Here is a 229,581-nt window from a genome sequence, read left to right as displayed (position 1 = left end):
TTTTGTTTTGTTTTGTTTTTTTCCTTCTTTCTGTTGTGGGAGGGGGGCATGAGGCAAGAGTCCTGGTTCTGAAGTACACAACAGCAAACTTCCAACATGAAGAGATTGTCGAGGGGAGAGACATTGGTGTGTTGTATTGCTCCGCTTTCCCTCCTCCCCCCACCTAGTCCCCTGCCCCGGACACCCTGCAGAGTGAGAATACAATGAAACTGGTTTGTATTTATAGATATTTTACAAGGTTAAATAAGAACAACAATAATAATAATAAAAAATTGAACACTAAAATGAACAGGTCGGTTGGTTTGTTGGTTTTTTTTTGTTGTTGGTTTTTTTTTTTTTTTTTCCTCTTTTTAATTTTCTTTCCAAATGTGACCAGTGTTGCTGAGCAAGACTCAAATTACTGGTGATTTTTCCTGTGCAGCTGGCTGCTTGGTACCGGTTCAGGTGGAGTTGGAGGCTGATGCTGTAGCTACACTATTGGTCTGAACTCGTTCTCCTGCGTTAACATCTGCAGCAAACGACAGGCGAGAGGAAGGGAAGAGAGAAAAAACAACCAGTATTACCTCCAAAATACAGACACATTTAGAACAACAGCTAGGACATTCTCCGCACAGGGAAACCCACGACTCCCACCGAGATGCCTTTGATGAGGATGCTCTTCCTGACTTCAGGGGGTGCAGATGGAACACTTCGGTGCGGGGAGAGGGTGGGAAGAGGGTCTTTAAGCAGGACAAAGGCAGCCTCGAGGGCAGAGGGTTGCAGGCCAGCATGCGAACACCCAGCCGGGCTCTAGATTTTGCAGGACGGAACATTGCCAGTAACTCTAACTACAAGACGAGGCACACTCGCATCGCCAACGCTAACGCATCAAGTATCCGTGGCTGCTACGAGGTTTCACGTTGGTGCTGAAGTTTCGTATCGTTAGCCTTCTTGTAACAAAGCTGCCTGTTAATTGTGTGAATGAGCGCAGACAATGAACGTGACAAGCCCGCTTCCCTGGCAGAAACAGCTTGTGTGTTAATGTGTAATTCATGCACTTGTTGCCTCAGAAAACATCTTTCAAGTCTACTGCTTTATTCTGTGTTGCTCAACCAAATAGCGGGATCTGCCACCCCCTGAACTGCTGAAGCAGACCAACATCAAGGCCTGAAGCCAGTAACGAGGTTTATGCAAGCATACGACATCATTAGAGGATCGGGTCTCTGCAGTAAATGGTCTCCAACACTTTCTCTTCTCTTCTCTGGGAGGGACAGTGCTCCGCAGAGAGACAAGTCATAGGATCACGGGCACATGTCAAAGTGCATTCCAAGAAAACACAGGGTTTGCAAAGAAATACCGAAAGCAAATTCACTGTAACTGTGTTTTCAGAGGCCATGTGCATCAGGTGTTTTCTCTAAAAAAACTGTTCTTCCTATTAGAAGAGTTGGTAGGGGAAAAAAAAAAAAAAGCATCAACTTCATCTGGAACCATCCTACATAGCATCTAATTAGCACGGTCACAAAAAGATAAGTGGATGAACGGTTAAATACATAAAATACTCAACACAATAAATACAGGATGGGAAAATGCTATTAAGTGAGGTTTTCTACAAGAGACCATCATGCATTTCTCCCACTTAATTTAAGTAAGGTTAACTGCAAAGCTATCAATACTGCAACAGGAGAAAAAAAAAAAAAGAGGTATTATCTCAGTACAGAAGAGGGCAGACTGGGCAAACAGTACATTTGAAAAAACACGGGGAAAAGGGCTCATAAAAAGAAAGAATAGATTTACTGACCTCAGACTGAAGGACAGTATGACTAGCATAAATAATAGACATGACAAAATACAACTGGTGGGCGGTGGGGATGCAGTAAAACGTCTCCAGCACAGAAGAGCTGGCGAGGCAACGCAGCCAGGCAATGCTCTACAGTCACCTGTGAACGAAACCCCTCTCCTCTCCTGCCGTGCTGACCTGACCATAGCTGGAAGTGCAGCCATGAGCAAAGGCAATGAAACGAGTGAGAGTCTAGAAGACGGGCAGCACTTGCTGAGTGACAAATTAAGTAACATACACAGACAACGGCAACAAAAATAGGAAATCAAATAGCAGCATCCAGGAATACAAGGGACAAGTGGGAAGAGAGGATGATGCCCATCTGAAAAGGAAATACTGCGACAAGCGTGGGGGAAGAAAGGGAAATCCTCGTGTGGGCAGAGGATGCAAGGCAACTGCTCTGGGAGTTTCCCATTCCCTTTCCTCTCACCCCAAATTAATTGCAACCCCTCCCTCACAAAGGAATGACCACCATGATAAAAAAAAAAAAAAAAAAGCTCACACAGTTAAAGCACTAAGACAGCATGACAACAGTACCAGTGCTGTTTGGAAAGCTAGCCTTGCATGTGAGAGATGCCCTCCTACGCGGAGAATTTCCCCCAAGGAGCAACTCCCAAATCCCACATGCATGCAGACCAACTATGACCACGGAAATAAAAAATGACCCAGCCAGACAGCTAATAGTTTCCACGTCCTAAACTCTCACTGTGCCTGTTCTAGTTTAATTTTCAGGTATGGATAAACTCCAGTTAATGGAACATCTGCCGTGCCTGATGCGAGCAGTCCAGCTGGAGTCTGTACTGTTGGCAGAGGATTTCTCTGTATGTGTACAGAAAGCGCTTGTATTTCATTTGCTGAAATGAAATGTGCCTTTTGATCTATTCCTGAAGACAGCAGAGGCTGAAATAGTTATCATTACATTGCTACTGAGCAGAGATAAAGAAAAAAGAGGAGGAGATGGAGCTACTTCATGTAACATACGCTCCTTTTCTATCATCACTATAATGGGGGAGTTCCTGAGAAATATATGCGCCACATGTTAAAAAGGAAATAAACCAAGTGATGCAGCTCAAGACCATTTACACGGAGCTTTTCACAACAATATAGAGAAGTCCACCCAGGCTGGGACAGAGAGCAGAGCCTGCTCAAGGCTGTACTGGCTCCGAACCTGCAAGAAAATGCAGTATTTTGACATTCCAGCTTGTTCTTTGACTCTGCATCGACAGAACATTTGGGGAACAAAGAGAGGCTTGCTCCAGAGTATCTTTGCTGAAGCACCAGAAGAAGAGCACAACTGGAGTACGAGGGTCTCGGGACATTCACTTACTCCTCCTCACCATGAGAAATCAGTATTTGGGAATAAGAGAAGAAAATCCAGGCCTTCAGCAATGCTGCTAAAACCTCTGCTTTGCAAAGCAGCAGCCTGCGCTACTGCGGAGCGAAGCTAGGAGCTGACATGCAGCTTCCCGGTACGGGACAGATGACTACGCAGCAGACTGCGGCCTGAGGTCAGGGCAGCCTCCTTGTCCGAAACGACCCACCTGACACCTCTGCCTGGGCAGGCAAAGAAACCACATTAGGGCTTAAGTGTCAGCCGCTTCTTCCAAACAGAGGGCGAAAGTATCTCCCATCAATGTAGAGCACCTCCTCCAATTCAGCTTTTCCCTCTGAGGAACGCCTCAGCTTTCTTGGAGGGTACGTGGCACTCCTTAGGAACCTCCCGGAAAAGAAAGATGGGGCTACAGTTCAGAGAAGGACAGAGACGCCAACTCAGTCTGAGAAAGCCCATTAGCACTAATGACAGCATTAGCTGGTTGGATCTGTAGTGCTGACAGACCGTGCTGCTCATCTGCAAAGATACAGAAATGGAACTACCACCAGCCTGGGAGTCCTCACAGGAGAGCTGAGGAGACAAGCCGAAGGAGGAGAAAAGCCCGGTTTTCCTATTGTGCCTGCCTACAGACGTAGAAATCCAGGGCTCAGAGCAAAACTGGCGAGCTTGAAACGTGCAAGCTTTACTCCTCTATCATGGATTCACCCCAGTGCTGAGCTTCCAGAAGCCTGAGCAAATTGCTTGCCCCTCTTCTCCTGATTAAGGAATTGAAGTTTTCCAAAATTCCTTCAATGGGAATACCATAAATGCGCTAAATCTTATTTTATGGAACACTGTGGTCTTTTTCAACTGCCACACACTGGCAGGTAACACCAGCTCTAATCTGTTTTGTTGCTGAAAGTTCAGGCGCACCATCGCATTTGGGATTACATGGGATCAACGCAGCGGGAAGCCTAAGACGATGACCCCAGCATCCCTGCTGGCGCAACTTCCCTGCAGATGGCAATTACGCTCTTCCCATCTTAACGCTGACTAACGGAGGTAACTACTGCTGCTGGCTGTTCCAGGAAGAAAAACATGTAGTCACACAAGCAGATATGCATTTGGCTTGGTCTGCACGCTCCCCTCTCAGATGCTGTGGCTACAGAGCTATGAAACCATCCTCCTCCTCTTCCTCCAGCTAGATCAAGTCAGCATCCACACAAATAAAGCTGCACTGGCATTTTTAGTCAACAGCCACTATAATTCACAGAAAGCTAGCACACCATTTCAAGCAGGAGCCAATAACTCCCACCTTCCTTGTCCTCCACTTTGCTTTAGACATGCCACTAATATCACAGAGAATTTCTCACAAACGTTTAGGTGAATTTACTAATGGTGGTGCAGCAAGGCTTCACACTCCCACTGCAAAGCCAGGTTCCATTAGTACAGCGAGTCCAGCTTTATGCCTCAAGAGAAGAGGAAATTTACAACAAATAAATTTTTTTAACACTAAAAAATTACCGACAGTAATTCCCCTGCACTTAAGAACATGATCCCAGGATTACTGCTGCATTGTGCTATTGAAATCACCACTGTGAATCTATCAGTTAACAAAAATTACTTGTTTTGGATAACTTTTAAAAATGCAGATGTGTGTCATATTGGTTAGCACAAGGGCTTGTATTGCTGGCTTGATGAAACCCACACTGTTAATGTGGTATGTCAAAAAGCCAACCTTTCCATCTCTTAACACCACACCACTGCTAAGTCTCCTGGCAAACACTACTTTGCTAGACTTCGGACAAATAGATCTCATTTTTCTAGTTATTCTCTAACTATGACCCTGCCTTGGTGCACGATACAAAGCAGTGCTTTACACCTCATCAAAAAGCTGGGATTTTGCCATGGCTGCATACCAACATGACAGCTATGGAAACGGAGTAACTGTCTGCAAGCAGGTAACAACAACCCACCCGGATTATGTGCAGTGATGAACTAGTACACTGCATTTCAATGTACGTGCACCTTTGCCTCAAGCCTACGGAGTAGGCAACTATGCTGGACATAACAGCGGACACTTGGACCTCAGTATCAGTTCTACTTGCCAGAGGGAGACACAAGTTACATGACCTACACCTCATATAGGACCTAATCCTAAAAATCACAACCCTGATGAAATGCCCACCACCTTCTGTGAGAACCCCATGTGAGTAAGAAACTACCAACCAGCTGTGCTGCAGAAACCCAAAGCTGCAAGTTGCCCAATACTGAGCTTAATTTCACAATTTCTTTTCAAGCTGCAAGGATACTTTTTTGTGGGTTTGGGTTTTTTTGTTGTTGGTTTTGCTTAGGATTTTTTTTTTAATTTTTTTTTTTTTTTGGTATACTTCACATTTAGGACTCAGCCTAATGCATTCTCCCCCGACATGAAGTCTTGGAAAGTGCTGGGTGAAAACAGATTTCTTAACCCCATTTATTCCTCAAGACTTGTATCTTGGCAAAGAGAACTCCTTAAAAGGCATAAAAGGGACATTAAGCGAAACAATGTTTTTCAGAAGGGCTTAAAATAATTTTCCATGTTTTTATTTTGTAGTTTTTCAATCACTTTTACTACTTTATCTGCTTTTTTTTCTCACTCATTGTTGAGCAACAGATGCACATAAAAGGGAAACGGAGAACATGACTATTTGCAAAATACTGCCAAGTGTATGAAACAAACATACTAAATTTGAAAATAGCAATTTTGCTTTTTCCTAAATTCAGAGCACATAAACTGTACCGGCTGTATCTTTTATCTACTGCTACTACGTTTTCAGAGAGCAGCCTCCTCTTTCAAACCCGGGTGCGTCTGTCTGTCCTGGAGTATGAAAATGCTTTCTATACAGCACTGGCTGGACCAAGCGCATCAGATACCAGGTAACCGTCCAGCACATCAACCTGCAAATGCTTTCCCGCATGTTTCAAGAATACCTTTTTAATTAGGGCTTCTCCTTATCAGCTATCCCACGCTGAGTAAGTCTCCTGCACCTCAAAAGGGGGTCACAGCCCTTGACAAATGGGACTGACGTGTACGCGGGATACGTATGGAAACACACCCATTTTGCAGCCTGCCTCGCGTTGCCCAAGCCCCGAGACAGCCAACTGGTGTGCTGACTCAGCGCTGACTCGGAGGAAGAGTGCCGTACGCTGAATCACCTCTGCCACATCCTGCAGCACCTGGGATTTTCTTTGGGAGTCTCCCGACTGATATTACCCGGCTTTTAAGCTTTCACTGGGAACAGAATACAATATGGAGTGGCTACAGGCCAACAGCGAGCTTTTAAAAGGTTTCTGACAGAAGCTTGAGGAGGAGCGAGAGAGGCAAAAAAGAAATTCACTCAGTGCTGGCCAAAACCCAAAAGCATCTGCCTCGCGCCTGAAGGTGACACAAGCAAACTCGGTAAGAAGCAACTGCAACTACTTAGATGAGGCAGTGAGCATGCTGACTGAACTCCCTAACTAGACTTTTAAGTGCTAATGCCTTTGGGGAAAAAATTCTCTCCATCCACGCTCCATGGAGGCGACGTGTACCGAGCTAGCTGTTTCTTCTCTTCCTAGGCATCACAAACTCATGCTTCCAACTCACTAATAATTTCAGACTGGCTGAGTGCTCAGAAATTAGATGGAAACCAATCCACAAGGATTGCTAAAAACCAGGTGAGATAATGATTTTTTTTTAATTATGGAAGTCTGAGTGAGAAGGACCAACAGACTAAACGGTCAAACGCAGCGTTTAAGTGCCCTGGGTTAGGATTTGGGTTGGTGACCGCAGCCAGCACCCGAACGACCGCCTACCAAGACCGAGATTGAGGCGATGCTGGAACGAACCCTTCCTCCCCGTTCACCCCGAGGGCTGAGGCGGCTCGTGAGCCTCAGCAGAGGGAAGGTGCCTGGGCAGGGGGAGCGAGGGTGGGGAGGGAGGCAGGCAGTTGCGTGTTCTCACCTGAGGCCGCTGTAGCGTTTGTAGGGGTTGAAGCAGCTGCTTGGTTCCGGGCATGAGCAGGGATGAGGATCGAAGCCAGAGATGGGTTACTTGACAGTTCTGGAGGGGAGGTGGAACAAACAGAGTTAGCTCATCGTCCACGAAGAGCCCCGCATGCAGGCTCAGCTCCTTGGTTTTCCCCCCGTAACGGCAACCTCAGGTGAAACGCACGCCCTTACAGCCGAAGGTCACGTTACGTTTTCTTCTTTGCTGACCAGCGAGAGGAAACCACAGTGATATTCGGCAAGGCAGTCTCCAGAGCCAGACTGTCAAAACTACATGTAGTGGTGCAAGGGAATTATTTCCTAGAGAAAGGCAGCATCTTGGGAGTTACCAAAGAACCAGCCAAGCCCGTTGCTTATCAACGGCCTGAAAACGCTGTTTCCTTCCGAGCACTGGAAGGGTTCCCTTCACAAACCCACTTGCAATCAGTCTCAAGGAGAAGCCTGATAACAGTGGTGCTGCTTTGGGCACTGGTTCAGCAAGCAAGCAGCTGCAACAGTTGCTCCAAGAGCTTCAGGGATTTAGTTCTTTGGCTCACTCAAGCATCACTTTCTCAAGGACCCAGGAACCCAAGACCAAGCTCTCACAGCAGCCTCCTTGGGTGATGCCAAGAAGAGCTGACAACTCCTTTAAAAGCACAGGGAAAGGCAAGGGGAATTGGTCTGCTGGGCAATTTAAATGGACAACAAAATGATGCAAGCACTCTTTCTGAAGACATTAACCAAGGAAAAAATAGTCATGTCTTTCAGGCTACAAATCTAATATAGCTTCAATGTGTATCAGAATGAGAAATAGGCATCTTACAGCCACAACTGTGGGAGGATTAAGGGCAACACATTGCCAACAAATGACAATCTTCTGGCACCCTTTCAACAGCATCTAGTGCCTCACAGAAGGTGGGACTGAGCCGAGACAAGACAGGTCCTGTTTGTTTCAGAAACAGGAGTGACTGGCTGTCTCTTGAGAAAGCAATATCCGGTGAAAAGGATGTTAACAGTCACCTCGCGGAAGGAGACTGGTGACTTTTGGAGCTCCAGGAGGTCATCTGGAGGAGAAATGAGAATAGACAGCTTTTTACGTAAGACCTCCAGATGGCAAGGACTCCACAGAAACCCATCCAAATCATGCCATGGGTTCAGTAAGGGGGTTTTGTACACAGTCTTAAGTTATTTGGGCTCATTTTTAAGAGCCTATTGCTTTTCTTTAACGCAAGCTTTAAACTTAGGGCCTAAAGGGATCAGTAGTCTACTTGGCAATTTTTTTTTCCTCCATTAAGTTACACTAAGTTTCTTTACTGCTGGGAGGGCAAGGTGCAGAAGACTCTCACCTGCTTCCAAGCCTCTTATTACTACACATTTTGAGACTGTGTTTCAGCACTTATGAACACAAGCTCCAGTCTAGAACCAAACCAAAGTTGCTACATTACCTGCAACCCATCCAGCCTATCCTGTGATACTCTATTCAGGTCTAAGCAGACCTAGCTAGTCCTTCTAGAAAGCCTCAACACTCACAGCATTTGTACAAATACTAATCCTCAAATTCACATGGGAATAATTCAGAATTCATACATTCATAATAGAATTCAGAATTCGTAAGTCTCCATTTAAAATGGAAAAATAAACTGAAGAAACATGAATCCTCAAGTGTCAAAGCTGAACACCAATGATAAACCTACACTTTAATACTATCTTGGGTATTAGCTGCTGTGTGCTAGAAAACGTTGCTCCTTTAGTATTTTTTCCAAAGCTGTTTCTCAAATCTGTTATTACTGGGAATCTGCTGTTTACCTCGCTTTCTGTCATCCCCACCATTATTTTCTGCTCATCACTGGCAGCAATACGGGGCTGTGACCCAAACAAAAGCAGAGCTAAAATGTCAAAGAACCCAAAAGACATTTGCTACCTTCTGGTGCTAAGTGGTGCCTCGAGGATGCAGCTATAGACTGCCTGCATCGCTGTAGCCAAAGAGCCAGCTGACCCAACAGAACAACACCCTTGCAACGGCACTTCGACCCCATTCTCCTTCCTCCCATACGTTCATCTAATGCCATCAGAACACCTTCTTTAGCAGCACCAATACAAGGCAAATATACTGGGGTTTTTTGTGTTTTGTTTTCAAGGTAAGTGCAACTATTTCTCTGAAGCTACCTTAAAGAACTTGCATAGAGACTAGAAGGCTGATCTCGTTCTCTTCTTCTCAAACCCCACATTATCTTTCTTGGTATGAAGTTTCTTAAACTCAGCATGCTCTGAATGTCTTGACACTTCACTTAGAGAGGTAGGTCAATTCAGACAAGAAAAAACCAAAGTAAATTGAACTCTTTTGGCTGAAGTTTAATAGCAGCTTTGCTTGAGAACTTGTTTGAATTCTTGTTCTACTGTATTTTTGCAGTCATTCCGTCTGTAAGGATGAGACATCTCAATACTAAGGAAAAAGCTTGACCTGTGGTATCTGCAGCCCACAAAGTATTGAGAACCTCTGTTCTCAGCGATTTCCAACACAGTATTTGGACAAGCTGTTGAACTGTAGCCTGCTTATCTAAATCAAACTTGCAATTCAAGGTTGGGTTAATTACAACCAATACTACTGCAAGAAGGTATTGTGATCAAGGCAATCCAGACAAAGTTTTCAATACTGTGATGTGAACAGAGCAGCTATCCCAATTCATTAATGAGACCCAACTCCCATTCACATCAGTTGGGAGAACACCTTTGGCTCTCTCCTGATCTAATCATGCCATTTGCAGCCAGTTTACATCTCCAATAAGGAGCAGGAATGAAAATGTCCAGTTTTACTAGACCACCAGGTCATCTTCATTCCCCAAACACAAGAAAATGCTTGGTGCTGGGAAACAGTGCAGTGCTGTTTTTCAGTATCCTTCCATTTGATATATCAACACTCCCAGAATCCCCTGGAAAAATTAGTCTTGTATCATGTTTGCTTTGTCTCAATAACAAACTTTCCATGTAACTCAAGTTGTTCCAGCGGTTTCTCCTCAACCTAGAAGAGTGCTGGAAGCAGCACAAGTTTCATCGTTTTCCTTTCTTTCCCTCTCCACATGCCCTGAGCAGAAATACTCTGTCTAAAAAAAACCTAGATGGCACTCAAATGGTCACACTAAGGATTTCCAGTCACATTGAAACAGTTTGGTAAGAAATGAAGGGGGTTTTGTATTTATTTACATACATATAACAAAAATATTTTTAAAGGTCACAAGCCAGACTAATTTAAAAAAAAAAACCCAAAACACAACCACCCCCCACTTAGTGTATAACATTTGTTTAAATACTAAGAGAAACTTACAGGCAAGACATTAAGAATGACCAGATAAAGCTCTCTTGGACAGATCTCATCTCTACAGTAAACTAAGAACCTACATGCCCCACAACTACTGCTGGAAGCCAAAGACCATGATCTTTATCTTCCATATACTCTCACTGCTTTTTTTTCTAAAGTCTATCTGAGCAGCATCAGTGCCCAGATCAGCAGATTTGGTATGACGCTTAGGTTCTTTCTGAAAATCAATCCAATGCATTAATGGTCAGATTTATGTTGTTATTTCTAACCGTTTTGCCTTCAAGCCTTCTGCAGCCACCTCCTACTTCATGGGTATCAGGCAACTGGATATAGCCAAACAAAACACTTCTTGTAAAACTTAATATTGTCTGTTGAAAACAAATGCCGTTCAAAACAAAAGGATGTATTTCGTTACTTTTTAAATTACCACAGATGACTTAACATGAGTCATCATTTGATTTCCAATGAGCTGATCTATTTCCCAGCTGGGATTTCTGCTCTGGACTAGCCAATTTGACAGGACCTCACACAGTCTGGCTAAAGAGCCATGACTGCACAGTGGTCACAGGAGGAGCAAAAGCTTGTGCGTCTTGAGGTCGTAATCAGGACTGCTGCTACATGAGACTCACTGCTGCACATTTATTTATTACAAAGGCATTAAAATCACTGTGCTAAGAAATGTATTTATTTAAAAAAAGCTCTGGGTTTTTTTTTTTTGAGTGTGGCTGGTCACCTACAACAGAGCTTATTTGGAAATGCATTAATGACCAGCCTCTGTCCTGCCTTCCCTTTTTAGACAGTAAAACTGGCACCTGCCAATGGCAGAAACCTGCTTTTTTGAATCTTAAGGAATTACTCCACTGAAACTGGTTTCTCTTGCCATTTCCATGAGTCACTGTGCAAGGGAAGAGCACATCAGCTCCTCAGGATGGCAAAAGAGGAACTTTAAATTTGCTTGAGCATTAGGGTAGGTTACCCAGCCATTTCCACACTGCCTGGCGGGAAACCAGGGATACATTCCCAATACAGACATTTATTTTTCCCCTAAGGATTTTTAAAAAGACTCACTATAAAGCTTTCCAACCCTTTCTAAAATCCTTGTTTTCATGTAGTAGATAGGCCCAATCTTAACATCATTAAGAAACAATTAATAAGAAATACTTTCAAAAAGAACAGGGGTGAAGCTGTATTAAGATACTGAAGATGGCCTTAGAGTGGGAAGAAAAGGCAATTCATGAGTACCGTAACAAGGAAGGACCTGTAATATAACTACTAAATTCATAACAACAGGTGCAGAGATCAGCACAGAGGACAATGACGTGGAAGCACAAGCTATTTTCTTTAACACTTTAAGGTGTTCATGCTTCAGAAATGTTTCAGTATATTCAATATATTTACCTTCTGCAAAGCAGCCACTCAAAGCAAGTTAAAAGTTTATTTCCAGGTAGCTTAAATTACTCCTCTGTACAGACACAAAGCTTTTTGGCCCTCTCCCCCCAACCTTTTTTTTTTTTTTTTTTTTTTTTTTTTTTTAAATAAAAGGGCTCTACATGTTGAAGGAGAGGGCTCTGTTTCACATTTTGGCAGATGGGCACTGCATGCACTAAAGGGTTTGAAAAATTACATTAATGCTAACCGAGCCAAAACGTGTTTCAGACTTCCAACAGAAAATGCACACAGATCTATTCTTGCTCAAAGGGGGAGAATTGGCAGCTAATCACTTAAAAAAAAAAAAAGTGCTCCAAAATTAATTACTAGCATATTTGTATGCCATACTTCTCACATTCTCTGTCTTGGCAGGAAAAACTGTTCTGGGGGGGATATCAGTTTTACATTTCTGACTTCTGTGGAAAAAAATACATGAATGGTTTTAAAATTTGATACCAGTCTGGCTTCAAATAAAAAAGTTAGTTGTCCATCATTTTTACAGTTTCTAAATGACTGAGTCAATGTAATGCCACATGAACTGTACAGCACATAAAATCTGGATGCTAAAGCCTCTGTATTTATCTCGCATCCAGAACCAAAACGGGCAGCTACACTACAAACCTCCCTGCCAAACCTAACATGCATTACTCCTTGTTATGGCATTTCAGGTATGAAAGAGCAGGATCATCTCCAAAACAATAATCTAATCTCCACGGTCCACTGACTATGATATTTCACACAAAGCCATCACCTGGACTGCAGACATAGAACTGGAAACGTAAGCCTTCTTGATGGGATCCAATAGTAACAACCCTCGGTACCCTGCACGAAATTTGAATCGAAGGCACCAGGCATCTGAAAATCCCGTAACCCATTTCTCCAAGTCCCTTTCCTCTCTTTTTGAAATGGACAGCTGGTTATGCAATTGCTTAATAACCTTAGTCCCGCTCGGAGATTTTTACTCTCGAGGGAGTGACATATGCATTACAACGAACATTTATCCCAGTGCTTCTTCCTAAAGAAGGGATCCTTCAACGCTCACAGGCTACCTTGAGTGGTGAAATTGAAGAGTGCAGGTTTCTCTCGCCCATTTGGTAACTTGACATTTGGGTCCCGTAGTTCATCGAAGAAAGAGTGCGCACAGGCCTCCAGGGGAGTCAGGCGGGCAGTGGGGGTGTACTCCAACAGACGGCTACATAGCGCAATTGCTTCTGGTGGAGTGCGGGGCCGGAAGACCTAGGGAAAAAATAATAAAAAAAAAAAGCAAGGAGAAACAGGTTGCCTGGGTATGTTTCTTTTCTTTGCTGACCAGAAGCAAGTCAGAGCAATTAAACCTCTCATGGCCCAACAAGCTGGAACAAACTTGTGGTTTGTGCTAATCAAAGTCCTCCAGTAAGTATGGGAAAATCCAGTTCCTGGGGTTGAGAAAGGGTTAATTGCAACATCTTGCACTAGAGTGAAGGTGCAATGCCAGCAAGAGACTTCATGAGAGCGCACTCAGGAAAACAACTTTAAGAATGAAGGAGAAACTCATTTGAAAATCATGATAAACACACACAGGTGCTACCAGCCATGCATATGAGGTGGAGTGAAGGTGGGGAGAAGGGTTCAAATGAGCAGGATTCACTGAATGTAAAAATAGAATAAGGCCCCGCTACGGTTTTGGGTTGGGTTTTTTTTTGGCTAGTGAATGAAGTCTTACTAAGGTGGACTTTTGCAGGCAGGCAGGTCAGATTGTTGCTATGGAGGCTGCTGTTCAACTTTGGAGAACAACAAGGAAAGCACGGGTGGGGTGCAGGAAACGTCTAGCTCTAATTTGCAAGTTACTCCTTCCGTGACCTTATTCTGGCAAGTCATTCCCATAAGTTTACTGGGGTAATTCCTGCACATTTGGTATTCGTAAGGACAGCTGAAAATTGTGTCAAGAGAACCAACTATTTGACTGTAACAGATTTTTACCTTGAGTGATTACAAAAAGGAGTTCTTCGCTGCAGCTTTGTTTTAAACCTCTAAGAACTGTTCTACCCACTGCTTATCACACCCCTATCCTCCTTTCTCATTACGTCAAAAGCAAAGTATGAGTTAATCATGTACATGACCTGGATGGCCTCCTCAAGCACTTGTCTTTTGCTATGTTGCAGGTGATATGCAGGCTGGGGAAAAGGGAGTGGGGTGGGTGTAGTGTTAAGTTCTGATGCCAGCATTTTTGGTAAAAATTGAGCTAATCCAAAATGCTTTCGCACCAGTGCAGGTGAACCCAAGCCACACAGCACCAAGGAGAAAAGAAAAGGAAAAAAAAAAAAAAAAAAAAAAAAAAAAATCAGTGCATCACATGCTAATTACTCCCAGATGAGGAACTTGCACAGGCACTCCTTAAGTAGGTTTTAAACCAAAGATATATATGCTCTCTTGAATGAGAATCAAACACAAATGCTAAGTTCTCCAGGGACTGAAATTTTGTCCCCTTGGTGCCCAGCTGGCTCAGGAGCACCCGGGTTTGCTGCAGTGCGTGCTGTACTAACTAAATTGTGTGGCAGGGAATCCTGACTGGGGGAGTCAAAGAGCCAGGTACCGAAAGAGCAGAATTTATTTCTACTACCGGGTTATTGCAAAACAAACCAAAAAAGTTTTCTCACGAGGCCTATAACGACAAAAAGAAAGGCTTTAGCTTAACGCTGCTGGCAGAGAACATCTGCTGACCACCGTGCCGTGAATGTACGGTCACGAGGAGGAACCGCAGAAGCTGCTTTGCGTCTGCTGCCTGCAGAGCTCGGATTGCTGACCACGCTCCACTATGGATGCAAGTATCACTCCTATGTCACAGCCTGACCAGAACAAAATCTAAGACTGTCTCCAATTAAAAAAACAAACAAACAAACAAACCAAACACCAAACTCTCTCTCTCTCTCTTTTTAAAATGCCACCGTAAGTAGCACAAATGAGTATGTCTTGAGGTAAATCCACAGAAGTGAAGTCGCTTGATATTTAACATGAGGTTAAAACTACTGAGGTCTCCCTCATGCACCTTTGTGCTGATGTTTTAACAGGCTTGATTTACCACAGCTTGAAACTGCAGTACTTCACTCTTAGCCGTGTTTCTCCCTCAGGACAGCTCACATATCAGCTACTCTACAGATTTTAAAAAGAAAAAAAAAAAAAAAAAAAAAAAAAAATCACTTTTTTCCTTAAGGCAAAGACAACAAGCCCTTATCTTGAGCAAATTAGTAGGCAGACAGTCACAAATCTGCCATCTATAAAAGGAGTACTTGTCTATCCACTCTTAAACTCCTCAATTTCAGGTCAGTGAAACCCTAACATTCGTTTCCTAAACCCTGTTGAGGACTGCTCAGCCTGCCTTTGGATCTGAAATTAGTCACTTGGGGCAGGCAGCTCCCAAAGTCTGCCCTGACTGCTTCAAACCAGGGAGGGGGGGGGGGGGGGGGGGGAGGTGTGTGTGTTAAAAAATTAAAAGGCCTCACATCGCCTCCCCCTGCAGCAAGTGGTGACTAACACATGAAGTGAGTTACAGCTCTGTGCCCATCTCATCTCCATCACCTTGTGTTACAACATTGGCCTGGCTGCTGCCTCACAGATGTGGTTTGATCTCAAATATTCCACTTCTAGCATTTCTCTCCTTTTTTTCAAGGCTAGGCCTAGTAATTTGAAAAAATGTTTAAGTACATACCCGTACTCCTGAGGTGAAATGTCCTGTTCCTGACGAGTCCTAAAGATGATAATGCAGTGAAATAATCCAAACAGGGGGAGTCAATCCAAAAGAGAATAGTCCAGCAAGGAAAAATATAGCCAATATTATAAGAAATCCATGGTGTGGGGGACATAGAAAATGTTTATACAATTAGAAACTTTAAACATCAGTCTCCATAGCAGCAAGTCCAACTTCACCACAGTGTATGCCAAAAAATCGATTGTGCAATGGTGAGGCATAGTATAGAAACATTTCTATATTAAATTTATGTTCCAATGCCAGTGCATTTACTAAAAAAATAAAAGAAATTGAAATCAAAACTCTAACTCGAACTAAAAGGGTAATTGAAATTCCCATCATAAAGAATTTTCAGTCCTCGGTCCTGGATATAAACGTCCACAGACAATGGGGCCAGATTACTTTGTCTCCAAAGGTGCATCCCACTTGTAAATCTGTCCCAGAGACACAATGTAAACTTTTGGGTGGTTTGGGTTTTTTTCTAAAAAAAACCAAACCCCTAGCAATTTATAATTTTTGCTGAAGAGAAAGTAAAAATCCGAGATCTGTACTTTGAATTTGGATGCTTTTAATTTGTGTGAGCTACGAGTGCCTCAGGCCGCCGCGGATTATTCTCCATTTTGGATTGACTTCCCCCGCCACTGGATTTTGTTTGCTGGCGTTATCTCTTTAGGATTCTTCAGGAACTGGACGTACCACCTCAGGAGTGCGGGTATGGACTGAATTTCTCTCTATTGCGGGTTTATTCCCCCTCATACCCGTCGCACCCGTTACTTAAGAAATTTTTTTCCTCTCAATTTGTCCCCTCCCGCCTCCCTTTTGAATAACGCCCTACGAAATAAAAGCAAAACCCCCTGCGGTCTTTTAGCTCTTCCCATTCAACACAGTTCCACCGGGAAAGCTGCCCAATTCGCCCACCGAGAACTACACGAGCGGCTGCCGCCTGCGGCAATGGGTACGCCAGCGCTTCCATGCCACGGGGCACCGACGCCGAGGCAATGCCGCGCCGGCGCTCCGTGGTGGGAAGGGACGGGAGGACGGACAGACGGTGGGACTTGTGAGCCGTGAAGCCCCTTGCACGTACGGCTCAGCAGGAGTTTCAGGTCTCTGTAGTTCTCAGTGAGGGAATCGTTTTTAGTAAATAATCCGCGGATTATTTTTAGTCTGCGGACTAAAATTTAGTGCACGGACTAAAATCCGGCCCATCGGAGCAAAGTCTGTCTCGGTCTAAAATACATCTGGGTGAAAGCAAAAGAAAAAAAAAAATTAAAAAGAAAGAAAAAAGGAGAAAGGAAAAAAAGGAAAAAAGCTAAGTGCACAAAGTAAAGTGTTTGGGCAGACTAACATTTAGTATGCAGACTAAATATGGCCGGGCAAAAGGCACAGCAAGTCCACAAACAAAAAACAAAAATAAAACACTGACAGGAACTTTTAAAGCAATCAAATACTACCCCACCGGCGCAGCAATTCATTTTTCTAAAATGAAACAAGACCTTGTGTAAGGCTATTTGTCCACAGGAGGGACCGAAGGCTCAAGTTTTCATTTTAAAAAATGAACCTGTTTTGGAGATAAACAAATGCAAAAAAAAGGCTTTACATACAATATTCTTCAAGGAAAATTTGCACTTGCATAACTCAAAACCTCTTGTTTCTGCAAAGCAAATGAATTTCAGGCTGAGACCCAGGTCACTGGTTTTTTGTTCGTTTGGTTTTTTTTTTTTTTTTTTTTTTTGGATGAGTTACAAAAATCTCTGAATGATCATGTCAAATGGAAATGCCGACTCATCCAAAGCCACAGCTTTTGGTGCTTTTGTTTCTCCCCCCGCCCCTTCAGATCCCAATAAATCTATACCTCACCAAAAAGCTGAGGGACCAGTGCAAGTTTGTTCTTTGTTCAGGCATGCTGGTGATGCTCAAATGCTGACAGACCGTAACAGCTAGACAGCAAGGCCAGACACACTCCTCTCTCCTTTCTAAGTTACACTGCTATCAATGCAAATTTTTTTATGTTACTCCCCCTTCATTTTTCTGTAACTACCACCTTCTTCAACATTCCAAAAATGATTGCCAGGCTTAAATGCCCCTGGTGCACTATGTGGCTCTCATCCCCAAGCGACTTCAATCTAGATGAAGTCTTTGTGCACTAGCAGAGCAGTCACATTTTGTCTTACAAATGTGAAATAGTTCCTACCAGTGTAGTGGAGTTCACACCCATTCTAAATTTTTTTTTTTTTTTTTTTTTGCGCGCATGGAAAGACGAAAGAAAAAGGATGGAAAGCAGAGGATTCTCCTATTTCACTTCACTCGCATCAGCATTCAGCTCTCAAATAAGACCACATGGGGCAAGGGCTAAGTATTGTTTTAATAGAATGGTTGCTCTGACTTTCAGTTCATTGACATTCTTCAAACAGACTTTCCATGCACAACACGGAGCTCTGTCGTCTTGGTCTAATTAAGCCCCAAAGCCAAAGCTTCACAATGTTACACCAAGGTGCTCTTCTAGCCAGTGTGTATTAAAAGACATGACTTCATGCCATCAACCACCGTGCGTTTTGCATGCAGATTGTGAATACCGCTCGCATGCTGTGCTCCCTAAGAGAGCAGAGGCTTATGAAAATGACATCTGTTGCTAACGCATCAAGTTTGTGACACCATGGTTAAAAATTTCCTCACCAGCTTCAGAGACTCATACATTTTGCCAAGAACCACCCACACCACCGATTCAGGCTGACAGTCTGTGCACATCTCCTTTCGGTTTGTAAGCACATTTTTGATGGCACATGAACATTAAGTAAGAGGGAGCTCCTCCCTTCAACCAAAAGCTTGTACTGTTTACAAGCAAAGTCGTCAGATGTAGGACACGACCCTCAAATCAACTTTTAAAAAATACAAGCACACAATACAATTACCACGACTTTATGACATGAAGTGGTATTGCGATCCTGCAAGTTTAACGTAATAACGCTTATGAGAAACGTGACACATTCATAAACACAAAAGGAGAGGGAAGAGACGCATGCAAGGCAGCAATGTATGCACTGAGCTCTACCTGACACAAAGAAACCCAAAGCTGCAGCTGAAGCTCTGCCCTTGGGACCAGTCTCGTTCCAAGGGCCTGAGAATTTCAGAACAGGATTTCTGAAATACGACATTTGGCTATTTTGAAGTGCCTAAAACTCACGTGACACAAATGCAGGTTAAAAAAAGCCCACGGAAGAGGCACTGGTGTTGGGAGTTATTTCAAAATATGTATAAGCCCCCCCAACTTCCTTCTCTGATTAAATGCCCCTATGTTTTTTCTAGAAAGCAGCTCAGAAATAGTAAACGCCTTATTAGTCAAGAATCCCTGTCAGATGGCACAGATAGGGGAAAATTAAATAAAGACAGAAGGGTTAAGTGGCTTACAAATGAGCCAACACAGAACTGGGAACAGGACCAGGAACCTGTCTCCAAAGCTACTTCTTGTTGAGACCACACACTTGTTACTGGGCTCCTTCCATTGAGGACCCGGTGGAGACAGAACAAGCTAGCGTTTATTACCCAGTGCATGTGCTCTACTTCTATCAAGCTCTAAAGGAAAGCAACAAAGCTAAGCAGAACAAAACAGCTCCCCTACTTCTCTGAGAGAACCCCGAAAAATATACCTCTGAAAGCACTCAGCCTCGACGGGACAGCTGCTATGAACAGCCTAGACAAATGTGTTGCAATGGGACGGCTAAACAGACGGTGCATTGCAGAAGACATGTTAAACTTAGCATTTGATTTCCATAGTTGCACTGATGCAAATCATGTCTTAATGTTACATTAGTCCTCGCTCATTTATTGTTAAGCAGTACTTTCTTTACTGCATACAAATTGGGCAGAGGCAGGGTAATTTACCACCCAACAAACCTGGCTTCTTTCCTCCTGCTTTAGATGGAGATAAGAGATTTACACTGTCAAAAATCATTGCTCCTACAAAAGGAGCTAGGAAAACATGAGCTTGCCAGAAAAACTGGTTTTTTTTCTTTTAAGTTAGTCTCCAGCAGAGCTGTTTTCACTCTTTGCTTGGGAAGTCATTACACACCAAGTGAAATACAGAACTGTACTCTTCAGAAAGAGGTCAGGACACGGTTTCACAACAGGCACAAATCACCTCCAGTTCATGCCGGAAAAGAGTTCTGCCCTTCTCTGGGCCACGCAGGTCTGCCCTGTTTGCTTGTCTCAACGCTTGCAGTCAGGGTTGAATGGTCAGCCAGGTAAGAAAGGTGATCCAAATCCTGAACATTCGTGTTATTCAAGAGGTTTTTGCTACTATACAAACAATAAAGCAGAAGGGAGGCATCAGGAATATGCAGGTGGGAGGTGGAGAACTGACCCTGCTCCATGATGAACTTATGCCAATTACGAAACTGCACCCAAAGAAACATCTCATCTCCACTGTACCTTTGTAGCTCTACAAAAGGTCAGACCCCAATCGCAGAAAGAAGAGTTTGCATTTTCAGCTTTAACTCAAATGCAAGTCCATTTACAAGATTTCTGACAAAAGAATTTTTGCTTTCTTTTGTCATCAGTTATAATTAGAAGTGACAGAATGAGCTGTCTATTTATCCATTTTACTGTTTGGTATTCTTCCTCAAATCTACAGTATGAGCAGTCACTTTGGAAGCATTACAAGCAAAACAATCTGCTTAAAAACCAGACGAGAACCAGGAGAGCAGGAGTAGGACAGGATGAAGACATGAAACTGATTCTGGAGGGTGGAAAAACATGCTCATGAGAGAGACCAGACTCTTTACGTCTCAGTCCCAGAGTATGGGGAAGATGACAGGACTGCCTGCTACAAGCACAGAAAAATTCAACATTCAAGGTAAAGTGATTAGTATGGTAAAACGTATACAAAGAATACACACACACACAGAGGATACTCAGACTAAAATATTAGCGAAGTATTTTGTAATATTAGCAGAAATTATTTCATAATATAGGTAGAAATATGGATCCTAAAGTCAAATATCCAAAGCTACTCTGTAATACAACTAACTGTAGTTCTGCACAACTGCAGCTGCAGCCAGGAGTGGCCAATTGCTTTGGAAAAGTGCCAGAAAGGATGAGCCAGAGCCTGAAGTTTCATCTTAGATACTGTTTTCCTCTGCTATAATAATTTGGCTTGAAGACACAGACAGAAAAGCACTCTGAACAGTATAAATAACAAAAAAAAAAAAAAAAAGGGAAGCGCTTACGAAGCTGGGAGGGACCCTGCCCTAATCTGCTGCAACTTTATTGTGATGGCAAAGTGCTGCAGAGAAAAGTCCTTGTGTATTCATCCACAAGAGTGCACTGCAGAAGAGCAGAGATGCTCAAAACCAATCTAGATGTGACAGTTTTTTCTCTCTCTCTCTTCGACTGTTAAACAAATGACTCCTGTTTTTTTCCATCTCAACACTAACTTGGAAATTAAGATTCAGACACCAGGTAGCTATAGATTTGGGGATGGTGAATGAAGCCATTCTTTTGAGTATACTCAAACTTATCTCAACAACTGTATATTTTATAAAGTGCTTGCATGTGTGAACCGTCTTACAAGTATCTTCAGAACAGGAGAAACAAAGGCCACTAAACTACAGCACACTGAAGAGATGTACTGTCCATTTTAAAGAGCTGCCTGGCTTCCACATCTGTACAATGAAGACAAGGTAGAGGTTATGATTTGACTAAAGAAAACAGCCTTTGCTGATATAACCCATTGTGTCGTTCTGCCATCACGAACCATGGGCATGTTCGTAGCTCAGTAGGTAAGTCAGTTCATTATATTGCCATTACCAGCTAACATGGAAGTATCCTTGGGTGGGAAAAAAAGTCCAAATGAGCCATCTCCCCCATGCAGAAGAAGCCTAAACTACATAATCATATTACATTTACATTACTCAAATGAGATCCTTTACTAGCTGGATGCAAGGGGAAAGGCAGGCTGTCACAAACGGACATTTTTCATATTTCTGGAAATAATCATAGCACCGTCTTTGTTTTTCATAACCCAAAGGATTTGAGATCTGAAGGTAGCATCTGAGTAATGCTAGGATAAAGGCCAGCTGTAATGGGGCCACAGTAAGCAATGCCTATCTAACACAAGCTTATGAAGCATGCGTTTAGACCTTTCGTCAGCCACCCCACTGTCCCTGCCCCCCTCCAAAAGGGCTGAAAGCTTCAGAGAAAGCTAATCGTCAAAGCTGAATTTCACCAGCCTCGTGATGTACGATTTTGCACTTTATCTCAGATTTTCTTCTTGGCTTTCCAGTCACACAGTTATAAAGTACAGATGAAGCTTAGTCAGAAGAAGAGAAACAAGTATAAAGATTAGCGGCAGAGATCAGACTGCACTTCCAAGAAGAAAGAAGGCTCAAGGAGTTGAGGTGGCTGAAAGACACAGAAGGAAAGTTCTGACCTAGTAAAGATAACAGCAGCAAAGCCTCCAGAAAGGGTAGTAACTTTTATTTGATGAGCTGATACAGTTGGAAAAAATAGACATGTTTTCCGACCCAAGATAAACCTGAAGACATGACTGTGTGTCTCAAAGCCCACCCATTTTTTCCCAACTGTATCAGTCAGTCAAAAGATATTCCCACCCCTGCAAAACCTTGCTTCTTTATAACTTAATGCTGCTTACTTGCAGACCAAGCAATAGGATGCTCCTCCATGAATAAAAAAATGTTCTATACTAAGTGAAAACAAAGGGAGGTCTGGATGAAAAAGAACAGCTATGTTACTAAATCAAACACTCTGGTATTCTGAAGAGGAGCCCTCCCTGAAAACCAAAATTGTCACAGATTCTTCCTTTTGGGTCTGCAGTTGCAGGGGGTGGGGTGGGGTGGGGTGCCAGAAGAGATGAAGAGAAGTCCTGTTTTGGAAGAACTGTTTGAAAGATTCCTGGAAAGTTCAGATTCTCTTTTATTTTGCTAGCCAGGGACACACTGAACTCCCATCATCATCTGCATCATGCACGTAACTGGTACAAAAACACGCGCATGCTTGGGCAACACAGAACTATATTGGAGAGAAGAGAGGGAGGCCTCTGTACGTTTTATAATGAGAGATTCCAGCTCTTAAGTTCCAAAAGTACTTCAATCTCAAATTGTCAACAGATTGAAAAACCAGTCTGAGAACAGTTTGCACTGTAAACTCGCATTATTGCTGCAGCACAGAAAAACATTTTTTAGAGTATTAACTTGACCTCTCTCCTAATCTATGAAGACCCTTGTTAGTTTGAGATCTTTCTTAGTACTACTAAATCACATTGAATGTCAATACTGTATTCAGATCATACCAATACATTTCTACTGAAAAGTCTAAGATACACTTATGAAGGTAGACGTCAAATTTCCATAAAACTTGTGCTCAAAATTCCAATTTAAGCCTGAAACTGAATGAATCTGAGAAACAATATTCCTTCATAGACTCATCCTTTTTCAGTCTCAAACAATTTCTCCGGTTCTTAAAAAAACACCCAGAACCTACTGCATTCTACTACAGCACCAGCCACCATTCTTTGTCACCTAGTAGGTAACAGCAAATGTAGCAGATTACACCACCACCGCGATACCGAGTAGGAAAATAATATATCTATGCCTGCCAAAAATACCTAGAGAGCAGACCAGAACCAAGTACATCTGACAGAAGTCTGCACCACAGAATTTCAGGTGCAACCTATAGGTACTACAGCTTCCAAAGAAAATTCTTAATCACCATCTACACACATTTTGCAGACCAAGAAAGTTCCCTGAAAACCAGCGCAAACCACGGACCTTACTTTTGTACAGATTATTGGCCTGGATACAACCAGCTCCAGACTGCGTAGAAGACGTTAAACATCTAGACAGTAGCTAAACATGCACCTTCACTGGGCATCTCCACTGCATGGAATTAACTCCAAGTAGGACCTACAAACCCCTCAATTTTGAAAAATACCTATGTTGTATTAAACACCACAAAGCAACAAGGAGAATGTCCTTGTGTCAAAGAGCTTATAGCAGGGAGTGACTATATTCTTAGTAATTCTCTCTCAAAAATGCTGACAACTAGCTGCCTGCAAGTTCTTCCACACAACCCCCCCTTAGCTTCTGTCTGCTGAGTCCCCTGGTCATAACTAATCCACAAAAATAACAACCTTCTAACTACTGTAATCTTCAGTAATTCTTTAGCCTAGATGGCAAAGGCTTGTGCTTTTGAGGCTGAAACTTAAAGCTCAAGTCCTGCTGGTAACTACCTGTAGCACTCTAGTTACATACATAGTTATAATAAATAAATAAATAAAAATTTGCATTTTCACGTCTTCAGTCATTCCTTTTCTGCTCACTAGAGAGCCAGAGTTCAGAAGTGCCTTTTCTCCCACGCTTTTCAATTCTAAGATGCAGAAGCTCCAAGAGGATGCACATGCCCACTGATGTGCCGTCAGATGTTATGCCAATACAGCTGGGTAAGGAAGACCAATTCTACATAATACTACCACTTAAATCTTTCACGGCGCAACATGCTCAAAATGTTGAAAGGAAAGGATCTTTAGAACTAATACACTGAGAGGATAAGCATCATTACCAACACCATGCTGGATAATCCATTTTGTTAATTTAGCATTTGCATAATAAAAAAAGTACAGATCTCATAAATGAAGTATCACGTAATGCAACTGTAATAAACTGGTTTAAATGCTATTCTACACCCAGCCGATGTCAAGAAGAGTTGTGTGCAGCATGACTCGAGAATGAGAAGCTATGTTGCACGCATAGCTCTCCAAAACTCATTGTGCCCTAATGGAGATGCAGATTTGATCTCAATTCTCCTCTCAATTCTTCATAATTTAACTTAGTTTCACTTGTGATCCTTTAGAACAACCAAAAAACCAACCCCAACCATTCATATAAATAGAAGGAAGTCTCAGTTTTTTTCCTGAAGCTTCTATTTGCTGAAAGATCTTTGTTGTGGTCTAACGGACCATTAGGTGCATACAGATGATTCTTAAGACTATTCAGGCAGACGATGAGTTGCATAGCTAGCTTAGATGCTTAACTCCATGTCCTACGGTACATGTCTGCACTCCTACTCCATTGCATATTAATTTAAACCCCCCCCCCCCCCCCCCCAAGTTGAAACACCTTCAACTGCAGGAATTCAGATGCACCTTAATATGCAGTGCTATAAGGCTTTTGGACTTATTCTTGCAACTTTTAACACGATGCAGTTCAAAACTGAAGAGACCACTCCCAGGGATTCCATTTGCCCTAATTTTTCCCTTGTTACCATAAGGTATGAAAAAGCCTTGCTGGATTTACTGACCTCTCATACTATTATAAATCACTTAACCAACAAACAGAAAGAAACTCTGATATGGAAAGGCAAACCAGATATTAGTGGGGAATAGGAGAATTAAAGTGGTGCATAACTCATTGGAGAATCTATCACAAAAATAGTGACTCGCAGTACCTGGCTGGCATGTACCTATCAGGTACGTGACCTGTTATCAATTAGCTCCAATTTGTTTATCCAGAGTTTCTATCACTGCAGAGCATTTGGTCTGAGAGTCTGACCTGGACATGTGCTCAGCTAGGAATGCAACCCTTCCACACATACACACGACTTTCTTAGCAGAAGGAAATCTGAGCCATTAAGATATGATGAGAATATACTGCGACTATATCAGACATTTCTCAAGCAGCAAAAAGAAAATGTTAACTACCCAGGCTTCAATTGCTTAAGACTTAATATTTAACTTATTGCACACCCAAGAGGCTAATTAAATGATTAATTGTTACCCCGTCCCAAGTCAAATATTCATCATTCCTTGATATGTGGAAGACAGCTTAATTGTGTGGCAATGTATTTGTTTCAATACTAACAGTTTCCTTTTTGATCATGGAGGTTACAACACTGTCTGCATGTACTGCAATAGCATTTGCTTGTGAAAGCTAGACAACAAGAAGTCTTAAGAAGTAACTCCAAGAAAAAACAAGCCCCCTCAACAGCACACCTATAGGAGTAAAAATATAATAATATCTATGAGAGAAGCCGTTAAGAAAGTGACTGTCAGCCCTCATCACATTATGTAACAGCATTACAAAAGTGTCACACTTATCACTGGAACACTTTCTCATTTGTAGGTGACTTTTGCGCATATCAATTTATAGCATGACAGGATTTAGATATAATGCAATCTGCTATAAACACACACACCATTGTTAAAAAAAAAAACCACAACAAACCACCTGTAGGCAACCTCAAAAAACCCCAGACCAATAGGTATTACAGTGCACTGCTTCAATACCTTCTTCTCCTATATCAAAAGTTACTGGGTCCCCAGCTTAGTTAAAGGCACCCAGTTTAGACTGAAAACCACCAAGCCACTGAACAAACTGAACTCCTTGAATTTTTACTTTCAGCCCACATGTCTATTATTCAGTTCGTATAGACTCACCTTAGTCCATGGATGTGCCTTAATCTGAGGGAATTTGAATTCAGTATAGTTTGGATTCATTTCTCTAATTTGCTCCCTTGTAGGCGTTCCCAGAACCTAGAAAGGAGAGAGAGAAAGAAAGGCAAATTGTTTAGATATGCTTCATATTCATATGGTAATGAAAAGCGCAGTGTAACCTATCACATACTGAGACAACTGAAGTCAATCTGTGTAACTAGTAAGTTAATACAGTGTTGAAAACAATACAACAAAACTTTTGCAAAACCGTTCAAGTTGGAAAGGACCTCCCTTTCCTTGGAGCTTCTGATCCAACTCCCCTGCTCAAGCAGGGTCAGCTGGAGCAGGCTGCCCAAGAGCAGGTCTAGCTGAGTTTTTAGCATCTCCACAGAAGGAACCTTCACAACCTCTCTGGGCAATTTGCTCCAGTCTTTGACTGTCCTCACAGTAAAAGTGTTTTCCTGCATTCAAATGAGGTTTCATGTGTTTTACTCTGTGCCGCTGCCTCTTGTCCAGCCAGCGGGCACCACTGAGAAGATCCTGGCTGTTTCTTCTTCATTCCCTCCCACCAGGTATTTATACACATTGATGAGACCCCCCTGAGCCTTCTCTGCTGCAGGCTGAACAGTCCCAGCTCTTGCAACCTCTCCTCACATGACAGATGCTCCAGTCCCTTAATCATCTTTGTGGTCCTTGCTCCAACTTCAGTAGTCTCTTGCTGGCAATTCGGTTCGTGCTCCAAGCTCAGTGTCAAAAATTTAATTCTACTGTTTTTCACAAAATTCAAGCATCTTTCTCAAACTCAGTGATATTTCAATGGGGAAGAGAGTTCACTCTAATTAGACTGTTATAAAACAGTACTGCCAAACACATTCAGGGCTTGCAGGTCACTGCATATGGCTGATTAAGGATCAGACTAGTAACACAGACTGCATTTTACAAGTCATCATCATCAGCCCTCTGATGAGCTTAAAAGATCAGCCAGTTACTGCTGAGGGGAGCCAGATGCGTTCTTCCCCCTGCCCTGAACTGTGTGGGTTTTGGTGGTGGTTCCCCACCCCAGTATGTCCACATGGAAGATAAACTTAGTTTAAACCTAACCTGGAAGCAGCTACATAAAATGCATACCACCCCTGGTTTACTTTTACAAATTTTCTATTTCTCATTCCCAGAATCTGCATGATGTTATTTATACGTGCAAATTAGTAGTTGTATGAGAAATAATACACAGTCGCACATCTCTTTGTAGGGGCGGATAGATTTTGAAAGGATTTCGGAAATCCCCTCAGGGAATAAGCCCAACAATACAGCATTAGCACTTTCTGTTCAGTTAGCACTAAGCGTTAAGATAGCCATTGCCTTCTACCTCTATATAAAAACTGCAAAGCACATTCAAGGAATGCCATTGTTTTCTGCTTGCACCCAGTTGCTGGGTATCTTTTTGTTCTGCAGAGAGAAGTGGAGAGGGCAGAAGGCAGGAGTCACTCCTCTACGCTGAGCTCAGGTTCTTCTTCCTATAGGAACCCTGTAGCCACACTACTCTCACCCCTTGACAAATCTCTTGCCATACAGATCAGCATAATGTTATCACCTCATCTCATGAGACTGCACTGTCACCGTCAGGAAACAAATGATCTACAACGTGACGTTAGCACTCTACGTCACTGCTCGATAAAGAAATATTTGGTTACATATTCTGGTATCCATGAACATTTTCATTCTCTTACAAGAGTGGAAATTACACAAATGCACTCTAAGGAGTCAGGTAGAGGGGTACAAGAGCAAGTTAACTGCTGTCCAATTAATTTGTGCAACTGAGAAACTATCATCAGGTATTACGAAAGGAACTTGGTATCTCTTTATTATTTAAATATGAGCTGTACGATACAAACTAAAATAGCTACCCACAAAGCAATCTTTTAAATAAACAGCAGCAGCAGAGGAAATAAACCCTGCAACTTGTTCAGACACTTGCTTCTTGGATAAAAGATTTAACCAACAAGTTGTACAAAATGAATGATCGCATAACTCCTACCATCACTAACCAGGATTTAAATCCCACCTACTCTAAAAGCCAACAGTTACCTTCAGAGCTGACAGAAGATTTTTTCCATGCATGTCTGAAAACGCTGGTTTTGCTCAGGTGGTAGGAAAGAGGATGTTTGCAGGATTTGGTACATTTTGCTCAACTTCAAAGGAAAGAAGCTGTCAGGAAAACGTGCCCTTTCCCTGCTGGTTTTCTGTCTGGCTCCCCCCAGAGCACCGGCCACCCAGCCGCCAGCCCTGCCAGGATGGCACTGCTCTCAAAGCTTTGATGACCGCCACTCTCAAAGCTTTCCAGTTCTAAAAGATGAGGGGATTTCACACCTGCAAATATTATTTTCATCCCAATTCAGGATAAAAGCCACTTGCAAACCCTTGGAAGTTTTTTTTTGATTAGTTAAATTAACTTCCTGAAAAATTACAGATAACTTGTATTGCTCTCCCACCATTTCTAAAGGCTAAGTTTTCAGGCCTCCCTAGTATAAACAGGACTTTTTTTAAAAGCATGTTTATCTTCTTTACCCTCCTCCTCCTCCAAAAATTCCTTTAATAGCCTTCCTAAGAAGAGATAAAGAGCAGATTATTTTTTTTTTTATATAGCCAAAATTCAGCAAACAGGCTCAGTTGCCAAGGCTGCTCAGAATAGGAGCCTACACAGTGCAAGTATCTTTATTTAAAGACTGCCTGTAGCATCAGAGAGAATTCAGATTAGATAGGCAAGGGCAATTTCACGGAAGGACCCACAGACAATGTCTATTCATACATTTCACTAAAAACACAGCTGTAACTCCAGATGATGGGAGGGAGCAACTCCTAAGCTCAAGCACAGGCACCTAAGCAACAGTGCTTAAGGTCTCACGAACGCTTACAAAAGAAGGTACTGAAGAGGGATCATGCTAGCTGAAAGAAGGGATCGCCTGACCTTTCAGTTACATAGCAGCCTTTAACACACAAAATAACTGAACAAAAGGAAAAGTGACTTATATTAGCCACTCAGTGTATTTACTTTGTTCTCTCTGGATTGTAAAGCCAGATTGTGCTCTCAATTTTTACTGAAGGCAGATTAAAGCAAAAAACAAAACACCCCCCCCCCCCCCCCCCCCCCAAATGAAGAGGATAGGAAGAAGAACGCAAGTTTTAAAGACTGTGTCAAATTCAAATCACAATCCAGAAGAAAAGTGTGGGATGACTGAAGTAATAAGCTATAAAATTGTACCAGTCCTTGACAAATCTGGAAGACGTCCTGTAGTGGACCTCTCCCCACCCCCCAACGCACCAATGTTTGCTACATAATTTTGAAATTGTACCTCACTAATTCACACTGAGTTTTCAGTATATTAGGAATACATTCAAGTAACCTTGGTGAGTAACAGCAATCATTTAAGCTATTGCAAAAATTGGGCAAAATTCCTCTTTTAAAAAAGGCATGTATGTGACTGCTCTTTCTGTTTGAAATGCAAAGGAGAAGCATAAATTACTTTGCACATTTTTGGCAGAATTACTCCATGAAACAGCTGCTCTTGCTATACCAACTCTGAAAATACTATGGAGCAGACGTTCCTTGGAGAGAGGTTTCACAGAATGGTTGAGGTTGGAAGGGACCTCTGGAGGTCATCTGGTCCAACCCCCACACACAAGCAGCGCTGGTGAGAGCCCGTTGCCCAAGACCACGTCCAGACAGCTTCCAGGTATCTCCAAGGATGGAGACTCCACAACCTCTCTCTGGGCAACATGTTCCAGTGTTTGACCACCCCCACAGTTAAAACCATTTACTTGTGTTCAGGTTGAATTTCACGTGTTTTAATTTGTGCCCATTGCCTCTTGTCCTGTCACAGGATGCCAAAGAAAAGAGCTTAGCTTCCCTCTTCTTTGCACCTTCCCTTCAGATATTTCTGTAGACTGCGAGATCTCCCCTGATCTTGCAAAGGTCAGAGAGCTTTTAAGAAATACAAGGTCCAGTACTGAATTATTCAGGTCCATGCAGATTAGCACACACTATTCTACTTCTTGGGGACAGTCTTATGAAAGGTGATATTGTCAATGAAAGACTTTGGGGGGCTTGGGGGGCACTTTAAAAAAAAAAAAAAAAAAAAAAAAGACACACAACCAAACCGGAGAAGTACTACAATAATAAAAATGTAGTTGTCTGATGGAATCAACTCTATCTGGACTGAAGACTAAACTTTTGAGAGAATGAAAGGGATCTACGTGAGACTACAAGGGATCTTCCTGCAAGTGAAGACCACAGGTCAACTAGTCTTGTTCTTCATTCCTGATTGTTGTCATCATCTCTTAAATAAAAATAAAGAAGCATTAACTACTAAGATTAACTAAAGAATACACTTGCTGAGAAGACAGACACTGCTCTGATTCTCTTAGGACAAAACTTGAACACAACAGGTTTCACAAATATTTTCTGGAAAGTTTTTCCTGGACATTAATCTGTAATAGATGAAGCTCCCCAAGTAATATTTATTCCAGGAACAGGGTTCGTGAAGGTAGGGTAATGGTTTGTATCTCAAGGAACTAAAGAAAAGCTATAGGCTCCTAATAATGTCATCCTTACCAAACAAGAAGGGGAGATTTATGAACCTGGAATAAGCCCTGAATTTGATTACAAATAGCATAAAGACCTTAATTTTATGTTCTTGCAACCAACTTTTCATAGGAGAAAAAGACGAATGATATTCAGCTCCAAAAGACACCTTAGTTACACCCCAGTACCGAAGACAGCTGCTGTCCACACCTGGCTTCACTGTGCAAAACTGTGCCAAGTTATTTATGACCAAACCCACACTGTTGCAACACCAGAGGAAGAAGAAACTGCAACGGTCTCAACAAAACCAGTGGAATAAAGGCCCTTTCCGACAACCATCGTTACTGCTAAACTTTTGCCAAAATGTAAAAATCAGTTAAAAGCATAGGGACAGTGAGAGTTCAGAAGCTCCAGCTGGTAATGACTGAACTAGAGAGGGGCGAAGGTGGTTATTTAAATCAGAAACCTCTAGAAAGCCATGGTTACAGCAGTACAGCGCTCTTGCCTGGGAAAACGGTGCAAGTTTACAAGGAAGTGTGCTCCAGAAAGTCTGGTGTGTATGGCTTACCAGATGGCTTAATTAATACTTCTGCAAACATGTCTGCACCTCTTCAGAAAGTTGTGAGAGGTGTGCCAAATAGTTAGTTAAAAAATTCAAAAAGTGCAGGCATCTCAAGCAGGAAACACGGGTCAGCTTTGAAATAATACTTCAAGAGGTCTATGGTAGAAAATACAATAAACTTACCCATTTTATATACACTTTCTCTCAAAAACACTCGCTTGTCAAACAAAATGAAAGCCAACTAAATATAGAGATTTCTTCTATTCGCAAACACGAGAGCAGGTATACATCAGGAATAGGAAGAAACCCACTGTCACCGCTGACATAAGTGTTCATCAACTTTTTTACACTGCCAGCAAGCACTGGAAGTGACAAATTACATGAGGCACAGGAACAGCCAAGTTGTGATGTGGGGGGACATCAGGGAAAAAAAATGCCAAGAGACTTCCCTTAGGGGCAAGGAGAGAGGACCCATGTGAAAGCCTGTGTCAGCTGCAGGCAGGTCCTCAGCACGGGACCACATCCAATAAAATGAAACACACTCTCCTACTGCTTATTCTTCCGGAAGAGACGGCTCCTCTCTCCCCATTAACTATTGCGACTGAATTTATTGTATTTCAAAAACCGAGCCCAAAATAGTACCTTGACATTTGAGCATGAGACATATATTATAATTGCAGGCTATATTTAGCATTCGGCTCAGTAAAACTGTCAGAGACCAAAAAGTTACACATGGATAGGATTCCTGATACTATTGAGCTTGTCTTTTAATACATTTTTTCCCCTCGCCCCCCCTAACCCAGAGAATATGGGAAGAAGATTTTATTACTTCTCCTAAATTACCATGAAATGCCAGTTTTGGTGCAAGGAATAATCACATCATCCAGTAGAAACCAGAATACCCCAAATAAATATCCCCCCCCCTCCCTGCAGTTTTCACAAGTTAGTTGATGCTTCTCATACTCTAGATTGCAGCATATGGAAAAAAATATTTCTGGTAAAGACAACGCAAGGCAGATTGGCAGATTCTGTCCTCCCTGTGTCCCAGGGCTGCTCAGACAATTATTACTGCTTCATTCTTCTGACAGAGATGACTTTTTTTTTTTTTCCATTTTTGCGGGGAGTAGGGGGAAGGTACTAAACAGAACCTTTCAGAAGGTAGTATTATCTTTGAAACAAAACCATTATGCTTCTGAGATTCCTTTTTTGCAAGGGGAATAAAGCATAACCACTGTCTGCGGGAACTGTGGTTGAAGATGTTTTAGTTTGGGGGAGATATCCCAGCCAGTTTTCCCTTGATGGTTTTGGGGTGGCTGGGGGGGCAGGAATGCCCCCAAGCTCTCAAGCTTTCACAGGGGGGACAGCAGTCCTGCAGACACCCCTGCTGCACTGCAAGCTGTGCACACAAGGTCGGACATTTATGAAGGGATCTGCCCCTGACTGCATCTCAAAAAAATCCCTCTCATGGTCTAAGAACTCCTTCTTTGAAGCTGTATTCAGCGGTATCCTACTTGCACAGTGGATTTTAAATAGGGAAGTGGCAACCGCCAACACTGCTGGGCTGCTGGAAGGAGGGATTTCACCTTTCCATCGGGGACAGGACTGTATGACTGCTCTGAGGCATAGCGTTTACTTGTACAAAATTTCTTTACACGACCACTGATGAAACCCACACTGCCACTACGCCTGCTTCAGAAACTGAGCACATTTCTGAAGGAGATGTCACTCGAAAGCCAGTAGGGGCATGAATTTTAATGAATATATCAGGTTACCCACTTGAGATATTCCCAGCAATGGAATAACCTAACATTTGGAATAGCTAGCAAGAGCTAAAAATAAGGAGGAAGAGTCACCATTCAAGATCAAACTTTGGAAAAAGCACAGCACATGATTTCTCTCCTGTAATAGTGAAAGTATTCAAGAAGAATGTACTTGGGTTAAATTATTTCTTCAGATGGAGCTCCAAGGCAGTATTTTCTCCATATCAAATATCATTTTGTCAGGGTTAAGCGGTCAAAGATCTCTCTCTCCTAGCCAGATTGAGAACATCTGGAAAGACCATCTTTAAAGAAATAGGAACAAGAGAAAAGGAAGCTAAAAAGAAGGCGACCGTCTTTTGATTCACATGAACGCGATGCTGTGGTTCTACAGGGGGCACAGTTTTTCGGAGCAGTCTGCAAACACGCAATAGGCCTGGAGAAACTCCAGGTGCAACTGGATGGAGATGATCTTGCAAGATTGCTAGAAATGAAACTACGCGAAGACTGCTGAAAGTGAATCAAAATCTGACAAAAGCCAAAAATGCTTCTGATGCAGCAAGAGACTGAGGATGTTGGGAATGCAGCCTGCAGGAAGGACAAGCCGTGCCGACTGTCGTATCACAGAAATTCTGTCTTTACAAACACAGCTACTGAAGGGATGTCATCAAGAACTGCATCAGAAGGAAGAACTAGTTTAACATGATGGCACTTTGAAGTCATTCTCCAGCCTAATGCAGAAACTTCATACCCAGGTGTAGCATCCAACTGCTGTGTTGTGAAATGAACTCTGAATAATCAAAGCTGAGTAAGCAACAGAAGAGACAACTGAAAAATTTATCTTGGCTCAAAAAATGCTACAAGAGTGACTGTGACTCAGTCATCCTGAATTGATAGGAACCAGCAGAAAAGTTTCTAAGCTGACCTCTCTTGCAGTGGAATCAAGTAAATTTAAAGGATGAAAGTCAGATGCATTTCCAAATGTGTGGATAAATACTTTTTTTTACTGTAGGCCTTTTTAGGAGTTTAAAATACATTTTCTCTGCCCTTAAATTTCAGACATACAGTTCTGAGGAAGCCATCTGAAAAGCACAACTCCAAGATAGTCAAACAGCAGCTTACAGGTCCCAACCTGCAACCTTCTACAAAGTTCATTGCCATTGTACAACTGGCAGATCCCACAGCTCTGCTTTTCCTACAGCCAGTTAGCATTAAGATAAGTCTGTGTTACAATGAAAGCTTTAAACAGTAGTATTCTGTGGCAGTAAGTGGAAGAGGTGGACACCATCTGTAAAAATATTTTTTAAAATGAATCCTATTCTAAATGAAATCTTATACAACCTAATGTTTTACACGTTGTGCCCAAGGTTTAACATTTCTGGTAATTTTTATGCTCCAGAATTGCGTATGTCTTCAACCATATTGAGGCAGAAGAACCTGAGCTCGGTCAATAAACACAGGTTGCCGTTTTTATGGTAACCTTTCAAATCTAAGTTGAACTTAAGTATCGTGCTGGGAGTGGAGAAGAACAGAACGTTTTATGACTTCTTTGCAGATTTGAAAAACAAATTGCTCAATTTGATTGTTGGTCACTTAAGGCATACATAGCAGATGGGACAGAACCCTACCAACAGCTGGCAAAATGGAAAATTGAGGACCTCACTTTCTACTTTTTCCTCATTCTGAAAAGGTGAGGAAAAATTACTTGAAATTTGAGGTAAACATGCTGTTCTCCCTCTACTCCCACTATGAGAAATAACTTGTCGGTGCATATAGCATTACCAGGGAAGCACCTCATTGCCCAGTTCATGCACTTTCCTAGGCAATTTCTCACAGCTGTTGATTTTGAATGCAATATGCTCAATTATAACTTTCTCTGTATTCTCAATTTAGCCTTCTGCAAGGGCTTTTCTGAATAGTTTATGCAAAACTTCACAAGATGTGGTGGACAAGGGCATTGAAAAACAGTCCACTTCTGCAGTTTGCACTCATTTTCTCTTCCAGTGTTGCCTTGAGAATACATGCTGCCTCAGTAACAAATATATGGGCAGAAAAATATTCATGGCACCCACCCATTCGGGCTCACATTTTCCATCATACTTCCTTAACAATTCAGCGAACATCCTTTTTTGTGACTACTACTGTAAGATTCACAGCATTTGTTCTCTCAGACTTTCCTAAAACATACTCAGTACTGTAACTTTTTAACTGAAGAAACCACGCGTACTATAAAATGCAGTTATCCCTACATTTGTTTCACTTAATTTCTACGTGTAGAGGGCTACATATCTAACAGAAGATGAGAAAAACCCAACACAACACAGGTGTGGATGATCATTCAGTATCCCCCTTTCTATCTCTAAAGAAATGATTCTGAAGTTTGTTTCTGTGGAGGTGAAATCATCATCTCAAGCTATAATTTACTGAAGTTCAAGCCTTTACACTGCATACTCCTTCGGCTGTCATGAGAAATAACATTAGTTTGCCAGTACTACATATTCAGCTATGAATTGGTCAATAAAAGTTACCACACCACTCACGGCAGTGTCATTTAAAGAAACCAGAGATGGTACATAGGCTATCAGCCATTTTATTAAAGTACTCCTCTGCTTCACTACAACTGAAGTGTAAACAAAGCAGAATCATCACAACTGGAGCACATACGTGCTATAAAATTATTAGTTCACAGATGTTTACTTCCAGTACTGCAGAACTGAAAACATCTAACTGATGATAACAGCTTCTAGCAAACTTTGAACCAAACCTCAGTCTCTGCTTGGCAAGCATGTCAATAATGAGAGGACATCTATTTCCTGATTATTTTACTTCCACATTGTGAAAAATCAAAGCAATGATAAGGCAGAGCACTGTGGTTTTACTGATAAGGCCTCTACTCTCAGATTTCTGATCAAGTCACGGAAGGACTTACAGGACTGTCACCCTGATATAAACAGTTGTATTTACAAAAAACTCATTAGATGCAGTTTCTCAGGATTGCAGATACTAATCAAGAAACAAAACAGGACTTTTTGAAAACATCCAAAGTCAAAGACCACTGGTTATTGAACAAACTCCTGAGGAACTCTGGCCAGCTGAAGTGTTCACAGCGACCACTTCACGTCTCACAAAAGCAGTGTAGCAGAAAGCAGTGCACCACTCCAAGACACTTGTCAAAAGGAAAAAATTGCCACTTGTGCCGCCATCAGCCCTACTTCTGACAAGAACTCTAGTTTTCCACTAGTGTTTTCTATGTAAACTGACCCAACTTCGATATGCTGAGCTTGAAATACTCTGGGCAGAAAAGCAATAATAAGAAATCAAGAAAGTCATAGGAGAAGTAGGTGCAAGACACGGAGCCTCCAGAGGAAAGTTACTGACTAGAGGATTTCCAGCAGGACAGACACAAACCCACTGTAACAGAAGCTAGGTTTACACAGTCAAAGGCTGGAGGAGACATGGCAAGAGCCTAGAAGGTCAGAGCACACCCCATTGAGACCGGAGAGCAGGCCACAGAAACACTGAGCCTCACCAGCCCACGTTCTCCAAACAGCAGAGTGACCACTTGGCGTTGGTTGGTGTCATACACTCTGTTAGGACAGGGACAAAGACACCAGCAGCTCTTCTAGTGAATAACACAGATGGAAGTAGAAAGTTCTACTCTTCCACCCACACATTTTGGTTTTGAGGGTGTTTTCACATGCATGACACACAAATATACATGCATCAAGGTAGCAGTTAAGTGGCAAAACCATGGAGGAAATTCTCTTAATACAGTCCCTTTTTGGTGCTGAAATCAATAAAGCCCAACGGCATGTGTACACATCTTATCCTCTGTAATACTCCCATCTTATTAAGTGCATAGTATAGATTCAGAGGAAAAATATACTGCTCTTCTCTAGAAATCTTGCTTCCTTCATTGCAGAAGTTGAAGGAGGCGGGGGAGACTAGGGTGCTGCAAAGTCAGACACCAATCTTTCAAGCTATGAATTATTCTTCCATGCCTCTAATTTGAGAATCACAGAATATTCACAGCTTACCAAATGAAATCAATCAAGACGTGTTTGGACATAAATGATACATAAATGTTATGTATTTTGAAACACTAGGTCTTTTTCACTTGAAAAAGACGTCTCTTCGGGTGGAAGGTACCTTTGCCCTACATTTTCTGATTCTCCATCTGCAAAAAGGAGTGCCCTTTCTCACCTTTCACCTCAAAGAGCTGGAAGGAAGGAAGAAGAGAAGAAGGCTACATATGTGAAGAATCTGGCACAAGGAAATTTAATAACACTGTTTTCAAAGCCAAGTACTAATTGCATGCAACAAAGGAAAAAGAGCCAGATTCTTAAAGAATAAAAATCACACATTAATAAATATTGGCTCAGTATGTAAGCGCTATTGCCATGCACACTGAAAGTGCAATCCTTTAAGATGGAAAAACCCCATATAATTAAAAGATGACATATCATTATGCATGACTGCAAGGGGAGCAAATAGAGATCATGAAGTTCTCAAAAAAGCATGAGAAGTGTTTTCAAACATGGTTTACATGCAACACCCTGTACAATGGTGACAGAATATATATGTTGACAAGTTTATAACAATGCATGTTTTCATGCTGATTCCCAAGAATAATGCAGTCACAACAAGATTTAAAATTCCATACCTTGATTATTTCCACCAACTGATCCACACCACTGTCACCTGGAAAGATTGGTTGTCCTAGTAACAGTTCAGCCAACACACAGCCTGCTGACCACACATCTAAAAAAGGGGAAGTGGAGGACAGGGAAAGGTATCAGTAAAAGATAAGTATTAGGCCATTTATATAAAACCCAGCAATTTTAAGCTACTTACTTTATTCTTTGCCATGTTTAATAGCAGATATAATGCAGCTAAATATAAAAAACATTCCTCTCCTAAATGTTAATCTAGGAAACACAGATACCTGGCATAAAGCAATGGTGGGCAGACAGTCTTAGAAGTCAAACCATGAGACAATGAGAACTGGAAAATAATGTTAAACTCCATAATATATTGACATAAAAACTTATACATATAGGGAAAAGACCTGAGAACATTCTGAAAATTAAGAATTTCCCAAAACCCTCTGTTATTTTTAAATTACATTGATCATGAACTATGCATAAGTATCATCCACTGCAACAGCTGATGATGTTTTTACTGTTTCTGAATGTTGAATAGACTCAATTTTTCATCCATATATTGAAATGATATATACACTAGCAGATGAACCAGTACTGCAAGTATTACTTGTATCCTGCAGTACATGATGATTAAGTGATCTGGGAGACAGCCTCTCTAACTCAGCCACATCAAGACCTAATCTTTATCCCAATTCCATTTGCAAACTTGGCTGGATAACAGAACTGCAAGTCATAGACCAGGTCAACAGCATCCATAGAAGAAGCCATCAACTAATTTTCATACATATACCAAAAGCCAGAAGTAGTCACTAGCAGGTACTCCTCTACATGAAGAAAATTTTCATAATCTATTACAGGTATATCTTCTTACATATCAATAGGACAATTAAATACTACAACTGCAACTTAAGAATGTATCTAAGTGTACTACAGAATATATAATTTTATTTTTGAAACAGTTAATTTGAATGAAAAATATAATCAAATGCAGTAAACACTGCATAGCAGATGTTTGTGAGAATCTGTTGTAACTGCACACTGAATACTGAAGTTTAAGCTGCTCAACACTGTAAAAGTATTGCACCTAGATGCAGATAACTGCTTCTCAACTAAAAAAAAAAAAAAAAAAATTTGACTATAAGGTTTTCTAGAAAGTCATCATTTGTTCAATGTATATCTGAAACCTTACACTAAAATCTAACCTCAAACAATCAGCAAGGGAAGATCTGTAAAGCCTACAATCTTGTAATGCCCCAAAAGGGAAAAGAACAAACCCAGTCCCCTCCACCCATCTTTCTTTGAACTCTCACCTACTTTTACAAGCTAACCTTTCCCCCCTCACCCCTGAAATAACAGGACCATCACCACAACTGAAACCCCAGAGAATTTCCCTCCTGCGGTCTGTTCCAACCACACTATGACAGGGATCCTTATTCCCCTAGTGTATTTAAACTATGCCATTAGGAAGCAGGATACACAAAACACTGTCAGTTATGGCTAAAGGTCTGTGTAAGGAAAATGTCTCTGACAGTTCTCTAAACAGTCTATTACCACTTTGTCACAACCACTACAGACTGATGCAAAAAAAATAATAATAATAATAAAAAAACAACAAAAACTTTCAGGAATTCAAGACCAAAACCAAAATAATCTGCAAGTTAGAGCAGACTTTTCCTTCCCAAGAGAGAGGGGCTATGCAAAAATACTTCACCCTCTTCTCAAGAAAGGTATGGTTCAATTGGAACATATGGTAGACAAAAAGCACTGCAGCTTTCAAAATCATTCACCTCTAAGTCAAATGCATGCATTTTTACATAATGCCTTAGTACAAACATTGCATCAGGGTTTATCCTAAAACGTAACTACTTGCAATACAAACAGCAACCAGAAATAATCCAAAGTTTGAGTCTTGATTTTCACCAACCAAACATACCAGGTTATGCTTTTTGATCTTTTAGTCATATTTAACAAAAGCTGATATGGCCACCAAGATGCTAAGATCTCTTTTGGACAACAAATGAAGGAGGCATCACGTAAAGAACATTTAATTCCATCCAACTGCTAAACAATGTGTCTCTCTGATAGCTCCTGCTGTTGGGCCAACGCATACAACAAAAAGATGACGCAAAGAATCACTTTTTATGTCAACGCATGCATGCTGGGTTTATAGGAAATTACACAACAGTTCAACAGATAGTATAGATTTCTTCAGAAGTAGTGAAGAAACAGATTGAATATACTAAGCAGTCAGAGTACTGTAACTTAAAAGTCTATTTAAAGGCACCTTAAAGGGTTTTGAAAAAGCTGAGTCCTTTACACAGAGTATACAAACCAAGCAGTACTCCAAAGCGATAATCATTATTTACAACTTCAATCCTTATTTTGCACTTAAAAAGAAACAATATATGGGAAGGAAAAGTATTTGACAGAACATACAAAAACCCAAAGCTGACATGAGAGAAAGGCAGCATTCACAACTCACTTCCTTTTAGAATTTTGAAACTACGCTAGCATGTTGTTTTTTGGTTTTTTTTTTTTTTTTTTTTTTTCCAAATTAGACTGTGGCTTTTAAAAACTATTTTAAACAACCTTCTGGACTGGCTGCTCTGTGAAGTTAGGTTTGTGCTGTTTTATCCTTTCCCAGTCTCCCTAAATGCCTTTGCACTCCACCAGCTGATTTCAGACAAGTCTGAAAGGCAGAAGTCTCGAATCCATTACAGAAGTTTTGTAAAAAACAGTGGGGAGAGCATGCATCAGTGTTGCTGCTGAGGAGAGGAGGGCTCAGTCTCTGCGGGACACGCTGGGCTTGTCCCCACCGTGCCAAACTGCAGCAGCAAACAAGTCGAAGGACGTGCAGGTCCTTGCTCAAGCAAGGAGGCCAAGCAGGAACAGCAGAGGGTACATGAGAAAGCTGAGAGCATCGCAGGGGGAGAGAGGAGAAAAAGAAAGGATGTAGGCCATGAGGAAATAGCTGGGGAAGTCTGAGGAATACCTGCTGTATTCATGATGGGTTTAATCCATCAAACATCCAACAAATCCTATTGGAAACCTATGTAGTTGTTCCTCATGCATTGCAATCTTCCAAATCAGATGATTTAATGCCTTGTTAAAAGTCTATTTAATTTTCCTTGCTAACACTTTAAACACACTCTGAAATAAGATACAGGCATTCCAAAATCCCCAACTTTTTTCCAGGAGTGTAATTTCACTGACTTCCAAATTAGGACTTGGGCAATGTTCCCTGGGCAAGGAAGTGAACAAACCCTTGAAGCATCCTCAACAAAAGCCAAAGAGCAGAGCCTAACTTCAGCAGATCCAAGCAGGGACAGCAACAAAACACAATTTACATAGGTGTTTATACAACTCTGGTAAGCAACCTACAACAAGGAAGAAACTGGGAAATTTCAGCTCTGCTGAAACTTGATGGAATTTATGCCATCGACTTTAACGAGAAAAAAATTTGGCTCTGGCATACTTTGCCTTTTATTTTCCCTCCCTTTGAATCTGGCATTTAAAAATTTATCTTCCAAATTTGGATGGTAACATTTTTCTCAAGCCTGAAGTAAACAATGTACTAAATTCTATATTTTAAAGACATGTTACTTAAGAGAAGTGATAAGGTAGTTAATACTAGGTTTTGATAGCTTCTTCCCAGACCCTCTTCTGCCTTAGAAGAGTTACAGCTAACTATTATAGGTTAATAATCTTTCAGAGCAAGCTTGCGGTGTAACTACCCACTCCCATGGGTAGAGAAGCATTTTCTGAACTATTTCTTTTTAATATGTGCAATTTAATTAAGGAAAAAATATGACTATCATTCACATGCTTTAAACTAGTTAATAAACAAGGTAAGAGAGAGCCTTAACAGAAAATAAGTCAACAAATCATCCTTATGCTGAACTAGTTGGGACAATGTGAAATTTTAGGAGAAAATACTGAAAGCTATTAATTTTAAGTAGAAGAAAGTAGGCAAGGCTACTTTCTTCATACCTTCAGTGAAATGTAGTCTAAACAATATGGACAGTAAATGCAACTGCCAGCCAAAACCAACCTTCGAATAAGCTTATTTCGGAGAGCTTTCACACATTATAATAGTAGCTAATGCCATATCTTTTGTAGATTGAAGAATACAGACAAATACCATTATCACATGAACTACCTGAACTAATTTAAGCACACAAAAATTGATATAGCCTCTTATATGACAAATCTTTTCTTAAATTAATTTAAGTTTCTATTACTTTACTGATCTTCACAGTTGTTAGGTGGACATTAACTTGTCTAATAATATCAACTGTATGATTCCCTTGCTTTTTGAATGCCATTCCAGCATTAGAGAAGGTAAGAAAAGCAGAATTTCTCTTTAGTTCAGGAAGAGGCATCTGGCAGGACAATCTGCAAAATCTACTCTTTAGCTTTAATTCTACATGTGGGTAATGGCCATTCCCAGTTGTCTGCAACAGAATACCCTGTCCACAAATTTCATTTTTGTGATCTCAAACTCTGCCCTTCCAAGCTGAGAAGCTGGCCCTCTTCTTCACGGCACAAGCGCCATTCATTGTATTATGCTCCAGATCCTCTAACTTGTTATTTGGAGGACATGAAGGGGGCGGGGGGGGGGGGGGGAAGTTGAGCCTGCTCTCATCCATTTAGTACAAATTAAGAACTTTCCTTTATCTGACACTTTATGGGGCACATTTACCTTTCTACGTTTTTTTCAGTCCCGCATCTGTTCATCTTTGCCTCACTATCCCTTGACCTTGATGGACTATCTCCATCTTGGAGGTGACTCAACGTTGCTGGTCTAGAAACTGTGGAAACAAACTAGCAGGGAAGAAACCAGGAATGAGAAAAGCAGCCCTAAGAAGTAATAAAATCAGCAGCTTCTACATGCCAAATGCCAGAGCCCAAAGTGCTTTTCATTGCTGCTTGTTTGGAACAATTTTGGGGATGTCAGAATGAGACCAAAATTCTGGGTTACGGGCACACATGCTACGTTGGTGCAAGTTTTGCACATCAAGCCACAGCAGAACCACAGATTGTAGAGACAGAATAAGGCTAAACCTGAAAACATCAGGAAAGCCATGCTTGTTCCAGTATTTGGAACAAAAGGTAAACACACGTATCTCTATTCTTCTGCAATGTCGAGATGAAACTACAATGACAGGTGATAGAATACTTCAGTAAATTAATGCACGTGCTTATTTTCAGCATTGGAAGTTGCCATCCAAGACACAGAGACAAATACTTTTCACTGTTTGGCAACAGGTTTGGGACACACACCTTGTGATGGTTCTTCCCCAAGAAACTCTGAGACAGCCCGACTACGCACGCCTCCAGAGGAGCTTCTGCTCCAGACTGCTGTGGTGAAATACTCTCTCCCTCTCTCTTAGCTCTTACTAGGGGAGTGAATGAATAACTTCATGATACTTATTTTTGGACACCCCAAGAGAAGCCAGTAATACAGCCACACTGATCAATCTTTCCCTGCCAGTGGCTATAAACGTTTCCTTTGGGACACTCTCAACTCCTGCCAGCGCAGTGACAGAGAAAACGTGCTGAGACCAGCAGATCCTTGTTATCCAGAAGCACCGCCACGTTCTGGCGAGCCCTCTATTGCCCCATCACCTAACATAGTAAAAAAAAAAAAGCATTTTATGGAGATAAAGCTTAACTGCACAGCTTCTTTTTATACAAGAGGATCACGTAGCAACAGAAACACCTGCACTAACCCCTGCTTCAGCACCTATGTTTGTCCTAGGACGTTGTAGGGGAATGTGGGCAGCCATTCCACAGTTTTTCAGCAGGCAGCAGCACCCATATGACCAGCGCAGCCAGCAGCACGCCAGCAACAGACTCTGGGATGGTGTTAACGCACACAGACCTGCAAGGAAGAAGCCTCAGCCAAAACGCCTGTCAAGGGATAGCTGAAGGGCTTGGTTTGAAAAAAAACCCAGAAAAATCCAAAAAAACCAAAACAACAACCCCAACCCAACCAAAAACACCCTCCTGCAAATCAGCTGTGGGAACAAAACTACGTGCCATCCCCAGCAAGCCTTAGGGACATGCACACACTTGCAGAATTCATAATCAAAGGTGCATGAAGGCCCAAACTGTACAAACTATGAAAGCACACAAGTGACATGAATGCTTGTGCCCGACCACTGAAAAACAACATAAAGTTGTACACAGGCAGACAACAGAGCTATTAGGGGCCTGGATTTGTAGCTATTTGGCAACAGGGATTATTTAAAAACTTGGAATAGGTCATTTCCCAGGTCATTATTTTAACAATAGTCCCAGGTCTGCTGGATGACACACACAGAGGCATTAACTGCAGTAAATGTGTTTTGATGCTACTCTTACTATCATATATATTTAAATACAGCTCTAATGCAGTACTTTACAAAAGCGCAACAAGCACTACCCCCGGCTATAAGTTATTTTTAAAGGGACCTTTAGGGTTAGAATTTAAGTCATGCACTTTGATGAAATAATCAAGATCCTAGAAGTTAAAAGCCAGTTTACAGTTGTGACTTTCAGGATGAAAAGACACATCCTGGAACCAACTTTAGTTTCTGCTACATTGAAGAGCAAATAATGTTATACGGACAAATTCATGTGTTAAAAAGACAACCTAGACAAACCCAGACAGCCTAACGCAACTCCTGGTTACAGTGCTAAACAGGATGACTAACTACTGAAATGGTCATGATGCAGGCCAGCTGTACTGTCAGTCTTGGGCCACCACAATGTCACCACCACAATGTCACCACCTAGGCTTAAAAAGCTCTTGTTGCTCAGAAATACTTCCAATAATTACTATATTGCAGCATGTTACAATCATAAGGCCTGCAGTAACGTTAGCAAACAACAAAAACCTTAGAAAAGAGCTGGATGCCTCACAGATGACGTACAAAAAAGTTCTACTTAGAACACATTTTGGCTTCATATTCCTCACTGATTTTATTTTAACCTAGTTTTAAGATCGTATATTCAAACAGAAGAGTCAAGATCCCTACTTTCCATGTAAGCTCAGTTTTTGTTATCACACACACAAGTTGATATATAGAGAAAAAACTGTGTAGCAGGAAAAGGCTGTTGTGCTAACAATTCAGAAGAAAACAAGAACTAGAAAACACACACATGTCCACATAAAAAAAAAAGTTTAAAATGCAGTATTACAATACTGAAGAATTTCACAGTTCCCTATACGTTGAGCTATGGATAAAGTACCGATAATTAAATGTTCCTTCCTCTCCCTCTCTTTTAAAGAAACCTATCTGTGCTTGTTGGTTGGTGTACAAATAATGCTGGTTGTGTTTGGATGAGCAATCCTATGTGAAATAGGGAAGAGTTCTCACTAAGCGCTCTTGCTGCCTATCTAGCGAGAACTAAGGAAAATCCTGGTGTTTACCACCACTGGAAGCAGCAGCATCACAAAACTAAACCCCTAGAACTTCTAACATATTGCAGAACACTGGGAAACAGCCAAGTAAGTCTGTAAAGGCATTTTATTACTTCTCAGCTCCCAAATGCAAAGATTCTGTTGAGAAGGAAGTGGAGATAGGACAGGATAGGAAGGATAGGACAGGATAGGAAGGAATATTTGCTGAACTGCATTTTCAAGCTATTCTGTGCAAGTTTCAGAGAAGAGGCTTGGGGGAAGAGGTTTTTTTTGGGGAGGCACTAGAAAGTCTGAACAACAATTGAAATTCATGATGGTTTTGGCAAGTGGAAAATGGACTCCTCACTCTAGAATGATTAGAACTATTTTAGAGACCAGCAGATAAGAAAATAAAAACGGAAAGAGCAACTTTAAAAGGGTCTGCAAAAAAGTGCAAGATTACAGTCATTATACAGTTGGAGCAAGAGACATTTTACAGGCTTATCTATAAAGCAGTCTCTTCTGGTGACACCTAAAATATTTGTTTTATGCAGTTATCCTCTGAAACAATTTGTCTCAGTGCACTCTCATAATGCAGCTGAGCCAATCTATTAGCTCTCAGCTGGGAAAAAGACGTCCACTGGGATCAGCCACCTTCCTCTCACTCATGAGCTCCCACCACTGTGCTTTTGCCTGGGCTCTGCTGCTTATGGGACTACACAGTCATGCTGACTCAACTCACTAGAGTAGCAGAAAGTTAACCTAACCAAACATCTCTTGTCAGCTGAAGTTGAATCGGCGTATTAAACAGTAAACCGGGAGAGCTATGGTATCCAGGGCAAGAAAAAGTAGGGCTGGAACTGCCACTTTGGGCAGCGGCCAACCGTTAAATAAGTTCTGCCCCTTTATCTTTACTGTGCCATTACTTTCCGCAGAGTTCTTATGGTTCTGCCTCTTTTTTCTACTGGGGAGATACGCAAGTGTTGCTACAATACATGCTGAAGAATAACCAATGGAAAAAAAATAATAGTGAGAGCAGGTAACTCTTCAGGAACACTTCTTTTTTCAAAGAACTGCAGAGTTGCAACGAGCCAGCCAGCCATTGAATTTAACACTAGTTAGAACATACTAACTTTAAACATACTTTAACTGGCTAGAAACATATTCTGCCATGACTTGATCATGATCTCCAAATCCTTTTGAACATATTAAACCTTGCCTAAGTGACTCAAGTCCATAAGCAAGGTGAAAGCTTAGCACAGTATTTGGGAACCTGAGAGCGAAATCTCATCTCTCTAGCACTAGCACTCAGAGCCCAGAGAATATCTTGACTAAAAAACTGAAGAAGTTACCCACAACCAACGGATTGCTGTTCATATTTATGATTTTTTTCATTTTGCTGTTCATTTTTAGGACTCCACTGTAAGAAAACCCAGCTGTTCCCTGTCCTCTGCCAAAATCTCCTGCTTCCTTAACATTTCCATGACACAGCTACGTGCCAGGTATTAGAAAGACGTCTTCATGTTCAACTTTAATGACTAAAGGACAGCAAAAGTTAACAGAATAAGACAAATCAGAAAGACTGTTGCACACAATATATTAAAACTGTCAAGAGAGTTTAAAGCCAATCATTAGGCTACATTTTCGCTCCCACTAAATCTCTTTACGAAAAGCCAAGTTACAGAATTATTTGTGTCTAAATCACAGCATAACAGAAGCAGTAGTTGGTATTTCTACAGTCATTCTTTACAGTTATTTTAAGTCATCAAAATGATTTTCTGGCTTGAGATCTCATACCTACTTTTAAACTAAATGGCAAAATCACCTGGATTTTTTTTTGTTCGAAATCAAATTTCTCCCCACACATTAAAAAAGCCCCTTTCCTAATGTAATCGACACTGAAATCTCAAAAGGTATAGAAATCACAGCAGCCATCTACAAAATGTGTGTATTTTGTTAAGAAGTGGTATCTGACCATTTACAATGAAATTCTGCCTCTAGGGATTATATCCAAGTATCTGGAAACGCTTACACTTAACTACAGAATAAAGACTCAGGCAGTTGGTACAGATTTCAACAAATACACATACATACCTATACTGGAGGTATAATCGGTGGCTCCAAAGATCAACTCTGGTGCCCTGTAGTACCGAGAGCAGATGTATGAAACGTTAGGTTCTCCACGAACCAGCTGTTTTGCACTGAAAAGGAAACAAAATAATAATCTATCAGTAATGAGTAGTTTTACAATATTGCAGTGTAGACCAACATTAAGCTTTGGCACTCTTCACCCACCCCCAATTCCTAACTGCTGAAGTACCATGTTATTTTAAGCTGATGCAAGCCACAGACTCAATTTACCATGAAATCAGTCCAATCCATCAAGCAGCTACCTTATACTGGACATAGTAAAGGAAATTCGGACTACAATCTAGGTGATAAATAGGGTCAGATTTTTGGCTGGCAGCTGTCTTTTGCCAGGTACAAAGGTTTGTTGACAATGAAAAAGAGAACAGAATATGGTTCAGTCAAATGTAGTTACCTTTTAAGGTTCAAAAGCTCTGGATACTCACCAGAATTGAGCGGTTTGTTTTGGGGCGTTTTTTTGGTTGTGTGTTTTTTTTTGTTGTTGTTTGTTTTTTGGTTTTTTTTTTGTTTTTTTAATTTCCATCAGAATATTCTGGCTCTTTGCTGTTTAAGGGAGTGTGGTCTAAGGCAAAAGGTGTATGAGGAGACAAAGGAAAAAAAACTTTGCCGTTGTAGTCACTTGTTAATGGTCCACAATTAATATGAAGCCTTCATTTATACTGCAAGAGATCAGCCACAAAGGATCTAACCTACAGTATTGCCCCAACCACTACCTTTGGAAGAATCAAAGAAAATAAAGGGACACGAGAGCACATTACTCTTGGAACATGAGACTATGAACATATACTTCTTTCTTAATTAACACCAAGTGTTAGATGGAAAGGAGCTGGAAGACAAAACTGCCCTTTCAGAAATACGGCATTCAACTAAGCAGCACCAAACCCAGTAGCCAGCCAAATCCAACGTCCAACCTTCCAGACGCTCTTCTCAGCCTTCACGGAAGAAGGACTCCCACCACCCATTTAGCCTTTTTAAAAAGTCTCAGTTTTCTGTTTTCTATATAGAAAATACAATTAACAAATAAAAAGAAAGTACCACCTTCTTATGCATTGTTACTTTTGAGTTTCAGCGTGATTCCTATTTTGCTCCAACACTGGTGAGTTAGAGCTGAGGAGGAGATTCCCGAGCCACCAGGCATGACGATGCACTGCTTGAATAACCACCATCTGACATTCCCACTCGCTACGGGCAAGCGAATTTAGCAACAGCAGCTTCCGTGACCTCTCACACATATGCCCTAACTATTTTAGTCTGCAAAGCTATAGCGCAATCTAAAGACTCAACTTTCCTGGAGAGAAATCTGTCTCCCGTCTCAGTGTGGATTCCCAGAATTTCTGTATCAGTTCTCAGATGGGGGCTGGACTCTAAAGGTGATTCACTTGAACAGATACTGGAAATAAATGTGCCACTGGAAACTAGGATACAGACGTCCACTATCTGAAAGCTTCAATTAGATGTGTTGCTTCAAATCTTGAGCCTCTATGGTATGTGAAATATTAAGTGAATTGGTGCATATACATGTGGACTAATAAAGTGTAGCATTAGCCTTTTTAGGTTGCTATGCCACTGCACCTGTCCTCTCTTCCCTAAACACATCTCACCCTAATATTTGGTTGTATTTTTCCACGGTGCAGTATCTTCCCTATGTGACAGCATGTTTATTTTATTTTTCTAATACCTGCATAAATAACAGGCTTGAACTTTAATTCCCTCCCTCCTGATATCCTTTTCCAGCTCTTCCCCCCCCCCTCATATGAACTAATTTTTAGAGGAAAACAGAGTATCAATAATTTCTCTTTCAAAACTACAAATGAAGACCTTCTGAGGAACACAGAGGATTTCTTTGCAAAGTTGCACCCAGGTTCACTTTGAAGGAAGCTCTTTTCACCAGGTTTCAGGCCACAGATGCACTTACCTTCCAAAGTCGCAGAGTTTTAGAACAGCTGTATCAGGGTCCAGCAAGAGGTTCTGTGGTTTTATATCCCGGTGGCAGATCCCAAAGGAATGGATATAGGCTAAACTCCGGAACAGCTGATACATGTACAACTGGAACACAGAAACATTGCATAAGGCGTGCTTTCCCAGTCAAAACAGGGTAAACAATTAATTTAGCACAAACTCTTAGAAGAACAACAGAATCACTAAAAAAAGACCCTACTGAATGCACATTAGTGCTATGAAGATGGGCAAGGTACTCGCATCCTTCCACACCCACCTTTTGCCACATACCCGCACATGCAGTTCAAATTTGTTCATTTATCCATTAAAAAATGAGCACAATTCCAAGAGAAAATAATTGTGCTAGCTTTCCAACATTTATAAATGATGGTAGTCATAAAAAACATACACAAAATAAAGCTGTTTCAGTTTGCTTTATAAATCAGCCTCTTCATAGAAATGAAGTATTCCAGGTTATTAAGAAAACCAAAACCCTCTAAACAACTTGCCCCCCAAAACCCTAAAGAAAACTCTTTAGTTGATGAAGTTACGAACAACATATTAAACATTGCCCAAGGACTATGGCAGTGCCTCATCCTGTCACTTGACTTAATCTTCCAGTTTCTCTTGGTGAGGGGACAGACTCATTTTAATTTCAAATATCTGGGCAAAAAGGCAGAGAAAAACAACTGTTCAGAATAATTTTATGCAAGGCACAGCAAACAAGTATGCTGAGGGAGAGTTTTCTCTGCCTCTTTTCCAAGACTGGCTAACCCCCTTTGCCAGGAGGAATACAGCAAGGGGAGACGTTACAAAGCCAAGAGCTTCACAGGGCAAGATTACAGGGCAAGGGGAGGATGTCCAGCTGCTGGAACTACACACTGTCAGCTACGGAGAATAAAGAGCTGCTGGATACAATTAGGGCTCTATAGCATATACAGTCATAAAGGCATGGGAAGCCCTGTTTCAAGGTTGCCAGGTTGTTATCTTTGTTGTGTCCCCCACAAGGTTCCTCTTACAATCAAGCTACAGGCAGGACATTGTACTGAAGATGCACCTCCACGCTTTCCTTTTCTAAGCACATTCTCCACAAGTTCACCTTTAACGGTCTGTAAAACCAGGTGCAACTGCTAGATATTGATATCAGGTCATATTTGCCTCACTTTCACCACTATCTTTGTCTTTCCACTTTCTTTATCCCTCGTTTTTTGTTGTTCATTTAGCAGGGAAAGTAGGAGCAGGAGGAGAATTGCTTGAATTTTGGCTCTAGGTCTTTAGTTTTCATGTTTGTTTCTGAAAACCACAACTCTGCACAAAGAAAAGCAAACAAACATGTTTTCTGAATTGCCTGTTCTAGACACGTTAACTCTGTATTGTGCAAGTGTATTGCAAAATAATGCAAAAGATTGCTCTAACTTGAGGAGTCAAGTCAACACATGCGGGATTTAGAAAGTATGCCTTTCATCTCCACACAGCAAACCCAAAACATCCAAGAATTTCTTACAGCATGTTAGAAGATACAAATAAGAATTAGCAGAAAGATTACTCGAAAAGCTTCCCTGCAGTTCTTTAACAGTTTCTTTGTTACCCAGGGAAGAGCAGCTCTCTGCCTGCCTAGGTATCAATCAGAAGTGAATAAATAGGTCTGATCCAATTTTTGTGTAGCCAAGATGTCTGGAAAATGGCAAAAGCTTTAATGACATCAAGGTAACACGATCTTTTTAAATACAGGATTGTGAGAAAGGCTTGGCTTGCCAGAAAAATAAGAACAGCCTTCCAGGCTACCTGCAACGGGAAGTCCCAAGCAAGATGAAAGAGTTGAAGCAGAATTTTCTCTCAAAGTGTAAGTAAGGACAATTTTTCCCAAATTCCCATAATGAAGAGCAATTAGGGCAAGAGTACTGACAAAAGATAAATAAACAATTTTTCAAAAGTTAAGCTAACAGATTTGGGGGACCATCTAACCTGAAGACACGCTGTTCCACCAACAGACCAGAGTGACCTTGCAGTAGAAATTGTTACTACTGGATGATAAAGTTATGTGCTTTCTTAAAAACAGGCACCAGTGCTGACTATTGTGGAGACATGCCATTTACAATTTATGCATATACAGTTATGGCACAACACTTCACTATTGGAATAATTACTATTTATAGCTTTCACCTTTGTAACTTTCATCTTCTTTCAATCAAATTGAAGTTTTTTCTTAAGCCCACCCTCATGTTAAGCATTATGCTTTTAAAGAGGAGTCTGGAGAAATCAATATGTATCAGGAATATTTGTTGCTAGTTTCCATTTAATGTTACCTGGGCACCATGTTAACAAGTTAATGCCATGTGAAAACATGATCATTCACTAGCATGTGGATTGTGGTCACCACAATATATGAAACGGAACTACAAGACCCACATGGATCCCATGTTTGACCAAAAAAAAAAAACCAAAAAAAATTTTATTCATTTTAACCACTTTGTAAATGACAACAAAAAGACACAGACAACTTAAGTGAGGTTTTGAGGCTACAATGCGCATAAAAGCATCTTACCCCAAGTAGCTCTTCAAGACAAGAGCCAATGAGCTCCAAGTGGGGACAAAAATATGCCTTTCATGCCCATAACAGAAGCACGTGAACTCTTATTCATACGCCAGGAAAAGGGGAAGATAACAGATAAGAGAACATTATTCTTTCTGACATCCTCTTTCAGTTCCTGACCTTTGTACTATTGTGTCATCATCACCTCAGGAAACCGAAGCTGCTCATCTGGCTGGTGTCAGTGTCTACCTAAGCTGCTTCAAAAACAAAACACTCCCCCCACACTCAGTTTCCCTCACCCACTCCAAGATTTTTGTAAAGCGAGAAATCAGGAGTGCTTGCTTTAAGCCTTTATTCTTCCTTCGCTGTAACAAAGTCATTCTGGTTTTTTTTTTTTCCTTGCCTCAAGGTGTACATGCTCCTAAAAATTTCAGAAAACTAATTATGTCAGAAAAGAGGTATCCATAGAGTCTATTCCTATAATATCCTTCTTCATCTAACCATAGCTATCAGTTACCTACCTTGACATAAATCATAGGGAGTGTCTGTTTGGCCCGACTATAATGTCTGGCAACTCTGTATACTGTTTCAGGAACATAGTCCAGCACCAAGTTGAGGTACACCTCATCTTTCTGAAAGAGAATAGAGAAGAACAAAAAAAAAATAATCAGCAATAGATTTGAAGCATGAAGTACAATTAAAGCATTCAGAGAAGCCAACAGGATGAGAAAGTTGTGGACATTTTAAGTACACATCTTTAGTAGAAGTATGAAGTGCTGCCAAACTGTCTTTCCTTTAGGCTTTGCACTTGTGCACTAATATTTAAGTCAAACTTATGTTTAAGGTCACGTTAATTAATATGGTCTCCAACATAAGGCATTTTCTGATTATAAATGGGGACAAGGATATAATTGTTCTGCCCAGTCAATATTTTCACTAGGAGATATTTCAAGGTGACATATGCATCGTTATTTGAAGCAGTCTATTAACTCATTAGTCCCTTACCTGCCAAAACCCAAGAAGTCCAAATTTAAAAGTCCCAAGCTCACCCCCAACAACTACACATCAAAAAAAAGTTTAAAAACCCTGCATCTTATAGAAATGGTACTTTGATCTTATTGAATTCCTAACTATTAAGGAATTAGTAATACATATTAACCATTTGTAGACAGTAAGCCAGCGTTAACATTTGTAACCATTCTGTTCACATGCATTTTGATGGCCCGGTTATCTCCAACTTAAACATATGAACTTATTCATGGCAAAACAGAACAAGCCAAAACCAAAGACTCAAGTATTGCTTTTAATATCTAGGATCAGGTTAGAGGTCTGTGTGAATATAACACAGAGAAACAACAAAAGTAGCTTTATAATAAGATACTTTGTTACAGAATACTTTAGCAAAGGAAAGAAGGAACAAAGAGGAATTAAATGACAAGGTACTATAATCACATAGTGCCTAACTGTGGAACTGAGAATTTTCAGCAGTAAAACAGGTCTTTAAAAGTCTTCTGATATTTTAATGCAGTCTTCTGCGCAAATCCTATCAGGATTGTGAATACATTTAATGTTGGGGGTGGGGTTATAATTAACTATATCAACCTGAAAAATTATTTTTGAAAGCTAGGTGAATTACCCAGAAGTTACCTCTCCTGTGCTTGCTGTATTAACAGCTAGATCTTTCTGTAGAGAAAGACAATACATAAAGACTTTACGTGGATGGAGACAGTACAGAACTCCCAGGTCTTCAACTGGACTCCTTTGTCAGCAGCTCCACTGGCTAGGTATCTTAATACCCAAACCCAAACCTCATTTAGCTAAAGCAATTTAATAACATTACTGTGACTTAACATGTCACTTCAAGCACAGAGTGTGGTGTGTTACTCTCACAGTGCTCTCTTTTCCTTACCTGCCTCTGTCCTGCCTCAGCAAAGAGCAGCAGTCTCCAATGAGTAAAGAAATAGTACATGGTAACACACACAGAAATACACACCTTGAATACACAATATGTAAAGAACTGCTGGGTTTGTGTGTTGTTAGAAACTCAGAATTCAAGATCTCTGTTCACCATTACTTGAGAATAAACGCTTGTATTTTCAGGACATTTTAATAGCTCTTACCAAGATCTCCTAATAGGCCAAGTCACCTTGCAAGGCCCTGCCTACATCACTCTTCCCTACAAAAAAGATGCTCTTTTTTAATATCATTGCTTAAATGACAGTGGTAGTAACACCAGCACTAAGCAAATGCCAATGGCTCAGTAACTTGTATCTGCTCTTATGGCACTTCTGCAACAGAGACAAGGAGCAGCAGCCTCCGAAACCCTGCCTACGCCGACGCCTCTCCCAGTGCCACCCCAGGAACTAGGTAACAACATAAAGGAACCTGGGTACCAGGCTGGAGAACAAACTTTTTGAAATGGGTGAGGAGGGACAAGTACCAGCAGTGCAGAGGAAATACCAGACCGCTCTGGAACTCCATGGATATGCAAATGTATGCAAGAAAACAATGTCCTTGTATTTTAGCACTTTCCCTTCTGCAACAAGAGAAGTTCTTATTTCCCTGACTCTCACTTCAAGCCAACAAAAATCCACCATCACTTCTTCTTAGGTCAGAGCTTTCAAGGTGTTAATTATAAAATACAGAAGTTAAATGTCCTGAAAAATCAAAGTTAACTTATGCCTGGTAAGGCAACCTGTACGCCAAGAGAAAACAGTCTCATGAGTATGAATTTTTTTTGATTCAGTGGAGATAGAACCTGATGAATATGCTGAATGCTTGCCTCTTGGAGGATGGGAAAGTCTTATTGGTAACAAGTCACTGCACAGAGTACTCTCTTAATGAGATTGATTACTTTCATTCAAGGATTCATGTTCCAGGTATCAAAAGAATTTACATGAGAGAATAGAGACAGAAAAAAAAATGAGTAGAAATGGAATTACAGTGATTGCATTATCCTCTCATAGTACAAGTAAAAGGAGACATATAAAACAGTAATATATATGATCATTAAACCATGTCTATGCTACTTCACAACAGCAAGTTTTGAGAATTACAGAACTCTATAGTTCATACCAGCTTTTCTTCACTTTTCTCTCCTCCGTTTTTATTGTTATTTTATGTTCTGTTGGAAATGGGATTAATTCAATGGCATGACATAACACAAGCACAAAAAACCTCAAGGCACCTGAATCAGAGAGATAGAGGTTTTACACTCACCCACCAATGCTTATGAATTTTGATGCTATCCACAGCATTTGAACAAACAACATGGGGTTTGCGTGGTATTGCTCCTGTGTAAATACATATCACACATCACCTAGAACACGAAAGCACACGAATACCTTTCCCCCAGCCAACGAACAAGTTTTGATGTACCATTTGATGTACCCACCCACAACTTTAATATGCAACTATGAAGGCAAGGCTTATGGTGTTGGCTGTATAAGTAGCTGCATATTCCACTCCTACCACAAGCAACTGACACTTCAGAAGTGCTCTAAATGACTACTTTCATGAATTAAAGATGATTCAAGTGTTCTGACCTACCTCCTCCTGATGTCACCTGGCGCAAATCTGATAAACACTCAGAATACGGTTTCCAAGAGCCCGCACCCTTCTCTGTGAGCATGAACTGGATGAAAATAACATCCAAGTTACCTGGATTCCCCTGAACAAGATTCAGGACAAGCTAGAAAGCAGTCATGGCCTGACAAGCTCTGAGGATGATGTAACCTGGTTTGCCTACCTCATGCATTCCTCCTAAACACATATTTTTCCAGTGACCCAGATGTATTGCAATAGGAAACAGGGTTAGCTCAAAGAGCTTGCCAAATGAGGGCAACTGCTTGAGGATCAAGCGGGAGGATCAAGGCTTATCTTTCCATTACAGGAAGCCTTTTTCAAACCTCACCACGTATTCCACACATGACTTGTTTCCGCACTGCTGTTTCAAAATTACCGGGCTGGGAACAAACCAAGGTAACCTAACTGTCAGGAGCACTTCTAAAATGCCTCTATAGAGAGCAGAAAGTCCAGAGGAGACTGCATCACATAAATGACAGAAAGCAAACACAAGATGTCATTAAATAACTCACTTCTTACAGACCTTAGGATTGAATAGATCATTAGCTTTTCTCAGCAGGTCAAATGATAATGTGCATCCATGTTCTCCTCTGCTTGTTGCTAAGGTTATGACCGTGTACTCTTGAAAATAAAATAAAATAAAGGTGGGGGGCAGGGGGGAAGAGAGAGAGAGAGGGGAAAAAAAAAAAAAAAAAAAAGTGGGGAAAGCCAGACCCTGAAATACAGGATCAGTGCATTTCATTAGGATTTTGACTTTAGCAATGCGGCTCATATATCTGCAATTGCCTCAAATGTTAGAAGCTGCTTTTTGTCACCTGGCAGATAAATCCTCAGTTGACAAACACTGCTCTGAAGCAAGCCACAAGCAAAATAAAAGACTGCCTTGCCACTGAACTGCTCTGCACCTCCCAAGAAGTGACAATTCAGGCACCACTTCACTTTGGTTGGGAATGCTTCATATAAGTAAGTACTAATACAGACTATGCCATTATAAGAGGCATGAGAAAGACTAGGGCACAAGAGCCAAAACATTCTAGCAACTTAATTTTTTTCTTTGTATCAGAAATTGGAGATAAACCAGGCTGCAAGTACAACTACTCTAGCACATGAGCATTACACATTATGTGGCTGAAGACTGAGTGAAATTGAAAACATCACCCTACTGACACAAGAAGGGCTGCATGGAGGTCTCAAACTCTGCTTTTAATACTCTTCTCTCCTCCTAAGTAATTTGTTTTAAGCACCATCCAGTTGAGCTTAACTGTGGCCAACACAAAGCAACAGCTATTGAATTCAAAGATTCAGTCTTCTGGATTGTTACTTGTAGGGAAAATACAAATATCCCTTCTCTATCATCCTCCCCCACCTCAACAAACCCCAGATTAATCCTGAGTGGTTTCTACCAGCTTTCATTAATTTTTTTCATATATCACACACATTACATCTACTACGTGCATGTATAAACTGTAATCAACATTAGTCAGTCACAGTCCAAGTATTTCCCCTATTTACCACCAACACGATGATAGAAGCCAAGGAGGTCATACATGCCAAATGCCAGACTGAGGGCAAAAGGAAAAAAAAAAAAATCACAGGGCGTACTCTGAAGAATATGTCAGCACCTAGTAAGATGCTAGAAGTTCTCCTGCACTGTCAGTCCCACCTGGAATCTAAGGTATCTAGGATAAAAAGGTTAAGAAGCTATTCTGGGTACTCATTCTTCTAGGATGACTAAATTTACTGGTCAGCATTTGGAAAAAGTGATGAACATGCTCATTTAAATTTTCATCTCCTGGCAGATCAGTGTCAGTGCAGTGGTGGTTCTGGTGTGGTTTGCAGGTGGTTTTTTGCTTTTGTACTTTTTCTTTTTTTAATCCCGGCTCATTTAATTGAGCTAGTTTTCAGATGGACTCCATGTGATGAGCTGTATGAGCGTAACTGAGAGGAAATGAACAACACAGGAGTTTCTTAAACTAACTTCGCATTTGGAGAAATAAATGTGGAGCTGCACTCTGAAGAAACTCACTTTACCTGCCTATTCAAGCTAAAAGCACATACATACATAAGCAATAAACATAAAATTAAGGAATATGCCTCCAGAATGCACTTCTCCTTATTGGAATTATCCCAAGGCATCAGTAGTGGGGCTATACGAGGTAAATAAGCCAGTCAGTTTACTCAAGGGGATCATGTTTTCTTTACCTTATGACAGCACCCCATGGATGATGTTTCAGAGGTAGGTGCTACACACAGAGCTGTTACTGACAGGATGGCAGCTACGCAAGGGTTCTGTCAAAAAGCACTGAGGGAGTTGGAAAGCAAGAAAATGGATTTTAGCATTTCACGTGGATTATGCCTTCTTTCAGAGTGTGTTATTTAAACACCAGACTGTCAGCATGAGGCAAGATATGCCCTTCACCCTGGCTTAGCCATCTAGATTTAGACAACATAAAAGCTTCAAAGTCACACAGTTTTTGCCCTAGATTCAAAAAAAGGTTATTTTACTTTTACTTAAAGCTACAACCAGCATGTACTTTACACACGCTTATCAAGCGCCACGAGTGACCCACCTTCCTTCTCTTATCTTGAAGGCTGACATAGTACCTTAAAGATACAAAGACTTTGGACCTGCTTTCAAAGACAAAGTAAGAATTTGCAGCCTTCCTCCTCTAACTACTGAGTACCCATGATACACTGGAAAAATTTGAAAAAGCAAAAAATATTGTTGACCTTATTTGTATGAAGGAATGGTGACATCCAGTGGCCACATGTGCCTGTTTTTACTTGCAGTTTACAAACACATCCATTTCAAAACAGAGCTGTGGCTGCCACCAAAGTAAAGGAACCGTAAGCCTAGAGGTATAGCTGCAGTTTCACACAGGTAACTCCAGGGGGGTAAGAGCAGTTGAAGACTCAACTCCAGTGTTCAGAAAGATACCAATACTTTGTAGTAGTACTGTAAGTGTTGGGCAAAATATCTCCTTTCCTATCCCCTCACTGTTCATGACTGAGTTTGAGAACCGAGATCTGTCCCAAGACTTCTGTTCCTATACCTACTTGTCAAAACTTACCAAATTGTTCTGTAATGCTCATTACTCTTCAACGTAACACAGTCTGATGTTGGTAGGAACTGCCAACTGGGTCAGCTGTGATAGTAACTTAAGGGCAGAAGTCAAGCCTCCCAATATAGATCAGACTTAAGAACTCTCCTGGGTCTTGTTCTAAGACAATTGGTTTGCATTGTCTACCTTTGATCATTGAAAGAGTCTAGGTTATTAGGTGATGTGCTAAGCCTTTTCCCTTCATATATATTAAAAAAAAAAAAAAAAAAAAAAGAGACAACATTTTCTGTCATAGTTTCCCCCTTTAAAGAGAAACTATAGTAAAGAAAAAGGTCACTCATGAAGAGAATTTGGGTATGCCTGCCAATTCTTGTTTATTTTATGCCCTGTAAAGTCCTTAAGTTTTTAGCGTACTTCCAAGGAGAAATATTTCTATGAAGTTGGAAACAGCCACCCAGCATCTAAAAGGTGGGATTGATTTGTGATCTTTGACACAGGTGATCTGTGGATATTTGAACCACAGCTCCCAAGCAGGGACTGTGCCATAAGCTGGATGGAAGATGGCTGGAAGATGAAAATTAACAGACAATGTTGGGATGACTTGGCTGTCCTGCGTACCTTACCATAAAAGCGAAAAGCAGAATCTTTGGAGATTCACCGTTTTCTTGCCTGTATGCTACCTTCCAGACCAAGTGGAAATTTCTGAATTGGGATATATCCATGACAGCAAACTAGGCAAGATAATACACAATAATCATTCAAACTACATGCCTGCCTCAAGACAAACAATACAAGCTGCTTTCCGTCCAACACGGCAAGATGAGAGCAGTAGCTAGAGCTGGTAGAGAAATGACTTGGGAACAGAAGAGTGACTAACCAGATGTATTGGACGGTTCACTGGTCTAGAGACAAATCACGGAGCTTCCCGTTTCCACTGCATGCACCTACCACACTGAGGATCTAGCCACTGCTGCCTACTCCGCCCTTGCAAAGCCCTACTGCAGGCAGACAAAACTGCTGTTTCTATTAACACAACCTACTCAAAACCAGACACTGCTTATAACTACAACTAAGGAAATTCCCAGCTTGTTGCGAGCCCTAACAGCAGTAACTGATAATGATTATCTGATGACTGGTGCCCTTTCTGAAATGAGCTTGGCAGGCCTCAGGCAAGGACTACAGAGATACCAACATCACAAAACTCCTCATAATTGGCATTAATTGCTCCTTTGTTGACAGCACAGCAGATCTGCCAAGGATTAAATGGATCGTCGTGACTAAATTCATCTCTAGTGATAGCCCTTCAGCACTTTACTAGACTGGTGCAAAACATTCACATAGGCTCTGTCAATTCAAAGCTGGGCTCAAGGCTCTGTTAATTGAACTTTTTGTGCAAGATTTTTTTTTTTTTTAAACAAATTCAATTAAGAAACCAAATGGTTCAACTACAAGTACTCCATTTTAACAGGTAACAGAATGGATGGTCCTCACATGAGGACTCATCTGTACACTCCCACAAGAAAGGATGGTGATGTTCATGCCTCTTTGAAGGTAGAAGATATATCTCTTCCTAACAGGGATATGAACCTGGAGAAACACCAACCATTCAGCAAAGCCCAAACTTGCAAATCAGCCAGTTGCTCCCTTCTTCCAAATTTCTTCATTGCAGTTTAATACACTGCTGCCAAAGGGCACATGAGGTAGTGCACAGCAGCTTATAGATGCAGCTCAACATTTATCTCCTGCACATTTATTTTAAACCTCAGTCTAAGTCTATGGGAGTAAATTTCCATCCTGAGTCTGCATGGACTTTTGGCTGCATGCCCTTACAGCTATGGCTAAGTAAGACTAGAAATCAATTAGAGCATGCAGAAGGGCCAGCTCAGCCTCCAAAAAAGAGTCAGCACATTGCTTATTAGTGATCTCTCTGTGCTTCCATATATGCTTTCTTTGACCCCTCTGAATACCAAGCCACCTTAAAGGGGGGGGGGGGGGGGGGGGGGGGGAAGTTACGTAACCAAAGATGCAATTACTCAACAAAAACTGTATTTACTTTACTTTCATATGATTTGATGCAGGAACAAATCTCTCCAGTGACTTCTCTTCCTCTTTTGGGCACGGGTATGGATTGATCAGACTATTAAACACTCAAAAACATCCATATAAGAAAACCTGATAGTTATGAAATACCACAAAGAAAGATCTAAACCAGAAATAAAGAGGAAAAAAAAAGCAGGGGGGCAGGGATTAGGAACTCATTTCAGGTTTTACACAGCTGAATAATTTTACTCAGCAGCCACTGATTTAAGAAGTTAGCTCATGCTGTAAAACACTGGGGAACACTCTCAGCAAAGGAGCCAGAGGGATTATTCAGTATGTCCATATCTGCCCTCCCTTGGAGCATAGCTTAAAAGGTTCTCAGCAGAATTATGCTAAAAAAGACAGGCAGCAAGACCATCTATGTCCCTGTGCTTCAGTAAATCAACATCTACATTTATATATCATGCTAAACGCAAGGCAGTCCCTGAAATTAAGGAAAAGTAGCAGAAATCAAACCAGAAATGTACGCCTTCCTAATAAAGTCTGATCACCCAGTGGCAAGCTGACAGGCGAACCAGGCATCTTGTTCAAGACCTTATTCTAAGGCAGAATACCAAAACTATCAAACAGCATTGTTGGCTAGCCCTGTAATTCTGCCAATTTTCTCCAAGGATTACCTAAAACAACCACAAGTCACAGAAATACAGCACGGAAAAGACTTGTGACTACTTCCACCAAGTGAATCTTCCATACACAGCTCAGCCCATTATTTGGTTGTTCTTCCTTCCCCTCTGGTTCATTCCACCAGTTGTAATTACACATTTTGGACTACTGAAAAGCACATTACAGCTACAAAAAAGTCAGTGCCCTGCTATCAGATATCTCATACAGCTTCAGAAAAAAGAAGAAATCAGAATCTACTCTGGCAAATTCATTAAGGAAGAGTCTTTCAGAAGAACTGGGTTATCCAACAGGTCTGACAAATGTCTGTAAACTTACAAAAAAAAAGAATTGAGGAGGAAATAGTTTATAGAAGCAACCTGAATGCCAAGCCTGTCAACTGTCATGTTAATATATATTACGTGCTCTCTTTGAGCTCTCAAACTAGAAATCATTAGTCAAACATGATTAATACGTAGTCAGTACTCAGAACAACTTTTATATATATATACACACATATAAAGGTATAAATATACGTGCGCACATGCATGTATGTGCATATATATACACACACACACTCCTATATAGGATATAACTATATAAAGGAAATACAAATTCAAAGATGCTCAGACAAGAGGGAGTCACCCAGTCACAGAAAACAAGGGAGAAGAAATCAGTCAAAGCCATGTTTGATACAAGACTTCCATGCTGCTAAGGCTGGATTGCTTTTGGCAAAAGCAGGAAGGAAGTTTAAGTGAATGGGAGATGTAAAAAGGAGAGTTCATCACAAGGAGAAAGGAAAGATAGGGAGCTCAAACACTTGAACCAGTTCCACAGATAGCTCTTAGTAAAAGCTCTACAAACTAGCTACAACTTTGATGCAGTTAAGAAATAGTCTTACTAGCAAGTGTTATTTAGAACTGTTTTTCTATTCAGTGCTATTTTCTGTTGTTTCAAGTTTCCTAATCAAGAATTAAACCCCCTGTTTTCCTAGAATAAAGCCAGTTTTAAGGTTGCCCAGTGCCTAAAAATGCCTAGCAATTAAAATGAACTAAAGTGGCTATTAGGCACATAGCTTTCAAAGAGTGCCAGTCTGACTGGATTTGGAGAAATCCTTTGAGGTACCTCTAAATCGAAACAGATGTAAGCTTCTTGGGTATTAGCCAAAAAACAAAGAAAGAAAAGTCTCCAGGCTGAGAGACACTGGTGTCAAGCACCAGGGAAGAAGGGAGAAGTCTAAGGAAAGCTCCAGCTGGAAGAAACAGGTGGAGTGATCACAGCAGCACAAAAACCTTTATGCAAGAAAATGCTTGATATATAGGTATCAAAATTAAGTTCATTAGTGAACCATTTCATTAAACAGATCAGCAGTATAATAGTGACCTCTGAAATTTTCCCATCAGTGCTAGACTTGAGTTTATTAGCATAAACACAGATTAATGGCAGTGGAGCGTTAAATTCTTCATGCAGACAGACAACAATTGCAAGCCCCACTCATCACTATGCCACTGCACTCTCTGCTATACGTTCCTCGGATTTTTACATTGCTCTTCCCATTAGACTTGGTTTCAAGAATTGCTTTGTATAAAGCTCTGGGTACCTAACATCTAACTCTGCAACTGTTCCTACATGTCCTTCCTGGTTACCAGTGGGACATGACACTTTTCTCCCTTTTCCTCCACTCTCCAAAGAGCCAGCTTGATTATGAGGGTAATAGGAAGAAAGAGACATTATTGCTTCCCAAACTGACAAAAACATGAGAAGAAACATTATTCTTCCTTCCCAGATGAGCTTCAGAACACCAACTTGCTGCTCTCTAGAGCTTTTCCCAAACAGCAGCCAACAAACTCATACACAGTTATCTTCACATGCTGCCACCTACGGAAATATTTGCAAGCCAATTACGTATCATTTTGTACTGAACTGCAAAGAGACCTTGCAACCTGAACTGCAATATTAGGCTGCTGATGTTCTGCTGGGTGCACCTTTGCCCTAGGGACTAGTTCACATTTGTCCCATTTTGCAACAAGGTAGCAGTGGCAATCTCAAAGGCACAGAGCAGAGGCATGAAGAGAGAAGAGCAGAAAGTAATCCTAGAATCACAGAATGGTTTGGGTTGGAAGGGACCTTAAAGATCACCTAGTTCCAACCCCCCTGCCATGGGCAGGGACACCTTCCACTAGACCAGGTTGCCCAAAGCCCCATCCAACCTGGCCTCGAACACTGCCAGGGATGGGAATCCACCACCTCTCTGGGCAACCTGTTCTAGTGCCTCACCACCCTCACAGTAAAGTACTTCTTCCTTACATCTAATCTAAATCTACCCCCTTTCCATTTAAAGGCATTACTCCTTGTCCTATCACTACATGCCCTCATAAAAAGTCCCCCTCCAGCTTTCTTGTAGGCTCCCTTCAGGTACTGAAGGATGTGAAATGAAATAATGTGAAAGCAAGCTTCTCACTGAAGCATTAAGATTGACTGGCCATGGATAGAGACTGCATTTAGAAAAACAAAACTAATGTTGCCAAGAATCAGCCACATGGAGGTGAAACAGCAAAGTGGAAAATGCAGTCTCAAGCTCAACATCAAGTTAAAGATTTCCAAAAGAGTTTTACTCAAGTTACTGTTACACAAAGGCTCCTGGAACAGTGTTCTGAGAAGTTTTAACACTTCCCCTGTTTGCAGAAGGTTTCTGAAAGCCATTAGATAAGGCAGTTGTCTTCTGCTTGTCTCATGAAATTCTACTTCACTCTAGCCAAATTACAAGCTGGTTAAAAAAGCAAGCAAAAACCCCCAAATGAGCACAATACAGTTTAAAAAAACTACACTAGACTACCAACAAAACAGCAACAGCCATATAACACTGGAAATGCTTGCTATCGCCAGGCAAGGGTAAGGAAAGAAGGGGAAAGGCTGATGTGAAAAAATAATAAAAAAGTTAAATCACATTCTCCTTGATTCCTGCAAAGTGATTTTGCAAGCTTTCCATAGGCACAGGCAAGGCACAGGGCCAGGTCCCCCCCCACAAGCACCTCTCAGAGACATAACAACAGAGCTCCTCCAATTATCTCTCTGTGCACTGCACGAGACTGCAGCGACCTGCCACCAAAAACTTATCCTGGAGACGTCAACTCCTTCTCTAGCTCCAAAGACCATGAAGTGGGTGGGTTGCCTCTCCCATTCTGTTGACTCACTTTGTGACAACAGCAGTTAATAGCTTTCCAGTAGCTACCAGCTCTCAGATACAGTCCTTTGCAACACTGTGGACACATGCATACTAGCATGTGAAGACAACTAAGGATGTAATCTGCCTTAAAAAATGAAAAACTATAACATTTATATAAATTATCATATAATTTATATAAATATTTATAACTACATATAAAAAAACAGAGGAAGTTCAGAAGGTCATCTAGCCCATTTCCCCACCTCACAGCTTACATTAACTCCCATGCAGACCAGAAAGTTTTGTTGTTTTTTTTTTTTTTTAAAAACACTTCAGGGAGAGCCCTGCTTTAAGCATGAGGTTGGACCAGATGCCATCTTGAGGTCCATTTCATCCTGAATTCTCCTATGATTCGTAATATCCTGATACATACATAGACAAGGAAACTGTTATAACTTCACGTTAAAACAAAACCTTGTAACCCCTTTTTAAAAAGCCCAAGGAATTTTTATATCTAGACTGAAAGAAAACATAAATGGCAGTGCCTACGTCTTGAGATTTAGTAAATACAGTTATTTGCTCCTTCTTCTGGAGCATAAGCATTCTGACAAATGCTCCAATCACAGGATCATACATTATTCTCTCCTCTGGGCTTTGAAACTCAGCCTGTACTTGGAACAGATGCACAAGGAAGGGGGACAAGCATGCAGAGACCGGGTCTGGGAAAAGTCATGAGTGCTTTAAATCTACAGTGCTTAACGCTGAATCCTAGAAAACATACCTGCAGGTATGGAAAGGTAGTGCTAGAACGTACATATGAAGCCCAGCTGTACACCACTAAATTAAAAAAGAGGTGGTGAGTATCCAAATCTGTTACACTGTTGCTGTGCTACACTAATAACACTACTCCTCATGGACCACACACTTCCATACTGAAAAAGATCTGCTCCAACATGATCTGCTGGGCACCGCTATAGCATTTTCTCAAGGTTATCACGTCTACTATCTTCACACTCCTGTCTCTAGAAATTCAGACAGTTCAGTTATACCCCAGATGGCTACCAGGAGGCATTGCCTTGTTTTTCATTCTTACCTTCTCTCCACTAGAGTAGAAGAAATAACGCAATCGGACAATGTTACAATGATCCAACTTTCTCATAATCTGGAGCTCTCGGTTCTGAAAGGAGAGAAAAGCAAACAATTAAGGAAAACTCTTTTCTCACAAACAGTACTGTAATGTCTTAATATACAGATACAGGAGCTGACAAAACTATGAACCAAAGAACAACTAAAGTTGGAAAGAGGCAACAGCTTTCACACGTTTATTCGTCTTTCTTCCAATTACTTTATCACTGAGAATATTGACATCTTTGAGTACATTCTCCTTCTAAAATAATGGTCCACAATCCCTCACAAAATCCAAGAATTACCTACTTACTTTACCAAAGTTTCAGTGGTAAAAGGCAAGATGACATTTAACTTTCCATTTTTATTTTCTGATCTTACAATAATATAATATATCAGCCAGAATGGTTGGAAGCCTATCCCCCTTGAATACTGTAAAAATAATGTAAACAACGTAAAAGCAAACATAACATTTCCACCTACATGCCTGCCCTCTTCCACACTGCAAAAGAGGTTTGTGATGGAATATAATTTCCTGTACCATTCTCTTGGCAATACCAACAAAAAGCACCTGAAATTGAGTAGGCAACTCAGTTCCCACTTTCATTCAACCAAGGTTTATGCAGGTTTAAGCAGACAAGACTAACAGTGTTATTTTCCCATTTTGTATCAACCCAAAAAAGCTGTTAAAATAAAATCAGTTTGTTACATGCATGGTAAACTGGGGACTTTACTGCAATATCCACCATAACAGAGCCCTAAACAAATGAGGGATGTTATAGCCTAACAGATAAAAATGAGTGAAATGTTGAATTGCAGGTATGAATAAAAAAAGCAAGTAAAATTAGCACAGCTATGTTTGTTATACTTCATTCCACAGTTGTTGCTACAATACTCCTTTCTCCTATGGTCACATTTACACATCACTGTTTTTCCTTCCTCTATTACTATACAATCTGCAGCTTCAAACCCAGAAGGTATTCCAATTTTTACTTAGATCACAGGGTTGCTAATCATGCATCCTAACTAGCTAGGACCAATACGCTAGACAAATACACTAGTCCTAGAAGCATCATTAACTCTGGCCAATTTCAGGAATATTTGGGAAGAAAATTCTTTAGCCACCACCCATTTTTATACTGAAATGCACAAAGCTAACACCTACATTGCGCACTGCTGCTGTTGAAATAAGGATTTTGTATTCTATGTGTATCAGAGGGTCACTTACGGTGCCTATCACTACGATTAAAGCTTAACGAACTCTGCAAGAACCACTCAGAGCTTCTAATGTGAAGATGGCTACGAACTCTGCTTTTAATTCCTCTAAGCCATATAGCCTTAAAAAAAGAGAGGTGTTAGATAGGATGCAGTATCATTAATCCTATCATCCCTGCCACCCACTGACTGAAAAAATACTTCAGTATTAGCCAGCTCTTTACAAACACGAGTGACATCTCGCACAATTATCAGTTGGCAATAATCCAGCTAGTAGTTAAGGAGAAAGCAAGTCCTTCCCTGAGCCTGCCCAGCTTCTGAACAGATTAAAGCATAAGTCTGTTAGGTGCACACCACAACAGGCCTATTCTATCCTGAAGGATGAAGAGAGAAAGTCAGAGAAAGCTGGGAGAGACCTTTGAGGCTTTCATGTATCTCCTGAAATCCCATGGAGTGAATTTGTGAAAGAGGAATACAGGCTTCATCACATAACCTCGTCAACAGCCCTCACGTATCACAGAGAAAAGCGTTCTCCTGGTAGGAATAGGAGCTCAGATATTCTCCACTATTCATTCTTTATTAAATGCTATCCAATAGAAGTCACTTTTGAGTCACGGCTGGGGTTCCTGTGATGCATGGCACAGTTCAGACTTCAGACCGACAAAGACCGCATCCTCTCGTCTTGCCTGAACCACTTGCCACTGCTGGCTCAGTGGTGTCTCCCTGGACCTTACAACCTGGAGCAGATTTCAACTAGCGAGCCAAAGTAGGGATGGCTGTAGATCCCATCGGTCACCGAAACATCAGTTATGAGAAGAGATTAATTTCTCTAGTTGGCTTTTACAGTGCTTAACAGTGTTACTAGAGGACTGAACCTAACACTGCAAGCTCCAGCACCTCAACCAAAGTCCACCAGCAATTCATAGCACAATGTAAGGCAAGTCATTTCTTTCTTTCTCCCACTGGCTGGGAGATGGGAATAATACCTTTTATCTCATGGAATTACTGGAAGAAACACGAATACACTAAGCATTAATGTGCAAATATTATTTTGGCAGTATCTCTACTACCTCCTTAAAATACCCATATATACTCTAAGGTTATCCCTTCATGTTCTTTAGATAGTATGTATATGCTGATCGGATACACTGGGAAAAAAAATAATCAGAAGTTATTCTAACACTAGGCTGAAGTTATATTTATAGGTTAGTATCTCATCCTAGCACAAGCACAGTCTGTGCCCACTTTGATGCCTTCCACTCTGATCCATCTCCTTCTGCTCTCATCCTGACCATCTGCTGCAGCTGCACAAACAGTGCTTCAAGAGGTGCTAATATCAGGGATAACTCATAAACCAGTTACACAGTAACCTATATCTCGCATCCTGTGACTAGACATAAGGAAACAAATTTAAACTGTCATCTTAGTCAAATAGTCACCTCAGCCATCTTAAAACCAAGCTGACTTCTAATCACCACTCCCTGGTGGAGTTAAAACTCGAAATATTCCAACAGTTGCAAAGCTCGAATTGGATGTGGTGGGGGAACAGCTACTGATGTTCATGTAACAGAATGATGCTTTAAAGTATTCATTTTTTCTCAGATGAATACTTCAAGTAGTCTCACTTTACCATGTATTTCCCTGTATACATCTTAAATAACTAACAGCCTTTTCACATTATAATGTGGGCTATTAATTACTGGTGCACAAATGCACGGGGGGGGGGGGGGGACCAGATTATAAACTGGGAACCTTTAGTGAAGTGAACAGTGACAGATGTCCTACACCGAGTACAAGAGAGAAAATGCATGTCTAAATATAATGCAAACTAAAACCATTTAAAAACATGCTGATGAGAAAGGCTGACAGTGCATGATCAAAATACAGAGTGGATGAAAACGTAAAGCTTGTGCTTATCCTTAAATCATCATTTTTGTCTTCCAAGACACATGGATGTAAAGTCAAAGACTCAAGGAGGAAGTTGTTATTCTTTCCTGTTCTCCCACCCATTCACATGAAGAGAAGGGTTTAGTTTTCTTACTGAATGAAAGTACCAGGCCTGGTAAGCACTGAAGAAAGCAATACCCTTCAGCGCCAGCCTCACCACAGGAGAGGACCCAGCAGACTTCAGTTCACACGGAAACACACAGCTCCTGTAGCACACATTCCTCCAAGAAGCTGCAAACCAACAGGACTATGAACAGATTACTCAGCAAATTTCTGTTGCAGTTTGATTTCTTTATCCAGAATAATTTCTTTACCCAGAAGGCAAGGGGCTGCTGACACACAACTCCAGAAGACTGCTTTACGACCAGTGCATTTGAGCCCTTCCGACTACTGAAGCAAACCCAATGTGACAAAACCCTGGTCATCACTTCTGAAAACAACTTTCCTAGCCCAGACTGCCTAGATCTGTTCATTATATTGAAGAAATCTGGTTGCTCATCAAGGTTGAAGATTTGGTTAAAGATTGCCAAGACAACATCAGGTTTATAACTTCAAAGCATAGCCAATAAAGCTTATGCATGAAGTCTCATGCCTTCTCTCTGAAGTTACAACCCCAATTCCTCATAGCTGTGCGAATGCTGCAGTTGATATAAAACCATTAAAGCAAGATCACTTCTGCCTCACTACTGTAATCTGCTATTACAGATTAGGATAACCATCACCCCCCCGCTTCCCTCCCCATCCAGAGATTTCTAGAGCTATGCCAGTTCGCATTCATCATCCCCAACACCTGGATCTTTGCCTTTCCACCCTCCCCTACTTCACCCCCCCTGTGCCGCCCCCTTCTTTTTTACAACGGGGGATAAAATGACTGGATCATCAGAGATGATGCCTTATGGACTTGCAACTTCTGAAATGAACAAGAGCAAATGAAGGTGGAAGGTTTTGTACAGCTCATGTCAGCATGACATTATCAATATATACCCAATGAAGTGTAGAAATATCACCTGGATCCAGTTCAGAAGAGAATTCCTTAGAGTTTCCTTAGCTAAAGGGCATGCTGGGTTTTGATTTTTTTTTTCTTCTGAAATGCTTGTTTAAAGTCTCAACAAGGTTCTTTGAGGATTATGTTCAAAGCAGATGAAATGAGAGAAATTATAAATTTGTATTTTTGCCTTGTGTCACACCAAGGACATGTCCTGGTTCTTGTGAACGGGTAAGATTGTGTACATCTTGTCCTTTTAAGAGAGGACATCTTTTTGATGGAAAGGCAGGATAAGCTACCAATCTATTTCAACAAGCAACTTCAGCATCGGTCTTCTTGCTTAAATCAAGTAAGGCCAGCAACTAAAGTTAATGGTCATTTTTGCGCTTTTTGAACTAAGTTTTATTCTTCCTGGGGTAATACCTTCAAATGCTGAAGCTCAGTATCTCCTGTTCTTCTATCAGGTTGGGAAAACAGAAAATGAAGGGTAATTGTCACATGAACTCTGGCATTATAGATAGATGGGAGCAGCACAGGTAGATCCCAATTTCTCAGTATACACAATCCTCCTCCTCTTACACATACCATGTTTACAGCTCCCTCCTTTCTCCTGCTTCCATCATAACCTTCTCCACTCTACCACATTTCTTGTTGTTCAGTAAAGGTTTTCCCGCAGCGAAGAACCAGAGCAGGCAGCCATGAGCAGGCCAAGTTGGGGAAGAAACTTGTTTCCAGCGGGAGGCATGAAGGCAGTGATGAAGCAGCAACGCTTGCTTTTTTTCCCCCTGCTTCCTTCCACTTGAACAGCCTGAATGACTAGTCACCTCCACTCACCTTCACCTGCTGCACTGCTGAGCCTGCCCAGAGAACAGGCTCAGGCTGAGGCCCTGAGAGATTTAAAGCATTTTCATACAGCAGGAAGAAGCCTCTTTATCCTGACTGTCTCCCACCACAAGAAAAAGGCTGGACTCCAAGCACAGGGCAGCACACGAATGCTGACAAAGGTCTTTCAACGTGATCCTAGCCAGCTACGCTTAATGCCTCGCAGAGACAGCTGCTTGCAGAACATTTGAGCCGTACCTCCTAAACTCGGCTTTGTAAAATGTACCGAGACAAAACACTCCAGACCATAGAGGAAGCCATTGTACTCACTGTAAGCTGCCTGTGGTACAGGAATAGCACCTGACAGGTTACCAAGGGGTAGTGGGATCATCAAGATCAGCATATTTTCACTAATATCGTTACTAAAGCTCCAATCCTAGTATGTCTGGTTTATCCTAAGCTTAGTAGGACAGACTGCAAAATAAAAGCTGTACCACTTCTCTAAAAATTCCAGAAGCTGCCTGACCATTCCTCCAAAGGTGGATTTCAAACACCACCAATCGCAAGGCTACTTTTAACGCTGTCTTGCTGTCAGCAAAAGTAGTACAGAAATTATTCTATGGCTCTCAGAACTAACTGCCTTTCACATATATATGATAATTCAGGCATTTTACAGAATAAAGGCTAATTCCTAATTCTTCTGTATTTGCCCCAAGCTATCACTGAAATAAATCAGTGCTTGGAGGAAAAAGAAGTGTGAGAGGGGATTTACTACAGAGGCCTGGGCTGGGAATCTGTCCATGCCAGTCATCAGCAGCTAGCCACCCATGACAAGTCTGTTTTGTAGGCAAGCAACTTCAAGCAGATAAATGTCAACAGGGATCACAGTTTTTCTCATTTACATTTGAGGTGCAGATTAAGACAAAGCCCCAGTCTCTCTTTCCTGCCAGTGACGGCGTATTTCCAACACCAGCAGATCTAAGTTGGGAAGGTCTCCATTTTTAGCACACCTGTTAGTTGCAAACTCATACGATTATGACCTTTAATCCAGAAATATAGGAGAATACCAACAAACGAATACTGTTTATTAAATATCTGTATCTATGACATACCAAGAGCTGTAATACCACATCAACCGCCACCCAGTTAGTGCCGGTCCATCAATGATTGTTAAATACTTGCAACCCAACAGACCTAACACAGAGGTCAGAAAGTCCAGATATCTCCAGATATCACGTCCCGCTCCAACCTCTACCGATGTAACATGTGCATGTGCCTAGAAGCAGCTTTGAGGGTCAGCATTTGTAAAAGTACTTGGACTTCTATTGTCCAAGAAGTCCTAGCGACATAGGTACAATACTAATTAATATATTGTTAACAGTCAGGGCTTTCCTAAGGGGGGGGGGGGGGGGGACGGGACGGGGACGACAAAAAACCCAGTGATAGCCATCAGCAGTTTACAGTACAAATATAAAATTGCTGCTTTAAATACTCACACCCCCACCCCTTCCTTGCACCTCTTCCTGCCTGTCATTCATAGGAATCCCAACTCTCATACAAGGGAAAACCCAAACGCTAAGTGCCCATACAACATGAGAATAACGAGTTCGCAGGTACTGCGCCACGCAAGCGGGATGAGCAGAGGGAGCTGTCGGGGGGGGGGTCCAAGATCCAGAATGCTTGTGCATACATTCCTGTGCAACCCAGTGCATTGCAGTTGCATCATGCTCTGTTTTACTACATAACTAAAAGCAAGGCAGAGGCTCCAAACCCAGCTTCATTTCACTACCACGTTCCGCAACGCCGCCAAACTTTCCACTATTTGTCCTCACGTAAAAATCTGATAATTAAGAACCTGAAGCAACAAACGATGGAGACACACAGCAGGGTTGCACCGCAAAGTGTTTCTGAAACACTGGCCTGCGAACACCCAGAAAGAGTCAGAGGTGCAAAAACACATGCGTCAGCTGTATTCTAGCCAAAATTTATTACTGAGCACAGCGACCTTCAGCCCTGGCACGGGTACAGATCAGGGCAAAAAGCATCGGCTCCAAATGCAGCAGCAGGCAGGACCTGGCTGAAGAGGCCAGCGGGCAGAGCGTGCTGGGCTGGAGCTGGGGCCGAGCCAGGGCAAGCCGAAGGCGCAGGGTTCAGGCAAGCGTAGGTGGGGCCACCAGTGCTCTCCCAACCTGCAAACCCATGATTTATTACAGCTCGACTGAAATTAGAGAGCGGACAGGGGCAGCAGGAGGAAAAAACGTGCTTGAAACTAAAGCTCTAGAATAATGAAGCAAAAAGTCACACAGCCACCACAAATGTGGGCTAGACTTCATTAACCCCTTAAGAACTAGACAGATTTGAACCCCAACCACGCAGTAATGAGCGAGCTGACAAAGGCATACTGGATGAAAATCTGAGATACCAACGCACACCTTGTTTCCACTCTATTAATTCTTTTTATTGTATTACCACCCTCAAACTCAGGCACTACATCCTTTCTCGCAAAGGGACTGTGTACTTTGAACTTCCTAACTCTTCCCCTAGGCAGTCAGCAACGGCAAGTGCCATATTATGTCATCTCCAGCCTGCTCTTGCCAATGCAGAACACAGTCCCTAAGCAGAAAACTTGAGCTGCATACAGCTATTACACATAGTTTCCTATAACTGGAGACAGAAATGGCTTATTTGTGTTCTTAAGAGAACATACAACAAGCCTCAATCTCTTAGGAGAACAGAAGAAAAATTCTGACCCTTCTTTCATTTCCTCCCTGTATCTCAGCAGTTAACTGAAGGGTGGAAGCCAAATTCTTCATTAGCTAGTTGCTGCCTTTTTGAATGGAAGTAGAGTTTCAGAGCCTCTCAGAGACTTAATACCATCTCTAAATTCCTGCCAGCTCAGGAAGCTCAACACTAAACTTGGAACACAAATTGATTTCCAGCATCATGTCACTTCTAGACCACAACCTGAAATTCACTTAATCATTTTCAAGTGTTGTTTCAAATATTGTGTTCAGTTCTACAGCATCTACCATGCTCTGCCAGCAGCAAGTCCAGATGCAGCAGGAATTACACTGCACCCAAGATAAAAGTTAGAAAAGCAGAACTAGGTCTGAAACTCAGAGAGATGGTTCAAGTCCATTATAACATTGAAATAAAGTGCAGGAAGGAGAATAATTGAAAGGAAAAGTATTTTCTAAAAGGCAGCCCTATGCTTTCAGAGATAATAGCCATTCTTTTTCAGTGGTAGCACAGAGGATCTCTGTTGAAAAACTCTTACAGTAAAAATAATTTTCCTTTCATAGGAACAGCAGACATTTTTCCACATGTTTTGACTTTTAACTCTTCAACTACGAAGAAGTAAGTATGAGAATACCTGTAACATCAGTCCCCAGGGAGTCTGCAACATCCATAGAAACTTACACCTGCAATCACAACCGGAACAGGTTGCAATTAATCTATTAATCAAATAAGTTCCAATCTCCCACAGGCATAAGGCATTTGCTGGGTTGCTAATCACTATGTTATTAAACATTAATGAAATGCTTTATTACTCTTGGCCTTCTCTTCTTACATATGATGCAGCAGATGTTTCATGCAGACAGATTCCAAAGGACTTGCAAAACAAAAATAATTTCTCCTCAGCCTCCAAAAAAATTTTATTTATTTATTTAGGGAACAGGTAAGTGCCACCTCCAATGTTTATTTTTCCTTTGTCCCAGGACTATTGCTACATGACACAAAGATGTCTGATGCTTGAAGTCATTAGGGGCTTTAATTTCAATCCAAACGTAAATTTCTGACTCCCTAAAACCTTAGAGGAAACATCCAAATTAGAAGGACACAAGAAAGGGAAACGACAGGTGAAGACTGAGCAGGGAGCAAAGGGGGAGTGGAACTGGCAAGTGGAATTAACTGCCTGCAGATGATTATTTGCCAAGCAGAATTAAATCTTCCAGAAGTACGAGTCTTAATAATGAGCTCCCAGATGACCAAGCTTTTAAAAGGTTAAGCATTCCCTGCTGAATTCAGAGGGAGACTGGGCAGCTCCTCCTCTGGAGGCGGGGGAATGGGAGAGGAAATTGGCTCAACTCCAACAGTGAAGTTAAAATAGGGACTTACACTCCTTACCTTATGCACATATACAATAAGCCTTTCTCCCCAAATTCCTGGTAGGTTCCCCACCCCCTGGTTTGGTAAATTTGTTGTGAGCAAATACCAGTATTTATTAGCTAACGCTATAATTCAAAACCACCACATGTGAACGTCAGGTCTGAGATAAGCCTAAAATAATAAATACCCTACTAAATTTCAGATGACAGCCACACGTGTATAAGAATGTTTCAACACTCATTCTTCATAGTTTTATATATAAAAACAATTCAAGCTTCCCCAAATACATATCTTCATATTAAAAGGCAGCAGCACGTTCTTTTGGTAGCTGCAAAATAATTTCACCACTTGACCTTTGCTAGATACAAGAAATTTATCATACACTTGAAAGGGAAAGCCAGCTATGTCAAAGTACAAATCCACTGTAAGCTACTAGAAGGGTTAGTGTTCGAGTTTGATAAAACAGGTTATCAGACTTCTTGCTTGAGTTTTTTTTTCTTAGTCAGCACTAATGCTTTTCAAACACTGTCCCATTTTTCGAGAAATCATTTCCTTAGGCTAAAGGTGTCACAACACTGAAATGAAAAGATTAGGAAATTTTCACATTCACTTTTAGCCTAAATTGCCCCAAAAGAAAGAGTACAGAGAAGAAGAATAAGTTTTAGTAACTATTTGCATAGCCAAGTATGGTTTTTTATGACAAATTTTAAAAGCAGAGACACAGCACCATGGTTAGATTCACCATTTAGTCACATGACAAAGTAATAGGGATCTCCAAAAGAAAGAAAGGAGCAGAGAGAAATTATTTCATATATCAGGTGAGCACCATGAATTTTAAGTGGCACACGTTAACCACATTTCAAAAGGCTACACTACCACCTCATGGGCTTCCCATCTCAGAGCTTCCCAAGGACCAAGTCCAGCTGGATCAATGCAAGGCAGGGGTGACTTAACTCCCATGAAGCCCAGTCCTTCTTCCCCCAGTATCTGCAAAGATTTAGCACTGTTATCGATTCAGTTGCTCCCTTTTCTGACTGGGATAAGACAGCTCTGAATTTAAGCCTACCCCCGCGTAAGTGTCACAATCAATGTCTTCGGAATATGTCGCAATGAGTCAGCCTCCAGGCCCTGATTCATGAAGAGCAGCAGCTCAAACTCACAGGGCAGAGGTAGCCATCTACACCCAGCTGCCCAGCCCACCCTTCTCCTCCAAGGTGCTACTATCCCTGCAGCTAGGACACCTGGGTGGCTCATCAGACACCAGCTTGCCATCCAAAGCACAGAGCTTACCAGAACAGAGCTCAACACATACAGTAGGTTGCAAACTGTGTTGGTTCAAGAGCCGATGCACAGCTGCTTTGAAGTTTTTGCTGCAGGGGCAGCAAGAGCAGTAGCCATCTCATCTGCCACTGCCTGCAAGTCCTCTCTCTTCAGCTCTTTCAAGCATCCGCTCACTGGCCTCACTGCCAGATATCTGGGCACAACTACAGAGCTGATGCTACACCAGCAAGTGTTCAGGAAAGGAAAAACAAAAAGCTGAAGTTATAGCTGGGAATGCGGGCAGTAGTGACACTGCCACTGTATAAGAGGTGTAGCTTCGGGAGCCTCCTGCCTTCCACCTTGCTTCCAGAATAAAATGAGAACTTGCACATAACCCTGTGGCAAGTAAAGAGAAAGAGAACTGGTGAAACCAAGGGACTGAGGGAACAAAGACGACTTGGTCAGACCAATCATCTCGGCACCATATCACCCAACAGTTCAACAACAGCCATCACCGGATGCTTCCAAGGAAGGCTCAAAAAAGCTTACTTCCTAGTCATCTGGGATCCTAAAACCTGAAGACATTGATGTTTAACCTCTCTTACCAAACTTGCAAACAATTTTCACAAACGCATTTGTAAAACATAAGACTCAATGACTTTGTGACACTGTGTGCAAGTCAATCACATAAACTATGTCAGAAAGCATTTCCTACATCACCTACCACCTTCTCAATGGACTACACATTCTTTTTTGTTTAACATACAGTACTAGATGAGATTCTTGTAAGGTAACTTCATTAAAACATCCACTGTTACTAGTCATGCCAGTTGCAAAACCTTTCACTGACCTTGCCATATACTTTCCACTACAATAATCTTATTTTCCATAGTTTAAGGAGGTCTCCCACTGCACACATCATGCAGAACAGACATACTGTGGGAATGACCTGGAGTTGAGTAATGAAAGGAAATTTGGTTTTAGGACCCTTGCCTCATTTATTACAAAAGGAAAAAGCTCTGCAGTGGATAAGGTGAGGAACTGCAGAAATGGCAGAACAGTCTTCTCAGTCATAGCACTTTAAAATGTTGTATAGTGAAAAATGGACTGGAATCTACCACTAATACATAGATTAATCCACATTAACAGGTTTATCCAGGAAGCTGTTATATCTGTTTTACTCTGCCCAGCTCAATATTCTGAAATATTGAGCAATCAAATACACTTGAGCAAGATCAATAGGACCACTGACATTCACACCTGTCAAAAAGCCAGAATTGGCCTCTTCTGTCCTATATCCACTACATAAACAGCTGGAAAAAAAAAAATTCCCAATGTCTGCATTTTAGAAGTCACATCAGGAGACAGAATGTGAGATAACCAAGACAGGGCACCTGTCCTGGCCCAAGGTATCTTGCAAACACCACAGGTAGTGAGATGAGATCGGCTTGTCTGGGCAAGAGTCCCCTGCAGGCTAGCCTATTTCTCACCAGTTGCCCTGCTTGTCCTCCCCAAGAATGAAATTTTATTTGCACCAAATTCAAACTATGCTCAAATCAGGTAGAAAATGTGCAGTTTTGACTAGATGGAAGAAGTTAAGCATTTCTGCTGTGTATTGAAAAAGCTAGACATATTCAGAGGTATAAGGAACATGAAAATCGGTGACATCCAGCCGCCAAACAAGCTAGGCCCATCGTTACCCCCAGATTAAGTTTTCTGAAGGACCCTGACTAAGCCCATGAAAAAATTATCAAGTATCTCTCGAACTCTTGGTCGCTTCCAGTGAAATCAAAAGCCTTTTAAGGACTGATACACCACCTTCAGGATCACAATGCTCCACAAGGGAAGAACAGTGATTCACTCCACAGGGAAGCCCTCGCTGTCGTAGCAATGTTAAGGTATACCTTTGACAAAATTTATTCACAAAGAGGAGGACTTGAAAGACTAAACATGAAATTTTTAAACCACCAACCTACTGCTACCTAAAGCAATCGAGATAATCACAAATAACCGTTTCCAGACGCAAATACAATAGTGTATCTCTACGCTAAAGCTTTTCTCCTCAAGACTTCAATTCTCTGCTCAATAAACATATTTTTCCCTTTTCTGCCCTGATATTGAAGGGTATAAAAACCAGCCAATCCTATCTCTTCCCATCATTTGTTTGTTTTTTGAGAAACATACATTAGGCAAGGCATTAACATTTGGAATAGTAACAGCAAAATTTAGTTTATGGCCCCTTGAAGCAAACGAGACCTACCTCTCACCTTTATCAAACACAGCACCCTTCATTGGACTAGAAGTTAGTGCCTACCTTGTCCTGCAGCACCTCTTAAAACTAGGCATTAGGTGTTATTTAATACTTCCATGAGAAATCACAGCAAAGGCACTGAATTCAATTTGAATCAGCAACTCCCATGAGTTACCTGTCTATGGCAAGTCTTTAGAGAATATAGAAAACACTCTGCAGCTTTCCTAAGCAGTACAACACCAAAGAGGATGCTCACAAGTTTCAACATTTTCCTAAAAAACAGCTGCCTTCAGAATCAGCCTAAAACACCTATCCAGGTGAAGTGATGGAACCTGCACAACACCATCTTGCATTATATTCTCCTCCTCATCTCAGGAGTATTACAGCTTTATTCCACAGCCAGAGATAATTGAGCAGGGCTGCTGCACAGGAAGGCAAATGCAGTGGATCAAAGCACGTGTGAATCAAGATGGGTTCTAGGCTGCTTCTGAGAAGGTGAATTTTTTCCTGTGTTGGAAAAAAAAAAAAAAAAAAAAGCTTAAAGACAAGTTACATGCAGGTGCTCTACTACCCATTTCCATACAGAACGCTTGCTATCAGCTTGAAAACTAAACTTCCTCCATAATGTTTTATGTGTATACCTCCCGAACATTTTTAAATACAATTCTGAACCTTTTTTTCTTCAGATTGAAAAAAATTACAGAATTGAACCCCAAAAATGACTACAAGCCAGTGGAAATGTAACTGGTCTCAATATTCCTTTAAGGTTTTGTTTTATTATATTTCATGGACTATTTATAATTGTGCATTTTAGAAGTGGGGAAGCAAGATATGAAACCTGTTATCCCAGTAAGCAATAATTTCATCCAGTTTTAAGCAACTGAAGGTATCTTGTACTTCACAGTACCTTATGTCACAGGAACTGCAGTTGCTAAAAGTTGGTGCTCAAGAGCAGGCTATAAAAGAGTCTCTGGTTATCAGAAGTGAGGAGACCAAGCATCAAATGCCAGCCAGCCGCTTCATCTCTCTAACTACCCATAGTTAGCCTCTGCAGATCAATATCAACAGTCACAGGAGCAAGGTTTGCAACATTGCTCTTTGTAGCCAGAGCAGACACAGCTTTTAGCAGGAAAGGTCTCAGGATAGGCCCTACGGACAGGAGCATTCAGCAGCAACATACTCACTGAAAATGCAAAGAAATACTAATCAACTGCCCCGTATTTTCACAGGTTTGCGCCTTCTGAGTTGAATTAATTTCCTTGCCCAACCCCAACCAGTGAACAATGCTCTTCCACATTTTGTTGAAATCAAACTCTATGCAAAGAGTGCCGAGACCCTTTCGCATTCAAAAATCTCAACAGCATGAAAGAATGAAGAGCTACTGCCCACCAAGGATGTGGTACTGCCTGCTTATGTAGGCAAGACAGTATCATTCCCTACGTAGTCTAGTGTTTACTGCACACAAGGTTAGGTTAAGACAGAGCCACCATATCTTGAGCTATATTTACTTTCAGGAAAATTTAATTCAAATAACTTTTAAAGGTGAATCAGTTAAGACTTCCAACAGTGTTTAGTTGGACAGCTAAATTCAGAAGGGTCTCAGGGGAATTTAATTCCCTCTGAAAGCCCATTATCTCCTCAAGAAGTCACCTACGGTTTCATTACCCACAAGCAGATCCGTGCAGACAAGCCAGTAGGACAGGATGCCACAGCTCAGTGCTCCACCAGGAAGGGACTTTCTACTACCACCTGCACAAAGCACTGTGCATTTGCGCTGGGTACAGGCTGTTCCCACTAGAGCAAGGCGGACCCTTTCCAAGAGATACTCATCAGGTTACCTCCAAACAAGAGTCCTTGCACTGTTTATCCTTCCTGCTAATTGATGGCCTTCATGCTGCCACAGAAATTGCTCAACGAGTACACTGACTCTGCTATGCCTCCGACACTCCACGCAACCCTCAACATGCCCTAGTTTTCCTGTCTCATACTACTTTCTTGTCCTACTAGATCTGTTATAGCCCTGTGTGAAAGTAGATAACCTTTATGCTTGTTACGCACAGTTACAGAAGCGGAGTCATTGCCTATCAGGAAATCTATTATACTATCTGCAAACGATGTCCTTTTTCACCCTTTCCCAAGTTATGTTGACTTTTCAGATAAAAAAAAAAAATAGAAGTATGCATTGTACCAGGTTCTTGACTATTTGCTCGGGCTCTTCAAACGCTGACTCCAATCACCTACCTGTGGTTTCCAACACACTGGGGAAAGTGCATTTCTATTTCATATGCTCTCATGCTGCTGCTTTTGCAGGTATCTAAATGACAAGTGAATAGTGTTAATAACCCCAGTGTAATCAAGGAAGCTCCAGGTCTCACAGACAGGCAATTCTAGTACAGGTTACTGTGATACTGCACAAACAGAAGAATCTAACCTAGAAAGAATATAGCACTACTTTTTTTAAAAACTATAGAGCTTCTAATACCATTGCCTCAACTAAAAGTTATCCGCTCTTACCATCTTCTAATCTTATAACTCAGAATTGCTCACTATTTATAAAGTAGGTTCAGCAGAGCACCACAAAGAAAACCAATAAGTACTTATCCTTATTTTCAGGAATTCTTCAGAAATCTGTGCTCACCTCAGATCTCCTGCTCTACATCCTGTTACTCCTTGTCAGACTTCATCTGAAATGTGCTCACAGAGTTGCTCAATGTCAGAAAGCAAAGCAAGTTCATCTGTGTAAGACATTGAATTGAATCTTCCTAATGTTCCCTAGCCCATGCACCACAGCATTTTGGAACAGCAAACTCCAAAGTGCTCATTTCCACACTTGCACACCTACTACTAATTCCCATGTTGGTCAGCAATACACCTTTTTAAAGTTTCCTCTATTATTTACCAGTAAAACCAAACTTTTCCACTAGGGTGCCGTACTGGGTTCACACAGCCAATGTGAACATCCGCTATGAACTTTTAGTTTAAAAAGAAAAAAACAAAGAAAAAAAAAGGAAAGAAAAAAATCCCCCTCTGTACACTTGCAGCGAGAGCAATGGAACTGGTGGACAGCATGGCTGGGGAGCTCTTGGAAGAAGCATGCGTGTCCCACCACAACACCCAAATAAGTTGCACTGTACTATTTCAGTGACTTAAGTAGCCTGCAACAAATTCTTTCATTTATAATCAATCAACATGCTTGCACTGTTACAGTCATCTGGTATAAATGCGATGCCTGTTTTCAAGCCCCAAAAACTTGGTACAACCTTTATGACTCATGTGTCTGGTGACATTAAACTAAGATGAATGCACAAGGGCCTGCAAACTCAGTCTGATAAGGAGATCCTCGGACAAATCCTCAAACAAAGAAACAGAAGCAGATGAATCTTTAAAAGACTTAAAGTCAGATATTCTGTCTTCATCCTCATTTGATAAAATTTACCAGGGGGAAACAAGGAGGGAAATAAAAACTCTTAGCTCTCTGAGACAGAGTGCCTTTTGAATTAAAAAGTAAATAATTAAAATTAGATCTAGCTGTTCTTTTACATATGCATTGCTGTGCTTCAATGATTCAGACTGGATGTTTGTATTTTGACTAGTTAGCTCAGGACTAAGCAGTCTAATCACCATGGCTGGGCTTTCAAAGGAACATCACAAATGAAGAGGTGAAATGAGCACCTTTGCTGCGCCTGTAACAATTAGACCTGGCTTCAAATTTTAAGACAACTACAGAATATAGATGTATATAGTCTGGGTATTTGCATCATGACACATATAGGAACCTTGATGACTCATCCCAGTTCACTATACCAGGCACTACAGAAACAAAAACCCACCCTGAAGAAAGCAGACTGCATTCTACTTAGTTAAAAGTTTGTAACATATATTTAAAAATATGATAAACACCACACCTCACATTTCACCCTAAAGAAGAGTGGGTCCCTTCCTTGCTCCTGCCCAAAAACAGTACGAGTGCATGACAACCTCTTTATTGACATCACTCCTTATATTTTAAAACAAGTACCAATACAGTACCAAAGCATCAAGTGCTGTAACTAGAATTTTCCTTAATGGAGTTAAGTTTTTCATTACCTTTCCAGAAATATTTCTTATTTTGGGTTCTTACATGATACAACTCTTACAAAGCCACTCAAAGAAAATCAGATGCAGTTTTACTTCCTGCAGCAGATCACCCAGGAGTCTAGGTCATTCAACAAAACCTCACGGTCCACCATCCTTTAAATTTAGTCTTGAGCATCATATACCAAATTTCACTGCATAATGCAGACAGAAAACGTGAGGGAAAAAAACAAAGTAGGACATATAGCCAAAACAAGCTTTTCTCAAAAATGTGCAATGTAAAGTAGCAGAAAAGTAATTCCTTGTATTGTGTAGGCTAAAAATAATTGCGTTGGTCACATCTCACCTTCTCAGTCGTCCCAGGAACCAGGAAGTATCCAAGTCACAGGAAAAACCAGCAGCGTTGCCAATTCTAGAATATGCCCGACGGTCTGAAGTGCCTCTGTCTCTGCACTACAGATGCTTGACAAAACATTTAAAATAGCTTCCTTTTATTATTTTCCCATGTCTTGGTACTACTTTTCAGAGCAGCAATGGGCAGTGCACATTGCCTTTAGCAGCACAGAAAACAATCATCAATTATATGGCTCTCAACGCTTTGAAAACTTCTCAGAACAAGCATGCCAGTTGGTTCTAAAATACCAGGTCTACTCAAGAAAAAAGTGGCAATCAAAAATTATTCCCATTTCCACGTTTCCTTGAACCTTCCTCATTTTGTTTGCTGAATTTGAGTTACCCCTCTTCAAGGAAGAACCAGGAATAAAAGAAGCAGTTCATTTAAAAGGTTTTAAACAAAGCCAAAACGGCTCAACTACAAGACAGTGCCGGAGGGCACAGCACAGCTGTCTTGGTGACACATGAACAAAAAGATCTGTCCACCCTCTTTTGCTTCAGGAAGCCTCCATTGAGCAGCAGGTGGATCTCTTCTTCCTGTGTCTCACATTTCATCAGTTATCTCCTTCTTTCCCCTCAAGTGTATAGTTGCTACAGCAGAATATTTGAATTAATAACAAATACTGAGTTCAAAAAGGACACACAGTTTGCCACCGCCTGATTTAGCAGCCAATTATTTTAAAGATAAAAATCTATGTTCACTGGCAAAAACTGAAGCCAAATTATTTGACAATATATTCCAGTCATGCTCTAAGAAGGGTGTGTTACACCAAAGATAATTTAACCAAGCAAGAACGAAGTAAGCAAGTGAGAACCACAGGTACATAACGTTGCTAGATGTAAAAAGTGTTTATGCTAAATCTTCCGTAGCCAGGCAATCTCATGCTGTGGGACTTCTAAAAGAGAATACACAATGATACAACAAAAAGCCTGAAAGCAACTCTATGCACCAAACATCCAAGTAGTCTCAAAAGCACCATTTTTATCTCAACAAGCATCAGCTAATCCTATTTATACCCTATGCAATACTTTTCTCCCTAACTGGGAGACAGGTGTAGAAGGTTCCCACTGAGACATCATTTCCACCCAACATCCGCTTTAATACCCAAGCTCTATACAGCAGCAGCAGCATTACCTAGCTCTCAAGAGCGTTAGACATGCCTACCCCTCTGCCTGTTCGTCTTAGCTAGAACTGCAAGATGAAAAAAAACCTAAATCTAGCTTAGAATTGATGTATGACCTCACGCAGCAGTGTATCACTAAATCCCAGAGCTTCAGGAAGACTTCAGGAATTTTACTGTGACTTTTCTCTTTTTAAATGACCAAGTTCAGGCTGCATTCAAAAAACAAAGAGCAGCTCTAGATTCTCAACTTCCAACTGGCTGCACACTTAGAAAGGCCTCTCCATTGCCACACTAAGAAGGTACCAGTGGCAGGCACTAAATATTTTAAAATGAGAATGAGAAAAGCAAAATCTGCTCTACCAGCCTGTAATCCGCCAATCTCAGAGATGCATACCCAATGTGAGGATATATTCTCAGGCAAGCAAACATATATAGTCTTCATGGTAATGCTTCTGAAAGGCTACCACAGATCTTTCCATAAAAACACCACGTCCACCCTTTTCACAACTGCTTTTGAACACCAGCACGGCACCCCAAAAATGAAGAATGTGGCAGTTACAGCTATTTATGTGCTTTAAACTACACATTTCCATACCTAAATGGGTTTGGAATTCTTTTAAACTGTAATCTTCACTCTGAATGTCATTATTTCAGAATAGCATCCCTACAATGTTATTCTTCTTTAACCTCTGTCTCAGCTTAATTTAGGAATATATATATATATATATGGACTAAACATTTCATGGAGTGTATATAAATATATGTATTTCATGAACATCAGACATATGAACTCACTTCCTTTAGTAGACATGAAAGACAACAGGAAATAAACCAAAGCATTATAACAGCAGCTATTACCATGTGGGGCAAAAGACTTTTTATATATTTAATATATCTTAAGGTTCTTTTTGTTGGTCAGTAGATTCACATAGGACAGACAGGTTTAATTTTAGTCTCAAGTTATGCACTAGAAGTGGACAAGAAGAGTGAAAATTGACCACAGACAGCTATCTTGTTTTAAAAATGTATCTATGGTCCTAGTCCAGGGGGTACTGCAGAAAAACTCATGGAAATAGGAAAGCTCAAAATCCAAAATAAATGCACCACTTGAACTGCAGCATGTATCTACACAAACGCCTCATGCTAGCATCTACGGAGTGGGGGGGGGAGGGAAAGCCCTCAAGGGCTCTTTTAACTCCTCCCTTTTCAAAGAACACATTCTTATGGCAGATATTTCCCTACCAACGTGGGTTTCCACACGGCAACATGTGGAAACACATTTCTACACGCACACACAGCCACGTCTGCAGATGAAGAGCACTTCCTCCTCTTCCCCAGGCCAACTGCAGCTGGATGACGCTGCATTTCCTGGGCAGCAATTTTCAGTCCAACTCCCCAGCTAAAAAATAAAACTAAAATCAGTGCTCTTAATACAAACTCAAATTCACCTCCAAATGCCAGACTGAAGACCTATTTTGCATTAACATCTATTATGCATCCAATTAATTTGTCAGATTAGAAAACAGCTGCAGAAACAGTCATAACACAACTACAAATAATTTTATTATATAGACTTTAACATAATACAAAGCGAAGATGCTTCTTAGCCCTCTTAGATCTCTTCTACGCCAGAAAAGTACGTCCAGGGAGGTTTCAGCTGATACAACGAACAGTGCACTGTTTATTTCAAAGACTGCCAAAAGCAAGGGTACAAACAGATTTTTGGTTCTTCAGCAAAACTCAGTGATTGCGAAAATTAGAAAATGGAATGAAATACAAGGTTGTGAGTGAGAATTCAGATATCTATCCAGCCCCTTCGGTGTGCTGTGAACAGACAGGCACTGCAACTGCAATTACAGCCAAATGACAGAATTGGCTCTGATAAGCTAGCTTTCAGGAGACAGACAGATAAAACACTGCTATAAGACATGCTATTATTTTGGTAAACATCTCTGATAATCTGGCTAAACTAAGCTGGACCAGAGCTACAAATTTGGCCTCTGTACAAGAGTTAAAGGACAGACTTGAAGAAACTCTCTGGAACTGAACATAGCCCTCCAGCTCTTTAGAAGATGAAAAAATATCCTGAACGCATGCCCAGGCGTCTCCAATTCTGCAAATCATATCTGATAGCCCCAGTCTTTAAGAGAAACTGCAACCCCTCAGATGGGGATATGTAGGACTAGAGGGATAGTTTTGAAAAGGCTCAGAGTCAGGTTCAATTCTCTTCCTTCTGCTAGTTTTACAAAAGTTTGTAATATTTGCTAATGTCACTGGAAAATATTTTCAACCTTCCTTCCCCACTTGTGATACAAACACAAGCCATCACATTAAAGAAGTCAGAAGACATGTCTCTTTCTGGGTGCTCTTTCTAGCTATTTAACAATAACTTTAAGGCATCCTTTTAGAAGTGCCACCTCCATAATGGTCTTATGAACAGTGACTCACTATTCCTCAGATCTTCAAAGTAGCTAAGATGTGCAAGTCCTCAGACTTAAAAGGAAGGTGCTTAAATGTTAGTATTTCTCATAGCCCTGTCTTTCTTTTGTGAGTTTTTATCCCATGGGTGCTTCCAACTCAACTGAGATAGGGTAAATAAAAAAGACATTCTTTTGAGAAAAGGCATTACAGATTAATGTTTGAATATTCAATAATCCTTAGATGGAGATATGAGAGAGCTCAGCTAGCTCACACAGAGATTAAATTAACAAAGAAAGTGCAGTCCTTAGTTCAGTGGAAACCCGTGCAGATGACAAGAGGTCACAGAGAAAGATGATCGTGAATACACCAGAGCAGGTCCAACCTCTATGTTGTATTCAAGACTTAAAACTCTGACTTCAGATGAAGACAGTGTTCATTCTAAACCTGTGATAAATTCCAATTCCTTTTCTAGAAAGGGGTAAAGTACTTCACTCTGACACTGTGAGCTTGAAAGGGTCTACAGCTCAGGCACATACACAAAGGAAATCAGAGTTCTATGTGTTATCTCAATTTTCAGCACTAATGATGGCTTCTCTTCCACTATACATTTAACATCGTCATGGCAAAAGCTATAATACATAGGAATAGGAACTTGGAAGGTGGATTTGGTAAAACGTTAAAAAGGCAAGATGCTTCTTGCATCCTGTCTGAACAGGTTTAAATCTGGCAAATGGAGACCAAACCTGGACTGAACAGACAACAATAACTTCTCTCTTAAAGCTTTCCAACTGGGTTCCCCAACACATATCAAAAGGCTGGGTGTCAAACTCCTGTCTGTCAGTCTGTAGACATGACTATGGCCCAAGCTTACAGACTGCAAAAAAGACTTGTTTTAACTCTTATTTCTATCAGGTTACTAGGTAGCTCCCTCCTCAAAACAGATCAGCTACACTAACAGTGACCTTAGTAGACTGAAGCCCCCTGAAAATGCAGCCTTTTTTCAATATAATGCTACTATCTGCTGTAAGTTAAACAGCCAAGTATAACCAAGAGCCAAGAAATAAGCCAGGGAGGGTCAGCCAAGAGCGGAACTAATTAAACCCAATTTGAAGTCAGACTCTCAGAGTGGTCTGTTAACCACTGAGATTCGAAGAGCAAAAGATACATATCTCATTAGTCAACAGGTTCACACTTTTTGTACTTGCATGTTTACAGAATGAGACCTTCAACCACAAGCAGAGACACAAAACCTATTAAAAAAACTGGGGCAACTTCAGATTGTTGAATGCTTTGAACAGAAAAGTCTGTTGAAAAGTTAACAGAACTTAAGAACCTAGACACCTAGTCATTTTTCAACGGGAATTCTTCCTTGTGGTTTTACATTTTTCATGTGAGCTGCTACGATCAAAGTTGCTGTAATTAAGTTAACACAAACAGCGGATATGGGCTGCTTTGAAAAAGGATCTTTTTATACTTAACAGCTTGATATATTTGAGACAGGAACTGAAGGAAAGCTGTTGCTCTTTCAGAAGCATTTCAAACAGCTCACAGAAGTACACGCACCCAGCAGAGAAAGAGAGAAACCAGAACCTCAAGATAGACTTATTTTTCCATCCTGCTGCTTTATTGGGTTTTAAGGCTCAGATTAACAGTGAGATTTTACTTATTTAAAAGAAAAAGATCATGCAAATGGTCACAACACATATTCCTCCCATAACTAGAAACAGCGAAGAGCACTGCCTACTATTCAGTGGCCTCAGCTTTATCAACACAGGGCTTCATGTTTGTGGACCATCGGGGCCCTGGTTTGACGTCCTCTCACACTCCAGCAGATCTGCCTATTTAAACAATTCAGGCAACTAAGCCACGGGCACACAGAGTTAGATTGCTAAACCTAGGCAGTCCCTGAATGATTTGACAGACTGGATGGCATGAATGGTTCTTGTTACAGAATTTGGCTTTCTCTTGCTGCACACTTCAGGTCTATGTGAGCCATTAACAAGAAATGTGATGCCCCATCTAGATTTCTAGATGAAAAGGTGCATGCAGGATCATTAAGAACTCTCTTCATCATTTAGATAGCGACAGCCTAGTGCTAAAGCAGAAACATTAAGTCCTGCAATTCAGATATGAAGAATTTAATTATTTATTTTCAGTCAGCTGAGAAGCATTTCTAGCAATTCATGCATTCGTTCCAACAGGATTTCTTAAGAATGGGCACGGAATGACAGAAATAACAAAAACTAGACTAAGAATTTCCTATTTGTGCTACCATACCTGCTTGCTTATTACTGCTTTTTGCAGAATTAGACAGCAATATGACTGACTCTTAATCTGAAGAATATTCCAATGAACATGCCAACAAAAGCAGCGCAAGAAAATTTATGCTACCAGTATTTTCTTTTCAAGCATCACAATTGGGCTGTGTCAGTTAAGGACCTGCACAGACACGTGGATGAAAACAATTGAAAATATAAATAATTTAACCACACCTATCTTTATCAATGCTTTGCATGAGGACCTATTCTTACGCATCTATGTGATAGAAGCAGAAACACAGTATTGATCTGTGAAAGCCAGGACATAGCATTTAGGAAATGTTGCCATTTGAATGGATTTTGGCCCTGAAAGCTTGCAAATAGCTGTCTTACACCATTTTTCAAAGAGAAACATCTCTCTCTTGCCCTTGTTAAACTTTTAACTGAAAAAAACCCCAAAGAAAATATGACCTTCCATACTGACTAGAGACAAATTCAATGGCCCCACAGCTGAAAGATAAACAGCATGTAGTTTGTGAACTACTTACCTAAGTATCACATAATTGTCCAAAATCACATTACTTAGATTCCTCATGCTTAATATGGAGATCTAGCTTAATGAAGGTAGAACTGCAAACCAAAATTAAAATACAGAGATTTATGCTTATTTTATTTATTCCCCTCAGCCATTTGTCTCTATTCCTAGTGTACCAATACTATTGCTCTAGGTTACACTGAACTGTAGACATACTCATTTTAAAACCCAGAGCACTTCAGAGACCCTGTTTAAAACACAGCCGTGCAGGAGCTGCACTGCCAAGCTGAAGAAGCAATACAGTGCAACAAGGGAGCAGAAGGAAGTAGGAGCATTGCAAACTATCTTTACCATCACAGAAACTGTAAGATTCAACTCTAGCAAAGATTTTACACTCAATTCATTCTGGCATAGACCAATGCTGCTTCCGCTTCAGTGGAGGCTGCTGAGAAACTTGTCACAATAATGGAAAAGGAAAAAAGAAAAAAGAGACAACCCCCCTCTGGTAATTCCAGCTTTCAAGCTAGCTTTAAACCTGGATAAAAGTATCTCAACTTCCTGACAGAGATCTAAAAATTGGCAATTGTGGTGCATTTTCCAGATCTTTACAATAAACCCTCCACATTCACAAACTGCAGAAGGAGCCTAGAAGTTACATTCTCTTGGGAGTTCCTAAAGTTTTGGAATCACGCCTTTAAGTTCCAAGACTTCCTGCTGGCTTTTCTAAAAGCATTTTTTTTTTAAGAGCTAAATCACAACAAAGGAATTATACTGCTTGTACCAAGATAAATCCATCAGGATATACAGATAAGCAGGCACCAGCTTGAAGCATTCAGCTGAACATTTTGTTGATCTACACTTCAGGAAGCAATTTCCATGCATTACTTTCCTCTTGGTGCTTCTCTACCACTGGGACCAGTGCAGACAGGTATTTCTGAAGTGCTCCCTCTCTTCCCTCAGAAGTTGATAGTTGATTTAAATCAATCAAGCTACTGCCACCTTTGGCTGTCTACAATAGGGTTTTCCTCATCATTGCCAAACCACGGGTGTACATTAATGACAGGGAAGAAGTGGCAGATTCCTTAAGGAACTCCACTCACTGGGGCTTGGATCTGGACTCAGGCAGCCGTGCGGGGGTGGCAACAGCCCAGCTGAGCTGCACACCACAGCTCGGCTCTCTGAACAGAAGAGCTGGTCTGCTCCTACGCTGCGATCAAACTGTATGGCCAACAGACATTCAAAGTTCCCTGTTTAACTGGTAAAATATCTGGTCCAGCATTTACAACCTAGATCAGAAGTTCCCAAATAATAGCATACCCTGAATTAACTGTATGCTATTCTTGATATAAGATACATGTCTCTAGCTTCCAAATCCGTCCAGGCAGAGGCTTTCATCCAGCCTGCAGGAATTTACACTTCCTGCCAACAGAACATACACTTCCAGACTAGAATGCGAAAAGAAAGGGAGGACTAAACTGATGAACGACGGGAAAAACTAGGGAGCTGAGACCAAAGGTAGATGATGTTGTGCAGTTGGGATACAAGTTTGGGATAAGAACACGAAAAAATGCATAACTTGGGTATTACTGCAGATGTGACCCATACAAATTATGAAGTTAAAAAAAGCATTTTTAAATTAACACTATCTATCTATAAATCTACACATGCACTTACCATTAATTCCACCTAGGTTAGGGGTATTAAAGCCTCCAGGTACTGGATGTTCCCAGCTTATGTCATCATACGTAGGCAGTTAGTTCAGAGTCCGAACTGGAAACACCCTACTTAGCTTTTTAGTTTAGCTTTTTTCCTTAAACAAAAAGAGGGCTAATATTCAAAAGATGACATGGTTTTTCGAACCACTTAAAGAAACACTCCAAAATAGAGAGAGGTATACAGTTACAAAACAAAACGCCACTGAATCAACTACTGAAACAAAAACAATCAAAGACCTACATTTTTTTCTAGAAGCCCAATACAGATTTATCAAAAAAATAAAAATAAAAAGAAAGTTTTTGACATCTATTAGTATCTGATGGGCAGGAACTAAAATGCTTGGCCAAGTTTTCATTTTGACAACCTACACAACCTCAAAGTCATGAGACTGAAAAAATCAAAGATTTTGGGCCAAAGCACTAGCTGACATCCACCAAGCATGAGATGGTAAGGGAAATGTCCTGGCCTTTCCCCTAAAACTATGCAATGGGAAGAGATCAAAAAGCTCTTTTAAGCATGACTAGGTTTAGAGCTTCTGTTATTCCTCTACCTCTTCCATTCTTCTGAAATAATCCACTCTTACATCATGTTGCATGCTTCCCCAGTACTAATTGCCTTCAACACATAATACAGTCCAGAAATAACTCAGATGTAAGAACAATGTAAGAACTTTACACGCCTTTCTCAATCAGAAGTTAAACAATGCCGCATGATTACATTAATTTAAACATATCTTTACTTTTCCATTTTTCATCTAACGCATTTGTGATATGCTGATGCCTGTGGTGATGACAGCATCAATTTCAAGACTCAAGGAAAAGGCATACACCAGTTCCTTCAAAACACTTCAAAAGAATGATGTTGCTACCAAAACAGGACACAAATTACAAACATTACCAGTAAAGCAAGCTGTGTATGAAGTCTTACTGAAAAAATGAGAAAACTGAGAAGGAGATGATAAAAATGTCATCCAATAGTTTTAGAAACACTTCTAAAGGCTAAGAGCAAGTATAAAATCGTATAAAAAGTTTCAAATTGCTGATTTTCCTTAAATATGCTTCAACTTCCTATTTTTAAGCTCAGAACTTTTTGTACTGAGACCATACCAACAAGATTATCCATGGCACTTTCTCTATATGTTGTCCTTATGCTTCTGTAGTCACGAAAGCCGTGGCCTTCAGATGCTAAAACCCACACCGTTCATCTCAGATGCTAAACCCAGTACCTTTGCTATCATTCACTGCTTGCACAAGTCTGCCTGCAGGCCACCTGACTGTAAGGGAAAGCAGTCAAGCACACCAGGTACCAAGTAAAGAGGACTAACAGCAGTGAAAAGGTTGCTGATGGTCCTTAACTTTTGTTTGGTTTAAATATCACCAGAGAAAAATACAGCTTTTTGGAAAGCTACTTATTTAGAATAAAGAATCACTAGTGTATTAAAACCACCAGAAGAGATCAGATTTTTAAATCAGATAACGAAGGGAAGTAACCCGCCTTCAGTCCAAACTGCCCTGGGCTCAGTATTTGTTATCTTCTTGCTTGGCCTGGGGACCTCCCAATTTAGTCAAAAACAGCCTTCCACTTTGTAGGTGCAACAACCAAGAACAAAGCCCAAAGGCTTCTGTTCCTTCCAGCAGCTTAATTACTAATGACTGGAGGAGAGTCTACACTAGAAAAAAGTAAGCATAAGACAAGCTTTTCCCTTGTTTCCACAGCTCATTGTCTGAAAAATCTAGTCTGCAACCTGGAAACACCACCACAACATCAAATCAGGATTTTAACTTCCTGTTTTGCACCAATCCAAATAATCATAACAACAGTGACTCACTGATTTTCAAGTTAAACTATATCCCTTTATCATAAACCATCTGTTTAATTTTTAGTCCTGGAAACTTTTATGTGCATTTAGGTACTCCAATGAAAATAAATAATAAAAAAAAAAAAAAATCAAAAACATTGCCAAAGACATGGAAAATGAGATAACATTCATGAAAATATTCTGAACTTATGCATAGGCTCACCTTAAATCTTTTATCTTGCAGGACTTTCTTAATGGCCACAAGCTCTCCTGAATCACAGAGTTTGGCTTGATACACAACACCAAAAGATCCATTTCCAATCACCTTGGTGTCTGTGTAGCTAACTTCTTGTGGTCGGTCCGGACCTTGTCCAGGAGTTGCCACTACTGTAGTCACTTTGCTGCCATCTTTGTCTCCTGGGAAGCAAGAGATACACAAATAATCAAAATACATGCATGAACAAGATGACCAACAAGACTGAAACAGAAGAGGGTAAGGCAAAGATTTAAATCAGCATGTGTACTTCAATATTATGGAGAAAAATAAAACACCCTGACAAAATGAGAAGAAAGCACTGAATATATTTCAGTAAAAAATACACGAAGTAGTGACAATTTTTCACCTAGATTATTGCTAACAAAAATATTCCCTTTCCAGGAGCAAATAGCTCAGCAATAAAATGTGATGCATGATGAAGAAAAGTACTTATTTCTACATCTGATTAACGTAAGTGGTATTAAACAAAGTGTTGTTTTTATTACCAGAATGAAGCATTTCCCCATATTTTCCTGTAACTGGAGAAACCAAATCATCAATGTAGCCTGCAGAGCAGCACTCTGTCCTTTATAGGCATATATCTGGCAACAAAAACTAGAAGGACTGACAAATGATGGCAATGGCATGCGCTTAGCTTGCATCTTGACATGAACCAGAACACAGACAGGGACGTGCATTCAGGATGCAAGACTGCGGTGGATGCTGCACAGGTGAATGTGCTTCGGTGCAGAAGCAGCGGCTGTGGGTTTTGGCAGTCTGCAGCCAACCACACATCCACTTTCCCAGCCACTTTCCCATCAAAAGACAAAGCCGCTATTACCTAGTCTTAGCAACACTTATCACCAACGGTACTTCCCCTTGTTCAAAGTCTGATTTTGTTTGTAATAGGACCATAGTTTTAGGCATTTTGTAAGCATGCACTAGGCATTTATTGCCCTTTAGTTACAATGGCTCAGGTTACAGAATCAAATAGGGCTGCAAGAAAAAAAAGAATCTGCTGTTCCACAGCAGTCACTGCAACTCTACAGAAACTGCACTCAAGAGACGCTCGTCACATCTGCTTATTAAGAAACCTTCCTTCCACAACTTCCCCAGGGAATCTCTTCCAGTCCTTCACTACTCATGCATTTAGAAAGGTTTTTCTAACGGGTAGCTCGCATCACCTTTAGTGCAGCTTAGGTGAATCGCTCCTTGTTCTGCTCTCCGAAGGCATGGAAAGTGGCACAGATCCCCCCCCTGCCCTCTTTCCCTCCCACTACCCCCTCCAAATATGTGAGGGGCTATTCCAAAAAAAGTTACCATAATGGAGAAGTTATTTCTCTTTGGGGGACCTCTCCCCTTGCTGCTAAAAATCTTGCAGAGATGGTAGCCAAAACTAAGACCCTGCAGAGGAAGCTCATCTCAGCTCTACCCAGCATGCTGGTGACTTCTCGTGTCCGACTTACAACACACTTGTTTGCACAGCCCAGCGCGTTTGCAGCTTGTGCAATGCTGCAGCCTGGTTGACTCACAACCAGTTTGTGTACCAAACTCTCCTCTGCAGAGCTGCCACCTGTCCAGTCCTTGCCCACTTTACACTTACACACCTGATTACTCTTATCAAAGACTAATATTCTGCATTTATCCTGACTGAACCGCATCCAAGGTTACTTAACACTCTTTTGCCAGCTTGTCACATCATTCAAGCACAGTCACCACCAGGAGATCCACTTCACTTCATGATACTACCTGAAGTTTATCTAACAAATTGGTGAAAACCAGTGAATCCTGTGAGACTGCTTAAAGACTCCGCAAAAACCCATTAAATATCTCATCCTAATTTTATCTTGAACCTCTTGTTATGTTCAAACAAAATAACCAAACCATTTTTTATGCCTTTCAGGGGATTTCCAGTAGCCCATTGTTTTCCTAGGCTTCTCATAAGAAAATTACTTTGAAAACTTCAGTCAAGATACACACATCTACTACTACTACTTCTTCTGTACCTGTACAATCCAGAAGAAAAGTACATTGGCTTGGCATGATTTGCTCCTGAAGAACCCACATTAACTGTTACTCATCTCTTATGTTACCTTTTAGGTGCTTACAAATAATTTGCTTTTATGCATTCAACTACTCCACAAAACAAATGAACAAATTAAAAATAAATAAAGCACATTAGTGCGAAGGGTGCCAATTACTTGCAAAGCAATACACAGTAGGTATAGCCCTTACGTAAAATATTCCTGAGAAGGTGAGATGCAGATTTACACATTTGAAGAGAAAACAGAGAACAACAACAAGAAAAAAGGAAAAACAGAAAGAGAGATGAATGTTTGCTCAGAGACGGAGGGGAGCATAAACAGAAGCAGACTAAAGTTGCATGGAAAATTCACCCTCCTCTTTGATAACTGTAAGAAATAAATGGAAGGAAGCCAGGAAAAGAAAGAAATCCTTTTTTTGGTAAACAAGTTGAAAGTGTAATTCTGATAGCAGCCCTGCATTTTACTTGCCCAACTATTCTATGATTAGTATTCTAACTCGGCACATATAAATAGATGACATCTGCTTTACTGCAACAATCCTCATCATGCAAAAGGTAATCCCCTATTTCCCCACTTTTGGGGGGGCTTTTTCTTTTTTTTTTGGCCTTGGTCACAAGACCAGAGTATCGAGATTACTGTTAATGAGGTTTGTTCCTCACTTTCCCCAAAATCAAGACTACTGAAGTCTTAGAGGTAAAAAAAAAATGTCCCTGACAATACTGATTGAGATTTGAAGTACTTGGCATCAAGAAATTTGCTCTAAGGACACTCTTCAGAGCTGCAATTCCCTTAGCAGTCTCCTCGACTGCAAAAACAATCCCTGAGGTTCAGGCCACATCAGGTGGTTCTTCCCAACATGGGGCTGCAACGACCTGGCCAGCTTCTCCAGAGCTCAAATGAGAAGCCAGTCAGCTTTACACACTTTCCTTTAAGTCCATGAAAAAACAGCTCCCAACTAAACTTGTTAAAATCTTCAGTGCTTAAAAGTGTAAGCACTGACACTTTAATTAGCTATACCAAGAATTACCTTGTTTCTTTACCAGAACCTTACAGAGCATTAAGCCTCCTAGATATTTCTCCCAGTTTCCTTCTTTCAACAAACAACAGCTTTTGCAAACCCATCCACCACAGACACCATAAAGACTCCAACCTTTCAAAAAACAAGCCTGTTACGAGTTTCAGTCATATTCCATTACAGAATACTTGAACCTGCGGGACTATAGGGGTAAAATTCACCTTGCATCTTTGACAGTTTTGATCTTGAAGAGTAAAATATCTCACTGCTTTTCAAAGTATACAAATAATATGTATTTGTACCACAGCAGCATCCAGGGGCCCCAAGCCTGTTTTGCCACTCACTGCATTACATAGATGTATGTGCTGTTCAGAAGACCATACACAGTTCAGAATGGTTATCCCAGTTTTTACTGTCTGGACAGCAAGAGTTGACTTGCCAGCCAAACAGCATATAAAGGAGTTAACTAAATAGTTCTGGGAAATACTGGTTTTAGCCTCAGCATGACAAAAGATAGTGGAGAGGAAAAAACCCTTTTCCAGCCATCTTCAGTACCTCCAAACTGAGACTCCTAACAGCAAACACAAGAAGCATTATAACACAGCAAGTCTTAATAAGAAGCCTAGACAGTTTTCATCTCATCTCTTTCTGTTTTGTTTCAGACTGTCAGACTTAGTGGCCCCAGTGGATAAGCAGGCATTGTCAAACACACAATACTCTCGACACCTTCAATTGTAGGTCTACAATAGAACTAGAACATTAAATTGAAAAAACTAAGGAAGGAAGGAAGGACCAAACACCAAAATACTAAATGGCTCTTACAGCACAGCTCACATCAGAAGAGTCACCAGTATTTGTCCAGAAGAAGCTGCTTTCTGGGTTCAGTGGCAATATGACCTAGCTTTACTGTAACAAAAGAGCAGATTGATGTGACTGTACAACCATCATCTAGGCAACCCACCTTTATAACATTCAGGACAGAAGCACAAGTAAAAATAAATAGCTATCACTCTGTAATACACTTGTATTTGCACTTGGTACGTTTCATGCAAATGCTTAAAGCACTTCCCCACACCATTTTGATGTTTAACACCCATGATGGGGTATTTGGGGGTGTTTTTTGATGAAGAGGTTATTCCAGAAGTCTGACGTGAAACTGAAAACAACATCCAGACATTTTAATTCCCAACTGCTGTGATCTTTCTAGCTCACTTCCACCTTTAGCACATGATGACCATATGGGACAAATCATGAGCATTAGGTAAAGTCAGTGGTTTGAGAATACTCATCAGTTTGTGGGGAGAACACACTCCACTTATAAGACTACAGTTTATTAGAGCATTGGTGCAAGCTCTACCTCTATTTCCAGTATCTTGGTATAACTTCAGAACGGCTCATGTCATCATTTTACCTAATGACAATGGCCACTTACCCTTTCAAGCTGAGTATTAATTCAATTTTGTACACTCAAAAAAAAAAGTTGAATATATTCAATTCTGTCTTTCATTTATACAATTCACCAGTTAAATCAAAATTAATACGGTTCAGTATTATTTTAATGAAATATTCATATGGTTTGGGAACAAGAGGCATGCACCTCACAAAAAAAAAAAAGTGGCAGATGTTTACCCAGGTGAGACAAGGGATTCTGCTACTGGACAAGCATTTCGTCACATAAATACCCCACCAGCTGCAGATTCCTACCACTAGCTCAAAGCTGACCTTTCTACAAGTGTACTGCACGTCTACTTTTTGCCAGTGCCTAAAGGTAGCTGTCAGTCAGTAAAATTCACTTTAGCCCTCGGAGACCATGAAAGACATCCTTCGCTATTGATCAGAACTCCCCCCATGCCTTCTATTGAATGAGCCTGGAGGAAGTCCAAAATTATGTCTGCCCTACATCCCTTCAGCTGTTTAGCTTCTGATCAAGCAGTACAAATGCACATTAATACACACATAGCCAGAGATCTATGATTCTTTTTTCTTCAACTACATACACAACTTCTTCCTCCTCTTCTATATGTTTTGAAGTTGAAGGGAAGAAACAATACATTATTAGGATGTTTACAGCTGCTTTCTTCCTACTGCAAACGCAACCTCAATCCTTTGTGCTGTCTACAAACTCCTCTTTTTCCTCTTTCTTTTGACTTCACCTATCTCCTCTTGCTTCCCTCCTCCAACTGCTACACTCCTCCTTGCTGGCATGTGCACAGGTCCTCCCATTAGATGTTACTTAGGTTGTTTTTAAGCCCTAAAGGAAAACCTCAAACTTACAACACACTCTCTACAATGTCTGAAGTCATGTAGCTGTCTGTCCCTACTTAATTCAAATATCTTCACCGATCTGTTTTAATTCCCAGTGTCACCTCCCTGTTAAGACATGGCTCAATATTAAGTCAATATTGACTACTTCTCCCCTTCCCAAGTCTAAGGCTTCTCCACTCTCCATCTTAATTTACTCAATGTTCAATACAGTCAACAAGTCACTTCCGCAGAAACCTGACACTGCTGGATCTAGCACCTGCCAATTTGAATAGGTTACAACCAGCAGCTGACACAACTATCTATAGAGAAACGAGTGACCAGAAGGAGATGGAAGTCTATCAGAACTGCATTGGCTTTTTTCAGTCATTGATAATTGAGAAGGTCAAAAGATCTGAATACTTTGTGAAACAAATGTCTTGATAGAAAGCACAAGAAAAGTTATCTGCTAGGATCTGACGCCAGCCATCAGATTAGGCTATGAAATAAAACACCTGGCTTCTTAGATATCTGTTCATGGCATGTGAAGGAAGAAGGAGATCATCAGCTGCTCTGAGAGTCTTCAGTGTGAGCAACATATGCTTGAGGCAATACACTGTCAGCAGTAGAAATCTCAGTGCTAGATGACATTTTTTAAATTATTTTCCCTACATTTTTTAAAAGGTTAATTTCACAAAACCTAATAATTATGAGCCGGTACAGGGGAGAAAGTATAAAAACAGTATTTATGAACTGTTTTACTAGACAGCTTCCTTTCTTCATCAGTGAACTGCATGAATGTTACCTAGTGGGCGACAGTAGAAGATAGAAATCAGAAAAACTCAGGAAATCAAAGAAAGGAGTCTAACAAAATACAATGTGTTTTGGTTTTTAAGTTTACCCCAAACAAAAGGAGCCCTTGAAATTTCAAAAATAGCTCAGGTCAAACATTGAATAAAAACCCGCAAGTGTGCCAATCGTCACCCAGAGAAGGCAGAAGCATTCACTAAATATATATATATATATACACACACACATACACACTTGTTTTAGCACAGGAAATGTCATCTGACTTCTTGACTGTAACCGAATACTGCAATAAAAGAGTGGCCATCAGACATTACTTAAGATCAGAAGAATCTCATGATTTGTATCCAAGCATTTTGGAAGAGCTAGCTAAGAAGTCTGAGAAGTGATGTTGATTTTTGAAAGGAATCAGAACACTCGGAAAACTTCAAAGGTATATGGGATGATCCATATGATCCTATAAATTTGACAACAATTTCAGATTAAGTACCATACCAGCTACTTTGATAATGAATAAAGAAGCAGTAAGGTGGCTTATAGAGACTGGATTATTGGACTCCATATTGTTGAAGAGATTACAGGTTCATTTGGAAAAGAGAGGGAAAAAAGCATTGATGCAAAAGCACTGTGACTTCTGTAGGGTTTCTGACTTGCTATCACATTCTAAATTAATGAAGAAACACATATATAGAAAGAAACACGATTATTAATCAAATAATATGCTAGCCCATGAGTTTCAACGTAACTATGATCTAATAAAATATAGTAGGAGGCCCCACCAGCATTAATTTTTGGCCTCACACTTACTGCTTTTAACAACAACCTGAAAGAAAAGCTATCAAGTTCTCAGACACAAGATTTAGAGGGTTATGCACAGGGTAGAGATCAATGAAAAAGCAGCTGGCCTCCCTTCATAACCCAGGCACAAATTAAGCAGAGGGATCCAGGATACAAGGTGATAGGCCATGCAGCCAAAAGAAGTAAAGCCACCCAAAGACTGGAGTCATCAACTCTGACTTGCAATGCACCCGGGCACAGACAGAAGTACCTAACCACAACTTTGCTACTGAGACCTAAAGCAATCCTTAGATGTATAAGCAGGGGAACATCAGCTAGGAAACAACAACAACAAAAAACAAAACAAAACAAAACAAACAAACAAAAAAAAGAGTTTTCTACCCTATTTGGCATCCATGCAACAGGTACTGGAATAGTGTGCTCACTCCTGATAGCTAAAATTCAGGAGTCATGATTCAAAACACTAGAGATTCAGAAAGCCACAGGCATTATAAGGTCAGAAAAATACATTACTCTGAGTGAGACTTTAAGAGCTCTAACAATTTAAGTCAGAAAAAGCTGGAGGATTACATCTAAAAGCTACCCGTTTAAGGAACAGACATTTCAGAGGGCTCTGATCCGCACATGGAGAAGCTATTGCACATAGTGACTAGAAATAGAAATTGCAAAAGTTTGGGACAGAACTGTGGGTGGACAAAATTAATAAGGAAGTTATTTTTTCTAAAAAACTCTGAAAGTTAAGGTTATTTTTGCAACACAGATTTTTTGTTTACACTGGAATCTTTTCTAAAGCATATAATATAGCTGAACTGCAACTGCTAGGCTTGAAATAAGAAAGCCTGCACAAGATGAACATAATGATTCTCTGGGTCTTAAGAAGGTCAGAAAGGTTCAATACCTATACAAACCTTTTCTCTACCCAGCACTAATGCAATGGTGTCATAGCACAACACCAAATATGGTGCTTTTCACAATAGTCAAAACCTGCATTCAATTTAAACAAAAACATAGTGAAGTGATAAATGATGAAAAGGTGAAGCAGTGATTCTTTACCTTTATTGTTAACAATCAAGTGATAGTCACAGTTAATTATGTGTCAATTCACTTCTGTTTGGTTCAATCCAGAGACAAATAATCAGGACAAATTTCAGCAACAACTGCCAAGCCAAGGACCACTAAGGTAAAAGGCTTTTAAAACACTCCACTCTGGAATCAAAGTTGCCATTGCCTCTAGCTGGACACAAAGTAACAAAAAAAGAAAATATTCATGCCACTTGCACCAAGCGATAGTAATGCTTTTTAAGATGTTGATCAATTTCAAAACCTTTCAGGAAGCAAAAACCTGTAACCCCAAAAAACTGTTGGTACCTCTACATTTTGTTTAACAGCTTCTAAAATGGCAATACAAATTCAAACTACTAAGTTTATGCAAGAGGCAACTGGAAAATGAAGTAAACAGTAGCAGTGACTGACTTCTGTCTAGTACAAACTGTATCATCACTACAAAATAAGCAGTAACAGCTCAGAAAGGTAACATAACTTTATTACAAAAACGAAATGGTGTGTAACTCAACTGACCTCTGGCGTCATGCCTTTTTGAGGTCAGTATGTCACAAGGAAAAAGAAACTAAATATATTTCCAGGAAAGCGTGACAGGTAATTACGTGGCTTATATGCCTATATTTGATATAATAAACACATAGAAGTACATGAAGATGCAGGGACATTTTTTCCTATTATTTATCTGTTGGAAAAGAAAACAAAACCAAAACTAAAATTTAACTGAAGGAACAGTACCTGGATTTACTGCATCTCAGTTCAGTTGTTCCAAATGCCATTGCAGCTTTAAGTCTCCCTTTAGAGGTAATCATAGTTTTTTGGAGGGGGCATTCAATTCACTCTCTTTGAAAGCTTAATGCTGAAGACTGTAAACAAGCCTTTAAAAAAAATGAACAGGGTACTTAGCAAGTCCCATAACATTCACATGATAGGCTTGTTAAAATGTCCACTACGAAGTCACATGAAGCTCTAAGGCACTGACTTTCTACAGGTTTTTACATCTTAACTACAGAAGTCAAAGCAAGCACAGCACAACGTTGACCATGCAGTTGTGCTAGTCTACCCCAGCGTAAGCTTGACTCTGAACAACTTAAAAAACAAAACAAAAACACAAGAGGAAAAAGGACGGGAAGAACCCTGTTGATCTAGCCCGGATGCCTATTGTGTTGGCCATCAGACGACCTCCCCTGGAATCAAGTGTGGCAGATGAGATTCCAACAGCCAGCTGCTCAAATCGGCCACCACAAAAATCCCAGCAGGTTACCATCCCACTGACTTATAAACCAAGCAGCTAAGCCAAAAGGGATGTTCATTTGCAGTGTCTGAAGAAAAGATTCATCTTACTAAAGCCTTCCTTCCTACCACTGCGTAAGGTGATGCCTTCAGAAAGGTGTGGACACATCTAAGGCTTATGTTAACCATCCCTCTCAGTAACACATAGCTTGCTTCAAGTACTCTTTCTGTCATGGCAAACATAGACTAGCACAGTAAACTTCTAATCAAGAGAGCTTTCTCACGCTGCAGTTAACACTGAGGTGGGGGGAAAACCCTGCCCTATTACCTTAGAGAGCAGCATTAAAAGAATTTTTTGCTGTGACTAAACAAAATATCCACCAGAACACTTATACTTAAATTTCTGCTTTGAAAAAAAAAAAAAAGAAAAGATACAGAAACATACAGTTAAGGTAACCTAAACACTGGCTGCTGGTGGGGTTTCATAAGCAGTCTCATGCTTGTTAACAAGTTATTTTTAGTAGGCACTCTTTCTGTTCTCCTCTCTCCCCCCACCCACACGCAGACAAACCCACCCCACAAAAGTTATTTAGCTATATAAATCAACTTTAAATTCAGATAAGGTGATTCCACAGATCAGGAAGCGAGTACTGAAGCGATCATAACAGCATTTGTTTTTATAATCTCAGGTCAGGTCATTCCTGCCCCAAAGAGCTTACAGATTAAATGCAGCACGAGAGACAAGGACAGAGATAGGGAGTGAGCAGAAACAGTATGACAACATCATTTTAGAATGAGACTGTGGCCTCAACAGTATCCCCCTTTGCTATATAGCTCTGAGTTAATCGATAGCTGAGAAATTCAGCCGATACAGTACGATTTCTTATTTGAAGTTTCCTTTAGTTGTTCCTCCCTCTTACATCATCAGGGAACATGATTTAGGAAACATTTGCCAAAGACAACTATAGCAGTTCAGCTGACACGTAATAACTTATAAAACCGCTGTAACTGAGCCCTGACAGGGCACCAGAGAACCCCAAGTTACAAACAGATCGTGTTTACCCACTTGTTCGTGCCATTCAACAGTTCGCCCTCAACGAGTCTATCAGCGTCTTCTAGCAAGGCTCATGTAGTGAATCCATCATTGGGTACCTACAGACATGCCTACTTTAAAAGCACCATCAGAGGCTCCAAATCTCCCCCTCCCCTTAAAGACTACCAAATGGTAAACAGCACATTTTGGGAATTCCTAGAAGGCCTACAATCTTCCTGTCAAAATATCTGGTATGACCTGTAAACCCTTCACTAAAGTAGTTTCTTGTAAACCAGTTAAGCAGGAGGCTGTCTACTTGCTGGAGACCTCCGTAGATCAGTTTTAACTGCATTTGTTACAATTTTTGAATCCAGTTAAATGTACGTATGTCACCTAGCCAAGTACATCTCTGACCCCTGAGAACAGAGATCACTGTTTTTTCCTTTTCATTCCCTCTCTGCATCCACTAAGGTTTCTAATGCACAAGACCATAGCACTAAGCAAAACCCACAGAACAGCCACCTGCAGTAGCTGCAAGTTGCCAAGACCCTCCCTACCGCAGACTTGCACAAATTAAGAACATCTTAATACATCTTGGAGTCTCCATTCTTCTGCTGTGGTTTAAATAAGAAATCTTTCAATCGTGTTTATTACAGCAGTGCTTAAGTATCACGCGTGAATAGGACCCCACCGCGCTAGGCACAGCACCAGGAATAAGAGACAGCTCCTGCCCCAGCAAGCCTCAACCCAGCCTGAAGAGCAGACAGACCGACCCAGGCTGAGACAGTACAGCCCACAGAGGAAACAGTATAATGGCCAGCTGTTTCAGGGAAGTGCCACAGTTATTTGAGAAGGAAGGAAGGAATGAAGAAAGAAGAGACCTAAAAGGAAATAGGCTTAAATAAAAGAAGAAAAAAGTGAAGGTAAGGAAATGCAAAGAGACAGGGGGGAAGAAAAACAAAACAAAACACCCCCACAAAACACCCCAAGCCCCAGAAAAACAAGAACAACATCAGAACCATACTAAAAACAGAAAGAGCAGAGAGAAGCAGAAGCACGAGCAGAGATTCAAGGAAAGAAGAGGATTTGGAGCAGGACTATTATCAGACTAACACTGGACAGAGAGATCCCCTAAATGAGTTCTCCAAGCACACGAAGCACTTGCTGTCACCACCACCACCGCAGGCAGCCCAGGCCAGCAGAGCCTCCAGGTCCTTCTGTGGCCTCTGCAACGCCTGCCAGACTGTGGAGGAAGGAGCAGGGCAAGAAGCATGTAGTTCCACATCTGCTGGAGTCTCCTTGGCAGGGCCCCTTCTATTACACTGCTGTAGTTATCTGCCACAGCATCCAATCCTTGTTGCAATGCTGCACCCTCAAACCTCAAGTTTTTTTGTCCAAAAAGAGCAATTTCTGTATTTATCAGGAACATCAGTGGCCTTGAAAACCCAGGTGCAATGAACAGTAACACCCGCTTGAACCTGCAGAGTTTTCCTGGGAGGGCAGAGGACCAAGCTCTCCCCCCAGCCAGACCCCTGGGTTCTGATACATTTTTCTACTCTCCAGGACATCGGAGGACTCTACTTTTTGCTTTGCAATTTCTCCCTTCTGCCAAGTACCCCACAATTAGTTTCTGCCCTACTAGGACTTGGTATGTTTTCTTACTCTCCAACTTCACTGAACACAGGACAGAAATACAGCATGTACCTGTCATGCTATTCCCCGTAAGACCAGGAAACAGCATCACAGATCAGTCCAACCTAGAGAACTCCGAGTTAGACTGAGAGTAAAATCACAGCGAGAAACAGATTGTATGGAATCCGATACAGCAGCCAAAATCCAAAGAGAAAGACAGAAGCTAGTTACAAAAAGGCATTCATTTGATGCCCATCTTTTAATGTTGGAGGAGGAGTAAGAAAATTGCCAGCGGTTCAGAACCAACATCCACATCGGATGGGAAGTACAGTGGAAAAAAAAAAAAAAAGTCAAAAAGCGAGTAGTAGCTAATCTGAATCCCTATGACGAACTGTGACCTGTGGCTGAACACCATTTTAAGAGTGAAAGGAGCATTGCAGCCATTTCTACAGAGAGCAAAATCAAGTTGTGCTACACCGTTCAATTCATGCTGCAGAACACAGATCAGCTCTAAGAGGCTACACAGCCTCCACGTCTGTCCAAAGTTACTGCTTTAGATTATGCCAGAACTGCACAGAAATGGAACAAGCCAGTTTAGGTTAAAGATGGTTTTGAATTCAAGGAGAGCATTATCTCAATTAACATTAAGAAACTGTAAGCATGCCATCAGTGCAATGCAGATATTCTCCATGGCAGGAATAGCTATCTTGGTGAAGGAGCTCTTATTACAGATGAGGCAGCGTTTTAGAAGCTAGATGCATAAGCTTTTCATCATTGGCAAGTCTTGCTTTTTTATTTATTAATTTTTAAAATAATAAAAATAGTAGGGCAAGAAGAGCAAGACAATTAAGTGTTGGACATGTCTAAAGCTATTTAAGGTAACCAGAAAGCCTACAGCTCGTTTTCACATTATACATAATCTGATCAACATGGGGGCTACTGCCAAAAAGGACAGTCTTACTCCCCACCTTCACGCTCCTGCCATCGCAAATCTGGCAATCTTGTAGCCCGAGGATGAGTCAGTTGAGCTTACTGATCTGACAAACTAATCCATCTCGGAAATAAAACAAGCCTCAAATCAGCAAGCTCAACTGTCTCACCTTGAGGACAGACAGTTGTTAGATCTGACCAGGGGAAGAACAGAGAACAAGACTGTTCCTTACTGCCTATACTCCCAGGTAAGCCATGCTAAGTATAACATAAAACCACACCTTTTGACTCAACGCCATGGTGGAGCTGCAGCCTGTAAATGAGGCTGCCTCAGAAGGGCAGTGCTGGTCCTTCCATCCCTCCTTGTGCCCTGACATGGCTTTGCGCTAGTACTAGGTATCAAACAGCTGCTATCAGAGGGTGAGCTGGATCAGAACTGCTTCTGGAGAAACAAAACTCCCTGCCCTGATCCACCCCACAGCAATGAGAGCACTCAGGCTGGCAGAGGAAGGAGATGAAGGCAGGCAATAAGGTCACAGCCATTCCTCGTGATGACAGCCTGCATCAAGGGCCAGCTGAAGTAGTCAAACTGCAGGCTTGGACAAACCAAAGTGATAGCACCTGGGTACAACATCCACTGCTTTCTCAAAGCAAAACACAAGCTCAGTCAAACAACTGACTAATACTTCAACTAAGGTTCAAAAACAAAAAAAAGTGTGTTGCATTACACCAACACAGGCATTTATTCTGGATAGTAACTATCCTGCCTTAAAATGCATACTTTAGCTAATAGAAAGTATTCTTTTCTCCTAAGGCTTCTTAAGCCTATTAATAAGTTTGTTTTTCCCCTCTCAGAAATGATACACCTACTTCAATAAGACTTTTTTTCCTCAGTGAAAGGACAATAATGTAATTCAAACATAAGAAGATGTTTCCAAATATTTTATTGCAATATAGAGATTTTACTAAAACAAAATCCTACACAATGGGAATTAGTTCTCTCCGCAAGAAAAACATGAACAAAAGGAATATTCCTCCTCATAAGAATGAGCCCAGACATCCGGGGATTCAATTCCCTTCTGCCAGTACATTAGATGACTGAGACTTTCAGGGACAATCTCTACACATATAGCTGAAATTCTCAAAACTGTTCCTGTAATTGTTTGTTAAGGAAGACTACTGGAGCTTGAAATCCTGAAAAAGAGACAGGTATCTGGAAACAGGGAGAGGAGAGCAGCACTGTTCTAGCAAAACTTCCTCTCAATTATGCAGGCAAGAAGAAAAATAACCAGCAAAAACAGACCTTTCCCAAATTCTGCCAGTTTCCGTGTCAGACAAAGAGAACATCACTTTTGAAGATGCGATGAAGCAGAAAATAAGTGATACTAAGTAGAAGATAAGCGTAAAAACACCAGAGCAAATTTTGAGAAGTTAAACATTTATATTACATATGTCTGCAAAAGTTGCGTATCTATCCAGAAGTGAAGGTTTTTCAAGGGCTGCTGTTCCAAGTCTATGCAGGTTTTGAGAGCACGTGAGGCTTTCTTGCCAGCAGTGCAGCAAGTTTTCTTAATTAGAAGCTTGACTGTCTTTGAAGGAAGACAGACTGAGGTCTCAACACTGCTAGCTCATTCTTCTCTTCTTACATATACCCTCACCCTCGGAATCTCAAGCAAGATAAACCAGGCATTATGAAGCCACGACTGTGGGTACATGCAAAAGATTTCCATTTCTAGAAGGAGATAATGGAGCCTATTATTTCTCTACTGCTGCTATGACTGGAGAATAATCGCAATACTTTATCTTGGTCCAGGTAAGGAGGCTACTTTCAACACAATAATACAGACATCCATCTCGGAGGAGAGGGAAGACAGAGGAGCAGTCTAATGTTCTTCTGCAGACAAGGGTTTATTTACCTGACTCAGAAGACAGTAACTAACCAACAAAGCACTTCAAAGAATACAATTCCTTTATCAGAAAGGCTCAGATAGAGGAGAGATACTCAAATATGGTACCTATCAAAATAAAGGCAGCACATAAGAGAGAAAGCACAGGTTCATCTATCCCATTTTCCCACCTCTTACAGGAGCAAACAGTAAGTGTTTAAGGAAGAGTATAAAACAGGACAAGCTTGCAAGGACAGCTATCCCAGCACACTCTCCCAGCCCCCAGCTATGGGTGGCATGGGAACTTCCCAAGCCAGAGGCAGTATCTCTGGCTTTTTCTTTCTGACTTTGCAAACCCAGCCCAAGATCTGAAGATACTACATGCAATAAGCCAACCAACCATTTCTAAACAGGTGTAAAGAGAAGTGACATCTCTAAAGCATATCAGTGACAGGACTATCTAGTAGAAAGCTGAAATTTTATCTCAACATCTACAGCAGCAAGTAGTGACAATTCTGTTCGAAGTCCAGGATGGCTAAGACATGTGCATACCAGGCAGCATCCAGGCACTTTTTACTATGTAGGATAACTCTTCACCTTGTTCAGAAATTCAACTTTCATCTTGGGATCGGACAGAAACAATATAATGTAAAACTGACTGACATCTTTAAACAGACTAAATAAAACAAGATCAGAAACACTTCGCATAAGTTTGGGAACAGGAGAAGATCACAATAACGGAAGATAAAGATCAAGTAGCTTTGACTTAGAGTTGAGAAGAAAGTTATTCCTGGAAAGGAGCATACAGAATATGCTTGAATGCTTGCATTTTGGCTGAGATGGGAAGTCTTGAATATTAGTTATTTTGCACTGTTGCAGCCACTCACCCACAAATCCCCAGTGAAATTTTATTAAGACATTACAGCCTGGCACTGTAGCAGAGATAATGAATGCTTATCACAGAAGGATTTTGGCAAAGGCAAGATGAAACTGATCATCTTAAAAAGCTATGGCAAAAACCAACAAAAAAAGCAGAAAAATTTGCTCGTGTTTCAGTTTAGATGAAGTTATTACAAAATACACTCTTTCTTCTTCCTTCAGTAAAAACACTCTTCTGAATAAACATGTTTTTCTAACAATCAAATAAGTAATTGTCCTTTATCTGCCAAGAAATGAACCCAGGATTCTGTTTTCCTTTACACTTGCATATTAGAAAACATATAATATTTCACTTTAGATCCTTGATAAATCAAGCAGCACTACAACTCAGTGTGCAATTACGGAGAAACAGCTCTCTTGCCAGTATTTTCTTTGAAACAGTGACATGTAATTGAGTTGGTACACAATTTTGGAATTCGTGATAATTTTTTCAAAAGACATTTCCTCTGTAAGATGACCTGAAAATACAATCTACTTTTTAATCCAATTATTGCCCCTTTCAGTTTGTCACGTCCAAAGAGTCTGACAGCTGATACGGCAGATATAAACTACTGAAAGTAATGCATGCTGCCTGCATCACAAATGAAGGAACAAAGAAAAACCTTTAGATATTTTTATATATATTGCTCGTCAGAGGGGGTTAATGTGTGGGTTCATCAAAATTAGATCATTGGGAGATATTCAAACTCATCCCCTTTCCAACACCAAAGATTATGGCAATACTGACATTACTCAAAGACAGGTCTTTTAGTTTAATGATTGATCACCATCTATCCCAGTGATGGACCTTCATCTACCTTTACTCTTGGCTCATTCGCCAAGGCAGCAGAATTATTTCTCAGGAAGTTAGAATCAGATGAAGAAATGGACGGGAGGCATCATACTTGTACAGGATGAATACAGATTGGTTTCCTCCATAATTCCAAGTACTTCAGAAGGTCTCTTCTTCTAAAGAATCTAGACACAATTATGTCTCAAGAGTGGAAAGCCAGGGCATTTTATTACAGCATTAGAAATCATATCCCTCAGGAGAAAATGTTCTTGGTCATTACAGGGACCTTTAAGACTTAGAAGCAGAAAGTTGCTTATACAACAAGAAAGCACTGTCAAATTAACTATACTGCCATTTCTTAAAACCAGTAAGCTCATTATCTCCTTGATATATTAAAACAGAAAGATCTACAGCTAAGATAAGAACGCGCTCCCCAAACATAGGCTTTTCAAACCGACTGTGAACAAAAACATAAAGCATCTCAGGTCTTCACACTAATCTAAGAAACATCACTAGGTAAAACATCAGTCACCAGAACTAACAGGGTTAGTAGTCACAGGTTTTCACACACTTTAAAAGAGGCATCCTGACAATACCACTTCGGTGGTTTTAAACACAAGTTACATACGCACTGGTTTTTAACAGCTGTAAGTTACTCCTTTCAATTTCACAATTCATCCTCCTACCATTTGCCCCATCAGATATAGAAGTCCCCACAGAAGCCACACAGAACATATCAATGCAATATCATCTACAAAATACACTCAGATTAAGAGAAAAATATGTAGCCATGTTCAACACCAAACATTAACTCAATCCATCTTTCAAAAAAAACACCCTAAGCCTGTCCAATCATGAGAAACAAAACATTTAACAGGATTCTTCCCTTACGACAAGAATTGTTTAATATACAGATGCTTGTAAGCTTCCAACAGCCAAGCTGAGCTCCAGGGTTTTACACCTATCATTCCCATCTCCAACGTGACGGCCCGGCTTCAGCACTGGAACATCCCTTGCAAGTAGGTAGTCACAAGCTGGTTCAATGTATTTCAGTTTTACAAGTACACATTCTTTTACTTTATTTTTTCAGTTTTAGCATCAATGGGGACAATCTGAATGCAACATAAAGGTTATTTCAAGCAAAAAAGCAATTTGCCATCTACCCAATTTCCTATCAGGATTCAATAATGACTTACTGTCACCAACACAAGTCTTTCTAGAAACGCTACAGGAGTTCAATATTCTATTACTATACTCTACAGCCACAAGTCAGTATTTACTGCGTATTACATATTTGCACTTAATTAATGACACAGTACCAAAAAAAGGTAGCAGTGAGCTTCATGCAAGTAACACACAATCATCACAGTGGGCAATATTGCAAAGTATTTTTGTATGAAAAATATGGCTAGGACTCCTAACTTACTGATTTTACATACAGTTGATTGTATAGGTGCACACTGCTTTTCTCTGGTAGCTAAGTCAGATTAAGAAGTCTTCCACACACCGCAGCAGCTTATTCCTCTCCCTACTACCATAATTCATCACGCACTAAATCATGCTGATGAAACTGTTTGTGTGGCTATGCTATAAACATCAGTGAAGTAATCTGGGAAGGAAACCAAGCTATGTTTTTTATTAAAAAACATACACTTACAAGTCTGGATCATCTCACTGATGGGGTTCACAGCACAGCTGCGGAAGAAACTAGCATGGGGGACTGAACAGGTCAGGGTCAGGCAGGAAAATGAAACCAGCCTTCCCACCAGGAAAACTAATGTAAATCTGTACTCAAAAAAAAAAAAAAAAAAAAAAAAAAAAAAAGCAGCAAGCAAGGGGTAAGAGGTTTGTCAGCCTTAACACAGGTAACCACCACTATCAGAACAGACTTACCTTTAACCCAAGTGCCAGGAGCAGATCAGCATTTGCTTTTTTTTTTTTTTTTTTTTTTAAAAAAACATTTATACAGTGTTAACTTAATGGAACTGTAAGTCATATACACATTCACATAAAGCCATCTGGCTAATTTGGGTGTAATATGCCACATAACATAGTACAGGTAAAGTCTGCAGGATCTCTCTAGTTATAATTGAGTTTTCACTTCACACTATCCAAACCTGTGCTTTTGGGTATACTGGGTCAGGAAAGGAAATTTCTCATTACTCATATGTTTCTTTCAAGTTCTTTGATAATTGGCCTGGTAGGCTCTCCAAAAAAAGACTCCAGTGGGATTCTTAAGAGTTATAAACTGGTAAATGTGATCTCCATCCATGGCAAGATTGCAGATATAAGGGCATAGCAAACAACCTGCTGGGATAAGTTGAATATGGCTTTGGCAAAGAGAAACCCTCCTGGCACTCCAAGCAAACAGGTAGAAGAGATCCAAGAAAAACACATACTTGGACTTTCAAAAACCCCAGGCTGCTGCTTTAACAGTCTATGGCAAGAAGTCAAGTTGCCTGGTTATAGACGAAAGGTCCATTTATGGCCAGAAAGCTGGCTAAAGACAAGGAACCAAGGGTAAGACTTAATAGTCAACTTTCCACTATGGAGAAGAGTCAATAGAGGAGCTGACCTGTCAGCATTGCTAGGAGTCCTTCTTCTATTCAACATCTTCAGTGACCTGGAAAGAAGTGCACAGTGAAATTCTCCAAGTCTGCAGATAAAGCTAAGCTTTTCCAGGTCAGCCAGCTGCAACAGCAATGACTATGAACTCTGGAAGGACCTCACTAAACTGAATAAGGAAAAAGTGTGGTAGATGAGCGTCAATGCAGGCAGATCTAAGACAATACATATGAGGAAAAAAAAATAAGCTAAGTTGTGCTTCCATGCTGAATTTATAGCTGGAGTTTACAATTCAAAAAAGTGATCTTGGAGTTGTCATTGACAGTCCTCTGAAATTACTGGCTCAATGTGCAACACTTGCTGAAAATGTCATCTAGATATTGGACATCAACAGGAAGGAACTCAGAACAAGGCAGAAAGTAATTTTGCTGCTATGTAAAGACAGTGCACTGCAATCTTAAGAATCAAGCTGTGGAGACAAGAACGGCATACAAGCAGGGCAGAGCAGAATTCACAAAGGTATAGAAAAGGACAATTAAAGGATTAAAAAGAGCAGCTGTCTTGGGAGAAAAGACTGAAGAGGCTAGGGCTCTTCAGTTTGGATGCAAGATGATGAGGGGTGGGAGGGTGTAATACATCCAAAGCTTACAAAAACCTGATGACAGTAGATAAGATCAACATTGCTGGCAAGGAACTTTGGGAATCTGTTTTCTCAGGATCATGAGCAGATACTAAGGGGAACAGACAAGGATGTAGCCTCTAATGCTGCCAGTCTGATGACTGAATGCTAGAACAGTAGGAGGACAGTGAGTCACAGAGTGGCCATGGTCACATGATCTCCCTAAATAGCAATGTCACTGCCACTGTTGAAGACCACATATTTGGCTACGTGAACTACTGACCTGATCCAGCATGGTATTTCTTACCTTCTGAATCAAAACTGGAGAGGAAAATATAATGTGAAATATTTCAAACTGACTTAATACCAGGAAAAATTCTTAAAATACAATGTAATGATCTAATTCCCATTATACTCTTACAAGGAGACCCACTTTGGAGAAGAAAAGTACAGATGCTAAGTTAGATGTGGTGAGGAGCTTGGCTTTTGGGATGGAAGAGAATGAACAGGAAGATGACAAGCTTAGCTATCTCAATTATGCATTACTCCAGGCACTTGGAGTCAAGAAAAGCTTGCTTCCAAAACAGCTACACACCTCTGTGCCACAGGCTCCATCTCTGAAAGCTTCGATGTCAGCAAAGGCAGCCCAGGTTAGAAGTGGGCTACCTGCCCCCACCTGCATGACCAACTGTAGTTACAGTTCCTTGATGTCATCTCAAGGGAATCCCGCTCGGAGTAAAACACACTTTTAAAAGGCAATACCTGTTTCTCCATGAAGGCCCATCATCTCCAGGCAAATCTTAAGTTAGGAGGGACAGAAAAAACAAGCTTAAAACAATGGAGTCACTGGCCAGTATCTCAGCCGCAGAAGTTTCTTCAAAAGAGACAAGGCCATGTCAAGCATTTGTACATGGCTGGTTTCAAATACTAACAAATAGCAGTCTCACTGGTATTACTCTCTGCCTTGGAAACGCCATGGAAGCAGGGAGGTAGTGAGGCTCTCATCCTAACGTCTGCTGCTGAACAGCTCTACAGCCTGCTCTTCTGACCCAGATCTCTTGAGTACTTAAGACACAGGTGGCTTATTTCCTTCCCATGTTTTCCTCAAAACAGTCACCCGCTCTGCTTCACTGCTTCCTGCGCCTACCACAGGGGATGGCAGGAGAGAAGCAGGCAGAGACAGGCTCTGAAAGCACTGGGACTGACACAATTCCCGGAGAAATATCTTAATATGATGAGAGACGGGGTCTATTACTGGGTCCTCCACAGCAGGGCAGAGCAGTCGCCTCCTTGGGTTGAGCTTTGGTGCAGCAGGGGTGTGTGTCTCAGTACAGGGCCAGTACTCCTGGGGAATACACCTTAATATTGCTTTGGTTTCTTGTTCTTCACAAGCTGGTCTGGAAACAGCTTTCGATACTACATGAGATTGTGATGGACAACTTGTAAGACAGGCCTAGAGCACACAACCTCTTCTTACCTTGAGACAGGAGCTGCATAGAATAAAACTCTTTTATCCAGTGCTCAGAGTCTGAATCACAGTTGAGGCAAAACAGTTCAGGAGCACTGGACTGAGCTGAGACCTGGCAACACAAACAGACCCTGAACTGGTATCTGTTCCCATCAGCCAAGCTGGACGTGAAAACAGCAGCGCATGTAGGACCAAGGGATCCAGTACAATTCTTGCCTTGGGTCGGCACCCCGAGCCCTGCTGCAGATGGGGCTTGGTGACACCTTCCACAGCCCTGGGAGGCTGTGGGGAGACCAAATGAGCCACCAGCAGAACCTGCTGCAATACCATGCCCTCTCTCCCTCCACTTCCAGGCTGTGAGGAACCAGCATCCATTGCAACAATAGAAGAACTGTAAGAAAAATGATTTGGGTCTCTTCCACATCTTCAGATCCCAGTGAAAGAAAATTACCCATTTAAGTGGCAACAAAGAGAAGAACCCAGCCTGAAGCACTAAAAGAACCACCTGAAGCATACTTACACTCAACAGCACTTGATCAATCATGTATACAGCACTGTGAATACCCTAAGCACTACAAAAGCACTAAAAAGACCAATGGCTTCATCCCCACTTAAACATTTCAATTGTCATTTTAAGCACATCCATTTTAAGAACACATCCACACAGCTTGCAACAAGCACATAAAAAGCAACAAGTTTCGTTTTACTAATGAATTAAAATTAAGAAAAGTATTTTTTAAAATTATTAGTCATTTTCTGCCCATGTATTTAAACTAAGCTACCTTAAAATTCAACACTTCTCAAATATTACAGCTCATATAACTAAGACAAATATACTTTTACATGTCCCTACTCACCTTGTACTTGGGTTGGAAAAAACACCAAACCAAACACCAAACCAAAAATAAGAAAAAGTCAAGCTGACCCTATAAAAGAAAAATCATAAATGACACTCCACTAAAATTAAGATACACTAAGTTGTATCACTTTTGTTTGTTATGTCCCAACACTCTGCTGCAAAGTTTAGATTTAAAACTTCTTGGAAAAGTATTTCAAATCCAAACATAAAAAGAATTTCAGCTGTGTTAAGAGTCTCACAGAGCAGGACGCAGCCTTCCCAACTCTTTCACAAGGACGTGGATGGAATCGCCATGTTGCAGAAGACAACAATGGAAAGAATACACTGTTCAAAGACCAATTTGTAGTCTTAAACGCATACAATTTAAATCTGTATCACCGATCACAATAAAAGCACCGTGAAAAAACTATACTTTGCTTTACAAGTTATGCAGTTCTTCAGATGCACGGGATGATAAAACCTCAATGTATTGGTGGACGAGCGTTGAGGACAATGTTAAGACCATGGTTTTTGCAGTACATCCTAGCCATTTTAAGTATGTAACTCAGTATTACATTAGCACAGAATTTTCCGTATACTAAGTGCTGACTTATTAATGCTTTCTACACCTGCTGCACATTTTCATTCTTAAAATGTAAGCAGTTTCCTGAAAATAATATTTACAATCTCGCAATACTAAAGTCACTGAACCCTTTCCTAGAAGCCACCTACATCTTATGCTTGCACGACTTCAGCTTGTTTTATTTTGGCTTGTGTTACTTATGCCTGACCACATACCCTTTAACAGTTTAACAGCATAACTTCTCTGATTACCTGCAACACTTAAACCAAGTACTACTTCTAATAAATTGAGGAGTATCAAAAACATTACAACTTCAAATGAAACAGTAGTTAGTTCTATGAAGAGGCACCAACAGTCTTCTTCCAGCAAACAGAAAGCAGCAAGATAATCTATTTCTGCACTATTTTTATCTCCACATATTCAACTTGAGGAACTGGGAAGGAAGGGTTTCCATGGTTGTTTTAGTTGTGTGGCAGTCTATCTATAGAGTCCTTATTTTAGTAAAGTTTACCATATCGTTTGGGGAACTTTTGGAACTGGCGATTTGGGGGCTTTTATGAACAGAAATCAAAGCAACAAAAATAGAAAGAAAAACACTAAGATTATTTATCACTTTATTGGGCAGAGACAACACAACAGCAGAGAAGTCCAGGAAGTAACACGAACACTGAGCTTCTCCCAATTAACTAACACAGCTAAGGAAAAAAACATGATAAAATCCCTCAAAGTTAAAAAGGCTACAAGCCATATGTTTATTACAACTACCTTGAATAGGCAGTATTTTTTTTATAGAGTCTGGAGCCACTTGATCATACAGTAAACTCAGCTGTCCTTAAAAGCAACCCACACTTCTCATCTTATGATTAAGCAGGAACCCTAGGGAATATGAAGAGGCATAACCCTAAAGACAAAAACTTCTTTCTCCCATCTCAAGCTAGGGGAGTGTCGTAATTCTGGGCAGCACTGTTTGTGAACAGTTGACAATTACAAAATTAGGTACAACAGGCAGTTTTTGTTTGTTTTAATGCAAAACATAGACAACTAAAGCTCAGCACATTTTGCTTTACTCAGAGGGCAAGCACAAGTTCAAATTCCTATAAAACTACACTACATTCACTTCACAAATCTGGTGGAGTTACTGAACTTAAACTAAAATTAATTTTTTAAACATACTTGCACAATGTTCCAGACGAGTTACTTCCATCTGCTAGAACCTTATTTTACCTAGTTTCATTATATCTCTTCCCTAATTTGTATTCCCATATCCATTCTCTATTTACTCCAATTGCCTCTTCAGTCCTATTTTACTCCTTTCAGCTCTTCTCCTGTCCTGCTCCTTCCTTGTCCGTGACTCAGAATTATGGTAGCAACCTCTAGTTTGCCCCCTTCAACTCCCTCAAATGGGAGGAGTATCTCTCCTCATATCCGACCACCTATTCTAACCAGTCTCAAGAGGTTATGAGAACCTCTTGAGTTATCATCAAGATAAGTTAGTCATCGGTGTTACTTCAGCCTTCCTCCCAGCTACACAGCCTCCCTGTGATTAAAACCAAAGCTGAATTTGTGTACAGATCATCACTGTCCAGATATATGCACAACCAAATACTGGTCTACGTAGTGTTTATCCAGCAGCCAGGAAAGAACCCATCACAACTCATACTCCCATACTGCACACGGGTGTGCAAATAGCATGATCCTTTTCCTAGAAGAGTTACTGAACATCTACCCCACTTTACTGAAAATTCATCAACAATCACAAATAGCCTGTGTTGTGGGACACCAATTACTCATTTTAGGCTTTAAGTTCTGCCAGAATTTAAATTCATCCCACCTAAAGGCTGGGGTGGGGAACATCAGTTCCCAAACTGCAGAGCACTACAGAGGAAAAATGAAAGGGCGGCTCAAGAGGCTCCAAGCACTGACAATCCCAGGTGGCTGAGCAACCCCTGATAATAACTGCCTCACTCACACCCCAGCCTGATAACAGCTCAGCCTTAAACACACACATACAGTCTGGCACTCCTGAAACACAAGAGCCAGAGATAACAGACCATACCTGCAGTAACCAGTCTGATGCCAGTACCACACAGAGGACCACCAGCTAGCAAGCTAGAAAGCGCTTTTGTAAAGCTAATTAATAGCCTGCCATTACATCCAGATCCAAGTCAACTCACTTAAAAGAGCTGAACTCAATTTTAGCCTCTGGCTACCTTTCAAAAGGTGCTTCCAACCCCCAAAGGCAAACAACCTGACAGCCAACAGCCCATTCATACTGGCGAGATGGGCGTCCTCTCCATGGTGGTATCTCCAGGTACCTCACCCACTGTGTCACTTTGGTATTTGCACATGTTTACAGCTCAAGAGAACACCTTTTTTGCAACTTAAGCTTCCTTCAGAGGTTAAGCAAGTGCTTGTTAAGTCTCCAGAACCCATAGGGCACTTAAAAGCTCCTAATCCAAGTTTACAGAAGCAATTACAGCAGCTTTCACATGCCATTTTGATTGCCTTCAGCATATGTGCTTTTTGAAAGGATGGACTAGAAAACATTGAGTAAACTGTATTTCTCTACATAAGCAGCAGACTGAAAGCTACTCAAAACATTTCTTATTCTTCTATAGCAAAATACATTATCTTCTCCCAGAAGGGATACTAAATTCTAGAACTATTTACCTGAAGTACCTCTGTACTCATACACACTTTTCACTTTGTCCTGTAATTCACATGGCTGTTTAAAATGTCTTTATAACACAGATGAGTTTTTCTAAAAAGACAGGCTCAAACACCACACTGTAACATCACAACTGCAGATCTCCTTTCCACTCATCACGGCATCCAACTTCATGTAAAATATACAAACACACATGTTACACACCAAAGAACATCAGGAGAACATATTTAAAAGGCTTTTTTAAACTAATTGGGTGGAAGTAGAAACTAGCAGTGTGAGGGGAGAGCTCAGACCTGTGCCCAAACAGTGCTGAGATCTCAGTCAAATCAAATGATTTCATGCTGGATGTTTTATGTAGGCAGCATCAAGAAACTGCTAAGAAACAGCACTACCCTCCATTGACAAACCCTCCACTCTAGCTACTCACACAGAATAAACCCTACTACTTACAGAGAAACACTTAACTTCCATGCTTGCCTAAACTAAGACAGCTTTGCACTTTTAATTGGATTCCCACATCTCAAAATGCCAATTTGGAACAGAGAAGATGTTTACTTCGATGATGGCAAACAGCAGAACTGATTGTGCATAGTTTTTGGAACTGCTTGTTTAATTTCAGGAACCAGCTTCTTTTGACTGTTTTTTTCCAAGCTGAGTGTAGTTACAAGAAACACTAAAACACTACTAGCACAAGCTGAAGAATATGAGCTTTAAGAAAGGCAGGCTTCCCAATTCCTCCCTTTTAGTACAAGTTTCAGCAGATGAGGCGAACCCCTCATGTGCATACAATTACTCTATATGCTAACTTACAACTGATCTCCACTAGGCTAGATATCCACCTTGCAAAGGAAAAAGCTTAAAATCTGAAATGCCTTCCTCCATAAAAATTATTCTTAAGAATTATTTGCACTGTTATAAAAAGAATTAATTTAATATTGCTGCACCAAAAGTCTATCAGACCTTCAAATGCTGTTAAAGTCACCTTTAAACTAGTCACAAAATACGGCTAGTATACACCAAAGTATGAACTACATGTTTTTCTCATGTCATATATACAAGACAGCAGTATCTGACTAGACATCATGTCTGTATTTAAGACAATCCCTAAATACAAAACCTGAGCAGAAGTTTCTACACTCAGCAAGCCAATTGGTATACCAGAATAGCTCTTCTTCCAAGAAACCTTCAGGTACAAGTAACCAGCTGCCAAGTACAGCTCCCCACATACCAGGGGAAGCTTGTCGGAATCTTGTTTACCTATTCTATTATCTTAAAAAGCAACGGTGAGGCCAACAAAGACCTTTAGGTACTGCCAGTATTTCTTTAGCAAGTACACCCATCTCCCATCCCCCTCCTTTCCTTGTATTTGACACAATCTGCAATCCAAGTGTAGACTTCACAGGTACCCGAGACAAGCACCTCACCCTTTACAGCTTTTTGTCTGTCTGTTGGTGAAGGTGAGAAGGAAGGTAAAAGCATATTAAAAGAAAAAAAAAGCGTTGTTAACTGAATGAAGCAGAAGCCTTGCTCTTTTCAAGTCATAACTATATACTTTCACTTGCAAAAAAAACAATTGAAAAAAACCCCAAACCTGAGACAGCAAAGACTATCAGTAGGAATACAATAGTGGAAAATTGTTTCAGTAGTGTTTCCAGTTACTATCACGATAAACTTTAGTTCTAAGCACAGATAGTTTCAACCTACTCTCTCCACCCTATGAGGCAACTCATCTGCACACAGACCTGCATCTGAAAATCTGACTGCAGGTTTCCATCTAAGGAAGGAAACTGCTACTCAAGGAAGGATGTCAGCCAGCCATCCAGGACAAACATGCAAGTGCCTTTAGTCTTTAACTATGTTGTTATGGGTGTGGTTAGACAAGGCTGCTAAGGTGACCTAATACTTAATACTTCGCTGTCATCAAAAGGGACACTCCTTTCCACCCCCCTTCTCCCCCCAGCCATACAGTCCATCCCATCCCTTGTCATCATAACTACAAAAATAAGCCAATTCAACTTGCTACCTGGCAGAAAACTCTTTAACTCTCATGTTGAGTTAACTTTCTGATGAATAAGCAGGTTAACCGGCTCACTGTGTGGTCATGTAGGCTCCAGTGAGACCATATATAGGAAGTAGTAGGAATATGGCCGGTAGTGGAACCCAATTTTGATAGCAACAAGACAATTCTGCTGAACTAACAGCTAAATGCACTCCAAAGTTATGTTAAAAGAAATGACATTCAAGAGAAGCATCAAATTAGATTACAACCTAGGACTTTCAAGCAAAAACCAAGGCCTTGCCAAATACATTTGTATGTACGTATGCACAGACACTGTACAAGGGTGCAAATATATCATTTACTTCAAAGGGTTCAAAAACATGTAAAAGCAATTCTTGACCTCACATACAGGTTACTACTACTATTTGTTGTTCGTGAAAAATCATTAAACAGAAAGTGGGGAAGGCGATTCAATATCTGTTACAGAATTACATTGATTTAGAAGACTTACTTTTAGGGGCAAACTCAAATAAGCCCTGAGTACTTCTGTTAGAAAAGTAATTTCTAGGCCTAAAATACACTGAGCTCTATGAGTAGAAAAACATTAAGGCAATACAGTCTTCTAATTCCAATGCCATCTTGAGGGCATCCACTTATTTGATCAACACTTCTCAAAAAAAGAAAGGCTGAGAAGAATAACCTGCTGGCTCTCTCCCATCTTGTGAGCAAGGTGCTGACAGAGAGAAGTAGCTAATTATTTTGTTGTTGTAGCTTATTTCATTGTAATTCACCGATTCCTGTGGGATCTGGCTCATCAAAACTGACTTCATCAGAAGTTTCACATCAGGTGTTTTGTTACAGATACTATGACAAAAATTCGTTAGTTCAAGTGACGAAAAACTCTTTGTGTTAGGTGTGAGTATGACTCATCCTTAAGTCAGGATAGACACCATTTCTCATAATCTTTACTTGCAGTGGTAAACAAGTAGCAACAAAAACAGAAATTACAGCCAATGTATCATAAAGCAGACTGCCCTGAAAGAACGGCATCCCACACATTTTACAAATAGAAACAAGAAAGGAAACTTCATTAGTATCAACATAACCTGATGTGCAAGATGACAAGTCAACAAGGAAAAGCTGAGTAGCCACAGAAGCAGATGATACCTGAAGAGTGATACTGTATAAAGGAGAGTGTTATCCACCCTGAGAGGGAAAGAAGAACGTGTTTTGTGGAAGGCAGGCAGAGAACAATGAAGGAAACCGAAGAAAGTAAACGTGCCAAAAAAGAAAATGAAAGGATGCTTACAAAATGAAAAGGAGAAAAATAAAATGCCACATCCTTTACTAGAGTTTTAAAGTACACAAATGAAATTACTTCCAGTCAACTGGTAAGAAAGGGTCATTTAGACAAGGAAGAGGGTCTCGTGAAAACAGGAAGACAAAAAGTTCTATAATCTCATCTTTTGGGGAGCACTTTATTGATGGTTTTTGCATGCTTCAGTTGACAGCAATCACAATCCCAAAAAGTGCCCTCGTGCCTCAAAAAAAAAAAAAATTTAAAAAATCGTCATGTTTAGCAAGACTGAAAAACACGGAACAGATGAAAGTGACTGAGCAGTCAGGCTTTGAGTTCAGATGCTTTCTATTGGCAAATCTGAGTAGGCAGGACTTCTGGCTTGAAAGGAAATCACCCAAACTTCTCAGAAGTACACTCAAAAGATTTCTTCTCTTCCATAAACAGATTAAAACTAACAAATGTGGGAGAGAGGAGGGGAGGGGACCACAGACACAGAATATGAAGTAATTGTACTCAGCAGGGATTCAGGAGCAGTGGGAGGAAGAGGATGTTTAGTCAGTACCTTCCAGAAGTACCGAGATTAAGCTGCCCTACCTCTTCCTACCTAAATTACTTCAAACTTGTATAAAACAATGCATATGGGGTTACCGTGCCTCAGTACTTAATTAAAAAGACCAAACCAAAAACCTTGTTACCACATTCAATATTATTTATAAACTATTTGCCAGCTACACAATGACCTTCAGAAAAAGTAGATGTGTATGTATTTTAAGCAACCCTTGGTGGCATCCCCTTGGCTATACAGAGAAGCCCTATACAGCTATGCATGTTGCAACCAATACCTCTGCGCTCAAGGGGAGAAATCGGAGGACAGCCTCAAAAAGTGGTATAGCCTGGGAGTGTCCTCCTGTCTAGGTACAAGAGACCCCTTCCTCCCCTGACACGTGTTGCCACTGAAACTGGGTCCTTATGTGTAAAACATTTTTAATCCACACCTACCCTTCCCTTCCCAAAGCCTTACAAAGGAACAAACACAGGTGGACTGTGACTCTTTCCCTCAGAACATGAACACACAAACAAGCCACTGCATGGAAAATACATGATTGAATTTACTGTGGAATAATTACTGCACTACAGCTTTCCACCTGCACAATCACCCCGAGGTAGTTTCATTGTAGTTTATTTTCCTTGTATAGGCTCTGAATGAACGCACACACAGCTATCAGAAAGCAGTTTCACTCAGTTGACCTGCAATGATTGTTCACATGTCCATACCCTGGGTCCCTATTACTGTAATACACAAGGGCTTCATAATCTGTAACTGCCCTCAGAATATCTGCTAAGATAGGAAAAGGCAATTAATCACATTTTTGAGTTGGCGCACTGCACAAAGCAATATTTGCCTACATCATGCAGCAGTACTGACTGAACAGTAAAAACCCTACCATGGACACAAATCACAAGGTTATAAAGGCATTTTTACATTGGTACAGCCATTTCCACATGGAATAAGAATTGCATGTGATGATACAAAGTTTCTCTCTACTGGCAAGATCCAACCACACCAGAGCTTTCAACAGCATAAGCATTGCTGCTTAAAAACTCAGAGCTAGCAGGATGGTAGCCAGGCATACACAGCTCCCTCAAGGTCTCAGGACAGCAGCAGCAGGAGATGGCGACCCAACCCAGATCTCCCAGCTCCCACATTTCCTTCACCTACAAGATACTGCTGATGCTCTTCACCCCGTTCTCTTTATTCTGTTCCCTGACGGTACTGACAGAACCAAAGCTTGCAGGAGCTCTGCAACCAAGCGCTTGTTTAGAGTTCATTTCACACGAGGCATCGTAATACAGGAGTACTATGACAAGCCAAGTCTTGTCTCTCCACTGTTAACGAAAAACTGTCCTGTGACTAAAGTAGTACAGCAAGACTAAAAACTGGGATAGACCTGGGGACTGAACTGAAAGCCTCATATAGAGGTCAAGTCTTTCTGGTTGACAGTTTCTTTAGGAGGTAATGCTCCATGATAGCTTCATTAGGCAGTGCTTGCAAGGCACTCAGTGTAATGACAGGGATTAGAACATGACTTGCAAATCATTATGTTGGGTAAAAAACCTGAACTTTTGCCTGAAGGGACAAAATATAAGCAAAGTTCATCTCTACTTCTGTTTTGTATTCTACTCTGCTTCTCTGTACATTCTCTATCTTGGCTACCACGGCTTTTAAACTGGTTCCCTGAGCTAATTAAGCTTATGTGCTCACCATTTTTCCCATCTGCTTTTCCTCCCCACCACCAAATGACGTGGAACTCATTGGGCATTATCAGCCTAGTCTGAAAGAGCAGAAATCTTTGGACCCCCAGCAAACCAGGTAACGCTCCCCAAGCTCTTACACTGGTTGGCAGCAGCAAGCCAACTGATCAGCATACACATACCAAGCACCAGCAAAAACACATTCTGCTCCAGACAAAATCCATGCCTTCTCTGCCTGTGAGTGGAGGAAACCAAGGTCACCGAGTTACAGCATACAAATAAATGAAACTGGACAAATCCTTAAGAAAGGAGGCATCATTAGTTCCACCGCTCAGAAAAAAATTTTTGGCAACAACTTTGTAACAGCTTAAAGCAGACCCATCTATATTAATGAGATACATGATAAACCTACCTCAATTCTGTACCCTATAGAGAATTCAAAACTCAGCTGCTGAGGGCTGACTGCTTTCATTTTCTTAATGCTACTGCCATCTAACAGGCTTCAACAGCGAAGCCACTAACCCACCAACGCTCATACTTTTCTGGGAGAAGTACTTCAGAGACAGGCAGGGACCAACCTACACACAGCTTGGGAAATTAGCATTCACACACAATCTAGCTCAACACCACTAGACAGGAAATCGCTCTAAATGAGAGAAGGAAATCTGTAGCAACAAATCTCAAAAAAAAAAAAGTCAATTTCTCCTAATCAAGAGGACAGCAAGCAGAACAAGTAATTTCCTAACCTTTACATTTAGAACAGACTGCTGCTTTAAGCACACAAAAGCTAAGCCAACATGTTTTAAAGTGTTCAAGATCTACAGAACTGACAATTTGGTTTTCTATTTCTGTCTGCTTACCCTGCTGCTCCTGCCTGTAAACATTTTGTAGGAGGATGTGAAATTCAACAGACAGGACTCTGAACTATGAATGACTCCACAGTGGCGCATTCTTAGAAGTGCGTGGTGGTGCCTATGAGCTCACTCACACATGCTAACGTCACCAGTCAGGGTCAATTCGAGGCAGCTACAGCTCTACTTGGTTACAGCTGAAAGTCAGTTCATTAATGTGAAAATGCCCTTTCCCCACCTCTAGTGGTAATTTGAAGACAGAAAGAAAGAAAAGAAAAAAAAGGAAAATATGTCAATGTTTTATGGAAATTAGGTTAATAGGACACCTGGTAATACCTTCAATTCTTTGCTGGTCTTTAACTTCTAGTAAAAGCTTGCACTGAATACTGACTTCTTATCTCATTAGGCCTAATCATTTCATTTACCATACTAATTTTGTCCGACTTGATGATTTGGAAACCTCTGTATACATTGCATAATTTACTCTGAATGCTTTCATTCTGGATTCCTCAACTTGTGAGGCTCCTATGCAACAGATATGACAGCCTGTCCCCATTTGCTCCCTGGTCTGTATTAATACCATAACCAGCTACCTGAGCTAGTAAAACGTAATACAAAAAAACATCCTAAGGTCTTATCTACACAGGGCTGAGGAAAGAGTAAATTAGATAAGATTAAAGTGAGACATGTTACACACAGGTATTCTTACTTCAAATTAGGTATGCACAACTCCCCTTTAATATGCCTTGACCTGATCAGCCAAGGTCAATGCAACTGCTTTATCTCCACAACAAGGAAAAGGACAACTTCATAATCACAGTTAAAAGAGAGAACTTATCTTTAATAGTTGAGCAGAACAGTGTCTAAACATAATCGGAACAACTACTCATTTCAAACACATTGTTAAAGAACTACCCATTGCTTCCTCAAATCAAAGTCTTAGTTGATTCAGTCATTCAGCTATATCATATCTAAGACTTCTATCAGAAGAACCTACTGTGCATGGCACACCATATCATTAAGTGTCTGAGAAAAAGCATGGATGTAGGTTTCTCCACCACCATGGTTTTCCATCAGCTAAAGACAATGTACAGGGCTGCCCATCGCAGAACGCAAACTGTAACAAACAAGGGACTTGGAACCTCAACATCCCCAAAGTTGGTAAAATTGCATCTTCTGTTTTATAGAAGCACATGTGAACAGATGGAGGAAAAAAAAGTTATTATAAACCAAAAAAGTAACCAACACCTGCTTTTAAATAACGATGCAGTTTTACCCAACACATTGCAGTTTTAAGTCAAAGCAGGGGAGAAAAAAAAAAAGACTATCGCCTAATCTTTTTAATTCTAAATATGACCACTGTAACAACTTCAGTATGCCTTGGAGTTGGGATAAGATGTATACACCCCACATCTTTGTTACACCATTTATATAAAGCCAATATAAAAATGCACACCACATGGCATGAAAAGACAAAGCGCAGTAGAAAACACAGCATCTCAGAAAACCTTGCTGTCTTTTGCTCATCAGAAAGGTACATGCTCAGGCAGGGAAGCTGAAAACTCCAATGCTACCCATCTATAAAATGAAACTAAGCTAGAATATGTAAGAAGCTATTATACTACCACAAGGTGATTTTACCACAAACTCCGGCAAAAGACTGGATAGTGGTTCCCATCATCAACACAAAGCAAAATATTATTAACCATGCAGAAGTTTGCTAGAGCTGGAGCCTCCCCAGTGTACAGTGCTCTGCCAACCACAAATCAATCCATCTAGTGACCCGAATTCAGGAACAACTAGATTGGACTAAACATCTTCAAGTCCAACTACTTTTCCCCTGCCTGGAGCAGGGCTTGACCAAAATGAAATAACATTGTCACTGCTTGAGTAAAGCACATTTATATGAAAAAATTCAGGAGATGAGAGCCTCTTCAAAAGAAAACTTTCCACTACTTATGTATAAGGTGTTTGCTGTCTACACAACTTCCAGCTTTTATAAACTCTACTTTCAGCCTCAAAACATGTACTACCACAGCACAGTAACACTAACTTCAGCCAAAAGAGAGCACTTTCCCACCAGCTCCATGGCAGCAAGCAACACATTTGACTCAAGTGTCATCTGAAGGCTTGCAGCTACTGTACAGCAACCCTAGAGATGAAAACTAAGTTTTGCATTAAAGACTCATCATGCTATAGGACAACTCTTTGAAGAAAAGTTAAGTATTTTAACTTCTTTTGACCTCAAGTCTTCCACATACAGAGAACTAAGTCATGAGACAGCAAGTCAACAACGCAGAAATTTGAATGAAAGTCAAGATTTTATCAACCATTAGATTTGCTATGTAGGTTGCCATACAGATGCTCAAAGAAAACTGTGCAATACTCTGACAACTCCAGAGGCAACATCTTTAGAACTGTTACCACAATGCAAGAAACAACTCTTAAAAAGCAATACATACTTCACAACTCTTTCCATAGTAGAAAATTAAGTGGGTCATTATTTCAATAATCCAAACACAACAAACTCACCATGTTTATTGCTGGAATAAAGCCTCCTAAGGACAAACTAAATATACTGAAGATATTTTTAAAGTTTAGAGAAACAACATTTGTTATTCCACACATTTAAGCTAAGTATATAGCCAAATTTTTACTATTAAAGCAAGGATTCAACCACTCTGCTGTGTAAACAAACTAGTGTTGCCTCAACAAATTAACAGTGGCTTTCCCTAAGCACACTGTGTGTTCTGAGAATTTGTAAGTGGATATATTATACATATGAAAGCAGAAGAGTCCTCCGAGAGCCCTCAAAAAGCCTAATATCCTATAAAAGCCAGAGATCCCAACTATCTTGGCTTTTTAAGACAGTTTATAAAGTTCAAATATACTTGTGTTCTTTGCTAGTTACACTGACAGACCTGAAACCCTTCACACCCTCAGAGCAGTAATTATTGCCATCATTTTAGACATCAACATTTCAAATAAAAAACTCTTTATAGAGGACTCCATAGATAATTATTGACTTTCAAAATGACTGTTTTCCCCAGTAAATTTAAGTCTACCATGAAGAAGAATGCCAAGGACCAACATGTAGCATGTGATGGCAATCTAACTGTAGTTCTTTCGGGACGAGAGGAAAATGGGACATTTTGAAAGCAGGCATTTTTATTTAAGTACTGTATCAGCCTCACATTCAGAACAATGGATGGTAGCCACATTGTGTTTCAAGGAATTATGTAGAAAAATGTTGTTTTTCTGCAAAACAATAAATCCTGAGCCCCAGATCACAGCCAAAAGTAACAACTAACTCGGGTGTGTACTGGGGGAAGTATGGAGGCAAAAGAGAAGAGTTTGAACACACACGGAGAAATATGAAAGCCAAGATCTGCAGGTAGAAGGACCTACGGTTCATGTGCTCTGTACTGTTTCCAACCAAGTTAAAGCAGATAGCTCGTATTGCAAATCAATCAAAAAATAAAGTGTTTACCTAATATTTTATATTTTAAAATAAAATATCAACCAATAATACTACAGTTTATATTTAACTACAATTTTTTACATAAAAATTGTATCGAGAGCCCAGTTTGTTAGCAAATAAAGGGCAAAGCATATTACCAAAAAAATTAGGCCAAAATACATATTTCCATTCCTAGAGGGTAGATGAACATTTAATTTGAATCCACATGTTCAAGACAGATACAGGTAAAATGACCTCAGTTCTTCTTTCTGGACCCACCAGCAGGAAATGTGCTAGCGGTTAGAGGAAACCGAGGAGAGCCATGGTTGCCCACATGCAAAATTCACAGGCAACATTTTACACCTTCGTTTTAACTGTGGTTATTTTATGGCCTCACTACAAGGTGGAACATCACCCTTATATGCAGCAACTTACATGTCTCAGCACCTCAGATTCCACCTGCAGGTTTGGTGAACTAACTCATACTCGAGTTCAAAACCAGATGGTTCTACATCAAAAAGGTTAAGTATTTTGGTTTCACGAAAAAAATGAAAAACCACAACAAACAAAGAAGTCTTTAAGCCAGGGTTTAGAAGTTCAAGCCTGTTTATATCCGGTTATAAACTCTATGTATGTGACAGCACTGGAAGAGGCTGACACCTCATAGCCAGAAGACATGACTTGCCAGGCTTTCAAGAAGTTGTTGCAGGGTTGTGGCAAGACTTGAGCACGCTTCTTCTAAACCCTGAAGTGATCGAGCTACCAACCAGTGAGGAAGCTACTCCAAATGACCAAGCGGTTACTTCGTAAATACAATTAAATTTCACTGCCTGCTGCATTAAAGCTTCACAATAACCAAGAGCAGCAGAAACGCCCTCAAAGAGCATATTAAACTGGTACTTCATTTTTACATATCACAATTTCTTTTTATCTGCTACAAACAAAGTGCACGCACACCCTGGACTACTTGATAGGAACAAGAAAGCATGTTATTTTCATGGCACAGACACACACATCTTCAGCAAGAGTTCAGCTTGCTGATAGTAGGCCTTCCCAATGCTGTTTATCTGGTAGCATCCTGTAGAATCAGGAGCATGACTCATTTCAGCAACAAGCAACACTGCCACCTTACTGGTTGAGGCACGAGGCTCAACTGTACAAGGACAATAAACTCCACGTTACTGAAGGAACATAACAGCAACAAAAAGAAAATTCCCTGTAATGATTCCTTTAAAGCTGTGCTTATCCATTTAAGAAATTTCACTTGGAGAAGAGAAAAAAGAAAGTAAACACAACACCAAAACCCAAGAGTTTAGCCAAAATGTTCAGTGCAGAAGAACCATGGCAGGAGAGTCAACAGGGAGAACAAAATACTTAAAAAAAAAAAAAAAAAAAAAACAAACACCCAACACACATCAACAGTACATTAAAAATAAATAAACTATGATAAGCAGACACTTGTGCATGCACTTTTATCAAAGTCCAACAGGACTTGAAATAAAGAAAAGTTTAGAAAGTAATGATCCAAATAAAAGCTCATCAAGGCTACTTATGCTTGGAAACAGGACAAACTGTACTGATGTTCACTACTTGATTAGATTTAACTCCCTGCCAAAATGAAGTTTTTCTGAGCTTATTTGGGCATACATGATAGTGAACCTCCTCGCTTGCACAAGTATTAGAAGACAAATTTTCACACTCAAACCACATTCAACACTAACGGTCTTAACTTGTCTAAGATTTTTGCCTAAGGTCTTGAAATAAAAGGCTTTCAAGAAAAGCTTTTGCTGTTAGTAGGTCAGGGACTTGAGAACAGTAAGTGGAAATAGGTGTGGCACTCTGACCAAAACCGATCTTGTTTTCAATTTTTTTTCTTCACAAAATCCTTTGAGAAAAGGAGTCAAGAAGATCAGAGAAAGAACTCTTCTCTCCACACCTAAAATACAGTGGTTTCAACAAAAGCAAAAAGAGGTATGTAAAAAATTTATTATTTAAAAAAAACAAATGAACAAATGGAAGAGAAAATTGGATGGAGAAGTAAAATTGCACTTAAAATAGAACTCGAGTGAATTTATCTAGCTGCCTTCATTATAAGGCTTACAATTTTGTTAAGGATCTTCTGCACAAAACCTGATATGTACTTTCTTCCTACAAAAAAAAAACCAAACCAACAACAAAAAAATGCAACTAAGTATGACTTTTAAGTAGTTATCCCACATTCTTCTCCAATATATTGAATTTATACTTAAATACTGTAAAGACTGGATTTAAATATCCAAGCTGTCACACTGATGGCTTACAGAAGAATGTTCTAACAGTATAACCCCATTTCTCTCAAGAACTCCACAGAAATTTAACTGTACCTTAAACTTCAGAAGGTGAGGCTGTCTACAGTATTTTCAAATCAACTTGGTTTCCAGTACATCTTAACATGCAGTACTGGCTAGTACATTCTCTCACGTCTGATACTACATCGAACTCCCCTCTGAATGTCAAATAATCCAACTTCAAACCAGGCTGCACAAATGGTGACAGCTAAAAGCAATTTAAATTTCAAGTGAGACATAGTTCATTGCATAATACTCATTCAGTCCCTGAACTTGGATTACAACCAGAACATTGGTAGTTATGGACTTGAAAATGGGATTTAAACCTAGGATTCCCTTAGTCTGTGAGCATTCCTAATATGCTAGAGGCAACAACAACAAATACTCATGCCTTAAAGAATGGTAAAATACTTGGACAAACCAGACAAATTCAATAGAGGGTAGAGTTTCTTTTACTTCTTTTCTCCTCACAGAAAACACTCAGGAAAAAAGTTGATGTTATCGTATAGACAAAATGCTTTTTTGTACTAGTCCCAAATCTTAAGCAGGAGAGAAACTGGAAAACAAGTCTGCTGGTATAGAAAGTTCCTAAACCCAATGCAAGTCAAGACAACTCAACATCTGATAAAGCTACATGGCTGTTCTAGTTACTACTAGCCACAAAGAAACATTCCATACACATTCGTGAACAACTAAATTAGGATGTTTCTATTTATTCATTTTAGCTTTATTCCAGCCACTTTAGTGGTCTGGATGAAGGCACACAACTGTTCTTTAACAAGAGCAACCAAGGCTTTCTCTTCAAGCCACAACAAAGGATGCCTCCATGTATGCCAGAATGTTCCCCTCAGCATGGCTGAAGTTGTTTTTTTCAGGGTTTTGTTGGTAGTGGTTTAAAATCATGAAAGCTTCTCAGCTTTAATTTCTCGTATATATCTTATAATAAGCAGAAAAACGAAAAGGATCTCTTAGGTCCCCAAGTCCAACTTCTTCCTACTGAAGGAAACTATATTGTATAGCCCTCAGTGTGTGCTCAATTAAGGTAAGTCTTTAAGGTGCTTACCTTTTCGTGAGGAAAGATATTCTAAAAATCTCTTTTTTGGGGGGTGGGAAGAACAGAAAGTAGAGATTTTAATGACAGAAAATACATCATTTTATAACTTCAGTGCCCTTGTTTTTACACAGGCATTGTACTTAAGGGAAGTAAAAGCAATAATTAAACTAATGTTTGCTCACTCTGCCCTCAAAGTATTTACCAAGAAAAAAAAATACAATCAACATCCTCTCTGACTATTTTGCTAAAGTTAAGACAAATATCACCAGTTTCACTTCCCAGTTTGCCTTTCCCCTGATAATGCTGGCTTGTGCTTCAGACTCAATTCCCCTTTTGTGGAGCCCAAGCAACGGGCACGCAGTACTCCACATGCAGCCTCAGCAGCAGCAACTATGACTCTGCTCATTTACCTGTCTCCACTGGAGTACACTACACAGAATCTCTTACCACATTTACACCTATATTGTTCATACGTCCCCATCATACTGACATCCTTGTGCAAAACCTTGTGCTTGCGCGTTTCCAAATGATAAGCTTTCAACATATGAGCTCTCCACGTTATAGCATGCTGTCTCTAAGACACCTATATTCATGGCCACTGAAGTATTCCTGTACATTACTGTACTCTCGTATTAGTCAAAGTAAGAATCTGTCCTGTGTTAAAGTGTTTAAGAATAGAAAAGGCAAGATACGCTCTTCTTATTTTAGTACAAGTTTTACTGCTGTTACTCAGATTTTCTTGAGCAACTTTGACTTCATCTTCTCTTCCCACTCGCAGGAGTTTGAAGGGTGGTACAGCGAAGTATTTCTGCTTCACTCACAGCCAAGGCAATGGTTCTTCTACCCTATAACCGAGCAGTGCTTTTGGGTACACCGCATGACTTAATTAAGATGCTTAATTAAAAAATTCCCAGCTGGATCCACTGATCTCCACATCAATTTTAGTCCAAATCTGGAAACTTAGTCCATTTGCATACGCTTCTACCACCACCTCTGAAGAGCTCCAACAGCTATTATCAAAAAAGTTGTGAAACATTTAAAAAAACATATTTAAGACATTAGTAGGATCTGAAACTTCAAATTATCATGGCTTTCTTTTTTAATCCAAAGATGCACCACTGCATTCTTTAAACCAGACCCATTTTCAAGTTTGCCATTCCACTTGCTCTTTTCCCTCAAAAAGGATTTTTATATTTGTAAAACATATTTGCATAAAACTGAAACCCACAAAAAAAACCCCTGCAAATGTAACATCAGCTAAACTCTGGCACTACAAACAAAACCCACAACATTTCCCAGAGATAACTCCATTCAAGAGCTCTGGCTCCATGCAGTTTCAAGCACAAATACTGACTACAACAAAGGAAAAGGAGCAAGAAAGTGAGATGTGACAATTTAAATCAGAAGAGTCTTTAATGTGAAGAGAAGTTACTAATATTTTGACAAATATGGAAGAGAAGGAGCGAGTACTTCTCTCCAATTTTTCTTCTCCATGAGAAAGTTACTTCAATAATAACAACTGCATTAACTTACAATTTCAGTTAACGTACTAACTGTCTCATACTCATCTAATGCATCCTGAACTCTTAAAAACAAGCTCACGGAAGAAAGAGTATTTTTTGTTTGTTGTTATTTATTTTAAAGCTTTATCCATTTTCAGAAAACTCCATTAATCTGAATGATTCCAATAAGCCAAAAAGAGCACTTGGTTAGGCTCTACCTTACTTCTTTCCTAGCAGCCATTTCTGATGCCAGGTTATTCTCTTGACTTCTTGTCACTGTCACAGCACTGTAGCTGAAGAATGTCAACAAAAGCTCCCCGGTCTCTCACAGCTATCAACAGGGAAGAGGAATAAGTTTTCAACAACACCTAAGTTGTAAACTCTTCCATCATTCAGATGATGACAGCTGCAGACAAAAAAAGAACTGTATGTCCCAACCGTCTAAGACATCTAAAAGATGGACTATTTTGTGCATGTCAAAGTCAGAGCAAGCATTAAGCACAGCCTTAAGCAAAGCACTGCCTAGAAATGAAGTACAAGTCTCCAGCAAGAGCCTCTCTTACCACTAATGGTCTAAAACTTTCACCAGCCAAAGACTTAAAAGGGAAAAAATAAAAGGCATTCTGGACTGTTACTGGACCTTAGGAGGATTCTGGCATAAGGTTCAGGGTTATCATTTCTTCTCTCTCGTTTGAGCAGATTAGAAGCAAAAAAATTTAATTTGACATCTGTTTCACATATTCGAAATTACTTGGAATATGGAAGGCACCAACAGAATTTTACAAAACCAAATTATAATTTTAAAAGAAGTTACATTAACAGTAGTTCAGGATTCCAGCCTTCCACAGTAACCTCACCTGTACACTAAGACTGTAGCTTTGAGAAGCACAGAAAAAGAAGTATTTGCTGAGTTCTAGTCAAAGTTTCCACACCAAATGGGAAACCACGTACCAGTACAGATAATCATTTTTGCTCTAAAGTATCTTTATAGCTTCTCATGTGAGAGCTCTAGACTTAAGTTTCACACATCCCTCTTATTTGTATGTCAAAAAGCTAGGTGTAAGCCAATTAAAATCCCTAAAAAAAATTAGGCAATAAAGTGACAAAAGGCAATTCTTTGATTTTCAAGGTCCACATCAAATCTTTGACTTTTGCACCAAAGCACTAATAAAATGTAAAGAATGTATCTATCTATACCCCATAGATGTACAAGACCAAGAATTTATTTTCTTCCTTGGCTCCTATTCTATGCAACATCTGGTTTCTACACACAATCTTCAGACACTTGCCCATCTATTAAATAAAAACTAAAGTGACTACTGTGAATAGACAGTTAGGTATTAAGGGATGAGTATTCTTCATGCACTGGCATTATACACCAAAATAATTTACTTATACTGTAAGTTCTTTTGGGCAGACATCCTCTATCATAAGCTTGGTACTTACACAGCCTCTGCAATATGGTCCTGCTCTATGCTTGAAGCTCTGAGCAGTTCTTCACTTGCTCTACATTTTTTTGTGTTGAGTAAGAACCACAGGATCAAAAATTGAAGGAAAGCATTGTTTTTCTCAGGACCCACATGAAGTAAGCTCTAGAGATCCCCCACAGAATGTCTGCGGTTCTCAACTGCAGTACAGGACTACCAAACTAGAGCAAGCTTTCATTTGAACAGCACTTATGTCAAAAAACAAAATTCAGAGCTGATTTAAACCTGTAACTAAAAATACAGACTCCCCAACCATACTAAGCTTTTCCAAATACAGTACATTTACCTAAACTCAAAGGCTAAGTTCTTCCAGACTAGATAAAAGGAATACATTTTTACCAAGAGGGTGGTGAAACACTGGCACAGGTTGCCCAGAGAGGTGGTAGATGTCCCATCCCTGGAAACATTCAAGGGTCAGGTTGGACGGGGCCTCTGAGCAACCTGATCTAGTTGAAGATGTCCCTGCTCACTGCAGGGGGGGTTGGACTAGATGACCGTTAAAGGTCCCTTCCAACCCAAACTATCCTATGATTCTTTCAAACTTTGAGCTACATGCCAAGGCTAGGACAAGCCATTGCATACGCTAAATTCCCAGACTGAAGCTAACCCCTCTAAGATAATCTACCTAGCCTTTAAGTGTTGAAGCTGTGGCCAGTTTCACAGATCCTCATCTTCACATCCAGTAACTGCCAGCAAGCTGCCAGTAGCACAAGGCTACTTCATCCCAAGGGGAAAAGGAACAGGATCAGTGCACTATAACTGAAATTCATCCCAGGACCATGCAGAAATAACTGGAATGACAGAAAATAATACCGTAAGGGACCACAGGCTGTCTTAATTAAAACCTCTCCAAACTTATATATATAAACTACCTGGCAAAATTCTTCATTTTTAAAACTGCCACTACTGGAAATCTGACAGCCTTCCTAAACTATTCTAGTGCTCCCGTTTTTCTTAGAAGTTGACTCAACTAACTTAAAGCATGTTTGCTGCAGTTTAAGCCCACAAATTGTTTCATCTCCAGGGGAGAAGACAACAGCTTAGTCTTTTCTTTCCAACTGCCTTTAATGTGTTTAGAGAACATTATCAAAAGAAATCTCCCTTCAGTCTCCTCTAAAAGAAATCATCCAAAGTGCTTTCAGCTTTCCCTTAGAGCACATCTTCTAGATCTCTGACCATTCCCCTTTGCCTGCAACTATTCTTCCCCCAGTAAAATACCAAAACTAGCTGCTGCATTTTAACTTAAGCTTATTAGCACGCCAAGAAGTGAGAAGGCTAACTTCATGTATTTTACATGACATTCCTGTTAATACATCCAGTAAAAAATCTGCTAGTTCTGCAACATCAATTGATTCATGGCCACTGTGCAAACACCTAACTCCAGATTCTTCTCTGCAGATCTCTTGCCTTCCCAGTTATACCCCACCCTGTTATCTGCACAGCCAAGTCTTACTGAACACTAATAGACTACATCTACCCCTGTTAAATTTCATCCTACTTAGGTACCACTGCTTTGTCAAGATCATTTTGAAGACATGCTCTTTAGTCCTTGGAGCACCTCTGAAGAGAATGCAATCTGCAAGTCTAGAAAGTTTACTCAGATCAGCTGCAAAAAACCTACTACTACACTTAAGAAAACTCTGCAGAACCCCCTTGACCCATCCTTCTAGTTTTGACTATGGGTCCTGACTAACTTCAAAGGAACATTTATTTTATAATGGCTGCAGACCCTTCTTAGACAAACAAAAGCCTGAGTTTCCGCCAGGATATATAAAATAGTTAACAGTGTGAAAGTGAGCACAAACAATATAAAGACATTTCATTTGTAAGTATAGACACACTGGGTCAGATCAAGGCATTGCCTAATCCACTTTTCTGTCTTTGAGAGCAGTCATAAGTAAGCACCCAACGAATAACACCACAGCAATTAACAGGAGGTATGCATACAGATATATGCCTTGAATTATATATACATGTATGCCATATATTTTAAGCACATTCAGTAGCTTTACCCAACAATAAATTACATCGTTCTCCAGCACTGCATCTTGTTGCCCATGTCCAACATCAGTTTACAGAAACAAAGAGCTCTCAGCTGTGCAAAGCCAAAAAAATGAAAATGATGCTGTGACTGAATTACTGTAGGAAAAAATTAACAGTATTCCATAAAAGTACACATTTGAAGTTTTAAGTGGATGATGTGTTTTTGAACAAGCACTTTCATGCTACACAATTGACTCCATTTACCAGCACGTTCCATGGCAGATCTCCTTTTAAGAGGTTTCAGTTATGTGGTCTACATATCCTTTTCTTCAAAGAACAGCCACGGGGTGGGTCACTTTGTAAGAATCTAAGAGTACTGTATTCTTTAAAAGGGCAGTTTCAAATATCTTCTAGAGGATTTCAGCTATTTCTCTTTTAGTAGCACAAAGGAATATTTTTTTTCTTAATACTATGCCAAGATGAAGCAAAAGTGATTCATAACTGCACCAGTCTACCTTCCTGCATTCTACAGAAGAAAACACACTCTTGAACTTTCAGTAGCAGTGCCGACTCTCTAGTCAGACCAACCAACTTCCAATATGTTACTATAGTTCAGCTCCATTTTTCACACCATTTAAAGAGTTATACATTATATAGTCTATCTCAGGACATCCAAAGAGGTACATTTTACAAAGCAGAACATTTCATACGTAATTTACAGATCTGGTAGAATGCTAGTATTATTGCATTAGGTCTTTGTACTTTCATTTAAAAACGGGGGAAGGGTACTATGAGGTAGTTGTATATTTAAGGTTTAATGACTTACTCTCCATGCAAGCACAAAAACTACTACTAAATATGGTAGAGCTGATTCCACACACAGAATAATTCCATACAGTAGGGTTGAAGAAAGTCATAAGAAACAGTGGTCAAATAATCACTACCTGATTCGCTGCATGTTTTTTAAGTATGAGTGGGTTTCATATCAATACAGACAGAATGAGAAATCAAAGTAAAACAGCACATGAGATGCCCAGAGCAATTCAAGGGATTTCAACAAACAAATCTCCAGGAGTTCAGTAACATCTGCTCTCTTCAGTGTCAGATGAAAGCTCATTATTCCTCTTCATCAGCAGACAAATCCCCCACCCCTTTATTAACTATTTTTCCTGACAAAATCTGGGACATTATCTGAATTTTTAGAAATACTTGCCTTTGTTCTCTACTATACTTAGAAATAACAGGTCTTTCAAATATATTAGAGTCATAACAAATTGTATCTATAGTCTCAAAGCAAAACTGTAATAGCCTATGTACAGCAGCCTTCTAGAAAGTCTAGTCCTCAGCATCGACACTTTGTTCTCCCTACTGCATAAACACCCTGCATCCGTTTTACAATTTAATGGACTACCGATACATTTTTCATACACTTCTTCCTCATATTCCCCAGAAAAACATCTGGCATACTAGCACAACAGACAGAGATGTCAGTCCTACTAGCCTTTTTTTCTCCCCCTGCCAGAATTGCTTACTCCATTCACCCAGACTCAAGGCATACGTGCAAAGTACTAGGTGAGGGCTGCTCACCTCCACAGATGAATCCATACACCAGCAAAGCCCGGTGCACCACGACTTGGGGACTTCACTGGAAGCACAGCAGTACACAAGAGTGCTGGGAGAGGTGAAAGCACCACAGTACAGAAGACACTAGGCTGCACGGTAAGCATGAACAGCCAAAATGAGCAAGTTAAAACCTACATGTTACCAGTCTTCCCAGATACTCAAAACAAGAATACCATGAGCGGCTCTGAAAGTAAATATGAACTTTTGTACTACAGTAAGAATGGTTCAATGCAATGCTTGAATCAGCTAGTCAAAAAAAGTGACAGATAGACCATAGTTTCCTTAAAAATAGACAGATCCACACCTACTACAGGTGTACTTAGAGGTGTAAGATTACAATTGGTTTGGGGGTTTTGGTGTTTGGGTTTTTTGCTTTTGCAATAATATCCTGAAAAATCCATGGGTATTGTTACAGGTTCACTAAATAGTGCTGCAAATACTTGCAAAACTTTTAAGTGTGTCTCAAGCCTCCCCCTATACCAAAAACTTTGAAACTCACTGAATGAAAATAAAGTCTTATTTTGAAGTCATATAGCAACCATGACCTTACCTCAAAACTAACCTCCTGTGAGTTTTAAAAATACTCAATTTTATAGCCACATACACACAAAAATCTCGACAACTTAAAGTCAGAAATCCCATTTCCTACCTTACCAGTATGTTCTTTTAACAATTGGCTTGCTGACAACCTAAGTGCAAAATCTGCAACCAGGAGAAAAGTCTCCCATAGTCACAACACTCAAAGGGAAAAAGGCATTTAGAGTGATAGAAGACAGCACATTAGGTTGCAATGTAGCTTCTTTCAGAGCTCCCCGAGCAGCATCAAAATTAAATGTTAATGCTAGTGGGATAGGACATTACCAAGTCACAGAACGTATCACGTGAAGTCAAATGAGAAACAGGTTCGCTATTTCTGACAAAACAATTATTGTTCAAGTATTAAAACATTACTCCCAAGTTTGGTCTGCAGAAATGTAATTAGTCAACCCAGATTTGGCAGAACATTTTAAAGCAGTCTGTAAAGGCTTTAAAGCAGAAGCTCTAAAGCAAAGCCTTCACAGGCTGTTGCATAAAGCCGAAGTGTTGACGCTACACAGAAAACGTTGTTTGTTGCCTCATGAATATCTATACCTGTCTGCAAAATCCCACAGGCATTTCAAATGTGCCACCTGGGAAAACAGCCGCCATTCTTTTGCTGTCACAAATCCCAGCAATGCCCTTGTCAGCTTCCATGGACACCGAAAGCCAGTAACTCCAGACAAAGAGAAGCTTCGGTCCATTGAAGTTGAGTCTATCATGAAATAGAAGAGACTTGCAGATTTGGTACCATTCACTACCCTACGAAGATCTTCTATTAAGCCAACTACATTTCTAAAACACATTCCGACTGAATGTCATTCAGAGAATTTGCTGGTGAACTTTATATCCAGACATGTGAAAAGTCCAACAAACATACTCAACTGCCATGCCCATGTCACTTGCATAAAAAAAAAAAAAAAAAAATCTATACGCAACCCCAAACTAACTCATGCCTACTGCACTGATCAAGGAAGAGCAAGCTCAAAGTCGAGCTCAATCTAAAAATGCCAGTACCTTCCCTTCTAGGAGTTGCAGTCAAAGCGCTCTCTGCCCTCCCACGGGCAAGTATCATCTGAAGTTTGGGCCCAACATTTCTGGAATAGTAAAGTTCTCCCACTCTGCACAAACCTCATGCTTTTGTCTCTAGTACATTCACTAGCTGATGCACTAGAAAACAAAACCAGACAAACAGAAAAAAAACACCTAGTTTTCCATGGGCCTTTAAAGCATTTCCCCAAGACTCAAATCAACTCTGCAGTCCGTTGTGGTTACTAAAACATGTAATCCAAAATTAACGATTTTTGTAAACCCATTTCAAAGTCTCTAAAACTGAAATTTGATTAGTTAGGTTTCTCTATTCTCTGAGGTACACAGAAAAAAAAACGTTAACTTGCAACTACTACACTGCATTACACTATACATACCCATGGCTCCCAAGCCAGTACCTACAATCATGAGTAAGACTGCAAGATTAGAAGTGAAATAGACAACAGATACTATCTTCCCAAGGACGACATTATTTTCCATTTCTTTAGGTTTCAATTGAGCAACTGTATATATAAAGAAAAACTCACCTGCAAAAAGTATTGCCAGAAAGTTTTTCTTCTCTCAGCAAGGCATAAAACATTCTTTCTGATGCTGATACTCAACCTCCCACAAATATGGGGAAATTCATTTATGGCTTCATTCATGGCAATACATATCTGTGCCAAATGATTCATGTTTACTTGGCCAACAACCAAATATTCTGTTTATTTAGGCTGATGAATTTGTGTCCCCCTCCTCCCTCAAGGAAACCCACTCATACAGGTTCAATTCATTGTGTTACTTTTTTATAGATACTTAAAACAAATGAAGCACATGAGAGATGGGATACAAGTAATAATATAGGTTCTATGTAACTGTTTGCAGCGGGGTGTGAATCAAGAAATTCTTCTTTGCAGAAACAGTCACATTTTAGTTTATCTTTCTGTAAGACATATTCTTGGCCTGTCTGAAAATTAAACAATTGCCTGCATTCCTGGCAAAAGATACTTCTTTGAACTACAGGGCTTGTAGCCGACAAGAATTATATTCCTACTAAAAAAGTCAAAACAGACGATGTTCTACAGTTGTGGCTGTAAGAAGTCTGCCTTGGTTGGAAAAATTCAGCTGCTGCTTCCCTTCTGGTTATAACTTCAGAGCCAACACCCAACTTCTCTCCTTCTAAGTGCTCTGATCCAAAAGCCTGTGGCAACTTTTGCCACTACACTCAAACACTTACCTTCATGCATGCACAGCAGCACAGTATTCCTAAATTCCATATACCCTCTACAGCATTACTTATCCAGTGGTATCAATCAGGAACATCCTCCCTTTCTCTTCTGATCAGCACATCTCTCTTTATGATCATCTACTGTCAGGCACTTCGACTACTAACAGGTTTCTTCAAATCCACCCAACTGCCTGAAGAGACATGTCGGGCAACGTAACTATACCACTACACATTCCTGTAATACATTATGTTTAAGAGACACTTTCCAGACTCAAAAATAAAATCAACAGATACTACCTAAACAAAGGAAAAATACTAGCAGCTACCTCTAAATAATTCAACTCAACCTTATCGTAACACCAGCATAACAGTCATTCACTACTTTCAACGTGACTACATTGGTCATTATAACCCACAAAGCAAGAGGCGCTCGGCCTTATTCAGACCTATTACAAAGTTATGAAACTGTACTTTTCTTAGCTGCAAGCTCTTACTTACAAGCAAGCTAAAGTGAACTTCCTATGGCAGGCACCAAGGCCCTCTGCAACCCCACAGCGCTATTCCTTCAGCTAAATTGACTCCACATTACTGACGCAGACACCTTGCAAATCATCAAGAAATTAATCACGTGGAAGATACTTGGCAACTCATTTTCGCCCAGTTAATGCCAACTCACTAGTCAACTCCATGTGCAGGAAGCAGTGGTACTGATACTAATTTAACAGCCCCTCAGCTGATGAGGCTAAGCCAGAAAATACTGGGTCCACTGCTATGGAGAAGTGGCAATACTCTCTGGCAAGGACTGGTGCCATCCCTTCAGAAGGAGCTGTTGCTCTGTGGCTTTTGTTTTTAAAAAAAAAAAAAAAAAAAAAGCCCTCAGTGCTTGACATCGACAAGCTATCCTACCACTTTCCTTTCTTCCATTATAAGACAGACTAGGCAAGAAAACAAATTACCTTAAATGCTTAGATCTACTTCCCGTCTGCAAGAGATAAAAGTACAGAATGAACTGCTTTGCTTTATTTCCTTTTCTGAACAACAGACAAGTCATCTGTGGCAAGAGCACCTAATGAAAAGATTCTTTGATAGCACTGATCATACAAGAAAAATCACTGTCCACTTCCTTTAGAGGCACATCAGTATGACTTCTGGGCATCCACATTTTTGACAATCCTCAGAGGGTGATATAGAAATGCTTTCAGTAAGGTCTCCAACATGGATTTCTGTTGAAATCACCTCACCTCATCTCTCCTACTGCACAGATGGAACATCACACAGCAGCACTGTTAGAGAACATAGGATTGAGTCAAACATGCACTGTCTCACGGACTACACCTAGATAACTGACCCCCTCTCTACAGCATGGTAAGCCGCTACCAATGGGAGTGGGAGGGATTCTGAAGATTTGATGAAAGCACTTCTACCTATAGTGGTTATCCAAATCTAGTTTGCAAAAGCTTCGGGTAGAGCTTTATTTCAGGCTTCTGTTTAATGAGACACAGCAGCACTGACCATGAACATCTTGTTTGAGCATGGCTATGATGTTGTAGCTATTTCTCACAAAGGTGTATCTTGCTACCATGTCTCACGCCTTTCTCATCTTAAGACCAGATTGCTGCAATGCACTCAATATACAACTACACTTTAAATCAATTAAAAAATATAAAGTGGCATAGACCATCATGCCGCCAAACTTATGTCTTCCCCAATGGCAGTATGCAGCATTTCAGCAACAATCTCCATCAGATGAGAAGTGCCAAGGGAGTTCCTGGTTTTGCACCTAAAGAGAGGGAGTTTGACCTGTACAGTACTCTATGGGTTTGAGCCTTTATGTCTGAGGGAGTATCTTTTCTTGCCACATTGTAAAAGCTGTAATTAGCATATATTTTCAACATACATAAATAAAAGAGCATCTATTTGTGCAGCTTACTGAAGGAAGTGCTGACAAGACAAAATTTTGGATTTTATATGGACTTGGGTCAAAGAAAAATGAGGAGAGCTGTTTTGCGAGGCATTTGAACTTTCAATCAGCTCCTTTTCATAGCTGCTTGAATTTAAAAGTTTTGTTCGTCTTTCAAGGCTGCACTGGGCTGATGCTCATTAAATTCAGAAAGCAGCCAAGTAACTCCACCAGCCATAGAGCTTCTGCAGGAGACAGCCACTTTAGCACTTCCCACACTAGCTATGGGTGACTGAAAGTCCTCAGAGTAGAATTAAAAAAAAAAAAAAAAAAAAAAAAAAAATTAACAAAAACAAAAGGAAGAGAACTCCAGAAAAATGTTCAAGTCTTAAGTCTACAGAAATTTCTGGAAACTCAAAGCTAACAGACCTTCCAATTTAAAATGGGACTCATCAAGTCATTCAAAACAAAAAGACTCCAACAGCTTGAACCAAGAGGCTGCAAGTGTTCTCCAACCACCTTGCATATTAGCTAATGTGTTCAAATAACTAAGGGGTTTAGCATTAATTAAATTCAGAAAATGCTAGAGCTGGTCACAGCACAAAGCTTTAACTGCAGGCTTTTTGCAGACGCAGACATCCTATAGGCTTTCAGAATCTTCTTCACATCACTCACCCATCCAGTTCAAGAACAAGCATGGGGCGAGGGAACAGCAATAGCCAATATCCCACAGATTTGTATCATTATGAAGACCTGCAATGAGTCAACTGGACACCAATATTGGAAAAATCCTTTACGTTTTATCTAAAATAGCGCTTAAAGGTATAACTCATCAAAATTAAAGAGCTCTTGGGGCAGTAGAGGGAAACCCTTCAGCCTGTGGGGTGGTCTTCAGCAATATATGCCAAAGAACTACTTCTTTTCTTATCCCCCAAGAAAAAGATCAGAATACATACACCACCACTGCTTTGTGACACCTACAAGGCCCTATCAAGTCAACGGATGAAGCGATACAACAACTTCCAGAGCTGGGATGCATACAGGCAAGGAACATACTCCATAAGCCTTATGGGTTTCCACAGCTTTTTAAGTAGTTGGTTAAAATATGGCTAAGAAATACAAAAGGCGAATCAAGTGATAATACAACAGGGGATCACCTCCAGGAAGCTGTTAAGGGAAGAAGAAACATGCAGAACAGCAACAGAATGAGAAGAAAAGCTTCAGGATAAACCCCAATAGGTCTTACAAGAAAAAGAACAACTAAACCACCAACCCACAGAAGTAAGACGTGGGGGACACAGCAGAATAATTAGTCAAATTGTCATTTGACAGGTTCCGTTGGCAGGCCTCACTTTTTTTACTAGTTATTTTTCTGCTAAACTATTCCTAATGACATGAATACAGAGAAAATAGTTTGGCAGTGTTAGAATTAAGTACAGCAGACAGCTGTTTTATTCCTTTTCAGACTGCAAGGCATGACTTTGGGGCACTATAGCATGAGGCACTTTTCACTGTAGCGCACGTGGTCATTAGCTGACCCCGTTAGTGCAATTTTTTTTCAAGTTTAGGCATGAGGAAAGCTGTTCACCCAGCAGCAGTCAGAAAGCTGGACAGGGCTAGGATCAGCGACGGCCAGACACATAACGCTCAGCAGGCTTCTGGAAGGGAGTGATCTTCCTCTCTCCAGCAAGGAGAGCAGGATGGGCAGCTTCCAGTTTCAGAAACCAATTAGGCAGAAACTGCTATCAAAGCAATAGAGAGGGCCCTACCCTAACTGGGTTGAGAAACAGAAGGTGGCATTATCTCCATTGTTTTGCCAGTTTCAACAGCCCCACTCATTCCTTCTCCCTGAAGTTGACCAGGGTGCTCTTTTCCAAGGCCCTTCCTACACACCTACCTGGATATCACACAGTATTAATTTAACACTGTCACCTAGACACCACATGCTACCTAAAAATCGGTCACTTTTATGTCCTGGCTTGTGGAGTGGCTACTAACAGAGCAACAAACTCCCAGACTTTATTCCTTCATGAACCACTTTTTAAAGAGCCATTATGCCAATGAAAGATGCATCATGCTCAAATGCCAGCAGTAGTACCATGTGTGAACAGTACACAGCAATACAGGTTTACCAAGCTATTGTGCTTTCAGGAGATTATACAGTACAAAAAACAGTGACTCTAAGAAGAAAATAAAAACTTCAACAAAACCCAAGTTTGGCACCATTGTAACATTCTTCCAGAGAGTCCAAAATGAATTATTACAAGATTGTCCTTTAGATTTTGCAACCAAGAGTATGTGTACAACATTAGAATTAGCTAAAGCAAATAAAATTGCCTTCCTCGCCCTGCAAGCTAACAAATTCTGCATAACCAATTACAGAGCCATGACACTCACACATGGAGCAAAAAAACTCTTCATGGCAAGCGTTAGCCACGACATTATTTACTGCAGACCAACAAGATAATTGGCTCCAGTTACAATAAGTAGGGCTGTCTACAAGGAGTTGGTGTTACTTGAAACACTTATTTTCCAGAAGCTCAGGGAAGAAATAAAAAAAAAAAAAAAAAAAAAAAAATCAATTCCACAGTCATTAGATGAAAATTCTCAAACTGCAAACTTCAAGACTTCTATTTTTATACTGATATTTTTGGTCATGTGTTGCATGAATACCCTTTATATTTCAGGATTATTTTTGTCCCATTTGGGAAACAATGTACATTTGGAAGCAATGCAAGAACAACTAGGTGAAGAACAAAAGAAAGCTTCAAGTTCAAACGTCTTCTCTTATACTATAACCAGCAGGTTGATAGTATCAGCAAGTGGACAACTGGAAGCTCAGCTCCCTCCTGTTGAGGGACAGGCTCAACACAAGGAGAACACACACTTTTTTTTTTGTGCAGGGAAAGCCTACAAACCCAGCAATACAGAGCTGCACAAAGAATAACCTACTTGAGAATTACTTCAATGTAGAAATCCATACAGTGGGGTGGAAAAAATGGTGGAGTGATTTCAAAACCACCAACATATAAATAGAGAAAGAAAAAATAGTCATATTTCAGAAGGTACTCTTGATGCTGGTATGGCTTGAAAGAGATGTAAGAAGGCCACAGGGTTCCTACTCTTGCAGAGATGTTAAAACCCTTGTAACATCTATTACAGAGCAATGACAGCAGCATGCATGAGAAGTCATCTTTCCCAACAGCCAGAGAAGTAGCTGTTGGTAATCTCCCATCCTTTCATTCAAGGCTCAGGCTTTCTTACCAACTTCTGAGAACAAAGTCTCATAAATTAAGCCTAATAAATTACACAGGGAAGAGATGAAAAAATCCTTGCTCGCTCTTTCTCCCCCATATAGCTTGGGGAGAAGAGCAATCACCGTATGGTTCTAGTACTGCTCCTCCCAGGTAACACAAGGATCAGCGAGCCCTCCTCTACTACTTTATCAATCCTTTCCTCATTGCTTGGATCCATCCTTCCTAGATAACAGTTGCAGTGCTCAGCCAGGAGCAGCAATAGCTGCAGAGACACCAGAGCAAGAGTGACTTCATAATTTAATTTCACCACTACTCCAGGCTTACAAATAAAAGCAAAAAGATTGACATCAAACAAGTCAGGTTTTGCTCCCTGATGACTCAGAAAAGACCCGCACCAAGACAGAGGTACTAAAGATGTCCAAGAGACTCAGAAGATACCAATCCATCAACTTTCACCTACCTCACAAGGACTCTTTTGTCCCAGCTTTCTCTCAAAAGGGCTCAAAATGTAACTAAGTACCAGACTGCAAATACATAGCAAAATGAAAGAGCAGAGCAAACTCTCTGTTCAAGACACATTTTTTTTTTTTTTTCCCCCTCAAGCTCTCAACACTGGTAATAGATAACTTGCTACATCATGCCATAATATGCTAACAAAACTCATGAGAACCAGAAAAATATAACCCTTTTTGACACCCAGGAATTTTTCTCTCTTACAAAGCAAAAAAAAAAGTTAACTTCCTGGGCTGTCTTACATGGATGGATTAACTGAAAATATAAACTGCATTTCCCACAGAGTCCTTATATGTGGTTCTCTTGCTTTGTTCTGACATTTTTTTCCAGACAGCAGAAGGACCAGGAGCACATGACTAGAGCGACTGTGGGGGTTATCACAAGTGCGTGTGCTTTATGCTACGGCCTTTGTCTCTCCCTCAGTGTTATACACTTGGGATTGAATCATATTTGCAAACTTGTTGGTCTGCATCAGTTAGCACCCTCTTCACAGGCAAGCATCTGTCTAGTCTGTGACCTCAAATAAACGGGAAAGGAGCATCAATGACCTTTCAAGAATCAAGCTGTAGAGCTCGAGTAAGACAAATGTAATTGCTGAGCATGACAGGTCTAGGTCCTGCTTGGTTTAGACAGCCACCTGCAGAAATACTGATCAACAAGACCTGCTTCCTATTCCACAGGCACATAAAGTAAATCAATAAATTAAAATGGAGTCACCCACGGTTTTTCTCCATGCAGATCAAGAATCCTTAATAAATGCTAATGCTGGACCTGATCAAACATACGCTCTTATACTGCTAATAGGGGTTAACTGCACCCATGTTTTTTGAAGTGCTGCAGGCACGTTGATCATGCAGATACAAGGTAGACTACAGACCCTGAGCCAAATGCTCTCTTCAAGGCTTCAACCGCAGTGGAAGACATTTCGGTGCAGAAAAACGTCAGAATTTCTGATCTGTGAAAAAGCTCACAATCTTATAGCGCTTTGGCATGAAATGCATAAAACAATGTGATATATGCATGCATGCACACACAGAGCCATGTCAGGTGTGGCTATACGCAAGTATCAAATAGATCAATTGAATGGTAATGCATATCAAGCATTCCTGGTCCCATAAAGATGCCACCCCGCATTTCCGTAAGAAAACGGAAAATATCGCTGAAAACTACGCTATTGATATGAATCTGGAAGAACAATTTAGCTGTTAATATGAACATATTCAAATCAGGAGTTAAGAAATGCCGTACTATAAACACATAGCCAAATCTTAGCGACTCAGAACAGGGCCTTTTTCCATTCGCACCGTACATTTGTTCAGATTTAATACATAATTTTAATCCCACAAGCTAGAATACGAAGGATGGGCACATATTAAACACAATTTCCAACACGCCTGTGCAGAATAAAGCACAGGCCTCATTCTTAAAAATATTCCTCTGATCAGAAAACTGGAAAAGGCATGCCGAGCTTGAAATAACTACTCCATAGGCTCACATGTCAAAATAATCATTTTCTTATCCCCTCTATTGAGCATTTTACCAGAGCCTGGAGAATATTAGAGAGACACCTTTTGTAAGCTCCCCTCCCCCTCCTTTTTTTTTTTTTTTTTTTTTTTTTTAATGGGCTGGACTAAAAGGTGCTCACACCCGATCTACGGGTGCATGGAAAAATCTTCCAAGCTCTCTCCTTCAGAGCCAGGAGTGCTTAAAAACACATAATGAACGTGAATGTCACGGCCGTACCTGCGTGCCCGCAATTCGTTTCCTCCTTTCGAGGAGGAAATAAAAAGGAAATACAGGCTACGGGAGCTCCCAATCCGCTTCACAAGAGGGGGGGGGGGGGGGGGAACAAAAAACCCCAAACAAAACAAAAAAAGGCTTTTTAATTAGCCAGAGGCCGCTTACAACGCTGGCAGCGATCAGAGGCTAAGGGAGAGGACAAACCAACCGGCATTTTTTGCCCAACAGGCCCCAAACGAAGCGGCGGCGTGCGCCTATTCAAGGTTAATGGAGGGGGGGGGGGGGGAGAAAGGGAGCTGCCTCAGCCGGGGCTGGGGCCGCTCGCTCGGCCCCCGGCCGGGCTCCCGCCCGCTGCTTTCCCTCCTCGGCGAAGGGAAGGGAAAGGGTGGGGGGAAAGCCCCGCCAGAGCCAGACAGACAGACAGACGGACGGACAGCCGCGCAGGGGCGGCAGGATACTCACGGCTAACTTTCATGCTGCCGAAGGCCGAGGGCTGCTGCACCGGCTTGCAGCTCTCCGCGAAGGAGGTGGTCCTGGGCCGCCCGGACATGGTCTCCCGCTCCTGCTCTGCCCCGATCACCTCTCTCTTCCTGCCTTCCCCCTTCGCCTCGCCCCGGCGGCTCGGCGGGCCCGCCTGCCGCTCCCTCGCTCGCTCAGCTGGAGGAGACGGGCGGGACGCGCCACATGAAACGCCGGGCCCCCCCCTTCCCCCCCCCGGGGAAGCCCCCTCCCCTCTCGGTCTCTGTCGCGCTCTTCGCCCGGCGGCGGCGGCGGCTGCTGCTGCTCCTTCCTCCTCCTCCTCCTCCTCCTCACGCCGCCCGTTTCTCACAAAACCATCCTTCCCGGCAGCGCCGGTGGGTCCGAGAGCCGCCTCCGCCCAGTCCGCAGCCCCCCCGGCGCCGCTCCCGCTCCCGGCCCCGAGCGAGGGGGGTTTGCTAGGCCTCGCTGCCCCCACCCTGGGCGCCAGTCACATGGGGCGGAGGCTCACGGCCCGGCTCCTCTGATCCCGTCGCCGGGGTTCTCTCTCTTTTTTTTTTTTCCTCCCCCCTCCCCTTTTTCTTTTTTTTTCTTCTTTTTCTTCCTCCTCTTTCTTCCCCCTCCCCTCTCTTCTCCTTCCCCCTCGCCTCTGAGGGAGGCGGCAGGGAACGGGACTATTTTTTTCCGCGGCGGAGGGATCTCCGGACTCCCGGATCCGCCGACAGGAGGTGATGCGGCCGCTCGCAAGGGGATCCGGCAGGGGCGGTGGGATCCGCGGCGGGCGGAGTAGGGGTGAAGCGGCCCGGGCGGCCTCGCTCGCTCCCTCGCTAAGGCTTCTCAGTGCGGCGCTGAGGCGGCGGCTCCGGCGCGGCTCCTCATTGCGCCCGCAGGGGCAGCTGGCGGCGGCTCAGGCTGGGGACGCTGCACTGCGGGCGACGGCCGGCGGCGGCGGCGCAGGCCATGACGACGACGGCGGCGGCGGCGGCGGCTCCCCGGCTCCTCCTCAGCCGGCTTCAGAGCGCTGGCGGCGGCGGCGGTTGTTGCTGTTGCTGCTGCTGCTGCTTCCCCGGGCGTCCGAGGGGCATGGGACTCGCCCGCCCGGCTGAAGCCTCCCGCCGCTCCCTCCCGGCGCCGGCCGCCTCCCGCCGGGCCCCCCTCCCCGTTTCTGCCGTCAGTCTCTTTGTCCCCGCTGCTGCCTCCGCTGCGTGCCGGGCTCCTGCTGCTGCGCTCTGTGTGTGCGCCAAAGCCGCGCAGCCGCCTATACCCGTCGCCGCCCTACGCTGCGGAACGGCCCTAAGCACCTTCTGTGAATACCCAGCCGAAGAGCCCGACGCACTCGCTAGCCCCCAGCCCGAGGCCCTTACGGAAACATCCGAGCCTCCTCGGGACCAATCCCGAGGTCGCTACGGAAATGCCTGTTACGGGTCGTGACCAATCGCGAGCGCAGCCGAGTCTCCCCGAAGCGAAACGGAGAACCAATCGGAAAACGCTGCCGCCGCCCTAGCAGCGCGGTCGGGGAGCCAATAGGAAGGAGCTCCCTCTTCCGGCTATTGCCGGGCCAACCCGAAGAGAGCCGAAGCGGGACAGCCAATCGAGGGGCGCGCTGCCTTTGTCACACAGCCCTGGGACGGTTTCAAGCCGCAGCCCGAGGCGGAGAGCGGACGCGGGCTGCCATTGGCTTCCCCGGCCGAGCGCTCCCATTGGCTGGCGGCGATGAGGCGGCCCGAAGACGTCACCCTCGCTCTCGGCTCGCGGACCAATCCCGAAGCCCGGGGCCGCGGGCAGCGTCCGCTCACCTTTATGACCTCACCGGGCGCGCATGGGCGGGGCCGGGGGAGGGGGAGCGCGCATGCTCAGTGCGGCGCGAAGGGCGGGCCCGAGGGCGCAGGGCGGCGGCCGCCGCCCTGCGCCCTCGGGCCCGCCCTTCGCGCCTGAGGGGAGGCGGCCCGCCCCCCGCCTCAGGCCCTGCCTGCCCTCCGAGGCCTCCTGTCCCAGCGGGGTTTGCACTGCCCGGTCCTTGCCCGCGAGGGAAGGCCGCTTGGGCAGCGGGGAGCCGAGGGAGGGGCGGGAAAGTTAAAACCCCCGAAATCGCCCGGTTTGTGCCTCAAACCGTCAGGGGCTGAGGTGGCGGGAGCCCGCCTTCCGTCCCTCGTCGGGCCGTGAAAGACGGCGAGGTCGAGCCGGCCGTTGCCGCGGTGTTATCCGCAGGCCTGCGGTGTGGTTGGCGGGAAGAATGCGGCGGCTGTGGGGAAAAGGGTAGCGGCGCGGTGAGGTGACTTGTTAAGAAAAAAATACGACAGCGGTATGCTGGAAGCGGCGGAGGTGGCACGTGAAGGGATGGTAAACCTATTTTGCAGAAACAGGGCTGAGCGAGGGGGAAAGAAGATGAAGAGTCTTCGAAAGTTCTCCCGGTTCAGCCGTTACCAGCAAGGCTTTCTTACAGGAAACACAGTTAGTATTAGAGCCACTAAACTGGCCCTCATATCCAGGTCTCGGTGCAACCACGAGTGGATTGAGCTTGGCCCTGGCCAGAGTCCCAGGCACTGTTCTGGAAGAGCCTGTACTTCTTCAGGGCTCTGAAGCATCTCCAGGGACATCGGTTCCCAGCCCTGGCAAAGCAGGCGCTGGAGTACTGCTCCCTGCTGTGACCTCAGTAAAATTACTCGGCAGACCTCAGCAAAAATCAAGCACCACTTGCTTATGCCATTAAAAAAAAAAAAAAAGTGTTCTTGCCAGAATAGTTTATACCACAAACAAAATAACTTGGACTAGCAGAAGCACTTTTTGCCAGTGTTAGAGTCTAACTAAGAACTGCTGTTTTCTTTTCAAGGCATCAGAATATTGCCAGATTTATTTTTTTTTTACTTTTTTTTTCCAGTCCCGTTCTGAACAACATTGCTATGTGAGCAAACAAAGACCTGGCCAAAGGCAGCTAAAATTTATCCTTTACAAGAGCTGTTTTCCAAAGCAGAAAACAAACCCAGTCTCTCAAAATGGTCCTGTTCAGCAGATTGCTCGCACTGGAGTGCTCAGTTTGCTGGAAACCTTTTTTCCTGCCTGATAAATGATGAATGGTTTTACCTACTACAAAGGACCTGGGATTGTTTAAGGTTTGATTCTTCATGAGCTACCTGTGCAGCTCTGTGCAGCTGGAAACCTGACAGTTCAGAGTGGCGTGCTCTAACGAGGACTAAAAGAGACAGTCTGAAATGACAGTATTGGAGCGGTACTGCAGCCACCCCAACCCACCCTACCGTACTCATTGTTCCAGCTCCCCTCTGAGACACCACTCTATCGAACGTTGCCGAGACACAGTCTCAATAAGCCACCAACCATGAAAACAACATTTTTCTCTCCTGTTTTGGTAGAGATGTTGACCCCAGCCGTGACTATTTGTCAAAAATTAGGGCTACATATTGGATTAGTTCTCTAAAGAACGACCCTACACAAAAAGACAAAGTAAATGTGCAACTAGGCAGTGTCCAGCTCTCCTCTACCTGAAATGCGCCACCAGACATTCCAGTCATGAGCTTGAAATTCTTTTTTTTGGCCTTGAGCACCAACACACATCACATTTTCTGACAAAAGTTCTTTCAAAAGACTACCTAAACAGGAGAACCGACTTAAGAGAGACAGCCACGCTTTGTTACTTGAAAAAGTTGGCGGTCTGCAAAATAGCAGGTGTGGGGGAGGGTGAGCTCTTTGCTTTAGCATTTGTTGTTACTTATAATAGCAGTAAATAAAAATCAGACCCATGCATAATTTATACTGACGGTGTCCGTTTGAAAAAATGTCCCTTAAAGCTTTATAACGAGTCTACAGCCTGATAATAAAAATGGGAAATCAACTTTGCTCACTTAAAGAGAACTAGGCTACCTCAGAAAAACAACTTTTTGCTTGTCCTCCTGTATATGGTACAGCCCTTCCCTAAAATCACCCTGTTTCCACTTCGGTACCAACACAATCCATACCAAAACCCAAAACTCTCGGTTACTGCTAATCTCCCTTTTCCGAATACCAAGCCTATCCATCCACTTGGGGAATGCGCATTACAAAAATCCCAGCTGCTCTATTTCCTATTAGGCAATCCTGCCCACATTTCCAAGCAATAATTAACCAACCGACTCTCCAAAGCCTGTCCATTCAAGTCGTAGCATCTTCTCATCTACCAGGAAACCACACAAGTGTGCTTAAAGGAGGATTATTATGTATTTGAAGGGACGGGAAACTATAAGGCATCTCCAGTTTCTGTTAGTCTTTTCATAGATTCTTTCCTTAGCTAAGACTACTCTCAGAAAAACTCTAAACACACAATAACGGCATCTGTTAAGCTTTCACCCTCAATTTCAAAAATGGACGGGCAAAATCATTTGGGAGAGTCATGAGTGAGCTAGTTGCTTTTTTAGACTGAAAGATTCTCTTTTGACAACATTGCAAAGTTCATATTTATTTTCGGCCCCTTGGCTGATGAAATGATCTCCCTTTCGAATCTGCAAATATAAATAGAATTGACGTTTTAATGATCAGTTTTCACAAGCAAGTATAATCCAGCACCTCAGGCATTAATATTGTACCAAATCTGGATGCAAGGGGCAGATTTATAGCTGCTGTGTTTCTGTAACATCCAAGTTCCCAGGGAGGCTGCCTGAGAATATGAAGCATCCGATAGAAATTACTGAAGTGTTATCTCTCTGAAATGCCATAAGGTGGCAGTGAAATGGAAAATTGGTACTATTTCTGGGTAGAACAAAGCTTTCAGGAGCTCAGGAGAAGGGGAGGGGAGGGTTTTTTTGTTTGTTTAGGGCTTTTCATTTGTCTGTTTGCATTTCATGTATCACCATAAACTTAAAATCCAATCATCTTAATCACACGCTGAATAGGTCTGCTCCAACATGCACCAGTAGACATGTTCCTGCACAGTGAACTCCTGCTTTTTTTTTTTTTCTCCATTGCTTCCTTTTGGGGTGATCAGCAGGAATATTTTCTGTTTGCTTACCTTGCAGCTCTTACTGGGTCATTCCACCAGAAGCCACGGTGAGAGGGCTACCTCCACTAGCCTGATAAGGATGCAATCATTCAATGCTGTTTTGAACTTTGTTACGCTAGTGAATCAAAATGGTATTAATGGATCTACCAGTCTTGCGTCTAATTCCTTAATATTGCCAAGGGAATTATCCACAGAACAATTTAGTGAGATAGTGTAATGGCTTGTCTCGTTTGATTGGTGTGGGCAAACTCAATGGTTATGGTTGAACTTTAACTTTTCTTTTTTTTTTTTTTCCAGTGGAAAATCAGAGATCGTAACAGTAACAAATTTACTGACTGCCTAGGTGTTAATGATTAGACAATAAATCCTGAAAAGTGGTTTTGATTTTTATCCCAGAACAAAATCCAGAGAAATCTATGTTTAGAACATACCGGTTACATTTATTTTTCTGAGCAGGACAGAAGTTTTTAATCCTGAGAACCCAGAATTTTGCAATGATTTCCTGTCACAAAATATGTCATCACCAACAATTGCTTCAGAGCTGATGGTTTGCTGATCTGGATGTGCATGGGTGCACCTAGGCCTTGCAAGACTCCACGTAAGTTTGCCAAAACCGATAGAGCCAAGTGGTCCGAACAGTTTAATGTAACAGGAGCTACGGACAACTTCCGTTTCCCAATTTTGCAGCACAGTCGAACAAGCAGAGACACCGACTACAGGTTCATGGCAACATTGCAACACATGGAAAACATCAGTGACTCACTAAGCAGGCAAATGCATCTCTCCTGTGGAAGTCCTCCCCACTGATGTTCTGCAGAGGTTGAAGGTTGGTCTTATCCACTGGCTCTTGAAAGAGGGATCAGGTTTCCCACCGTGCCAGGAGAACATCTTGTTCAGCTGGACAGTTTCCCTTGCTCCAGCATTTGTCTGACCACACCTTCTTCATAAATAACCCTGGAAAACCAGGTGTCCAGAGCCAGAGAAGCTCTATCAGTCTAATGAGCTTTTGAGAAGTCTTCCAGACTATGCCAGTTTCCTCAGGAGTTTGAAAGGGTTCAAATCTAGAAAATTATCGGGCTCTTCTATGTGTACTATCTGCCTCACATTAGATTCAGCCAAGCAGCCCAAGACCAACATCCATTTGCTTTCTGTTTGTATTTTCCCGTGCTGTCAGCAGGTCTGTCTGTTTCTGTAAAGGGGATACCAGGGAGCAGATGGGCCATTTTTACAGCAGGAAATTAAAATGACCCCATTACCCCAGAGTTTACTGGGGCTCTCTCTATACCTACAGTATTGGTGGAAGGGCCCATGAATGTCCCATGCTCACCATTTCCCTGCCTCCCCCATCAACTTCCAAACTGGCTGTTGAGGAGTCTTTCAAAATAAAGAGAGTTAAAGCCAGCCTGATCCCTGAGGCCTTCAGTCCATTCAAGAAAATCTTGTAGGGCTAGGAAGACTTAACTTGAGACGGGATTGGTAGAATATGGGAGAGGCATGGGCAGGGGAGAAGACTCAGCCTGGGTTTCCAAGCCGTCACAGTGACCTACAAGTTGTACAGGGAGCCAAGCACAGCAGCCAACAAAGGAGATTTTTCTCCTCTTCCTCCTTGAGACAGCTGGGGGATGTTGCACCAGGGTGATGAGGTTTATTGTGCCTTCTCACAAATGCAGGAATAGGATTCACTGGTTCTTATTGAAGTAGGTTTTTGAAAGAAAGCATTGCATGTGGTGCAAGGTGCCAACAGAAGGAGAAAAGGCCGTTGGGAATAGACGTCTGTCTCACCAAAGAAGCAAAGGAAGCAGCAATGAGCCTGGTGGAGCCTGCCTGGGATGCTGTCCTCGCCTCAAGGGCTCCCTGCAGACCAAAATTACCATCCTTAGCTGCAATGAAATGCTCATCCAGCTCTTGCTGTCACAGCTGCTTTTACCCTGGCTGAAAATAACTGCATGGGTACGGGTCTCCCCAGGACAGCCAGCTCCCTGCGGGAGAAAGGGGATGATAAGTGCGTGGTGGGTTAGAGCCATTCTTGATATCCGCAAGGCAAACTGTGGCGGGTATAATACACTCATGTCTGCAGAGAGGAATGATTGCTCTGCCATATACACAGTACAAAAACATGGTTGAATAGAGCTATGAAACCTTGGTCATTCTGCATACATCAGCCACAGCAGTGAACTTGCACTGTAATTGTACGTCTTACCTATGAACTGGGGGTCTTTAGTTTGCAGTCTGCAACTGAAGGTGGTGATTGTCCTCAGAACCTGGGAGAGAAATGTACTGTTAATTATGAAGTGGCCAAAAATATAACAGCATTTTCATTTTGTTCATTGAGGTTTTGCCAAGCACTCTAATTGATTTAATGATCCCTGTCCCTGGCTGCTCACTAATCACCACGGCACACTACTTCCTTCATCTTTGGCTTGCAAATGGTTACTAATTGTTGCTGCATCTTGCATTGTACATCTGGTGTTGACAGCTGTCGTTTCCCTAAGATGGAGAGACAGCTGTTTTTAAAAGGAGAGCTCTCTCCCAAATCTCTAAAACATCTGGGAAAATGTGGCATTGAAACCGAGTTATCAAATATAAAAATTTAGCAAACATGTGGACAGGCTAGAGGGTCTGCAAACACAAAGCTTAAAAGTAGGCAGAGGAATCAGAACAGAAAAGACTCACTGCTGTGTCTTTAAAACACGAGTCCTGGGTGTTTCCCATAAAAATGCCTATTTCCCCTAATTCCCTGTGAACTGCTTTACATGGCAAAATCTTTTACACTCTGCACAACAGAGCACACCTCCTAATTTGATCGGACTAACAACCCATGTTGCTTTTGCTTCAGCCTATTAGATGTAATTCAAAAGCCTTTCTACAAGGCAGGATTCAGGATCAGGCTGCAAGATCTAACTGGCCGGAGACAAGAAACCAGTAGCATGAAAACACGAAAAAGCCCTAGAAATCAATGGAAACAATTGCATTCCTTAAAAAAAAATCTTTTCCAGAATCTCATTTCCTCCTGAACATTTTGTGACCATGATTGTTACAAGCAACCTATTTTTTTTCCCTCCTTGTTTATTTTGTGTATTTAACAGCACTGAGCGTACAGTCCATTGTTTTCCTAATGGTCAGCAAAGCTTATCTCCCGATCTCGCCCAGCCGCTATCGCTCACATGCTGTTCTGCAAGACTTGGATGAGCTCTCCTCTCAGACCCTGCCAGAGGCTGCAAGCCAGCAGCAAGAGCAAAGCTGAACTCAACAGGCAACAATGAGTAGGCATGTAAGGACGCGGAAAGGAAACGGGTGAGCTTGAACAAGGTTAGCCTGATTGGAGCAGCAGTCACTCCAAATGACCCCTAAGAAAAGAGCCTACAAGCAGAAAAAGCCTGGTAGGATTAACAATGCCTTTTTATAAAGGAGTCATTTCAGGACAGCTGACTGAAGGGAAGTGCTACATTTATTTATTTTTAATTGGACTGGATTTAAGCCATATCAAGCTAATGATGCCATTTTAAGTTCGAAAAGATATTCTCTTTGCCTCATAGCACAGGAGCCAGGGGACAATGCAATTAACGGGAAAGGTGGCACTTTCAAAAGCAGTAGAAGGAAGTATTTTTAAATTAAGCAGTTATTGTATATGTCGGGTATTTAAAGTAGGCGGTTTTTTCTAGTCGCTGGAAGGTGAGAGACTTTTCCAGGAGATTATTCTAGTTCTCAAGTGGGGTCACACTTAAACTTCACCTAGAGGAGCCTCTCTTTTCTGCACACCTATGGAAGGACCCTAGAAAGACGTGCCTATAAGTGGGCTCTGGGGTGAGAAGCCTCCCACTAGGTGACAGGAAGATAGTTACATTTCTAACTGGACTCTCAAAGTCACCGGTGCAGGATATCACTGATGGGCAAGTACCTGGATAATACTGACCCCTGAAGTAGGTAGTACTAAAACTCCTTTTTTTGTTCAGGGGTATGAAACATGCTGTTTGAATTCAAATCACTCTCTAAGTGTGGAAGTACGGGAAAGTTTATAAAACACTCTGAAACATCTTGCCCTGACCACAATCAGGAACAAGACACTGGACTAGAAATCAGGGCCTGAGCTGTTTGATAATCAAGGATCATCTCCTCAAAGTTCAAGAGTGGTTCATCCTGACAAGAAGAAAATCAAGCAAAGGAAGCAGGAGGCGTGCGTGGATGAACAAGGAGCTCCCGACTAAATTCTGACATAAAAAGGAAATGTACAAAAGGTGGAAGCAGGGGGAGGTGACCCGGGAGGAAGCCTTACTGGTGAGAGTGTCCTTCAGCAATCCCAGGCCCCTGAGCAAGGGGCCCGAAAATGCTGAGGGAGCTGGCTAACGTCATTGCAAGGCCACTCTTTGAAAGATCACGGCAATCAGGGGAGTTTCCTGAGGCCTGGAAGAAAGTAAATGTCACTCCTACCTTCAAGAAAGGCAAGAAGGAGGATCTGGGAAGCTACAGTCCAGGCAGCGTCGCCTCAATCCCTGAAAAGGCAATGGAGAAAAAAATCATGCAAGCCATTTCCAGATGCATGAAGAACAAGGAGGTGGTCGAGTATAGTCAGCATGGATTTACAAAGGGGAAATCGGGTTTAAGCGACCTGACCGCCTTCCACGGCAAGATGACTGGCTTGGTGAATGAGAGGAGAGCAGTGGATGTTGTTTGCCTTGACTTTAGTAAGGCTTCTGACACTGTGTCCCATAACATCCCCATAGACAAGCTGACAAAGTACGGGTTACGTAAGTGGACAGTGACGTGGATCAAAAAATGGCTGAATGGCCGGACCCAGAGCGCCGCGATCAGTGGCACAAAGTCCAGCTAGAGGCCAGTCACTAGTGGTATACCCCGTTACTAGGTCTTAGACTGTTTAACATCTTCATTAATGATCTGGATGATGGGGCAGAGTACACCTTTGGCAAATTTACAGATTATACAAAGCTGGGAGGAGCTGATATACCAGATGGTGTGCTGCCATCCAGAGTGACCTGGACAGGCTGGGGAATTGGGCAGAAAGTAATTGCGTGAAGTTCAACGAGGAGAAATGCAAAGTCCTGCACCTAGGGAGGAATAACCCCATGCACCAGTACATGCTGGGGGCTGTGCAGAGAAGGACCTGAGGGGTTCTGGTGGACATCAAGCTGGCCATGAGCCAGCAGTGTGCCCTTGCAGCAAAGACAGCCAGCAACATCCTGGGCTGCATTAGGAAGAGCATTGCCAACAGTTCAAAAGAAGTGATCTTTCCCCTCTACTCAGCAGTGGTGAGGCCACACCTGGAGTCCTGTGCCCTGTTCTGGGCTCCCCAGTACAAGAAAGACATGGACTTACTGGAGTGAGTCCAGCAAAGGCCCACGAAGATGATTAAGGGACTGGAGCATCTCTCATTTGAGGGAAGACGCAGAGAGCTGCGACTGTTCAGCCTGGAGAAGAAAAGGCTCAGGGGGAATCTTGTCAATATGGATAAATACCTGGTTGGAGGGAATAAAGAGGGAGATGGGTGCCCTCTGATGGGACAAGAAGCAGTAGGCACTATTTAAAACACACAAAACTCCACCTGAACACAAGAAAACACTCTTTTTACTGTGGGGCTGGTCAAAGACTGGAGCAGGTTGGCCGGAGAGGTTATGGAGTCTCCATCTCTGGAAATACACAAAACCTGACTGGGCACGGTCCTGGGTAACTGGCTCTAGCTGATCCTCCTTGAGCAAGGAGGGCTGGACTAGATGATCTCCAGCGGTCACGTCTGTCCTCTACAGTCCTGTGATGATTCTGTGATCCACTACAGCAGTTCCTGGTGTCCTGTATGCTGTCAATTCTTATGCATTTCTCTGATTATTCCCAGAGGTAATTATAGACATTACTGGTGTAATTAATTGCACTGAATGCATATACCTCTGAGGATGAGGTGGTTATGGAGAAACCTGAATTTAATAGTGATGCCGTGAAGCTCAGGCTTCAATCGTCAGAGGAATTGTCCACAAACAAAATACAGGAACTGGGAATCGTCATTCATGACTGTGAGGTTCTGTACACGTGCTTTCAGCAGAATAAGCGAGGTGTGGGGAGATGGAGGCAGACAGAGCGCACAGGGCAGGGTCAGATGAGAAGTGGGAGATGAGTGACTTCTGACAGCCAGTGCGGAGCACGGTGCAGAAGAATTTCAGTTTTATTTCCCAGTCTATGATAACCAATGCGACACGGGCTGGGCTGTTTGTGTGGTGGTGGTAAAACTAAAGCCCTAACACTGTATCTAAACAGGACACCAAGCATGGGCAATTAAATCAGAGGCAGTCTTTTCAAGCTGAGCACCCAGAAAACAGAGAAAACACAATTAATGGCCACCTGGGAGAAGTCTGATCTAAATGACCACCCAGGAACTCTGAAGCAGAGGCAGTTCGCCAGGGCAGCAGTCCGCAAGCTGAACCATGAGCCTGTCCTTTCTCCAGCTGTGTTCCCAGTCTCCTCCACAGCACGGTCCTGGTATATTTTATGCACTGAGGCAGGATCCCATTAAGAAAAAATATGCGATCATGTCATTAACGTCTGTCTCGCAAGAGAAGATTAGAGAAACATTTGTCAAGAACGGTCTAGGAATAATTGGTCCTGCCTTGGGGGACAGAGATGGACTGGAGTCCCCAGATGGCTCCTTGAGGTCCCTTCCAGGCCTGTTTTCCACAAAGTCATACATACCAAAATTAAGCCAAATTACGTTTGCACATATTATTTTAATTCCAGCCTTCCCTAACTTCTGAATGCTTGATTTCAGTGCCTTTTTGGCACAGATTACAGCGTGCTGCTTTTTAGGATCGTGGTTGGTTTGTTTTAAAGCCAACTGAACCTAGCAAGGATGCCATGATACACACACCCACGAGGTTCATTAACAACCTTCTAACAGATCCACCACAGGGACCTCTTCCAGGGACTGGCAGAGGCAACCCAGGTGACTGTGCCCTCTCCAACTAATGAAGGTAAGGGTGGCAGTAGGAAGAGAATACTGTGCTGCTGGCCAGCATCACAGGCTTGCCTTTCAAATCCACATGCTGACAGCAGATGAGATGAGAGTCTCAGGACAGCTGGGGTCCCTCCCAAACCCTGGAGAGCAACATGAGCCATTAGGAGCTTTTTGCTTGTTTCCATCCGTGTTCTCTCCAGTCCTTTTTCTTCCAGACCCTTGAAAACAAACAAGGGTTTTTTGCTATCTCCTCTGCTCCCTGCCTCACCGCTGTCAAGTCAGGCTTTCCTCTCCCCCCTCTTGCCTTCACCAATTGCATCCCACCTCAAGTCATGCCCATACCCTACCTCTGTCCCCCTCCCACTCCTAGCCCCCTGGCTTGTCCTGCCATCACACATTTTTTTCCCCCTCTGCTCTTTCCCCTACTCCCTTGCCTTATTTTTTTCCCTAACAGCTGCTCCCAGACCCTCAATCCTCAGTGGTTTAATCCTTCTCTCTATCCTCATTCCTATTCTTTGTTGATTCAGAAATGAAGCTCCCCATCTTTCCTTCTTCCACCTCCTCCTCCCCCAGCTATTGCAGCCCCAATCGCAACAGGTTCTTCAACCAGATTTACCGCTTTCCTCCCACAACCGGCTTTCATGGCCATTTCTTCTGCCATGCTGCTTCATTACCAGCATGGTGGTCATCACCTGTATGAGAGAAACCCAACCTTCAGCTCAGTGCACCCTCCCGCAAGGGTAACTGCAACGACTCGCAGGTGGGGTGGGCTTGGCCACCACCTGTGGACAGCCCAGGAGCAGGGTGTTCTGCAAGGACATGGAGCGTACTCAGCTGGGGTGGAGTTTCCAGGGATGATTTGGGGCTGGCTTTTTGTCCACTAAATGCTAAGAAGCTTCCATAGGTCTGGAGTCATAAAGTGTGGTCCAGTTTGGATGGGTTTTGTCAAGACCCATAGAAGCTAGATTCCCACTTTGTATGCTATGAAGGAGAGGAAGTGTCTCAGACAAAAAACTAACAGACATGCTTGAAATGGGGACAAACACGTTTTTGTTAGCCTTGTTCTTGGAAATGTCCTGAATCGCTTTAATTTTAACTTTCCGGCACACTCAGCATGAAAATTTTGACATAATGCTTAAGCTTTAAGAAAATGATAAGCAAGTGAGTCCAAGATATTTTTATGGGAAATGCTGTGCAGCCTTAATATGCAGGGGATATTGTACATCCCAATGCATAGGGATGTTAACTGTTAGATAATGCAATCATAAAGTTTTTCACTTCCTTTCACTTTTGGTTTTCTTATTTCCATTCTCACCAATTATCAAAATCTGCTAATTGCTGCGTACTCTGCAGCCTGTAACATTTTACTCTTCATTGGAGACCTTTTTGCTGCAGGACAAAGTCGTCGTTATCTGGAACATCCCCTGAATTAATTTATTCCATTGGTTACTGCAGAGTCATAAAAATTAAACTGGGGGCTTAAGTCATAGGCAGTGTTAAAGGAGCAATCTCCTTGAGCAGCTGAATTAGGCTGTGCAGCAGAACATCCTTCCCAGCAGTGCCATGGACTTTTCTTACACCGATCACTTTGTTTTGCAAAGATGATATTCAGGTTTATTAAATGGATTGATGTTATCCTGGGCTTAGGCATGCTTGGTGAGCTGCTGAAAAATGCCACAAGGTTTATGTTAGAGGGGGAAGTCACCATGCTCTTTCCAACAGACACAGACATCAGTAGGACAGCTATTGCTGCCTAAATGGCGTGAGCAAATCAGTGTCTTATATCTGTTTTGGTCGGCCCAGCATTTCTTTTATACTCTACAGGTATGTTGCAAACTTGCAAAAACCAATGAGACAGTGGAAATTTCCCTGTAATGAAAGCATGTCTCTCAACACTTCCAGGCATGTTGCGGCAGAACAAAGCTGTGACCTATTCTTTCATCTGCCACCCTAAGGGTAGGAAGATCTTTAAAAGTCAATGTCTCATTTATGACTGTACATTAGAACAGCCTAAACTGGTCACGGAGGGAAATTATTTTATAATAATCCTGTAAAAGGAGAGACAAAAATCTCAGTTGCTCAGCTGTTAGCTGCACAGAGCTTGGCACCAATCTCGAAACGCGATGAATAATGTTTGAAACGATATTGTTCCTAGATTTCCAGCTGTACCAGAAGGTAGGTGGTCAGCGCAAAACCTACCTTACCTCCCGCTGCTGCTGCAAGATTGATGCTGTCTGGATCAGGGGGAGGATAGCCCAATTCTGCAAAATAAATGGGCCCCTGCTGTGTCCAGCATAGAGGCGTCATCTCTCCTTGTAGGACCATGGCCCCCCTGCAGCCCAGGGTGTGATTGCGTAGCAGGGCACTCATTTTTCCCAGGGGAAAGCTGCAAGAGGATTTTTTTTATTTAAGCGCTTTACCAGACGTATCTATCTCACGTGCTTGTGGGGTTGTTTCTAATGCTGTCATTATCTAGAAAAATCTTCACTTAGTGGTAGAAATCTTGTATTTCCTTCAGCAGATGCTTGGATTGCTGACAGGGAGCAGGGTTCTTGGCTCTTTCTAATCTATGATTGTCAAATTCCAATTATTCCGGACAGCGGGGTGATCCTGCGAAACCGGAATGTTTCCCCTTTGTGTAAGGACACAAATATATGCATGAACATGCACAGAAATATTATTTGATTCACTAAAACCAGCTGTTGTGAACAAACCATCCGCATACAGCAACTACTGATTACTGAACAGCAAAAACATTGGTCTCCACTGTTGATACCCCAGTTTGTTGCCTGAATTCCCTCCCCACCTCCCCTGGCCTCTCACTCACTTTTTCCAGAGGCTGTTTGGGCAGAGGACATTTAGGATTCTCACTGAGGTCCAAGACTTGCTGGCTGAGTAAGTTAACCAGGGCCCAGCTGGGAGCATCAGCTCTCATTTTACCGTTCTTTGATGGGTCAACCTGTCTCTCAGGCCTTCCTGGTGAAGCACCCAAAGTCTTTTTTGCAAACATATAGCAAAGAAGCCTTGATGCATCTCAGGGAGGTGGCCTTGTGTTCACTTGAGTGACAGGTGCCAGTGAGAGAGAAAAGAGACTGTGGTTTTTCTCTCTGAGATAAGCACAACGGTCAGTAGAAGAGACGAGGCTCTTGACTCCCGAGTCTTCTCCTTGAGTAAATTAGACCCCACGTCATCCTTGGGTACTCTTTGTTGTTGTTGGGTTTTTCTGTCTTAAACGCTAAATTCAGACGCCCTCAAGCAGCCGTTGCTGAAGGCAGCGAGGGCTGAGAGCTTTTTTCCATCAGAGGGTGGAATTTACCCCAAAGGTGTCGTACTGTGGCACAGCAGGTACCCAGTAATGCCGGGCTTCCAGGAACGGGAGAGCCTGCCTCCCCCATTGACTGCAGCGTGCTGATATCAGGTATTAGGAGAACTAGGAAAAAGACCTCACCATCGGAGAGTTGTGAAGAACGGATTGCTGAAGCAGGAGAGCACTAAATGTGGTTTTGTCACTGGTATAAAAAAGGCTGTAACAGTGAGAAAATTAGCTGATATTTGCAAAAGCGTAATTCACCATCAAATGAAAGATTCACCTACCAGAGGAAAGGAAGTCTTTATCCAGCACCTGTATTTGGGGGATTGTTAAAAAAAAAACCCAACCAAAAACCAGCCGCTTTCAAACAAGGGCTTGAATTTGCTGTAATCATGTACAGGGTATCCCACTGTTAATGGATCTGCCTAGCACTGCTGGAAATTCAAGGTGTGATTGCATCAGCTAATATTATTCCTGCAGTTCTCTTTGGTTTGAAATATTGCCCGACTCATTTGGGTTAGATACGAGATGTAATTGCCTGGAAACCAGCACACAGCTCCAGAAGGGTGCCCTGCTAATTATATTCACCTTGTCCAATAAAACGTCCGTGCCATTCCTGTGCTGGATCACGTCATCGGGACACCGCGCAGGGTGTGCCTTCATTTCCCCTTCCTGCAGGCTCCTTGAGAGGTACCAGGGGCTTCCTACGGATCTCGGGTCCTTACGGATTTCCTAAGCCGTGGGAAGCTCCAAGAAGCAAAAGCTCTTCAGGGTTTCTGCACCTGCCAGGCACAGATGCACCTCTCAGCACTTGCAGGAGGTGTATTGGGAGGAAACGTGGATGGACAGGCCTTATTCTGTGAGTATATTAAAATACTGCTGGTAAACCTAGCACCCGATGGGTGCTGGGCACCCCATGTCCACTGCAGACTTGCAGAGAAAAATGTCAAAGTTCCTGCTGACCCACAGGAAATTTGCCTGCTTCTGGCCTGCCTTTCTGATGTGCTAACTACCAATGAGTATTTCTTCTCACGCCCTTTTTAAAAGGTGAGCGTGATCCTGTTCTAGCGTCTTGCCAAACTCTTCACAGACTCTGCAGCTGGAGGCAGGGAGCAGCGTGTACGGCCATCCTCACACTGCTGCGGTGGGAAGAGTATGACCCGGTAGCGACGAAACGGGGCTCTCCCTCCATGCCTCCCTGCAGACTGAAAGAAGGGCAGGTATGAGCTGCTAGAGGGAACTAAAAATAGTCTCTTCTCCAAGTAGACCAGGGATCCTGGGAAGAAAAGGCCACGTTCTTCATCGGCATGTAAGAGAGTAGGTTAGAGAACGAGAAGGAAGAACAGCTACCAACTAGAAGAGAGCATTGGCATGAGAACAAGTAGATAAAAATAGGCTATGAAAAAATGTGGGCTGCAAATCAGAAACAAGTTTCCTTCTGTCAGAGTGAGGTTCTGGAATGACCTGCCAAGAAAATTCCTGATGACTCTTAAGACGGACTGTGATAAATTAACAAGAGGGACTTTATGACTCAGTGTTTGTCATAGCTGGGGAATATGATGATGACTAGGAGATCCCTTCTAGCCCCACATTCCTGCTGGTATGATAACAGAGGAATCTGTGTAGGGCGCAGTAAATGCTGAATCACTGAGTGCTTTATATAGCTGCCTGGCAGGACAAAGTCCCTCGCGCCCATCCTGTACACAAGAACCTCCAGGACAAAAAAAAAAAAAAAAGAATCCTTATGTAAATGATTGTGCTCTGGCGGCACAAAGCATAAAGCGACCGATGCCTGAGTTAGACGAAAACCAGCTGAGCTACAGGTTCCTCTACACAGAGGAAAGGTGGTGGCGCGGGCATGAAAGCAAGAAACCTCACTGTAAACACTGAGAGGTACATGCTCTGAGGTGAATGTGCTCCAGCAGCTCCGATAAACAATTTTAACATGGGAAAAGAAACTCCAGGCTTGGAACTTTGTGGAGGTATCCCACGCACTTTCTCAGCCAGGCGCACGCAGGGATCGTTTCCACAGGGCATGATCGTATAACGTAGCAGAAAGTTCCTGCAATTAACATCAACTGCTAAAACATCCACAGTTCTCCTGCCACCCCAGGATCCACAACTCTTTTGATGGTGTTTTTTCTCTGTCTCCTAGGAGTCCCCCAAGGATGGGATCACTTTCTGCAGCACAAGGCCAGCAATGAGGATGCAGCTTACACCGATGCGTTTGCTGCCTCGCAACTGGACATCTCCGGCTTTGCTGCTCTGGCTCTATGAGCAGACCTTGGGGGAACAGCAGTAGCTGCAGTTTTAGTAGTACATAGCTAGAGGTAGAGGCCAAGGCGGCACTCATGAAAGCGGGGTAAGGTAAGAGACAGGCCTGGTTTCTGGGCTCAGGAGAGTAACATCGCTCAGGAGGAGAGCACTTCTCCACAGCCCTCATGGCTGTTGGACTTGAGGAAGACTTTTCTGGAGCTTCTTCCAGACATGTGGAGGGCATGTACAAATGCGGGTGCTCCCTCACCTCCTCAAAACTTACAGCACAGGCTACTTGGAGACCTAGAGCCCCTGACTGCTGCTCCCCACTGTGCCACAGGAATGTCCCCGCACAGATGTGGCACCACTGTACAGCCACCGTCTCCACGGGTCGCACAGTCTGGTTACTCTGGGCCAAGGACACCTGTGGGTTTTTTCCCTCTTGCAGTATTTTCAAATACCCATTATTTCTAATAACTGCCCCTGGTATCAAAGCTCAGAGCAAGAGGTTCCCCACAGATCCCAGCTGCTAACACCAGCACAAGGCAGCGGGGAAACTTCCACGCCGACAGCCAGCACTCTTCTCCCAGAGAGCTTGGCTTAATCCTTCTCTGCCGTAGCTAACAAAGCTTCCCCCCCTCTCCTTTTTTTTTTTTTTTTTTTTTAACCGGGCAGCTGAATCACAATCGAGATCAATTTTGTTATTTCCTAAACAGTCGCAAGCTGACAGGGTAACAGAGGCAGACTGAGCGATGGCAGGTGGTTGCAGCACAAGAGCCTCAAGGCTTCCTGCTTTCCTGGCTCTTGCCAAAGCCCAGCACGCAGGCGTACAGAGACGTCTCATCCCGGCGGTGACGTGACCCTTCCTAAACAGCCGTCGGCAAGGAAAGGGCACAGAGGTGTCGGTGCATCGCCGGGGTCAGGGGGAGCGGGCAGAGGCCGCAGAGCTTTTAAACAGAAGAGAAGCGCCTGTGAACTTTCCCTGCGTGGGCAGGGAAAGGCTCCGCTCTGTGGAGCATCTCCTATAGCACCGCGCGTAGCAGGGCTCAGGGATGCTGGCGGATTCGTCGTCTCTGCCTATGGTTTGCAGCAGGAGTCACCGAGCTGGAGCCCGCGGAGGTACACAGCTAGCAGGGGAAGGATGGCTTGGAAACACGGGTCGGGAAGCTAAAATCATTCAAAGGACCTCATCAGCAGGAACTGCTGCGGCCGCCCCGTGCGTCATTGGAAGAGGCAACCTCTCTGCTGGCAGATACTGCTTGGATGGTGACGGGGTGCTGGGATGGGGTGTACAGGATTGCCAAGAGCCGCTGCGTAGCTTCTGGGTAGCGGGAGTTTCTCACACGCCCTGAAGTACCGAGAGCACATTTGTAAGGACGGTGAGTCCAGCACTCACCTGGGAGCAGGCGGGGGACCTCCTTCCAGTCACTTACCTTGTATTTCGGTTTCTGTAAGATGAAAGTTTCTGCCTTGAACTGCAAAGAGGCACAGCCTTTCCCAAGGGGAACAGATTTAGACAGCGGATACGTTGCAGAAGGAACTGCTCACGTGGGCTACGGGTACTACAGGCTCACTGGGTGAGAGACGGCTCTCTTTAGGCTATATCCATCAGCAGCAGCAAGAAAAAGAGTTGGTTATAGCCAGTTATAAATCAGGGCACTCGCGGTCCTGCTGCCATAAGCCGCCTTCTCAGCTCTCACAGCCTTCCTCTCCACCTTCGCAGAACACGTGCCGCTGCCTCTACAGCTGCTCAGGAACCTTGGATTCAGGGCAAAGCTCTAATTAAGACGCTTTGAATGGCTTAATGGGGAGAGACAGGCTCCTCCAAAGACTGTACAAAGAGCCATGGGGGAACGAAATGCTGAATTCAGTGCCTAAGAAAGACAGGTGCCTCAAGTTAAGCAGCATGAAGGCTCCTCTGCGTGCCCGTGCAATGCCCGATGCAAAGATCCCGAAATACCAATGGCAATGAAAGGCAGCCCACCATCTCACTCTGTCCTTTCTTCTCACGTGCAGGCAGCCCGATCCATCACACGGTGCTTTGACTCTTCCCCCCGGAATCAAATGCGTATTCCTCGCTAGATACTGGGGGAGGCCAGAGTTGGGAGTCATCAAAAGCACCAGTGAGTTTTCATGTGTGCACATACATGCATGAACTGCATCAGCCTTCTGCGCACATGTAGAAAGTAGAATCATAGAATCATTTAGGTTGGAAAAGACCTTTAAGATCATCGAGTCCAACTGTTAACCTAACACTGCCAAGTCCACCACTAAACCATGTCCCTAAGTGCCACGTCTACGCATCTTTTAAATACTTGCAGGGATGGTGACTCAGCCACTTCCCATAAGCCTGTTCCAGTGCTTGACAACCCTTTCGGTGAAGAAATTTTTCCTAATATCCAATCTAAACCTCCCCCGGTGCAACTTGAGGCCATTTCCTCTCGTCCTATCGCTTGTCACTTGGGAAAAGAGACCGACACCAACCTGGCTACAACCTCCTTTCAGGTAGTTGTAGAGAGCGATAAGGTCTCCCCTCAGGCTCCTTTTCTCCAGGCTAAACAACCCCAGTTCCCTCAGCCGCTCCTCGTAAGACTTGTTCTCTAGACCCTTCACCAGCTTTGTTGCTCTTTGGACACGCTCCAGCACCTCAATGTCTGTCTTGTAGTGAGGGGCCCAAAACTGAACACAGTATTCGAGGTGCGGTCTCACCAGTGCCGAGTACAGGGGGGAAATCACTTCCCTGCTCCTGCTGGCCACACTGTTTCTGATACAAGCCAGGATGCCGTTGGCCGCCTTAGTAGGTGCATCCACAGCCAGTTTTCAGCTGGTGGCTGCTGGTCACCAGACAGTAAAGCAACTGCCCCAAATTCCAGTGATGACTTTCCAAACAAACCATAGGTTCAAAGTCCTCTGGAGGGTTTTTCTGCATTCGCTAGTGGATGTTAAGTTAATTTTTATATCAGCTGCTTCCAGGTGGCTGCACGGTTGATCATTTCCTATGACCATGCTGCAGTATTTCCTAGCCCCAGAACAAAATGCTACTCTAAACATGCTTGGGGGTGGGGAGAAGCCAGCCCCAATTTGGAAAAGTGGCTTTGCCCTATATTTAACAGGGTCCCTAGAGCGTCCCAGCCACCTCCCTGTCCCACCCGTCGTCCCAGCGCGGGGATGCCGTGGGATGCGCGGCGTGGGACACCTGAGGTTTGCTACTGCACCCGACGTGGCAGCAGCAGCCCCTGCTGCGAGAGCTGCAAAACTGCAGGTGCCTTTTCCCTGGCCCCAGGGTGGGAAGGCGATGGGGAAAAAGGCACCCAAGCCCCCCAGTACAGGACCCCCCACCTCCCCAGGCGCCGCGGAGCCGGACACGCTCCGGCCTGTCGAATAAAATGATGGTTATAAATAAAACACCGGCCGCTGCATGCTCGCAGGGTGCTCCCGCTCCCCTGGGGCCAGGCGGTACGGCGCTTTCTGGCTCTACACGAGCTCCCTGCGGCTTTGGCATGGCACAGGGTGGATTCCAATTTTTAAAAAAAATAACCTGCTTTTTGGGGGTGCCCAAGAAAGCGGTGCGGAGGGGCACGTCGCAGCATGCAGTTCTAACCCCCACGCCTTCCGCCCTGATCCTACCCACCTCTGGCTTGTTTCAGCATCCCTCCGCACCAGCGAGGGCTGCGCTGGCAGCCTTCCCCTCTGCTGGGACCGCAGGAGACTTTCCACACTCGCACCTTTGTCTGGGCTTCTCCGTCTCTGGCCTCCGCTGCGGATTTGGCCCGCGGAGGAAGGGGACCCCCAGTCAATGCACTTCACCCAGGCCAGAGGTGTAAGCGCTCAGACAGCTGCGAAAGAAAAAAAAAAAAACACGAAGGAAACTGGTATCTGTTAGCAAAAGGTGACCAAAAAGAAAAAAAAAATTGGGATTACCCTCTGGGGTGTTTCCATTTTAGAAGCGAAGAGGGGCTATGGGAATATTGTTCCCCATAAGATTATTGGTTTTGGTGATTTGACCTAGAAATTCAGCAAGCTTGGAAAACCACAGAAGCGATGGGGAAAAAAAAAAGGTGACATCAGTGACGGGACACAGCAGTGAGAGATTTCACCATTGTAAAGGATAACGGAGAGGGCAGTGCTAATGTGCATTGTTCAAAACCGGGTTTGGGATTCCTCTGTCACCAGCCCTTTTAACAAAGCCTTTCTCCAGAGGGTTTTTTATGCACTGGGCCTCAGGTCTTAGCAACCTGAACTTCTGTGGAGGAAACCATATGCCGAAATGCCTTCATAAATATCCTCCAAAAAGCAGGCACACCGCATTTACTGTTCTTGATATTGCTAAGATAAAAATTAAACAGACCATATGAATTTAAACAAACCTCATTCCAGACTACATCATCCATACAAAGACATACAGAAGGGCCCAAGCCCCAGAAAAACAAGGCAAAAAAAGAAAAGAAAACCTTTTCAGATCCTCTTTTACGATTGCTAGCTTGTCTTTCCCTTCAGCTCTGACCTGAGCCTCACCTACGACCGTGCAACTGAACTACACAAAACGCAAAGACACCTCCCGGGGCATCACCTTTGGACTCCATTTTCTCGTTCAGATGCTACCAAAAAAAAAAAAAAAAAAAAAAAACCAAAAACCAACCACCCCAAAAGTCTCCTGCACGTGCCCCGCTCCGAGGTCCTCGCTTTGCCAGGGAGCAGCACGCCCCGGGCGAGCAACTGCAACTGCTTCTGGAGTCCCATCTCCAGCCGGGTGCGATGCCGGTGGGAGGCTCTTGCATCGGCAGCCTCGGGGAAGGAGTCCTCTGTCCGTCCGTCCGTCCGTCCGCCTGCCGCGTGCGAGAAGCCGCGCGCGTTTCTGAGACGCGGCGCCGCGAATCAACCAGCTCTCGTAGGGAAAACCCTCTGAGATGATGAAGTTTGGGCTCTCGCAGGACACCCAGCCCCCAGTCTTTCCGCTGCCGGCAGCGGGACGGACAGACGTGCTGGCTATCTGTGGGGTGGCAGGGACAAAACCGCGGCCACCTCCCCGAGTGCTGCCAACCACCTCCCAGCCAAACACCGTCTGCAGTCGCCGCTGGGGCTGACATCGCAACCCGGAGCGGGGCAAGGTTTATTCCCGACCCCCAGATGCCAGAACAAGACGCGTCCCTCGGAGGGACGCATGGCTTTAGCGTCGCTGAAAACACCCAGCGTTTCGGGGGCGGGAGGGCGCTTGCCTTTGGGGCAGGGGTGCCCCCAGTCACACAAAGGTGGGTTTCAGATCTTCTTTGAAATTCACCACGGGCTGGGGCCCGCCGCGGCGCTCTGTCCAGTGGCCCGCGCAACCGCCGGGCTCCGCGTCCGTGTCCGTGCTACTGCTTCCCAGGGAGCCGCGCGGACTCTGGAAGCAGACCTCGCAGCAGGGCCGGTGGCAGCCGTGAAACATCTCCTCAGAGCTGCTGCTGCTGCTGCTGGAGTCGGAGTCCGGGTAATAGTACAGCGAGCGCAGGGAGGGCTCGGCGGGTCCCCTCGGGGTGCCCTGCCACCGCCGCCGCTCCCGCGGGATGCACGGCGAAGCGTCCCGAGATTCCGGCCATCCCGGCCATCCCTCTGGCTGGAGGCAGAGCTCCCCAGGGACGGCTGGAGGGGACGGTGCTGGCGGGTGAAGGACCCCCCCGCCAGCCATCTCCCCTTCCCTCCCCGGGGAGATACGCGGCGATCCCCCGCCGCCCCAGCCGCCTGCCTCCTTCACCCCGCGGCTGGCGCGAGGGGACACGTGTCCGTGGAAGCGGGTGGAAGCAGCGGGCAGCAGGATCCTCCGCCGCCGCCTCGCCGGGTAGGGGCTGAGGGGCGTGCGGATGCCCGGGCAGCCTTCCCGGGCCCCCCACGTTCCTCCCTGCTCACCTGGGGGGCTGCCCCGCGGGGATCCCCCAGGTAAAGCCGGGCTATAGGTTTTGCCATCCAGGCTCAGCTCTCGCAAGATTTCCCGCAGCTTCTCGCTGCTGACGTAGCTGACTTTGGGGGACGTCTCCCACGCCACGCCGGCCGAGATGTCCTGGCCCGGCAGCTGCTCCGGAGGCTGCCCCTGCCCCGCGGGTTTCCCGCATTCCTGGACGTCTTTTGGGCCACGTTCGATGCCGTCCCCCGTGTCAAAAACCGGCACCCGAGAGCAAACAGGCTCGCGGCTCGCGTGTTTCTGGAGATCCTGAGCATCGCTGCGAAGAGGCGGCGTACCCGGCAAGCAGGGAGGCTGCGACCCGTCCCGCTCCGGGTCCGGGGGGCGGTGGTCCCCCGGTGCATCCCCACGCCGTCCCGAGCTCCCGGTGCGGGGAGCTGCCGGCGGTACGTGGGGGTCGCAGCCGCTCTCTGCAGACATCAGCCTCATCAGCTTCTCCTTGGCGCTGCTCACTTGCTCCTGCAGGCTTTCGATCACGGCGTTTTTCTGCGTCAAACAGATACACCCGGTCAAGCGTGGGGCAGGCGGAGGGGACGAGAACGCCGCCAGTTTGGAAGCAGGCACGGCCAAAAAACGTATCGCCCCCCCCCCCCCCCCCCCCACCTCCGCGTGGAGAGGTGCTCTGAGGCAGCACCGCAAATAGGGCTGGAAGAGCTACGTCGGCAGCGTGTGTGACCACGTCCTCCCCTGGAGCCCCCCAGAGCCCCCCAGATGTGGGTGCGGGAAGGGGCGGGGGGGGCACCGGGGCAGGCAGCTCTCCAAACACGGGTGCTCCCCCCCACGCAGTGCAGGCGACAGAGCAGGAGGCTGGGGGCTTTCCTGAGATGGGGCATCTCCCCTCTGAATTAACCACGTTTGACCGGGCTGCGGGAACCAGGCTCTCCTGCTCTTCTCCCTACGTGTTTTTTGGAAACCCTCCAGATTACGCCTAAATTTTGGCGCTTTGGGGCGCGGAGCGATGTGACAAAACAAAGCGGCTTTTCCCCTCCGGAGGGAAGAGGCTGGAGCGGGAGCACCGGGGCGTCGGGAAGGGCTTCCCACCCTGCAAAGCCTTCAGCCCACGGCAGGGAAGGGGAGAAGCCGGCGCGGCCGAGGGGGGCCGGCAGAGCCCCGTACCTCGGTGAGCAGCCGCTTCATGGAGTTTTTCTCCCCTATCAGCTGGTAGAGCTGCTCCTCGCTGTACACCGAGCGGCAGCTCTTGCTCGGGCTGGTGAAATATTTCGCCATGTGGCTCACGGTTTGGCTTTCTTCTTCAAAGGCTTTCCACTGCTTGAGCTGGGGAGGAGAAGAGGGAGTTATCGGCGCGCGGAGCCTGCCGACGCGGCGGGAGGCAGGCGCAGCTCGAGCGCGAAGGAGACAAAGGGACAAGGGACGGAGAAGGGCGGACAAAGGCAGGGTGTGACGGAGGAGCAGAGATGGCTGGGCGAGGGGCCGCGGTGTCACTCGGAGCCTCCCACCCATCTGAGACCTACCCTGTCCCCGGCTCCAGCCTTTAACGCAGAGAGGGTCGCTGCCCGCCTGCGCCGCAACCTCTAAGCGCGCTGTAAAAGCCCCCTTCTCCTTCTCCCCCCCCTCCCTGACTCTGTGACAGACAAAGACGGTGTCACGCACGCCTCCTTATCCCCGAATCACCGGTGACAAGCTGAAAACCAGCAACGCTTAGTATCCATTTCTCGCCTACTGTCTGCGTAGAAGCCTTGCGCAGCCCAGCTCCGGCTGCTTATCGATCTCGGATGAGCAATAGAAGAGCAAGCCCATTAGGAAAAACAAGTTGATGAATTAAAAGATCCAAGTTAAATAAAATGTTCAGGGCCCCCAGGCTACGGCAGAAAAATGGTACAGGCAGAGCGCAAGTACAGCTCATCGGCTCCTCTGCCCTTGCTCCGCCAGACCTCGTGCTTGGCAGAGCATCGCCAGCAGGCTCGGTGCTTGTCAGAGGAGGTTTGGATCCTGCTCCCAAGGGCTGCTCATCTACTGGGTTGGGACTCTGCAGTTACACTGCATCCAGTGTAAGGTAGGAGGGGATCTCTGGAAATCCTCCAACCACCCCGCTCAAGCAAGGTCAGCTGGACCAGGCTGCCCAGGACCGTGTCCAGCTGGGTCTTGAGTACCTCCAAGGATGGAGACTCCACCACCTCTCTGGACAACCTGCTCCAGGCCTTTACAACTTTCACAGAAAAAAAAAAAAAAAACAAACAACCAAAACCCCCCAAAAAAACGTTTTCTGATGTTTAAATAAAGTTTCCTGTGTTTCAGTTTGTGCCCATTGTCCCCTGTCCTGTCAGTAGACACCACTGAGAAGAGCCTGGCTTCCCCTTCCCTACTCCACCCCCATCAGTATTTATACACATTGGTGAGATCCCCCGAGCCCTCTCTTGCACAGATGTGCTTTTTCTTCAGCTTCACCTCTTCCTCCCTTTTTCACCTCATTTCCTTGAGCCCAAACATCCCTCCAAACATTAAACCGAGTAAACAACTGTTTCCTCTCCCTGTAACAATGGGAGCATTTTTCCCCGCTAACGTCGTGGCCAGGACGGCTTCCTTCAAACACCTCCACGTCCTCCTCCTCTCTTACGGCAAAGCCCAGCTTTCTTCTCCAAGAGCGTGGAGAAGGACAGCCTCCCCTGAGGACCACCAGCAGCCACGAAGCTTCTGAGCCTGGCGAGTCCATCTCGATGGCCAGAGCCTGGCTCCATCCCTGCCGCGGGCAGGAACCCTCGGCGGGAGCAAGAACGTGGGATACGAGGAGAGGACAACTGCATGAAGGACCGATCCTACCGCCCACATGGAGGAGGAGGAGGAGGAGGAGGAGGAGGAAGGCAGCAGCCTCCCCGGGTGCCCTCCGCGTGGCTGTCGCCCGTGGCATGCTCTCGCGGGAGGGTTTCGGAGCAGCGGTTCTGCAACGCGCCTGCGCTCCTTGGAGACTCGGGGGACTTGCTTGGGGAAGCAGAGCCACCGGGGGCTTGGGGGATGAGCTGTGCAGGTGAGCCCAAATGTTTGGGGAAAGAAGCAGGAAAATAAGTGCTTTGACCCACGCGGCTGCTGTTGTTAAACCCCGAAAACGTGCCCGTTTCCAGGCCAGAGGTGGCAGCATACCTGTGGGACAAAGATGAAGCAGTTGATCGTGGTTGTACACACGAAGATGCCTCCGGAGGTAAAACCAAACAGCAAGTTGTGCCAAGCGCGGAAGAAGCGGTGAACCAAGCAGACGGTGCCAGCAGCCAGGAAAACGAGGTTGACCCCGACGATGAGCGTCAAGGACTGGTTGACTGGCGGGGAGCTGACGTTGTCCGTCAGACCGGCCAAGTAGGTCCCATACAGCAGAAGGATACTCTGGAAGCAGAAAAAAGAGGTTTCCAGAGTGTGGAAAATTACAGCCTGATGGTGTCAACCCCCACCTCTTACCGAGCCCGGTGAGCTCAGATACACTCAGCGCAATCCTAATTAATGCTCTTTGATCTATAATGCAGACCTTCAGCGTGCGCCGGCGACGCTGCGGCAAACACCCGGCACGCCGCGGCAGGTCAGAAGTGGGGCTGGGGAGGGAGGGCAGGGGCAAAGGGCACTGGTGGGCTCTGGGGGTCCCGACCGAGGGGTGCGAGGAGCTGACGGTCAGGTCGGCAGGCGATGCCACGGAGCGAGGCACGGCTGGGAGAGGCGAAAACCTCCCCTTGGGCAGCCTGGAGCGGGAGCACCAGAGACGGACAGAAAAGAGATGGAGGTCCCTGCGGGGATGCAGCGGCGGGGTGCCGTCAAGGAGCAATGACGTACCTCTGAAGGAGCAGGAAGGAGATTCAGAAGGACATTCAGAAGGAAAAAGCGAAGCAGAAGCAGCGGAGGTTTGGACTGGAGGGAAGAGGATGCCCTTGGTGCCTCTTCAAACAGAAATCCAGGAAACTACCGGGTGCGATTCTTCTCCCTTCCCTTCGCCGTCTCCTGCCCGACTCGAGCAGCAGTGAAAGGGGCTCGAGAAATGCTCTGTACACAGAGGCCCTCCCTCCCCCGGAGCAGATCAGTTCTTTCAGAGCAGGCTCCCTCACCGCGCAGCCCCTCAAGCATCCCACGTGCGCATCCTTCCAGCGTGCTCAGGATTAAACTACCTGGCAGGCTGAATCCCTCCTTCCCCGGGGCACGCTGGCAGGAAACACTGAGTATTTTTTTTGCCCGCCTCTGTAGCGCAGGGCACGGTCTGCCTTCAGGATTATTTGGAAATACCATCTGACAAACCCCCTGCTCCTGCAAGGACCCAGAATACAGGGAACGTGACTCCTACGTTATTCCTGTGCTGCCCAGTAAGTGCAACTGTCGGCCTTTTACTAAGAGACAGTAAATTGTTATTTGGGCACCACGAAGTGCTTTGTGACCTGCGGTGCAGATGTTCTGTAGACCCTTCTGGACCTCTCCGTGCTGCGGCTGCGTGATGACCGCGCTGGCCACTGCCAGGGTGAGGGTCTGGAGGGACACTCTTACAGGCAAGAGACGTTCTTGTCCACGGTCTTTGGTGAGACTCCCAACTTCAGAGCACCTTGAATTCTCAAGGGGGGGTTGTAGTAGTGAGACCTGCCTCGCTGGGAACTAGGCTGATGCCTGGCCCTACTTCGCATGATCTGCACTCGATCATAACCACGTTCAGCACGGGGCACCTCCAAATACATGGCCCAAAGGCAAGCCAACTCCTAATCCCTTAGCAAGAAAAAACACAGCACCAAAATCCCATTTAAAATTCATATAGTCTGTCTGGGACGCAGACAACAGCACTGCCGTCTAGTAAACTAGGACTTTCAGTAAGCACAGGACTAAGACGTTTGGTGGTTTGTTGGTTTGTTTGTTTGTTTGTTTTAACCTTGAGCAGAGGACTTTGCTCCTAATTCCAGGCATGTCCTCGGCAAGTCATTTCTGTTCACTGCTCTGTGCCAGTAAAACCAGGATAATACACTGAACGGCTTCACAAAGGGCTGAGCACATTAATGCTGCGGAAGCTAAGAAGTGCTACGTACACGCAGAGATAGAGCCTACTCTCACATTAGTGTAAATCCAGATTAACTCCAGAGAAATCACTAAAGAAATAACTCCATGACTCCCAGCAGGTAGATAGGATCAGGGTCAGGTTCAACGCAACGCTAACAAAGAGTACCTGGGACTGGTAATGGGGATGTTTTATTCCAAAAAGCAGTTTGTAGGAGCTGTAGGCAAAAGCATTGCCTGTCTAAACCCTTACACAAACTGCGGACAAAATCAGAGGTGAGACACAGCACTGAAAGCCCAGGGAACGCCTGCAATCCCTCACACCAAAGGACTTTTAAGGACAGGCTAGACTAACGTCTTTAAAATGAAGTGTAGGGGGGAGAAGGACTTGGCCGTGTCGTGAGGTCTCTTTCTGCACTTTTTCCTACGATTTTGGGTAGACGGTCAACGAGTATTATATTACAGTGAGTCAGAAAGGAACTGCCTGTACTGCACGCAGAGATGGAGCCATTCCCAAAGAAAGGCTGTGATCTCACAAGCTTCATCAACATCAGCTTTCTGAAATGCGTCCAGCCTCTGCCAACCCAGAGACACATGAGACCACAGCTAATTACAGCGATAATTATACCTACATAGTTACATCAGTATAACTAACTCTTCTGGAATAAGAATGGCCACGTGCAAAGCTACACCAGTGAAAGTGTACCTCAGTGGTATAATTAAGCTGATACACATCCTGTGAAGGTAGGCACCAAGCACTTGTCATCAGCACCTCCTTGATTCGGAGTCAGAGGACTCGGGGGCTGAGCCACATAGCGAGTGCATCACTGCGGTGGACGCTCAGCTGAGGCTTTATGGGAAAAGTGTGCTTTAGGAAAGAGGAAGACACAAGTTTTAAGAAGGGGAGATAGAAGAGGCGTGGGGGGTTGCAAGGAGAGAACGGGAGAGACGGTATGTGCACGGTGTACGTAAAAGAGGTGGTGAGGCAGGGAAAAAGTGGCTAACAGGGCTTTTGCAATGGAAGGCAGGAAAACGTCAGGATGGGAAGGACTGGAGATGAGAGGGCTTTCAAGATGCGCAGGAGCAGCCGGAATCTGCAACAGGCATGTAGCTTGGGAGGGCAGCGAAACCATGAATGCTGCTAAACAGTTCAGGCTGTGAGACTGGGAGGAGGCGAGATACAACGCAAGACTCGATAAAGAGGTTACATACCTTAAACCCTAAAATGAGAACGAGCCAAAGATCGGAATAAAGAGATGCGCAGGACTGCACCCGGCTGACGGAGCAGGTCATGCCTTTCTCTGTCGCCTAGAAGGCAAGGGGAAGGCAGAAGTGAAGGCTGCTGCCCCGACCCGGGAGCAGGCACCGACCGATGGGCAGACAGGCGTACGCATCTGAGCGGGTCTCCTCTGTAAATTCCTAAAAGGAAAGGCCAAAGGCTGGTGCTGCCAGGGGCAGAGGGTTAAAGCGAGGAAGATTTTGGCACTCTGCTGCCAACAGGGCTGGTTAAACCTTTTCCTAAAGCGGCTGCAGATGCCATGGACCTCTCCTGTGTCGCCCAGGTGGCCGGCACAGACCTGGAAATTTTGCAGCAGACCTTCATCTCTGTAATAGACCAGACATAAACCCAGCCCAGAGCACCCAGAAGGCTTTCTGGCTTGTTTTTCCTCTCTATTTTGTTTTTTAAACAGCACCTCCAAACGCCTGGCCCTCCACCAACTTTGTCCACAGAGATCGGACAGGACACGGTGCAACCCTCCGCCACCCCTCCTCATCCCTTTACCCGCAGTGAGACGCTGAGGCTTCGGAAGCATTGGACTGGATCAGAGAATACCCACGTCAAGAGCAACACGGCGTCCGCCAGCACCAACGCTGCCACCATCGCCAGCAACTGGAGGTCTTTGATAATCTGCAAACATGCAAAAAGTAAGCGTTACCGTGTGGGGAGGCAAATGGACACCAATAACCTCCATCCCCTTGGGTCTCTTTTTGGTTGGTTCTTCCATGGGACATGTCCATCCTAATAATTCCCCCAGAGCGGAGTCCGGCGGCTCACTTGCATCCGAGTCGGCCACAGGATCTCTGTCTCCAGCTCCCAAACTCCTGGAGACCTAATCGGGCTCAGGGCCAGGTACAAACCCTCCCCAACGGTGTAGCTAGCTGGTAAATGCTATGACAGAAAACAGCTCTTCCAAACCAAGAGTATCATCCCTTACGCCCGCATCACAAGCAGAGACAAAAAGGGTGGGGGGAAAAAAAGCTGGTAGGATTATCATTTTGCAAGTTTAACACAGATCCCAGTGCCTCAGGAATGGGAGTCCTTGCTGGTACCTGGTTTCCCTGCAAACCCTCTCGTCTCACTTTTCATCTGAGACGTACTTATTTCGCCATTGGAAAGTGGCCACTGAAAGCCGTGAGTGCACTGTTACATGCACAAATTTATATAGGCGGCTCCCATTTCCCTCCCAGCTGCTGTATGCCCTCCCTTCAGTGCTGCAGAGGAGTACCCAGCGCTCCCTCCCTCCCTTCAAGAGGAGATCGGATGCATCTGGGGACGGCCCTACATCAGACGCCCTTGAGGATACCCGGTTTATTTTCATCCCACAATCAGCCCAGACCTGGACGCAAACGCCGGTGCGTAGCATAACGAAGGCACGTGGCCGATGTAAAATGAGAACAAGACCTCGCTCGGCGATGGGGCTGAGCCTCCACCGGGGAACAGGCAGCCTGGCAGGGCACCCGCTTGCCTCTAGAGTGGAAAAGCTCCTGCCTCATTGCACAGCAATAAATGAGGAGCCCATGCCCAGCGAGGTGTGAAACCAGACCTGTGACTGTGGCACCCAGCCCCGTCACGTGCTGGTTTTATCTGCTATCCCGCACCGGTTTGGAACTTGCTGGTGTTCCCCCCCACCTTGGGGAGTTTGCTCCCCACACCCCCGGGTGCTACGTACTCACCACCCGCTTGTCCGGCACCCGCTGGGTGAACACCTTGTAGAGCCGCCAGCTTTTTCCCAGGACGGGGCCGAACACCAAGGAGGTTCCCACGCAGAGCAGGCAGAGCCTCACCTGCCGGGGGGGGGAACAGCGAGGGGGCTTGAAGGGGCAACCGTGGGGCTCGCAGGGACACCCCGCACCCTCCCACCCAGGGACGCGATAAAGATGGGTGGGGATGTGCCTACGGTCCTCTGGAGGGACATATTAGATGCTAGAAAGCTGACCGCAGGGTGAAATCAATTAGAAGGCGCGTGTTCCTCTGCAGGCATGCCTGCTGCCTGCCTTTTCCTCCCCACCCCGAGAGGGTCTCGCCGGAGGAGAAGGCAGGGAAAGCCAGGCAGCTTGCGAGCGGCAGGGGCACGGAGGGTCCTAGCACCAATAAATCACTCGCCGGCACCTCCGTTAATTACCCTCGGCCCAGCGGCTAGGCAGGACGGCAGGGCGTGCTCTCCCCCACGTCCCACTCTCCCACCCGGGCGCGTGCCCAGTCCCCGGTCTGGCAGAGCAGCTGCCCCACGTCAGGACACGGGGGTTCATCACCCAGGTCAGCGTTTTGACGAAGAGCTGCTTTGCAGCCAAAAAACTCGCCCGCAACCTCGCGGCCCCTCTGCTGCGTCGGGCAGCGGCTGCGCGGAGAAGCCCATCTCCCTTCGGGCTCCCTTCTCCCCGTTGCGCTTTTACAAGCCCAGCAGCCTGCCTGCCTGGGGGGCAGCTGCCCTCTCCCCTGGGGACCTCTCTTGCATCCCCCCAGGGGAGGCTGTGGTTTACACAACCCCTGCTCACCTGAATAAGCTTTTCCACCGAGTCTCCGGGCAGCAGGCTCTGCTCCTGAATCCCAAAGAGGTAAGCACTAGTGTAAGTCAAGCCACTGCCCAGCAGGGTCACAATGTTCAGATTGGGGCTGGACATCTTCACGATCCTCCAGGAAACAAAGCAGGGAAGGCGGTGACAGTTACTGAGCGTCATGACCTGGCAGCACAGGGGCAAGGTCCCCTTACAGGGATGCTGATGGCCATAAGGGATGCTGAGACGCTGTTCCCCCCCCAGCCCCCGCTGTTCACAGCTCCTCCAAAAGCTCAGCCATCGCTCCATGCCGCACACCCCGTCCTCTCCCCTGTACCGCTGGAGTGCTTCACTATCCTTAAAGTATTTGTTTTGCCCTACCCTGACGCTCTTGCGGGACAGCAAGATCCCTTCTCCCCAAAACGGACGGGTACCAGGCTTGCCCCATGGCACCTCTACCCGCTGCGTGGATCTGCGGCACAGAAAAGCATCCCCGGGGCAGCTTCAGCCAGCGCCTTTATGGCCAAAACTGTGGGAAGCCACGGGCAAAAGCAAAAGCTGTGTAGCGGCGCCAGCACGTGCTGCGGCCACCCGTCCCCGCGGCGGCCCAGCGCCGGGGGAAGCGATGCCCCACGGTCACGCAGGCGGCACGCAGCCCAGCGCCCAGCTCAGCGCCCCCCCCAGCTTCAAGGCCAACGTCTTCCTCCGCTGTCCTCTGCTGTGAAGAGGCAGAAGTGGAAAACCTCACCAACGCAGCCCGGGGTGACTGTCCCCAGCAGCGAGCTTTGGGTACAGCAGCTACCAACGCCTCCAGGAACAGGCTCTTCCCACTGCTCCTTCCTTTGAGGAGATACCTCCACCCTCAGCACGGTCTCAACTTCGGGAAGCTGCCAGCAACGTTCAGGTTACAGCTCCCCCTCTGAAATTTCACCCCATCACTCATAATCCTGTAACTGTATTCAGGGAGGGGAGAATCGACCCACCGATCTCTCCCGACCTGTCACCCTTCTCCAGCGAGCCCATCGAGCGAAAGCTGTAGCTCCTGCCATTCCCCCCGCCCGCGCGGCTCCGTCCCTTCGATCTGCCGCTAAGTCATTGCATTTCTCCACCCTCCAGCTCCTCCCTGGCTTGCTGCCTCGCAGACGCAGAGCCTGGGATTCAACCTGGCTCTCTCCCTCCCTGCCTTCCTCGCCATGCCTCAGCCCCCGGGGGAAGATATTCATCAGCTCACCCTCAGCTGCACGCTGAAAAAGGTCTCCTTTGCTCTCTCAGGTTCAGTAGGCAGACCAGTATTTATTTGCTGCGGCGCAAATAAATAACGCGCGTTCATTACAGCTCGCTCTGAGAATATCTGCAGGGGCCTAAATAATTTGGTAATCAATTAATGCGGCCACCGAACTCCACCAGTCTGCTTCAGTAAATCAAGTGCTTGAGACAGGGATGCAGGTCGTGCAGCTACTGGACGGCAGCAGGCACGGGGCTCGATATAAACCCTTACGAGCAGGACCCTCCTGACTGCGCGGGGGTTATAAGAAACATGAAGTTCCTTAACACAACCGGAGCGCTGAAACGGCAGCAGCCTGGGCTGCAGCACGCAGAGGTACCTCTCCGTGCAAAACAACGGCACGTGGAGCACAAAGGGTTTGCCAGGTGAAGCTTGGGAGAGGGATGCATCTCTGGGTGGGGGGAAGAGACCAAGGGGCCAATGAAGCTGAGGAGAAGGTGGCAAGGAGGCAGGTGAGACGTCCAGAGTTGCTGAGGAAGGCTAAACGCTGGCTGAGACAGTTTGAGCCATGAGGAATTGCTGAGCCTTCTGCTTGATTTATGCTGCATTCAGGGGAGCAGGACTTTTAAAATCCTTTGTGCAGACCGAACAGCACCAAGGAAAGCCTGCGCTTCACCAGCAGCTTCTCTCACCAATGGAGATCATGTTCCCCACCAATACGGACAACCACCAAGATCAAAAAAGAGCGGCGATATCTTCAAACTACGAGTGGCCCGACAGCGGGAAGGATATGTGCGCACTGTGGAGAGCACGATGGCTTTGCTCATGGAGCTATGCTGCTCAAAGCGATGCTCTCAAGACTGTGGAGTGGAGAAGGAGACCACCTCTCTTTCTGCTCACTCCCGTTGATGGTTTTATTGAACAGCACCTTCGGGATGAGACCATGCACTGCTGCCTGTGCCACGCTGGAGGGCATCCATGCTCTGTCTTGTCCACAGCTCCCTGCCTTGGGGAGGAAGGGAGCAGTCCAAGCAGGACTGTCTCCACCAGCGGTCAACACTGGGTGTGATGGAGAAAGCCGCAATATCCCTGGCATTGCTCTTGCTTGCCCCGTGCTGCTCCTCTGGGCTTGTACCCTCCTGACCCTTAGCTGGCCATCAGCTCGGAGCCTGGTCCTGAAGGAGCCCAACCCCGCTGCTCCAGCTCGGGGGAATTCTCACGGCAGAAGAGGGAAGCCCTTACCTGTTTTTCCTGAAGCGAATGGTGAAGGCAAGGAAGAAGAGCGCCAGCAGGACTCCTCCGGTCAGGAACGTCCACACAACTCCCAGGAGAGCAGCCGAGAAGGACGGGGAGCTCTTCCCACCGCGGTCAGAAGATGTCTGCGGGAGGCAAAAGGAGCGAGGAGGAAGACGACATTGCCGGGGTTCCCAGCGAAGGAGGTCCCTACTCTGGCATGATCGCTCCCACGGGTGCTCCTGCTCAGCCAGAAACCCCATCTGACACCCCGGCACCAGACCGAGACCCGCAGGCAGATGTCCGTAGCTGGGACACGTACTCTGCCACTTGCCGAGCGCACAGGAGGCAGAGGACAGTCCAGGAGCCCTCTTCTTACGGCCAACTAGCCAAATACGTAGTGAAGCCGTACAAGTGACTCATAAACCTCAAGCAGCCCCGGTCGTGGGAGAGGGGGAAATGGGTGACGGTTCCCCACCGTCCTTCTCTGGAAAGAAACCTCTGGAGAAAGACCTCGTGGTACCCCAGTTTGTAGCACGCTCCTTTGGAAGGTTGGGTAGGGCATCCTTGGCTCCCACCCTTACCCTACAGGCAGCCGATAACCAGCCAGCCGGCTGACGTGACTGGGAGCCAGCAGCGGAGCTGCCGGTCGGTGCAGAAAACAGAGAAAAGGGAGTGGGACAGCGTTTTTTTCAGACGCGGTACGCAGTGACACACCGAGCTGGGCTCCACCCGTCTCCCAGCTGGCTGGAAACTAACTTGGTCCTAGGTAGACATCAGCTGAGAACTGGCTTTTGAGGGACACTCCCAAAGCGGGTATGATGGAGGCACCTCTCTCCTTGCGCGTAAGCGACTTAATGGTTTTAAATCGCCATTTAAAAATATTCTCTAGCTCCCTATTAACATAGGATGGATAAAATGATCCTACGTGAAAGAAGAAACCTACTTCCGCTGCGGATATAAAATACTCCAGCATTTTTAACAGGGTGCTCATGTGTGGGTTTGTTCACACATACTATGTGTGCATGTTACTGACATCTTTTTTTTTTTTTTTCCTTTAAAAAAAACATTACTTTCACTTAACTGCTGACGCATCCCCATTAAGGGGAAGGAGGAGGACGGGGACTGATCTGGGATCACACACCTCCTCACTAACTTCTCTGGTGCTAAGTCCTTTCTCAGGTATTCCAGTTCACCTGCACAAGACTATTTTCTGGACAGCTGCCACTGCCCCAAACTCCTGCTTCTTCCTTCAAGCTCTTTCTGCTTCCACCCTGGCTAGAAATAAATCCGCAGAGAGAAGTAAGGCAGTCGCTGGGACAAACAGCCAGGCGAGAGCCGATGCTGCTGCCTCATGCTGGGATACAGCTGCGTGCACAGCTCAGCCCCGCTCTGCAGCGGCGCGGAGGGATCCCTGCGGAGAAGCTCGTGTCCCTCCTGCAAACTGCTCCCCACCTCCTCTTCCCTCTCCCCATCCCCTGGGGGGGGGTCTTTTGACTCTCTGGGAAACGAAGACCACACCAGACGGTGGAAGACGGTCAGCCAGGTCGGTCCTCCTCCCCTTACGCCAGGACTCGCCGTGCAAAAACCCCATCACTTGGCACGAGTCAGGGCCATCTTCCCACCTGCCTGGAGCTCAGAGGGGCGGACGGGGCTGCTCGGGGCCGGTACGAGCCCGTAACGCCATCCTATTTCTGCGTCCTGCCCGGTCGAGCCCAAGGGTAACACCCGGCTTTTGCCATTAAGGCGAACAGGGCAGACTCAGCATCCCGGGGGCTCCCACACTTCACTCCCAGCTGCATCCACCAGCAGAATCTTTCCGTCTCTGGCTGCTGCCGAAAGCGTTACTGCACCCTCTTCCCAGCAACCACCCAGGGATCAGAAACATCCCTGTGGTCTCCACCTTTCCTTTCCCGACACCCCCCCACCCCACCCCGACCGCTGTTTCCCTTGGATGTTGATGCTACTTGAAGTTGACGGAGCGCTTCGTCTGCTGCTGAGCGGAGTAAATCCTGGCCCTAGCAGGGGGAATATTAATTGTAAGGCAGCTGCCAGAGCCAGAGCAGCCAAGCAGCTTACGGTCGTCTAATTAAAGGCCCATGGTCGTGCAGGACGTGGCGGAAAGCCGAGCGGGCCAAGCCTCGCTGGTCCATCCAGCAGCCTCAAGCGAAGCCAACCGCAGCTAAGTGCACCCCAGTGTCATTTCTACCGGCTTAGTGGTGGGGGGAGAGGTACCATTTATTACAGATGATGACTTTTAATTAACTCCTGCTCTATTCATATTTGAAAAGCGCTTTGAAGTCCCAGGGGATGGGAAAGGTCAAGGGCAGAGGAGGCCATCCCAGGACTCCTAAGCGGCCGTCACGCAGGGGAGGGCCGCTTGACACGACTTGGCTGTCGCGGCTGCCTCCTCACCTTCTGCCTAACTGCTGGGCGTCATCTAGGCAGGGCTCGTCCCGGAGGCCATCCCAGGAGGCGACCGCAGCCTCCGGCTGGACCGGGATTGCTTGGCAGCTGCGTCCCCGTGCCCCTCTCTCCGTCCCTCCACCCCCAAATCCCCTTCCGCGGAGCAAACCTCGCGCCCCGGTGCGCTCCCCCCGGCCTCCGTACGTACCACCGTGACCGTGCAGAGCTCCTGCAGCGCCCGCCGCTGCTGCTCCTGGCTGCCGAAACTGGAGCTGCCACCGCAGAGCTCAGAGCAGTTGAATCCCGGCTCCATAGCACATCCTCAGCCGTCATCCAGCCGTCCCTTCGCCCCTGCTGGAAGGATGAGGGGTCGAGGCGAGATGCTTTCTCCGGCGAGGAGCCGCCTTTGGCGTACGCCGCGTCTCCCACCCGGGTCGGCGGGGCGTAGGGAAGGGGTCCGGCAACCCAAGGGCTGAGCTTACCCGAAGCGACGCGGTGCTCATCCAGAGCCAGGACGGGGAGCGCCCACCTCCCCGCGTCCCTCGGCGGCGGCGGCGGGGTGGGGGGGGGGGTGGGGGTCTCAGCGCGGGGCGCGGGTCCCCAACGGAGCACGGTGTCATCCCGAGCCCTGCTACGCCAGCCACCCCGCAAACCGACGCGCGCCGGGGTCGCGGCAGCCCCCGGCCCCTACGCCCCGGTTGCGGAGCATCCCGAGTTCGCCGCGGCTTTCCTCTGCCAGCCCGTTTTCCCGCAACGGTGCAATTTCAGGGTGTAGCTTTGCGGGTCCCCTCCCCACGCCGGCGGCCGCCGGCGGTTTCCCCGGCGCGTTCCCCTTCTTCTAGCGAAGGACCAGCGAGCGAAGACAACAACGAAGAGCGACAAGCGTTGCCGTCGCTCGATGGGACCTACACCCAGGCCTGGGCGAGCAGGGGAGGAAGGCGCTGGCATTACACACGTACCAAAGCGTTTTGGCTGACTCGGCCCGAGCGGCAGCCCGGCTAGCTGAGGAGCAGGCTGTTTATTAAAGAGATTTAAAAGCCTGGCATCTCCGCGCTCCCCATCCCTCCCGGCGCTCTGGCTGCCAGGTATTGTCCCCGCCTGCGCCTGCTCCCCTCGCACCACCTTTGCCTCTGTTCCCTTTTTCGTTTCTCTTTTTGGCGGGGATTTTAATAGGCCTCATTACCATTTTAGACATGAGGTCATACTTATCCTCAAGCATCCTTACTCAATTACCATTGTCACCGGTTTTAATTAGCTTCCAGCGCACGACCGTAAGCAAGTCTCCCGTCGTTAGCAGCTGGGGAGGAAGCGCAATAGCTCACTCCCTATTTGCTCCTAACAACAGGTGAGAGGAAAAAAAATTATCCGTATCGTGCTCCTCGGGGCTGCTCCCTGGCCGAGCATCCCCTGCGCTCACACCCTGCACCTGGCACCTTCCCTGCCACTACTCCGACACTTTGATCCCCTCTCCTTTTCCTTGGAAAAACTCCTGTCATGACGTGAGTAAAGAAAGAGTAAATTAAAACAAAACGAGGTCACCAGGACCGGGTCTGAAACTTGCTGTTCTTCACGGGGGATCATCAGGATTCGAACGCCAGCAAAGCTACAGGCGTCGTTCTCACCTCGTGCAAACTGATTTTGAGCTTTAGAGAAGTCGCTTACAAGTCCCAGGCCGAAAAAGTCAGGGTCAGCGGGCCGCTCGTCCTAAATTAGCAGAGCCACCTCCGAAGCAACAACCGCCAGCTCTCCCGCTGGCAGAAGCCCCGACGTACCACGGGTCTGGACACCATCCTGCCTGCACCAGGACTGCCCTCAGCGCGAGATCAGCTCGCCACGTCCTACGAACACAATACCACACATTAGCCGGACTCATAAAGGTACGATAGAGGTTTTTTTTCCGAGAGTGCTGGTGCAAGCCAGCTCCATCAAGCCTCTCTCTCTAGCTTGTAGCAAACCATAGTGGCGTTTCCCACGCAGCAGGACCACCCTCTGGAGGTTTCCATGCCCTTCATCACTCAGACTGAGCGATCGGACGAGGAGTACGGCTGCAGGAGATATCCAACTGCTGCAGCAAACGCCAGGTATTGCAACACCGGTAGAAGGGCAGCGGAGAGGAGGAGACGGGCTCCAGGTGAACACTTCAGGGATAACGCTGGTAAATGAGATGGAGCGTGGAGGGGCTGCGTGCGGTGTCCAGGGACGGCGGTGGAAGAGGCCAAGAAGACCTGCGAGGTGAGCACTGCCCAGCCTCCCAAAGGTCTCAACTCTTCCCCATGCTCCCAAGTGTGTTCAAGAACAAGACGTCTCCCTATAAACCCCCTATATCCTCCTGCCACGTCAGAGGGAAGCCCACCTACCAGGGGGACCACTACCAAGGCTGGCATGAGGCCAGCAGGCACGGCCCTCCCGTGGCTCACACATGGAGATGTTTCCACAAGGAGCATCAATTCAACCCCCATCCCCTTGGGAAGCCACCCCTCGGCAAAGGGCAGAAGCCCCTTGGAGTCTTCCCAGCCCCCACCCCACTATTCCGCAAACGGCTCCCGCGCAACGTTGATAACAAGTCGAGGCTAATTAGCGCTCATTAGTATGCAACAAAGCAAGCGCTAGTGTGGTTGTCGCCGAAAGGCAACAGGCAATTCCAGCCCGGCTCCTCGTGAGAGTCGGCAGGAACGCTGCTCCATGGCCCGGAGAGCATCCGAGGGGGACCAGTGCTGTGGGGGGGGTCACTGCCCTTCAGGGTGAGGCTGGGTGATGGTTGAGGGGACAGACAGCAACACGAGTACGAAAACACATCCTTAAAATGCGAGGGTCTCTTGAGGGCAGAGACTTGTGGGGTTTTGGGGCGGTTGGGTTTGGTGGTTGTTTTTTTTTTTAAGGCCAAAATGCCCAACAGTTCTGATGGATCACTTTCGGAGCAGAATCACGGAAGGTTTGGGTTGGAAGGGACTTTCAAAGATCATCTAGCCCAACCGCCTGCCATGGACAGAGACATCTTCACTAGATCAGGTTGCTCAAAGCCCCGTCCAGCCTGACCTTGAACACTCCAAACGATGGGGCATCCACAACTTCTCTGGGCAACCTGTTCCAGTGTCTCACCACCCTCATTGTAAAAAAATTTCTTCCTTATGTCCAACCCAAATCTACCCTCTTTCAGTTTAAAACTGTCGCCTCTTGTCCTGTCACTACAGGCCTTGGGAAAAAGCCTTTCTCTGTCTTTCTTCCAAGCCCCCTTTAAGTATTGAAAGGCTGCAACAGGGTCTCCCTGGAGCCTTCTCTTCTCCAAGCTGAACAACCCCAACTCTCTCAGCCTGTCCTCATAGCAGAGGTGTTCCATCCCTCTGACCATTTTTGTGGCCTCCTCTGGACCCGCTCCAACAGGTCCGTGTCTTTCCTGTGCTGAGGACCCCAGAGCAGGATGCAGAACTGCAGGTGGGGTCTCACCAGAGTGGAGTAAAAGGGCAGAATCCCCTCCCTCGACCTGCTGGCCACCCTGCTTTTGATGCAGCCCAGGATACGGTTGGCTTTCTGGGCTGCGAGCACACATTGCCGGCTCATGTCCAATTTTTCATCCAGCAGTATCCCCAAGACTTTCTGCACAGGGCTGCTCTCAGTCCTTTCATCACCCAAGAGGAGTTAGCTCTCATTTTCTGTGTTTGGTACCCCAGAAACATTAGGCTCCCATTTGGGTAATTTCAGAAGAAAATTCAGCTCCTAGAAAGAAGAAGGGAAAGGCTGAGGGCATTAACACCTCCTTGTGCTCCTGTTAGCCGGAACATCACAGAGGGAAAAGGGAAGCCAGAGAGTGATGCCGACTGTAAGTGGAATTCACTGTCATTTGATTTTCAATCAACAGACATGAGGGAACACCACGAGAGCAGTTTCCAACAGCCTGCACACCCCATGGAAGCAATCATAGCATCAGGCGAAGCAAAGCCCTTGTTCAGCCCACCTTGTTCTCCTCCCCTTGCCGCCCTCGGTCTCTGTGGTATTACATATGTGGGCTGGTCGGGTCATAGTGGCTAGTATTTGGCCACGGCTGAGCACCACCGTGTGCGTGGACATGATCCAACAAGCCTGAAGTTGACAGGAAACAAGTGACTGGACCACATGAAAAATATTAGCACCATCTTCTAACGTGAAAAAGGAAGCACTGACTGTTGAAAACAATATTCAGATAAAAGCAATTTGCAGTCATCTCAATGGTTGATCTTCAGGGCTGGAAAATCTGTTTCTTTGGATCCTTCAAGACCCAAGATTACTTATCTACCAATGCTGAGCAACTGTAAACTAACAAATAAATATCCCTCAAAAAAGATGCGTTGATGACATCTAAATTCACATCTTGACTCTCTCAAAGTTTCTTCTTCCGTTCAAAACCTTTCTTTCGAAAAAGCAGAGGGAAAAAAAAAAAAAAAAAAGGCTGAAAAATTGGCGCAGCATGTATGGGCCCAGAGCAGGCAGAACGAATGTTTCACCCCAACCAGTTCCTTTTCATCTGGCCTTGAACGAGAGACTTCTTCCCAAAGAACAAGGCGAAGTCACGGCTCAGTGAATCAAAAGGTGGAAAACTGAAGACGTCAAATCGCAGACAACAGAACAATTGCATTCAGAAATGTCCCAGTATTCACGAGCCCTGCGACCCCGTCCAGTCATATCAGCCCCGACAGAGGAATGGTACGTGTACACCTCTGCAAGGGAAGAGCAGAGCACATCTGGAGAAGCACATCTGTCGGGAAGGACCTCTTGGGAAGACGGCCGTGTGGCCAGAGAAGGACAACCAGGGGGAAAGGAGGGATGTGCAGAGAGCAGAGCCATTCCTGCCGCCTCGGGAAGGGAGCAGGAGGACCCCGGCTCACCCACGGCGGGTCTGCGCTGCCACAGCCGCTGCTGGTGGGAGATGGAGGTCTGCCGGTGGGGACCAGCCCCAGCGAGACAGGACGCCGGGCCGCACACTTAAAACAGCGACTCATCCGGATAACTGTTCCGGCAAGATGAGCACGGGATGGGGTTTTGCAATTCAGAAAATGCTGGCACTTCTGAGACGGGCTCCTGCTTTTCCCTTCCGCTCTTCTTGTCCAACAAGATCCCTTCTTGTTTGACCTGAGAAACCTGCAATATTGCCACAACCCCAGGGCGATCAAAAAAATCACAAGCTTCACTTACTGCAACACTCCCCCCAACAGAGCTAGTTCAAAATCGTGAGTTAAAACGCACGGCATATCTGAAGCTTATTTTTAATTTGTATTTAAAACTTCAGCATCTAAGTTTTCACACTTTCCCCTGCAAACACAGAAGGAAAAAGAAAGAAAACCACAAAACTCTGCTCATGATGTAATCCTAAAACCTGGGTTACAGAACACCGGGGAGCTGCAAAGCCATCACCCCACTTCTCAGGGACGGCACCGCGCTCTTGCTCCATCCCGCTCTTGCCCCTGGGATTTCCAGAGGCACCTCCTGGCCTCTGGGATATCTTCATCCCTGGCAGACAGACAGCTAGCTCGCTGCACAGCCACGCGATGGGTCACATCACAGGGCCCAAATGGGCTCATCTTCCCACCCAGGCAGTGTCCCCGGCTACGTTCCCGCTCTGTGACCCACGCTCAGGGTACGGGTGGTGACACCGGGAGCCGCAGGACCTCGCTACGCACAAAGACAGGAGATGCAGGACAAGCTGCTTCTGTCCCCCAGCACACGGGGAGCTCACCGGGCGACCCTGAAACCTGAAATTCCGCGGTGGCCGAAGCTAGTTGCAATTTTGAAGCCTCCTATCCGTTTGTGATAGCATCTCCCACAATCACGAAGGCAATCGCTTCCGAACGCCAATCTGACCCATCGCCCCAGCGCTACGTGTCTGTCCACTGTCGGTCCTTCAGCTTGGGAGAATGGCACCCGGCTGGCACGTTTAGCTCTGTGTCTAGTCTTTTAAACTTTTTAAATGCAAGTTAAATACCCGTACGGCTCTTTTCACTTCTGTGGTTTATGTTTTGAATTTAAAGAAACCTCCATGCAAAAAAGAATTAATGACTTGTTTGAACCACCACATAGTCCTGCAAGGAGCTGACTCACCAATCTCCCACCAGGGACCTGATAAGGCTTTTAACTCTCTAATTGCTATACAGTGATAGGCATGCGAGAAATAGAGACAGACTAGATTGGAGATGCTCGAAGGAAGGAAAACTGGGAGGAAATACTGAAAGCCCGGGGGAGCTTATTGCAGATGAGACCAACGTGACCAGAGCTGATAAGAAGGGGAGCCGAACACCGGGCGCTGCTGCTGAGCAATCCTGCGCCACGCAAAGACCCAAGTCCTCCCACGTGCCCTGGCTGTAGCAGTGGCTGAGCAGCACGCGGATGAAATGAGTGTAAACCTCCAGGTTTCTGTCTCCCCGAAGCGGCTGGGAGCCCGGGGATTGGGACCCCGTCACGCCGAGCTCATCCCCGCTTTGCGCCGGGCGGCTGAGCAAGGCTCCCCGCAGAGTGCCCAGCCACAGCGGAGAAAAAACCAGAAACCCCTCGGAAAGCTCCTTCCCGCGGAATTTAAGTGACACCGTTGGTACCCCCAGGTGGAAGCCCGTTTTTCTGCGGTGAATGAGAGGCCTCGGGATCTCTGCTGCAGGACAACAGCCTCACCACTCAGGACTAAGGCAGGAGCAGCTTCCCCACCAGGAACGGGGCAGGGGACATGCCCCAAGCGCAGCTCTGAGAAGATGTGGTGCTGCTCCTCAGCCCTTTCCCCATGCCCAAGCCTCTGCCCGCCGGCTGGAAGTTGCGGTGCGTAACACCCCGGCTGCGCTGCGTGGACAATGAGGCAAAATCTTGGGTTTTCCTTACCCCGTAACGACTTCAGCAATCATTTCATTTATTAGTGGGAGACCGCACCCATAGGTGCTGTTCTGCTTCCACAGGGCAACCTCTCTATTTGTCCCCAGGCCTTGGGCCAGGAGGATGCCCGTCCCAAGCACCGGGCACATGGCAGACGACCCAAAAGCGGGGCGGCAGGGGCTGCTTCTTCAGAAACACACGGCCGTTTCCACGCTGAACCGCACCTTCATCACAAAGAGGCAGAAACAGCCGGGGCTGGTCGCAGGGCCAAACTGCGCGGCCACCGTGCCCACAGAAACACGGCTCCTGCCCGCCACGCTGCTGGGCACAAGGAAAAGAAATGCTGGAGGTGTGCAAAAATCCCCAAGCATCTGCTCCGCAATTTGCCGGCCCCGCATCCCTGGTAGCTGCTGCAGGGCACGCAGCGAGCCCCCGTCTGCGGGGCTGGTCGATCCTGGATCCCTGGCAGGGATCACTCTCACATCCCTGCCCCGGGGAGGCTGGTACCTTGTCGGAGGCCAAGGATACCGCAGGACACCCCGTCGGCGCCGTGTGACGCTCACCGGGATGCTGATTCAAGGCACTGTGGCAGTGTCCTGGTGCGGCATCGACAGGTCTCGGTGCTCAGAGCCTGGGGTCCCTGCCCATCCACATTGCCTCCGTTGCCTGTACGGTCCTCTCCTGCTTCCATCCATCCGTGGACACGACCTCCTTCAAAAACTGCCTTTTCCCAGGCCTTTCCCATCAAATACTGCTACTTTCTGCTCTGTGCACGTGCCCCAGTACGCTGCTCTGAGGCACGGCTCAGCCCCGAGCGCTGCTGCTGGCAGCTCCGGCATCCCTCGCGCCCATCAGCTCCCTCTGCCTTCGGGGTGTTCGCACCAGCCTGGCGAACTGCAAGACACCAAACGGCTTTACGGGAAGGTGTAGCCTGCAATTTTTCCCCTCTTAACTGTACCGTCTTTAGAGAGCCTCCATGAATAAGAAGTAAAAAAGCCTGACGATTTAGTATTTTGATTTACAAGAGCGATCTACCTTGTGGTCGAGGTGTGTATGACTTAATTAAAAAGCAGGGGCTCACCCCCACCGAAGCTGTTCGCTGCTGAGCTATCAAACGCAGAGGAGGAAGAGGCCACAGAGAGAATATTTTCATAAAGTTACATTTCAGATCGAGCCTATGCCCTCAAGAGCTCTCCCTTTCCAAAGCTGGCAGAAAGCTACAGCTGCTCCTTCGTGCAATCAGACACCGGCCCCTCAACCTGCGCAGCACCAGCACACCTGTGTTTTCACAAGCAGGGCTAGGATGGCCGGGTTGCAAAGCCAGACAGCCGCAAGCACGGGGAAAGCTGCTAACCCTAACAAGATCGGCATCTTTTTTCTTTTTTTTTTTTTTTTCTTTTAAATTTGGCGAGATTTTAGAAATCAAGTGACATATTGCGTCCCCGAAAGAGGAGGCAGAACAGAGTGCCGCCGGTCTTTCGCCTTGCTCCTGCTGACCGAGCAGCAGGGAGTATTTTCCCTTAGGAGACAGATTTGACTCAAGGCTCTGAAAGCCGGAGATGTCCGTGGCTCATCTACCTCACCTCCCGGATACCGCAGGCTGCCAAAATGCACCCGGTGGTCCCCTGCTCCGGCTTCTCCTCCCTTTACTGGGCAAAGCAACCACACCATCAAGGGACGGGGCCACATCAAGGATGCATAAGGACCGCCAGCTGCAACTCAACACTGACAGCTCCCGATTACCAGGGATCCGGTTTCCTCGGCCTCCTCCCTGCCCCTCTCAGGCTGCAGGGCACCTGTGGGGCGGCGGAAAATCCAGGTCTGGGTAAGGGGTCCACGAGCCGCCCTCCCCGAGACGTGCCCGAGCCCCGGGGTGCTGCGCGATGCTCGATTCCAGCAGCCGAGGAGGAGCAAACGCGCCGGGGCCTGGGAGTTCTTCCCGGGGGGGGCTCTCGCCCCTCGCAAGCAGGGACGGGACCGCGGATCCAGCACCGAAAGGGGCACACGGGGGTCCCTCTTTCTCCGTCTCCCCCAAGGGGACAAGTCGCACTGTAAGGTTGGTCGCAACCATTCTCCCCCCCCCCCAGATTAAACTCCCCAATGCAGGCAGCTCGCCCAAGGGGCGACGGTTTCGACAGAACAAACCAACCGGCGCCGCAACTTTGCATCTTTGCATCCTTGCGAGACGGCCCTTTCCTATCGCCGAGTGCCGGCAGGCTCCCATTCCCGCAGCCTCCTTCTGCTCGGAGCGTTCGGGAACGTGTTTTCTGGAGAACTCCAGAACCCCGGCCCCAAATCTGCCACCATTTCGAGCTCGGGGGGGGGGCACTCTGGGTACCGCCAAGGCAAAAGGGAAACGCTCCATCCCCAAAATAGGACCCCAAACCTGGCCTGCCCCCCCCCCCCCCCCCTAAGCCCGGAGTGGGAGTGCTGGGGGGGGGCTGCCAGCCCAGCCCCACGGCCTCGCTGCTGTGGGGGGGGGTCTCGCAGGGCTGCACCCCCCCCCCTTTACCGTGGGGAAGGGGAGCACGGCCAACAAAACACCCCAAAGCAAAAGAGCACCGGGGCAGAAAAAACAATTCGGGAGGTAAACGGCCCCATCCACCTCTGCCGGCCTCCCTTTCCCCAACACCCCCCAAAAAAAAATTCCCCTTTCCCCCCCCCCCACATCCCCGAGACCCCGACCCACCTGCGGGGCCGGCACCCCGGCCCGGGTTGCGAACTTTCGGGGCTGAGCTACGTCCGAGCCGAGCCGAGCCGAGCCGGGTCGGGCCGGGGAGCAGCCCCCGCCGGCGGGGGGACGCGGAGCTCCGCACCGCCTGCCCGCCCCGCAACGCCCCCGGCTCGGCTCGGCTCGGCCCGGCCCGGCGGGGGCGGGAGGCGGGGAGGGGCCGGGGGCGGCCGCCTTTCTCCCGCCCGCCCTCCTTTTCCATCTGACCCGGGACAAAACTTTTCAGGGGAAAAAAAAAAAAAAAGAAAAAAAAAAAAAAACAAACACCAAAAAACCCCCCCAACAACAAAACCGGGGGAGCCGGGCACCTTCTCCCCCAGGTTGTCATCACGCCTGCTTCATCCAACAGCGGTGTCACCCCTCGCCAAAAAAAAAAAACCCCACTCCTCCGTAGGTGGGAGAACCGGGCATCCCACCAGCAAAACCCGGCACCCCCCCCCCGCTCCGGCCCCGTCCGACCTGACGCCGTGTCCCGTTAGCCCCGCGGTCCGTCCCGCTGCCCCGTGGCAATGGTCATCTCCTGTCCCTGCACCGCTGGCTGCAGGTGGGGACGCGGCCCGGCCGGTAATAAACCGTCTCGCTTGGGCCCTGCCTGCAGCTGAGGCAGCACAAAAACCCCACGTCTGTGGCAAAACCGGCCGGAGAAGGTGAGTAAACGCGAGGGCGGCCAGCCTGCGCTCTGCGACCTGCTTGTGCAGCCCCATGGCTAGTGGTAGCCGACGTGACTACTGCAATAGGTATGCCTGCGTGAGCAACACTCAGTGTCATGCGGACAGACCCGCCACCTCTCTCGGCATCCCCGTGCCGCCCGCTTCCCTCTCCTGCTTCCCACGGCCCCGACGCCCTCGCTAACTTCTTGCTCTTCCCCCCACAAGACATCCACTCAATTTTACTGGATTTTCTGCCCCAGCACCGAAGTTTCTCTCCCAGCCCGCAGCAAAGTGCCGGGTGCTACTGGAAAGGGTTGTTTGCGGAAAGGCGTAAGGTCATGCAGGTTTTCTCTCTTTATGCACTTCTGTTTACCTCATTAGCTGAGACTCTGCCAGGCCTCGGCATGAACGGCGCTAATTTTTCACTCCTGCCCATTCCCAAACCTGCAGAGCCGTGGACCAGACGCAACCTTGGTCCGAACGGGAGCGGAGAGGTTTGCGCAGCCCCGTTAGGCAGGCTGTGCCACGCGGCGCCGGCGTAAACGCACAGACCCGTTAGTTCCCCAGCCCGGTAAAAGCCTCCAGTTTGGAGCCACCGGTTCTGGCAGCAGCTCCCACCTCCTTTTACTGGATTTGACTGACGTCCCAGGTGAGAGAGCGGGGAAGCTGCAGTGGGACCGTTCCACTCCCATTAGACATCCTTTTCCGAGGGAACATGGAGGGATGTGCCGTTCCCCAGGGAGTCTAACACACCGTCCTCCAGAAAGCGTTTTCCAGCCCGGGCTCCGATGGGCGACGAAGGCAGATGTGTCGGGGGTCAATCCTGGACCTGGAGCTGCTGGTGGGGCAGAGGGTCATGTCCGGAGCAGGTGAAGGAGATAGGAACCTTCTTTACTGCCACGTTCAAAGGAGAATGAAAATGCCCCTTGGAAAGCCTTGAGAGACCAAGGTCCGGCCCTGGTGACCAGCGGTCTAAAAGCTGGAGACCCTAACGTGGATTAATTCTTATTTTGGCACTGAAAGCAGCACCCTGATTTGCAGAGGCACAGAGCACCCGCAGCTCACGGTGGCTGTGATGAAGGTCCCCCATATCTCAGTATCTCTGGAAATCTGATCTCTTTTAAAACATGCCGGCTCTTAGACTGGACTTACCAATCTGGTCTCCACCTCTCTAAAACCGGGATCATAAACCAAAACATCTCACAGCAGGGAGGGAGGGGAGAGGAGCGGGAATCTGTTCACACAGAAACAGGAGCTGGGTGTTCTTATTTTTGGTTCTTCCCAACGCTAACAGAAAGCGCTCGTGTTGTCCCACTGACCCGTGCTTCTTACTAAGCTCCTTGTAAACAGCGATAACAAGAAATCGCCGCTTTGTGCATGAGCAGGTTTTGCTCCTGCGTTTCGCTCTCAAAAAAATCAAAGCTCTTGGGGGGGGGGGGGGGAGGTATCGACATTTCCGCAGCAACTGCCACAGATGCGCGCACGTGCGTCACCTCTTATTCCTCACCCAGAAGAAGCAGGACCGTGACCTCGTCCCGGCGAGCTCTGCAGCCCTCCGAGGGCTGGGGCATCCCTCCGGTTGTCAAACACCACGTGGCTTCAGGCAGGGTGTCAGGGACTCCGGGAAAATGCCCGGGCGTTTTGTCTGGAGGCAGGAAAGCGTGCGCTGCGCTGAAGGTAAGCGCCGAGGAAGGATTTGTGCTGCCGTGCAGGCGGGAACAGGGGTCCGGAGAGGCACGGGTGAGGGCAGAAAGTGCCTTTTAAACGCTCTCTTAAACATCTTGTTGAAAAGTTAGACTGCAGAGCTACCCAGAGGGGTTCGGTGCCCATCACAACGCTGCCCGGATAAATCCTTCCAACACTGGAAGGATAAACCACCTGCTCACACCTCTTCGCTGCTCCTCTGGCTCTTCACCCCCAGCACCTCATTCATCCCACGCGGAGCTATTGAAGCGTTGTCCCTGCTGGATCCTTCTTGGGAGTCTGAGCCTGAGACACAGCACCTCCTTTTGGAGGTATGGCCCGTGTCATTTGCTCCAAGATGCATACAACGATCTTATATTTACTTCAAGGTGACTTTTAAAAGAAGTGGGCTTGGAGCTGATTTTTTTGTGGAATGAGATCCCCTATTTGCCGGTTGTTAGCAGTAACGACTCTCTTCTGGGGTCTGGCAAGGAGCAGGGTTTCAGCCCATTTAACACATACGTGTTGTCCGTCCTCAAGATTTCGCATTCAGCTGGAGTGTTGCACAGACCAACAGCAAAACCGGCCTCTGTTTTAACTACGGCTTTTGGTCATCTGCTAAGCTCTTCTTAAGCAACTCACTTTTCAGTCAAATTTCACTAAATTCGCCTAAGTTTTCTTCAGGACAAACTGCAATTTGTATTTTCTTCACTTTGGGGAAAATTAGTCTCTTTGAAAATCCAAATTAATATATGACTACCTACAATTGTCCTGACTTTGCTCACGTTGATTGTAGTGAGGCAATGAACTGCCGGTAGCTCAGCGACGAATTCGTCTTTACCTATCGCCATGAATCTGAAAGGGAGACCGCGTGTGCTGGATGGATGCATGCTCTGCTGGGAAATTATCATCCAGCGCACTTAGAAACTCTCATGAGACTTGGCTGTGGCCTGCAGGCAATCTCCACAGATGTGTCCTAGAATTAAATTCTCTATGCAAATATAGTTTTTGTTTTCACACGTTGCAAATAAGCCTGTAGAGAGACATCCATCCTGGGCCTTGTTTGATGAGGTAGTCAGTTATACACACAGGCGTGCACAGAGTACTCCCTCTTGGGCTTTACTAATTAGCGCGTTGATCTACATACAGTCTGCTCCGAGTTACCCCTCATTCTAAAACAGGTAATGTTGCCATTAGCATAAAGCACCAGCCTTATCTCTTTCATTCATTATCTCCTTTCTCAGCACACGGTAGCCAGCAGTTGTAACATCTCCGTTAAAGAAAACATCTGGCCACACCTAGAAAATAGCAGTTTTGGCCAATTCATTCTTAAAAATGAAACTTTTTCACTTTTTCCTCTTACTGACAAGGTTCGTTATTCTGGAATTTAAACAGCTGATTATTTTCTTCTTTTCACAGACCCGCTTAGTCCATAGTCCCTTGAGTTTAAATTGTTGAAGCTTTTGCCCATTCGAAGATTCTCTTTGCAGGGTTTAGTTGAAAACGTCCTGCCTTTCCCAGCCCGTTTCCAGGCCGTGAGGCTGGGCGCGAGGCTTTGGACAGGCAGGTCATTCCGTAACCACTCCGTCCCCACGGACCAAGGCTGATTGCCCCACGCAACGCAGCCTCCCAGCAAACGCCAGCCGCTGCTTCGACCTCCGGGAGCTTCTATCCTCTCCTCCAGCTTGCAAGAACAGGACCACTTGGCCTTTTTTCTACTTTTCTGAGGTTCCTGAAGTCTTGAATAATCTCTTGCTATTCCCACACCATCCTGTCGGCTTTGTGACCCTTCCTAAACGGTCTCTTCATTCTCCTTAACAGAAGCTGCCCCTTTTAATTGCTTGCCTTGTTAAGGCAACCGGGGACATTTGTGGGCCACTCTTGCAAATTGAGCCAGAGAGCTGCACTCAGGGAGGTTCCTGCTGCTCGCTCCGTTCCTCCCCATACATCCTGGAAGACTGTCCATTCAGGTGGTGAAATCTCTGCCAGGAGAAGTTAGGTGCAGCTGAGGACAGCAGTATGGACCTGGTCACATTCCCTTTCAAGCCTGTGTCCTATGTTTCCGTGAACTGCTTTAGGATGACTTTGTACCTCGCTCCTGCCACAGCAAATTAATAGGCCAGCCCGTGCTGCTTCATCCGGGGCGAGGGAAAAAAACCTGCTTTCTTTGTGACACACGTCCCTGCATCTTCCCAGATTTGAAATAATCTCTCAGAAAGATGATCTTACAATCTTCATGTGGTTGATGTGGACCCCACTGTTGCTAGGTGGGCAAGCCAAGATCTTAGGAGTGACCCCGGTGAGGACAGGAATAGGAAAAAGTGGGGAAAACCAGAGGAATCCAAGGAAAGACTTGAAGAACATGGTGGAAGAAAAGCACCTACTTGCGGTATGAGACCCACATCCCCTTGTAAGCAGAAACTACGGCGCTTAGAACATGTCTAGGGCAGGAACATCAGCTCCAGCGTGGTTTCCACCGTGCTTAGAACTGAAGCTCGCTCCCACCAGTGAAAACCGGTTTGCTAGCAACACCCTACTCATCCTGCCTGTCTCTTATGCAAAATAAGGCTAATCCGAGATTCACCTGACAGGGGGCCAGGTCAGAAAGTCACAGAAGGCTTGAGCCTGAGACATGACCTCCTTCCAACCACCGTTTGGCTAGTTCCCTGTAAGAAAGGAGCTGGTGCTCGCTGCCGGTGGAAAGGCTGGTGTACTTCAGCTCTCCCTGATCCTTTCTGCTCCACCCGTTCCGCAGATCCACGGGGTGTTAAAAACTCTCCGGGAAGACTTTCTGCACCCCACCAGTGGACGGGGATCAGCCCGCCTGCAGACGGGGTAGGGGGGCTGGATCTGCCACGAGAGCAGGGCAGCCGGACGGAGCAAAAATCCTCCGTCGGATGTGGGAGAGAGGTTGCCAACCTTCTGTAAGTTGGTTTCCCACACGCTTTCTAATTATTATTTTGGGGGGGATGGCGTCAAGAGGAAAACATGAGGTTATGAATTAGGTACTGTGTCAGGCGAAAGGGAGCCGGCGTAGGGTTTCTGAGAAAGCAGCAGACTGACCCTACGCCACAATGTGTAGCCAGCCCTTAAGGGAATCGAGGGAGGCTGTGGCCAGTTTTCTGGTGGAGGAGGCACCAAGCACCTACCCGGCTCTGGCAAACGAGGGTGTTCATACAGATTTGGTCCCAGGCCTCCGAGACAAACGATTGCCTCACCTTTGATGAGATCCTCTCCAACCAGTAAGGACCATTCCCATTTTTAGAGGGATCTATCCAAAGGGATCGAGGCTTATTCAAGTGCACGTGTTTGTCTCTCCAGCGTCCCCTCTTCGCCAACAATTTTTAAACCACCTGGCAAATTGCAACAAATTTAGCAGCAGGCTGGGAGTCTCAAAGCTATTAAGTTTCTACAAGTTCCAGTGGATGGTCAGAGGAGAGAGGAACCTGGTGAGTTCTTCCCTCTCCCACTCCCACACAGGGAAGGAGCACGTGCACAGCTTTTATTAGACATCAGCGAATCCCTCTCACAGGGATGGGATCAGGCAGAATCACACCTTATGGCAAACCAGACGGCCTGCCGGTGGGAAGACAGGGCATCCTTGACGGATCTGCCCACAGAATGACGTGTTTTCTTTACCTTAATACAGAAGAATGGGGAAAAGACCCCAAAGAACCGTGCGGTTTTCTGCTTGTTGCTTTTTCTACTTGTTTTTTTCCATTGGAAACTTGATTTTCATCGGTCCCTATTTTTGGCAAATGAATGACTAATGTCCTCCAAGATTAGACGGTGCTTCACTGAAAGACCATGCCTGGGTGCCACACCGGCATTTCAGAGCGAGTGCGGAGGATAGAGCTCCCGAGGGACCAGCTGGGGTTTGCCCAAGCCCGAGTGCATGCTGACGCAGGATGCCAGGAGTTTAGCTAATTTTAGGTAAGGGACTGGTCATGCCAGATGCAGTCAATAAGCCTGCCCGCTCTTTCCTTTCATACCGAGTCTCAGTGTAGGATTTTTATTAAAGGTTTAGCATGACCTGGAACTCAGGGGAAGCATTCAGCCTCTTTGATGCTAATCTGAACCACCAAACCTTTTAAGGTTCATTTAGTGCTGCCAGCAACACCCAACCCCAGCAGTGATTAGTGGTCTCCCAGGAGGTATCTCAGCCTCTTAGGATTTGACAGGGAAACAATAAAGTCTGCAGTGGAGCCGAGTTTCAGCTGTGCCCGTCTGCTAAATAACAGGTGGTAAATGATAGTTTCCTTCAATTGTAGCAGTTCGTGACTACTCATGAAGTCATATAATGATCTCACCTCAGTTATTCACCATGTTCTTTCTTCTACCTGGCACGGTGAAGATGTTTTTCTTTCTAACAATAGAGAACAAAAACAAAAACAAACTCCTTTCTATTAATGCAGATCTAACGCGCACGCAGTGCACAACAGAAGCGCTCCTTGTTTCTGGCTCTAGCCATCCCATCTGAAGCATTTTTCCTTGTAAGAGTTGGAAAAACGGCCCACCACCTTCCTTTTAAGATGGTCCCTTGTCACAGCAGGGGCCTGGGACTTGTCTCCCTGGCTGCTAAGCACCCTGCTGCCGGGCAAGGACCGCACATCCCTGTTTCTGGACCCTCACGGTCAAGCAAGACCCTTGCTCGTGGCAGTCCTTAGAGACAAAGACTTCAGTCTGAGCCTGAGGCCGACAACCACGTGGAGCAGAGGGTGCTGGTGGGAGACGTTCATCACGCAGTGTTTGTTCCTGAGGCTGGTGGGTACGTGTTGAATGAGAACGTTCCCATGTCCGTCCTGGATGGGCCATCCCGGAGCAAAGACCAGCTGGCTGCATCCTTACCCATCCCCGTGGGGACAGCCTATGGAGAGCTGGGCGCCAGTGGTGGAAGAAGATGTTTCTGGGCTCATGAGGAGGAAGAAGAGGAGGCAAGAAGGAGTAAGGACAGAAGGAAGAAAGGCCGGCAACCACTTGCACAAGCACTGTGGAAAATGTGAGTGGGGATCCTCGGGAGAGCGGACGCACGCGTTGGCCGCCAGAGAAGGGACCGCAACGTGAGGAGTGGGAGGGAAAAGGAGTACGACGGGGTCATGGAAAAATCCTTATGCAAAAGAGAGAACAACGAGAGAAGAAAGCGGTGCTGTGTGGAGGCAAACGGGAGTAAAGAGAGGCCAGTAAGCCTGAAAAAATGAATCAATCTGCTAAATCAATGCGAAGCCTCGACTTTCACAAAGACAGCGTTGTCGACTTCAGAGACAAAGGCAGAATGGCTTATGAGAAACAGGGTCCAGAAATGGAAGTTACCACCATCCGTTGATGGTTTTTATATCCAGATATCCAGTTCTGGTATCTGTAATATCAAGAACAACTTAGTAAACTTGAGTTCAGGGAAGGAACCGGGGCAGGTGGGAAGGTAAAAAGAGGACTAGTATCTCTGAAGGAACTGACACATGCCCCTGGCAGCAAATATCTCTAAGAAATCTGCCAAGTCAGGAGAAGACCAGTATGTCCAAAGAGCAGCAAGTGCAGAGGTGGCGAGTAGCATGGAGAGGGAAAAGCAGCTGAAGGGAGGGTTGCTGTGGATAGAGTTCCTCCATGCCCAGGATATAATATTCATTTATGGCATCAACACAAGATGTTGGACAACAAACTTACACCGTGGGGAGGACAAGCACATTCAGCAGAAAGAATAGGTTTAGGACTCAAGTACCAGTGGCTGAAGAACATTAAACACTGCCCGTTTTAAGGTACGTACTTCAAGATGGGCGTTGCTGTGAGCCAGGAGTTCGTCAGCCGACGGACAGAGACAGTGGAGCACGAACGGGAGGAGGCGTGATGACCAAGAAACAACAAGGCACACGCAAGCCTAGCATACAAGGAAACAATTGTTTCTTACTCTTTGTAAAAGCTGGCTCAAACCCAAATTTTAAAAGCAGAACTATTGTTTCAAATGCGGCTTTGCAGCAGCTTTCTGTGGATGTGCAACACCTGATGTAACAACCGCTTGAGTACGTCTTATCCTTGCTGGGCACTGATCTAAATATGCCTACATTTTACACCTAAAATACAAGTCATATGACAGATTTTCCATGGCCTTTAAAGTTATTTTGAGTCAAGGACGTCTACCTCAAAAATCACAGATCTCTTATACAGAATTTTTAACTAAGCTTTGAAGCACATTGATAAATAAGCTCACTGCTTTGTTGCCACTAAGAAACTCAAAGCAGTGACTGCAGATTGCTTTACCCCAACATTTAAAAACTGAGATGGGAAAATATTTTACAACTCGCAACGGTTTTTGCTTGTTGTCATTTAAAAGTGTTATAATCACAGACTTCACAGAGCAACAGGCACCAGCTCTGACATTGTGAACTCCTCAGTCTCTCTGAAGGTTTTGAAAGCCATTCATCATGGGCTGCTTTAAAAATAAGAGAAACACACCTTTTTTTTCTTAAAAAAAAAAAACAAAAAAAAGAGGGATGCCTTTGAAAAGCCTTATGACTAGATGTTTACCAATGAAATTTGCACAGAGAAGACACTTATTACTGAATAAAAGACCATGAAGACAAGACATTTGTCAGCTTTTTTCACCCTGGAGAATTACGAAAAAAGTTCATGACAAAAGCAACAGGACTTTCAAGTTTGAAAGGGTTGTTTCTGTAACAGGAAAGGGGAGAGGAGCAGAGAAAGTCTTTGCTGAAATGGTTGGGCTGTCATGTAAAATTCAACGTTCAGATGGAAACCTCTTGGATCTGGGATGTTCAGGCCCGTAATGATGAGGAGAAAACATGGGCAACAGAGGATATTTTTTATCACTCTAACCAGGAGTGCCAGCATTGACGTCTTCTCATAAAACACCAACTCAGCTTCTGCAATGGCTGGTTAAACCCAAGGGTGTACCAGGTTTCTGGGAAGTAAGCTTAGGAAAATACATTATCCTGGCACCTGGAGCAGTAGCAAAAGATGACTGGCACACTTCTCAGATGCCATTTCAGCCTTTCTGTTGCCAGGCTATTACTCTGGACTTCAGGAATTAGTGCACTGCATGAATAAAGTTACCGGGGACCCATGGTCGCCTCCTCGGGGTTGCCTGGACCAGGACTAAAACTGCTACAATTGTCTGGAGAGTTTTTGGAAGGATGAAAAGTTTTTCCATTGGTGACGAACCAGCCATCATCTTAAGGATTTGCTGGGTCATGATAACCATGAACCTCCTCATCATCCCAGGTATTACTGGAGGATTCATCTGTTGGTGCATTAATATGATCAATGTCAAATACATATTTGTGAAGCATATTTCTGTATTTCTAACTTGCTACATCCCTATCCATGGAAAAAGCAACATCTGCTACCTTTACACACAATGAGGTATGTTCTGCCTCTATCCACAGGCCCTGTTATCACACCACCCTTGCTATTTAAGTAATGTCAGACCAGAGCAGATACGCCTCATTTTGTCACGTCAAAACATCATTAGGCTTCACCTTTGTCCTCAGAAAGCTGGGGACAACACTATGATGGTTTAAAAAAAGTATCAGGTGAGACTTACCCTCACTAGACACTTGTGATGGGATGGTATAGAAGGAATATTCCATAAATTTGTTGAAAAGCTACCGCTTGTCTGAAGAGGAGCTGAGAAATTCCCGTTAAAGAGGACGTTCCCTCTTTACTTACCTGTTACAGAAGCCACCTTCAGACCCCGTGATGAATGGCACAGATCACCGCTTTGCATCGTCCTTTTGCCAGGAGACCACAAAGGATGTTGGAAGGTGTTCTCTGTTGGGAGACCCTTGGTTCGGAAGCTGGTATCGGGTTTGAGGAATTATCCTGGGGTTTATGTTCCTTCAACGGTAAGAGGAACCCCCACAAAACTTAGGTAAGCGGTAGCGTGACACAGCAGTGACGCTTTTGCCACCCATTTTCAATACATTTACCAAAGGCAGTCACCTTGGAGGGGCAGATCTGTGACTGTGGGACAACCCAGAGCAGAAGGATGCAGCAGCTGGGGAACCTCTTTCTTCAAGAGAAACGACCTTTTGGATGCAAAAGCTCAACCGCGTAATGGCAAAGGCACCTGCCATTTCCTAAGCCCTAGGACGCACCCCACACGAGCCTCTCTTGTTTTCGGGTGCAACCGCTCGGCCAGGGCTGTGCCTCCCCCAGACCACCTCGGGATGCGCGCTTTTAACATCCTCGCTAGCAGCCTGTCCAGCTCTCAGGAGAGCTTGTTTTTGGGACAGCCACCCACTCCGTCAGCAGTAATTACAGTAATTCCCGCTCCCCTTGCACATGCGTTTTTCCATGCCGTTGATGGAAGACAAACCCTGCTAATCCCCTTCTAAGCAAACGGCATTGCATACATAGGGGCATTTACATGCAACTGGTGCAGGTAAACAAGCACAAGCTCAGGCTCCTCCTTGCCGCGGGAACACGCCGGTCCCGGGAGACGCCCTGCCTGCCTTTGCCCTCTTTCCTGGGGGGAATTCACTAGCCACAATCCCCTGCTTGAAGTGGGGAACACAGGAGCAGGAATACACCCCATCAAGTCTTTTGCCAGCCACTGTTAATGCAGGCCAAATTTAGAGCAATAAACCAGAGCAGACGCATACTTTTAAACTCCACATGAATAGGGTAAGGTGCCCACAGCCCTTTATCAAAAGATGGAGAAGCAAACGAGATGCTCCTGTACATGCTCTACAGCAGTTTTCTTCCTTGTGGCCCACGGTCATAGGGACCTCAGAGCGCAGGGATGAAAATAACCCGCTGCCGTGACAAGCCCGGAGTATGCCAGCTGGCAGCGTTCGATCAAGGAAAGTTTTTGCTTCCTAAGGCCATGCTTCTCCCCTCCACATATGCACCAAACAAAATTTGCTTTCCTAAAAGCGCTACGAAGTATTTCTAGGCAGGATGCTTGGAGAGCCGTGCTTGGGACCAGGGACGAGCCATGGCCAGGTGGGTTTTCCCCTACAAACCATGGCAAAGGGTCATCTCTGAACAGGTTTTCAAAGCGCAAGGCAGCCGGATGGGGTTGTAAGTTGTGAAAGACCAACATAAAGTTTCAGACATTCCTGGACCGTTTCAAAACGTGTTTCGACGAGCCCAGTCACACGGGGTTTTTTTGCGAGGCCTTTTATGATTACATCTCTCAGTAGAAGACTCGCGACTGCTTTAAAGAAAGAAAGAAAAACAAACAAAAAGATGCAATTTAAGTCCAAATATCTGAAGAGATTAACTAGGGAACCCAACTTTGGAAAACACATTGCAGTGTTTATTTGAAGATAAAAACCACTGCTGCAAACCACTCTGGTCTGATTTAGATTATAAAGGGTATTTGGTTTTATAAGTGCAAGGGATGTTTTAAAATCTTCCAGCGAGTCCTTTTCAGCGGTGCTACGCGCAACAGAAACAAAGCGCCGGGTTCAGCCAGTGGTTTCGCCAGCCCCCTCTGCCTGCGGGGAGGTTTTACGGGCAGGGGGTTGAGTTCGGGGAGCCCCACGGGCCCTCCGACCGAGAGCAGGGGAATACACGGAGATACAAAGTACTGCCCTGAGCACCTCGGAGGGATCCTCCGCCAAGGAGGTGAGAGTTGCAGTGACCCATTTACCTGATGGAGAGGACGTTCTCCAAAGGCCAAACTTCTCCCATCCCACCCCAAAATACCCGGCGTGTTTGAAGCAGAGGGCTATTAAGGGAAATGTAAGGTCTCCTACTTCTAGCGTCCAGCTCTGAATCCACACTCCTCCCATTCCCATGAGCTGCCAGCTTGGGGAAAACTTGTTCGGTGTCATCCTGCTCACAAGCAGAATCCGTTAAGTCACCTACGCCAACCAGGTGGCTCTTCTTGCTGAGGAACAACGGGGCCGCCCTCCCCAGAGTTAATAACACAGCATTTGCAAAGTAAGGCTTTGGAGAGTAACCACATAACATCGTCTGGCACCAAGGACAACGTTTGCTCAGTATTATGCATGTTTGTTATAAAGTCATTTTTGTTATGGATGCCAGGACCCCCAGGAATTATGGAAAAACATTTTTCCACAATGGCATTTTCTTTTCCTATCCATTTTCAAAGCCCTAAAGCTGAAATGTACTCTTCCAGGGACAACCCCCAAACAAAACAATCCTTCGCCTTTCATACAGGTCCTTTCACCAGCAGTAGATGTTTGTGTCCTTGCTGATCTAAAGGGTGACATGCCGACCTGCTGGGCTTCAGCTTGTGACCCCCTGCCCCCACCCACGCTATCATCCAGATGAAGGGTTTGTTTGCCCTCCCAACTCACCAGTTCATCAGCATCCGTGTCACAGCACAGGCAAGGACCTTGTCATACTCCTGATGTGTCACGTTCCCTTACACAAGCAATGATGCAGCTTAGTGAAATCATTCATTTGCCAACACACCAGCAACGATCTTCAGAGACGTGTAAACGGCGGCCAGCCTTGCGGGGCTTTGACACTCTGATCAAAGTGTAATATTTAGGATAAACTTACAACTTGCTAATCAGTACTGACTTCAGGTCCTGCTTTTTCCAGAGTCAAGAAGGGGTTACAGACAGGGCGTTCGGACAACACTCTGAAGATACGTTAATCCTTTGCCAGTCTGATAGCAAGCTTTGAGCTGCCACCAGTAAGTCCCAGGCCAGGACAAAGAGAAGGGTCCTGGGTGTTCCCTGGGTGACCAGTTCTTGAACTGACACCAGATGAGCTGGTGTCACCTTGCCACAAAAGACCGGCTGGAATCAGGACTTGGGCTCTGCTATGGATTACCTTTCCCTCCATCCTAAAAGGACCCTGGCTGCCGTTAAACCTCCTTGTCAAAACTCTCCACTGTGCTGACTGGTGAGAGAGGAGACCGCAGCAAGCTGTAGTACAAGAACACATGCTCTCAATCTGCCTCTGAGAAGTCACTGTAGAGCAGTGGCTATGGGAAAGGGAAGAGACACTCGGACACGGTATGTCATCTCCAGACTCTGACTAAGGGTGCAGATGGCCCTGGCCTTCTTCAAGGCAGCACTAGGACTAACTTTCTTCCAATAAATTTCTTTCAATGGTTGGCAACTGCAACTCACAACCTTAGTGCAGAGGAAAAGGTGCATACATTCAGCTCTAGCTGTCTTGATCACCTAAGGCAGCCCATCTGAGTAGGAAACATATAGCTCTACTTCATGAAGAGCACTTCCAAACCGTCAACATTATGCTCCCTTTTAGATCTGTGCAATTCTGCATAAGCCTAAAATGTCAGTTTGACATTCTGAGCATCTGCTTCAGGCATCTACATAACTCACGTTTCATTTACACTCTTCTCATTGCATTAGTGCTAAAAGCAGAGAAGAAAGTTTGAAAGCCAAGATTTGCTCCTTGAGGTTAGAAGACAGGCAACTAATGTCAGGAAGAAGTTGGACATTTGGAGAGACTTCTGCACCAGGAGGAAATTACAGCACGAGAGGCAGAGAGACTGGGGACTCTTCGTCCTTGGAAGTTTCTAGGAGTCAGCTAGACAAACCCACATTGACCTCAACTAGTGCTGGCAATAGTCCTGCTTAAATCAAGAGGCTGGCCTAGAGACCACCAGAGGTTCCTTTGAACCAGCACTTCTATGATTTTGTTTCCGAATATAAGAAAGGTATTAAGAAGCCACAGAAAAGGGTATCTTTAAATTAGTTAACAAAAAGAGGCAGGAACATTCTCAGCCTGGCTGTTACAGGCAAGGTCACTTATTCCTCGGTATTTTATGTTATTTGAAATGGGGCTGCTGCATAATTGGAGAGGTTTTTCATTACACATGAAGTTGAACCATCTCTGAAATAGTTCCCGCTGAAGTTAATATCGAGTAATTCTTGTTTCCCACTGTCCAATTTTCCAATACACCACATTTCTGCACTGACAACTGGTAATTGCACGGCAGGATCTGAAACATTTTGGCAATAGATCACAAAAACTCTTCAGGATGTAGGAGGAAACATGGGATTACACAAGAAATGGGAACACATTAGCCAGTTAACATGATCAGAAAATTAACATTCAGAAAGTCATTTACAGGTTTCAAGGTTAGCATATTAAGAGAGAAACAATTCAAGTAGTTTAGAACTGTTGTTTCATATTACTGGAAAACTCCACCATGACACCGCCTTCTCTTGTTTGTCTATTTATCTTGCCAGTGAGTTACTTCTACCTTTAAACCGTGGAGCAGATTTCTGCAACCCTATACCAGAAGCAAAAGAGGGTCTGGTCTGTAACACACACTGGTTTGTCACAAGTGGGCCCCAAAAGCCAGGAGTTTCAGCAGTCCCTTGGGAAGTCTCACCTACTCTTGGTTTTACACAGCACAGGTCAAATCTCATCTGTTCCCCGACCATGTATAGCCCCATTTTTAATGTTTACAATTCTGCAAGGGTTTTGCCTGCAGCAATACCAGAATCGAGATGCCGGCAAATAATGGACAGACAACTGTAGAAATAACATTTTTGGTTTAGTGTTTACAATTTGTTTTACAGCTCATAATGAAATACTGTTAGAGATATTCTACATTCATACATTTCTAGCAAAATACACTTTTAGAAACATAAGGCACTTTTCCTAAAACAAATGCTCATGATAAAAATTCAGCAAGAGGGCTGGATGAGAACCCTTTCTACCCTTAATGTTCAGGTCAGTAAAAGATCAATCCTCTAGTCAGGCAGGCAGATGAAATAATCAATAGAAAGGTTTCCAAGATAGAGTTACTGCTGTATTAGTGTGCATTCTGAAGTAGTCTATTTGAAGTATCTTCAGTTGGGAAGGGAGGGCATCGTGTGAATAAGATGCGTTAAAATAGTTCTTTGAACTGGGTAACAAAGACACATTGCAGGGATTAAGTTTCATTACTTTCATTGGATTAAATTCCTTCCATTCATTATTGCCAACAAGAGTAAGGAACAAAAAGGAGCTGGTTCTCCTCTCCCTCCCCCCCACTCCCATTATAATTCAACACAAGATTTCAAAGACTTAAAATGACCAGGACAGAAGCCCCTGAAAAACTGCATCTGGCGACTCCAGAGTATGTTTAAATATTCATTACTGACTTCCTCAAGTCTCACCTCTTATTAAAGAAAGGGAAACATAAAAGAATTGGCAACTGTGTGAGTTGCTTCCAGTCAAATTGATATTTTGCTTCTTTTTAACACGACCCCACTGTTCACATTCAGTACCTGCATTCAGAAACGCACCAGCAGCTCCCCTTGGCAGAGAGACGGCGGGGCAGAGGATGAATGCAGGCAGGGCCCCGGGCCCCGCGGGGAAGAAGGAATGAGCAACTTTGCTTCACACTCTCGTGTCTCAGCTCAAGAACGGTTTCAAAAGCCGGACGTGCTGGGCTGCTGTAGCAACAAGGGGACTGATACCAAAACACTGACTGAAGACTTCACTCACAGAAGCATCTGTAGGAACTGAAATCCACTGTTTAAAACTGACAAAAAGAGCTATAATGCTGGCAAAACCACTGTCTACTTCTCAGGGCCCCTGAGAAGGGGATGGTAGGAACCATCCAACAGTGTAGCTTCAAGTTTTGTCTTACCTATTTCATTGCCAAGTACATTTTCCAGTCTTTAGGGGGCTAACAACTGCTGGAAAAACTTGACTCCCGCTCAGTACATTAGACACTACAGTACAAACCTGCATCCCTAGTCCTCTCAAATCCACAGCCAACCCACCATTTGTTTTTCTTACAAGTCCTTGATAGTTTTAAATTCTGACTTACTTGAATTGCACTTTAAAGCCCAGCAGCAAAAAAGAAAAACTGGTAGCTATATTCAGGAATATATATAAATTTTTAAGAGATAAGACAATTTATCAAGTCTAAAAAATGCACAGAGATATCAACTGCATAAGCTGTCAAGTTTTGATCTGGCTACCAGGAAGAAGCTGTGAAAAAAGGTTAGCCTATTGGCCCTATTAAAATGGGGGCAGAAATGGGATGCATTTTCACTTAGGAAAGAAAATGCAGTTAAGATCGAGCTAAATTAGAACCAGCCACCAGTGGTCTTAACCCGTCACACACAGAGGTGCTACTGTGCAAACAGGAACTGTGGTGAAATCTAACTTTGTGAAGTGAAAAAATGCATGACTTCAAGACAGCTGCTGCTAAAGAGAAGAAAGGAAGGTGGTACCTCATGGCCCTGAGCTCAAAAGATCTTGAGATCTCAACTCGTGTGGCTCACTTACACTGGCAGAAGAGTCAAGCTCTAGATCACTCAGTTGCTCACTACTGTTACACTAGCAGCCAATTTAAAATGGTGACTCTGCAATCAGTTTACTGTCCTTCAGCACTGGTGTGATGATATTCACTTGGGACAGGAAGAAGCATCTGAAAGAGGAGATGAAGAACAAAACACAGGCCACTCACTGATCCCAATTTAAATAACAGCATGCAGTTGGTTTCTCTCAAAATCTGTAGGTTCTTCTTTCCCAAGCAAACCTCACAGAATTTGCTAAAGTGACATCCAGTTGCTTTGCACATATACCTTATTGTGTCTTAAAAATATACTTTAAAAAAAATTATTGGGAAAGGCACAGAGCACGTGCAATTTAGTTCCTTGTGGATCTGTGCGTATGTGGAATCTTCAGACTAAGTTGCAATGATTAATACTGGACGGGGTGCTATTTTACAACCAGATAATTTCTTTCAAATTCCAGTTCTCTCCAAAGGAAACTGGGGAAATGAGCAGTGCTGTCAAGGAAATGCAAGGCAAGAAGTTCAACCTGCACACCAAGACAGACTGGAATGTACAAAGTTTCACAGACCTCGTTCTTCAGGTCACATTAAAGGAAATAATGTAGTCTAATTTAAAAAAAAAAAAAAAAAATCACTAAAGTTAGTTACAAAGAGTGGAATTATCAAAGTGCTTTAATACATAAAGTGTCAAATATAATTAAACAGGACCATTAACACAGAGCTGCCATAAGATATTCAAACAGGTACCTGCGTTTTATGGATGCAGGAGAGGAGCACAGGTTTTTAATTTCCCCCTTAGGACCAAAGTGGGTTAAGAAAAGTTTTTCTTGTTCATTCATCTTCTTAACACAATGTATTTGCTCTGGTCATGCATTCGAAGGCACAGTTGGATTTGCTCTAGCTGAAACTGCATCAAAAGGACTGTCTGCCATGAAATATTAATAAAGGGGCAGCTCTCACTGAGCAAAACAGACAACAGCCCCATAAAGTAGATTTATAGAAACCTGCCAATTCATAATACTAATTTTTATAAGCTATTTGATACTTAGAAAATCTGAGCTATTTTCTGCAGCTTTCCTTTAAACATAGTTTAAGATAACTGAATGTGTTATTTGAACAATCCAACAGACTGCCAAAGCTATTCTAACAAGAGCAAATGCAAACAAATAAATAAGGAAGAGGTTTCAAAACCACCTCATGCAAGATGCTTGGACAACACACCTTAGCCTCCCTACTGGCTTTTCCTCTCATGTTATGAATAAGGAAAAAAAAAAACAACAAAACATTCTCCACGGCACTTCTCTCAGTACTTCCAATTCATTAAGCTGCTGCCTAATTTAAGCAGATGACCTTAAAGACGGAAAGTAACTCTGTACTAAGCATAGCAGAGCTACCTGCAGCAGGGGGACATGGCTGGTTAGAAATGTCAATCAAGACCTTTCCTGCAATTCACAGATATAAAAGCAGTTATGCTTCAGTAAGCTGACTCAAAAACATGATACAGAGCATCGCATCTGGTCCCTTGCACCAGCATGTACGGCCACAAGTCTGAAGTAATACCAAGTCTCAATAGCACAACTCATCTGTTTTCTGAAGGCACCATAAAGACAGCAACGCTCCAGGTGTAATGGGAAGAGGCACAGCAAGGAAAAATAATGACTACAGTTAGGAGGAAACACTAAGAGCAGCTTGGTATAACAAGGGAGAAAAAAGGTGGCTCAGTTCTATGATGGCTGTAACATCTGTAACAGCACAGAGACCCTACGCCTCTAGGCAAAGAAAGAATAACCAAAGTTTGGAAAAAATCTACTCCTGAACAAAAAAAACCCAACACAACTCCCATTTCTAGTGGATGGGTGTAAAATCTGTAACTGAAATCAAAGGAGACAGCCAAGAATCAAAACGCTATATAAAACATTGGGGCCCATACATACTCACATGGCATCATTAGCCTGTTTCTGATTTACCACAGTGTTAAAAGATCTGGACAGTCTCCTTTGCTCTGCAGGATGACTGAAGTCCAGTGAAGTGTCATATATTAAAACCCTTCTCAATCCGCCAGTGAGAACAAATCCCCCTCCCCAGCCCGTACGAGGGAGGGGGGACGTCTCCCAGACAGGAGATGTTTCTAACAACCCCAGGCACGCTACAGGCAGTATGCCACCGAGTTAGTTCTCCTAAGTAGCACTGCACCAAGCAAGTCTAGGCTTGCTAAGATGTTCTGCCCCTTACATGGACTTGAGGACAGTTTCTCGTGAGCCCTTCAGGCCAGAGGCTCATGCTTCGCTGTTCCATTACTGCTTTTCAAATACGTTTTCCTTCCCGTCTTCCCCTCTCGCTCCCCGTTATCCCAGAAGGACTTTCTGCATCCTACGCGCAGCGACGCTGGCTTCGTCCTCAGAGTCGGACTCGCTCTGGGAAGTGGAGCTCTGGGAGGCAGAGCTGCAGGGAGAGGAGCACTCTGGGGAGCACAGGTAGTGCATCAGCGGGAGGCGATACTTCCCACAGAAGTCAACGAACTTGATTTGTCTGACGCAGCTGTCAAAGTAGACACCTGTAAGGGCAGAGGGAACAGCAACGACGTGAGAGACACCGTGCGGAGAAACCCGTAAACCTTACAAGGTTGTTGCAGCTGGTGCAAATGCCTCAAATTAGGATTTAATTGACACTGCACTGAATTCGGAAGCACAAGGGATACTGGAGGAAGAGAAGGGACCAGGACACCTACGAAAATGTGAAATTTCTTTTCTTCACAAAAAAAACCCCAACTCCTGTAAAACTGTATTTGGTAGGCGATTCAAAACGGCACACTCTACATGAAAGGACACAGGGCACCTACTTCCAAAGAATTTGGCAATTTCTTCTAACCATTAGGGAAGAAATCTCAGGCTGGGAATTTGCAGACTTCTTAAATGTCAAATTAATTCATCCACTCTATTTTCAAACTTGTAAAACCTCTTCTACCAGCTAGCAAAAATGCCTTCACAAATAGCCCTTCATAGCTCTACTTTTCTTCTGCTTGAGTGAAGTCACCATGCTGAGTTTGGATGGTACTTTCCAAGGCAACAGTGTTGCTGTAACACACAATTACGTTCTCTTCCCGTCACAGCAAGTGATTTTAGACACTGACATTTTCAGAAGCTTCCAGCGGTGTTTTAAGTCCTAACTGGTCTGGAGTAAGCTTTTCTCCTGCAGTGCTAGAGCAACACTGCAGCACTGTGCTAGTTCAAAAGGAAAAGTGAAAAAGAGCAACACCAATCCACTGTTATCCAAGCTGTGCAAAACTCTAAAAAAGGAAACCTTTCTTTCCCTTTCAACACAAGTTCCAGCCCTTCCGCCTTTGCTTACAGAGCATGCTTTGATATTGTCCTGTAAGGAGATAAGATAACAGCCTGCGTTATGACTGCAGGGTAGATACTAATTAATGATTTTTTTCCTTAATCTTCTAAAGGCTAAACGCATAGATCATTTACTCTGGATAAAGATTAAGCATTAAACCAAATTAAGGCCAAGCATTCCAGGCTTTTCTATGAAGTCCTCTCCTTCCAGGAACTACACACTAGTAGTCCCAAGCAAGAGCTAAACAAGTTGCTCTTGGTAATTGCCAAGCACTACAGCCTCTCTCCTCTTTTCCATCCAGAAACGAAGCTTGCTGTTCAGCAGGAGTGCTTGCAAAAGTTCTCCTGTGCATTACTTAGTCTGAACTATTTCGGGGCAGACGGATCGGAAACTTCAGACCATAAAAGCATAGCGGAGTGCTGGGATGAGCTGCAAAGACTCCGACAGAAATACTGTCTTACAATCCCATGCAAATAGAGCAAACCAGCACTACAACTTCGAACCATGTTCCTAAGTGAACGAGGCTCCTTAAAGACAAGTTTGCAGGAGAGCTGGAGCCAATGAAATACAGCTAGAATTTGGATGCAACAACACATCGAACCTGACTGAGCTACTAAAGTCATGGCAAGTCAAAGGGAAAGAAAACCCATCAGGTAAAAGCAGGAAGCAGAGCGGTGAACTTACCCCCACATTTAGGATTGGGACAGTTGCTGGCCAAGCTCAGATACCGGACAAGATTCTCCGGGAGATCACTGGGAGCATAGGGAACATTGCGAGTTTTAACTGTGCGTCCAGCCAGTTCCTGAAGGCTTGGGGGATTGTAGGTCAGGTCACGGACAAAGCGAACCACCAGTGGGTTCCCACGCAAGCTCAGCTCTTCCAGGTGAACCAGGTTAAGGATCTCTCGAGGAAGGTAAGTCAGCAGGTTATTGTGCAGGCTAAGGGAGCGCAGGGAATGCAGCCTGAGGATGGAGATGGAAACCCAGTCAAGATGTGCAAGCAAAATCATTCCGCAGCTGCGTTACACAGACCTGGTTACTCTCCCCTCTCCCACCAGTTTCTTTTTCTTTGGCTTTTCTTCCTTTTAAAGCATAAACTCATGCTAAAAGAGCTTCTGTTACTCCAGCACACACAATGCCCTAGAAAACTTGGCTCAGCTCTGGAATGCCTGTTAAAGAAATACAGTCTTAAATATGCTGCTGTCCCTCTCAGTATTGCCCCCCACACACACCCCAAAAAAGGTTGCACAGAACAAAAGTACACAAACTGAGTGCTTTCAGGGGAGATAATGTTTCCTTCTACCCAGTGCAAGCATCAAGAACGGTTCTGTGCAATAGTTTGAATAAGTCACCTGCTTTCACTCATGCATTAAAGATGATTGCTGGTAGGCAGCCAACCCTGGAAAACCCCATGTTTTCTTTGCATGTGGCTGCATCACCTTGCGCTGTGATACTACTAGATCCCAAAAGCTAAGCAAGGTCAGGCCAGGCTAGCATTGGCATGGGTGACAAGCAGTTTTTTGGCTTTTGGAGGAGGCATTCTCCTCTCTCAGGAAGCACAAAGCAATGCTCCAGTGCAGTGTCCAGGGATGCTCTCAGACCAGTACAAGTTACAAGACAACTGGACATTGTACATCAAGAGTAATCCCACTACACCATCAAATTCCAACTCAGAAAACTCTGGGCTGCCATTCAATTGCTTTTGGGGTTACAGCTACACACTGAATTCTTCACCTCCCATCTTAGGCTACCCGTACAGAGTTTGCAGTGTTCTCTTTTCCCCATTATGAAACAGACAAAGCAGTAACTTATCTTCTAGAACTATGCTCTCGGATTTAACGAGCACTAAAACATTCTGAGATCCTAGAGTAAGAAATGCCAAGGGAACACAAAGGATGGTAGAACACAAAAGCACACACAAAAAGGTTTTGGGTGAAAGACAAACCAGACCAAGCATTCATCACTAAGAATACAGTAGCATGGCAGTTTATCTTTTCTGAGTTGCCCAGGTACTTCTCAGGGCTCCCTGTACAATCTATTTATTTACCTTAAAATGTATACTTGGTGACATTTTTCTTCCCCATAACCCTTTGATTGAGATTTCCATATTATATATTCATGGTCTGCTTGCAGTGCACCATGCTAAGGATCTTCTTGTTCAAGTCTAGTCACATTAACAAACTGAAGGACAAATAGGTCCTCCCAGGTGCTTTTATCCACACATGCAGAAGAAAAAGTCAAAAGAGTTAATTACAGCTGGTGGCTGATGACAGTAAATACTCACTGTGCCAGCTGAGGTGGAATGCTCTGGATCTTGTTGTCACACAGAACTAGATAACTTAGAGAAGGCAGGTTTGCTAATTCAGGTGGAATTGAAGTAATGAAATTCCCTCCAAGGTATAGAAACTCTAAACTGAAAAAGAGAAGAGAAAACACTGCATTATTTCGTTAAGGTAATTTTCAGTTTCATTTAACACTAGGTCTTGTCATCTCCTGCCATTTCTTAAAGAAAACTTACAGATGCAAACTTACTGTGCATGAGATAATTTGCTGAGGGGGAAAAAAAAAGAAAAAAAAAAAGCTGAGTTGCACACCAAAATTACAACAGAGCTGCTGTTTCACAACAGATAATGTTAAAATTTACCTCCAGCCTCCTGCAGTCACCGTTACACCTGTAGGTAGGCACCAGACAACCATGTATTCCTACACCAACCCCAGGTGCAAAGCTCCTGCTCTTATTTCCAAGGAGGAGCAGCCTGCGCACGCAGGGTCTGCAGCACTGACGCAGCTCCTGCTGCAGCCAGTGGGAGTTCTCAGTTTCAGTAGGAGCAAAGCAAGAGAGCAGTGGCTCTCCTTGAAAATCCTGGCCCTGCACAGGCGCTAGTCCCTCTTTATGGTATCATTTGACTCCTCCGTGACTAACTGCAACCTTTCAGCAGAAGTCAGAGGCAGCCAGTCCCACTTTGATACAATTCATATACCGAGAACACCACAGCCACAAGAGCACAGAGCACATCTAAGTCACAAAAGCACATGCATGCAATTTCTCAGATTGATTTCAGTATACTGAAGTCATGGAGCCCAAAGCTACCAAAAACATTAGCAAGGCTTAACCGTAGTTTGGGCTTAAATAAAAAAAAATAAAAAATAATAAAAAAAAAAAGACATCCTGTGAAAACTCAGTGGATGGGAGACAGGAACAAAGAGAGGCACTAGATCCCTTCTGCCAGATGGAGCAGCCAGTATTTGCTGTGCATCTCTGCCCTTCTAGGAAGAAAAATTGGCAAGCACTTCTCTTTGACATAATAGCTTCAAGTCCCCATTTCACAGAGTCAAATAAGTTTTCCTCCCCTGTTCTCAGACGCTGCCTGGAAGAGGAGCAAAGGCAGGTTCAGTTTAGGTACTTCTGGCAGGGAAGCAACACCATTGCTAATCACGGTCCAGACAATACGTTTTCCAATGCCTGAAAAAGGTGGATCCCCCGGTCCTGTCTGCAGGTGCTGGTTCAAGACCTCCGGGACATACTCAGGTTAGCTGCCCAACTACAGTGTATATTGGCCCTCTCTGATCCACCAAGCGTTCCCCGCAGGTAAGGGAAAGAGAAGTCATCCAGGCTCCATCAGCCTTTCTTTAAGAACAGCTAATGACCTCCTTGGAATAGGAGACACCTTCATCTCACCCCAGCAACTGAGAAAGGCTATGGATACAACTGGCAAAGAAACACACGACCAAACCACCCAAGGGACACGGTGGTCGACCCAGACAAGGTCTGACCCCTGCAACTGTGCCACAGCACGTGTGGAACGCCAGAGAAGCTCCTCTCTGAGGTTCTTCCTGGGATGGAGCAGAAGAATGGTAGAAAGAGACTATTTCCTTCAGTTCTTGCAAGAAACTTGAACCCCAAAGATCCAGTGACAGCATCTGCTTGGGCTACGGGGGCCACTAACACAGCACAAAGGTCCATCTGCCCAACAGCGAAGAACAGAACGACAGACCTCTGCAACACACCAGGAGATGCTCACAGAGCTTAACTTCCCCCGGACTCGCTCACCTGTTTGGAGTATGTCAGAGGCAAGCTAAATAACTGAAATTTGACAAAGTGGGCACAAAATTAAGCCTTAAACTGAATCTGACTATATGAAAGGAAGTAACTATACTTGCTTCAGCTGAGAGATCAAGTGGGACAGCACATTTGGAGGTCATTCTGAACACGTGAGAAAGCAGCCAGGAAAAAAAACCACCACCAAAACCCCACTGCTCAAAAGCATCTTCTCTTCTACCCAGACAACCTGTAGGTGAGGAGTGGGGGTAGGAGGAAGGCTGCTGTGCAGAGACCACGTCAAGGGGAGATTATTTTTAATTAAATTTTGATCCCCTAACAAAGCCCTGAGTTTTAACCAAAATTCCTTCTGCAACCTCCATTGTTTCCCAAGGTGGATTTAGGCTGCTTGGCTCTCATTAGGGACTTAACTGCTGACCATACAATTCCTAGGCATATTTTAACTCCATGCCATGGCTGGAGCCCACACCGAAAACTGTTAGGCAAGGGAATTTTAGTAATGTGGATTTCAATGTTTAAACAAGGCTTAGACGTGTACAAGTTTCCACTTCCTAGGAAAAGTGAATAATTAACTCTTCATCCTCTGTTTTAAGACAATAATGACCATAAAGCCACATTGCGTAAAAAACCATACTACCAGGGAAGGGGAAGAGGGGTGCAAAATATATGGTAAAAGATGGTTTGGAAATTCATTTCAAGGCATGAAATGCGTAAGTTTCAAGAGCAGCTTACTGCACAAACTGTAAAAACGCTGCCTACAAACTACTTATTCAAATCTGTTCTCTGTAAAGTCTGTGTAATGAGAACACTCAGTTATACCAGCTAGGATATAAAGCCCCAACATCAGACTACAAGCTGACTCTAACTAAAAATCCGCTAAATAAGGTAACTCCTTCAGTGGCAACAATGGGTTTCTTAAAAATTGTTTTCTTTGTACCTATCTTCTGAATCACCTTTTTGAGGTTGGTAGACTAACAACTCACTGGGTCCAGTCTAGTACAGCAAATTCAGAATTTCCAACATCAACTTAAGATATTAATTAGATGATAAATTTCTTAAAAAAGCACAGGGAAGAGGTTTTGAAACTATAAAGAAACTGATTTTAAATACAGCAAAGATATTCTGATAGCTTCCACTGAAACACTGCTCAGTAGGCAAAAGAAATCTATAACTCCCGTCCCCCAAAATACAATTTGCTAGAAAGAAGGATCTAGCCTAGTCTTGGCTCAGCAAGATGGAGAAATTAACAACAGTCATTTCTGCATCAAATTAAAGTGTCGAGAATTGTTTGAGCAAAGCTAATCATGACACAGGCAAGGATTTTCCAGAGACACAACCCTTTTGTAACGAGCGCTCAACGGCCACAGTTCGCTCCCAGCTCATCTACTCCTGGCCTGATTTTCATGTCACGCTAAGCCCGTACCTAAAGGCCAAGGCAATGCTGGCTCTCGAGCTGTCCTACTCGGAGAGCAGTTTGCTGCTTGGTAAGATGAGCAAAAGCACTGCTGAGCTCTGCCCTCCTCACAAAAGAGCCTGCAGCGAGGCAAGCCACACCGTTTACCATAGTTTTTCACAGGAGGACCACAGCAGAGACGGGACTGAGCTTAGTGAATACTTCTAACTAACCTTTCACACCAAGACCCAGTTTTTCTGACAATCATTAATCTGTATAGTCATTTGGACCAGCCAGCTAAGGTCTCATGCATCACTGTGTACACAGACGGAGAGCTGGAATTTTTCTGTACTTTCAAAAGTCAGTCCAGGAACTTAGAAAAGCCAGAGAGCAACCAGCCTCAAACAAACGTAAGCTCAGTTCCTATTTTTGAAGCTAGAATAAATGATGTACTTCCAACCTGCCACACAGGCTCTGGCTGAATGAGTTTCAAGAAGGGAAAAACACCAACAAAATCCATCTCAACAAAAACTGGAAAAAACCCCATTTGACAGAGTAACTGACAGGGGCCGACACTTTCCCTGCCTTTTAGCAACGTTTACAAATACACTAATAAAAGGCCAGAGTCCCTTTCAGCCTCATATCCAGCAGGCTCCTCGCTCAGCACAGCCAGTACTAATTGTGGCCAAGCAGCAGCCAGCACGTCGAACCCATCGCGTGTCGTTTCTCTCTGGCAGGGGATTTCACACCACAGGGCTGTAGGGTGGCCGTGTGAATCCTTTTACATACGGGAAGGGCATGGGGAAATGCTCAAACAACTATGAATCGATTCAGGTGGTGGCAGCAAAGTTTAACACGCCAACAGAATGTACATTCTTGCTTGAGTATGTCCTTGAGGTTTCCAGGTCATCGTATAGCACAAAACAAATCAAAAAGCCCCAAAACAGTAAGAAGAGCCCACTCTGAGCACTAGAGGTATTTCTGATACCCTATCAATTACCATGACATTTTCATAGTCATGTTTCAAGGCGAGAATGTCTTCTGGCGTAGAAGATACTCAAATTTTCAATCCACCCTGTTTCCCCACAGATGCTTCTTTGGATAAAATTCAACCACTGACATCAAACAGATGCATCTAAATAGGTAATCTAAAAAAGAAACAATGAGCCTGAAATAGCTCCAGGTCTTTTTAAGATAAACTTTTTAGCAAGAAATTTCCAGGCAGTTTTGAGGCTCATGCAAGGGAGGAATTTAAAAGCAGCCCACAATACACTCCTGTTAACCCTGTTCTACGATTTGCTAATTCCTGAGAGAACTGCATAGCCTTTGCTGACACGCAAATTTAAGATCAAACGGTCGTCTGAAAACTATTTGCAAAACGTTTGAAGAGGGGAAGAAAAAGGGAGGCAGCAAACAGATTTCCTAATGCTGTATCTTTATCAAAGCCTCACTTGCCGTTTTTCCCACACTGTAACAGCCATTCTTAAGTGCATGCTTGTCTAACATGCTTAATACTACCCACGAATAAAAGCAAATACTCTGGTTTTCACAGCATCTAAGCCTTTACAAAAAACTTGGATGAATCCAGTTAGGCGTTTGAGGCCTTTGATCCCAGCCCTTGCACAACTGGGCTTTACTAGAGGAATCCAAGCAAGAAGGAAAGGAGCATGCACGGCAGACGCCTGGAAGGAGCCTGGCTCTTTTCCAAGCTCTTTCCGCCTGCTCCTGGCACTCTACTGAGCGCAAGAGTATTCACTAGAAGAGTAAGACTAAACTCAAAATTCACATCGGGAGAGCCAACGTATTGATTGCCTTTCGCTAAGCTGTTGAGAATTTTTCCCTTTACAGGACACTTGCGAGACATTTCCCCAAGTGAGCACGCTGATCAGGGCAATCCATGCACCCTTAAGCCAAAAGCCACAGTTGGACAGTGAAGATCAGAGCTGTGTTTTACCAGACTTGTCAAACAAATTTTGTCCAGAATGGGCACAAGTAGATGACCACATTTCTAGCTCACCAGCTATAATACATGTTGCCCCTTAGCGCATCCCCAGCTGGATCAGCAGAGGAAGGATACACACAACCAGCGCAGAAGTGGGATGTCTACGTAGATCACAGTTCAGGAGCTGCTGGGGGCTGTGAATGGAATCTGAGAGAGAGTCACTGACCATAACGTCTCACACAGAAAACACAGCAAGGTCAATGTTGGAGGAAGAACTATAGAAAAGATGACACCTATGTCTACCTACGCTAAGCTCATCTTTTATCTGGCAACAAATAGCAAAGCAATGCAAAGAGGGCTGCTCTCACCCATCTGGTGCATTTTCTACTCTAAATTCACAGCAACGGCCAATGCTGCAACTCAGGTCTTGCACTGTACCGACACTGCTAGCTGACAGTAACTGGGGGTGGTGGGCATACAGAAGGAGCTGGCACAGCCTCGACATGATTAAAAAAAGCCCTCAGCAGGGCCCACGCTTACCTTTCTCAGAAACGTAAGAGGCTGCTGCAGGTCACCACAGACGCTTATGGTGATATTAGGAGGAAAGAGCACTGCATTTTCCTAACACGAAGGCTATTCATCCTTGGTGCCAGCATGCTATGATCAGCATCATCCTGCTGCCATCACCAGAGCAATCATGATCATCCACTTACGAAGCCATGTGAATGAAGGAAGTTTCAAGCATCAGGACATCTATAGGTGGTCCCTCTACAATGGCCTAGGAGGTAACTGATAATGAGGTGAAAGACACTCACTTTCCATGCAGGATCTTGCACTGCACACAAAGATTTGTGTGGGCAAGGATGGGGCAGATGGCTGAGGCTGGGAGTAAGACAAGACGGCAGCAGGACTGTCTGCGGTTCTTACTGCTGTTTGTTAACTTGCCAAATAACTAGGAACATGCTAGAGAAAAGGTTTTGCACAAAATGCCTGACCCCAGCTTGCTGCAAAGTTGTAGAATTACTACCTTCATGTGATTAACAACATGCGGCACGCATCTCTCATTCCAGTGCTTTTGCACTTGCAGTTGCCAGCACGTTCCCTCTCCTTCGGCAGAACAGACCCATCAGCTTTCTATTCTTTCAACTTCACCGCATAGGCTCCTTACCTGCTGTATTCCTGACCTTCACTAAAACTGATGTGCTACCCCTTCAAAAACTACAACAGGAAACTGTGCGGTGTAGAGGAAAGACATGAGGCTTAGTTATCACAAATTTTTTTTTTTTTTTTTTTTTAAATCTCATCAGAGCTCAGACATTCCCTGGAAACATAAGAAGTATTTCTAGATCTCTGCAACTCTGCTCAGCTCTATAATCAGTGACTGGGGCAAATGGGAGTTTGCCAGGGTCACGGGAAGAAGAGAACTGCTGGCCTCAGGAACTCTAGTACCAGCAGGAGAAACGTGTCCGGTCAAAGTGCCGCGTGCATTCCTCTGTGGTCTCAGAGACCACGAGACACAAGAAAAATTTCTTTTATGGGAAGTTGCATACGGAAAAAGGCTCAAAGTCTTGGCTTGCCAGCAACAGTGAGATGGACACTTGCAGCTTGAGCTGTGAGGTTAACAGAAGCCCCAATACCTACACCAGGTCCCACCTCCCGGCCCGGAGTTCAGAAATGAAGAGATGTCTCCGTGTTGCCCAAGGGCTCTGCTCTGCCCTTGCTCAGGCTCGTTTTACCCACTTCAACACTATGCATGCTCATGCTGCGGACACCTCTGTTGGTGGCAGATGGGAGGAGGGACTGGCAGCAGCTACTCTCCAGTGCATATCTACTATCTTTTTGGCAAGGGTGTCAGGTCACTGGTTATCTAGCTCCCAATGAGTAGATTCAGGATTCCCTCTGGAGGAACATTAGATTATAAAGTATTGTTCTCTCCCAGCTCTTGGAAGCAAGTGTGCTGCTCCCTTTTGTTACTTAAGCAGACCCAGATACACAGGAGTCACTGATGGCATAGTGGTAAAGAAGCTGACAATCCCGGTGGGGCACGGATTCGCTATCTTGAGCTAAAGTTCAATTATATTATGGTGACACGTTAGCAGAAGTTCAACGAGTTAGCAGTGATTACGTGGGCAGCAGACACGAGCTGGGTCTAGTCTCGTTTTTCTACCTGACACATCATTTTGTAACGATAAACAGACAGTTCAATAGCCTTGTCCGCATTTGCCCTCTCAGAATTGTCATTCTGGGGTTCGAGCACAACCAGCCCAAGAAGAGCTGCAGGACAGGACAAACAGGAGGCCTGCTTCAGGGCAGGCCAGAGGAACAAAGCAGAGTAACCATGCAGCAGTAGTTTGGCAGTGGTGCAGCATGGAGAGCACAGCACACAGCCCACTGGGGCACCACGTGCATTGCTACGTGGCCTGGTACCTTCCCAGGGTCAGCAGTGTAACAAAAAGCAGGACTGAGGTTTGTTGAGTGGAAAAAAAAGAAAAAAGAGAGATAGAGAAACCATAACCACAGATGAGAGCATCTAAGCAGCAGCCGGGAGCCTCTGCCTCGGAGGTCGGCGCAACAATTAGATCCCAACCACATCCTGGATGCTACCAGGCATGCTATGGAGGCAATGTGGATCATCTCCTGCACACAACTGCCCTCCTCCACCAGCCTCCCATGAAGTTGGTGCCACTGTCCTCATTTCCTTCGTTATCCCTGAAGCAACTGCTCCTGAACAGAGAGAAAGCTGAGGTTTCTCCTCCTCATGAGAGCCCCAACCCAGGACGCATCCCAACTCTGCCAAGACGGACATGGGCATTCTCTAGCACTCAAAATGCCTTATAGCATCTCTCAAACTTAGCTTAACCAAGACTTGCTCCAGATCCTCAACAGGTGCATGCTGTGCCATCCAAGCAAAAGCCGCATACCCAATTGTATTATATTGCAGTGGACAAAACCATTTCCCACCAGCACTCAAGCAGTTCTGGTACTTCCAACCTAGGGCCATGGGAGACAGCACCCCGCATACAACATCTCGTGCTTCCGCTGGATGCAGCTCTGCTGAGCCATCAGGGCGAATCCAGCTACTTAGGGTCAAGGTTGCTGGAATTTGCGTAAGAGAGGCTGCCTCTGGCAAGTCCCTTGGCAAAGAGCTGGAGTAAAGAAAGTTCAGACCCAAAGTCTTCGCAGAGAGCCACAGAGGGGCTAATCTGAGGCTTGAGAAACCAGCAGAACACACCGAGGTGCCTGCGTGTAGCACGCAAGTCAGAACACGGCCTCTGGCTGGCCCAGGAGGATGGCAAGCTTCAGAAGTACCTATCCCAGGTCAATGCAGGCAGTAAATACCCAGTCCTGCCTAAGATCTGTTCCCACCTCACCAACATTCCTAACTGCCGTGATTCAGCCATAGGTTTCTATGCCACCGGCCTGCGGTGGTTTGATCCAGCCCGAGAGCCGGACGTACCACCGCACCTGAGCACAGACAGCCTAGGGCTCTACACTTCAGAAGATCCGTCAGCTGATCCGTCAGATCTACGTGAGCCGGATGGGTGGAGAGAACTACAACAAAAACCCAACCAGGCCAGCAAGCACCCTGATGGGACCGGAGCCGTATCAGCAGAAAGGCCCTATTGTTTGCATAAGCCACAACCAGATCTTTATCCTCCTGTGCGACCCATCGTGCAGCATGAGACCAGGGGTTTTATTTTGCTCTCGCCTAGAGATCTGTATTACAGCAAAACCGCAGAGCGCCTGCCGCACGTCAACATTCGTACTAACCACACCGTCATCAGGAGAGCCTCCCCTGCACCGAGGCAGCCCAAGGACGAGGAAATCCTGAAAGTCGCCCACGTGGCGAGCGCAGAAGGCCCATCGGCCGCTCGAAGAGCGGCTTCGAGCTCCGGTAACCCAACCTGACGTGGGGGAAGAGACACATTATCGCAGCAGCAGTGCTTACAGACACCTGAGGCCGGACAAAACTTGCTCCCCCCGAGCGGGAGGGAGACACGAGGCGTGCTGCCGGCGGCGACCAGAAAATCCGGTTGGGTTTGCCTGGCAGCTGCCGGGGCTTTTCTTGTCGTGTCCCCCCCGGGCAGAGGCTCGGGTTGGGGGTGGTGGGGGGGGGGGGGGGGGGGGGGGCGGCCCCGTCCCGCCCGGCGCCCTGCCCTCACCTGCGGAGCTCCTGGATGTCGGGCGGGATGCCGTGGAGGCGGTTACCGCCGAGGCTGAGGCTCTGCAGCCCGCGGAGCCCCAGCAGGGCGGGCGGCACCTCGGCGAAGCGGTTCCCGCTGAGGTTGAGGACGCGGAGGGAGCGGCCCGGCGGGGCCTGCCCCAGCCCCTTGGGCAGCGAACCGGGCCCGCCCAGCCGGTTGTTCTTAGCCAGGAGCGTGTGGAGACGCGGCAAGGCCAACAACTCCTCTCCCAGCACCGCCAGCCCCGTCCCGCTCACGTCCAGCACCTCCAACGCCGGGAACCACTGCGACAGCCCGGCGGGCAGCGGGCCCGACAACCGACGGGGCGACAGCACCAACCGCCGCGCCTCAGCGCTGCGCCGCGCCGACAGCTCCGCCGACAGCTCCGCCTCCGCTCCCACCGCCGCCTCCTCCTCCTCCTCCTCCTCCTCGTCCTCGTCCTCCACCGGGCCGCGCCGCGGTGGCTCCGGCTCCGGCTCCTGCTCCGGGGCCGCGCCGCCCGCCGCCGCCGCCGCCATCCCGCTCGCACCGACCGCCGTCCCCACACACCGCCGCCGCCGCCCTTGCGTCACCCCGGGGGCTCCCACGCCTCGCCCCGCCCCGCCCCACCCCGGAATCTGAATAGCCCCCTCCCTTCCTCCCGCCTCTGTGGGTACACCACGGCTCCATGCTCGATCCCGGGTTCGCCCCCGCCTCAGGCGTGAAGAGAGGCTCCCCCCCCCCCCCCCAACGCGGGGCCGGAGAGGGGCGAGCGCTCTTATGCAGGTTGCGGGGCGCCCGCGGGAGGGAGGCGAAGAGAGCGGGCCCAGCCGCGGCCCCGAAACGAGCATGAGAGAGAAGGGCGGAGCGGGGCAGCGGCTGTGGAGAGGAGGCGGGCACCCCCCGCGCCCCGCTGGAGTCGGGCGACACGAAAGCTCCGAGTCCCTCGAACGGGAAAATCAAAAAATAACCTCCCTCCTCGCCTTTTCACTCATCCTCAGAGCCCGGAGAAAAGGCGCTCTGCCCGCCCCCCGTCCCCCCCCAGCACCCCAAGGCCTCTCTCTGTGGTGACTGCCGGCGGCGGGGCCTGGCCCGTGGCGTCCCGGCCTTGTGGGTTTTGTGCGGGGTTTTGTCCGCTTTGGTCCTTGCAGACCTGCTGCTGGTGGGGCACCAAACCACAGGAGCCTTCTCAGAGGCACCTCGGCGTATCTCCTTGTCCGGATGTGAAAAGACAGCTTTAATCGTGAGCTAGGCCGTTGGCAGCAGTTAATCCACTTAACATGTTGGGTCTTGTCAGGCGAAGGGGCCTGATGCAGGTTACGGATTGATACGGAGCTGACTCTGGTTGTACCATATATGAAGAGGCAACTCGGGATTTGGGATTCCAGTTCATCGCCCTTTGGACACAGGTTAACAGCGGTGTAATCGGTAATCGCCCACTGGAAGAAGCAGCAGCCGTGTGTCACGACAATGAGAAGATTCACAGCCCAAGGGAACTTTTGCCCTGACAAAGTCCGCGCTTAAGAAACAGATTTGCTTCCTTATGATGCATAGAAGAACCCGAAAGAACGGAGTGGCGATCTCCCACTCACTTAAAACGCTTCATATACCCCCAAATCTCTGTCATCTTAGAGTGGAAGAAACGCAAACCAACCACGCTTGGCTGGTACCAGCCAAGAGCTTAAAAACAATGCGTGAAGCAGTAACAATGCTGAGTTCAAAGGTGTCCAGAATACTGTGGACGAAACCCATGGTGCATTTGTCCTTCCCTTGGCGCTCCTACAAACTCTGGATTTTACCACTACAAATATTTTGAAGTGACAGCTCCCGTTCCCATAAGCAGGGAGTTGTCAAGGCTGTGCCCAGCCTTCAAGAAATGGTGTGCCATAGTGGGTGGGAATGAAAAGGTCACCTTCTGTTAGACTTGTTTCATTTGTTTCATAAGTCTCTACGGATTCACAGATGCAACCCCTGATGTGAACCCAGAGATAGCCACGTAAGAGCAGACACTGTACCCGTACAGTTATTTCAATGTAATTTTGCCCGCTCTATAAAGGTTGCGCTGTTTCAGCTGGATCGGGATAGTTTGTGGGAGGGTTTATGTAAGCACAAGAGCAAGGTCATCTGGATTTTGCTCTTGCCTCCTGCAGTGCTCTGAGCCTGTGCTCTCCCAAAGTTGTGTCCTGTGAACCAGTTCATTCTTTTCAGGAACTGAGTCTTATGATAGGTTAGTTTGTTCTCATCTTCAGAATTAAAGTTAATAAATACCTTACAAATGCAGTTCAGTCTTGATCAACCACGTAAATAGCATATTTCTCAGTTTGAAGCTTAACAATGCTGGAGAATTGTGAAGCGACTAAGTGCATGTAGTTACACAGTGCAGCAACTCGTTAATACTTGTATGTGCTTAACTCCATAAACAGGTCAGAGGTTTTGCCAGGCCTCTGCTAGAGGTGGACCACAGCCTTCCTGATCTTCCTCTCTCCCACCCCAAAGTCATTTTGCTTCAGTGAGTATGCATGATGCACAAGGCAAAGTATAGTGCCATCTAGCTAAATTCTTCGTGGACAAGTCCTTTCGTTCCTTCTTAAAATCCTGGGAAATTCTAGCAGTAGAAATTAAAGTAATAAAGCAGACCCACTTTACAGTTGAGCAGTGAATGGGCTGGGAATGCCACAGTTAAGACTGTTTATGCAGCAGCTGGTACATGCTAAAGAGGCCATTTGGTGTGAAAAGTAACATGTAAGAGGCAATGTTTTTGGTTTTTTTTTTTAACAGCTTTGGAAGGAGTGTACCAAGTGAAACAAAGGAGTGCAGCCTTCTCTTCTGTTGGACTGTCATTTGCACAGAAGAGCTCATGGTAGTAGAAGTTGCTAAGTCCATTACAGTTACGGGGGAGATGAATGGTAAGACATTATCCTCCTGTTACACGACACCATTAAAGGACATTTCATCATTCAGTTCAGCAAAGGTGACATTAGCCATTCAGCCCTGTCTTCGTAAGGTCCTATCAGAAACAGACGGGACCTCAGGAGGGTCACCCCCCTGTTCTCCCATCTTAGGGTAGGATCAGCTATACTTGGTCTACTCCCAATAGCTGTTACTCAAGTCTTTTCTTAAAACCCATACAGGGACGAAGTCTGTGAAATATCACGGAAGCGTCTTCCAGTTCTTTGCTAACCTTGACATTCAAAAGCATTCCCTGACGTCTCATCTAGATCTGCCCTGGCTGCCGCAACTGAAGCTAGTGTCCCATCTGCCACAGCGAGATGGGTATGTTCGTCTTGGTAGCAGTCTCCACCTGAAAACAGTTAGAGCCTTCCTTCTTAACTGTGCCTAAGGCTTCTGCTCTGTCCTTGTAAGTCACGTTTTTGAGGCCTTTAGTTATTTTACTTGCCTCTGCATTCTTTCCACCTGATCCACCCGTTTTGT

The 229,581-nt window shown here is 44.4% G+C and overlaps 3 protein-coding genes and 1 long non-coding RNA gene across 8 annotated transcripts; all 4 read right to left on the bottom strand.

Annotated features, from left to right (window-relative positions):
* Positions 1-326: 326 nt before the first annotated feature.
* GSK3B (glycogen synthase kinase 3 beta) lies at positions 327-148,782 on the bottom strand. 2 transcript variants are annotated; one of them, XM_030020997.2, is made up of 12 exons: positions 148,092-148,782; positions 92,384-92,577; positions 65,220-65,303; positions 52,135-52,245; positions 49,058-49,188; positions 47,089-47,195; positions 37,607-37,704; positions 26,049-26,144; positions 15,566-15,604; positions 12,930-13,116; positions 7,114-7,212; positions 327-508 (listed from the first exon to the last, which is right to left on the bottom strand). In XM_030020997.2, the coding sequence occupies exons 1-12, from the start codon at positions 148,177-148,179 to the stop codon at positions 441-443; spliced, it is 1,302 nt and encodes a 433-aa protein (XP_029876857.1). In that variant the 5' UTR covers positions 148,180-148,782; the 3' UTR covers positions 327-440. The 2 variants fall into 2 exon arrangements, with proteins under 2 accessions (XP_029876857.1, XP_029876858.1); XM_030020998.2 differs by lacking the exon at positions 15,566-15,604.
* A 4,730-nt stretch (positions 148,783-153,512) lies between these two features.
* Positions 153,513-157,953, bottom strand: LOC115344166. 2 transcript variants are annotated; one of them, XR_003924462.2, is made up of 4 exons: positions 157,700-157,953; positions 157,522-157,583; positions 155,294-155,354; positions 153,513-155,072 (listed from the first exon to the last, which is right to left on the bottom strand). It is a non-coding gene; the product is annotated as an uncharacterized LOC115344166 (long non-coding RNA). The 2 variants fall into 2 exon arrangements; XR_003924463.2 differs by having other exon boundaries at positions 157,705-157,953.
* A 12,013-nt stretch (positions 157,954-169,966) lies between these two features.
* On the bottom strand, positions 169,967-194,741 carry GPR156 (G protein-coupled receptor 156). 3 transcript variants are annotated; one of them, XM_030020855.1, is made up of 11 exons: positions 194,670-194,741; positions 185,364-185,506; positions 182,759-182,895; positions 180,292-180,427; positions 179,470-179,580; positions 178,298-178,423; positions 177,727-177,822; positions 175,321-175,395; positions 174,646-174,882; positions 172,666-172,824; positions 169,967-172,035 (listed from the first exon to the last, which is right to left on the bottom strand). In XM_030020855.1, exons 2-11 carry the CDS (start codon positions 185,466-185,468, stop codon positions 170,854-170,856), a joined length of 2,364 nt encoding a protein of 787 aa, XP_029876715.1. In that variant the 5' UTR covers positions 185,469-185,506; positions 194,670-194,741; the 3' UTR covers positions 169,967-170,853. The 3 variants fall into 3 exon arrangements, with proteins under 3 accessions (XP_029876715.1, XP_029876714.1, XP_029876716.1); XM_030020854.1 differs by lacking the exon at positions 194,670-194,741 and adding an exon at positions 185,638-185,729 and having other exon boundaries at positions 185,364-185,509; XM_030020856.1 differs by lacking the exons at positions 175,321-175,395; positions 194,670-194,741 and adding an exon at positions 185,638-185,728 and having other exon boundaries at positions 185,364-185,509.
* A 14,755-nt stretch (positions 194,742-209,496) lies between these two features.
* Positions 209,497-226,688, bottom strand: LRRC58 (leucine rich repeat containing 58). Its single transcript, XM_030020517.2, has 4 exons — positions 226,150-226,688; positions 216,876-217,004; positions 215,277-215,554; positions 209,497-213,807 (listed from the first exon to the last, which is right to left on the bottom strand). The coding sequence occupies exons 1-4, from the start codon at positions 226,686-226,688 to the stop codon at positions 213,599-213,601; spliced, it is 1,155 nt and encodes a 384-aa protein (XP_029876377.2). The 3' UTR covers positions 209,497-213,598.
* Positions 226,689-229,581: the final 2,893 nt, after the last annotated feature.

The sequence above is a fragment of the Aquila chrysaetos genome, chromosome 7, assembly GCF_900496995.4.
Source record: "Aquila chrysaetos chrysaetos chromosome 7, bAquChr1.4, whole genome shotgun sequence".
NCBI classification, from domain to species: Eukaryota; Metazoa; Chordata; class Aves; order Accipitriformes; family Accipitridae; genus Aquila; species Aquila chrysaetos.
The sequence above is the reverse complement of the archived record's forward strand: the minus strand, read 5'-3'. Positions and strand labels throughout refer to the sequence as shown.

Bases quoted from the DNA above. Each gene is read 5' to 3' on its own strand.
- GPR156 (XM_030020855.1), bottom strand. From the start codon at position 185,468: ATGGAGCCGGGATTCAACTGCTCTGAGCTCTGCGGTGGCAGCTCCAGT. The intron at 180,428-182,758 runs GTAAGGGCTTCC...TGTTTCCTGGAG, and splicing joins ATTCGCTTCAGGAAAAACAG to GATCGTGAAGATGTCCAGCC. The intron at 172,825-174,645 runs GTATGCTGCCAC...TCTCCTCCCCAG, and splicing joins GCTTCATCTTTGTCCCACAG to CTCAAGCAGTGGAAAGCCTT.
- LRRC58 (XM_030020517.2), bottom strand. From the start codon at position 226,688: ATGGCGGCGGCGGCGGCGGGCGGCGCGGCCCCGGAGCAGGAGCCGGAG. The intron at 217,005-226,149 runs GTGAGGGCAGGG...TCTCTTTTTCAG, and splicing joins GACATCCAGGAGCTCCGCAG to TTTAGAGTTTCTATACCTTG. The intron at 215,555-216,875 runs GTGAGTATTTAC...CTCCATCCTCAG, and splicing joins ATTCCACCTCAGCTGGCACA to GCTGCATTCCCTGCGCTCCC.
- GSK3B (XM_030020997.2), bottom strand. From the start codon at position 148,179: ATGTCCGGGCGGCCCAGGACCACCTCCTTCGCGGAGAGCTGCAAGCCG. The intron at 52,246-65,219 runs GTAAGAATGAAA...ATTCTCTTTCAG, and splicing joins TCTACTCTAGTGGAGAGAAG to AAAGATGAGGTGTACCTCAA. The intron at 37,705-47,088 runs GTATGTATGTGT...CCCCTTTTTTAG, and splicing joins CGATTATACCTCCAGTATAG to ATGTGTGGTCAGCAGGCTGT.